At 35.2% G+C, this 216,062-nt stretch overlaps 4 protein-coding genes across 8 annotated transcripts; 3 read left to right on the forward strand and 1 right to left on the reverse strand.

Moving 5' to 3' along the window:
• Positions 1 to 4,234: 4,234 nt before the first annotated feature.
• Positions 4,235 to 66,738, reverse strand: LOC126970086 (dihydropyrimidinase). Of its 4 annotated transcripts, none has more exons than XM_050815804.1 (14): positions 66,547 to 66,738; positions 44,743 to 44,837; positions 20,500 to 20,684; positions 19,575 to 19,651; positions 17,946 to 18,143; positions 16,710 to 16,856; positions 15,771 to 15,897; positions 14,820 to 14,928; positions 13,434 to 13,582; positions 11,860 to 12,047; positions 11,125 to 11,209; positions 9,816 to 9,944; positions 7,692 to 7,823; positions 4,235 to 6,415 (listed from the first exon to the last, which is right to left on the reverse strand). In XM_050815804.1, exons 1-14 carry the CDS (start codon positions 66,586 to 66,588, stop codon positions 6,336 to 6,338), a joined length of 1,743 nt encoding a protein of 580 aa, XP_050671761.1. In that variant the 5' UTR covers positions 66,589 to 66,738; the 3' UTR covers positions 4,235 to 6,335. The 4 variants fall into 4 exon arrangements, with proteins under 4 accessions (XP_050671761.1, XP_050671758.1, XP_050671760.1 ...); XM_050815801.1 differs by having other exon boundaries at positions 7,692 to 7,838; XM_050815803.1 differs by lacking the exon at positions 66,547 to 66,738 and adding an exon at positions 47,050 to 47,182 and having other exon boundaries at positions 7,692 to 7,838.
• A 469-nt stretch (positions 66,739 to 67,207) lies between these two features.
• LOC126970081 (endothelin-converting enzyme homolog) lies at positions 67,208 to 143,037 on the forward strand. Of its 2 annotated transcripts, XM_050815793.1 has the most exons (15): positions 67,208 to 67,374; positions 77,091 to 77,201; positions 107,083 to 107,233; positions 117,145 to 117,354; positions 123,115 to 123,328; positions 124,246 to 124,318; positions 127,597 to 127,917; positions 128,185 to 128,282; positions 128,752 to 128,915; positions 131,674 to 131,856; positions 132,338 to 132,499; positions 133,211 to 133,400; positions 135,043 to 135,173; positions 137,584 to 137,723; positions 138,313 to 143,037. In XM_050815793.1, the coding sequence occupies exons 1-15, from the start codon at positions 67,342 to 67,344 to the stop codon at positions 138,487 to 138,489; spliced, it is 2,358 nt and encodes a 785-aa protein (XP_050671750.1). In that variant the 5' UTR covers positions 67,208 to 67,341; the 3' UTR covers positions 138,490 to 143,037. The 2 variants fall into 2 exon arrangements, with proteins under 2 accessions (XP_050671750.1, XP_050671749.1); XM_050815792.1 differs by lacking the exons at positions 67,208 to 67,374; positions 77,091 to 77,201 and adding an exon at positions 86,288 to 86,830.
• A 5,750-nt stretch (positions 143,038 to 148,787) lies between these two features.
• LOC126970352 (uncharacterized) lies at positions 148,788 to 187,645 on the forward strand. The gene is made up of 5 exons (XM_050816207.1): positions 148,788 to 149,011; positions 149,920 to 151,401; positions 152,209 to 152,937; positions 155,692 to 155,750; positions 187,613 to 187,645. The coding sequence occupies exons 1-5, from the start codon at positions 148,936 to 148,938 to the stop codon at positions 187,643 to 187,645; spliced, it is 2,379 nt and encodes a 792-aa protein (XP_050672164.1). The 5' UTR covers positions 148,788 to 148,935.
• Positions 169,938 to 187,513, forward strand: LOC126970090 (glycine receptor subunit alpha-4-like). The gene is made up of 8 exons (XM_050815816.1): positions 169,938 to 170,142; positions 177,921 to 178,104; positions 180,074 to 180,300; positions 181,293 to 181,375; positions 183,369 to 183,503; positions 184,075 to 184,251; positions 185,230 to 185,435; positions 186,342 to 187,513. The coding sequence occupies exons 1-8, from the start codon at positions 170,045 to 170,047 to the stop codon at positions 186,513 to 186,515; spliced, it is 1,284 nt and encodes a 427-aa protein (XP_050671773.1). The 5' UTR covers positions 169,938 to 170,044; the 3' UTR covers positions 186,516 to 187,513.
• Positions 187,646 to 216,062: the final 28,417 nt, after the last annotated feature.

A 216,062-nucleotide genomic window follows, 5' to 3' on the forward strand; every position in this document is an offset into this window, starting at 1 on the left:
CCAATGAAGTCGCAGGTTACAGCTAGTTTAAAATATAAATAAATATAGCTTCGCATGTAATAAATTAGACTACACCAATACAATAGACATCTAAATGTAGAAGTCTAATATATTGTTGTTTCATGGCTGTGGACCAACAGAGGGATAGTATAGTGAAGATAAGAAGTCTAAATAACTTTGTATTTGAGTTTCATATATATAGTAATATTCTGCATACTTTAGCGAAATGCTGCACTTGGAGTTCGGCCCTTTCTGAATAGAACGAAGATGTTCTTTATAATATATGTATATAGAAAATATACCGTCGCGAATGTTAGTTTAAATATTTAAGAGTCAACGTGATCGTGACCACTAACGGCAGCTATCCGATGGTCACTAAGTGTGTGAGGAAACATGCATATTGTTTTTATATACCAGAATCCGGTGGCCGATGCAGTTAGAGCCACCATTGCTTAAAAAGCTAAGGCTTTGTGCTGTGATTAAAAAAAATATAAAACGTTGTGTGCTTAATGCGACATGAAGTACAAACTTCATCAAGCCGATTATAATTGTACCTATATTACATTATACAGTAAGTAGTACTCACTACATAATTTGTGATGCCAATGAGACTAAGTGAGTACAATGTGGTCGAAACCTTATAAATTAAATTTGTATAATTAATACCAGAAGTGGTATACATATTACATCGCTTAAAAATAACAAATTGTTCGAAATTTGCCAATAAAAACCTTAATGGATGAGCGTACGGGTTACCTGATGTTAAGTGATTACCGCCGCCCTAACCTATTAAGGTATCCATGTCGTAAAGTCCTGTTAGGCACCGCGCAAGGTATTTCACGCCATAGTTTGGTTGTATGTGGCAGAATATTTCTTTAAATAGCAATATAGAGGAACGCCACACATCCAAGAATGGTGTAGACTGTAGATGATATCCAAGTTTGGGAGAGTGTCGTGCGAAGTTGAAATTTAGCAGCAGGAATCAGGTCAATGTTGTTTTACTAAAAAAAACAAAGTCTGTGATTTAATCCGTATCACAGCGACGAGAGCAAGGTGCATCTTTGACATTAAAAATGACGAATTGATAACGCTTAAACCAGCTCACTAACAATACTGCATTAGGTCCGGTCCATAAACATTTTTACCTTTTTGTAATACGAGAAGATTTTTTCCCTTCTTATTAGGCATAATATATACTTTTCATCTAACATTTACATAACTTTATTCAGCCTTGATATTGACGCCACGAGCGTTTTTTGATCAAGTTGTACAAGGTGTCGCACACAATATTTTTTCTACGACTAGGTATTATTTTTTTGTTTTTTTTCATGTAAAACAGTATTATGATAAATATTAACAAATCTAAAAACTCACACTTTCACCAGTGAAGTATCCAACAATTATACGACAATTTTAGATAAAAGGTAGCAGTAAGATAAAAACCACAAACCAAAAGTAATACAAATTAACAAATAATTAAAAGCTATTATAATTTTTAATAAAACAAAAATTAAACTTACAAATATCACAAGTTTTCGAGTTGCAGCTTGAATGGGTAGGAAATGTATTGTATACATGCTTATTTCTGGTGTTTATAACTGATGACTAGGCAGCATGGTCTCTGACCTACGCTTGTTCCTTGTGGAACGAATAAAAAAAATATCTCTGGCGAGTGTTTTCATTTTTCCTTCAATGAAAAGGCGGCAAGGGTACACCCATACGTACAGCCAACACGGGAAAATTACAAAATATACCCAGCAGCAAGTTATATAACGGGCGTCGGTAATTCCCGAGTAAGTTAAGTTTTTAAAAAGCACTTTTACTTAACAATATTTAATGTTACTCACAGATAAATTGGACTGATTAAAAACAATATCATAATTAAACTAAAGAAATCTAAAAGACAATGGGTGCACAATCAGCACTACGTCGGGGTACGGGGTGGCAACGCATGCAGGTTTAGCCGAGTTGGGCCGGAGTAACTAGCGCATCTTGGCATATTATATATTAACATGTTATTTTCTTAAGTTGACATTACAATGTATTTAGTCTAATGATTTAAACAAAATATTGTATAGCTTTTATCGCGGCGACCGTATCAAGAAATTCCGTAACGAAAATAAAACCTAACACCCCCCCAGTGTTCCGTGATCAGCGCCATCTATCGGAAACTGTTATGTTGTATTACACTCGATAGATTCAACGTTCGATTTGGACATACGAAATAGTTTATGAAAGTGACACTAGATGTCGCATAAGCAAATACTATTTAATTCAACTTAGATGGAGTAAAATTATAAGTTTGTGACCATTAAGGGTGTCTGGCAAGGGGTTGCCACGATGGTGTCTGCGGGAATAACGTGATTTTTAATAATATTCTGAAGGTAATACCGAAAAATCGCACTTTATTCTTTGATGTATTTAGATCGGTATTTTACACACCTTTAGAACCGTTTACCTGACAATGCCACTGCAACCCAAACTCCATAATGGACCATCGTTCTTACCTGTTTTGGGAGCATGCGCTGACAAACTATCAGCTTTTATAAAATGACGTCGGTCTGGGGTCCACGGGATCTTGCTCACTAGAGCAAGCAATGTATCTACTAAGATACATTCTGAAATTAAATCTAATGTTTTTTTTTTCTGAGTATTCCCCAAATCTCAGTTAGTCTTAATTTTCATAATTTTTGCATAGCGGTGCCGTGATAAGTCGAGCGAACATTATTGGTTCGGAAATATTTTTGATTTTTAGTTGTTAGGTACATTTTGGTTACTAAATTTAATTCTTATTTCTAGTTGATTAGTGTTAGTAATTAGTGATCACAGTGTACAAAAACTTCAAAATATTCAAATAACTGTAGAAAAAGCTTTTATTTATCATTATGGCGGAATGACGACGTTTTGCTGTTAAATGGGACTATTTTGAGCGAAGACACTCTAGACAGTCCTAAGCCTGTTTAACTGTGAAGTAAAATTCACTGATAGATGTCTATTTAAATTCAACACAGACTAAGGAACTCTAGCCAAGCCTGGTGACCAGATCACCCAGCAACTGATTTATAAATACGAAAAACCTATGTAGGTAGAATGCTTATTAATGTAATTATTAATAACTAACTGCTACAAGAATCCACAACAAAATATGGGACCACCATTGACGCGGTATTTTCTAGATATTTAGAGGATATCAAGTCTCAAACTTGTGTTTCTTATTTCAGTTACCATTAACATATAGTTTCAATGATAAAAATTCCTGAATAAACAACATGTATTGTATTATAATAAAAATATTTTAAACAATATTAAGTAACTTCTCATTTATTCAATAAAAGAAAAATGTTTTCTTATCGGTCACCACGCTCAAAAAAATGTAACTTGAATTAGTATTTTGATACTTTGAAAAAACGTGAATTATTATCAAAGAAGAAGAAATAAATAATTACAATTGCATAAGTTGATAAAAAAGGCTATGCAATAGCTTTACCGCGGCAGTCCCCGAGTGCCACACGTCTGTTTTTTTTATATATATGTATGCACGTATTATCCTTAATATGAACCTACCATACCTAACGTAGATTTAGTAATCTGTGGCACCAAAATAACTGTGATTTTTGGTGTATATTAAAATAGTACGGTAAAAACTTTTATAGGTCGTAGAGTATACTTTTTCAAAGACTCAACTATGATGCCGCAGTCGCTCGCGGTACCGCTTTGCTGCGGCGTATATTTGAGCGAAGCGAGGTAAACTAACTCTGTGTACAAAAACTGATGCTTATAGATCATGAACATTCGAAAATGATCAAAGGATAGCAGTATTACAATTAAAACATATTGTAATTTCATCAATCGGCTCAATTTTTAAATAAATATAAATAACTCGTGCTAATTTAGAATAATTTGTATATCATGTTTGTTTTTAATTATAATATTTGAATCATGTCGAAATTCAAAATTCTGTCTCGATATTATCCTAGAATATTTCGAAAGCTTTCTATGACTTCAATTTTTTTTAATCGGTCCAGAAATGGCCGAGAAACAATTTAACACAGAAATTAGGAGTCACACGGTGGAAGCTCCGCTCAGCTTCACTTCGCTTCGCTCAATACAGTATGTACTGATATTAGTGATCGTGTCTGTATAAATAATGACAGATAAAAGTTAGAGGAATAGAAAAAAATATTAATACGTGGACGACGTAGAAATAAAATGAGAGAAGATAAAATAAAACACATAGATATTACATTGTTTTATTTGTGACAATGCATAAACATAGAAAACTGTAAACACTATAAAAATGTGATGTAGGGACTAGTAGACAAAAGTATCGAAAAAAATTTGTACCGATTTCTTAGATTTGGCTTTCGTCATAACAGTTTCCAATGGATATAGAATATAATATCAACTAGGTACATATTACATGATTTACTTGTTTGAGTATAATATCTGCTTTTCTTAATATTTATAATAAGTATTACAATCAGTGGTTATTATTCATAACATCGAAGAGTAAACAGCAAAGCATCGCAGATAGAAACATTTTTGATCTCAATTGAAAATATTTCAAATAACTATTATGAAGAGGTAAATATATGAAAGTGACTATTCAATAAAAACATGTCTTAAACTAACTTATAACAAAACTAAGTAGAACTCTACTTTGGTCATTCAAGCTACCGATTATATTTCACTAAATATTGGTTATACAACGCTTGCTTAACAAAAAAAACAATCCGCTTCAGTAGAGAGAACGTGTAAAAGCGAATTAAATGCCTGTTCTGTTTTTAAAAACAATTAAGGACGGGAAATAGATGAATATGTTAAAGTTAATAAACTACGTTCAAATTGAGGCGTGATGAAATACAATATAATAACACCAATAGAGAGAAAGGGATGACACTACAGTGACCGGTTATTATTATTAATAGCTTAAGAGGCCGTCCAAAAACAAAATTATTTTGTGCAGTAATTTTTTATATTGGGAAAATCACTTAAGATTATTGTGTTATTTTTTTTTATTTCTAAAATAACGTGCTAAAAGTTGGATAAATAAATTTATAAGTTACCGAATTATTTCATAGATTAACGTAATTTCATAATTTTTTTCTACTGATTTTTGTAGGTATAGGCTTGGTTAAGGTAATCAACACAAATACAAAAAGATTATATGCTGTTGTTACTTATGTTTTTATAACGTCAAAATTTCCCGTAGTTTTTCCTGAAACTATCAAATGTCAAACTTCCATGAGTTATGCTATCCATAACAAATTTGATAATAACCACGAAACAAAATTCACCGAAATCAGTCTTTCAGGACGGCGTCTTCAGCTAAATTAGATCGCGATTTCGGTCAATATGAGTTAGAACATTGTAATACTCAACCAGCAATGTACGACAATACTGTTTCACATTATTTTAGAACATTTCTATTACTGAAACACGTTCTAAGCTCAAGCTTGTGTAATTAAGTATTAATTACAAGTTTAAGTCTGATGTCAGTTATGACAGTTTTCGGCTTCAAGCATCTCGAACGCACTTATCTCGACTCCCTTCAATATCAGTTACTTTGGACGAGGCATTTATGAATAATCAATAGGAAATAATTTAATTTTACAATCAAAAAGTATTTTATTTATCTTTACTTAATTTTTTTTTTTTTTAGTTAATTCTTTGTCTTTACAATTTGTTATTTTATAGTGACATCCCTCACTTCTGGGATTAATTATACGATTAAAATTTGTAACCAAAATTTATAAACCCAAGAGGCACGGGTTAGAGTCCCGCATCTTTAATCAATTTTGGTTCAAATTTTGTTTTTCTTTGTTTTTAATTAATACTTCACCCTCACATTTAGATAGCTTTTATAATAACTTTGTTATTTCCGCAGTTCACCTCGACTTAAACGTGTCTTAAATGTATACAATATATAAAAAGTGCAAGGATTTAATAAAGAACAAGCATTAAGCTAGTAACAATTGGCTAGAGTAGAACCTTAGAAGCTCAGGTGTCAACTTTACTTTTAAATTTAAACAGTTTACTGACTTATGACAGTAACAATAGAATACATATTTAAATCACCGAACGTTTTTGCGTAACACCCACATAATACTTCGATTCCCATCATCATTTCAAGAGGTAGGTAAATTGTCAAAAAAAATGTAAATTAAATAAGTCACAAACTTCGAGTAAAGCATTCCAGTAATAACTTAGACATCCACAAACATATCTGTATAACTAAACTTAAGTTAAAATAATTTAAAATTAAACAATGTTAGTCCTAATATTGTTAAGCGAATGGGACGTCAGTCGGTGCGCGAAGCGGTTTGAACCGGTTCTTACCAGAGACCGGAAGATCTCCCGCCGGGCGGGTTTCTAACGCGGACCGATGTCTTTGTGTCTAGGCCTTCCATCTCCTCTGCAAGAAAAAAAATATAGTAATAGCTGGTATTTAAATAAGTATCTTGAAGGGTAAGCAGTGTAGTGCGATAATATTATAACAACGACAGGCGGCAATCATAGTTACGTCATAGTACACACACATAATAAAGGTTATCTATCAACTAGTGTGTGTTGCCAGTGATGACTTATGGTACGCAGACGTGGTCATTAACTATAGGTCTTATGAGAAGGCGAGGGCTATGCTCGAAGTTTCCCTGCAAGATCGAATCAGAAATGAGGAGATCCGTAGGAGAATTAAAGTCACCGATTTCAGATGGTTGCGAAGTTCGATGGACAAATGGCCGTTGGGGCAGTAAAGTCCTCGAATGGCCCCACGTACCGAAAAACGTAGTGTTGGTAAGCCTCCCAAAAGATGGACCGACGATCTGGTCAAGATCTCAGGAATAGGTTTAATGAGGCAGCGCAGGACCAATCGTCGTGGAGATCTTTGGAAGAGGCGTTTGTTCAGCAGTGGACGTCTTTTTGCATAAGCCAACGTGCAACGATTCCAACGTTTGTTTAAAAAATCTTTATTGTTTTTTACGATAATGGTCTATAATCGTCGGGCAAATCAAATTAACAAAGAGCTATGTCGGGTCAGCTAAATAATAAGAAATATTAACATGTCACAGGATATGTTGAAACGCCGAAATCTATTATTAGGTACCACGCCATGACTATAAAGGTAAGGACTATTATAATACACTTAATTAAGGACATTTATCAGTGGGAGGCTACCTTGCGCAGGATGCCGGCTAGATTATGAGTACTATAACGGCGCCTTTTTCTGCCGTGAAGCAGTAATGTGTAAGCACTGTCTGAAGGGCGCCGTAGCTAGTGAAATTACTGGGCAAATGAGACTTAACATCTTATGTTTCAACGTGACGATAGTGACACTCAGACTCAGACAGGGTTTTTCAAGGATCGTGAGCGGAACTGCATTGTAATGAGCAGGGCGTATCAATTACCATAAGCTGATTTCTGAAATGTCACGTCATTATTTTTCTAGCAGAAAACGGTGTGAGACTAGCAGAAAATGTGCAAGAGTCTCCATGGAGGGAATTAGAATAACTCTTTTCTTAATTTTTGTTCAATAATTAATGTGTATTATTTAATTTTATAATTGTGAATTTTAAATTACGGAAATATTCACAAATACGAGTCTTTGCTAGTTCTTCAGTAAAAGTAATACAACAAGTTGTGCTTTTGTTTTCTTTTGACGCCTCCAAAACTATAATGTAAAATAAACTAACTGCTGATTGAGAACGTGGAGTTCTGCAAGTTCCTCACTCCTGCCTCTCTCATCTTGCGTCCGGTCGGCGTGCTGCAGCCGGATGACGTCACCGACATGCCCTCCAGCTGTTTGCTGACCAGAAGCAGATCACCTGGACGCGACACAGCTATTAGACACACAGGCTAGTTAACCAAGGTTAGTTCCAAAAAACTAAAAAAATAGAAAGTTATATATCGTCAAAGTCCACAGAGATCTTTTTAAATTATATCAAACTATATTTTATTCTTATATCTGATTAAAGTTATAAATATTGTATTATTTATTTATTACGTTTATTTACAATCATTTACAATAGTACACACAAATATAAAAAGTAGAACTAAAACCTAGGAACTAAATGTAGTGATCACTTACAAATAGACACAGCATGCACATAATATTTTTTAAGGTATTATACAGAATAAAATAAGTAATTTTTTTTTAATTAATAAATAAGTAGGTACAAAGTTATATTAATTTACCAATTATAATTTTATTAAAGATTACCAATGTTGGTGCAAATAGTCTTACGGAATTTGAAAGGTCGCTCAACAACTGATGCGGGTGTTGAGGTTATTCATCATATCTATGACGCCTGGGAGAATTCAGTGGATGCTCTGGGTGTTTTGTGATCTGTTTAAGAGGTTCGATTGCGTCCAACACGAGACTCTTATCAGGAAATTACAAATCAAGTCAAAATCACTTCATTCATGTAGGTCTCGAAAATGACACTATGAATGTCAGAAAATATTTTTTCTTATTGAATCTACCGCTACTTCGTAAAGGATTGAGCCAATGATGCAAAGCAAGAAACTCATTGCCACACTTTAATATCATGATTTACATTTTCTTCGATTTACAAACCATTTCAATGACAATATAAAACAACTGACATTTATTAGTTCTTATTTAGAGAATAGTATTCAGAATGTTGATATCATAAGAATGGGTGTTCCACAGGGTTGAATTCTTTGTTCGTTTCTATTTTTGATCTTTACAAATGATTTGCCATATGTTGTTAAGGATAATCATGAAATATTTTTTTACCTCCATTTAACAAATGTTTTTAAAGAAATCTACATGTTATTGATTCACTCTCCACACAATATTCTCTAGCTATCCTATCTATAATATAATATATGCTATCCTATATATAATTGTTTTACATTTATAGTCTATCTATTTATTACTAATGACAGTGGCTGTTAAATCACTATGAAAATAGTCACACTAAACAATAATGAAAATACATTCTGTTAACAGAAAAACAAGACGTTACCTCTAAGTAACCAAACCATTGTAAGCCAACCTTGATGACATTAGACGCCATTTTCCAACGATTTTGCAAAGATATTATACTTATATAGTATACTTATGGGACATTTTATGTTAATTTCTTTACCATTTCAATGATATATTATAATTAAAAAGAGTGCAAAAGAATAAACGAATAATAATTAATGCTGCGAGAGTTGCTTGCGAAGTTTCTCAGAGCGCCATGTGTTTCCGAAGCGTCCACCGCTTTAGAATCTCCGTGTTAGAATTAATGACATCAAAAAGAATTCTAAAGGAACCAATTTTGAAAAAATAAATGCCTTTATTTATGCTTTCAAAGCAATATTGTACAGGTTCAAAAGGGATAGAAACGTTAAGTCGTCCTCAAATTCAAGTCCACAAAATAAACAAACCCGCCTGCAGACTGTCCGTTCCACGGCCAGCGACACTTGACAGGTCGCTATTTAACATTAACAATAACTATAGCTTTACATAATAGCTTTAACCGGCGAAGATTGTACGGTTACTGTTAAATCAAATTAAAATCACTATATTCATATAGGCCACGGAACATGACACTTATGAATGTCAAAAAAATATTTTTAATTATTGAATTTACCGTTAACATTTAAAGTTATGAATTCATTTAAAAATTGTCAAATGTGCACCATTTTTACCTCAGCCGGTACTTTAACATGTTTGTTATTGCTAATGTTGGAGCAACCCAGCCTCAGAATTTAATGTTTAAATTTGTTGATAAACGAAAACCGCGCGGACGAAGTCACGGGCAGCAACTAATAGGTATAATACAATGTGGACAGTAACATACCATGAGTAGGAGTTCCGTTGGTTGACCTCTCTATGTCATGAGGAGCCTCGTTGACCGGAGAGCGAGAAGGTACCTCCCCTCCGTACACAAACGGGCTGTTTGCTTCAGTCTTCAAATATTTGCCCAATCCTACAAATCACATCACGAAGTACACGTAAGCTTCAATAAAATACATTTTTTATGAAATTTAATATGAAATTACTTATATTAGGGTTTGGGGAGTTTTACAGCCTGAATTATCAACTGCGCATTGTTATTAACGTCAAATCGAAATCTTTTTGTGAAATCTTATCAGTGTCGTATTGTAATAGTTGCAGTTACCAGTGGGTGGCTCCTTTGCGGCACCCGGACAGCTTATTATGATAAGCTTATTACCATCGCCAATTTTTAAATATAAATTTTAATTTTTATTTAATTTTTAAGTTACATGCATTGTATTTGGTATATACCTTTTAATATAGACTATTATTATTAGTACAATTTTATTATTAATAATATTATATTACAAACCGTACAATATTTCAAAGTAAAAGTAGTCGTAGTAAAAAGTAAAAAATATTCGTAGGTTTATTATTTTTTTTTAAATAACTGGCTCCGTCCACTGAATGTCGACGATTCGGCCAACGTCAAGGTGGAGAGATTTTATATTTTAATTTAGCTGATTGAAGTATATAAAGAGCATATTTAAAAGGAAATGATCGGTTGATATAGCTGTGGTTTTTTTGTGAACTGAAGAATAGGCAACAAGAGTTAGTACGGTTAGTAATAAACACCCATAACACAACAATATTAACTACCTTGTTAGTATCTAATCTAAATTTAAGGGAGAATGTAAGTGGGAATATGTGCCTAATAGAAGCGAAGAAAGTATGGAGGATAGAAATTACAATTTAATATTATTGCGGGAGATAAATTTGTAAAGAAACTTTATGAAAGGGGAATGGCATAAAGTAAGAAGAAAAGGGATGTTGATGGGGCGAGGGATATCCTTCGGTAGAAGGTCATATAAAGGAATTGACAATTTAGGGCAATAGAAAAAAATATGTTCAAGAGTACCTTCCTCAAGGCCACATTCACATATAGAATGGTCCCTTACCCGGATCTTGGCCAAAAATACTGGGGAACAGACAAATCCCAAGCGAAGTCGTATGATGACAGAAGTGAAAAGTTTATTTTGTTTTTTTTGAGGAAAGAACCAGGGCTTAGAGGGGATAAAGGGTTGGATAGAACCGTTTACTGGTAAATATCTAATATTCGGATTTTGATTGACTGTAACAATCCTGCGATACATAAATTATTCAATATTTACCTTCAACTACCCTCAGTTCGCCATCATCGAAGCACACGCGGCCGTTCACCACAACATACTGTGGGCTCCCCACCACGCGTAGACCCTACAACATAAACAAAACTTAAGACAAAGAGAACCAACATTGAGACTCGTAGAACCAGCTTTTACATAGAGATGTAAAATAACAGAATATTTAATTATTTTACTAGGTATATTCAAACCTACGAATTTACCTTTACTACCTCAGGAGAGAAAGTAGGTCCTGTAGATGAAGGCACAACTGGCGAGTTCAACAAACAAACCAAGAATTATGAGTGTTAGCGGTAACACCTGTTAGGTTAAGCGTTCACCTCAGAGGCAGATTCGAATTCCGCATGAAACAGCCATTGTGTTTTCTGTGACTGTTCCTACGTCACATCGAGGCACGCAGAGGCTCGTCATCGAACCGGTTTCCGGCGACGCACTGTGCCGCACCAACAGAGACTCATTTGCCGCCTCTAGTCGTGTGCACATATGGTTGTGTAGTCAGTGATAAACAGTCTAATCAATATTGAAGCGTATTTTATTTAGTCGAGACAACCAGCTGCACGACTGGAACTTGATATTCATCATATGGTCCTTCGAGCCGGATCTGAATCAGCGACCTATGCAACCGCGGGCTCGTTTGTCTTCAGTGTTTCTAACTACGATCAGCTTTTCAAGGCTCTCCTCCTCATTATGTGACCGTTGTACTACTCTATCTATTCTACTTACCTCAAATATGTTGAAGTCGACCGCCTGCTTGTGATTGGCGGCGGTAATTGTCCGTTCAAGACGGGGGTCCCACACCACGATGTCGGCGTCACTGTTGACAGCCAGCCGCCCTTTCTGGGGCCACAGGTTGAAGATGCGAGCGGCGTTGGCGCTGGTCACCGCCACGAACCTACACGGGTCCATTATACCTGGGGGACGGATCCATTTTAGTTTATTTATTAAATTCGCCGTATAGATTTTGCCAAGACATCTACAAAGATCCTAAAGACATTCTTCTGGAGTGTGAGGCCATCGCCACAGTGAGGAGATGTCAGTTTATATAATGGCACCATCTGTCTATAACAGACTGCCGAACTCGATCAAGAAAGATGTAACTTCCATAACGGTGTTTAAGACACAACTTCGGCTTCTCGAACATACATTTGCAATTAATCAATGGAGGAGTTTTACAAAATGCTAGCTATTTCACTAGGCAATACACTTATTTATTTTACAGTACGTAAAACAAATTTTTATAACAATTACCTACATATATTCTTCTTCATCTGTACATGTGTCAAATTTAATGAACTTGTAAATGCTTTAATACTCCGAAATAAACACGTTTTTAACTAAACCTAGTGCAATTCGGCAACTGATAACCACATCATACTTTCTTAAGTATCAAAGTATTGTATCATTAAAAATAATGTAAACTTTAATTATATTATTTATTATTATTATATTATTAACTGTAATTATATTTTATAAATGTAAATTTCTTGCTGTATCTTTCCACGAGCATAGTCATTACCATGGCGTGAGTTAGAGCACAGATCTACAGATTTAAGTGCTCATATCCCCAATAATACTAATAAAAGAATCGCTAACATGTTAATCACTAACTTATTACATTAAATAATATCTATACTAAGTATAACATATAAATATAATATATATAAGAGGTAAAGTTTGTGAGGTTATAGGGGAGAATCTCTGGATCTACGGAACCGATTTTGAAAATTATGATACGAATAGAAAGACACATAATTTGCGAGTGTTATAAGCTATAGGTATATAAACACTACAAATGAAAAAACTTTTTTCTGGGAGTCGCATTTGGAAAGTAAGTCAGAAAAAAACGATCGAAAACGTTTCTTACGAACGCTGCCTTTTGTATGTATGTATGTGGCAGCATTGGATATAGTAGACATAACAGGTTAGAGAGCCTGCTTACTCAGCTAGAGGGTTAGAATCCCAGTACAAACATTTCTCATCACTCATCCGAGTTGGAATCGACGAGTGACCCATTTGTCCGAGATAGACGTACTCGTCAACATTTTCAAGAGTACAGTTCCCAACTGTTACGGGAGTAGGTGCTACATGGACATTAGACATGATCTTCGCCTTGTCCATGTCTTGTCATACGCCTTGGAAGGCTGTATTGAGGCCATCGAGCATATGGCTTAAGTTTTCCATGGTCTCCGCTTAGATTCAGTGTATCAACTTTAGTTAACAGCGACATACAGTAAACTAAACTTAAAAAAAAAACAAAATAACAACTGATAATAAAAACATTACACCGTATACGTTACCAGAGTTGACGCCCTTCTGCCACAAGACACTCATTCTGTCCTCCACACCGTTGACTCCGTTGGGAATCTTGGAGAAGTTGTTCTTGCCCAGTTCTTTCTCTTTCTCGGAGAAGGTGCAGTTGTCGCTGCCTATCAGCTGCAAGTCATCGCTGCAAATTGAAATTGACCAATCGTATGTCAATACCATTTAGGAAAATTACATCTTACTTACATTATCTCTGGACCTACGTTGATGACGTCACATCGTCGCTTTGTTACGGTGTGCAAAACAAGCATCACTAGGATATTATTATTAATAAATAAATAACGATTTATTTTGTTAGTATTATAGATATCAATCTAAATTTAAAGGTGTTGTGTTGCTGATTATTATTATTATATGATGAAAAATCAATGAAAGAATGTAGGTGAAATAAAACAGTATTATTTTTCTGGCAGTACTATTAAAGCGACACAGAACAACAGAAACTACATAACTATTAACAACAAAAGTCAAAACATAACGATGAAAACTTCAAAAACAAAGTAGTGATAGCGCGAATATATCCCGACATGTACCGACGAGCGCGAGGGTGAAAGGGGAACGGGAGGGCGCTTCACGTTCCAGCGATAATGTGGCCGTGTAGCACACGTCAATCATTGACAAAAATCGTTGCGAGTTTGTTGTGAGTTCGAGAAATTTTAGTCTCAAGTTTTATAATTCTAAATAAGATAATAAATTGTTAGACGTTGCTCCACATATTCAAATTAAAATATTTTTACTCAAAATAGGTTTTAAAATCATTTATTGGTCGAAAAAAACTACCACCATTCGAAAATGTATGCCTCAGAGCTGAAATGGAACGGGTGCGAGAAACTCAACGGGGTTCTTTTTAATTATATCGCCAGAACTTTACCGGTGGACTCATTTGCACAGGATGCTAGATTACGAGTACCACAACAGCACCTTTTTAATTTGTAAGCATTATTGTGTTTCGGTCTGAAGGGCGCCGTAGCTAGTGAAATTACTGGGCAAATGAGACTTAACATCTTACGTCTCAAGGTGACCACCGCAATTGTAGTTTCGCTCAGTATTTTTGGTGTTTTTAAGAATCCCGAGTGGAACCGCATTGTAATGGGCAGGGCGTATCATTTATACCATCAGCTGAACGCTCTGCTCACCTCTAATTGTAATAAAAAAGTACAAATTTAATTGTAATATTTTTAAAGAAAAGAGCCGCCTTGATTTTCTTGCGTCCGCAGTTCTGTTTTGATGATAAATCTTTTGAATGATATTCTTAATAATTGTAGATCTTCAAGGTCTTAAAATTTAATTTAATTTAAATTTAATTTAATATAGTACGTAAAATTTTTCACTTATATAGTAATGAAGACAAAGTCACATACTCAGCAAGAGCTTGGAGAATGGCTTCGGGGGTGGACGGGTCAGGTCGCAGCGGTGGTGACAACACATGAGCAGCTGCGTGCCGGAAGCAAGCATTCTTGTAGTGACTTCCTGTAAAAACACAGTCAAATAAACTTATTTCAATTAGGCTTAAACTAAGCGATTTTGATTCTTCACTATAAATATTTCTTTTAATTTATTGAATCTACCATGTGTTCGGAAAAAGAAGAGCTGAGAGGCCTCTCTTTCCAATCAAGAGAGTATTTTACACTGGCTGTTACATACATAACAAATTAGTTTGTTAGGTGCTGCATCCAATATATGAATCCTGCGAAATTGTCAAACTTTCACAGAAAAGAACAAATGTTTTCTAAGGTAGATTTTCTGTATATCTTCTGTATTAGCATTTCTCCATACTGTCCTAGTTAGCAAATCATACTGTATATATTACACATTAAAATGGCAATCATTACATTCAAGTTTGAGGCAAATGATGCGATTCGGCGACGGAATCGGATCAAAAAGCTCTTCAGAATACTGTCCGTGATAAAGGCGTTGGAAAAGCAACAATGCAATCCAATACTGGATACCTGAACAATCTGCAAGGCAATCGTCTGGGACGTAATACCACCAAGTAATGGAACAGTATCGTAATACAGCGGTCTCCTTGAAGTTTATATCTACATATGAACGGAGCGCTAGGGTTGGTACTTACAAAAATATTGATGACGCGGTGCAGCTAATTTAACTCAGACAGCGACTAGTTTTGGCCGCAACGGCGTGGCGCTCAATAGCTTTGTCTTCCCAAGATTGCTTAGCGGCCGTGTAAATCACGTGTATGTGTGCGTGCGTTAATTCGGGCGCTCTATGATCGGGTATGAAGTTAAAGTACTGTTATTGTGGTAATAATGTTAAGTCGTTATGGACCCATGTAAATAAACAAAAGAACTCACCATCAGTACCGATGGTTGCAGCCAGGGTTTCTCCATACACTGGTGGTCTTTGTTTAGTGCGCGCGATACGTAACGCTTGCACGGCGCTTTTCGACATCATGTGGACTATGTACAGCGGAGAATTGGCCTGAAACAAATATTACAAACGTCATTCACATCTGTCAACTGGTATATTGGCAAGGTCATCAACAATCAAGGACAGAGCCTACCTTTAAACGAATTTAAATTGGTCCTGAAGAAAAGGTTGTATTCAAAAGGGTACTTACTATAAAATATCTGAATATTACTTAATTATTATGAATTTGTAACAATCTATTTGAAAATAGCAACCTCAGAGTTTCTTGTTCGTTCTTCTCTTTGGAAATCTGTCTTTCGAATGAGCTGTAGTTTAAAAAATGACATATTTCAAGTGCAATTTGATTTACACACGAAATAAAATATTTTTGATTTGATTTTATGATTACAATATACTAGCTCATAGACGAACAAAGCGTGCGATAGAGAAGAACATCTCTAACGAAAATACAGCAAGATAGACAAGGTAAGCGAATCTATTATTACTGTAACCGATTTTTATTGACAAGTCGTAAAACGCCTTCCACGCTTGACATTAGCTCCTTAGTATTTTCAATAATTAACATAGATAAATCAAAATTGTTCACGCATTATCCTATTATACTATTCTAAGACAGTCACTGATCAAAAATCTCTAAAGCCCCTGTCTGAGAGTTTTGCTAATACCATTCAATGACTGGTATTCCAGTTATCGTTCTCCGTGGTACATGCGGTAGAAGATGCACAGAGACCCTACAGCTCTAGGCAAACCCAAAGGTTTAATCTAATCGGAGATCATACTCATCATACAATCCCATCTCAAACAGCCGACCAATGTATACAAATCGTAGTAGTCTTTCAAGTTTTACCGTGTTGTTTAAATACCTGGTTAGCGATGACACAGGCTCTGGTGACAGCTTCAGCCTCAACCTCCTCATCTCTGGAGAGCTGATGACCCTCAGGTCCAGTAACTCCCGCCGCCAGTAGCTTCTCCGTGTTACGGCTTATTATGCTACCATTCTCCGCGTGAACCTGCCAATTTTAGGGAAATTTAATAACATGTCTACAAATAACGTGATTTATTTACCAATAGCTTTATAGAAACAGATATAGCGGGAGTTAAATGCAGAGTTCAGGAATGAGATAGTGCTGTGACCTAATTGTGATTAATGATCAGAATCATGAGTGTGTTGATAAATTTAAACAATGCTTCAAGTTTACCATTTTAACCTAATAATTAAATTGCAAATATTCGTTCTGTTTCAACACACATACCTAAAATATTTTTCACCTTTTTTAATTTTATTAAAACCAAAAAAAAATCCGGGATTGCAACTTTAGTATTACTTAACGCGATAACACGGTAAGCGACGAATACGACACAGCACTACACTGCATGCGTGCGAGGCGAGCGGACAGCGGATGCTCCTGGTATAACAAATATCGTTAATGTATACAAAAGCTTAACAAATTATATACCAAAACCTTCCTCGAGAACCACGCTATCCATCGATGAAATCAGCATGAAATTCAGTGCAGCAGTTTATGAGTTTATCGCGAACAGACAGATAGACAGATGCAGCGGAGGACATTGTTTTACAATGTTTAGTGATATAAAATCCATGAATACCACTTAAACATTTTAAAAAATTTCACTCATTAATTGAGTATAATAAATTGAAGGTAAGATAAGCACATGTGGATATATTTAAAGAATGTCACAAAGCTTAACTTCAAAACCCACGCCCTCTGGATCATTTCCCATTAAGTGACCCGTACCTAATCTCTTTTTAAAAAGAGCTCGCCCTTAAGTCTAAATTCTATTATGATTTATATTTTTTAAATATATAGTTTAAATTATATTTGTGAGTAATGAAATCATGAGAGGTACTGAATTGTGTCTCCATTTTTACTAACCTTTATCGTCCTCCCTAAAATTTTGAAAGATATCATGAACAATACCTATTTACTAAAATAAATTAAATAATTTCGAATAATCGTCTCAGCATTCATCTCTACGTTTCACAATACCTGCCACAACTAACACAACCCCACAAAATCCATAAAAAAAAATTAAGGTTTTCGAATCACGTATCATTATAGATGAATAAATAAAATAACCTGAGGCAGTGCTCGCAGTTCGAGGCAAGTTTCCATAGCAACCATCAGCTGATAGTCATCCAGCATCCACGCGTCCTTGTAGGCCATGAACATCTTGAATGAATTCACTCCATGTTCGTTCACCAACTGCTCCATCTCTTTCTTAACTGAAGGCGACCACCAGGTCACGCCCACGTGCAGAGCGTAGTCACAGCAAACCTGAAATTAATTTATCAAGTTTAAGTTATATTATAGGTACTCAGGTTTGCCTACAACGAATCCTGAAATATTTCGGACTCATTGCTAGCAAAAGCGAAGATAGTCTCGAAAGACTGATGGTGGAATTTTGGGTATTTATAGAATCTGAACGGCACTGCATTGTAATAGTACTATCAGAAGAAAATATGGCTCTTCTCGTGAATTTTCTAATAATAAAACATAAGCCCTAAGATGTGGGGAAAAATGTTTGGAACTGAATTTTAAATAAATGTAGAAATCAGGTAGCCGATTCAAAATTGGCAGCACAGACTGCCGATAGAAGTGATAACTTACAACTTTTAGAATTAAAATTTGAAAATTCATAATATAAATTTATAATAAAAATATAAATCAAAATAAAAAATTAAACTATCAATTTCAATTTACACAATTTCAACAATGCATAGTATATACACATTTCACTTATAAGAAATATACAGCGCCAATGTTCCATAATACGTCAGCTGTAAGCTACAGATGTACCTACTGCTATAAGCATGTCGGTGACGCAAACCTATAAGATTATCCCTTACCAAAAAGTGCCCAACGCGGTTACAGATGTTTCCACTTGAAAAATCGCTTTAATTATCAAGCTTTCCCTCATTGAAAATTGGTCATTGAAGCCGTCATCGTTTTGTAGGCATATAAAAGAATAGCAGAAAAAACATATCAAGGAATTTCATTAGTAAATGAATTAGTAATTTATTAAATAGTACTAAACAGTCCCATGTCATTTGGGTCAACATGGGAGTGACTAGTGACAAAACGAATAAATGGAATAACAACATAATTTTACAAATAGGTCGTACCTTAGCCTGACGTTATCATAAGTGACATAATCTATACTAATGTTATAAAGCTGCAGTGTTTGTTTGTTTGTTTGTTTGAACGCGCTAATCTCTGGTACTACTGGTCCGATTTGAATGATTCTTTCAGTGTTGGGTAGTCCATTTATCGAGGAAGGCTATAGGTTATAGGTTTTTTTTTCAAAATTAGGGATCCGTAATAAAATTGCTATTTTGTAACACAAGGTGTAAAATCGAAAACCTATTTTTGCGTGCGCTGCAAAAACTATTCACATTAGAACAAAATGATGTACAGGCTATAATATAGGCAATATTTTATAACTTATAAAACTATCGCGTGAATTATACTTTATATGGCAAAACAACGTTTGCCGGGTCAGCTAGTTATTATTAAAATTATGAAAATCACAACAATTGATCCTGTACAAATATTGTGTAGAAATAATAATAAATTTCTGCAGAAGTGCGCTTAAAATGTTTGGATTATTTGCTACGAGTAAAAAAAAATATATAGTCTGATAGACATGTTCGCCATTTTGTGTGTTTTGATCAATTTGTCACGAATTTACTTGTAATATCTTCTTACCTTACTGTCGGCTCTACTTCTCCAGTTAGAATAGGCTTCAATAAGTGACTGTCCTTTTTGGGGCAGCACAAAGTCCACTGAAACAAATGGTGATTTTATTGCTTATCACAAAATAAGCCTAGGGATAGTCTAGTCCGTATATGGGTAGGGAAAGCCCGGGACTCATGTGTCCAAAACGTGGTCCTTAACTCACAGCTGGTCTAATGCAGAAGGTTTTTCGAATTAGCTATGGTAGTAGTTTTTTGCGCGATATAATCTGTAATGAGGGTATTCGGACCAGAATCGATGTCACCTACCTAGCCCAAAGAATTAGACAGTAGAAGTAGCAATGAGCAGCCACATCGCTCGCAGAACCACGGGTCGAAGTACGGGACGGTCCCCACAAGATGGACTGAGGACCTGATAAAAGTTGCGGGGAAACGCTGGAGGCAGACCGACAAAGATCGGTCGTTGTGGAATTCTTTAGATGAGGTTGTTTTGAGCAGTGGACGTTCTCGGGGAGCTAAAGTTCACGATAAAGTCTAGTAAATTGGATTATCCTTTGTATAATTCAAGGGTTTTTATAAAAGTTGATCTATGGAAGTATTTGGACCCGTAAGAAAATACCGATGACAATATAAATTTATTACTTTGAACTCGTTATAACCAGGATCACCATACATATTTAGTATTCATCGGAATATCGTTTTTGAAACTAAAAGATAAGAGATTAGAAGTACTTTACACTTTAAACAACAACGCAATATTTTTTTTAAATATGGAGCTAGAGTATCTTTACAGTCGGCCTTCGTTTATTAAATTAAAAAAATGCAGTAAATACTTTTTGAACAGTATCTTTAAGTTATTCTCTATATTCAAACTGGGCAAATTCAAGGCCAAAACCTTCTTTTAAGTCTGTGATTCCAGCGAAGTTTGAAATACTTACTGACTGTGGTGGTACCACCAGCGACGGCAGCCCTGGTTCCCTTGTAGAAGTCGTCAGCTGTCTTCCCACCCATCATCTCCAGCTCGAAGTGGGTGTGGGGGTCGATTCCTCCCGGCATCACAAGCTTGCCAGTCGCGTCGATCACGCGGGTACCACCAGGGATTATCAGGTTACGCCCCATTTGTCTGAAAACCAGCAAATTTTAAAATATCGATATTTTATGAACCGATTTACGTTTAAACAGATCTTATCATGAAATTCCCAAGAAAAAGAGGAGGAGCTATGAGAGCCTTGAAAAGCTGATCGTAGTTGGGAACATTGGAGGCAAGCGAGCCTGTGGACGGTCCCCTACCTGATGGAGCGACCAAGTAAAAGGTCCACCCTCGACTGAGTTGACTCGCTTGTCAGAGATGCAATAAACGGGCCCCGATGGAGGCAGATCATAAGAAGTAACACAGCACCAGCATCCTCAGTCGACGATGACCACGATTTTCAGTCAAAAGAACAGAGTGAGAACTAAATTCAAAACGAATTTGAATAAAAAAAATCCAAATAATTATAAGGCTTCCATATTTTTAATCATATTTAATGAGGGTTCCTAATCTGGCGATATTGTTTGAAACGCAAGCTGTGTTTTGCCTGTAATGGCGTCTGTATCTCTCTTTTTAATATGAATGTGAATTCTGGCCGTAACTAAGATGTAAATCTGTTGGCAGATCTATTAAATAAATAAATCCAGATGGTTAGGATGATAACTGAGTTTGTTGTACGATGGAACGGCGGCAGGAATTAATAAATAAAAGTGATCTATTAATGATACATAAAAAGAGCTACGAACTAGGCACAAAAACACGACCAAACCTTTTAAACATTCACTTGGTTTTCGGCGAACTATTTACAAATCAGCGCAACCGTAAAGAAACACAAAAGCCATTTTTTGCAGGAACGAAACTTATCGTAGCAGATGAGTTATATAAAATTAAATTTCTTTGTCCATTTCGCAGTTTTAAATTACTAACGAATACAATATCAAAATTTCTTGCACAAATTGATAGTTTCTTCTTAAATTTGAATTAATCAGTGAGATAAATGAGCGTATTGATGGAAATGATCACTTCTGCCCATGTTCTCTTGCGACACCGGAGAAATAGCAAGAGTATTGCCGGACTTTGAGGTAGGTAAACACGTTTTTTCGAGGTATCCATGTCGTATCGACCTCGCCCAAGGAACTTCATTCTACACTTTGGTTGAACGCGGAAGAATGTTCCTTGAAAACCGTTCTGCCGAGGACCTATACACATCCAGTTGATGATAATGATATTTACGTTTGTTGCATGTGGTGCTCTATGGTAGAAATTGTTGGAAAGAATCAAGTTCAGCAGCTTTTCGGCACACTATCTGTGAAAAATTCGTTAGAAGATAGACAATGAAGTGTTTACTCAACACAAAACCAAGGTGATACCAGAGTACTGGATCCACAGTAATTCTAGCAGCTACGCACTGCACCATGTGGTCGGTGAAATGGTCCAACAAGGAGCACCAAATTAGAGACGTGAGCTACTCCACATGAGTTTTAAAAAAACTTGAAATAATATTTCTTCGCGCTATTGATGAGCTTCAGTCTGTTCTTAATTTATTAGGATTATAATAGTATTTACGTGAATACGATGAACTGATGCCAACCTGTAAGCCTAATTATAAAAATATGGTAGAATGTCGACAGCCACATTTAGAATATGAAATGAAATGAAATTTCTTTATTCATTTAGGTGCAATTTGTTATGGAAGTTAATTAGATGCCATAAAATATAAATACATAAGTAACTGTTAAGCCGGCACCATATATAACGAACGAAGGTAAATGAAAGCTGCGAAACTCAAGAGTACATGAAGCGTCAGGCGTGTGTGAAATGAATCTCCGGGCGCGTGGCACCTGGAGGTGCGACTCGCGTGTCGGTTTCATTTCAGTTTAGCACATGAGTAAATAAAATACTTTTGTGCCATTACTCTTACTACAACTTCCTACATCTCATTACTTTATATTTTATGCCAATATATATTAATTTGTTTTCTGGCTTTTTTTATCTGAGTTAAAGTTTCCAATATGGAGAAAAATTAAAAGTAGTTTGGCTTTTAATAATAAATTAGTGTTTAATGTTTGGAAGACAGTAGATTTTGATAAACAAAACATACGACAATATCAAGGTATATGTAGGCGATTAAGTAGATAATTATTTCTTCTGTTATAAGAGTATGGTTGCTTTCGTGTCAGATTATAGAACTTTGTGGGACAGTGCGGAACCACAATAAAGTAACTATTCTTCTCATGCCAATTTCTTTGTTAATCCCATCACCGAATGCTGACTCACATAACAATCATTAATATTAAACTCATATAGCAGACAATAGAAACTAGTTAACGTATTTACCAAACAAAGTAATTCAATTTAACGAGCTGCCATAAACATTAATATAAAAGTTAATAGAGTTTGATTGAATATATGAAGTAATGCGGGACTTTGATTTAATATTTGTAATAAGGGTTGGACTACTTTTGTTTTAATAGGAATGATAACAATAATTTATACTGTTGGAAGAGGTCTACGATGAGACTTTTAGAGAGAGACTTTTAAGAGATTTTTATGGTAGAAGAGGATAAACGAGCGTACGAGGATAAACGTACGGGTCACCTGATGTTAAGTGTTCACCGCCGCCCACATTCTCTAGAAACACCCGAGAAATCACAGAAGTGTTGCCGGCCTTTTAGAAAGTACCCATGTCGTATAGCCCTGGAACATCGCACAAGGAAGCTCATTTCACAGCTTGGTTGTATGTGGAAGAAAGTTCCTTGAAAACACTGTGGAGGAACGCCACACGTCCAGATGATGGGGATGATATCCTAATTTGTGGCGTGTCATGAATGTACTAAAAAGAAGCGTGGTTAATAATAAAAGGGCTTTGTACGTAAAGTTGATTAAAGAGGATGTTGATACTGATGAAGCTTGGCAAAAGGATGTTGTGAATGGCAAAGGCTTGACACTGAGACACGTACAATTCAGACAGAAGACATAATGGAATTGCTACTGCTTGTAGTAGGATTGCCAGTCAATGTTGAGACAGCCTGAAAGTAGACTATGACTGTAATATATATAATCTAATATATATATATATTAGATTATTAGATCATTTTGTATTTGTTGGATGCGATTATTCATTGTTAGAGTAATTAGGACCATCATGTACACTAAGCATCCTTACACGCTCACGATCACAATGAATTCAAGCTCTAAAGGTTGATGCATCTAATATACGATTATTTATATATTTATAGTTTCTTTTTTAATACTTTTTATGAAATATTTTATATTTAAAACGCTTTTCAACTATGAACACAATGCACTACAACAGGGGTGCTCAAGCTTGAACTGCTGGCGATCAACCTCAAAATTTGTAGACTACGATCGATCGGCTCTGAGAGGCTTCAAGTATGTGTGATGAAGGATTGTCGTCTAGGTAGAGTGTCAAGATGACATTGATATTCGTTTTGCGCAAAATATGATTTTTTTTAGTCAAGGTAAGTGTAGGTCTGCTCTTAAATGTCAATGAAAAAACTCATAATTATTATTCAAAATTGCGAGTTTATTGGTTCTTACAAAACAAACGCGTTCTAAAGTTCTATGCTTAACTAAAGAGCGACTTTGGATGTTGAAGCGTGACACTGCATGTCCTGAGCATACTTTGCATAAGATGGTACGTAATTACCGATTTTAGTTTATTATACCGGATTTTTTCTCAAGATCGACCGTTTGAGCACCCCTGCACTACAATAACAGCTAATTTGTTACTTATATATTAGAGCTAATGTAAAATAATCATTCATTTAAAAGAGTGGTCGTTGAGTTTGTATGTTCTTTTCACCAACTCTACTTTTAAGAGCATATGGAACATTCACTAATTTAACTACAATATTAGTTATCGCTTAGTTTATTAAGCCTATTTTTATAAAGTTTATTCGACTTTGACTTAGACGAACTTGTGCCAAGTTCGTCCGGAGCAGTAGGTACGGTACAGCGATCACACCCGCTAGTAGACCGCCAACAAATAATCCACTCCAATTGCTGGTTCGGTGGAAGGGCCTCCTTGGGATTTGTCTGGCTTGGATCTTTGGTGGCTTGGTATGGGAGTACCCTAACATCAAGATCCATCTATTTGTTTTGATACTCCTATCACAAAAAAAATACCTATATTCATTATTTTATTTCTGGGTAAGTTGCATGCGGCATTTCTTCACTATTTATTACTGCAGCATTTTTTACCGAAACGGCGAGCTGACATCAAAAATAATTTCAAAAGAACCAATTTTGAGACTATAAAAGAATTTCAATAGGAGTCAAAATTTTACTCGTTTCAATTTGCAATGTTAATTTTGTTATCTTCTACATTTTATTTGTTTTGGTGAGCCGGCTGGCTTGTCTAGCAGCATTGCAAACTTTTTTACTTATTATAGGTGGTAAGGACATCAAGTCCAGGCAGAAAAAAAGGCAGAAATATCACCAATCAAAAGCACTGTTTACAAAAACAAGAATAAAAACTGAATCAATATTTGTCACGCAGATGTTTATATGACAAGGTTCCATTCGTTTACCAACGCGCGTGAGTGGGTCGAAATGGGTATATTTCGGAAGTTAATTTTTAGATAACAGACATAAAGTTAGGATTGCAACCAACCTCATTTGTATACCACACTAATCTATTGATTGACATTTAAAAAGGGTTCCGTAATATGCATAGAACAGCCCTTAATAAATATCAACCATATAAGTGATCTATCCAAATATGGAACTGCGGATGTCACCGTTGTTACCGCATTAGCTGCTTCCGGTGATGCGCGTGCGCACAACGGTTCGCGTCTGCGTTCCTAATTCAAATTATAGTTACGCTTCCTTATATCATCGCAACATAAACACGTGTACAAAGAGAATTATTTTTGGATATTTGAACTCATTTATAATTCGTGAAGATTTATTTTTTGTTTGTTCAAACTAGTAGTGGACTTATTAATTCTACATCTAGTGGACTTTGAATAATTCTTATTGTATATGTTATGGTAGCAAAGTTTATGAGAAATAGTATAGAATACAGCTAGTATTTAGGTTACTATGGAGTAACGCAGAAGAAAAAGCTCTCGGTCTACTTAATGTGTTTGCTGATGTAAGGGTTAGTGTCTACAAGCCCAGAGCTAGGACCACAGTCAACGTTATATTCGTAAAAATAATATGATGTCAGCTTGATATTTCCCTGAGGCGAAAATTTGAGGCACTTATTTTAAGTCTAATTGAATAAACATTATTTGACTTTAAAACTCGCTGTTGGTCTAAAAGTCTAATAACATGTTTATCGCGGCTGTTTCACTACTAATGCCTCCTTATTGAGATTTGTACAGTCCGTAGAGTCCGTCAACGGGACTGAGCTGGTGCAAGTGGGCAGTAAGAGTAGAAAAACCAGAACTAAAATTAGAAATTAACAGAGAATTAGAACCTGCTAAGTCATATTTATAAGTTATATTTATTCGTTTTCAAGTCTTTTAATATATTTTCACTGTGTTCATTTAATTTATAGCATAAGTGAGTTGTGACGTATTATTAAGTGTTATTAGCATTAGTTGTTAACCTTTGTGGTTCTTTTAATGAATGAAAAAAAAAATGGAGTATGGAAGTAGTGACGTGCTAAAGCCAAAGATTCTTTCTTTTTTGGGTGTCTTCCTTTATTGCAGGCTGACTGACCGACTTCAAGCCAAGGCATGAGGTTATCTAGTAAGGCCTTGTCCATACGCATCAAACAATGGCAAACAAAAGGTTTTCTTTTTCTTTCACTCGCTTTCACTTAAGTTCCATAGCTTTTACCTTTTAGTCTAAGGAGCGAACTTTATTCGATAATATTTACTTTAGCTCTGTTGTCAACTGTTCATATGACATAATATACATCATAATTAAAAAAATACATAATTCACCTAAATAAATCAATTTTACATACTATCATTTTGGAGACAATGAAAATATAAATCGCATTTTTGAAATATTAATAGCCCACCTAAAAACCCGGGAATGTTGTAAGTTTACTTAACATCACATGTCAAAAATCGGCAGTACCTAATGAAACCAAAAAATATTTAATTTAAAAAATCATGAAATTCGTGTGACGTTATGTAAGACCCCTTATTTCCGGTACAAGACGGTGTGCAGACCTCCAATATTGATTTGCGAGGCCTATTGCACGCATGCGTATTTAGCCAAGTTAACTATATACTATAATAATAAGAGCCAGTATATCGAGTGCTCTTTAATTATATTTTAAGTGGTTGCGTCTAACACCAAATTGGGTATACGTTAACAAAACAAGATAAAAAACACGCTTTAACAGAAAACCAAACTAAATGAAGATAATAATAATTTTCTAGTCTTAAACTTCTTAGTAGTATTATTTTAGTAATGACATCAAAAAGTATTCTAAAGGAATCAATTTTGAGAAAATAAATGTCTTTTAAGCCATTTTAAAATGATGATAACATCAAAGCAACGAATTTGACTTTTTGGTTGAAATATGACACGGTATTTTAAGTTTATTCCGTATAATGTGTTTAAAAAATATTTACGTGTTAAAATACGGTTTATTATTCATTTATTGTCTTAAAAATACAAGTTTTTCGATTGAAAATAACCCGACGTGTTTTACTTACCGTTTTATTAAAAATTAAACAGTAGTTTAAGTTAAAATTAAGATTAAATTAAGTGTAGTAGACTTTTTTTTACTAAGACTACCAGAAAATATAGAAGAGATGAAGATATGTGAGCACATAAACTACTTTTGGAAGGGTTACGCAATTCTTATCATTTTTTATCAAGCCGCGGCGCCGATGATGTTTCAATCTATTTTGAATGTAATGAATTTAATGAATGGAAAACTGTTATTGTTTTATTTTTCTAAATATTCACATGCGTGTATACAGCTTGAATTGTAAATTGAATTTTTGAAAGTTGTGAGGACCACTTGACTTGGAAGTAGAGACGAGTGAGGCAAATTGTAATAGCCTAAACACGTGATCGGATTTGTTGCGGACAGACCATCGGACGCGGTCTGGTTGTAGACCGTATTCGATGGTATGTCGCATTATACATAGCACAAAATTATTATTATTAGTGTCCACACCGCACCGAGTGCGACGCCGGACCAATTGGTGTGAGACGCCCACCGGACCGTATGATAGTCCGACCGCACCAAATCAGACCATGTGTTTAGACTATAACATTCTACTGTTATTTCTAACACTTGTTATGTGCGAGGAGATGAGGCGAGACGAAACCGTTTGTCAAACGAAGCTGCCCCACCCACCACCCTCTTGTGTGGTCCACTATTATAAGCTTTACTTTATCGACTACTAGTGACGACCCGTGCGTCCCTCGCATATCTCCTGCCCGTGTATGCATGGTAGTTAAAACTTAGTCAGCGCAACTCATTTTCAAAGTAACTGTATGGGAAATGTTTCAACCTGAATAGCTTTTGGTCACTACCACCAAGAAACTCAAACTTAAACTTTCCCCATCAAGCTCTTTAAAACGATATATTATTATTACCTGAACCTAGTTTGGTTGCTGTGAAATAAAATTGCCAACGCCTTTGTGCTTTCATATAATACTCATTTATATGTCGCAGGTATATTGTCAAAGCCAGACTTCATTTTTTACAATTTAACGGCCTGGTTTTAGTGCCATTTATAGTCACGGGTACACAATAATTAGGTATCTTTGATATTGGTAGCAATATTTTTGATATTGATATAAACGTATACACTATTGCTAAAAATGTTGGTTGAATATAAGTTTTTTTATGTACCTATGTCATTGATCTTCTGAGTGTATAGAATGGACTAACCCCTTATTCATACACGTCCGGTAACTCAAAACACCCGCTACAGAGTGTTATTGCTCATTCTGACTTAGGTCAATAGAAGAAGACAGAGTGAGAATTAGCAATGCTTTAAGTTAGCACACTATTATGAATAAGACAAGGAAATAATAAGAAATAAGGTGTTTTTGGTTGTATACAACGTATACGTATACAACACCGCTCGGACATTTTTTGACGACCGAACCTGTCATATTTTTAATACAAACACTCGTACGTGATAATGGCGTTTTAACACATCATTCTTAAAAAGAATACTTAAAATTACTATCTTGTGTATTATATCTAGGTTTCTGTGGAAGCAGAAAATACAATTTCAAGAAACAAATTCAGTATAAGTTCAATAATGTACCTACTGATTAATTGTTAAAGTAAAGAAAATAATGCCATATAAACTATATATATAGGTAGGTAGATACAGATAGGCTTGCGGTATCTAGTTGAAGCGCAGCGGAGACCAATAGTTTTTAAGGTTTAAACATTCAAAATCCCATGCGATTTAGCAGTTGATGAACTAAAATCGAACCGTGTGAACTCGTTGTTTAGGTACCCTAGCGATAATGAACTTACAATGTCAAGTTTGGTAAACATTTAAGGCATGTTAACGAGTACGAATTACGTGGTTAAGTTTATATTAATAATGATTAACCTTGAACTCGTTCGCTTATGTTAAATAAGCAACTAATTATTTTGAATAAATTGCTTAATTGTATTAAGAATGGTGTTTGCGTCCTGATTTTAAAGTACAAATTGACTGATTTACGCTTGAACAAACTGTTTACAATGATTTTAAAGTACAAATTGTTATGTACCTTTTTGGGGCTTGAAAAACATAAAAGTATTAATAAAAATGGCCGTTGGGACAGTAACGTCCTCGAATGACGACCACGTACCGGAAGACGCAGTGTTGGTAGGCCCTCCAAGATGGACCGACGATCTGATCAAGGTCGCCGGAATACATTGGATGAGAGCAGGAGGTCTACTCACAAAATCGACAACGATACATTCGGAACGATACGATAATACTCCGAATATATCGCAACTAACCTACTCTAACAAATGTTCAAATTCCTTATCGTTTATCGTTACCATAGACTAATATTTTGATTTTTTTACGATGTTAGTGTGAATGTAATATGTTCAAACCTAAACATTATCTGTGCTTTGTCGCTGTGAAGTGTCAAAAGTCAAAACATAGTTTAGGCGCTAAGGACCATGCCAGACTCTGCACCACCAATTTGGTATCATTTACACATAATGTAAATGTTAAAAAAATATGTAATGAATATAATATGACCATTTAAAATTGAATAAATAATACAAAACTCGCGGATAATAAAATGTAAAAAAAAGTAACTCAACCCTTCTCGTCGACTTCCTATTTCTCAGGCGGCCATTTGCATTATTTCTACGCATAAACGATCAACAAAATGACTTAAATAACTTAGTAGTGTGCCGATCACGCGCCTAACACGGCCCCGCTTCTTAGGCTGTCGCCGCGTGTGGCACTATAGGTCAGCAGAGTGGGACGAGTGCGGTGCTTTTTTGCATCCTACCCGTGAAGGGCAGGTCTGTTTTTCGCTGGGAGATCCAGATGCCGCTGCTGACGCTGTTGCTGATGTGGTACTGCAAGGTATGGAACTCTTCATTCCATCCTCCTCTGTGCCTATCGGTGGCAGGTCCCAACCATGGTTTGACCGCTCCTGCAAAATGGCCTCTCGCCGAAAGCAGGAGTGATATCAGGCTTGGGTCAATGCGGTGGTATCTAAGGATGTGAATTCCAGCGAACTTAAAAAACACTTCAATCATGCCTCCAGGTCCTTCAAAAGAGTAATTGCTGAAGCGAAGTCGAAGCACATTGGCAGAATTGGCGAGAGACTTGCACGCCTTCCCTCGGGAACTCGTGCGTTCTGGTCGCTCGCCATGGCTGTCCAAGGAAACTTCTGCCAGCCAGCCATTCCGCCACTGCACAGGGATGATGACTCGCTGGCCCATGACGCGAAAGAGAAAGCTGACCTCCTGGGCTCCCTCTTCGCGTCCAACTCGACTCTGGATGACCAAGGTGCACCACCACCGCATATTCCGCGGTGCGATTCATATATGCCGGAGGTAAAAATCCGGCATGGTGCCGTGCTTAAGGCGCTTCTCACCTTGGACATTCACAAATCAAGCGGGCCCGATGGCATTCCCCCGATAGTGCTGCGGACATGTGCTCCGGAACTGGCGCCGGTCCTTACCCGTCTTTTCCGGCTCTCCTACTCATCAGGCGTAGTCCCGAAATTATGGAAGGCGGCTTTAGTGCACCCGATCCCTAAGAAAGGTGTACGCTCAGATCCGTCCAACTACCGCCCCATTGCCATTACCTCCATTTTCTCCAAAGTAATGGAGTCGATCATCAACCGCCAGCTCTTGGGATACCTAGAGGGGCACCAGCTGATCAGCGACTGCCAGTACGGTTTCCGTCAGGGTCGCTCAGCTGGTGATCTTCTTGCGTACCTCACCCATAAATGGGCGCAAGCGGTTGTGTCGAAGGGAGAGGCGTTGGCGGTGAGTTTGGACATAGCGAAGGCCTTTGATCGGATGTGGCATAAAGCGCTTATAGCGAAACTGCCATCCTATGGGCTTCCCGAGAAGTTGAGCAAATGGGTCACTAGCTTTTTGGCTGATCGGAGCATCAAGGTTGTTATCAACGGTGCATGCTCCGACTTAAAACCCATAAACTCTGGTGTCCCGCAAGGCTGTGTGCTATCCCTTACGCTGTTTCTTCTGCATATCAATGATATGCTGCAAATCAGCAATATTCATTGCTATGCAGACGACAGCACGGGGTATGCTTCCTACACCGGCCGTGCCAACATGTCCCGGGATAGCGTCGACGAGAACCGGATCAAACTTGTGTCTGAAATCGAGACTATGTTTTGCAAAGTCTCAATTTTGGGCGGGTGCTCCCCAGTACCAGCTTCTTCCATTTGACCGCATACAACGAAGAGCGGTTCGAATCATCAACGATCAAGTCATCTCCGATCGGCTTGATTCTCTAGCATTGCGTAGAGATGTGGGTTCTCTCTGCATCTTCTACCGCATTTATCACGGGGAGTACTCAGAGGAGCTGTTCGGGTTGATTCCAGCGGCCGAATTCCACCATTACGTGCAAAGTACCATCCGCATCACGTAGACGTCTGGCATTCCACAACCGCGCGTTTTCTTCGAAATTTCTTGCCTCGCACAGCCACTTTGTGGAATCAACTACCGGCAGCGGTCTTCCCGAACAGATACGACTTAGGGACCTTCAAGAAAAAAGCATATTCCCACCTTAAAGGCCGGCAACGCATTTCTTGACACACCTGTTGTTGCGGATGTCCATGAGCGGTTGCCTCACCTCTCCCCATCCCGTGAGCCTCTTGCCCGTTTGCCCCCTCTCATATAAAAAAAAAAGAAGTAAAAAAATCCTCTTGAAAAGTAAATCACATATAATTATTTTAATAATATTTATTAACTATGTATATTGTATGGCAAATATATCTATACAACTTGAAACGATAATAGCAACGACAGCCTAGATGGTGTCGTTGAGATTATCGTAAAAGTGACGTTTGATTATTTGTGAAATTCGAATATTCGTCTCTGACATTTTCAACTACGAGTAGGGTTAGGACCGATAATATCGAATAATGTTTCGTTCGTTCAATCATCGTTTCGACATTGAATACGACGTAACTAAGAGTAGGATTCGACACGACTAATGCCACGATTTATCGAATATCGATTTTAGGAGTAGGCCCCCAGCGCAGGACCGATCATCGTAGAGATCTTTGAGGGAGGTCTTTGTCTAGCAGTGGACGTGTTCAGGCTGATATGATAATGATGATTAAAATCTTATATTTGTGAGTACGTTTGTACGAGTACATTTTTTTCTACTTTTATTTTGGCTTGTTATGTATTTTTATAAGACAATAGGGGTCTCCTCTAGCAGTGTAAAAATACAATGTAATATAACAAGTACTAGAATAAGTAATAATTGTAAAATTGCAAACCTGATGCACCAAAACATGCAAGGATTATTAGGTAAAGAACTTGAACTGGAGTTATTTATAAATCATAAAGATATACATATTTTATGTTTAACAGAGCACTGGCTGAGAAAATATGAGCTCATCTTTAACTTCAGTGGTCATCAGGTGGCAAGTGCGTTTAGCAGAGAAAAAGCTCACGTGGCGGCTCTCTTATTCTTGTAAGTAAATTATTAAAATTCAAAGAACGAGAAGATATTGTGGGCCTCTCTGTTGAACGTACAATTCAAATAGCCTGTGCAGAGCTCAAGTGCGCCATTGTAGTTAGTATATACAGACCCCCAGATGCAGTATATGAATTATTTGAAAGTGTATTGGAGGAGGTTTTATTAAAATTATCTGAGTCTAAGAAGTATATCATGATATGTGGTGATTTTAATATTAATTTATTAGAAAAATCCTCAACCAGTATTAGATTCAGATCTTTATTCAAATCATATGATTTAACCAATATTTTCTTAGAGCCTACTAGAGTAACTGGCACCTCCAAAAGCTGTATTGATAACATATTTACCAATTATAAACCCATTTCTCAGGCAATAATTAACAAACTGAGTTCAGACCACTTTGGTCAGTTAGCCTCTTTTAATATTGAGGTCAATAAATGTACTAAAATTAAAAAGTTTACGTTTGTTCCTGTGAATAATAGGCGAATGGAGAAATATAGAGGCAATGTGTCAGTTAAACTCTCAAATTTGGATTTATTCAAAAATAATATTAATCCAAATGAAATGTATGATATGTTATTTAAAATAGTTAAAACAGAGTTTGCTTCTATATTTACTTCTAAGACAGTCAAATCGGGTGGTCTCCTGTCATTTAATGATTGGGCAACAGCTGGCATTCATAGGAGCAGACAAAGGCTATATGAACTGTATAGTGAGAGATCATTGTATAATCATGATACATCTTTTCTCGAGTATGTTAAAGAATACTCTAAATTATTTAAAAGTGTTTGTTCTATTGCAAAGTCTATGCATATCAGACAAATAATTAAAAATGCACCAAATAAAATAAAGATGACTTGGAATGTTATTAACTGGGAATCTGGAAGATTGAAAGACCGCAACATTGAATATAATCTATCAATAAACAATACAATAATTCAATCTCAGCAGGATGTTGCTACTGTTTTTGAGAATTTTTTTTCTGAGATTCCAGTTTCTATCACAAACACTCTTGTCTCCTCCACCAGTGTTGCTGAGTCACTTCTTCTGGAAAATATTATAGGATGTCAACAAAGTTTCAATTTTAGTTTTGTTAGCCCTGGAGAAATAATTAAAACTTTTAAATCTCTAGACATGAAAAAAACTGCTGATATATAGGGCATTTCTGTTAAAGTAATAAGTTCAATAATTGATGTCATAGCACCATATCTTGCAATAGTATTTAATAATTGTATTAATCGTGGCGTGTTTCCTGACCTTCTGAAACATAGTAAAATTACACCAATATTTAAGTCGGGATGCTCTTCTGACCCGAACAACTATCGTCCTGTGTCGGTTTTGCCGACCCTTAGTAAAATTTTTGAAAAAATAATTTTAAGCCAAATGCTTACTTACTTTAACTCTCATAAGTTACTTCATTTGAAACAATTTGGCTTTACTAGGGGACGTTCAACAACGGATGCAGGTGTTGAGCTGATCAAAAACATTTTTGATGCCTGGGAGGAATCGCAGAATGCACTTGGCATCTTCTGTGATTTATCTAAGGCTTTTGATTGTGTTCAACTGGTCAGGAAGCTATACCACTATGGCATAAAAGGAACTTCGCTCGATCTTCTGACTTCATATCTAAAAAATAGAATTCAGAGGGTCGACGTGAATGGCAGGAGATCACCTGGGACTCCTCTCAGTATGGGGGTACCACAAGGGTCTATTCTTGGACCGTTCCTCTTCCTTATCTATATAAATGATCTTCCTAATCTTATAGAGAAAAAACATAAGGTAGTATTGTTTGCGGACGACACTTCACTGATTTTCAAAGTGAAAAGAAACCAAGCTATGTATGACAACGATATTTTATCTGACATCGTGTACTGGTTTAGCGCTAATAGTTAGTTTTGAAATGGGACGACACGGGAAGCACCAGCTTTCAAACAAAAAAAAAAGAATCATCGAAATCGGTTAACCCAGTCGAAAGTTCTGAGGTAACAAACATAACAAAATACCATCGGATTGAGAACCTCCTCCCTTTTGTTAGTCGGTTAGAAAGTGTATTTCAGATATAAATAAAATAGAGCACGGCAATACTTCAAGCCGGCCCACATTCTAGCGCTCTACAAAGCGCAGGTCCGGCGTCACATGGAGTATTGCTGTCATCTCTGGTCTGGCGCACCCCAGTATCAGCTCGATCCATTTGACCGCGTGCAACGCAGAGCAGCTCGAATTGTCGGGGACCTAGCGCTCTGTGAACGGCTGGATCACTTGGCGTTGCGTAGAGACGTCGCTTCATTGTGTGTCTTCTACCGCATTTATCACGGGGAGTGTTCCGAAGAGCTGTTCAACCTGATTCCTGCCGCCGAATTTCACCTTCGCACGACACGTCACAAGTTACGATATCATCCACACCATCTGGATGTGTGGCGGTCCTCCACAGTGCGGTTTTCAAGGAGCTTTCTTCCTCGCACTACGAAGCTGTGGAGTGAGCTTCCTTGTGCGGTGTTTCCGGGACGATACGACATGAGTACCTTCAAGAAAAGCGCGTACACCTTCCTTAAAGGCCGGGAACGCTCCTGTGATTCCTCTGGTGTTGCAAGAGAGTGTGGGCGGCGGTGATCACTTAACACCAGGTGACCCGTACGCTCGTTTGTCCTCCTATTCCATAAAAAAAAAATATAGATTACAAGATGCAGGTGAAGGTCCTACATGAAAAAGAGTACAATAATGTATTATAGAGTACGGTTGGAAACCCTGACTAATAAAGAATAATATTATTAGATATTTTCACAAGTGGAAACTGCACATGATAAAATATTAACGGTAAAGATCCGCCAGCAGAGCAATACATCAAACGGTTATTGTCGTTCAAATTGTTGATAGTTTTACGTGCGATAGAATTATTATTGTGTTACTTATCTGTAGAAGATTAGATTTACTCACTTTTTACAGAAGTTTACAAGAGACGGGTTGCGGATTCGATGGCCACAGGATAGTGAAGTTTATAAAGGCTTTTAATTTAACATATGTTTGCATTTGCTGGTATTTTAAGGAATAATGTGGGTACGGTTAAAACAAAAATTGCAATTTTCTAAATCACATGATTTTTTGACAATTTTTGATACACTAGTGGATCCAACAGACGTCGTCCTGTCTAAGGAAAATATGTTTGTTATGATTTAGTCAAAGTATAAAAAATAGCAAAGGTCTTATGTGTCCTGTTGTTTTGCAAATGAACGATGGAAACTGGAGATTTTTACAACTTCAGGTTACGATGATATAAGTAACTCCTAAAATGCTGTCATACAAATGTTTTTTAACATTCGTTCCGTTTTTGTTAGAAAGCGTTAGCGATGAAATAATGATGTACGTGGTTGCTGGAAAATTTACAAGTCATACGACAATGCTTCTTATCTGAAGTTTACGCGTTAACCACTGAAATTATCCCTATTTAATGTATAACTGCTCTTCGACAACACTTTCCTTACCGCCTCGCCTCGTAATATTAGATATTGATATTCAGATTAATATACAAATTGCAAAAATATATATTTACGATGTCTAAACAAAAATAATTTTGGTTATTCTACATACATAAATTATTTTTGTTAATAAAAAATTTATGATTAATAAAGACTTACCAAAAATTTACAATTAAATCACTTAGTTAAATAATATTTTTAGCACTGTACAAAGTTATTCAGTATACAACTACGGTGGAAGGCAAATCTACGATCCGTTGAAAGTGAAAACGGAAATTAATGCCATTCAACCATCGAACTCGATTAAATATTTTATGAGAAAAGTTGATAAAAACCTCAGCACTGACAACCCTAATTAGAACAATGGATCATAATCAAAACTTTCACATATGAGTGGCAACCCTAGGCTTACAACAATGAAGATTGTAGACTCAGCGACAATTAGACGGGACAGGTGCTTCAACCGCTATTGTTCGCGCTCAGAAAAACTGGGAAATCTTTGAATTACTGTGCACTTTTTGTGTTGTGTCTGTCATCGAACTTTGTAGGAATTGAATTGTTAAAAGTAATCTCTTGAAAATTACAGATTGTCTGCGTTTAATTGAAGGAAATTAATACACAAACAGCACAAAAATATTTGTCACCTTATTACGAATATTCATTTGTATCCCAAAATTAGCAATGTCTTTTTTGTCTAATTCATCTTTAATTAGAATGGTATGCCTAAAGTACAATTGAAACAGAACTGTGTTTTCCTCGGACGCTGACAAGAGTTCTGTAATCTGGGAGAGTAAAATGCTGCATATAGTCCGGTCAATTTAGACCAAAAAATGAGAGTGAAGTTACATAAAGTCTCAACAAGCTGAAAATCAGTGAAATTGTTCAAAACATAATTATAAACAATGTTTAAAAGTTCCCCATCATTCCCGTGTATGGAAAAAAAAATATTCAAGGTCAAAGGTAAAAAAAAAATAGTTTTTCGCGATTTTCAGCAAAACGGTAAGTTTTATCATAAAAGTACCTCATACAAAAATTGTAGATCATAAAATTTTCTATAAAAATGTATCAATACTTTTTTTCTTACGAGCCACCGTTTCTGAGATATAAGGATTCAAAAAGTTATAAAAAAACGCGCTAAGTACACTACCTGGTCGCGTGGAAACGTGTGCATATTATGAGGATAACAACTTTTATAACTTATTAAATCGTTATATCTCAGAAACGGTGGCTCCTAAGAAAAAAAGTATCCATACATTTTTTATAGATAATTTTATGATCTACAATTTTCGTCATAGGTACTTTTATGATAAAACTTACCGTTTTGCTGAAAAACGCGAAAAATTCATTTTTTTGAACTTTGACCTTGAATAAAAAAAAATCCATACACGGGAATTATGGGGAACTATTGAACATTGTTTATAATTATGTTTTGAACAATTTCACTGATTTTCAGATTGTTGGGACTTTATGTAACTTCGAATGTCTAAATTGACTGGACTAATATGAATTATAGTTAACATTACAACACGTGCTAGCTTGACCTGTATATATCTAACTCTTAGGTTAACTTCGGCACATTCTGGACGTCCGATTCACTTTAATTTGCTCTACTTGCGAAAATACAATATTTTCATTACTTTGGCCTCTAAGACCGTATAGAAAAAAGAAACACTATGTACCTAAAAAAAACAACGGCCATATAAATAAAGTTGGTATAAAGTTATAATCAAGAATATGCAAAATTGACTATATCGCTGACAGCACTGACAATACAATGATAATTGTGATGTATTCCGAATGTCAATCAGCCTTGCAAATAAACGCGGAAAACGTTATACGTCCGAATAAACCAATCAGTAAACCAGTCAACAATAAGCAAAATGTCTATTTGTATACATTCTTGTTTTCTTGGTTTATTCTCAGGTATAACTAGACGCCAAAATTTATTTGTAAGGCCGGGTCTTATAAAAGCAATTATTTCTGTTGCTGTTTAGAGACAATTTTTTTTGCAGTATAAATTCCTCTGGTTATTTTCATTAAAAAATTCTCAGTGGACATTATTTGACTTCTCTTTTTTATTCTGTGGTACAAATAAAATACCTACAATACCAACAAATCGTTTACAGGTAGGTAGGTAGTTACGCCGACGCATATTATGACGCACTATGTGCGAGTTACTCATATCTCTAGCATAGATTGAGATATTCCGATAGGGTGCGCATCAATTTTACTAATTAAATATATTCCAATAATTAATTTTTGGGGCTGATCAGATGTCAAGAAGCAAAGCCATAAAAAGTGTAAACGAAATGGTTTTGAAGACATATTTTATTATAATATCTCATCATTGATACATCTAGTCTAGATAGATTGTGACAGCTGTGAAAACGTTGAAAAAAACTGAGGTTGACATTTAACCCTTATTTTGAGCAATGCACAAACACGAGTACAAAGTGACATACAAATCCGAGTGTAAGACGTAGCTTGTCACACACACTAAAGGAATAAACCTGGCCTGCTGTTAAGTTGGCCATCGGTTGTGTAGCAGCAAGAGGCTTTATCTAGACGTATAAATTATCTAAGCCTCTAGATATAAAATTGATTTCAATACAGTTATAGCAGAGGAAAGATGCATAGCTTGCAGGCCACATACAATTAAATAAAAGTATTTGAGTTTGAGTACACTACGGGATATCTTATTAACCTATTTTTCTTGTATTAGCGAATATACCTTAGAATCTATATGCACATATAATATTTTTGGAACTATTACATTATAATATATTTAAGTATTAATATGATTATATTAATAAATTGTTAAAAATAGCGTGCGAATATGACGCGTTTATAAAATGACATCATCGTTTATAAGAACATACAAGTGGAGATTATAGACAATAGGTTAATATTTATTTCAATTTTTTTAAAATTTAATTCACATTAGCTAGGACCAATGGTGTCCCATTTCAAATATTTTAATTTATCAGGTTTTATTATTGTAATTATTTAAAAGTATAATAATCGAGTTTATACTTTTTATGGTCACTCTAGTTGCGAGGTCATTATTAATTATGATCTACGGTGCAGTATTAACGTGTGAATTCAGAGCGTGGAAAAAAAAGAGAAACACTTTACAGCCTTTATATTTATAAATACTAGCTGACCCGACAGACGTTGTTCTGTACATAATAAATAAAATACTGTTTTTTTATGAATTGTCAATAATATTTCATAACATCAAGAATTATTTAATAAAATATGCTCCCTGTTGTTATAATGAAATTGTTTCACGGCAGAACTGTCAAACCGTGCGTCAATAAATTTTCTAATAGAAAATATATCCATACAAAACAAACATTGAAGATAAAAATAATTATGGGTCCCAAATCGAAATAAAAACTATCCTATCTCTCAAGTTGGACTAACCTGCACTCCATGAAGTTATCCCCATTAAAATCCGTTCATTACTCATTAGTTTAGGAGTCCATCGCGGACAAACAACGTGTCACGTAATTTATATATATATTTATATATTTTATAATATATTAAGATAATAGTGATGGATAGGTCTTCGGTTTTTTGGAGTGATCTGATTCTTCGGTAACCTTTATTATTGAAGTAAAAACAGATGAAAATAGATGCCCTGAGCACTATATTTTGTGGATAATATGTGTCACACTGGGCTATGTAACCCTCATTTGGCTCGAGACGACGTCGTCAGTCAGAAGCGCAATATCATTAATATTATTATTTTTTATATAAGAGTGGAAAGGCAGCCGCCCATGGACATCCGCAACAACAGTTGTCAACAGACGCTGCCGGCCATTAAATTTGGAGTATGCTCTTTTCTTGAAGGTTCCTAAGTCGTATCGGTTCGGAAAATAAGTAGTCGGTAATTGATTCCACAAAGTGGCTGTGCGAGGCAAGAAATTTCTAGCAATACGTGCGGTTGTGGAATGGCAGTCGTCAACGTGATGCGGGTGGTATTTTGCATTTTGACGTAATGTCCGGTGGTGGAATTCGACCGCTGGAATCAACCCGAACAGCTGAGCACTGTCCGTGATATATGCGGTGAAATATGCAGAGAGAACTCACATCTCTACGCAAGGCCGAAGAATCAAGAACTGATCGTCAATTATTCGAGCCGCTCTTCGTTGTATGCGTAGGTACTGGGGAGCGCCCGCCCAGAGGTGAGTACAGTACTCCATGTGACTTGTGAGGCCAAATTTGCGCCTAATATAGTTGCAGGCGGTGGCTTATAGTGAAGTACTGTCTCGCCTCACTGAGTATGTACAAGCTTTATAGAGGCCAGTTTAACCTTCTTTTCCAAGTGACCACGGAACTGAACGTCGCTCGATATATCGACGCCAAGTCGGCATACAGACTGTGGCAGTTAGAGGTGTGACCTCGAGTGATCGAGGGGATATGACAAAGGGACACTTTTTAGCGGTAAACACACAAAGGAGATGGGGATTTCTGGGCAAAAATGTAATAAGTTGAGATATGGTTTAAAAAATTGTCATATTTTTCTATTTCAAAATATAGAAAATTACTCTCATTCACAATCTAGAAAACGAGAAATCTTAAAATTAAGATTTCATTATCTTAAAATTCACAATTAAAATTACTTTCTATATTCTATTAATTAATTACTATAATCGATTGATGTCAATGAGTTAATACAATTCAACCCAAAACCACTTGCACCAGATGATTGATTCAATAAAAGTACCTAAAAATACATTATAATTAACATAACATAATGTATATGTTAAAAAATATATCAACTTAATATTACATACAAAGAAATTGATCGAAGAAAAAGTCGATTCTGAATCTCGTTCTGTATTTTTTATCGGTGCTGACAGTGACAGCCATAGAATTGTTTAGAATGTCAATTGTCAATCACTCGTTTGTTCTATCGTTTTGTGCGTACCTACGCGATTTGTCATTTGAGTGTTTCCCGTTGTTTTATTGATATTTTCCTTCTTCCTATTTGACTTCTGATATTGCTAAGCTTGTACGATCATTATCGTACAACAAAAAACAATCGCATTTCAAAAACCAGCTGTTTTAATATAGATTGTTGCCCATATATTGCATAACCTCAATTTTACAAAACCTCCTATAACTTTGCTTTCAGATTGCCAAAAATCCTTAAATTCTCAGTGATGCTTTTTAATTTTATAAGCTATTTATTAACACCATTTCATCCTTTTACATCTTGGCCCAATAATGTATGAAATCCGTCTCCTTTGTGTCTTTTTGCGATTAATATTAACTATTAGTAATTAATAAAGTTTAATTGCTTTATTTGTTTTATTTTATTGAATTACTATAAAGAGTGTTATTTATTAAGTCCTGTGTTAATGCGTTATTTCTATAAGCCCTTTTACAAATACACTTCCCTTTTATTACGTTATTTATAAAAAGAGGATTTTATATTTCAAATTCGATAACAGATTGACGCCATGTTGAAATATATATAATATTATCGTAAGGCGTTAATGGATGCTCTCAATTCTATTAACAGAAATAGCGCGTCGTTAATATATGAAAGAAAAACGATGGATTATGTAGAAACTTTAATTCTTGTTTGGTTTTCTGGTCATTTTTGATGTGTATTCTTCTTTATTTGTCGATATTAAATGAAACTGCTCTGATACACTTTGTCGTGTGTATGCCACCATTATTTACGTTGTGTGTTATTTAAGTTCAATGAAATCACGTTTCTCTTCTAGGCAGACAGTCCTGATATACGAGTTCTTTTCTTCTTAAGCTTGATTTGGCTCACGGAAAACGACCAGCCAGAGTAATATTTACCAGAGCAATTTATACACAATTATGTTACAAATGTCCTAAGCCTCATTTTTACCCTTGCCGTGCAGAAGTTTTCACTTCTGTCGTGTTATATCTTCTCTGTTGCCTTTTTGACCTGCCAGTAAGCTACAACTGGGTACCAATCGAATATCATTTTTAGTTTCGAATCTTCCTTATATACGAAGTTATACTTTTTTTTAGAGCGTAAGGGAAAAATTATCAGAATGAATTTTTAAGATGCGCGCGCACACCGATACCCTTACGTTAGTTGGTCAACTAGACCATTTGTCTATTTCAGATTAAATAATTTACTTAATTTAATTATACGGTATAATAAAATTTTCATTGGTTGTATTAAAAAACCTTCTTTATTAGAATATTATTCTTTCAACAATCGTAAAATAGCACGGGGTTATTTTTTTAATGAAATTTGTTTTGTTACGCTGTATAACTTCTTCTCTGGTTTCTACTCTATTGTACATCTCCTATCGTAAGTGCATTCGGTAAGATCATTTCCAGTCTCGAAATCGAATTCAGCGCTGAGATTATCTAATTCGTATTTAATGTCGACTATACAAGTGGCGCCACTATTTTTGGTGCGGAAAAGATATGATTGCTCTTTGTGAACAAGAAAACAAACATTTGACTAGAGATTTTGAAATTGTAGACTCGTCAGTTTTCTTTAGAGATACATATTGTGTTCACTTGGGCGATATTCCAAGTTCGAGTGATGCTTACGAATCCTGACCTTATAATGCACATACCACGTTCACATTAGTCACTTGAGAATTATGCGACGAAAGCTTAATTTTTTTTGGTGCAGGAAATATGCAGGATAGGTTATTACGCTTCTAAATTATTCCATTATTTCTACATTTTAATTAAAATCATTGATTCATTTACGAAGATGTACTATTATTTTTAACGAGCCTATGAGTATGTCAACTTTTATAATTAGTGTCATGTCCCGAGCTTGTTATTCAAGTGTTTTCCAGTTGATAACGAATACTCGCTCACATAATACACAGTCGATACTATGAAGGGCTAAAGTACACGGGTCTGCCACAGTTTACATGTCTCTAAAATGCTTCTTAATTAATTAATTACAAGCTTCTACTTAACTTTCAATGTATATTTGGTCCGTTGGGATCTTGCAACTCAATTTTGAAGCAGGTATCGTCAATTCATAATGGTCCGCTAACTTTAAACAGCCGCTAAGGAGTGTTTTTTCTCATTCTGACTTAGGTCAATAGAAGAAGACAGAGTGAGAATTAGCAATGCTTTAAGTTAGCAGACTATTATGAATAAGGGGGTTAAACGGTGTTCATCTTATTCAAATATAGAGTAACTAGCTGACCCGGCAAACGTTGTTTTGTCATATCAAGTATAATTCACGCGATAGTTTTATAACTAATAATAAGTAAGTAATTATAGCCTGTACATCATTTTGTTCTATTGTCAATAGTTTTTGCAGCGCACGCAAAAATAGGTTTTCGATTTTACACCTTGTGTTACAAAATAGCAATTTTATTACGGATCCCTAATTTTGAAAAAAAAAAAAAAACATAGCATATAGCCTTCCTCGATAAATGGACTACCCAACACTGAAAGAATCATTCAAATCGGACCAGTAGTACCAGAGATTAGCGCGTTCAAACAAACAAACAAACAAACACTGCAGCTTTATAATATTATAGTATAGATAAACAAGTATAGAAATGTTGCCAAGCATGCCTTTATATACTAATTAATTTTATATACTAATTAATTAATTAGGGTAAAATCATTAGAATTGATGAAGTTTTCACTTCAATCGTGTGTTTATAAGTGCATCCCGTTTTGTTTGTTCTTTATCCATTAGTTTATTTGTTACCATTTCTATTGTTCGAAAGAAGAAATCATATCAAGTTAGTCATAATGAATGTGTAAGAAAACAAACGCCACTCGGACGATTTAATTTAATGTGTGAGTATCAAAATGCGAGTGTATACCAGACAACACTCTGCCCGTGTATACTACTCGCTATGCCCCGTTTTAAAACTATCATACTTCTGCGGTGTTTTCAGGTCGATAATATGACGTCGTGGCCACATTCAAATAACAAATATTCTGGTGTTGTCATATATGCATGAGCAGTCGTAACCTTTATCATATAATCGTTTTTTGAAGTTATTCTTCTTTTGGCGCGGTAGGGAAAAATTATGAGAGTGAGTTTATGCAATGGGCGCGCACACCGTCACGCAAATTCGACACCCTGACGTTAGCTGGTCAACTAGACCAGACCATTTGAATCATACTTTACCTACCAAGTCTCCTGCAACTCATATGTCTACCACAACTGATCAACTAGAATTAAATAAAATTTAATATTAAATTTCAATTTTTATAAGTTTAAAAAAATCTCTCTAATTGTTTAAAAATAATTTAGTGATATTTCATTAAATTATGCGGTATAATAATATTTTCATTGGTTGTATTTAATACCTTCTTTATTACAATATTGTTTTTTCTACAAACGTAAAATAGCAGAAGAAATGACTTTTTTAATGATTTTTGTTTTAAGACGCCAAAGAAGAATAAGCTACTGCGTACGCACATAAGTACACACACACTTTTTTTGTATAAAATCAATGAACAATAAATTTAACTCGTAATTTCGATGTTGCAAAAACGATAAATAAATATTGCATTTGTGTTATCAGTACCTATCATCAACAAGATAATACTATCAGATATGAAGATAAGACTCACTTGATGATGCCGTCTTCAATGTACACGTCAGCTTCTTCCATCCCATCATCATTGACAACCCGCCCATTCTTGATCAGCAAACGATTCTGAGAGCTCTGAAACAAACATAACAACCTATAAGAGCATATTTTATCAATATAATTTAAGACTTTAGATAATTTATACGTTTAGACTTTAGATAGATTGTGACAGCTGTGAACACGTGGGAAAAAATAGCGGCTAACAGTTAATCTCTATTTTCATCAACACACGCACACTCAAACATAGTGCCTAACAAATCGCGAGTGTAAGACGAAGTTGACATGCCCACTAAAGTAATAAACAGCAAGAGGCTCTATTTAGACGTATAAATCAGCTTTGTTTAGAACGTAAGTATAAAGTGTTGTTAAGATTTAAGTTTATTTAAGTATGTAAATATCTGTTAAACAATTATTTATTTTAGTAGTAATTTACAATTTGTTATATTGCAATAATTAAAATTCACTCGAATATAATGTTCTCTTGCAGCGTTTAAAATGAATCGCTTATTTTTTGTAAGCAAAACAATAAAAATATCGAATAAAAATGGCGGGGATACCTAAAAACCTATATTTTTTACGGCGCGCGACGTTCTGGGAGTGTGGAGCACGCGTAAACGAAAATGTTCTTTTATTGAAATTCATACAGATACCACGCATCGAGCAATAAGAATGTGGCTGTTTGTTGAAACTCTTTGCGCATGAATAAAAAAAACATAGGAGTGTTGTTATGAAATTCAGTACAACATTACAACACTCTTTTGGATGATGTAATGCTTATTAGAACATTGGGTGATTTAATGTTGGCTTATTGCTAACTGTTTCAGAATCTTTAATAGAGGATTTAAAGCATGCGTGTAGATAAAACGTTTTTACGTATGTTCAAAACCATTATTAAAGAAATGAATCGGTCTTTGTTTACCAGAATACCAACGACGTAACGATCAGACGTGAGTTTTACGTAGAAGCTAACGATCGGTTTCGGTTAATTTCTAACCATAATAGATTAGGGTTTCGTCTGGTTTTTGGCTAACAAAAGTTTAGCCAGTTCAGTTTGCAGTTTCACTCTTCTGGTATATCCTTTGTAATTAAAGAAACATTATTAAATAATCATTGAGAGAAAAATTTTAAGATATAAACATCTTAACTGTTGCCTCTCAATATATTCATGAAAATGTAAGTGAATTTGCTAGAAACTGTCACAACCATAATGTTAACACCAGGAACAAACATAAAATTATAATTCCTACTACTCGACAAGTCCAGTTAGTAAGTATTTTGTGGGGCGTTGTATATGCTTTTACAAATAGATCCCAGATAATGTTCAAAACAAATGTATTACGATTTTCAAAAGACTTGTTAATAAACGATTGTGTGCTTAAGGTCATATATGTTATATATATATATATAACATATATGACTTTTTTAATGATACCACTGATTGGGAATCGAGCAACTGCCCACAGGCTATTAATTTTATTGTACGATTTTACAATGTTACCATATTATTATTTAAAAAAAGAAGCCCGCTGAGTTGTTGAGAGTTGCGCCCGTTCTTCTCAGGTCTGTCCCTTTGGAATGTGTGGTAGTTTTTGACTTTCAATAAGTGATTTTATATCCTATTTTGAATAAAAATATTTGAATTTAAATTTATTATCACTTGGCCATTTCAAACAACAAGATTATATTTGTGCTGATCAAACATCGGCTTGGTAAATGTTGGTAATAGTCCTTATCAGGTGTTGCTCTAGTCTTGAAGTGGGTACTTGTTTAACTTATTACCAAACATAGATAAACTTCCTCTCATAACGTGCCTTTATTTATTTATTGAATAAGAAAACTTTATTTGAGAACATACCCGCAATAATTAGGTTAGTTTCATTGTCTCGCGAATGAAACCAATTGGTTAAGAAATATTAGCAAAACCAGCCTTATTTCGCTGTGGCTCAATCTCAATAGAAAAAGCTGCAACGAATGGTCAAAGTCATAAGACTTTCACCACCCAACCTATCACAGACATCTTGAAGAAATTTACGTAAATTAAATTACCTACCTAAAGGTAGGCACATAATCAATTTCAACAAAAGCATTTACTTTACATAAGTAAATCCAAACAAAAAGTATCATTCACTTATTCATTATTAGGTATAATTTAGGCACTTAAATCTCGTGTTATAAATAAAAAAACAATGCAAAATATTTCCATAAAAAGATGATCGATAATATCTACAGGCAAAAATCAAGGCTCAACAAATGATCGTTTAAAAACAATAAAGAAATAAATTCTTACTTTAATATTGATCCCTGACACTGAATGTTCCGGCATTGCGACCAAAATTCGCGATATTATAATGATACGTCAATAAAACCCGGCAAAATGGCGTCCAAGATGGCTGCCGCGGCGTGCGCAACGCACGCAGGACTCAGACTGAAAATGCGACTCCGAAAATAGAAGGCATTTCTATCCCCTTAGTGAGCGTGTATACACCAACTACCGGTTTTCACGCATGCGACACTCGTTAAGGCGATAACGTGTCCTGGACAATATTATTTATATTGAGACATAAACACGGAAAGGACTTTATCAAAATCTTTTTGAAGTGAAAACTTCGTTAACCGCGTTGGGTAACCCTTTTTGGTAGGGAAAAATCTTATGGGTTCGCGGCGCCGACATGCCCATGACTGGCGCACGTATAAATAAATAATTTATATAATTTAATTGTTTTAACATTATGAAATTACAAATTTATTACTAAAAGTTCTAAGTTTTCACTTATATCGTCAGTCTTTACAACTGACAAGTTTTTTTTTAATGTGTCAATGATGAAGTCCAACAATCTATAATAAATTAGGCTTGAAACACCTGTTAATGGTCCAAAGTAATTAACCTAATGAAGGCTGATTTAAAAAAGATGCACAAAATGTCAAGAACATTAATTTATAAGTAGAATTCTCAATAGCTTAAACTTGAAATATCAATATTTCTAGATATATAGGTTATATTTTTTGTAAAAACGAGTACGACATTTAATAACTCAAGTTCGTCCATGGCTTCTACTAAAGGAAAGCGAATCAATTGTTACTGTAACTAATTTTGATTGAGAAGTCGTAAGCAGTCAGCCCCACTTGGAATTAGCTCCTTAGTTTTTTGTATACAAAGACAAATCAAAATTGGCAAAGCATTACCGAGCTGTCAGGTCGTCTATACGCTAGTATTTTATAAGTCTACTAGCGGACCCGACAGTCGTTGTTCTGTACACACGTTTTAAATTTAAGAAATCACTACCGTACACATGGGCAGGAGAATTCTATATGGACTGAATTGAGAAAATAAACCAATCTCAAATTCACTGGAACACACAAAAATATCATCAAAATCGGTCCAGCCGTTTAGGAGGAGTTCACTGTCAACACACGTACACAAGAATTATATATATAGAGATGGCATGCAGGATACATGGTTGTTCCGTCAATAATTATTCAATCTGCTAATCTATTTCCATGTTGGTCGACCATTAGCCAATCAAGCAGAAACATTATACATTTGTATACCGTAAACACAATTACACAATCGATATTCAATGACTTAAATCGATTACGGTAATTACAGTTAGAAATCTTTGTTCGTGATGGCAGTGATAAGAAACGTTATGGCTATAAACTAGTGTAAGTGAAAACTCACTTTCTGACTCGATACGGATTTATTGGATCGAGTTTTATTAGTAGCGGTTTACAAATAAGGATTTCCGATTTCAATGTGTGTACTCTTGTGTTATGTACTGTGATTTACTTTCGTGGGCATGGATGTTTTCCGTTGGTTGACGGATGACTCTAGTGATGGAGGGCCACGGGTTGCGTTCCTGATTACTTCATATTACGAACTATAAACAAATAGTCTCCTAATCCTCTATTAAAAGTCGTTAAAAAATGTCCGAACGGCGTTGTATAAATTACGTATACAATAACTCATTAACTTATACTTAACTACAGACATTAAAACATTTATTCAAATTAACACCTTATTTCGTGACAGTAATGTTCAAAATGTAATACATAAAAATCTGCCTAATTTTTTGATACATTTTTGAGCGTGATTGTTAGTCTAGTTGTTACATGTACGTCAATGTAAAATAAACATATTTCTTAAGTAACTAACAAATAAAATAATAAAAAAAATGATAAGAATATAATTAGATTATATTATCGATTTCATTTGAAATAACCATTTATTAAAAATTAGTTCCTAATCGTTAATATACCGTGAAAACTAATTATTTTTATAACTAACCTCATTTAATTATGTTTACCATAACAAAAATATTCAATACATGTAATCAATTCATAACTGGATTATTTATTGAATGAAATGACCTTGATTTATAAATGAAAATTTTAACAAAGGATTCATCAAATACACATTCTGATTTGTTAAAAGTAAAATATTTAAGCAAACATTTGGGTTAAGTATAGACTTTGATACTCATACAAAAAATATTTGAAGTTATGACCTATTTCAAGCTAATAAAAAAATGTGGACTTTGACATCACAAGATATAAATACAATATGATATGTTATACTATTCGCACTCAGAGAGGAAGGGTCGCGTACCATCATACAAGATATAACACTTTATAAGATACTTTATATTTATAGAGTTAATTCTTTATTACTTTTTAATTTTATATGAATTATTTGATATTATTTAAACACAATTCATATATTGGATGCAGCACCTTACAAACTAATTTGTTATGTATATGACAGCCATTGTAAATTCTCTATTTGATTGAAAAGAGTGGTCGTTGAGTTTCTTGTATGTTCTTCTCACGAGCTCTACTGTTTCCAAACATATGGTAGTAGACACGAACTGACACGTCAATTCATCATCAGCTTAAACACGATAGCCTAAATTGGTGGGTACCCAACAGAACACACCAATAAACAAACGCCTTTTAACAACCGGCATAACAGACAACCGTAAAACAGAAGAAGTTTTGAAGAGCATGAAACAGTTGCTCATATATTGCCAATCCAGGAATATACAGGAGTGGTTGACCAACGGGCCAAATTCCTCGAAATTCTCGTCATTCCAAGATGTCTTTCAACATTTCTGGAAAGTTCTGAACGTACCTTAACCAACCTAAAATGCACCCAATCAGGGGGTCTAATTGCGGAAACTGGAGGCCCCGTCCCGTACCATTGCTTTTGGGTATCTTTTGTACTATTTGCAATAATACGCATTATGTTGAAATTTCAGCTGATTAACTATCGCGGCCTATGAGATACAGGCTGTTGACATATATGCGGCAAAGTCGAGTCGTTGGTTAACTTTCAGGTACGGAATGAATTCGAATTCAAATATTATTATTCAAAATAGGATATAGAATCACTTATGGAACGTCAAAAACTACCACCCATTCAAAATATTCTGCCTCAGACCTGAGAAAAACGGGTCGTCTTTGTTCCTTTATTAACTTAAACTTGATTGTTAAATATATCATGATGTTTATATTCCGTATAAATTGTAGGCGACGCCGTAATGTAGAAATATTCTGCAATTTAATGTAAAGACTACAAAAGGAATTATACAGCTCATAAAACTTTCCGTACTGAATACATAATTGCTGTCACTTTGACAATCAAATTTATTGCTATGCAAAACGAAAGCCACGAATTTGTAAGTGACATGCAATTAACACGAGCGAGTCCATACGGAAGTAAAAGGTAATAATGATAGTTGGGTTTTTATTCAAATTTATTAATTCTGTAAAATAAATTAGATTAAAACCCCTTTCCCCCAATTTTAGACCCATATCGGCACTACCAACCAAAAAGCAGCAAAATTTTAGAAAAAATTGTATAAATGCTACTAATGAATATTTACAATAATAACCTCATGCGTAATATACAATATAATAATAATAATATAATAATAAAAAGCATATTTATTCAAGAGTTATTGATTACATATTTTAATGTGTTAGTAACTTAAAATAAACCTAAAACTAATGTTATTACTTAAACTATAATCTTGATCCCATCCGGGTATATGCCTCCTCCATCTTCATCCACAACTCTCTATTTTTTTTTGCTTTCTCTAGCCAGTTTTTAACTGCCACTGTATGAAGGTCTTCACTCCACCTCATTTTGGGTCTGCCTCGGTATCTGTTACCCGGGGGACCACTCCATGTTATCGCTTTTAGAGTCCATCTTTGGTCTGGGACCCTAGCCACATGTCCTGCCCATTGCCCTCCAATAACCCTCCAATAAACAATATAGTATTACCTTAATCTTAAGTCATTCAACCAGAGATAATTAAATAAATTAATAAATAATAAAGGGTTACAAAGCAATATTTTGGATAATTGGGAGGAATCATGTGATGCGTTAGGTGTGTTTCGTCATTAACCCAAGGGATTCGACTGTGTCCATAATGTAACATTACTTAAAAAAATTACCACTTTGGGATTAGAGATATGCTCTAAATTATTTTTAAAATCGTGTGTGTGTAGTACGATTCAAAGAGTAGACATTATTGGTAAAAGATCAACTTACTTTATCATATCAATAGGTATACAGGGCTCAATCTTAGGTGCTTTTTTGTTCCTGCTTTACGTCAATGATTTGCCTTATCAAAACTAAAATAAACGTATTATAGTGTTTACTGACGATACATCTTTGGTATTTAAAATAAAACACCAGCAAAAAAAATTAGCCAGTTTTCCATCGACATTGCTGAAGTGGTAAATTGGTTTAATGCAAAAAAACTTACGAAAGGAAAACAAAAGCCAACCAACACCTATAAAATTGATAAAGACAAACTTGATATACTTAGTAGAAACAACAACATTTCTAGGTATCAATTTAAGACTAAGTGTATATCAGGGCGTATCAATTACCATCAGCTTAACGTCCTGCTCGTCTCATCCCTTATTTTAAACACTTATCTAAAACAGTCAGCTCTGGCGGTGTTTGTAATAAACTTGGCAGCTTACAAAAAATTAGACAGCTGAGTTAATTTCAGATTGCCACGGAATTATATTGTAGGGCCGCAGATATTGATGACGCAACATAATATGTGATGCAGAAAAGAGTAATTCGAGTAGTCTATAAAATGCGATCAAGGGATTCCTTTAAAATATTAGCATACTTAAATAGAATAGTGATGTACATAACATTATGTCAATACTCGAAACAAAAATACTCTCGCAATTCCATCTATTAGGCTCCGTAAAATTGTTTAAAGAGGATTGTATTATATTTTATATTGGTTATAATATGGTTATAATCAATTGTCTGTTCATGATTTATCTACGTAAATAGCTCGAAAGCTTCTGCAAGATTTCTAAATAAATTGTTAAATCTCTAATTTCGAAAGTGTGATGTTTGCAAAACTAATGCGTCCGCCAACGCTTTTCTGTCAGTACATTAGCTATACAAGGCTTGTTTAGATTGTAACCATATATGACACAATACCCATCTCCATTATGGTATTGGACGCTAGGGCTGCCACCCGTAGATTACTTTTTTTGTCTTATATCATAAATAACACAACATTTATAAGGATTCCGGGATAATCAAGTTATTTTGCAATGCAGCCGATATTAACCTTTGTGCTGTAAAAGGGCTATTTGCGCTATTGCGTTATATAATTCATTAAGAGCAAAATTTAAAGAAATAAACATTTTATGGGGTGATGCACATGCTTTGACAACATTATCCCAGAAAATGTTCAAAACAAAATAAGGTATTACGAAATTCAAAAGAATTGTTAAAAGACGTTTTGTGGTAAAAGTTACTATAACATAAATGTATATAATAGAAATTTTGCGATAGCGAAGCCTACTCAGTTTCTTGCCCCAGTTTTTTTATATTCGTGCCCGTGATTTAATATCTTATTTTGAATTAACTATTATCATAAGTGCCAATAATTATCAACTATATGTCAACGATTCACGGATCAAATTATAATTATTATCTTTGCAACGACGTCGAAATATTCTATGAATCTAAAATCTTCAAATCATGCTAAAATAGCAAAAGTCTTGTCACAACAGTAGTTGTTACTTCTCAACTGTGCCTAATCAATTTTTAAAATTTTTTTTTTAGTTACATTTAAAATTAAATTAAATGGTACATTTGTTGCATCACTTGCACGGTTGTATGTAAAATATAATAAAGGTGATGAAATTATTTGGAAAAGTGGCAACGAGCTTCTTGCCTATCCTTCTCATTAAAGGCGATTTAAAGCTCAACAAAAAATAACTTTGACATCTACAAGGGTCATATTTTTAACGTATCTGCATGAAAAAATTTTATCTGCTTTTTTTTTTTAATTTCAAATAAGCTCCAAAACCGAGCAACGACCTTTCAGAAGTGCCATAATGTGTGTGTTGTAAATTTTGAACTCACTCTATGAAACTCCCTGTTTTTGAGGTTAAGATTTTAAGTATGAACGGCAACACTTTATTTATGGTGTAATAGGTTTGAGTGATAATAGCAACTTATTCACTTGACATGCTATACGTAAATCACCGTAAAAAATCACTAAAATATTCAAATAAATAGTGTACGGTGGCAACCCTATCGATGACATCTATTTAGATCGCTGAAGGTCGAAACATACTCCATGTGTGAATAGTTCCTGCCAAATGTTGAACACATCATCGGTGATGGCACTGGCGATGTAATAGCGCAGCAACCATTCGTGACGGTTTTATAATGTAATCCTATTAGGAAGTTAATGGGTTTCGACTAATCTCAAGGGCTATGACCTGTATTGCGTCATGTCTAATAATTATATTATGTTATGACAACAACTTTGTAGCAACACGTGCCAACACACCACAAATTAGCTTCTATCTGGATGTGTGGCGTTTCTTCACAGTGCGTTTTCACGAAACTTTCTTTCATGTATAACTAAGCTGTGGAATGAGCTTCATTGTACGGTGTTTTCAGGACGATATTCTATTCCTCTGGTATTGCTGGAGTATATGGGCGGCCGTGACACGTATGCTCGTTTGCCCTCCGCTCCAAAAAAAAAAACTAGGGAAAGCAGACGACAAATTCTTCTTTCAGCATTGCAGTGAATTTTAGTCTAAATTTTTGGCAAAGCGTAGAATGACATTTCTGTGGATCGTTTCTATATAAGTAAGTAGTAATAGACTCTGGTTGTATGTCCGCCTTGATGTGGATAAACCAGTGAATATAAAAAAAACTTATCGTGTTACTAAAAAAACAAGTTCGCTGTCCATACTAAGTTTAATGACATTAAAATGACCGTTAGGGCTATGTGCTTCTAGTTAGTATTCACCCCTATAGGCTATGACTCAGGTCCTTCCCCTTCCAGACGTCATTACAACCCTCAGTTATATTGCTACGTTAATGATTCATGAAGTACGCAACTCTAATGTTTGTATAATCATAAAAGAAAATTATAATTGGCTATAAATATAAAATCTCAATTCAAACAGGAAAAGGCAAAAACACATCTGTATTAGTATATTACGATACGAGTGAGCTTAGTTGCTCATTATACTCGAGGCCGTGGGTTGCAGCCCGAGCCGCAGGCGAGGACGTAAATCAGCAATAAAATATAAAAATTATAGGACATGGGGCTCAAGATTTTTTTGGAAGCGCCAATTGGAAAGTGATTGATTACATAGAGCAAGTAACTTACAGCCTTCTTGAAAATTATAATTTTAGTGATAAAAAATTTAACAAAAAAACAACCGACTCCAAAAAATTATACCAAAACAATACTTAGATATAATATGCATTAAAAGGTATAAAATAATTGTGTATTTTTATACAATCTAATTAATCTAATTGTAGTTACGATTATTGTTATTTTTGAATCAGTGTCCTCCCGCCGCGGCCCTACTCTCGCCTCTCATCTCACGTCGCGCGTGCGACACAAGCACATCTCACTTATGTATGTAGATACAAACCTACCTGACACCGACTGCAAAAATAACAATAATCCTAACTAAAATAGGATTAATTAGATTGTATAAAAAAACGCAATTATTTTACACCTTTTATTCCATATTTGTTTACAGGCAGTATAATATTCTGCCACAGATTCTGCCCTTCCAAGGAGATCCATTGATCGTCATATTTGACTACGAAAATAACTTGACCATAACGACGTTACGGTAGGTGACTCAAAAATCCGGATTGTATAAAAAAGATTCGGGTGAGTATTATTAATTTGCTCCCTAGAATTGAAGCATTCCGTTACTTTGTCATGGATCCCATAGAACCTCACCAAACTCTCTTTAAACTATCCTTGAAGTAGAACATCATTTCAAATAAAAAATGAATAATCGAAATCGGTTGGCGTGATATTGAGTTATTTGTCCATATTTCGCGCACATGCTTAATGCAAATTTGAGACTTTTATGGTTTTCACATGGATGCCATTGTCAGATCTGGACCAAATTGCAATGGGACCACACGGGAAGCACCAGCTTTCAAACAAAAAAGAATCATCTAAATCGGTTCACCTAGTAGTAACTTATGAGGTTACAAACATTAAAAAATAATACTGATTGAGAACCACCTTAAAGTCGGTTTAAAATGCATTTATTTTATAACAAATTATTGTGAATTATTAACAATTTGATATAAATGCTTTTTCGTCTTCTTTAGGGACACATTTATTTATTTCAAGTATGCAAATGGATTATCAGCGGCATAATACCTCTTTGCTGTTGCAAAAAACTGTATTACCCGGTTCGATTGAAAATGCTCTGTTTTCTGTCTGGTCTGGTGCACCCCAGTAACAGCTCGAACCATTTGACCGCGTGCAACGCAGAGCAGCTTGAATTGTCGGAGACCCAGTGCTCTGTGAACGGCTAGATCGCTTGGTGTTGCGTAGAGACGTCGCTTCATTGTGTGTCTTCTATCGCATTAATTACGGGGAGTGTTCCGCAGAGCTGTTTCACCTGATTTCTGCCGCCGAATTCCATCAATTGGATGTATGGTGGTCCTCCACAGTACGGTTTTCAAGGAGATTTCTTCCACGTACAACAAATCTGTGGAATGAGCTTCTCGGACGATACGACATGAGTACCTTAGAAAAAGCGCGTACACTTATTTAAATGGCCTGCAACGCTCTTGTGATTTCTCTGGTGTTGCAAGAGAATGTAGGCGGCGGTGATCACTTAACACCAGGTGACCTGTATCGACCCGCTCGTTTCTCCTCCTTTTCCATAAAAAATGGCTTACTCTGCTCAAGATCCGTTTCAAGACCTATATCGGATCTACATAATAATTGAGTTTAGATAACTGTTAAAAATTGTATAATTGTTTGAAGCTTAACGTAGCGTAAACGCATTGAAGGTTAACAGAGCCGTGACCGACGAAAGAGGTTTTATCAATCTCGAGTAGAGAGACCCCCAACAGATGTAATTGGTCTATTTTTATTTGCATGAACATGTTAAGTGTGTGTTACGAAAGTAATATAATTGTTTTTGGCATTATGTTTGACTCATAGTCTTAGGCTGAGTTCTATACAGCGTACTTAGACTTTGCTCAGACTTTACTTACGTAAAACTTTGCTGATGGTGATAAAACGCGAACTTGACTTTTGCATTGGACTGTCTTAGCGTAAGGTCAGTATAATTTCCGCGGTCAAATTATTATATAAACGAAATTAAAGATTCTGCTAAGCTTACACCCAACTGAGTTTTACGTAAGTATAGTATAAGCAAACTCTAAGTACGCTCGATAGCTCTCAGCCTTAGAATATAACATCATAAAGACAACCTGACAGCATTGCTGACAGCCTGATAATATGACCAATTTTGATTTGCCAATGAGTGCGTTAGCTGGTTTCTATATTCTTTTCTCTTGCACGCTTCGTTCGTCTATAAGCTAAAATATATTGTAGACCTATGGTTATATTTATGACATGAAAATAGCACGAATAGGAAACTACTTTAATTACTTAACTTGTCAAGCTTTGTAACAGGCAATACATGTATATAATTTGGAAAAAAGAAATGCTGTAAAGTTTGCTGAAATAAATAAATTAAATTATAGCTATTGGAATCTAGGTAGCGCCATATCACCTGGAATTATAAATATTGTGTGAAAAATTTGCCAATGACAGCTCTTTGTATTAAAACTCTGCCTAGCCAACCCATCTGATAGTGGAAACTGGAAAGTACGACTAGATTTCTTACTAAACACATTTATCCACGTAATCTCTATATTGCAAACAATCTACTTTCATATAACCAAATCTGTAATTGCCTCAATTTCCTCCCATCTTCGGGTACAGAAACCCAACGGAATCCTTGTACTCCGTAAGACTTCGGTGTCAAAATTGCGATGCAAATGACAAAAATAAATAAAAAAAAATGTCTACTAGACACGACGGTGGAATTCAGACTCGCACTTGACCGTTTTTTTAACTTGACATCGCTTTCTAGTTTCACTATTTCTCAAATTAACTACAAACCTACGTAAATTTCTATTGCAAGATGTCTATATGAAGAATGTCTGTTCCAAAAATTAACAATACTGCGTGAATTATCAATGAAAACATTGTAGATAATAACATAAGCCACACAATACTTCACAAATTGTTTACGGTCGTCGATCAGTAAAATTATACACATTATAATCCTTATCACTGTGTTTAAAGCACGTTACGTCTGATAATACCTCGGACGTGTTTTAACATTCACATTGGTATTTATTTGATATTGAAATATTATGTCATAGTTCGTCGTTACTCTCGTAATAATTTCGTGCAACGTTTATATTAATTACTAGCTGACCCAGCAAACGTTGTATTGCCGATATTAAAATCGCGATACAAAAGTAACTGTTTATTACTTTTACTGAACATCCGTAGATTATTATTCATTATAATACTATTAGGCTCGTTTTCTTACATTGTATTGTAGTATCTATACATAACATAAATAAAAATATTACAAAATAGTTCGCTACAATTGCAAGTAAGGTAAGGTAACTATTATTTTTCAAGGACATAAACAATCGGGATATTTTTTTTAATTTGTTTGTTAAATTTAAAAAGTATGGGCATTAAACAAAAGTTGTAAAGAATAAACTGATCTATAACATTTGATGCATTTTTTAATTAATGCAATATTTTAAGTTATCGGCTGAGGTGGAAAAACTTTTTCATTATTGGCCCATAAATCGTAAACAGTATGATTTACAAAAAAGTTTACAGGAAATAAAACGATGCTTGCCCTTTGCCCTAAAATGCTATAGTTTTCCAGATATCGGCCAAAAACGTTTTTTCCAGAGTTCCACCTGGATCTGGCAGCATATTGGGATTTTATGCTCAGTAAGTGACCTTTTGTGTCTTTTTTTTAGTTCGATAATTAGTGCCAGGTTAAATTCTATTTTTACTGGCCAACTTGATTCAAACCGCTTTATTTGGGTTTTTCTTGCAGACCATACTTCTTAGAACTGTCAATTGAGCCAGATGCCGAGTTAAGTTGTCCTACGACTGACAGTTGTTTTACATTAGTATCTAGGTACACTTGATTCTGATACGCACGCAAAGAAAGACGCGTGCACAAGCCTAGCCACGGTTTAACATTTATTTAAAACACATAAACCTGACAACAATGTAAAACCCATTGGCTGGAGAAAGTGTCACAAACCACAACAAAGAAAGTCGGTCAGTATTGTACCTGTGTGATATCGTTTTCAACTCTGTATGTAATTTAAAACTTTCCTACTGTTTAAATACAGATACATAATAAATTAAGAGACTTTATTCAACATATAATCCGGAAGACAATGACCTCCCCGACGACGATCGTTCCTGCGCTGCCTCATCCAACGTATTATATCCTACCAACACTGTATCTTCCGAAGAGCTGTTTGACCCGATTTCTGCCGCCGAATTCCACCTACGTACGATACACCATAAATAAGAACATCGCCCCACCACCTGGATGAGGGGCGTTCCTCCACAGTGCAGTTTTGTATGAACTTTCTTCCACGTAAAACCAAGCTGTGGCATGAGCTTCCTTGTGCGGTATTTCCAGGACGATACGAAATAGGTCCCTTCAAAAAGTTTGCAAAACCTCGTTTTTTCGTACTTGCCCATTGGTTGGCTATATATGTATACTCCTAGGTACAAACCAGGATTTCATGAATGGCAATTATCTTCGACCAAACAGAATGTGAACCTGATTGAATTGTATTGCCGTATTGCTCTATCTATAATGCCTAGCTTTATAGAAACCAATTTGGCTTTGTATACCAGATGACCGCGGAATTTAAATCCTTTCGAGATATCGAGACCCATACCGATTCTAGGCGGGGCATTAACGGATGTGGTCTCGAAGACGACAAATGGAGTTTTAGAGGTAAGCACGCAATAGTTTAATAACGTGTAAAAGTTGATAAAAGTGAATGTTTAGTTGTCTGTGACTAGCCACTATAACACGGATATCGTAATATATGCTGATTTTTCGACTTGTCAGTGTCGCTTATTTCAACTGTCTGCAACTTGTACTGTGTTATTAATAAACGCGATGTAGTTTTTTTTATATAAGAGGGGGCAAACGGGCAAGAGGTTCACGGGATGGGGAGAGATGAGGCAACCGCCCATGGACATACGCAACATCAGGTGTCAACAACAAGAGATGCGTTGCCGGCCTTTAAGGTGGGAGTATGCTCTTTTTTCTTAAAGGTCCCTAAGTCGTATCGGTTCGGGAAAACCGCAGCCGGAAATTGATTCCACAAAGTGTCTTTGCAAGGCAAGAAATTTCTTGCAAAACGAGCGGTTGTGGAATGTCAGACGTCAACGTGATGCGGGTGGTACTTCCAAGTAAGTACCACCAGCGAAGTAAAGTAATTCCAAGTTAAAAACTTTTTGTCTTTATCTTACCTTTGTCACTTCAGAATTACATGACGGGGAGAATTAATTTTAAACATGGAGTATCTTTACATTGCGTTTATTAATAAGAAGGCAAAGCAGGTAAGGCAAAGGAAAACAGCACGTTTAATTAAGAACACGATATTTTGGATAAATACATGGTCACAAGACGCTAAAGACATTCCTTGAGAGGAAGAGATCAGAAACCGCACTGCTATAGGAATTCAAGAATATACACAGATGACGTGGTTTACACCATGGTACAAATTTTATATTTGTATTTGTAAACGAAGTATTTCCGTTGGGTACGCCTTTGGTACAAAAACCTGAAAATATGAAGTTATGAATATGATCCCTTTAGGATTCGGTTAACAATGTAACTATAACTATGTAGTACAAGTAACACTTTCATGGCTTCCTTCAACACCATCTGGCATCTCATCCAGCGAACACTTATTCTCCCTCAGCCATAAACAGCTTCCTTTAAGCACAGTAATGAGAAATCTTCTTAATAGTTTTCGTTTAACGATAGTTCCTCGAGGAATCGCTTCATAAATCATTATTTATCGCCCTTTGTTGCGCCCTCAGAATAGATTTGCTTTTGGGATGCACATGACTTCGCATATTTATGCAGTTTTTAAATTGAAGAAATTCTTTTTTTGTGAAACGATAAACAAAATTATGTACGAGATAGTAATTAGTTTTATACTATTCACGCTAGTCGAGAGTAAGTCTATAGATGCACCGCCCATATATTATAACACAGGATGTTACTTTTGCTATCTATTCAATAGCGTATATGTAACCGGCAATATGTACAATTTAGATTTTCATGTATATGTTACTAGCAACGTGTACAACTTAGATATTTATGTATATGTTAGTGACAATGAATACAATTCTGGTATTCATATATACGTTACCAGCAATGTATGTACAATTGAGGTATTCATGTATATGTTACTCGTAATGGCAATGTGTACATTTCAGGTATTCAGTTCAATCCAATCAACAGATACGGTACACATAAGACAAGTATATTGGACACCATTAATAATTGAAGGCCTCAATTAAATCAGACCGCAGTACAATAGCTGTGCCCGTGGTTTTAAAATTTTGTCCTAAAATACTCTTGTGGCTTATGTAGGAGATATACGTCCGGGATATCATATGCATATTACATATCATATTCCGGACGTTTACAGGTCTATTAAAAGAATCAATTTGGTGTATAAGTGGTGGTTATGCTAGAGGATGCTCAGCGTCTGCACACGGTCTTCCTACCGCACATAGTGCGATACTTTGGTCATGTTGCACGCAGAGAAGCAGACAACCTTCAGCGTTTTATAGTGACGGAGAAAATAGAGGGTAAAAGACCCGGAGGCCGTAGTCACAAACGATGCGATGTCGATGGAGACAGCTCGTTGACCGATTGAACATGAGTCACGATCATCATAATTTCAGCCGGAAGACGTCCACTGCTGGACAAAGGTCTCCCCCAGATATGGCCATGACGATCGGTCCTGCGCTGCCCTCATCCAACTTATTCTAGCGATCTTGACCAGATCATCGGTTCATCTTACCCACATTACGTCTTTCAGTACATGGTCGCCATTCGAGGACTTTACTGCCCCATCGGCCATATATCCGTCGAAATATGTGCCCTGCCCACTGCCAAATATTACCTAATTATTTATATACCTACGTATAATTATTGCCAGATATATTTTCAAGCATTGCATCTCAAAAGTATTTTATTTATAACTAAATTAGTCACTTAAATGATATATCATTAAACGTTAATTGTAACTATAATAGATACAGAGGCGGGTAGAATTAAATTAACTACCGATTCCAACCATCTGTGAAGTTTACGTCCTTTTTAGTAATAAATTATTGTTGGCATTCCTTTGGTGCTACAATGGAGCAGGGGATGAGGTTGTCACTTATTCCTTTTTAATAATAAGATATGATGACTTGTGCAGAAATACTTATTTTATAGAAGAGGAGGACAAACGAGCCTAAGTCACCGAGTCAGCGTTGCCGACCTTTAAGGAACGCGCTTTTTTTGAAGGTACTCATGCCGCGGTGCAGTATCGAGCAGATCCTAAAAACGATAGTGAAGGAATTTTATGCCGTAATTTTGATATGCGACAAGCATTTTCATATCAAAGACGTCATGAAATATTTTTATCTCACGACTCGTTCTCGGAATGTTTATTCAAAACAAAGTTTCAACAGCCATTACTTTAACGTGAAATGTATCTATCATTACTTTACAGAGACCCTATTTAGACGAATGTACCTAAGACTAAAAATTTGGCAGTTGTAGAGACTTCATATAGAAGTGAAAACTTAGAACCTTTAGTATTTAAACTTGAAATTTCATAATGTGTAAAAACAATTAAGTACCTAAACTATTAATTTCAATTTACTTTTAAAATTAATTTTCAAAAATATATTAATCAAAACAAAAGCACTATTTCAACAAACACAGTATATACACATTGAACATTTTACTAAATCCATTCAATTTCATATTTATGATACACACAGCACTAATGTTGCAGAATACATCAGCTGTTTAGCTACAGATTTACTTCTTTTTAAGTATTTTGGTGACGCGAACTGACGAGATTACTGATGACACCCGTCCAAAAAGTTTCTATATATATATTTTATTAATTATTTATCGCGTGCGCCAGTCGTGAGCATGTCGATGACGCGATAAGATTTTCCTCTATCAAAAAGTGCCCAACGCGGCTAAATAACAATCAGTAAATCAGTAAACAATGTCTCGTTGATTTCTGCCACCAAGCAACGGGTTGCGGGTTCGATACCGCTACTAACATTCAAAGCATAATTCACCTTTACTTCTGGAGGTAGGATTAAGTAAACCGTTCCTAAATGACATTATGATCGTAAAATTTAAATAAAACAACTTAACAATAAACAAACGACATAATTAAAAAAAATAACAATTTAACTCAATCTATAATATCAAGTATTGCTGTGCCCTTGTAAGGTGTCATAATATATTGCCTATTTATCTAATGTACCACTTTTTTGCAATAATGTGACTTGTAAAAATATTTTGATTTGATTTGAGGTTGGGGTAACGTAACTGACATATCATTTTCGCTGCTTTAAAGAGTCCACGCGGACGAAGTCACCGGAAAAAGCTACTAAATAATAAAATAGCGTATTTTTTATTTCCGGATTGTATTGCGCATGTCACAGGCTGTTGCCAAGTCCCACCCTTACCGCAACCATCATTGTTTAGTATTCATCACGAAAGAACGATATCCTTTAAAGTGCATAAGAATTGTTACTTAAAACGGTATGGTAAAGTTATGTGCTGTAAAGCCATTTGCTGTTGCATATAAAGTATATTTTATGCTGAACATGCTTTCAAAGTGAACGTCAAATAAACCTTATTCAATAAGGCTTAAAGCGCTTTTGAATCATCACTATAAATATTTCTTTTAAATTACTGAATTTACCATAATAAGTTCGAAAAAAGTAGGGCTCGCGAGATGAACATGTACCTACAAGAAACTCAACGGACACTCTTTTCAATCAATAGAGTATTTTATTTTACAGTGGCTGTAATAAACAAAACAAATTAGTTTGTAAGGTGCTGAATGATGAATGTTTAAATAATATCGAATATTTCATTAAATTTGACGATTGATAAATGTAATTATAGTTTAAATAAGATTTTTTTATAATCTGTATTGATAAGAGCAAACTCAGAGTTTCTTGCTCGTTCTTCTCTGGGGGAATCTTCCTTCATAATGAGCTTTAGTATAAAAAAATTACATATTTCAAGAGTATTGTGATTTACATAACTACGTTAAAATATTTTTGATTGATTGATAAATCGAATCGAAAAAATTTTGGTACAAAAAAAATTTTTTAGTTCCAGTAGTCAGAAAAAATATTTAAAAAAAAAACAAAAATGATGTTAAAACTTTTAGATCAGAGATACTAAAGTGCACAGCGTAACTAAAGGGGACTGCCTTAGTTCCGGTGAGTGACCTCATAAAATCACTACAACCACGCTGCTAAATAAGCGGAACATTGTATCGTAACTATTTGATAATATAATCTCCGCGCGTTGGTAATGGGACTGACTGCCATTTTAGTGACGTCAGCTCAATCAGACGTACCGTTTGAATAATGACGGCTGTAGTATTTTCTTTGAGTAACCCAAGTATAACATATTTAATTAAAATAAAATATTTTTTAGCACAGTTACTCGTAGCGTGTAACTTATAAATCGCTCTTAATCTCATAATCCAAGATATTAAGCACGCGTGCTGTTTACTTTAGTAAAAAATTACTAGTTAAGATTTAAATGTATTTTTTAATGGAAGATTAGGACAAACTCTATTGTAAGAGGAATAACCAGAGCGTTGCTGATCTTATAAAGCGACGAATAAACGTACCTGAATTAGACTAAGATTATTTCGTTATGCCGATTATGTTGCCCTGGTAGTTTGTAACTCATAGCACGCAAAATATTATTAATTTCTCCGTTTAAAAATACACTTATTAAAAATACATTCGGTACCAATTTACAAATCATCTTGAAATTAAAATTGTAACTAATTAATGTTATACTTTAACTATTTAAATGTTCATTTGAATTTATAATAATACTAGCTCACCCAACAAACGTTGTATTGCCGATCTTAAAATCGCGGTACAAAAGTAACTGTTGATCGTAGATGGTTGAAAATTTGAAGTTGTATGTATTTTTAATGCTGACTCATAATCAAAATTAAAAAAAAAATTTCAAAAAAATAAAAAAATAAATTGGCATGGACCACCCTTAACATTTAGGGGGATGAAAAATAGATGTCGTCCGATTCTCAGACCTACCCAATATGCAGTCAAAATGATGACTCTGTCAAGCCGTTTCGAAGGAGTTTAACGACAAACACCGCGACATGAGAATTTTATATATTAGATTTATATTCACAATGAGTTAAGTATTTGTTTGATTTGTTGAGGTATTTTTGATAGCGCTAAACGTATGACGCTATTCTTAAAAAATAATTTTACATAAGCTTATATTACCTATGTGGCTGCGTGCTTGATTATGTTCAAAAACTTTTCCATGTCGGTGTGTTGAAAAACGTATACAACGCGCGTACGTTGATCATATCACTCTCGGCCCCCTTATCAGCTCGCGCGCATAAGACCACGGCCAACGTAATGACCAACACACTAATTATTAAGGAATGTTTAAAACAATTAAAATAACAAAACTTTTAAAATATGTTTGTGATGTTTGCGTGACAGTAAAACCATATGAAGGCAACGAAAAGTCGGGTTAAATCCTTGGATCATTTATATACGTCTAGATAGACTGTGACAGCTGTGAAAACGTAGAAAAAAGTTGAGTTTAGTACTAACCTCTATTTTGAGCAATGCACGCACAATAACACAGAGTGCCATCCAAATCGCGGGTGTAAGTAGCTTGTCACGCACACTAATATTCCTGGCCTGTTTTTATCGGTTATCTAAGAGCAAGAGGCTTTATGTAGACGTAAAAATTATCTAAGGTTAAGTGAAAGACTTATAATAAACTAGCTGACCCGACAGACGTTGTTCTGTAGATAGTAAAAAAAATACTGTTTTATAGGAATTTTATAGTTTTATAGGATCCCGCGGGATTTGTGAAAAACAAATGAAATCCACGTCGATGAGCTATAACTACACCAATAGTACGTTAAGTTTGCCTTAGCAATCTTCCTCGAAATAAAATTCATACACATAATGGGATGGAATGTTGGGAACTGGAGCGACAGCGGTAACTGGAATCAGGACATGAGATAATATAAATTCACAGCAAACATCTAGATAATTTAAGCATTCAGTAATAATATACACGCCTCCCTAAAGTATAAAATTTAAATATGTACTGACGACGACGACGGTCTCCAACATGCGGGTTTTTTGGGATTCGTGGGTAAAGACCTACCTAACTCCTCTTTGACAATGCGATCTTTTTGGATCGATTGGGCAAAGGCCCATCCCATCTCAGACATGAAGGTCTAAAATGCTTACCTGTTCAAAACAACTTACCTATACGAATGTATTTTGAGTTTAAATATTGCGTTGTTTAATAGGAAAACTGAAAAGATCCAATTTTAATTTATCAAATAACCTATTTATTAATAGGTACAAGTACAAACTAATAATATAAAGTTTAAATATACAGCGCCCATAAGTGAACTGTTTTGTTGGTGGTTTTTAACGTTATTTTAAACCAGCAGTTTAAGGAAGTTCAAGGGTGACTACCTAGTTATTGACAGATATTTCGATCTACCCTCTTTTTCATCCTCACAGCGTGCTTGATTTTCATCGCCTTCGTCGTCTCGTCACTTCGTAAGAAAGAGCTTTTATCAAAAGCCAATTGAATTTACGATCATCATACAGTATTTTCTTACATATCCGAATAACGTTGGAAATAAATTAATATAAACATTAAGTACCTAATACCAGTAATTTAAAAATGAATTTTAAAATGTTACGTTGTACCTCATAAATGTTCCGTAAGTCCACAATAACATATCAACAACTCTATTACTTACGAATTACTTATACAAAACTTCCGGTTATAATCCGGTTTTATAATTAAAAATGTGCACCTAACGGCCCAACCCCAATTATTGGCAACAGTTCAGACCCAGGGTCGCCCTATTTCTATAACAAAATTGGGTCACTTTTTGCAATACAACATAAATTACAACAATTAGAGATAAAACACACAATCATTAAACACAGTTATATTCATTATGAGTAACATGTAATTTCTGGTCTAATAATACAATTTTTACATGGATTTAGGTTTATTGTAACGAATTTTTTTAGTGTTAAAAATTTAATTTTCTCACCTGCAAGTGTATCGGTACTTTTTTAACTGGCGCGTTTGTCATGTTTACGGATTAGAATCACAGATTTCACTTTAAAACGTTTATTTATAATTCGCGTGTAGGCGGTATAGATGAATTTCGCAATAACCGGCAATCCGAATATTAACTAAACACAACACAGCACAGCGATACTTATCTATAAACTGTCAGCCTGTCAGGTTGTGAAAATCAATTCATGAACTAAATCGAGTGAAGTTCGTACGTTTAGCAGCCATCTTGCAATTGGTTCACTGCGCATGTCTTCATTCATTCCGAATGTCTTTTCACTGATTGGTTTGCAGTGGTTTGTATATTAGTTTTCATCAATTTGTATAGATGTCGCTAATTAGAAACGTACAATTATAAATTGATATCGTTATAAATTATTTCGATTCTAAATAATTACAAACTGTATACAAACATATCAACAATTTAAATTTAAGCCTTATTAATGTTATTACTTACTTTTTGTGCTTGAGCTAGACAAACGAGACGAAATTAATGATTGTTTTATTTTCACAGTGAACTTGACTGATTAGTTCTAGTTTTAGTGTGTATCAATAGATGGCGCGATTCTTTACAATAGAAAAAGTCGATTCTTCCTACAGGGGAATGGATGTTTTAATCCGCGACATACAAAAGTGGAAAACATTCAATCGAAAGCGAAACAGGCGTCGGGTGAGCGTTTCCCGCCCCTTGACCCTTTCACAATGTGTATTAAATAGAATAATATTAAATATTTACAGTGAACTCTAAGTAAAGAGTTTTTCACTACCCATGCCTGCATTACATCTGAAACCAGGATTTACGGTAAGGGAATGTTATTTTCTTTATATTTTATAAATAGAACTCTTATGAGTTGCGATACTCTAAAAATATTAAGTAGTTCAGTGCTGTTTATACTTTTGTTATTTGGTGCGTTATACTAATCACCTTTATTTTTAATAATTTTATTTTTCAAAAACCAGTTAAAAACGTCTACTTAACTACTTAGTAATCCCTTAGGGGGGAAATTGATCAATTTATGTACCCTACAGCAAGAGAGATTTTTCTTATGAAACTGACACTTTCACTCAACATAATATTTACTATTAGTTACGTTTTAATGGTTAGATGTATGTACAATTTTAATTCAATAGAACTGTATGTTAATCCTTCAGCAAATTTGCAAATACTATAAGGTTTTTTTTTTACGAAAATAAGGGATGAGCAGGACGTTCAGCTAATGGTAATTGATACGCCCTGCCCATTACAATGCAGTGCGGGGCACTACAATTGCGCTTGTCACCTTAAGACATAAGATGATAAGTCTCGTTTGCCCAGTAATTTCACTAGCTACGGCGCCCTTCAGACCGAAGCACAGTAAAGCTTACACATTACTGCTTCACGGCAGAAATAGGCGCCGTTGTGGTACCCATAATCTAGCCGGCGTCCTGAGCAAAGGAGCCTCCCACTGGTAGGTACATAATCTTTTAATAAGTGGTTGTAATAATTATAAAGGTATCTATGGTAATGTACCCAATGATTATAAGATTGTCATTACTCTAGAACGTACAGTACTCAAAAATAAATCATGTTATTATAGTTTATATTATATTCTATACATTTGAAGTTTGAAAGCAAGTATAGCTTCAAATTTTAGAAGCAGGGTTCTCGATGATACGATCATGTAGCCAACACAGGTTGTGCCCCTTTTAAGCGGGGTTTGCACTGTCCGACCGAGTGTGCTCGGATAACTATCTGGAGTCTGGATGTTCTCGTATATTGTAAACACGTACGTGATCGAAGCGCACTTGGACGGCACTACCCGGTCTGAATCGAACGCGTATCTTTTCAGACGAGTTCGTATGAGAATAGAACAATACATACAAGATTTACGATCTATGTGTCACTCGGATGGTTGTACTTATGATAATGTTGGTACTTATTAAATTTGTATATTTAATCCCAGAAGTGAGGCATATCATTTAAAAATAACAAACTGCTTAGAGTTCATTCATTTTATTAAAACAAAAAGGAGTAACCTATGAAAGAGTAGAATTTATTCTACTCAACAGTTCACTGTTAGAATGTTGGCTCCCGCTGGTATTTTTTCTGATTTCTATTTTATGATATTGTCATTCAGCCCTTAGATCACTCATACGTCTAAATAGACTGTAACAGCTGTGAAAACGTCGAAATTGTTTTTGTCGAGGTTGACAGCTAACCTTTATAGTGACATAAAAATTGCGAGTTTAAGACGTAATTTGTCACGCACACTGCAATAAAAAACTTGGTCTGTTTTCATCTGGTGTCTATTAGCAAGAGGCGGCAACTCGGGCGCTGCATTGCGAGTGTAAATGCGTGCGAATGTAGTCCTATGCTGTCTAGATCGTACGAGTGCACTCAATACTCGGGCAGTGTGAACCCCGCTTTATAGGTAACATGCAAAGTGAAGATAACTCGTCTGACCTACCTATTGAGTGAACCGATTTTCCAGTTCACAGTTCAGTTCACATATTATTTATAATTTAATATTTTCCTAACAGAATATTATCTGGTTCATTTTCTTTTGTCTACGGCCTGATACGATGAGCCTGCTCGCGCTGGTCTTACAAATTACGTGCCAGAAAAAATCGCAACGAGATTCGAGTTCGGTCTCCGTCATGAACATTGCATGTTTCTATGTCATGGAGTTTTCGTTTCTTATTAATTGAGTTTAGTTCTCAATATAGAATAATACAAGTAATAAATTTCGACGCGCCAACGAATCTCGGTTCACTAATGTAAAGGCCGCTTAGTGCGGATTGTACGTTAGGGCATCGTAGTTCTCAAAATTTAAAACAAATATGATCATTGCTGTTGATCACTGAATAAATTTAAATCCTAGTGATCAAGTTCTATCCTTACCTTAGGTCCTGATCCTGAATCGCCTTTATGGTCTGAATATTTTTATATAATTCTTAGTATTCCCAAGACGATCCTAGATTGTTCAGAAGATCTTAGACCGGACAGTCTCAGATAATTAATACGTCTAGATAGAGCCTTCTGCTGCTTGACAACCGATGAAAACAGGCCATGTTTATTACTTTAGTGTGCGTGTAAAGCTTCGTCTTACACTCGTGATTTGTATGTCACTGTGTTAGTGTGCGTGCATTGCTCAAACTGGAGGTTAACTTAAACTCAATTTTTTCGACGTTGTCACAGCTGTCATAGTCTATCAATACGTATAAATGACAGTAGGTATTCATTATAATGTAAAAAGCATCTTTTTTCCTGAAACTGGTTTTTATTGACAGCTTATTTAAATACAAATCGCTTTAGTGATAACATTTATGTGCTCTTCTTATCAATATCTTAAAAGTTCTCTGGCTCTTCTGTTTTGTTTGTAACAATTTCGTCTTGCTAGCTTTTCCGGCTGAGGTTTTCTTCCAGAGTAAATAAGGTGCTTTTGTAGAATCTGCTTCTGCGTTAGCAACAGTTACTTCGAGTCGAGATATAACGTCATCAGGGTAGACTGCCCGATGTGGTAGAATAGACTTATATATATTTCGAGGGTTGACTCTCCCGGTGGCTTCCCGCATCATGTTGTCGTCTGGCATTCTACAATTATCTGTTTTGCAAGGTACTTCTTGCCCCACACAGCTTTATCGAATCAATTACCGGCAGCGGGGTTGACCACAAAATATTTTTTTATGGAGGAGGAGGACAAACAAGCATGTGGGTTACCTTATGGTATGTGATCACTGCAGCCCATACTCTGCGGATGTAATACCGGAGGTATCACAAGAGCGTTGCCGACCTCATAAAGTGGTGAATAAGCTACGCTAAGTTCTACCTATTGCGCGCATTTTACCTTTACTTTGTTTTGTTCGCGGTTCGAAAATAATGCTTGCACATTAACTCCTTGACGGCAGAAAAGGGTGCAGCTATGGTACTCATCTAACTGGTTTCCTGTGGAAAGTCTCTTACTATTTTCTCCCATATCTGATGCTTAATTGCATTATACGCTTAAAGCAGTTGACAGATGATCTGAGTCTGTATAGTTTGAGTCCGATATTTTACTACAATATTTATATCAGACAATGCATCCGTACTTCCAGAAATGTTAAACACCAATATAACATCTGTCTTTTTCTATTACTAATACTGCGTAAAGAGTGGCGTACTCCAATTAGTAGGACGTCTGCCAATCTGGGAATAGCATGTACTGTCTCAGATATTTCTAATGAGTGAAATGAATTTCTTGCCCCTTCCTCTAATAAAAGCTCAACTTGCAAGTAAATAGAACACTAACATAACCAAAGAGCAGTTTAAAGAGATCACTCAAAACTGTTCTGGGAACATAAGAAATGGTTCGTCTAATAACGGATATTTGACGTCTACGAACGGATATTTGAAAGCTTTATTTGTTGCGTTGCGCAAACTTTAAATAAGACTTTAAATATAATCTGAACTGAGATGTAATCTTAAAAACCTTAGCTGCTACCTTCTTTTAGCATCTTTCTTTCTCTATTTAAGGCTAACTTCCATGAGTCCGGGACTACACCTTTTAATTATGAATGCAGGAAAAAACGAGTTAGTATAGCATAGCGAGTAGCATACCAACTCAAGGGCACACATTGTTAGCAGTGGGAGAAATGCTATAAGAATATTATAGTCAATGGAAAGGGAATTAAAAGAAAGACTTTGTGTGTCTCTTATGACAATTCCAATGAGACCAAGTTCGACTTTTAAGTAGTTCGGATAAATACCTTAATTAAATTCAAAATCACTTATAGAACGTTAAAAACTACCACCCATTGAAAATAGACTGCCTCAGGAGTCAGGCCTGAGACGAACGGGCGCAAGAAACTCAACAGGCTTTTTAAAAATATGGAATACAATGCAACAATATCCAGTCCATAGTACAAAAATATCCTAATTATTTAATTTTGTTTTGTGTTTAATTACTAAGTTAGTGCTTTAATGCCTTAAGAGTGGATTTTGGTATTGCTTATTGTTAGATTATATTCAAATTTATTCTCTTCCAGACTCCCAGTTTATAACATGCCAAGTCATTCTTATTTTTTTATTTATGATGTATTTTTATTTATTGATGCATTTTTATTTACTTGTCTAATATGCATTAACTTAGCAATGGTACATACTTTCTTAAATAATATTAAGAGTAGTTTTTCACATACACGAGAAAAGATACATCATGATAACATAATTATCTCTCACTGTATAGTTCATATCGCCGTTGTCTGCTCCTATGAATACCAGCTGTCAGTCATTAAATGACGAGAGACCACCTGAGTTGACTGTCTTTAAAGTAAATATAGAAGCAAACTCTGTTTTAATTATTTTAAATAACATACCGTACATCTCATTTCGAGTACTGTTATAATTCAACTACAAATTTGAGAGTTTTTTTCTAAACATTGCCTCTATATTTCTCCATTCGCCTATTATTTACCGGAACAAATATAAACTTTTTCGGTTAAAATTTTCGAATATTCTAAAATTATTTAATTTAAGTTCATTTGTTTACTTTAATATTAAAAGAGACTAATTGCCCAAAGAGGTCTGTTCTTAGTTTACTTATAATTGTCTGAGAATTAGGTTTATAATAAGTAAAAATATCAATACAGCTTTTAGAGGTGCTCCAGATAACTCCAGTGGATTCTAAGAAAATATTTGATAAATTATATGATTTTAATAAAGATCTGAATCTTATACTAGTGGTGGATTTTTCTAATAAATTACGATTAAAGTCACCACAAGTCATGGTATATTTCTAAGATTCTGATCATTTTGATAAAACATCCTGCAATACACTCACAGACAACTCATATAATACATCGGGGGACTGTATATACTTACTATAATGGCACGCTCAAGCTCTGCACAAGCTATTTCAATGGTACGTTCAACAGAGGGGAGGCCTTTGTCCAGCAGTGGACGTCTTCCGGCTGAAATGTTCAACAGATAGGCCTACAATATCTTTACGGTCTTTGAATTTAAATGATTTACTTATAAGTATAAAAGAGTCCTCACGTGTAGCCTTTTCTCTGCTACACACAATTGTCAGCTGATGACCACTGGACTTAATAATGAGCTCATATCTTCATCACAAGATCAACTATAATATTCTCTCCATCCTTGATACAATTACCATTGTAATGTTCTATTTTTCATACATATATCACTTAGCACCAGGTGACCCGTAAGCACGTTTGTCCTCCTTTTCCAAAAAAAAAACCTATTCCAAACATGTTCGAGCACTTTCAAGTCTGATCAATCTTGAGAAATAAATTTAAATGTTATACATTAAAATTCCTAGAACCTTCCGTATACAACTAAAATAGAAATAATTTTGCCCGTAAAATTATTATTATAATATTATATTTATTATATTAATAATTATTATTATAAAGCTTTACACTAAACATACAGATATTTGATCATAAATTAAACTCTAAACTAAGCGTAATCTACTCGCTCCCTCTTTTATAGGTTTAAATGCAAAAAGCACTTAAAATGTTTCTTAACTCAATCGCGTGGAAAATAAGCTTACTGACTAAGCTTAAGGGAGTTCGCAAAATCGTAGACAAGAGAAAGAAATATAATATATCCAGGCTTCGGAAAGATAATCTGGATTTACTCAAACACGATGGCCGTATGCTTACAAAGATTAGGGAGAACGCAGGCGCGAGTTTATTGCTACGGCGTAATCTGTTGCTAGCCTTATCTGACCTTGCGAAGCTCAAGGTCCTTTATCTGATGAAAACAAGTTCGTATTTCAGGGATTAAATTGTTTCGGAGCGACACTCTGTATTATATATTTTACAGTCCTAGCAGATCATAAATAAAAACCAACCAAGTGCGAGTCGCAGTTCACACGCAAAGGTTTCCGTAACATTGTAAATCCTATAAAAATATTATGAACTTGCAAAAGAGTTTTGTAAAAGAAACATTTTTAATTATAAAGAACCTAAAGTGCAGGAAAAATGCATCACACGGTGATGTATATACATTTGTTTCCTTTGGGGTGAAGACCATGGGTCCTTAAGGTTTATCAGCACAAAAACCTAGGTACCTCTGTCAGAGGATAAGTTTGGCCATACAGAGGAGTACGAGCCTACGTGGCTAGCTGTCCACACAGCTCTCGAACAGGAAAGTACCCTGGTGTAGAGAAAACTTGAACAAACTCAAGAAGAAATCTAGAAGGCTCTTTAACAGAACTAAAAAGACGTAAAAATGGGAACAATACACAAGGAAGTTAGGTAGTCCAAATGAGTATCTTAGAAGAGGTAAGGTAACCCACCACTTTCCGGAGGCTACTCATAATCAACAGCCGAGAGATGTCGATATCACTGACGAGAGGAAGAGGAACTTCCGCAGTTCCACTTGAGTTATTGTTCCTTGTTGAGTTGCTAGCCAGCAGTACTCTCAAGTCATTCCACAGCCAGTTGATCGAGAGTGGCTGGTTCCCTCCCTGATTTAGAGGCCAGACCTTTCGGGGCAACAAAAGAGTGGAGGCCCGCTGGCCCCAAATTACTTTCTTCCTTCTTTCTTTCAGTCGAGTTTTCTAATAAATAATTTATTGAGATACGCAGTTATTATTATTTTATGGTTTAACACACATATAAAGATAATTGGAAACAAGAATTATCTGAAATTAAATTTTACCGTTAACGAACGGAACCTTTCAACCTTGTTTCGCTTAAAAATCGTTGATGATTTCAATACTAAGGAGAGAAAGCCTGTTTCCATCGTGGATCGAAGACTTTTTTTATTTTTCATTTTTGAATGAACCCACTGATGTTGTAAATGGGCCTTTGACGAACAGGTGAGGTGAGGTGAATTAAGAGAAGAGTAGAGATTTTTGACACGACTAGAGGTTTTCGTTTCATCAATTACCTTGTTATTATTTTGGTGACCGGTTTGGTTTGGTAGCTCAGTATATTGCTTTATTCCTAAGATGTGATACCTAGGTACACCTATGTTGGTGATAGGAATTATTTGTATTTTCTATTCAATAAATAAAAGCAAAAAACTATTGGACCGATATTTATTGTAAAAAGCGTGGGGTCAGTAACTGTCATAAAAATATTTAAGGCAATTCACATGTTTTCATATATTATAAAATTCATTTTTTTAAATCACACTTTTCCTAGTTTATACTCGCTGAAAATTATTTTCTAATTTTTAGACTGGTTTTCTATTAAGCGTTTTTTTAACTATTATTTATTTTTATAAAAATGCGTTAAAATAAACTTGATTAAATAAATAATCTTAGGGTGCTCCCTCCATTCCGAATGATTTATGTACATATTCGGGATCATGTTAAAACATATTTATAATATGTCAGCCAACAAAAGACTTATTGAGTCGACTTAACGGAGCAGTAGGCAAGTGTATGTTTGTTCCTGTTTACGATTATGTGCCTATATATGTTTAAATTAGATTATCATATATGTTCAGAGGTAACATGTAATTTGTTAATATCTTTAAATTATTTTCTTTATGATTCTTTAGGACATAGGTAATAAATAGCGCGAATAGACCTCTTCTACAGTACAAAGATGGTATTAATATCGGTTGCACCTGCAGGAGGTGTCGGCTCGCCAAACGCTGGATCCAGAAATAGAAATATATTTATTTATCAACAGTTTATATTGACAATAACATAAAACATTGCAACAACACTTTGTAAACGTCATGAATCTACATCCGTTTGTTATGGGGCTTTGACACGACGAACAGGAATGGAATTCCTAAAATAGCGACTGAATCTATAATTTTTTTTTTTCAAAACTCTTACCGCAACAAATTTTAATTTGTTTCTGGTAATTAATATTACAAAATTCACAAATTCGCTAATGTGCCACTATGTAGATTCTTTAAATGTTCTCTAGGACCCAAGTAATAAAACAGCCCTCTTACTGCAATAAAAAATATAATTTATATCGGTTGTATTGCCCCATAATAATTTACCATAGAACATAAACGCAATAGAAATGAGATAACTCGCCAACTGAAGTTATAGCTGTACAGATGTTCAAATATCGATTGGAATTGCGTCGTAAAATGCGCCAAGCGACACTCTGTTTGAACTAGATAAAGAGGATTATAAAAGAGCGGATTAGTACTTAGTACGTGAAGGGTTCAATATGATCGTACAATTTATAACACTACTAGTGAAGAGCCGCTAGTACCTCGCGTGTCTCCTGCCCGTGTATGCATGCCTAGTAGTTAAAACTTAGTTAAAACGAAAATATTAAATTTCAAATTTCTGTATTTGCTAATAAAATATGTACTTATTATAGCAATTTACAATTAAGCCTTATATATTATGTAGGTCTCAGAAAACTTATGTCTACGACCCTATCTACGTGTTGAGGGATAAAACTTTATTATGCTTAAAACTTAAACATATGGTTTGTGGGGGAAAATACAGGAAACTGGGAAAACCTGACTATTTGCTATCAATTAAAACTTAGTTAAAACGAATAAAATGCTCCAATTTTCTACTGAACAAACCTCATTTTCAATGTAACTCTATGGGAAATATTTCAACCTGTATAGCTTTTGAAACAGACTACAACCCCAAACCCTGCGGGTCTGTGTGGTCGATGAGGAATAAATTTTCCAAGACCGTCTTTGTTTTGTGTTTAAGACACAACTTCGTAGCTGGCAGTTATTTGACTAGGTAATACTTACATACACTTATTTATTTTACAATACGTTAAATATATGAGTTAGGTACTTCCCTACCTATCTAAAATGATAATTAGAATGATTAATACATTTATTTCTTCACTTGTAACAATGGTGTTATTATTAAATTATTTGATTTTATTTAATTTGAGAAAAAATCGATGTGCGAAAATCTATGAGTAATCATATGTTTTTGTGGAGAAGAGGAATAAACATTTACGTACTAAAGCCGTGATGCAAGGGCATAATTTTGTCGAAATCAAATTTAAATCCACTTTCAACTAAAAACCTCCTGAATTCTGGTAGCTCACTAGTTTTGCCAGCGCTTCGGACGGGGTCAAAGCGACTGAATTTATAGCTACAGCACAGAGTCACCCAACGGGACTCTAACCACGGACCGACTGCATGCTGGCGTAGGCATTCGTTTCTTGAAAACTGAAAGGAGAAACTCGTTCCTCCACTCTAACCTTATTCATTATGTGCACGTTAAAGTATAACAGTTAAGGTAGTTTAGTTAAGGCATTCAAGGAACTTTCTTCCACGTACGACCAAGCTGTGGAATGATTTTCGTTGTGCGGTGTTTCCAGGACGATATCACATGGGTACTTCTAAAAAAAGGGCGTACACTTTTTTAAAAGGCCGGCAACGCTCTTGTAATACCTCTCGTGTTGCAAGACAATATGGGCGGCGGTGATCACTTAACATCAGGTGACCCGTACGCTCGTTTCTCCTCTCTTCCATAAAAAAAGTATAACAAACATAACAAACTTTTGGCTTTCCGTAGGTGCTCGTTTTAGAGGTTTTTTGCGTAGAAATTAAACTTAATAATTATATAATAGATGGCGCGGTATAAGAAGACTGGCTTTATGGACGAAGACTCTGGCAGCATCAGTTCAATTCAGCTGAATGAAGGAGTTCGATCCGGAGGGACTCACATTCGATATCACTCTGTAAGTACGCAAAAAGAAATTTTACTTTTAACAAATAGTCTCCTATTAGTCGTCACACTAGTAGACGTCGTACGTGCGTGCGTGTGGTGTCACACCAGAATAGCACCACCCCATCTCTTCCCGTGAGTGTTCTTAGAGGTGTCTAAAGGCTACAAAGAACGGAGGATGGGCAGTATGGTAGCACCATCCCGAGAAACACCAACATAAATTAAATAAAGATATATTTGGGCGAGGCCTTTGTCCAGCAGTGGACGTCTTGCGACTGATATTATTCAAGATGGCTGCCACCCAAAATTTTTATTTTATTTAGGACATCCGAAGAATCATACAAACAGTATAACAGTGTAACTTAAATAAATACGTACAATTGTACGATCAGCCCCGTTATCCACGATTTACTGCTGGTATACGGCCAGACTTGTTACTAGCTATTCCGCCATCCGTATCAACATTTCAAATAGGTACTGTTCCCGTGGTATGAACTTCATAACATGTATTTACCGAGACCTGGTTTCCTCCGAGTAGAATTTTTCTAGGCTAGCAGATTTGCCGGAAGTTGGTACCGTGACAGGAAGGATGAAGAGGTGAAACCTGGACGGTAATGAAGATAAAGACCTTTCTTCCTTCCTTAAGTCTTCATTAAATCTTCCTTAAGATTAGAGAAACGAAAAAGGTGAGCCTGGTGACGAAGCAACTGTATCTGTCGACGGCCGCCTCAGAAAGGGGGAGAGGGCCATCTAGGAACGCACAACAAAAATGAATTTGTAGGGAGTCAAGAAATGTGCGGACCTCTAATCCGGCTCATCTCCCACTGTTTCGTTCGGTACCTAGATTATAGAATATATATATAGATAGATAAATTGATGAACGAAAAGTCAGTAAGACCATTGTAAGGAGGTAGGTTATGTTCATAGCATCATCTACTCTATTTTATGAGCAATCAATTCCAGACCTTGACAGACCTATATTCATGTTTATAGAGACGATTGGATGCTCAATAAACGTTCACTTATCCTTTATTGCGAAAACAATATAACGCCTACACAAAATCAATAAGAAATAATGTCTGACAGCAGTATTGCTATATTTTTCAACCAGGCGTTTTGCTTTTCTTGATTTGAAATTGTTGAAATGTAGATAAGGTTAAAATTAGTTGATATTATTAAGGTTCCCAATGGCAGATATATGTACTTTTGATTCATTAATGAATATGACACTAAATTGTAACTCTTAATTTCATCCATAGTATTTCAAAATGTATGCATATACTATATTTTTATGTTTTTTAACTTAACCAAACGTCAAAATTTTGCAGAATACGCATATCCCAACAATTGACTACGGATCTTGTAACGAGAATATGCACCATACGATTTCCCTAAATCGGAACGTAACTTCCTTAAAATCGGAACTGAACCGTCAATGTGTGCTACAAGAATACGTAATTTAACTTTTTGACCTATTCTCGTTTTATTACGAGAAAACGCATCATACGATTTCCCTAAAACGGAACGTAACTTCTTTAAAATCGGAACTTAACCGTCAATTTGTGTTACAAGAATACGAAGTTTAACATTTTCACATAAGGTCGCTACGATCCTATTCTCGTTTTATTACTAGAATGGGGCTATTGGTCACTTGATGTTAAGTGATCACCGCCGCTCACATTCTCTTGCAACAGTAATGGAAAGGAACCCGCCTTATAGAAAAGTCTACGACTTTTTTCAAGTTATACTTCTTTAGTTGTTTTAGTCGCGTTATGAAAACATGATGAGAGTGAAATTTGATGCGCGCGCATCACTGAAACACAAAAGTAACAGGGTGAAATTGGTTCCTAAAATTTTCTGACGTTTGCGACATTCGTTATTTATTTTTTTGGTTCCTTCGTCCACTATTAGGATAGGCAAAGGGTTCAAGCCCGTACAGCCGTATTCGTTAATTAATAATTAATTATCAAAGCCATCGTTGCAAGATTTTTACAATATTGTTCTTTCTAAAAATATAGAAGCCTCTGTTAGGCCAAAGAAGTATAATTTCTTGCGTGCATACATAACAACACACACACTTTTTTTAAATTAACACGCAAACAGTTTACGCATTCGCCTCCTGTACTATAACTTCCTAATGCTATTATCCAATAGTGTTGATGTATAACAAATATAAGCCGCCTGTATACAGAGTACAGACGACATCGCAACTATCTTATTAGCATTTAATATTTGTCATTGTATTTAGGACTGAACGAAACGCTATTGTTCTTCAGTACATTTCCATATTGTCGTCATATTATTCTGAATATTTTAAAACTCCTTAATGATTTAAATAAATAGATTAACTTACCCCTCAAATGACACACACATTTTTTAAATTCAAATACAATCTATCGGTCAAGAAATGCATATTATATTAAATTAGATTGTTTAAATTTAAATTTAAATTCAATCTATTTATTTAAAATGTAAAGGATTCTTAAATTTGATATGGTCACTATAAGATGTTAGGTTAGCTATTATGTAATAACTTCAGGATCATAAACAGAAGGATCTCTTAAGTTGAGATTAAATAAACTGACTGACTTGGTATTATATGGATCTCACACCATTTAACGGTAGAAGAACTGAGTCGCAAGACTTGTGTTTTTTAACCGACTTCAAAAAAGGAGGAGGTTCTCAGTTCGTCGGTATTTTTTTTTATGTTTGTTACCTCAAAACTTTCGACTGGGCGAACTGATTTTGATAATTCTTAATAAAAAAATTGCGTATTTTTATACAATCTAATTAATTAATCTTATTCTAGTTACGATTATTGTAATTTTTGGAGTCGGTGTCATCCAAGATAGGTTTGTTACTACATACATAGTTATAGGTGAGATGTGCTTGAGTCGTGAGGAGGCGAGAGGCGAGAGCGGGTTGCGGCGGAAGGACACCGATTCCAAAAATAAAAATAATCGTAACTAGCATTAAATTAATTAATAAGATTGTATAAAAATGCGCAATTATTTTATTACTTTTTAGTGCACATTATATCAAGTGTTTTGGAATAGTGTTTTTGAAGGCGGTTGTTTTTTTGTTAAAAAAGTTTTTTTTATAAGATATGTTTTTGATTGTATAGAATATATGTACTAGGGATCAACATTATTGTAGAGCATTTTTTATTAAAACCAGGCCAAATATTTGTTTTATTCTGTTTTTTTTTTGTATTTTTTATTATAGTGCCAACAGAAATATATCAACTGTGAAAATTTCAACTGTCTAACTAGCACAGTTGATGAGATACAGCCTGGTGACAGACGGATAGACGGACAGGCGGGCGTACAGCGGATTCTTAGTAAAAGGGTTCCGTTATTTTCCTCTGGGTACGTGATACGCCCTGCCACAATACAGCGCCGGTCAAGAAACTACTAGATGAACTTTTCAAATCTGACTGGTAGAGATTTCCTCGTATTTATACTTCAACTCGTACTATATTTCAAACCATTTGATCCCAGGCACCGCAGAGCTGTTATAGAGCTGAGTTGTCGGGGATCCAGTACGTAAAAGAAGTTGCATAAATATTTTTATTCAAAATAAATTTCAAAAGTAAAAAAGCTACGACCCATTCGAAAAAGTATGCCTCAGACCTGAGAAGAACGCAAAGGACGCAAGAAACTCAGCGGGATTCTTTTTTTTAAATAAAAATATGGTTACAATGTAATATCGTACAATAAAATTAATTATTTAATAGCCTGATGGCTTGAGCCATGACCGGTCGCTCTAATTTGTGCAAAAGTGTGTGTCAATATTATTATTAAGAAAATCATTTATCTTATAATAACAAACGTTTTTTAACAATTATTTTGATTTTCGTAATACATTTGTTTTTAACATTTTCTGGGATCTTGTGGTAAAAGCATATACAACGCCCCACAAAAGACTTACTAACTCGACTTAGCCGAGTAGTAGGCATTATAAGTTTATTTTTGTTCCTGGTATTAACATTATAGTTACGACACTTTCGAGAAAATTCACTTATGTGCCTATGTACCATAATACTTAAGAATATATTGAAAGGCAACAGTCAAGATGTATATATTACTTAAAATTTTTTCTCCATGATTCTTTAGGACCTAGGTTATAAATATTGCAAATAGCCCTCTTCTGCAGCACGTATTGATATCTTCAGCATTGCCCTATATTTTCACATTATCTGTACAACAATACGTTTCATATAACATTATTATACAATGCAAGGTCATATCACCTACGTAATATATTGTCACCTGAGTTATTATTGTATTGTTTCTAATCACAATGCATTTGTCGTGACAGTGATGTCATATCGTGTAATAGTTGTCAGGAACGAGGAAACATCGTCATTAACAGAGCGTTTGAATTTTCTCACGTCCAAATGTCAAATACTCGATGCACACACATGTTTTGACAGTGTTTGTGGACTGCCGAAAGACGTTCACTGCTAGACAAAGGCCTCCCCCAAAGATGGTCCTGCGCTGCCCTCATCTAACCTAGTGCAGCGATCTTGAACAGATCATCGGTCCATCTTGTGCCTAACAACACAGAACACTTCCAGTACTTTATTGCTGAAATGCCAATATCTATGCTTGAGTTATATAGAGCTCTACGGAACCCTTACTTGATTTTTACATTGGGCTATCTTACCATAACCTCAGCATAATCACAGCTGTCAAATGACTATAACAACGCAATCAACGATTATACTAAGCATACACTCAGCTAAGTTTTACGTAAGTAAAGTCTAAGTACGCTCTATAGATCTCAACCTTAGACCGTAACCTAAAAACACCTTGCCGATATAATTTACAACTAAATTGATGGCAAACTAATGAAGATTAGTTGCAATTGATCGAGTTATCTATTCGAGACTTAAATTGATGCTCAGAAACTTGGCTACAGTATCGATTTTGCTTCGAGATGGTGAAATCCAATCTGTTCCAACATGGAGTTAGTTTGCATCTCAATAATGGATTTAGAATCCCTAGAGATTGTTTGGTCTGCGAATTCTGTCTAGGAATATATATATTTTGTGAAAAATAATCCAAATAAAACTTCTCATTTCAATGATTTAACTTGTCACTATTGCTGCTTTTAATATAGGATATCTAGTTTCAGATTAATAGGAAACCAGATTTTACGAAATTCGTCAATCTGATCCTGAATCTTTAATCTGCTTTTTAATAAATCCATCATTAATATAATTTAACCTGCTGCTAGCTAAGTGGAATACAACTACAACAATAACATTATTAATTAGTTACATATATTGTATTCAAATCCTTTTATTCAAAATAGGATTTAAGATCACTTATTGAACGCCAAAAACTACCACCCATTCAAAAGAGACTCCCTCAGACCTGAGAATGGGCGCAAGAAACTCAGCGGGTTTTTTTTTAATATAAAATATGGATTACAATGTGATATCGTATAATAAACATTTATAATTAAAGAGCTTGAGGGTGTTCGTTTTATTCCCAGTCCGTGGTGTCATTAGGAAATCATTTATGCTATAGTAACCTTTCCCACACAAACGTTTTTTAACAATTCTTTAAAATATTGTAAAGTATTTACTTTAAAAAAAGAATTAGGAATTTAATTTTAAGCAGCTAACATATACAGATAAACTTCATAATATTTAAATGTGTGTTATTGTATGTATGTAAGAATATATTCTACATTATATTTTAATAAATAAATATAAACAAATAGATAATCTTCATTTCCAAGTTCATTATAGAAAACTCTTATTTAAATCTCACATAGATGGTTTGTAAAATTGTATTCCGTATATTTAATTTGGCATTGATAAAGTTTATTTGGAGTTGTATAGAAGACTTGTTGTATAGAGAGTTGTACACTCTGAAAAAAAATGACTTCAACTATTCTGAGAAAAATTCAAACAAAGAAAGTAAAAATTTTAATTAACATCTCACAAAATACAAAATGCAACTATTACTTGTATCATAAATCTTAAGAATATATTAAACTATTAGGTACCATATCTAAATATAACAAATGTAAAACCAAAGTAAAATTTACATTAATCTCAACCTTACCTTATCCATAGCTCGCAAGTTAATACCAAAGTAATGAAGCTTAACTTGATAAAGTTATCTGTTCGAGACTTAAATTGATTTTCAGGAACTTGCCTGTCGCCATATTGTCATATCGATTTTGCTACGAGGCTGTGAAGTCCAAGCTATTCAAAAATGTGGGTAGTTTGAAACTCAATAAGCAATGTGGGATACAATTTAATTATACCTACCAAAATTTTCGTTCAAAAAAAGCGCGTACACCTTAAAGGCCGGTAACGCTCCTGTGATTCCTCTGGTGTTGCAAGAGAATGTGAACTGCGATGATAACTTTATACCAGGTGACCCGTTCGCTCGTTTGTCCTCCATTTCCATAAAAAAAATCGTGATTGACGTGAGGTGTCACTCTTTCATATCTAAACAATTTGTTACTTTTAAAGTGATACTAGCTGACCCAGCAAACGTTGTATTGCCGATATTAAAATCGCGATACAAAGGTAACTGTTGATCGTAGATGGGTGAAAATTTGAAGTTGTATGTATTTTTTAATGCTGACTCATAATCAAACAAATTTAAAAAAAAATGTCAATAAATTAAAAAAAAAAATTCGTGTGGACCACCCTTAACATTTAGGGGGATGAAAAATAGATGTTGGCCGATTCTCAGACCTACTAAATATGCTCACAAAATTTCATGAGAATCGGTCAAGCCGTTTCGGAGGAGTACGGGAACGAACATTGTGACACGAGAATTTTATATATAAGATATATCACTTCGATTTGAAAGAGCGGTATCTCAAATCAATTTCCTAATATGCAATTATTGGGATTGACCAGGCTAACTACTGTAAAGTAGATCCTGTAGATGGAGCCACAACCTGTATGATCTATGCATACTCGAACTGTTGGATCAGTTGGAAAAATGCGCTCGGACGGAAACCGAAATGTCACGGGATCGAGTCCCGCATCGTTCATAAATGTTGGTTACAAATTTAATTTGTATAATTAATCCCAGAAGTGAGGGACTACTTTAACGATAACAATTTTTTTAGGGCGTATAAAATTTTAGTTTCAATAATATAATGTATTTACGTATGGTCCTCGATAAGGCAAATATGTTTACTCCACTTTTCATAAGTAAGAAGGTACATTATTATTTTGTTCTTATAACGTGTTATCGTTATCATTTGTTTGATCTAACTCGACCTTGAAAGCCTATATTGATAATACTCGGAAGAGTGCAGAAAATTTCCGGTAAATAATAATTGTTTACGCGAACACTTCAATAGTGGCTTAATTACCGGAATGTCACGGTCGGTCAGGCGTACTGCAACCTTCGTCACTGCCACTTGGCGGAAGAAGAAGTATTACTGAATAGATTCCTAAAAGAGGACACCAGACTAACAACTAGAAATTGTAGCCAAAATTTATGAACGATTCGGGACTCTCTGCGACCTCTCGGGTTCCGTCCGAGCGCTTTTTACAACTGAGCCAACCGTTCGAGTACGTATGGATCGTAAATTTTGGTATTCCATGTTCAGGTTATGTCTCCATCTACTTTACAGTTTATAACTTTCTCGACCCCAATAATTGCATATCAGGAAATTGAATTGAGATGTCGCTCTTTCAAATCTGAATAATTTGTTACTAATTTCATTTAATATATAATCAATCCCAGAAGTGAGGGTTATCACTTTAAAATAACCAGTTGCGTTTCCACTTCCAATCTCGTGAGTCTATTGCTCGTTTGCCCCCGCTTAATGTACAAAAAACTCTGTGAGGAAAAATTCTTTTTATGCCTTTCTAAATTTCCTTTGGAATATACAAGAAGGAATTATTTACCGGTCAATAGTAAAAAAGTAAGAATAATATAAATAATAAGAGAATAAATAAAAAATAATAATTATTATTATTTATAATATAATAATAACTACCGTAATTCCTTTATAAAAGAAACCAAAATACGTAATACACAAATTCCAAAAGTGAGTGAAAAATAACAGCGCCGAATTAAAATGTAACTATATTTTTAAACAATAATTATTTTAAGACTTTTGTCTTATTTTAAATATTATAAAATAAAAAAATATTTTTTTATTATAAAAGTAAAAATATATAACAATAACATGTTCAAATTTATATTTTTTTTGGCAGCTATTTCGGTCAACGGATCAGCCTAGATATCCAACTCGAAAATGCTGCCAGTATTCTTGCTACGCTTTCCCGTAATGATAGTTTTAATAGTACTGTAAATATATTTTACATATCGTATTTTTTGCCTGCGAGGTGAACAATTATGTGTTACACCAGAGCAAATAAATTTGTTTCTGGTTCCTATGAAACCCTCACTAGATTCACGATTCGAATCATTCGCTTGCTCGTGATTCAAACTCGGCACGAGCAATAAAAACCAACTTTGCTCTCTTGTTTAATATAACATAACTATATAAAATAACTATTTGCGTTTAAATATCCTCAGAAACACTCTGTGATACACTAGTGAGTGACGTCATTTTAGAAAAAAATTGAACAATATAATACGTGTCACGAAAAACGTTTCATAATTATATTAAATTATATTAATAACGGAACCCGGCAGACGTTGTCCTACCTATGTCTACAATAAATACATTCTCTGTGTTCTCTGTGTGCTTTACATTAGATATTTTATAATAGAATATAAAATGAGTGAAATTGTCATAACTATTGGTAGAGAATTTAAAGATTTTTATATTATATGTATTACAGATTACTATTAAACATACTCCTTGATACAAGCAATGTTGTTATAAAATTTCAAAACTATCGATAGAAAATTTTAGATTTGCGATTTTGAAATGAAAAACATCATACATCCTTAGAACAAATGGATACTTTAGTATTTAAAATGTTAAGATATGTAGATGCTAAGGATATCTAAAGAATGGCTGCGACACCAGAATTGACTTTGTACTTTATGGTAAAAAATTGATTATAAAACACAGTAGTAACATAATAACATTTATGCCCTTCACATTGAAAGTCAGTTAAAATACTCCACAATTTTGCGGCTTCATATCACATACGGAAGCTACTGGTGACAATGACGCGTCACACGCTAACAATTTGGACATCAAATTAAGATAAACACATCCGTATAATGGAGTATATTACTTCTTTCTTCAGACGCCAGTCATAATTCTGCGCGCACGCAGTTTATTATCGGTCTCCTTAACGCACGGACATACACTCGCGAAAATTGCGTTACAAAATGGCTAAATAACAGCTTACGTGAAGTGTTATCGTTAAACAAAAGTGTACTTTAAACTTATATAAATATAACCTAGCTTACAATGGCGACGGTTCCCGAAACACCAACCCCTGAAGAAACTCCTTCCCCAAGTGTTAACAATAAGTTTAATTGGTTGAAAAACGCGAAGAATGCAAGAAGTAATCCGTTCGTGAATCCACGGCCTTCGCTTACCAGAGAGAGTTCTACGGCGGAATTATTTTCGAGGCAGAATTCAAATTCGGATTTCTTCCAAAATTCCAGATTGAATCTGTTTGAAAGCTCTCCGAAGCCAGAATCTACTGATTATAATAGCAAGGTATGATGCAATAAATTTATAAAAGTCTAAAGAAGTTTTACTTACTTGATATTTAAATACTTATTTAATACGTATTTGTGAACGGTTGAATTTTCTATTGTTATGGGGACGTTCAGCCGACATCAATTCAATCTTTGTGCCGCAGAAGAGGTTTATTCGCGTCTTTAAAACCTAGGTTCTAAATAAACATTCAGAGAAAAAATTAAAGAAATAAATATTTTAACTGCAGCATCTCAATATATTCTTGTTCTGTATGTTTATAAGCATATTAACGAATTTGTTATAAACTGTTATAATCTGCTGGCGTCCCGGAATAGGTTGAACCGGTGACTCTCAACACGATCCTCGTTTGCAACTTTTTTTTATGGAAAAAGAGGACAAACTAGTGTACGGGTCTGGTGCTAAGTGATCACCGCCGCCCACATTCTCTTGCAACACCAGATGAATCACAGGAGTGTTGCCAGCCTCTAAAGAAGGTACATATAAAGGGGTGTTAATGCCATTAAAGCCAGAATTCGCTGAAATACTATAAGGAAACAAATTTTTTTATCGCCAGAAATGAAGATTCCCACTAGAGCTCCTTCGCGAATCATCAAAAAAGATCTGAACCTTGATGCTTATCGTCGATAAACAGGACATGGCCTATATTTATGGAATGTATGGATTGATGCAGCTTATGTACTCAATAACTCTCGTGATTTTACTTATTAATTACTTACACTTTTTTGACTTACTCGTGTAAGGCATTTAGTATTTGAAGTATGAGTATTTTTGTTGCATCACTTTGCATATATTGTAATTTGAGTGATTTTATGATTAAAATGATTTGTAAATTTAATTAAAAATAAGAACTTTTAATACCTTATCTGTTTTGAAAAGAGAAACCATAGAGCTTCTTGCTCGTTCTTCTCTAAAGAAATCCGAAAGATCTGTAATAAAATAAACATATTTCATGTGTAATGTAATTTACCTGTGAAATAAAATATTTTTTATTAATCCCTATAGTTTTAACGACACTGACTCGAACAAAATGCTTGCTGTCCTGATACGCGGTCGAAAAGTACAGAAATATACTTTTCTCTGATGAAAAATATTTCACAATTGAGGAGTAGTTTCAACAAGCAAAATGATAAGTGTAAGTTCATAACTTAATAAGCATAACAAGTGGTCGGAAAGTGCAACGTGCTCACCTCACCATCCTGCGTCAGTAAGGGCCTTTCCTACAAGACTGTTTTTAAAATTATATACGGAACCTTAGAACCTTTATTAATATATTCTTACTTAAATTTCTCCATTCCAAGATGTTTACCATGACAACCGATTACAAAAAATATTTTCAAATAGTTATTCTAGAACGAATGTGAAACAATACGGTCTTTTAATGAGAATAGAACAAGAATATAATAGAAGAATAGATCTTTATTTTTTTTAGTTTATTGGCCAATAAAGAACAAATACATACATTTTTATGAAATAAGTACCACGAAAACTGGTTTATCTGGGTACCTAGAGCCATTCAATTTATTTTCAATTTTCAATATTTTTTTTTCAAATCCAATTCTTTTTTCAGGAAGTATCTTTTAAAGCGAGTTTTGATTTTCAGTTAATTTTCAGTTCGTTAATGTAATCTGGTATTACGTAATTGACCGTTCTCTTCCCATATTTATTATTAATTTTTGGTAAAAAGTATTTGTGATTTATATTAAGTTGTCGTTAACCTAAGGGTCTATATTTTTCGATTAACGTGACGGGTGGGATTATTAATTTCGGTTAAAATAGAAAATTACCTTTATCATACACATCTACAACATATAGCGATATCAACGATCATAACATTGGTATTTTGCACGACACGTTTTGGTCATATAGGAAAAAAGTTTTAGAAATAATTAAGGTCATGATAGATAATAGTTTGTGTTAGATTGTTAACAGATTATTAATTCTTACTTGTATTATTGTAATTTCACACTTATAAATACTCACATTTTATAACTTTGTTAGAATTAAGATTCAAGTTACTTAAATTGTTCTTTTTAAAAGTATGGAATGTACCTAATTAGAACAACCAACCTAGAACTAGTATGTTAGTGCAAATCAATTGTTAATATTAAGTTAAGTTATTGTGGGTACATCTTATAAAATAAATGAATAAGGCGCGTCTGAATGTCGTTCCAGCTTTAAGACAGTTGAAAAACTTGCCTTGTACAGATCTGAACCCCTTGGACTACAAATTATGGTCGGTTGTAGCTGATATGGCCTGCTCTAAACGACACGCCAATAATGCAGTAGCTTAAGAAATCTCTAGAACAAGCAGTAACTAAATTTCCCATGGAAACTAAAATTAATTCGACAGATTCGTAGACACACAGACTAAAGTCAAAGATAGTGATTTCGAATAAAAATCTTATTTTATTATTAGACTGCAATAAACTTAAAACCAATAAGTTTAATACATTTGTTTGATATATTAAAATCAGGGGATAGAGTTTAGTATTGTACTTACTACTTGATAGCTAGTTAATAAAAAAAATCGTTAAATTGAGTTAAGGCTGTGAGCTATTCGCTCGATGGTGGAGGAAGCACTCCCATTTGAAGGTATTTTCGTTGCGTCACAGAATTCCCGTTTAGCTTGACTTCCGCTAAATCTTAATAACTTTTGAATTGGAGAGACTACGACGCTGGTTTATGTTTCAATAATACGTTGTCATCCTTTACTCGTGAGACAGCTGAAGCATAGAATTGTATATACAAAATTACAGAAATTGTATATATTTTGAAAAAGCTAACGATCTAACGATACCATATAGCATAAACATTTGATAGAATGAAGCGGTACTGGGATTGTAAATGAATGTAGGTGTGTGCGGGCATCTGTGTCAGTAAATGTCAAGATAATGGTATACCTTGAATAAAGGTAACCTTAGATTCTATTGTGTGTTGCTTGAAGCTGCTAAGGAAGAACTCCTTGTTAGTAATATTATCCCAGATTGGCTAAAAATTTCATCAGAAATCTCAATGCGTCCTAATCAACCTTTAGGTATATTTGATTTATTGACTGGCCCAAAGAATACAAAATAGATAATTATTCAGAATCAGTTTAACATTAATTGGAACACATCTATTTATATAAAGCTACTCAGCACCCACATCATCATTATTATTGCATCATCACGGCTGATATGATAAAAAAAAGGTCCATGACTGGACAAAGGCGTCCCCCAACAACCACAACAGACCCCATATAATATAACGTTGGAAAGATTTACATGAGGTGGTGGTGGTTTTAGGTGGTCAGGTTCAAAAGCTATTCAGGTTCAAACATTTCTCATAGAGTTAACTAAATTGAAAATTAGGTTTCACGCATGAGCGGGTCGTAACTAGTATATTAATATTATGCGCTTAAAGAAATTATCGACATAGCACAGCCACAGCATGTAGTACTTTCACAAGTTATTACGAGGAGAATGGGATCTCACTTAAATTATTACGTCATATATGGAGGGTTGATCTGAGCAGTTATTCAGTTTAATATCAGCTTAGTGAATTTGTAGAGCATAATTTCACTTCAAAGGCTGACAACGCATCTAACGCAAAACGTCCACTACAAAGGACAAAGTCCTCCCACAAGGACGCTGCCCTCATCCAACGTATTCCGGTAATCTTGCCGAGATCATCGGTCCATCTTGTGGGGGCCCTACCAACATTGCGTCTTCAGGTACGTGGTCGCCATTCGAGGACTGTACTACTCCACCGGCCATCTTGTCCGTCGAGTTATGTGTCCTGCCCACTGCCACTTCAGTTTCGAAATCATTTGGGCTATGTCGGTGTCTTTGGTTCTCCTACCGATCTCCTCATTTCCGAGCATAGCTCTAATGCTCTCTAAGAGACATTAGCTTTCTCATCAGGCCCATAGCTAGCGACCACATCTGCGTCGCATGAATTTCATTTTTAATTGAATGTCCATGTGCAGCTGATTTTGTCTTTTCACCAGCATTGCTATTCTCGTAATGTCAAATACGTTGACGTTAAATTCTCATCCTATTCATGTTTTGCTCTAGGTTGGTATTCTCCTATCATTTTCTTAGAACGTTACAAACGAACGAACTGTAATTCTCAAGCTCATTTCGCATAATTGACAAGCTCACTCGTAGTAAGCAATATTGTTTTACGAAATCTAAAATTTTTCCGCTACTCCAAACAAATCAACAAATATCAATATCAAAATAAAAAAAAACAAAGCCTTTCTTAAATCCAAACAAACCTTTGTTTTATTTTATGAAGGTTTAAGTTGTCAACTCAAGCAAACTTAAAATTTTGCAGAATACACATCTCCCAACAATAATTGACGTTCAATCTTGTTAGTGGAAGGCTCCTTTGCACAGGATACCGGCTAGATTATGGGTACTACAACGACACCTATTTCTGCCGTGAAGCGGTAATGTGTAAACATTATTGTGTTTCGGTCTGAAGGGCGCTGTAGCTAGTGAAATTACTGGGCATCATTTGACCAGTAATATATTATATTGACTTAACATCTTGTGTCTCAAGGTGACGAGGGCAATTCTAGTGCCGCAGAATTTTTTGGGTTTTCGTTAAGAATCCTGAGCGGCCCTGCATTGTAATGGGCTGGGCGTATCAATTACCATCAGCTGAACATCCTGCTTGTCTCGTGCCTAATTTTAATTTAAAAAAAATTACGACGATTTCTCTAAATTGGAACGTAACTTCATCGCAATCGGAACTGGAAATGGACGGCTCCCTTTGTGTTACAAGAATACGAAATTTAACTTTTTGATGTAAGGTTGCTACGATCCTATTCTCCCAAGCGATGGCAGTTATTTCAGCTAGTGGATCATCCCAGCTGACTAATGCGGCCTGCCAGTAAGTATACTTAGTACCTACACTTCCATACATAAGTTTTTAATAATATTAGTACATGAGGACAATAACACGATTGAATAAACTGTCAAATAAGCGAAACTTATCGCCATCACGACTAACTTGTGCAAATTTGATGGAGCCTTAAATGGAATCGTGAATTCTACATTAGTTTGTCTCTATTACGTGTCTTAGTTACAATATGACCTAATGGGAAATTCTTAGAATTCTTATTGCCAAACATAAACAAAATAGGCTGTTTATTGTGTCAAAATAAACACAAGTTTAACCGAATTTCGTATAAAACGCCAAAAAACTATAAGTGTTAATTTTTTTATTTGTTACCTCTGTTAGTTAGTCGTTTTTGAAACAATGAGATTTTTTTTCACAAAAGGAGACTAGGGCCTTACAGTAGTTGAAAATAACGTTAAAAGTTATGAAGGGTGTTATCGTTAAGTGTGATCAGACGATTATTTCGTAACTATTACAGGTATCGAAAGTACGTTACATAATTAATAAAATAACACTAATAACTTTTTAAAATGAAACGAGAAGTATAATTTTTTTTTAATTTAAACACTCGCATACAACAAGTATGAGAATAATAGAAATGTTTTAGCTTCCTTATTTTAAAACGTTATCTTAGCTGAGTACTGATATTAAAGGAAACTGTTAATTAGCCCGACAAAATAATAAATATATCTTTTAATCGAATAATATTTATTTCTTAGTAAGTACAACATTTTGTATTCAAAGCAGATGTTCGAAGTGACTTCCTTGTTGTTCGATACAATGACCTTTCTATTAATCTCATACTCATAATCTCATCTCATACGTTTAGTAACAAAATTTTGATACTTCTTGTTTGATTTTTAAAATGTCATATTACTTTACTGATTATCTACCTACTTATGATATCAGTTTAAAGTTTTTTGATATCTGTAAAATTAACAAAAATAATTACCTGGACACACTTAACGATAACAGCCTGTAAATGATGTATAGCTAAAGCTTATAAGGCGTTTAAGAAGAAAATCATTATTATCCAGCCAAGATAATCAAAGGTATTCTTTACTATGACATTAATAGCGTGTGTAAATTTAAATAATCTCTAAAAACTTTGTTGCACTATACAAACATATGATAATAATTAGTTAGCAAATGCTTGCTAAAATAATTTAGTAGAATGCTCTAGTAAATTATTTGCCGTGTAACTACTCGTACACACTCGCTAATTAATTTCATTGGTTTGTGCTCTTGAGGCTATTACTGCCATTGTTTATATCAGCAGCGAGTAAATATTCATTGCGTGTGCATATTATTGGGGGGTTTGTTTTAATATCTTTTGAAAAGTTCGTACTTGTAAAGGAAAATATATAAAAAAAAAAGAAATATGAGATGGAGGAGGCCTTCACCCAAAGAGGGGCCCATACTACTAATTAAAGATTAATTATTAAGAAATAGAAAAAAAAATACCAACATAAAACTATTCTCTTTTTAAATTCTTATAATATTAGGCTTAAGTTAAGTTAAACTTACTAACAATAATTATAAGTTTGTTTCAATTTTTAAATTTAGTTTAACGTAGTTATGTAATTTAGTATAGGAATAAAAGGCTTTTTTATTTTTATTTTATTATTATGTATATTTCACTGAATCTTGAAACTTTAAGTGAAAGAAACGTCAAATTTAGAGACAAATAAACGTTATTCAATTAGGCTTAAACTAAGCCCATTTGAATCGTCACTATAAATATTTCTTTTTCTGAATCCACCATATGTTCGGAAAAAGAAAAAAAATTCGAACCCGGGACCTCTAGCTTAGTAGGTAGGATCGCTAACCATATATTATTATCAAATAGACTAATTCATTTTGTATTGAAAAATTCATTTAAACTATAGAAGCACTTATTTATTAACCACTTATGCAGCCTTATTTAAAAACTTTGAAAGGTAAATCTTTCAATTCATTGGGCAATTTATTATATATTTTCACAGACATGCTGTAACAATTTCTACTAAAAGAAGCAGTTCTACAGAAGGGCATTATGAGTTTATTTGGATACCTTGTGTTTAAAACCTTCTGGTTTTTTTTTGTATATAAATCACACATATGTTTTTGAACAAATAGGCTTATCTCATAAATGTATAGGCATGGCAGCTATAGAATTTTCAATTTTGTGACAATGTACGGTGCTGCATCGAATATGTGAATTGTGTTTGCTGACCGCATTGAAACCGGCTACTGTTTCCCGAACCGATAAGATCTATATAGCGTACTTAGATTTTTCTCAGTCTTTACTTACGTAAAACTTAGCTGAGTGTAAGATAAGTTTCATCTTTGATTTCATTTTTACAGTCATTTAACAGCTGAAATTATGCTGAGCAAGGCCTGAGACAGGCCAATGCAAAAGAAAAGATTGCGTTTTATCACATAGCTATGTTTTACGTAAGTAATGTCTAAGGAGAGTCTAAGTACGCTCCACAGATAGCCTTAGAGGCTTTCAAGAAAAACGCATAATCTCTCCTTAAAGGCGTATCTCTTGACCTATATAGTGTACAAAGTACATGAACTAATGTTCAATGTCATGACAATGTTTAGTCTAATGACTAAACTCTAATCACTACTCACAACTCAACCCTCTTACATACTCAGAACTCTACTCCCTCTCTTACTCACTCATATAATTACATTATACACATACATACACACTATACACATACTTGTTCAATAATTATGTATGATAAGCACACACAGGGTTAATCTATAAAATATTACGTTATTATTTCATTATATTTTACTTAAATTAACATATAGACCTAGAAGGGTAAACATCGAACACAAAATGAATTTGAATTAATTTTCTAACTTTACCCAAAGCACATACTTGGGTAAAGTCAGAAAACTTACTGGTTATAAAAAAAAACTATTTTCAAATTTCAGATTTCTATATTTGCTATTAAAATATGTACAAAATTACTTATAATCTACTTATTATAGCAATTTACAACTAAGCCTTTTATATGTAGGTCTCAGAAACTTATTTCGAAACCCTATCTGCGTGTTGAGGAATAAAACTTTATTATGCTTAAAACTAATACATCTGGTTTGTGAGGGAAAATCCAGGGAAAACCTTGCTATTTGCTATCATAATACTAGTTATACCTGGGTAAACCTAAGTTTACTTAACCTTCCAGCATTACCCGTAACATGTATTGTAATTTTGACAAGTCCTTCAGTCGATTACAGACTACGCAATAGCTAATAATTACAATCCGAGATCGGCCATTTTGCAAACTGTACTCGAAACAACTAACTAAATTCTCACTCAATGGTAATACGGCCGTAAAATAGCACAATACGCCTATATTCTGTCTATTTATAGCACGACATGATTTCATAATTCTTAACAATGGACCCGTCTCAATTTAAATGTGGCGTTTGTAAGTATAAATTGTGATAAACTTGGTCTTTGTGTTGAAGTCCTAATACTAGCATATAGACGACGATAATTATACGTGATCAATTATATTTGTCAATATCTGCGTTGGGTTGTTGGATAGTGGTTTAATATTCAAAATACTTAGGAGCTAATGTCAAGCGTGGCTGGCTGTTTACGACTTGTCAATCAAAATCGGTTACATTAACAATAGATTTGCTTTCCTTTTCTATCTTGCTATATCTGCGTTGAAGATTTTCTCTCTCGCACGCTTTGTTTGTAGAAACTCGTACGCTAAAGTATTCTAAGTCTATAAAGTTAATGTTGTGTTTTTTTTATGGAATAGGAGGACAAACGAGCGTACGGGTCACCTGTTGTTAAGTGATCACCGCCGCCCACAATCTCTTGCAACACCAGAGGAATCACAGGAGCGTTGCCGGCCTTTAAGGAAGGTGTACGCGCTTATTTGAAGGTACCCATGTCGTATCGTTCCGGAAACACCGCACAGGGAAGTTCATTCCACAGCTTTGTAGTACGTGGAAGAAACCTCCTTGTAAACCGCACTGTGGAGGACCGCCACACATCCAGATGGTGGGGATGATATCCTAACTTGTGGCGTGTCGTGCGAAGGTGGAATTCGGCGGCAGGAATCAGGTTAAACAGTTCTTCGGAACACTCCCCGTGATAAATGTGGTAGAAGACACACAATGAAGCGACATCTCTACGCAACGCCAAGTGATCCAGCCGTTCACAGAGCACTGGTTCCCGATCATTATTATTATTGTGTGTCATTATCCATTATTATATAATACCTAAACTGTGATGATTTTATTTTAGTTTTCTCACTTAGCCTGTGATTTCGACGGTCTGTCCGCGTCTCTGACTTCCACACATAATGTCGACAGATGTAGCTTTTCTTTACACTGATCGATACATCTTTGTCTAGACATTTGACATTCGTGGGTCTCAGAGGCGCGGAGATTGTATAAACCCAAGCTGGTAGTTATTTCGGCCATCAGATCATTTTACATGTAATCATACTAATTAACACACTTTTATTAACTTCATACGTATGTTAATAACGCAAACTTAAGATATGATTTTCACCGACTTTAAAATGTTGGATTAATTTGAAACTTTGCATTGGTGAAGGATTGGTGTCAATTTATTAATTTATATAGTGTGCCCCATTTTTCTTATCAGGATCTTCAGGAAGGGCTATTTTTTATATCCGATTCGCACCAATGGTTTGATGAACACAAAATGTTGATTTTATTAAGCATGTAATGTAATAAAATTTATTGAATTAGGCGTTACTTTGCGGAAATCCATAATTATACAAATGATTTAAGTTTTCTTTAGTGTTAATTCCGCCAATTGTGTCGAATTGTTTTAAAAACAAATATTGGCGGAATTAACACTAAAGAAAACTTAAATCATTTGTATGTAATGTAATGTTCACACACAAGTATTGTAATCATTATTAAATAATTTTCATTACATCTCACAAGGGCAATCTCTTTAAACGCCCTAACGTTTCTTTAGACCATTGAAATCCACATTTGCTGTATAAATGTGAGAAGTTGATTTATATAAACTATCTCTATCGATCGATCTGCTATACATGGTCCTGTAGCTTTCTGGAATTTCCTATTTCAACTGTCATTACAGCGTTTTAAGTCATCATCTTTCAACTCGCCGATAAATATCTTGTCTCACAGATCACCTACTTTTTATGGAAGAGAAGGACAATCGTAAGGGTCACCTGATGTTAGGTGATCGCCGCCGCACACATTCTTCTGCAATACCAGAGCAATCACAAGACCGTTGCAACCGGTTCTGAGGGAAGGTGTAAATAAATAAATATGTTGGGTGATGATAATGAGCAATTTGTTATTCTTAAAGTGGACCCCTCACACCTGGGATTAATTTTACAAATTATATCTGTAACCAAAGTTTATGAACGATACGGGACAAATTGTTTTAATTTAAAAGAGCGACATTTTAAGTCAATTTCCTAATATGCAATTATTGGGGTTGAGCAGGTTATCAGCTGTAATGTAGATCCTGTAGATGGAGCCACAACCTGAGAGTTAAACAAGACATACCAAGATTTACGATCCATGCGTCACTTAAACGGTTGGGTCAGTTGGTGAGAGCGCTCGGACGAAACCTGAGAGGAGAACAAGGTCATAAATTATACAAATATAATTTGTGTGATGATAATCAGTGCTGTCAAACAGAAAAGGCTTCAAAGCAAGTGCGAATTGTGAGTAAAAATGAGTGGCTAACAATAGGGAGAAAGGAAATGAAAGTGAAATAGTAGAATTATATATAAGCAGTAATGAAAAATTATCAAAACAATTTTTATTAGCGAGATGTTTTAAGAAAAAGGCTTAACTGATATTGTAAGAGTAAAATAAATTAACCCGTACCGTATCGAAACGTCGATGGCATTGTAGAACAACGTCATACATCGAGGCGGTGAGGATCTAAATTTGTGACGCGCATAGGTAGACTTGGGTGGCAGGAATCAGTTGAAACAGCTTTTCGGGACACTACCTGTAATAACTCTTGAACCGATTGCATCAAGCTTGATTAAGCGTACAAATTGTACTTAAAATAAATAAGAAATTTCATATTATTTCATTTCAATGCGGCAGAAGACGCATATGAAGTGAGTCTCTACGCAACGTCAGAAAATTAAGCCGCTGACAGAGTACTGGATTCTTGGATCGATAAAGACTCACGCTTGTTTATCCCCAGGGGGCAGCCATATGAGCACGAAATGCAAAATAAAGTAAACAGTGAATTTGGAAACTGTAGGTATTCCTTTAAGAAGGATTAAAGCCTTGACACGAAGTACGAAAAGACACTAATTCTTTGTAAACTTGCGAAATCGTATCATATGACTTCGAATACCTAAAGTGTATATTGATACTTTGGTATTTATATATTTTTACTCATTTGCAATCTTGTTTAAATTAGTTTTATATATTTATTTATTAATAATAATTAAGTACAGTAACAGATAACAGGATAAAAGCACATGATACTTTATGTGATCCTGAGATACAATAAAAATTGTACACAGCATTTATCAAATACAGTAAAAAATATAGTGGTCACAACAGAAATTTCATGCAGACATAATAATGAGGATAAAGTTTAACATAAATTTATTTAATGTAAGCTAGTTAATGTTATAAAGAGTGTAATGTAAAAAAATATCAAAATCAGCACACACTTCATTGAATTTTCGAGGTGTACCTCGGAATGGTACAGAATAAACCATTTAAGTTGCAAATTCCGTGTATTCTGTCAACTCACTTTATACCTAGACTTTACTTTAGATCAAGAAATTCGTAAAAAGTCTTAGAAAATGACTTATTAGTCAGACGTACAGTTTTCTGTAGTCTGTAGATTGATGGAACTTGTGTTGATGTAATTAAAATATTTAAAAATAACTGCAATGGTGAATGTATCATAGTAAATTGATTCATTAGCTGTAATATAGAGCTAATAAATATTAATGGACATTATTAATCCGGCACGTAGCCAATACCAGTTAAAAGCATGAGCACATACATATACCTACTATAATAATCTATATTGTTATTAACTATTAAAATATCTATTACAAAATGCTTCTACAATAAACTCCCATAATAAGCTATAGAGCTATCAATACATAAACTTAAATCTTATAAAGAAAGAAATATAATAATAGATGCCTATTGTAGAATAGATGATTTTTTAAATAAGAAAGTATCTTAGCCAAGTGTTGCACGTTCTCGCAATGACAGTATGACAATAAATAGCGGTTAGGTTATGACTCATTTAGTAACTTTTCAGAGAAATTGGACTATTTGTTTAATTTTATTAGTACGTGAGCACTCAAAATGTTTTGAGAAACTAAAAAATTACCTTTAATGGATAAAATGATTTGATTAAAACTTTTCAAAGTACACCAGCCTCTATACAAAGTCTCATGCGTCTAAAACAGTTTTTGAAACACTTTTTCCAGTCTGCCGCAGACTCATCTTCTACGGCCTTGTCGAACGCTGTAAGAACATCTTGCGGCGACGAACACTGAATCCCATTCCCGTTAGCTTCTGTGAGGTTGTGAGGCGCCCAGCGCAAAACTATCCTTCTCACGCGAACCTACTCGTGTAGAAAAAGTGTCTTGTGAACGCTTCCCAATCTGCAATATATTGTAATGTCCAATATGTTGTATTTCTTCGCTGGTTTTCTTCAATAAAATTTTTCACTGCTAGTACATTTTCCTCAGTAACGTCCATCAAAGGACAACCAATTCTGTCTTCATCCCCCACCGATAGACAACCGCGCTTAAATTCGTTATGCCAACGGTAGATGATTGCTTTAGAAGGACCTTCAACCAGAGGCACCGTTTATAGTCGATCAAATGACTTTAGGCCAAATTCAACCATAAAAAATCATCGCACAATTTAGCTTTAAAATAATATGGAGGTATATTTGAAATTCGAACGATGGTATTTAACTCGTAAAAAATTACATATTTTTTAAGTAATTAATAAGCCAGGGCTTCATACATAAATAGTTTTTTTTTCGCAAAACGTTATAAATTGACGGTTCAATGTGTTCCTTGTGTTTTTACTGAATAAAGATAATTTGAACCTGAAACAGACCTGGGATTCTGTATGTGCAGTGTTCAGCCGTCGTCGTACTGCCACATCATATGGACCGCATTTCACGAAAAACTTATTTTTGTCCTATCTGGATCTATGGCCTTCTTCCAAAGTTTCTACCACGTACTACTAAACTTTGGCTTCCTTGCGCGGTGTTTCCAGGACGATACGACTTGTACAGACACCTAATATCAAGTAAACCCTATTCTACTCTTCTGATATCTGACAAAAAAAAAACAGAAACGAACTCTTGGAATGACTACACTACTACATGTGATTCTTATTAATATCTCGTACCATGCCAAAAGTAAACCTATTTTCATCTGTTTGTTTATAAATGCCCTTATTTTAGAGATTTCTCGTGGGTGTGGTTTGTGTTACGATTTCGAGCATGCGAAGTGTTTTGCTCATAATCCTGAACGGATGTTTGTCGAATATTATTGTTAAAATTAACATTATAATCTCATGAATTATTAAAATTAACGGTTTTTGAGTGTTATTAACTATTAATTAAACTAAAATTATAAATAAATTATATTAAAATTACACTACGAACTTATAATAATAATACTCGTATGTCACTAGAAGGTCCCAAAAACAATTATTAACAATTATTTAAACTGTTAACCAAAACGCACGAGCTGAGCGTGGCGTAGTGCGGTAGCGGCCGGCGGGTGCCAGAACGGAATCAGCCCTTGTTCACTTGTAGGTCCCAAAAAGAAATTTACACTGTTGATCAAAACGCACGAGCTGAGCGTGGCGTAGTGCGGTAGCGGCTGGCGGGTGCCAGAACGGAATCAGCCCTTGTTCACTTGTAGGTCCCAAAAAGAAATTTACACTGTCGATCAAAACGCACGAGCTGAGCGTAGTGTAGCGCGGTAGCGGCCGGCGGGTGCCAGAATTATGCTAATAATATGTATGTATGTCTGTTTGAACAGAATGTTTAAACGTGATTTTTGACCCTCTTGCACGCTTTGTTCATCTATTGGCTAGTATATAATATGTCTATGTTGTAGACTAATAAAAACTTCTCCGTGTCGACTTACTTCTTATCTGAACTAGAGGAATTATTTATTGGGGTTCAAAACAAAGGGTTTATTTAAACTTAAGCATAAATTACTAAAAAGAAGAACTTGAAATTGGGTGCCAGTTTTGTCGACACGTTAACCTTATTTATTCACTTAAGACCCTGGTTCTTTGAAGTTAAAAATAAATAACTAAAAACGAACATTGTCAATGAAAAAGTACTGAAACATATATATAATATAAAAGTATATATATAATATATATAAACTAACCTTTGCCAATTTCTAGATGAAGTAATGGATGCCTTAAACAATGGATTCCAGGTAGACACAATTTATACCGACTATTCAAAGGCGTTCGATAAAATTTCGCATGCCCGACTATTATTTAAACTTGAGCGTATCGGTATTCAAGGAGATCTTCTAAGATGGCTGGAGTCGTACCTCCGTAACAGAACACAAGCGGTAGCTGTTAAAGGATTTATTTCTAGTTTTGTCCCTGTTACATTGGGCGTTCCTCAGGGCTCTCACCTTGGCCCATTGTTATTTAACATATTTATTAATGATGTTTTGCAATCTTTTCAAAATTCTAATATTTTACTTTATGCGGATGACACCAAAATATTTAAAATAATAAAAGAAAAACAGGACTGTGTTGACCTACAAAGCGATTTAATTGAGTTAGGAAACTATTGTTCCGCTAATGACTTATACCTCAACGTTGACAAATGCTGTATGATAACATTTTCGAGGAAAAAGTTACAATTTTATTCAAATATAAAATAAACAACAAAACAAACCCTTAAAAGGGTGTCAGAAATAAAAGACCTTGGGGTAACGCTAGATTTGGCTCTCTTATTTGAAAATCATATAGACAATATGACAGAAAAAGCTTATAAAATGCTTGGTTTTATATTCAGACAGGGAAATGACTTCAAAAATATTCATACTTTTAATCTTTTATATAATGCTTATGTCAGACCATATTTAGAATATGCCTCGACTGCTTGGAACCCACGTTATACAAAATATATAGATGCTATAGAAAGTGTACAAAATAAATTTATTAAAAGATTAAATTATAAGTTTCAAAATTGTAATACTCCTAAATTTAATTACCTATCTTTACAACAGCGTAGAGAATACAGAGATCAAGTTTTCCTTTTCAAAATATTACATGACTTAATTGATTCCAATCGTATTTTAAGTAACATTAAACTTAACTGTCCAAAACATTATACACGTTCTATATTATTCAGATACATTCTTTATCCCTGTTCGTAGAACTAATTATAGTAGCAATTGTTTTATTATAAGAGCATGCAACACTTACAATAATAATTATAGTCACTTACACATTTTTCATAGTAGCTATCCAACTTTTACTAAAAAAATTAAAGAATATCTTAAACATTCTTAAAATATATCCAACCGATAAATTTGATAAATTTTGTTTCATTTGTATTTTTGTGTACTTTTTTTGCCTTATGTTTAATTGTATATAAAATCGTTATATTTTGTATTATATTCCTACTTTGCTTATATTTAAGTGGAAACTTTATTGGCTTGTGTAATATAAATTATGTGTTACAATGTGTATATAACTTAAGCTGTTTGTTTTCCAATAAATAAATTAATAAACATACAGTTACCATTGAAATCTAAATAAACAGTGGTAATATAGTGGGTAGGTAGGGTATATATAGTACTACACCAATGAGTTGTTTTTTCAAGAAGTGAATTATTTTTGTATTTTTTTGAGTTATGAAGTAGTTCTACACTTTAAATATACTCTGTTGCACACCTTTGCTGCTAAATAGTGTTCTATTATCATCTTGAGATATGGCGCCTGGTAAATAGCAGACCAGATGACGTCAGTGCCATTAAAAACTTTATCGTCGTACGATTAGAAACAGACAAAGGGTGGACTAAAGCTACAGTACCTAACGTGTTTGTCCAAACATTACGATACATTATTAAAACAACATTATTTGAGACCTTTCTCAGATTTAAGAATTCTAAACCATTATCGCGTTAACGCGGGCCAGACAAAAATCAGTGCGTTGACGACAAATAGCATTTAAATTTTCGTTAATAACTCAAAAACTGTTAATTTTTAAGGAATTGTGGCGGTCCTCCACAGTGCGGTTTTCAAGGAGCTTTCTACCACGTACTACAAAGCTGTGGAATGAGCTTCCTTGTGCGGTGTTTCCGGGACGATACGACATGGGTACCTTCAAAAAAGCGCGTACACCTTCCTTAAAGGCCGGCAACGCTCCTGTGATTCCTTTGGTGTTGCAAGAGATTGTGGGCGGTGGTGATCACTTAACAACAGGTGACCCGTACGCACGTTTGTCCTCCTATTCCATAGAAAAAAAATGAAAACAAATCCTTAAAGAGGAATCGAATAAGCCATCGCTCACATTTTTAGGAGGTTAATCCAGAATTCACGTTTTTAAACTTATTGATTAGAATGTAGGTAACAAAATTCTTGAAGATGATGTCTTCAAATTCAGTGCGTTCCATGCTGGTAGCGAGTGCGTTGGGGGCGCCGTGAATGACGTCACCCGTATTCTGTCCAAGATCAGTTATAAGAGCACTGCTCCAGAAGTAGGTACGATTCCGAACACACTAAAGATTGTGGCCCGTATACGGCCTTTCGATTGCTGCAAAACGCTATTTTAAATATTATAAACATATATACTATAGCAACTAGTTTATTTGTTAAGAAAAAAATAAATTTATTCACTCGGTTTAGCTGCTATTTTTTGTTTTCATCTTGTGATCCTAATAGACTTTGATTAGGGTACATTAGAACCACTTGGAACCAAAAAACTTTCATGCTGAGTGTAAAAATATTTAAAATATTACCAAAAGAAATAAGAAAGGAGACAGTATTAATAGATTTAAATTGTTAACGCTATTAAAAATATAAAATATTTACTTTGTACACTAATATTATGAAACGAAGTGGTAACTGGCCTAATCTTATTCTTATCATTATAATTTTTAGTGATTATTTTAATATTTAATAAAAAAATACATTATAATTGTATATTGTAAGTTTTTGTAAGCATAACTTCAAGTTAACCAACTTGAATCTTCCAATTATTAATATAATTAGATTAAGGATTGGTCTGCGCTGCGCTCCAACTAGGCAGCTAGATACCGGAAGCGTAGTCGAAAAGTGCGGCAACTATTACTATGCCCCAGTACTCGAGCCAGTCTCGAACAATGTGTGACGTTGACGTGCCACATGTTCTGTTAAACTTAGCTAATAATTGAAACTAAAATGCCGGGTTGCGTAGTAAAACTTTGTAAAAATAATACAACAAGAAATAAGAAAGACACTGAGATCACATATCATCAGTAAGTATTTTGTATTTTATTGATTTCAATTTAAAATAAGACGAAGTGTATATTACAAAATTTGAAACGATGCCACGCACACAAGCATTCAATAGTTGCCGTAATAAAAAAGCTATTGTTCTTTGGTAGTGCGGTATCTATTTGGAGCGCAGCGGAGACCAATCCTTAATCTATGTAGTTTATAATATTAATCATAAAACGATACCACTAAAATATTTACATGTCTGTCAAGACGAATCATGTCCCCCGTCTTAAATTTTATAATTCGTTATTATTTTTCTTCTACGGTGAGTCAGGCTCAGATCTATAGAGCGTATTTGAACTTTTCTCAGACTTTACTTACGTAAAACTTTGCTGAGTGTGATAAAACATGAACCTGACTTTTGCATTTTGCTGTCAAAGCTCAAGTTCAGCATAATTTCAACTGTCAAATGAGTATTATAACGAAATTAAAGATTATGCTAAGCTTACATCAGTTAAGTTTTACGTGAGAAAAGTCTGAGCAAGGTTTAAGTACGATCTACAGATCTCAGCCTGAGTGTTATGTTCATTTATCTATAATCTCGTTCTATTGGTGACGCCCAGTTTCTTCCAACCACTTCAGACCGAAACACAATAATGCTTACACAGTACTGCTGCACGGCAGAAAAAGGTGCCGTTGTGATACCCATAATCTAGCCGGCATCCTGTGCAAAGGAGCCTCCCACTGGTTAGAGTCTTCGGAGTGTTAGACTGAACAGCCCACAGAATCATCTGTTATGAATCAGTGACTGTATGATTGAGTTGTATCTAATCACAGAACGACTTAGAGCGTATTTTAATACTATACATCCCAATCTCGTAGTACTGCGCCCGTCTACCTGAGACTTTAAATCAAATCAAAAATCATTTATTTCAGTTAAAAATCTTATTAATATCAATCAAGTTGTAAGTTTTAAGCTGTGTTCCAAAATACTTTGTGTTGATGTAGACTGGAATCTTTTTTCATTTGTGAATGTTCAAATTATTGAGCCGAGACGTGGTAAATTATAATGTAACGCAATAAAACGTCAGATGGTTTCAATTTAAATATAGTTAACATTTGATGTAGTATCCGTCTGTAGATCAAAGGAATAACATTGCTTTGTTCAGATTCGATAAGCAATCTCTTCTAGACTTTATTTAAGGCAATCAATTATATATCTTAGATCATTTATACGTCTAGATAGACGGTGACAGCTGTGAAATTGAGGTTGACAGTTAACCTCAGTCACGCACACTAAAGTAATAAACTTGGCCTGTTTTCATCGGTTGTTTATCAGCAAGAGCAAGCATCTATACATACTAAAGGTCTTTTCGCATAATAAAGCTTGTAATAAAATCAGATAGGCTGTCATGGGCAGCAGCTTGTTATATACATTACTTTACTACACCTAAAAGGAAAAGAAATTATCAGTAAATTGTTTTTGACTTGTATAATTTTTGCAAATCACTATTAAGAAATAGTGATTTTCATTATTATAACACTAGAAATAAGGGATTGCTTGTAACGAATTCTAGTAGGCTTCATAAGATACATAATAGCTTTAAGGGTAAATGTATACACTTCTATAATAAACTCCCAGCCACTGTTCAGGCATTATCTATAAATAAATTTAAATGATTCATAAAAAAATGGCTATGTCGTAAATCCTAACTCCACTGCTGAATATCTAAATGATCGGACAGCCTGGGACTAGATTGTGATTATTTTATAGCGATAGAAATGACTGTACAATATTGTATATTTTTATTGAAAAGAGCGCAAAAAAAGAATGCTGGGAGAGTTTTTTGCGCCGCTTTTTTCTCTCTCAGAGCACCATTTGTTTCCGAAGCGGTAGTAGTATCTAGTAGTTATTAGAAATGACATCAAAAAGAATTCTAAAGGAATCAATTTTGAGAAAATAAATGCCTTTTATGCCTTTCTTGTCTTTTATAATTAAATTATATAGGTCTAGATAGACAAAAATATGAAACACATTATCGGCTTTGGTACGGACGAACGATCAGACGCGGTCTGGTATTGGACGGACAAAATTATGATAATTACCGTCCGGACCATATCGAGTACGACGCCGGGTCAATTGGTGCACTCACCGGATCGTCCGATGGTCCCGCTGTACCAAATCCGACCATGGGCTATATATAAGTAGCATTACGGCGAGGGGTAAACAGAAAACATGCAAACAATGTGTTTTTAGACAAGTTTTGTGGTGAAAATATAGGATTTGGAGCTAAGAACACTACTTTATCCTGTTACACATACCCTTAAGTCTTACTTGTAGGTTGCTAATGCTTATTGTTGGTTAAAGTTAGCACTCCTAGCTATTATGAACTACCAGTTTTCTTTGCAGTTAAACAAGTTTTTTCTCGGCATCATGCATTTGTTTAGTATAACTACTATCATAAAAGTTGTTCTTATAGATTTTACTTTTTTATGTAAGTAATCAATAATGAGGATTGTAAGCAATTAAGCAGTTTGCGCCTGTTAAAATGTTACATTTTCGACCCAAGAATTTTGATAATATTGGCTTTGTTACATAGGAGCCGTGAACTCATATCGCTCAAGGTCGCCGGCATTTAGTGTCGCCTTAATATCGCCTGCAAAAAGCCTAGTGCGTAGATTGTAGTGTGCGTAAACTAATTTATCATTGAACTATCAGTAGACTGAAATTACAAAAAGCTTACGATTTTAAATATACCTTATTAGCGGGCAGTTAAAGAAGCTATTTTCTTAAGAGGAACTTCTGTCCCACTCTTGTTTATTCTGTGATTATTTCGATTGTGCGAGAATTTCTTCTATAATAGTAACGATAATAATATAAAACATCTTATGAGGCCTGTATGTTTCAGGGTCTGACTTTCTTAGCATGGGGCCAGCGTACGAAGCTGGAGAAGTTCCTGCTGGTCTTCAGCGGTATACTGCTGCTGATCGTTATGCTGACAATCGTATTGCTGATCAGCTCGTCAAGCCCGCCAGAGACTTCACCAGGAACAAGTTACGGTGAGGAATATCGTTTGTTGTTCCGTTATAATGTTTGAAGTGTGAATTTATTTAGGGCACATTGACCACTTTGTCCTTTTAGTTGACCTAGAGCCTCTTGCTGCTAGACAACCGATGAAAACAGGCCAGGTTTATTACTTTAGTGTGCTTGTCGAACTACGTCTTACACTCGCAACTTGTGTGTCACTTCCTGTTAGTGTGCATCCATTGCTCAAATTAGAGGTTAAGTGTCAACATCATTTTTTTTTCGACGTTTTCACAGCTGTCAATGTATATCTAGTTCTAGACGAATATATGATCTACGAGAATTTAATCTAAGTGAATTCAAATCGATTCAACATTTGTAGACAAGATGCGGAATGCGGAACAAAAATATTTGATACCTTCAAGGTATTATTATATTATTATCTTCATTATATCATCTTACAATGAATATGTAAGGATTAAATACAAATGATGGAGAATGATAGAAGTTTAAATAATAAAATACCTACATATTAAACCACAAATTCTGTTTATTGCTACACGACAATTTAAATACTTGCAATCTTTATATATATATTTCTTGTGTGCGTGTGTATGACACTGAACTCCTCCTAAACGGCTGGACCGATTTTTATGAAACTTTCTGTGCGTCTTCAGGTGGATTCGAGAATGGTTTAGATTCACAATTGAACTACCTCCTAAACGGCTGGACCGATTTTGATGTTTTTGTGTGTTCCAGTGAATTTGAGATTGGTTTAGATTCTCAATTCCGTTCATATAATATAATTATCCTGGTCATGTGTATGTTAGTGAACTACTCCTTACGGCTGGACCGATTTTTCAAATTTAAGACGTGTGTACAGGACAACGTCTGTTGGGTCCACTAGTATAATATAATAATATATTTATTTGCATAAAACAGTAGTATAGAACACAAATAAAATTTGAAAACAAATTTTTATGAACGATGCGGGACTCGAACCCACGACCTGAGAGTTGAACAAATCATACAAAATTTTATGACCATACGTCACTTGAGAGAGTACTCGCACGGAACGCGAGAGGTAATCCCAGAAATGAGGGTTATCACTTTAAAAACATAACAAATTGAGTATTATACTAATCTGTGTCCTGTGTACTAGTCGTAATTGTGTAGGAACTCTGTGGCAAAACAAAAATGTAATTTCGTTTCGTTTATATGAGCGCACCGCTCTGAACAATAGACGAATTTATATTATGGTGAATTTTGTAGTTCTTGTTTGTTTAAAATTGATAATTCAAATACTACTGCTTTAGTGTCTTGAAAATTTCCTATACAATGACGTAAATTTCATTTCAAAAAAATTATCCAGTTAGGAGCTAGTCCGACATAAGGATTTAAAATAGAGACACATTCAGAATCTTTGTAAATGAAAGAATACTGTAAATTTAAAATCCTGTTTCAGTGTTTTGTACATGTTATCTTGCTTTGAAAAAAAAATATTTCCCATATTGCTACCCGCTTTCATTATTTATCCATGGACCTGACGTCGATGACGTCACATCGTCGCTTTGTTACGGTGTGCAAAACAAGCATCACTAGGATATTATAATTCTTAAAAAAACTACGATTTATTTTGTCAGTATTATTGTTTGATGGAAAGGTGTTGTGTTGTGATGATGATTATTATTTTTATAATAATGAAAAATCAATAAAAACATCTCGGTTAAGAACAAATAGTATTTCGTTTTCTGACAGTACTATTATAGCGACACAGAACAATAGAAACTAGAGAACTATTAACAATAAAAGTCAAAACGTAACAAGGAAAACTTCGACAACAAAGCAGCAAGAAAATATGACAACATGTAGGTACCTTTTTTTTTATGGAATAGGAGGACAAACGAGCGTACGGGTCACCTGGTGTTAAGTGATCACCACCGCCCACATTCTCTTGCAACACCAGAGGAATCACAAGAGCGTTGCCGGCCTTTAAGGAAGGTGTACGCGCTTTTTTTGAAGGTACCCATGTCGTATTGTCCCGGAAACACCGCACAAGGAAGCTCATCTACAGCTTTGTAGTACGAGGGAGAAAGCTTCTTGAAAACCGCACTGTGGAGGACCGCCACACATCCAGATGGTGGGGATGATATCCTAACTTGTGGCGTGTCGTGCGAAGGTGAAATTCGGCGGCAGGAATCAGGTTAAACAGCTCTTCGGAACACTCCCCGTGATAAATGCGGTGGAAGACACACAATGAAGCGACGTCTCTAGGCAACGCCAAGTGATCCAGCCGTTAACAGAGCACTGAGTCCCCGACAATTCGAGCTGCTCTACGTTGCACGCGGTCAAATGGATCGAGCAGATACTGGGGTGCACCAGACCAGAGATGACAGCAATACTCCATGTGTGGCCGGACCTGCGCTTTGTAGAGCGCTAGAATGTGGGCGGGCTTGAAGTATTGCCGTGCTCTATTGATGACACCCAGCTTCTTCGAAGCCAATTTGGCTTTGCCCTCCAGATGGCCACGGAATTGGCAATCGGTCGAGATTTCGAGACCCAGTACTCCATACTAGGCGTGGCTTTAAGAGAAGTGTTCTCGAAGAGCGGTGATACGACAAATGGGGTTTTTTTAGTGGTAAACGCGCAAACTTGAGTCTTCTGGGGGTTAAATTGGACAAGGTTCAATTTACCCCATTCCGCGACCTTCTCGAGAGAGGACTCGATAGAAGACACAAGTTTTTCCCGGCACTGGTCGACGATTTCCCGAGAGAGACCTGCATGGCCCGTGTATACGGCATCACCAGTGCTGTCATCTGCATAGCAATGAATGTTGGAGGTGTCCAATATATCATTGATATGCAGAAGAAACAGCGTAGGATATAGCACACAGCCTTGGGGCACTCCAGCATTCACGGGCTTCGGGTTCGAGCAATATCCGTCGACAACGACCTGTATGCTACGCCCAGTGAGGAAGCTGGAGGTCCACTTGCACAAGCTCTCGGGAAGCCCAAATGATGGAAGTTTTGAGAGGAGCGCCTTGTGCCATACACGATCAAAGGCCTTCGCTATATCCAGGCTAACTGCCGGGCCTTCCCCCTTGCTTTCAATAGCCGCCGCCCATCTACGTGTTAGGTATACCAGAAGATCACCTGCCGACCGTCCATGGCGAAAGCCGTACTGTCGGTCGTTGATCAACTGGTGATCCTCTAGGTATACTAAAAGCTGGCGGCTAATTATGCCTCCCTGCTCTCCATGATTTTGGAGAGCAGGGAGGTGATAGCAATAGGCCTGTAGTTCGCCGGATCCGAACTGTCTCCTTTTTTTTGGATCGGATGGACAAGGGCTGACTTCCATGAGTCAGGGACTACGCCTTTGGAATAAGAGTACCGGAATAAACGCGTTAGCACCGGCGTCAACTCATTGGCACACGTTCTAAGCACGATTGGAGAAATGCCATCCGGCCCGCTCGACTTCCTGACGTCCAACGAAAACAGAGCTCGCCTAACAGTTTTCTGTCTGAACTGTACTTCAGGCATAGAGCTCTTACACCGCGGGATGGTCGGCGGTGTTTTTCCGTTGTATTCAAGAGTCGAGTTGGAGGCGAAAAGCGCGCACAGGAGCTCGGCTTTCTCTTTTGCCGTATGGGCCAGGGTGTCATTCCTCATGTGCAACGGCGGCATGGACGGCTGGTTGAAGCTACCAAGAGCAGCTTTCGACAACGACCAGAACTTGCGTGTTCCGGTCGGGTAACTGGAAAGCTGCTCGCCGATTTTGACGACGTGCTTAGACTTCGCACGGGCGATTTGCCGCTTAAAAAATCTGGAGGCACGGTTATATTTCCTCTTAAGAACTTTGCAGTTCGGATCCTTTGTGCCCAGCGCCGCAACCCAAGTTCGATACGCCTGTTTTTTGCAGTTAGATGCTGCTTTAACTGACGCATCGAACCAGGGCTGTGATCTGCCACCGATCGGTACTACAGAGCTTGGTATAAAAATATCCATGCCCTGCAGTATCACATCGGCTACTGCAATGGCGCAGGCACTAGGATCATCCGAAGGGAAACAAACCATGCCCCAAGGGTAGGATGCAAAAAAGGAACGCATCCTATCCCAATCTGCTGACTTGTAGTGCCAAACACGGCGGGTCGCTGGTGGTCTGCGACGTTGGCGTCGGATAGGTACTACACTCCTGACGAGGCAATGGTCGGACGTTCCGAGAGGGGCGTCGACAAAGACCTGGTAACCATCAGGATGTGTAGTCAGCAGAAGATCTAATAAGGACGGCATGTGGCTATACACATCCGGGAGCCGCGTTGGCGACTCAACCAATTGGGACAGACCATACGCCAATGCAAAATTATGCACAGATCGCCCTGCGTAGTCTGTGGTACGTGATCCAAGCCATTCGGCATTGTGCCCGTTGAAATCACCCAAGACTACGATTTCGTCAATTGCCGCTTGAACGCAGCCCATGAGATGATCGGTTTCTGCGTTACCACTATGGGACCTGTAGACACACGCATAGATACGGACGCGGTCGTCTAAATCTACGCGGAGCCAGAGAGTAGACAGGTCCCTACCCTCAAAATTGCCGAGACGGCGACAGCAAATAGCCTCCCTATAGGTTATAGGTTATCACGGGCTATTATCCGCAACTCGACGAATACAGCACGCCTATTTTGCGTGGTGAGGTGGGCGGCTAATCCTGCCACCCCAGTTCCTCAAGGTAATGTATCAAACCTCTGATGTCACCCATGACCTCGGGGAGAGTCCTCGGTGACCCCAGGTGTTTGGCCCGGTATGTGGCCACACTCCTACACTCCAAAATGACGTGTGCGGCCGTTTCATCCGCCTCCATGCAGGCTCTGCACAATGGGCTGTCGGTGACACCTATATTGAACAGATGCTTGTTAAAAGGGCCGTGACCCGTTTGTACATGAGTTATTTTCCGTAACCTAGGTCGTGGAAGTTTTACTAGCTTGCGAGAGATCATGGGGTCTATTTGAGGTAGAGCTTCTTTTGCTTGTCTATACCCACTTACTTCCATCCAGTACTTATTATGTAATTCCTTGGTGTGTTGGCGTATTGCCGTCGTAGGCCAGCTAGGCGGGAGAGGGATAGTTGGTTCTGGTCCTTTTGCTGTCATCGCTGAGCCTCTCCTGGCCAATTCATCAGCGGCATCATTCCTTCGTAAGTTACTGTGACCCTTTATCCATTGAAGAGTTACTTGGTTGTTATTTTCGCATAACTCCCTCAGACACTGGTGACAGTTGTATATTAGCTTAGAGGTGATAGTGTGGCTTTGTAGGGCTTGTAGTACTGATTTGCTATCTGAAAGGATGCGGATGGAGTAGTCTTTTACCTTTCGAGTCAAAGTAGCTGTGACTGCTTCTATGATACCCATGCATTCTGCTTGGAAGACAGTGTTATGAGCTCCTAGTGATGCAGCTATTCTTATATTTAGGTCATCCGAGAACACTCCGTATCCCGTGCCCGACCTTGTCTTTGAGCCATCTGTGAAAACCCTGAGGTATTTTGTGCTGAAGTCCTCTTTCAGTTCTTCATACAGCTGTATTTTGTATCTCTTATCGAATATGTATTCCTTTGGAGATCTATCACTTACTGCCAACAGAAGAGGCTCCTTTTCAATCACCTTATTTAGAACCTCTGGGTGTGGGGATTGAGTGGTTTTCCCAAGATTTAATGTCTTCAACCTTACTGCGGCGCAGGCCGCCTCTTGTTTTATAAAGAGGTGTAGAGCCGGAAGGTTCAGCATAGCTTCTACAGCCGTGGTAGGTGTGGTTCGCATACATCCTGTGATAGCCATACACGCTAGTCTTTGGAATAGTTGCAGTTTATTACAAGTAGTGTTCAGCTTGGTGCGTGGCCACCAAACAACTGCGCCGTAACATATCATAGGTCGTATCACAGCTGTGTAGAGCCATAGTACGATGTTCGGGGCAAGACCCCATGTCTTTCCTAACATTCTACGGCATTGCCAGAAGGTTAAGGTAGCTGTATTTATTTTGCCTCCGGTCCTCGACACTAACCTATGCGGAACATAGCGGCACTAGGCCGCTACTTCACGCCGGTATTCTGTGCGAGTGTGGTAATTAACTCGGACGAGTCTGGCCCGATTGTGCTGACGTCATAAGTCGGCAGCGTGACTCTACCACTTCTAAAAAGCCCTTAGTCGCCTCTTACGACACCCATGGGCCTGGGACTCCCCTATTCTTTTTACGCCCTGGGGAAAGTACAGGGTACCTAACGGCAATGAAACTGCAAACCGTACAAACGCGACAGGACGAGCGCGAGGAGGTGAAAGGGGAACGGTAGGGGGGTTCACGTTCCAGTGATAGAGATAATGTGGCCGTGTACGTAATTCATAAAACCAAATTATTGTTTGATGTCTAAAAATAAAACAATTTTCGTTTAGTGTCCTATAGAATGAATCATGGCGAATGGCACCCTGCGATGTGTTTGGAACGAATTTAGATGAAGGCGTGTAGGTTTGCATCGCGCCTCGCTTAATCTCTCCCCGCGCCCTCACCCCCTCGCCCCCTCTTCAATGATCTCTATTTTCAGACTACTGCGCATTCATTGGCACCGCTGATAATCAGTGCCAGAACCTGTAGTATATATACAAATTCTAATCGTTAAGTGTGACGGCGATCATTTCGTAACTCAATATTATCGATTTTAAAATATCTTTAAACTAATATCGAAAGTACGTTAACTAATCAGCAAAATGACATCAAAAGTTTTTAAAAATCAAACCCCACGTCGTCGCCGCCACAAGAAGTGGCATTAAGCCTGCCACGAGAACTCTTTCAAATAACAAAAGATAATGTTCAATTACATATATTTAACAATAAATATGTGCCCATAGTTCGTTCGTTTCTATAACCCTTCATGTATGTATTTGTATTATTTGGAAAATTTATAATAAAATATGTCCTTACACTTCTTCGTGTGTTTTTTCATTAACTTGTTTTATGACAGTTCAGCTTACAGCCCTTTTAGCCTAACCCAAATATTTTATACGGTCCAATTTTACAAAAGAGTGTGGTTCAATGTCAGAGATGACGTTGTGCTTACGCTGTCCCAGATATTTCCATAACAATTTCTATATTCATAAGCTAAAGTGCTTTGCGTCATCATGTGGGTGCGGTGCTGATACAAACCATTACAGATATAACTGTGAGGATTTTATGTTTTATGGCTAAATTTCCCCTTAAAAAGTGATAATAATATTATCGTTTACTGCTTCACTTTACTGCTTCGTGTAAAACACGAACCAGTAAAGTGAAATTACCAGTGGGAGGCTCCTTTGCACAGATTATGGGTACCACAACGGCGCCTTTTTCTGCCGTGAAGCAGTAATGTGTAAGCATTACTGTGTTTCGGTCTGAAGGGCGCCGTAGCTAGTGAAATTACTGGGCAAACGAGACTTAACATCTTGTCTCAAGGTGACGAGCGCAGTTGTAGTGCCGCTCAAAATTTTTGGGGGTTTCAAGAATCCTGAGCGGCACTGCATTGTAATGGGCAGGGCGTATCAATTACCATTAGCTGAACGTCCTGCTCGTCTTCTCCCTTATTTTCTTAAAAAAAAAAAACAGATAATACTGTAAGAAATATATGGTTCGCATATGTTCTGCTATGGAAACCTTCTAGAAATATATGGTTTATACAGGATGTGACCAGGTGATTTATTTCGTAAATATTACAGATATCAAAAAACTTTAAACTGATATTTAAAGTAAGTTACATAATCAATAAAATGACATCAATACAATATCCTTTTATACATCAAACGAGAAGTATCCAAAATTTTGGTATTAAACTCTCTCATACATTTAGTATGAGATTGAGTAGTGAGTGATTTATTTCTTAGTAAGTACAAAATTTTATATTCAAGTGATGTTCTTGTTGTACAATACAACCGTGGATACAATAATCTTTCTACTAATACCTGTATACTATACCATATTTATGTGGGGGTTGGATTTTATTTGTTTTTGTTAAAACATGTTAAGCGAAAAGTCAAGGGTCTCGAATTTATTTTTATTATTTACGATACGTAATAATATAAGAAGATACAGCAACTAATTCGTAAACATTGTAGATTATAATCCGAAATCCTCTCCACCTCATTTCAACCTGCATCTACCGTTTCTTGTATCTTAAATTTGCTGATTCATTTGGAATACGGCTTCAACTCGTCTCAATTTTCTCACACGAATTTGAATCTGTGATTGGTCCAAATCGTTACATTTTTTGATGCATCTCCCACCCTGAAGTCGTGCTTAGTGCCATTAAAGTTTTAGAGAATGACTAAGAAAGTCAGTCGCTTTTACGAGATAGGAATAGAAATATATTTTTTATGATAGGGAGTAACAAAGCATAACATATTGTAACAACACTTGGTATACGTCATGTTATAAGTTCCACATCATCTGTAAAGCAGAAGTGACTCAGGTATTTCTCGTCAAAATACAAAACATATTCTTCCCAATCCAACTTACTCATCATATACTTCAGGATAGTAATGAACAATGAGAGGGATTTTTTTTTTATGACATTAAGGGACGGGACGAGCAGGACGTTCAGCTGGTATGGTAGCCCATTACAATGCAGTGCCGCTTAGGATTCTTGAAAAACCTAAAAATTCTGAGGGGCACTACAACTACGCTTGTCACCTAGAGACATAAGATGTTAAGTATCATTTGCCCAGTAATTTCACTTGCTACGGCGAACTTCAGACCGAAACACAGTAATGCTAACACATTATTGCTTCGCGGCAGAAATAGGCGCCTCCCGCTGATATTGGGTAATGGGTATCCCTGTCTCACACTTTCATGGATGCTTGGGCCATAGTTGAGATCTATAGAGCGTACTTAGACTTTACTTATGTAAAACTTAGATGAAGTTTTACCAGTGGGAGGCTCTTTTGCACAGGATGCCGGCTAGATTATGGGTACCACAACGGCGTCTTTCTGCCATGAAGCAGTAATGTGTTAGCATTACTGTGTTTCGGCCTGAAGGCCGCCGTAGCTAGTGAAATTACTGGGCAAATGAGACTTAACATCTTATGTCTCAAGGTGACGAGCGCAGTTGTAGTGCCGCTCAAAATGTTTGGGTCTTTCAAGAATCCTGAGCGGCGCAACATTGTAATGGGCAGGGCGTATCAATTACCATCAGTTGAACATCCGGCTCGTCTCGGTCCTTATTTTCATAAAAAAAAAAATAAGTGAGTGAGTGTAAGCACAGGTGTAAGCTTAGCATAATCTTTGATTTTATTTTAATAGTAATTTGAGAGCTAAAGTTATTATGCTGAGCTTAAGCTAAGACAGCCCAATGCAAAAGTCAAGTTCGTGTTTTTATAACACTGAGCTTAGTTTTACGTTAGTAAAGTCTGAGAAAAGTCTAAGTACGCTTTATAGATCTCAGCCTATGCCCACAATTAACTCTAACTGATCTGTTGCTAAAAATGATTTTGTCACCTGTGTGCATTCTTTACTAACCCCTATTCTTCTATATGGGATGACGTGTTAGTATTTTGTAACTTGCTATTTATATGAATATGACAAGTTGTGCGCATTCTATGTTATTTGAAATTGGAAATCAAGATTGAATTGAAGATTTTTGTCACGCAAATTCAACACCCTGACGTTAGCTAGTCAAGTAGAGCATTTGTATCATAAATCACTTCAGACTAAATTATGCGGCATAATAATATTTTCATTGGTTGTATTTAATACCTAATTATGTATATTGTAATTTTTTCAAACGTAAAACAGCACGAGGAATATATAATATTTTTTTTAAGGATTTTTGTTTTGTTATGCCAAAGAATTACTTGTGGCGTGTGTACCTACACACTTTTTATTAAACAGCGAAATTTTTGGCGACTTAAATTTAGGCCAAGTTTCTTTATATTTCAGATCCCAACCTTTGTCTTTCTGGGACATGTATTTATACTGCCAGCGAGGTCATAAAAGCCCTAGATGTAACACAGGATCCTTGTGAGGACTTCTACAACTTCGCGTGTGGAGGGTGGATCAAAAATAATCCGATACCAGAGGGAAAGTCTACCTGGGGCATCTTCAGCCAGATTGAGTTGCAGAATCAGTTAATAATACGCTCAGCTATGGGTATGTGTACACATTATATTATAGTAACCATGCTGTATAAAATTTGCATAAGCTTAGGAACAATAACTCAATTTGATATTTTATGTAGATACTATTGACAAAATTGAATCGTAACTTACCGGTCATTTTCCTATAGTTATAATGCACAAGTAGGTCGTAATTCGCTTGAACCTACATTTCCTAAGTATCTGTTTCATTTAGTTTCATGTTATCATTTTATCAGACACTGACAGTCCACGTATTGGCCAACCACCAACAAATACAAAACCTGTTTCTATAATTTTAAAAGAATTATCCAGTGACATTCTATACATATAGACAATGCACCTCATACAAAATCAAAGCCGAAATATGGCACATGCCACAAATGACATCATAATAACCTTCGACTGCAGTGTCTATACATTTCTGCGTTTACTCCAGTTTTTTTAAAATTTTATTGCTCAATAGGCAGCAATGGAAACACTATTTCAGTTTCAGCTACATATTTTGAATTTAGAACCCGGTTTGGACAGTGACATCAGTAGAGTAGCTATTAGGTATTTTTTTAAACCGAGACGAACAAGAGGGTTGCTGTAAGTTTTACGTTTGTCAGTCTGTCCCTATTTTCCGATCAAGATCTGTTCAGTCGGAGGTTTTCAGTCGGAGTCAAAATCACACTCATATTATAAAGGGGAAAGTTTGTATGTTTATTTATTGGCTTGTGTTTATATTTGTTACTTCTTTACGTTCTAAAGGGATTTGTATTTAATAAGTTAAGGTAACCTTTAACGAGAGAAACTAATACTCAAATAAAATATTTTTACTTAGATAAAATAATTAGTTAAACTGGTAATTTAAATGTTAAGTTCCTTGAATTAAATAAAATTTGTCTTCAAGACTTATATATCTTTTCCTGGGTATATGACGTAGTGTAAGCGGACATCAATATATATTTGTAGGACAACTTTTGTCAAATTTTAAATGTGGTTAAATCCTAAAAACTTAAATCCTAGAGTGGTGAAATATAAATATGCTTATTTGGTTAGTGAATTTCTTTACATCTCTCTCTTGCTACCAACTGGCGCCTAAATTCTTATTCGCTTTTAAATATTTCCGATGTAAATAAGTATCAATTATTATCACTAGTATGTAATTGTTCACGTATATAAAGCCGTTCACTTTACACATAGTACAAAATTGCTAAAAATTGTCCACCAGGCCTTTAAAAAGAAATTAACAAAAAACAACCGACTCCAAAAATAACAATAATCGTTACTAGAATTAGATTTATTAATTAGGTTTTATAAACATACGTAATTATTTTTATACTTTTTAGTGCATATTAATGTATTGTTTTGGAATAGTGTTTTTGAAATCGGTTGTTTTTTTTTTTCAGATTTTTAGTGAATCCGAACTACATTAACTAATAATCTGTCTAATTTTGTGTAGATCTACAAAATTTTGCAATGTAGCAATGAACGTAAGCGCTTGGCAATGTTATTACAGACAGAAATTCTGCCACAGATTGCACTCTTACTGTAAGTCGTTACGGCGTTCCAATGATCATCATATTCAACTACGACAATTACTTGACCATAACGACGTTACGGTACGGTGCCTCAAATATCCGATAGCATAAAAAAGATTGGGAAGACTTTACTCTTAAGAATTGAAGACTTCCGTTACTTTGTTATGGATCTCATAAGCAGAACCTAACCAAATTATCACCAACCCTTTGAAGTTTATTCTTTCCTATAAAAAAGAAACATTGAAATCGCGATATTGAGTAATTCGTAAATTTGTTTCGCGTAGCAAATTTAAGACTTTTATGGTTTTCTCATGGTTGCCATTGACAGATCTGGATCAATTTGCTATGACTTATCAAAATCGGTTCACCCAGTCCAAAGTTCTGAGGTTACAAACATACCGATGAATTCAGAACCTCCTCCTTTTTTGAAGTCGGTTAAAAGAGTGACTCTATTGTTTTCATTTCTGACTGTGTCTTTTCATCTTCATATTTTGAGCAATACACGCAAATTAACACAAAGTGACATCATGATGACAAATCGAGAGTGTAAGACGTAGCTTGTCACGCACACTAAAGTAATAAACCTGGCCTGTTTTCATCGGTTGTCTAGCAGCAAGTGTCTCTATATAGTGCTCTATTAGTATAATTCATTGATAAAATGTTGGCAACAATATTTGTATCGACAACTACACGTTAAGTAAGCGATCATGTTTTTTCGTCAATTTTCTTAATCTCATTATGACGTGTATGATAACTTTTTTAACACACGACTTATTTGCGGTACAAATTTTCCGTGAAAATTAGATTCTTTTGGCGAAGATTAACGATGTTAATATTTGTGGAGTTGACTTAAGTTATATAGACATGAAGTTTGAAAGTTACATTGAATGACAAACCAAAAATCTTAAAATGCAGGCTAAATGTAAGTATTTCTAAATGTTACTCCGTAATATTTTGGATGTGTACGGTTCAAGATAATAGAAAGAATATGCGCTATCCTATAGAAGAAATCGGCTATCGCTTCACTCGACATATTTGAAATTTTCGTTAATTGTAGTATATATAATAGCAGCTTACCTATTGATGATCTATTATGACGGGAGACAGATAGATATAGATGACGACTAATAATAAGACAGTGAACAGAAATACGCAGCCCACCCGTACAATAAAAAAAAACGTCAGAAAGTTGTTGTTCCCAAAATTGCATCAAAAAGTATCTGTTTGTTGGTGGAAAAAAAAATATTATCGTTTTAGTAATTTTAAACAAAAAAATGCAAAACTAAAATATATTATTTTGTTATACATATTAGTATTCATTTATATCGATAAAAACAAACCACATACCTATTGTACAAGCAAGGTGTTATCGTCACCAAAGACGTCACTATTTGGTTTCGTGACCTTAGGGGCTTTGACGTTATGATATTTCCCAAAGACACGGATATCGACAAATACGTTAAACAAATCTTTTTCTTGCTAGGCATTTTGTGGTTTAATTTGTTTTTGATTAGGATCTATATCATTATCTTAGTCATGCTTATTATAGGTAGGTACATAATATGTAAATGACAAAAGATTAAATATCAGGCTCACACACATATATATATATATATATATATATATATATATATATATATATATATATATATATATATATGCTCATATCTGCTCAATTATGGCTCAAATTCACCCACCCAACTTGTTTCAAAAATATTTAAAAGTAAATTCAATAATTGTTTCAAAATAAGTTAGCTAATTGTTTTAAATATATATAAATTTTAATACATTTGGCAATTTTAAGAAATATGTTTTCGAACCCTTTGATTTATATCTGCTAAACTTACAATAGTTAAAAAAAGGCAAAGCTGTGCATACTTACGAGTGTAAGTTAGAATTTAAATATTATGTAAGTATTAAATATTTATATTATTAATTGTATAGTAAGCTTGGTAAGCTTTTTAATAAATTAATAAACTGGATCGGGAAAAACCACGAAAATATTGAAACATAAGCCCATATAAATACACATGGAATGATGAAAACTAATGAGTACGTATATAAAATAAAGGATTCAAAATCTATATCTTATTATACAATATGTTATTCCAATGTTCAATTGTCACCATGACCTAAGAGTTGAACAAGACATAGCAAGATTTACGATCCATCTCGAACGGTTTGCTCAGTTGATAAGAGCGCTCAGACGTGGCGAGAGTGGTGGAATGGCGCGGGTTCGAGTCCCTCATCGTTCATAAATTTTGGTTATAAATTTAATTTGAATATCTTATAATTAATTACCATAAGGCCGGCTCAGATAGTCATACGTACTAAGGACTTTAATTTATACAGAGTACATGTTCTTATTACACACCTATTTTTAAATACTTAAGATGTTGGAATTTATTTCTTATGATTACGATAAGCGGACATATCATCTCTATATGAGATGATTGTTTTACCAGACATACGAAAATGTAAAATTATCATAGAATTGCTTTCAGAAAGTTTTAAAACATCTATTTATCACAAAATGACACAACAAAGAAATATTACGGACAGAGGCTCTCAATAAAAAATTTAAATATATTCACAGTTATATCTTATCAATCACTACAGTATGTAATAATTGAAAATGTGTTTTGTATGTAGAAATACCGAAAAAAATTCATGAATACCTAGATATAACTTTTTTAATTATAATATACAATATTGTGTCAAATACAATGTGTCGTAACAATGTACCCCCACTCTCATTATTTTTTCCTCATACATCATAAGAAGTATTACTTTAATTATTATGAATAAGTTATTGCAGGCCTTAAGCGCGAAGTGCTTAAATATGTATCTATACATATCTGATTTTTAGTCACTGTTAAAGTTAAAACGTTTTGTTAAGCGCTGGCAACTGTTTCGATCAATGGCTCAGCCTAGCTATCCAACGTGGAAATACCATTATTCTTAGTACGCTTCCTCGTAAAGATAGTTTTAATTTAATGTAATCATAGTATTGTAAATATAGCTAAAATATAACAATTATACTGTAATGATAAATAATTTTCCAGCTTATTATTTTTTTAATCCAATAATTGCTCTTTTTATATGATAAATTATTGCTTTAGGTGGCTTTTGGTGTGGATATATTATAGAGTCCGCATAACAGGGCGAACACGTTAACTTCCAAAAATAGAATTGTTTTAACTCAAACAATAAATAATCTAAGTATTATATCAATTAGCTAGTGTCCGGTGTGTTTCGTTTCACGTAAACAAATGCATATTATATACAAAACATAAAATTAAAATTATTTTTGTTGATTACGAACTTTGTAGAATTATAACTCATTAATCATCATCATTGTATCATCTTTCCATGTTCTTTTAATAATGTCACAGTAAATTCTACTGTTGACAGTTGTCAAATTGTGCTTCGAAAATTATTCCCACGGAATTATTCATGTAGAAATGAAATTAAAAAACATTAAGGGTGACGAGTTAAAACTACTCTATTTCTCAAGTTGGATCAAACAGCACAGTGTGCAAAATTTGATTAAAATCGATTCTGAAGTAAACTTCCTAAAGGAGTTTGTTCGAGACAAACAACGTGACACAAAATTTTATATTAATCTCCTTATCAATATAATTTTTATTTAGTTAAACATAATTTTTAATTTTTATGATAATTATTTTATATGATAATTTTCAAATAGAGCTTCCTTGTGCGGTGTTTCCGGGACGATACGACATGGGTACCTTCAAAAAAAACGCGTACACCTTCCTTAAAGGCCGGCAACGCTCTTGTGATTCCTCTGGTGTTGCAAGAGAATGTGGGCGGCGGTGATCACTTAACACCAAGTGACCCGTATGCTCGTTTATCCTCCTATTCCATAAAAAAAAGAGCTTGAAGACAGCCGAGCATCAAATTATGCCTGGAGACCGCCGCCGGGTAATACAGTCCCCTATTGTGTCTTTTGACAATTAACTTCAATCGCAAGAGGTTGTTGAATTCGTAAAAAAAATAAATTATATATTTTTGAAATTAAATTCTAAAAATAATAGTTTCACATATTTTTTTAACAAACTTATTGGTAATCATGTTTCGTAATCGCTTGACGTAAAACTATCAGAAATTAAAAAATTAAGGTATAAGGTTGTATAGTTTAGTAAAAACTTGAGGGTATTTAAACTACTTTAAAAAAATTACACTTATCGCATCGCAGGATTTACCAAACTTTCTTCTTTTATTTACAGAAAAAGTAAAGGTCGCCAACTCTTCTGGGGCGGAAGTCAAAGCAAGGATTTATTACGATGCCTGCATCGATGCGAACGAGACAATAGAGAAGTTAGCAGAAAAGCCTCTGATCGGGGTTATAAAGAGGCTGGGAGGATGGCACATTCTACCCAACACGCTGGTGAAGCAGCAGAAATTTGACTTGCAGAAGTTGCTGCAGGATACACAGAATAAGTAAAAATTAATGATTCCTTATCATTGATGTAGGTACTATAAAGAATTAGACTCCCAATCGCCTATTAAAAGGTCGCCAAAAATGTCCCAGCTGCGTTGTTTTTATACGTATAGGTACATTAAAACATTCATTCGAATAAACACCTTATTTCGACGCAGTAATGTTCAAAGTATTGTATACTTTGCACATAAGAAGCTCATACATTATAGCGCAAATGTTCGACATTTCGCCGGCGATGTATTTTGTTTTACCAATTTTTTGTAGCAATTGAAATTTAATTGTTCAGGAAAATGATTAAAAACGTTAAGTTAGTTACACAATTTGGTGAATTTAAAAGAGCACTTACCTGAAATACGACACTCTATCCTTTTTAAGATTGGATATGCTGTTATTTGGACAGCTTTTCACTGAACACTTTGTCATTGCGTAGTGTTGTCTTCAAAGCGCGGTCAATACATAACTGAACGAAAACTCTGCATAATGGACGCGTAGGCAGAGTTATGCTCCAGACAATTTTTGAGCGTGATTGTGAGTGTACTTGTTTATTTTATATCAGTGTTCTTAACTCAAAAAATCGTAATGATAACCTATTTCTGTCTGCTTAGCTACCTGTGAAAAGACTTAAGTATCTTAGGTTATATCATGCAGAGTGAGAGCAATACTTGTACAATATTATAACGTAGCTACGTACTGTTCCTCTTAAGCAGTTTGTTCCCAGTAAACTTTTATCGTGCCACCTCTATGTATAGATGTTGTATGAATATATTTACCGGTGTTAAGAAAAAGAGAAATATACCGCCTGTATTTTTTGAACATATACTTCTGAGGAAAAAGGGCGGATTACTTATATGTTGGTTATTGCATTGCGAGCTTCTTGTTTAATATTGAGTATTTTAAAATTTCTCGTTATTTTCAGGTATAATCTCGGGGGTTTGTTCAACTGGGCGGTTTCTGAAGACGATCGTAATTCAACAAAACATGTTATCGTGGTGAGTCTTATCTGTTTTATTAAACGAATGTTTTTTTATATTTTTTATTTTATCTTATCATTGTTCTTGAATAGATTTCTTTGATTTATTTTTCATAATATGTATATGACATCCTATCCTATATCTATCCAAATAAGTGATATGATGAACACTTTGTATTTAAGCTATTTCGTAGAGTGGTCTCATTTTTCACTGCGTTGCCATTGTTGGAAATACTGCGGGTACTTGCTCCACTATTTCTATTCTATTGCACTTGCAGGCAAAACGTGGGCCATACTGGAAGTTTCTGAAGTGGCCATTTGTAAATCGATTGTTTAAATAATTTAATATTTGTAAATGGAATACTCCCAGAGCAGATGACTTATTAATGTTATGTATCATTTTTGTTTACATTGAGTGGTATAATTTTGAAGATTTTATGGCGGAAGTGCAATGAATTTAACTCGAAAAATTTATCGCGCTATGATTTTTTATGATTATCGATATGGCCCAAGTCAAAAAGAAAGTTTCTGAGAGAGTCTCTTTTCTTATACGAGACTCAATTGGCATTTGGTGATTAAGCTCCATTTAGCTATTTATTCATGGTTCAGTGAATTCAGACACGTACCTGCGGGCCTACCATGAACTCTTATTGCGATTCAATTGACAACCTAAAAGGAACTGCTTTGCTATTTCGTACCACGACGTGATTAGAGCTTTCCAATTTAGGTTGACGTCAAATCAACTGATTAAATCGTAATGATGTCAATTGAATGTCAAAAATTATGTCAATTGAATCTCAAACTGATTCAGTTCATTCATTCATTCGTACCATGAGGTAATATTTCAACCTAAACTGGATAGCTTATGTGTGAAAGTGAGCGATTCGTTAAAAGTTGCTACTTCCTTAGGGAAAAGTGAATCGTGTTGTTAATAACTTTTAAAAAATAGTGAAAACATACAGAAAAGGAAAATTTTATTGATGAAAGATGAGATGAGAATACTTTATTGGACTTTTTTGTAAAACAAAATACTGAAAATTAATACCGAAAATGAAAATACTAAAGACGAGGCAGTAAGGGCCCGGGCTATAGCCTGTTCGCAAGAACGAATTAAAAAAAATGTACTCTATGCTCCTGTCAAATCGAACATCAACGGCACCTCCGTTCATAACTCGTTATTTTTACGAAAACACCTAAGCAAACATTTAATTTGTAATTCAAAGAACTATATTTATTTATGATACTATTATTTAATAAGTACAAAAAAGGCTTAATGGTTTATAATTTGACGCTATAAAGCGCAATTTTAAAAAGTATTTTTAGTATTTTCTATGCAAAAAAAACCGCTGAAATCATATCATTTTAGGTTTCTAAACGCAACGCATATGGTTCGAGTAAGAGAGATACACTTATGCAAAGACTCTCGAGCGCCATCTGTTTCTCACACCGCGGACCACCGACAAATTTATTTCGTTCATTCTTCATAAGCGATCCAAACGCCATAGAGTAAAAGGCACTTCATGGTACGAATTTTAGCGATTCAGTTTAGGTACCGAAACTGAACTGCATCGGAATCGCATCGTTAATTATAAGTTGATGGTAGGCCGTCTGATCATGTTTGTGACGATTTTCTGAAGGCTGGTCTGCTGTTGCCGAAACTAATATTGATACCACACGAAAACTGACTGAAACTGACAAAAACATGTGCCCAAAATCATAAAAGGTATTATAAGCCAAGTGCACAAGATTTTGCATGTATATCTGAAGGTTCGGACGCCTTGCTCTCGATGTAGTTACTGCGTGTAGAGTAGGTATGTCGTAAAATGAATTTATTTATAATGGAGAACAGTCTTAAGCTGTATGAAATATTGTTACTGGTGACTAGGGATGTGTATATTACTTTGTATCTTAAAGAAAGTATGTTTCCTTTTAAAGATTTGTCTATGTTATAAAAGTAAAAAAATATCTAACAAATAGTCGCATGTTTTTCGGCACATGGGGGCATTACACACTACACTGCAGTAACACTTGATAACCAAAGGTCAGTTTCTGTGTATTGGTAGGTACATATAAACGCGCCTGCCCGGAGTTTTGGAAAATATTTTGTGAAAAACATCCTCACATCAGAATTGATACATACCTTGTGATTTTTTTTTGCAAAAATTAAAAATAAGTTTTTTTTTAATGTAAATAAGGTACGAACAGGACGTTCAGCTGATGGCATTAATATGCCCTGCCCATTACAATGCAGTGCCGCTCAGGATTCTTGAAAAACGCAAAAATTTTGAGCAGTACTACAACTGCGCTCGTCACCTTGAAACATAAGATGTTAAGTCTCATTTGCCCAGTAATTTCACTAGCTAGGGCACCCTTTAGACCGAAACACAGTAATGCTTATACATTACTGTTTCACGGCAGAAATAGGCGCCGTTGTGGTACCCATAATCTAGTCGGCATTCTGTGCAAGGAGCCTCCCACTGGAGGTAAGAGGTATATGACTTACTCCTGAAGAGGCGGTGAATGCGTTGTATAACCCCGATCAAGAAGTCAGCAAAGACAGCAACAACTGCTCTATGTAATGGTTCTAGGAATGCAAAAGTGTGTAAATTGTGAAGGAATATACTTACTATATGTATATTGAAAAACAATTCATAAAAATAATATGTGCCATAATGTCACTATCATCTTTCAAGTACCTGAATGATACGACGATTGACATTAACAAGATTTTATCACATATACGGGCGGATATTCGCCCAGACACATGAATATTGACATGGATATATTCTGACCTTTAGATCGTAACTCATTCAAAATATCATGATGTTTTGATTCGATCGATTTGTCGATGATTAATGTTATTCATTTTCGTTAAGTTTATAGAAACTTAACGTCAAAATATTATATAACTTTAAGGCTGGGTTGCACCAACTAACTTTAGCAATAACAAACATGTTAAAGTACCGGTAAAACAAGAAATGTGTTGCACCATTTGACAATTTTTAGATGACGTCATAACTTTAACTGTTATCCGTAACCGTCCAATCTACGCAGGTCAAAGCTATTTGTAACGTTAAATAGCCTAATAGCGCCCTGTCATAGTTTCTAATAAATATTCGATAGTATCCTGATATTTAACTTTTTTACTTAAACTATGCCAAGGTATACGATGGTGTTGCACCCATTAACTTATAATTCTATCGTAATAGACAAACACTCTCCTCATTGCGGAGAGACTAAATTTAAAATGTTCATGTGTGCTAGCTAACTAAATAATTTAATGAAACATCTTTTTAGCTGGACCAAGGCGGTCTAAATCTACCAACTCGGGACAACTATTTAAACAAAACAGCCCATAAGAAAGTTCTAGACGCATACCTTGACTACATGTCCCGGATATGTATACTATTAGGAGCTAACAAAACGGAGGCGAGAGCCCAAATGAACAAGGTTATCCAATTTGAGACGGAACTTGCCAATATAACGATACCTTCTGAGGACCGAAGGGATGAAGAAGGGTTATATAATCCGTACACGATAAAACAATGGCAGAGAGAAGCACCCTTCTTAAATTGGAGCATGTTCTTTAATGATGCATTTAAACTAGTTAACAGAACGGTAAGTATATCAACAATTATTCTAGCTGACCCGACAGATATTGTCCTGTCCATAATAAAAAAGGACTGGCTTGAAATTAAATTATTTAGAAGGTTAGAAAATTAACACCTCACATATATATTGATTAATAGTATTTATTTACGTCAATTTAAGTTTAAAAATGGCCAAATTAATATATAATATAATAATATAACAAACGATATCACAAAAAAACAAAAATCTCAACTCCGCAACAACGCTTGTCAAAATAGTGTTTGTGTATTTCAGATTCCTGACGATGAGAGAATAGTTGTGTATGCACCAGAATATTTTAAAAACTTGACAAAAGTTCTCAAAAGATATACAAAGACTGAAGAAGACCAAAGGTAAGTTAGATAATTTTCATTGATTCAATTACAAACAAGGGAGTTATGTCTAATTAAATTTCTAAAGCGGATGGTAAATCAACTAATTAATGTAAATATAATTTGCAATACATAAGTCAAACCTTTTCTATCTTATGTGTATACACCAGTAATACCAAGAAATTAGTCCTTACGTATCGCGCAAAGGATCACTTGTTTGTTCCGGCGATTTTTCTGCACAACTCGCAAGCTTGTGCAGAAAAATCGTTTATTATGCTATGCTTTTTATTTTCTCCATTTTTAAAAGATCTGTCGGATCGGTGAAGTAGGTGACGAATGAAGCTCGAGAGTCCCTACTGGACAGCCCCCTTAATGTGGCCGCCGTGCGTACTTACGATGTCTATCTACACCATGAGACAGGCCTGCTGTTAGGTACTTTAAAATATATTGCTGTATTAATAATTCTACCGCGTCATATTTTAATTTACAGAACTGTTAACAGCTACATGATGTGGCAAGTTTCACGTTCGCTCTCTACGTACTTATCGAAGCCCTTCCGCGATGCCTCGAAGATACTACGGAAGGCTCTGTTCGGGACGGAAGGCGCAGAAGAATCGTGGCGGTATTGCGTCACGGACACAAATAACGCTATAGGTATAGCTTTTAAAAGTGAACTATATTTATTTACTCGGTTAAATTTTCCTTAATTATTATCAGGATAATCTTATTGCTACTTATCATGTCATGGAAATTGCAAATTGCTAGCCGGTTACATTATCTCTGGCCTCTCAGGACGAGCGTCAAGGGGTGAAAGGGGAACAGGATCCCTCCCATAGTTCGCACTGAATCACACCATATTTGTCCGCCATTACTGACCCCAATAAGGTGAAAACTGTATACCTGGCCTTATGCCAATCACTTTTGACCTATTGTATCCCTGTTCGGGGTGGAGCCCGCGTAACTATTATGTAAAGTCTGGAAAGAGCTCAAAAAGCTATTCTGAAGATAATGCTTTATAAACCTATCCGATACTCTACCAACCTATTTAGCTCAGAATGCCAAGTTTTAACGGTCTGGCAACTATGTATTCTTCGGAGTATATCAAGAAAATATGCTACCCTACCCCTCAACGTGATTGTTCTTGGACGACGCCGCACTCAAATATGCCCCATAATAAAATGTAAAACGGCCTTCGTCAATAAGATGATCTCTCCTCTAATCTTTACAATAAGATTCATGAGAAGACTTTTATCTACACACTAAGCAATTTTGAGGTAAAAAAGAAAACCAGCGCTTATCTTAAACAATTATCATATTCAGAAACGGAAAGTCTACTGTAACCGATTCTCTAAGAAATGAACACACACACACACACACACACATTTAATTTTTATTGATTATTAATTGTTTCGTTTGTCATTGTCATTTGTCAAATAATCACTGACCCCTAAGATACAGTTTCAACTAGTTTCGGGATCAGAGATTCACCCCTTTTAATATCACTGTATAACTGTTTTTCAATGTTATTATTATTACAATTAACGATAAAAAGATGTAAATAATTAGTATTAAGTATATAATAAATATTGTACGTATAGTAATTTAAGTTAGTAAGTAAAAAAAAGAATTTTTAATATTGTTCAATACTAAATCACTACTCAAGCTACCAGCAGCTTATAAGTCAGCCAGCACATTAATTAGATTTCTATGGATGACATCTGAACTCCTTCAAAAGTAATTTTAAACTATTGGTCTTTTTTCCATCGTAAAATCAATATGTTTGGCGTTTCGAGTAACAATTCTGGACAAGTCATTAAAAAATCTGTTTAAAATAATCAGAATAATCTATATATATAAAAATGAATTGCTGTTCGTTAGTCTCGCTAAAACTCGAGAACGGCTGGACCGATTTGGCAAATTTAGGCCTTGAATTATTTGTGGAAGTCCAGAGAAGGTTTAAAAGGTGAATAAATAGGAAAATGCTGCTAATCTATATATATAAAAATGAATTGCTGTTCGTTAGTCTCGCTAAAACTCGGGAACGGCTGGACCGATTTGGCAAATTTAGGCCTTGAATTATTTGTGGGACTGAAAAAAAGCGTGCATGCGATGCAAAATAGGATAATCTGCGTGAATTATTATTCTTAATGACTCAAGTTATTAACTGTTTCGTATTTTCGTGATGTTTATAGATACATCCTTTTAGAATAGAATAAAAAATTAAGGGTGTGTACGTGAATGAAAGATTCATTCACGTACAAGCCCTTAAAAGGAATACCGCCCACAAGTGTGGAAGCAGAAAGGGCATTTTCTGGCCAGGCAATAGAGTAAAATACGCAGTAGTTTGTCAGACGACAGTTTGGAAATGTTGTATTTTCTTTCGCATACATTTTCAGTTAATATTAAAAGCTGAAAAATTTAATAATTAAGTAATAATTTATCAGTTTAAAATGTGTTTTTATTTGGTTGATTTTGTAATTTTGCGTTGTGTATTTTTTTTTTGCTTTTTCAGAATATTCAGAATTTGTTATTGTTTTTTTTGTGAAAAAAAAACTGTATAATTTGATTGATCTCATTTTTATAGTTATATGTAGATACGTAAATAACTGTGGAGTTGATAAATTCATTGTTTTAAAATGTGCATATTATCAATAGGCGGGATCCCGCAAATACCGAGATCCAGCGGGATTGAAAATTCGTAGTCCCGCAAATGCCGAGAATCAATACAGGCCGCGGGATTGGAAGCCCTATTCCATACATAATTTCTATGAAAGAATTTATTGACACACGGTTTGCCAGTTCTGCTGTGAAACAATATCATTACGACAGCAGGGTGCATATTTTACAAAGTAATTTTTGATGTTATGATATATTATTGACAAATTCATTTAAAAACATTATTTTATTTATTATATACAGAATAACGTCTGTCGGGTCAGCTAGTAATAAATAAAAATAAAATCGGCAGAGCCTGTACTATGGTTGCAAGACAACGATATGATATTTAATAAGATATACTTACTTAAACATACCTTAATACATATAAACAAATCCATGACACGGAAATAAACACCCATTTTCATCATATAAATGTTTGCACCTACCGAGATTCGAATCCAGGACCTTCTAGCTCAGTAGGAAGGGTCACTAACCACTGGGCTGTATGGGTCAACAATTAATCAATCAAAATCTAATGATTCAGTAAGCAAGTATAAATGTGTAGGTTTAATTATCTGTCATAATTTTTGAGTCAGTAGATTGTTTTTGATAAAGTTATGTAGGAAGAGTGTTTTAGCACTCGAGGAAAGATGCGATTCCACTACTCGTGTGTGTTGAAACCCTCGTCTTGTGTGAACAATTTGCACCCTCGCTAGCTCCCTTTGGTGAGTAATGCACTATTTCTTATCAACAGGGTTCGCAGTGGGTGCAATGTTCGTCCGCGAGGTATTTCACGGCGCCGCGAAGACTGAAGGCGAGATAATGATTGACAATATACGAGCGGCCTTCAAACAACACCTGAAGCAGTTGGATTGGATGGACGCAGAGACTAGGGAGGCCGCTGAGAGCAAGGCAGACGCCATCACCGATATGATAGGTATTGCTTATTGAGGTACCCATACGGTACATAAAGCTAAGGTACGATATTATATTACTGCCCGGTTACATAGTCTATGGACTTGACGTCGATGACGTCACATCGTTGCTTTGTTACGGTGTACAAAATAAGCATAACTAAGATATTATTATTATTAAATAAACTACGATTTATTTTTCTGTATTATGGTGGATGATGGATGTGAAGGTGTTGTGTTGTGATGCTGATTATTATTATTATAATTATGAAAAAAACAATGAAAGTTAAGCAGAAAGAGTATTTATTTTTCGGGCAGTACTATTATTATAGAGCGACACAGAACAACAGAAAGTAAAGAACTTGTTTTTTAAATTATTATTTATTTCCAATAGGATTTCTTCAAATTTTTTCCTTGAGTGTTTTTAGTGAGAATATTTTATAAGTGTTACAATATTTATGATTAAGTTTGCACGGGAACTCTATTTTGAATTCGTGATTCCAGGTTTCCCGGACTATATATTAGATAAAGAAGAGCTTGACAAACAATACGAGGAGCTGGTTGTAAGACCAAACGAGTATTTTGAGAATAATATTGCATTTAACACGTTCAGTCTGAAGCACGACCTGAGCAAACTAGACGAGCCTGTTAATAAAACTAAATGGGGTAAGTAGTGCAATAAAATGAGCAATATAATAACCCTTGTTGAAGATATAAACCTGTGTGAGTTAAAACGTGTTTTAAGCATATCGAATATTCGATAAAACTCTGTATTCATTAAGCTCTAACTATAACAAAGAATGTGATCAAACTATAAAAGAAACTTTATAAAATTGTTAGGCTTAATCTGATGTAATTAACATGTATTTCTTAGCTTTGAGAAGGCTCAGCAAACAATATATGCTTCGTTTTTACGGTTGGTATGGGGTAATTCAACAAATATGTCAAATGTTTTCTAGCACAAAAAAGTGGATAAGGGCTCTCTCTATTCAATGTCGGTCCTCTAGAATCGTGTGATTTGCTAAATGTTATTTTTATAACGTTTTAAGATTTTTTTTTAAATTAATGCTACACCAAAACCAACACGTAGATACTCTTCAGTCAAGGCTCCACCTGCAGGGTCCAATTTTGCAGTATCAATTATCTATCAGGCTATCAGACTTGATCTATAATTGTATATTAGGAAACTGACTTGAGATCGCTCTTCAAATATAAATGATATTTATTTAAATTTATTCCTACAAGACACACATTCCAAGATTTGCGTACAAAGCGCTAGGTTGCTTGGATGAGCTGTAGGTAGAGCCGCTGCCAGTTAGAAGTGGGGAAAATCATAAAAAAGTAATTTTTTATAAAGATTATTGAACACCATTTCAGGTATGACCCCTTCAACAGTAAACGCGTACTACACACCAACAAAGAACCAGATAGTATTTCCGGCTGGAATTTTGCAAGCCCCATTCTACGATGAAAATAACCCAAAGAGCGTGAATTATGGTGCCATGGGGGTGGTGATGGGACACGAGCTGACACACGCTTTTGATGATCAGGGACGAGAATACGACAGGTCAGTTTTCCATGGATTAGCTTAACTTTAACTGGGTTAATATACCTAGGCTATTGATTACGTCATTGTGTTTCATTTTATCTTCATTATTTCAACTCCGAGATCGCCCCAGAAAGCTAGCAGTCTTTTGAGACTGCTACAGGCTTATCGAAGCGATGCTGAAGATTGTGCCACGTGCTGTGGCGTTTTCTCTGACTTCATGCATCCTCTGCATACAGGGCTGTCTGTCCATGGTAAATAGCTTGCTTGCCTAAGGGACAATGGTCCATTATGATACATACAAATTTTCGGGTTTTGTCCTTTTTGTAGTCAGATCATGTTGATTATAATATCTGTCTTATTTTCTCTCCCCTTCTCTTCTTCTGTCATTGTTATAGCCCCTGTACGAACTGATGTAGCTTCATGATGTTTACCAAGTGTTGTTTCAATGTGTAACTGTCCCACTCCCTAAATAAACTCACACCTCCTGGTAAATAAAGTCTATTCTTTTCTATTCTCTCTATGAGCCACTAAGGTGGCAACGAACCAGCCGGCCGTGAAGCATGAGGGTATTCGTATATAATTGTGAAATGTGAAACTCTCAAAACAAAATACCTCATAGTCGTTTCCTTAAAATTACTTTCCATGTTGATAAAATTTAATTATAATAAATAACATCTATAAGAAATACAAATCTTATATAATAATGCCAGTGATGACTTACGGTACGCAGATGGGGTCACTAACTATGGGCCTAATGCGAAAGCTCATGGTCGTTTAGAGGGATTGCCCTCTCCATTGGAAGAAGGCTATGCACGGAATTTCCCTGCGAGATCGAATCAGAAATTAGGAGATCCGTAGGAGAACTAAAGTCACTGATATATCCCAAATGATTGCGAAACGGAAATAGCTGTGGGCAGGGCACATAGTACGACGGACAGATGGCCAGTGGGGCAGAAAAGTCCTCGAATGGCGACCATGTACCGAAAGACGCAGTGTTGGTAAGCCCCCCACAAAATGAACTGGCGATCTGGTCAAGATCGCTAGAATACGTTGGATGAGGGCAGCGCAGGACCGATCTTCATGGAGATCTGGAGGAGGCCTTTGTCCAGCAGTGGACGTCTACCGTAGGTTCCGTTAATAGGTATTTTAGCCTAGTGTGTTGTAATGTCTGATGGTTACACAGTATCCTCTTTTTTAGCATTTAATATCGTATTATTTAATTCGTTTTCATTTTGTACTCTATTCGCTTCGTCATCAAGATTTATTTATAAAATTAATATGAATTCGTATCATAATCAGTAATAACAATAATAATACATCATCAGTAATAATCAGTGGGAAACTCCTTCGCACAGGATGCCGGCTAGATTATGGGTACAACAACGGCGCCTTTTTCTGCCGTGCAGCAGTAATGTGTAAGCATTATTGGGTTTCGGCCTGAAGGGTGCTGTAGCTAGTGAAATTACTGGGCCAATGAGATTTAACATCATGTCTCAAGTTGACGAACGCAATAATTATGCCGAATTTTTGGGTTTTTCAAGAAACCTGCAAGCGGCACGGCATTGTAATGGGAGTATCAATTACCATCAGCTGAACGTCCTGCTCGTCTCTTCACTTATTGTCATAAAAAAATATTATGTTCCTATTTGTGTTTTTGCAGGTTTGGGAACCTTAACCAATGGTGGAATAACGCAACTATAGCCAAGTTTAAGAGCCGCGCGCAGTGCATACAGAAACAATACTCTCAGTATTCAGTTGATGGACAACATTTAAATGGAAGACAGACTCTGGGTAAGACTTTGTCCATATACAAAGAACGGTGAGCCTGCGAAAGGCTTTTCCTCTGTTACTCGCCTTCGGAGAACTTACGTACACACTCGTTCTCTTTCTTTCATTGCTTAATTTCGCCGTGTTTTGGTTTTTATGGACTCAGCATTTGCTTGTTCCATAATGTAAAGTCCCATTACTAGTAAGTTCTACAAACTTAATATTTTCTTTGATTAGCGCGAGTGTTACATATTTAAATAAATCACCTTTAAAGAATTAAAACGCGTGTAATTGTTACTGTGTTTGTACACTACATTTTTGCGTAAAATTACATTTTTATTTTTATTTTAATATACCCGACGTTTCGAGACCTTTCCAGATCTCGTTTTCAGGGGGACTGCAGATGGAATGAGTCAATGATACGTGGGTAACACTGAAAATGTTTAGAACTGGCCAGTTAGAAACATTGCCAATGAAAACATTTTTTGTATTTCAATTTTAGAACTCTTTGGTAACCTAATATAGTAAGTATATTGCATTCATTTGTCATTTGTTTTTGTAAATTGGCGGCAAATCTCAACTCTTGTTACACGTGAAAATGAACCTAACGCGAGAAAATTTTCGGTCAATCATTTATTATGACTTTCGTTGTGGGCTTACTCAAAAACAAAGCTATGATAGACTGCGATTGGCATTTCTTAATGAAGTAGCAATCTCAATGATGATCCGCGTGAGGGACGTCCTTTAATAGCGACTACTGAAGATAACATCAGTGCTGTGCGACGCATGATAGAGAAGATAAGAGAGTAACCTATCAGCAGATACGGGCAAGCGGGCATTGGCATGAGTCAAGTTCAAAAAATATTACAAGAACATTCAGGCGTCAGGAAGCTTTGTACCAGAATGATTCCCCATACTTTAACCCACGACCAGAAACACCTTCGCATGGACTGGTGTCGCCAAATGTTAGATAAGTTCAAAAGCGGTGACTCAAATGCTGTATTTGACATCGTCACAGGTGATGAAAGCTGGATATATTGTTACGAACCCGAAACCAAAAGACAATCAGCTCAGTGAGTGTTTCCTTTCGAGGATCGGCCAACTAAGGTAAAGAAAGGAAGAAGTCAAGGAAAAAAGATGATTGCCTCATTCTTTGGTCGGATAGGTCATTTCGTGACAGTTGTGCTGATGAAGATGGAAGGACAGCTACTGCAGACTGGTATGTCAATCGCTATTTGCCTGTTGTCTTGGAAACAATTCGACAGCAGCGCCCTCAAAGCAGGATCCTCCTTCACGACGACAATGCTTCAGCGCACTCCGCAAAACAGACTGTTGAATATTTGACTATGGCAGGTGTCGAGATAACAAGTATCCGCCATACAGTCCTGGCGCCCTGCGACTTTTATTTATTCCCAAGAACTAAAGATAAAATTCGAGGTATTCGCTTTACGAGCTCTGAAGATGCGATGAAAGCGTACGAAAATGCCATAGAAGAGACCCCTAAGGAAGAATGGGCTTTTCTCAGTGGTTCCATCGAATGCGACGATGTGTAGAGAGGAACGGAGATTACTTCGAAAAACAATAGAAGTATTGGCAACTTTCTATATTAAGCCGTTTTTCATTTTCTAAACATTTTCAGTGTTACCTAGTTAGTATTTGTCATAGTTGTCGTATGAAGTTAGTTAGTTTTAGCGCCATTTATTGCCTCGGAGGTGGTATTTGCTGTAGACACATGGTTTTTGGCAAAATTTACTGACAGTGTCTGTCCTCTTCTCTTTTGGGATGTGTAGTTGTGAATTTTAATTTAGAGATTAACCATCTGTCCATATATGAATAAAAATGTAACTTTTACCAAAAAATCTAATGTAAAAACTGTGTGTTTTCTACATACTTACTGTAAGCGTGTGTACAGCTTTGGAAGATATCAAGTTGCAACGCTCATTAAATTCTTCTAGATAATACTACAGATAGGGTTTTCGTAAAAACTTTAGACATGCTGAGTACTTTTAGTAGCTTTTTTAAGGATTTTCGGGCAGCCCGCCGCGCGGACTCAAGCGAGCTAGCGTCAGAATCAAGCACATATAGCAATATAAGAGCAGATTAGATTTTTTTATCTATGATCTATTTATATTTATGATTTAAATTGCATTTTCTCGCTCTATCGTAGAATCTTTTCCTTATCTTATCCGCAGTCACTCTGTCGACGGCAATACGTGTTTGCACTTCGCGTACCGAGCCGATATAATAAAAAAAATTTGATTTTATACTGCCATGTTATAATTAAGCGCCGAGAATGAACTCAAATAGCTCTTAGACAAAATGTCTTTCCTATCAATAATGACACGTTTAGCATTAATTATGATATAGTAAAACTGCCTTTGTAGTTTTTCTTACCTTAGATATTTTTTTAACTTTTCAATATATTTTAAAACAGGTGAGAATATCGCAGACAATGGTGGCTTAAAGGCGGCTTATCACGCCTATTTGGACTACAGCAAGACAGTGGATCATAACCTCACTCTGCCAGGTCTTAAGTACTCCCACCGGCAACTCTTCTTTATTTCTTTCGCTCAGGTTTGTGTCTTGCAAAAAAAAAATACAAGTTTGCTTTCTTTACCAAAGTAATATTGGAATAAAAAATAATTTTGAGGGTATCCAAATCTTTGTTGGTAATCATTTTCAAATTAGGTCACGGTACTTTTGTAAAATATAATAAATCCATACCTAGTACGATTAATATATTCGTAATCTAATTATGAAAATTTATGCAAGTAAGTTTTAAAATTCCTACATCAATATTTTGGTAATTCTTAGTAAGAAACTAATTTTTAAATACTTAGTGAAAAAAACTGTGAAATTTTTAATATTTGAAGTAAAGGTAATCAATAAAAAGTCTTTATTCAATTATCAACCAATGCTGTCATCTTATTTTTTTTATTATGAACTATGACGTCATTGTACATGAACACAAAGCGCGCCAATACGGTAGGCGTTTAAAGTGTCCGCGTCCGTTGGCTGTTTAGAAAAGATGTTAAATACTTTCAGTACCTTATAATAACTTAAATATTTTTTTATAATATATGATGATGTCAGTTACGAAAATTTCATGCCCTATCATAAATTAAAAACCCATCTATTTTATAAATAATTTTTCAACTTCTAGGTGTGGTGTTCAGCCATGACAAAGGAGTCTACAAAAATGCAAATAGAGAAAGATGATCACACAATTGCAAAATATCGCGTCATCGGTCCAATTTCTAATCTTCCAGAATTTTCTGTGGAGTTCAACTGTCCCTTGGGTTCCAAAATGAATCCTAAACACAAGTGTGAAGTGTGGTAATAATTTAAAAGAGCTTTGTACGAATGTGATACATTGACATCTAACGTCATTCGCTTTATTTGGAAGTAGTACTCTTCGTTGAGTACAAAGATGCTTATGACAGTGACAGATGTACGAAGACGTTAAGCTAACTATTGCTATGCATCTCGCCAAAGATATAAGAGTACATAGAGAATTTAATTTAAAAATGGAAACACAATCTGAGCATAATTTGACGTTTCGTTATAAGTTAAAATTAAATGATATTTATAAGATATGTAGTGAGAAATATCATACTATTAATTATTTGTAAAAAAGATAGTAGTTTGTATGGCTTATGCTTTAGCTGAATATATTAATGATTATGTGTCGTGTTGTGCCTAAAGTATATATTTTATAATATTTTTGGAGTAATGTTACGTGCATTTAGATATTTACTACGATTAAGTTCTTCAAATGTTATAAATCATATTATTATAATAAAATGGATCCATTTCAATCAATAAATCATCCACATCTTAAAAGTAACATTGAGACAATATTATCTATGTTCATGATTACTCTATAAATACATTTAAGTATCCATTAGATTAGAAAAGCCATTTACTATTAAATATTATATATTTAAGTTTGGTCACGGCATGGGTTTTGAGTCGTGAGCGCAATATATTATGTTAAATTTATGCAAAATGTGAATAAAATCTGTTGAGTAGTTTTTGCGTTTTGCCCCGATATACATACGGACAGTTTTGTCTGTTTTTCTACTACTGTTTGGTTCCGTTATTATTAGAAAACACAGTATGATGTTATGATTTTATTATAATATTATGTACCTATAGATTAGTTCATTCCCTACTTTGATTACCTACCGTTCTGTATAATAGATAATATTATATACTCTGCTTAAAAAAACTTATTGAATCAGGCGTTATTTTTCGGAAATCCATAATTATCTAGATGTTGTGATTTTTATTGAGAGTATAGTTTTGTATTTAATCAATTCCACACGTGTTTCGCCTCTACACGAGGCTTCTTCGGGAGATGTTGACTCACCAAATTCTGGCACGAGATATATTTTTACTCTGGATGGCTAACCAATTATTAGCTACGAACAAAGTGACAGCTACTTTTTGGTCTGAATCGACGGGCCTCGCAGTACACTTAAATGAACCAATACTATGGCTGCCAACTTCTAGCCAAAGGAGAGTATGCCCGATTTCAGAGAGGGCACATAAAAAGTACAGATTAATAATAAAGATTTTGCATAATTTATTAAATATTTAGAATTTTTTTACTTGTAATATTATTACTATATTTGTACGTGAATTATTGTGGCTGCGTAGTGCGTACATACGCAATAAGTATTTAGTACTATCTACAATCTACATGAAGCAGATTACAATAAGTACTTTATTTTATTTATTTACGCCAAACTGGCAAAAATCAGATGCAATGAGTTTTATAATATATTTCAGTGTTTAACTTATATTATCGTATTAATGTTTACTTTTGAAGTGTCTTAAGTATCTTAACCTTCAAAATAAAAGCTGTTTATTTTTTCTCTAATTTTGCAACGTTCGTTGTTTAAATTAAGTCTGGTAGACTTATACTGTATTTATTAAAAAACTTACGAGAACATTTTGATAGTAATATTATCACTAATTAAAATTATTTTATAAATACATAATATATTTAAAAGCGTTAATTGACGCGTACGTAAAGTTATTTATAACAGTTCTGCGCAATAGCTATCTAAAGGTATCAGTCACGAAGTTAAGCCATGCAGCTATAAGTTATTTTGAATGTATGTCGTTAAGTATTATAAAATATACTTTCTTAAGTAAGTTCCAGCTGAATTATACTTAATAAATAGTAAGATAGTACTCTTGTAATATATGACATTTTTCTTTCTAAGTTTTGTAAGTGATTTAAAAGTGATAATTACTGTAAAAGTTTTAACATTTTTCCTTTTATCCAAATAGAAAGCAACCTTCAAATATCTGATAAATGGTTGAAAATTGTTTTATATATATCATTTAATGTGCTAAATATATACATTACGAGTGGGTTGTCTCAATAAATACTCCAAAAGCTATAATTTAAAAAAAAAAAACAACCGTTCCCAATATTCTATCTACAGATAGAGAAAATTATTACTACCTTCTACTGTCAGTAATTAGCTGTCAATAATCTAAGGCTGTCCCAATACAATAAGCCATTCTTATCGCCTTATATTTGGACGCGTGAATTGCAATTGCCATACAAACTTCTATCGCTGATAAGCTATACGTGCGTCGTCCCATTGACAGACAACGTGTACGGATAAGGTGAGCTACCGTCGTAAAGTTTATTGGGAGAGAAAAGTCAACGATAGTTACGATTTTTATCTCAAGTAAGACTAGATAGACTGAATATTGGGAACGGCCGTTATCGCAGTAGGTACCCTTTCTTACCGTGTTCGTAATATATCTTTATCTTTGTTATCATATAAGTTTATTTAGTTATTCCAAGTGTTCCACATTAAAATTTTAAGAAAAGATAATAGATTTCTTCCAACAATGGTACGTGAGCCATTGAAATAAAAAAATATCCAAAACACAATACAGAAGACGGACTAAAATTAAAACCCAAAACTACACACAACATACCTACCAAATAACTATTAGTAAATTTTTACATAAAACCATCTGTCTACAGCAAATTCCACCTCCGAGGCAACAAATAGCGCTAAGCTTCACAATGACAAATGCTCCTGTCAACTGCAGTCCCCCAAAAAACGTGCTCTGCAAAGGTTATGTAACGTCGAAACGAAAAGTTTGATATAAAATACTTAAATTATATAATTTATATAATACGTGGGTGAAAGTCAATTCTTATTCAGATTTCAAAGCAGTGGGAGGCTCCTTTGCACAGGATGCCCGCTAGATTGTGGGTACCACAACTGCGCCTATTTTTGCCGTGAACCAGTAATGTGTAAGCATTACTATATTTCGGTCTGAAATCGCCGTTGCTAGTGAAATAACTGGGCAAATGAGACAACATCTTATGTCTCAAGGAGACGAGCGCAATTGTAGTGCTGCTCAGAATTAGTATGAATTTTTTCAAGAATCCTGAGCGGAACTGTATTGTAATGGGCAGGTCGTATCAATTACCATCAACTGAACGTTCCTGCCTACCTCGTCCCTTATTTACATAAAAAAAAGATCCCCTACTATATAGTACATTTTTATTCTACAATTTTACCTGATTTTAACTTTTTAAGTTTTGACGTTGCTGTCATAAAAATCAGAGCACAAGCTTGTCAATATTGAACGACTATTTGGTTCGGAACACTTATTTAAAAAATAATTAATAATTTATTTGTGGTTAATTAACTCCCAACTAACCCAACAATATAGGTATTTATATTCTTACGTAGGTATTTCATTTTAAGTACCAATTTATCGCGTAGTTTGTAGAGCTGGTCATATTTCATTAGAGTTTAATATGAATTGTAAATGAAATTCTAGAATTAATATTTTTCATATTTAGAGTACCAACCTAGGGGACTTTTATAAAACATAACCAACATATTCAGAAGTAGCAATCTATTTTATGAAGCTTCTTATTTAACAGTTACCATATCGACATGTTTTAATTTACTACTACAGAGGTCATATCGGAGCTTTATGAGTTCGTTATTAATTGCTTGTTGAAGTGGTATGTATAATCATATAAAATGTTCATTATCAGTATCAGAGAGATACTGATTTACTGCTATGCAATGGTAAATACAATACTATAATATCATTAAAAAATAAACAAAAAAAAAAATAGACAAAGGTAGGTAAAAATAGACAAAGTTGCCTAGCCGCCTTATTCATAATAAAATACTTATCGAAGTCTTATAACCCTATATAATTTAAATTATCACCAATAATATTTACCCGTTACGTCGGACCAAATAAGGCCATATGTTTAGGCTATAAGTTAGCTTATAAATATTATTTCGGGTCTATCTTTAAAACATTTTATTAAGAATTTGTTTAAATTATACTACTTATTAGAACAAGTTTAACAATAATAATAACAATACCTAGTTACTTAAAGTTTCAATAATTATTTGGATTTCCCTCCCTTAATGGCGAATCTGTAAGTTATTTGGATTAAATATAATTTTTAGAAAACTTTATGTTTTTCGCATTATCAAACATGTGATTGTTATGTATGACTCTATTTCTATTTGCCGGCTATAAGTTATTATGTATTTTTTAAGAATAAACAATAACACAGAATTTTCTAATTTATATTTTGCCAACGTAAAGATGACATTATTATTATTGTTTTTAATGTTTACATAATGTTATTTGCATGAAATATTAATAATTATTTAATAAATTGCAATATACCTTATGTTAATTAGTTAATTTCCAAATTCAGATAATTTATTTTTGTTGACTGATCAGTAATAAGCAAGTAATAGGTTTGTAATTTGTGATAAATCAACTGCATAATAAAAAAAAATATGTACCTATTGGAAAAGTTTTTTATTTATATAATCAATAAATATAAATTATACTTCATAAGAAATTAATTTTTCATTTATTCATTTAAGTTCCTGTAACCCCTAGTAGCTTGGGGCAGAGGGTATTCACAGTGATCGCGATCGGTCCAGAGCATCTCTCTTGATTACACTCCATCTTTCCAATGTCCTTTGCTTCCTCAATGACAGTCCGCCGCCAGGTTTGCTTTGAACAGCCACGTTTGCGTTTTCCTTGAGGATTCCAGTGTAGGGTTTGCCTCGGTATATGGTAGGAATCCGATTGGAGTGTGTCGCCTATCCATCTCCATTTGCGGCTTTTAATCTGGAGGTGGATTGGGAGTTCATAACAGCGTTGTCAAAGATGATCGTTGGAAATTTTGTCAGGCCAGTGAATACCGAGGATATTACGAAGGCATCGTTAACGTAAACCTGAAGTTGATGAGAGATGGACTTGGTGACCGTCTACGTCTCACACAGATACAGCAATACTGTCGTCACGTTTGACCGGAAAATCTTGAGCTTAGCTCTCCGTGTCAGTTTCCGTGATTACCATACGGATCGAAGCCGTGCAAAGGTTGCTCGTGCTTTGGCTAGTGTGGATAGTGATATCCTCATCAGTCCCTCCAGTCTCTGACACGCAGCTCCCGAGATAGGAAAATTTGTGGTCGCGTTCCACTACCTCTGTGCCAATGAGCAAGGGGCCTGAGCTCGTTGCCCCGCACCTCATTTCTTAAGTCCCACCTTTGCTGCTTCCTCACACTTTACAATAAGAGGTGAAAGAAGGCACTCTTGTCGTAGATGCAATATCGTTAGAGACATATAGCAGTACCTACATGCGGTTGCATGCACAAACATTTTATTTATTGTTGCACATTGGTACAATTTCTAAGTTTAACAATAAAAAGGGATTTTTTGCATAAAATTATAATTTCGCATTTAAGTACCTATACTATAAAGTTTCACATTTATTTCCAAAATACGAAAATTACGTAGGTGCTAGTACCTGTACCTACTTAAAAATAATGTTTTCTTTGTATGGATATTTTGCAACACAAGCGCATGGTCAATCGTTGCAATGGCAAATTGAATCTCATATTCACATGCAGGCGACTGCAAAGTACACCAATAAAATGATTTACACAGGAAATCGAATTTGAATATTATGAATGATTCCTGTATGTTCTTCAGTCGTGAAAAACAAATATTGTATTTGGGAAGCGTATTCAAGATTGCGTCGGACTAATGCACAGCATAACATTTTTATTTTTACTTATCGCATTAAAGACAGATATCTGGACCCAGCGATACGTCATATTTAACGTACAAAATTGAGCACAATTTTTTGCCTCATGCCGGGGTATGTGTGTACGTTAGGGAGGATATCTGCTGTCGCCGTCTAGGCAATTTTGAGGGTAGGGACCTGTCCACTCTCAGGCTCCGCGTAGATTTAGAGGACCGCGTCCGCATCTATGCGTGTGTCTATAGCTCCCATAGTGGTAACGCAGAAACCGATCATCTCATGGGCTAAGTTCAAGGGGCAATTGACGACGTGCTTGCACAGATTCCCTCCGCTGAAATCGTAGACTTGGGTGATTTCAACGGGCACAATGCCGAATGGCTTGGATCACGTACCACAGACTACGCAGGGCGATCTGTGCATAATTTTGCATTGGCGTAAGGTATGTCCCAATTGGTTGAGTCGCCAACGCGGCTCCCGGATGTGGATAGCCACATGCCGTCCTTATTAGATCTTCTGCTGACTACACATCCCGATGGTTACCAGGTCTTTGTCGACGCCCCTCTAAGAACGTCCGACCATTGCCTGGTCAGGAGTATAGTGCCTATCCGACGCCCACGTCGCAGACCACCAGCGACCCACTGCGTTTGGCTCTACAAGTCAGCAGATTGGGATAGGATGCGTTCCTTTTTTGCATCCTACCCTTGGGGCATGGTTTGTTTCCCTTCGGATGATCCTAGTGCCTGCGCCGTTGCAGTAGCCGATGTGATGCTACAGGGCATGGATATTTTTATACCAAGCTCTGCAGTACCCATCGGTGGCAGATCACAGCCTTGGTTCGATGCGTCAGTTAAAGCAGCATCTGACTGCAAAAAACAGGCGTATCGAACTTGGGTTGCGGCGCTGGGCACAAAGGATCCGAACTGCACAGTTCTTAAGAGGAAATACAACCGTGCCTCCAGATTTTTTAAGCGGCAAATCGCCCGTGCAAATTCAAAACACGTTACCCGACCGGAACACGCAAGTTCTGGTCGTTGTCGAAAGCTGCTCTGGGTAACTTCAGCCAGCCGTCCATGCCGCCGTTGCACATGAGGAATGTCACCCTGGCCCATACGGCAAAAGAGAAAGCCGATCTTCTGTGCGCTCTTTTCACCTCCAACTCGACTCTTGACGACAACGTAAAAACACCGCCGATCATCCTGCGGTGTCAGAGCTCCATGTCTGAAGTACAGTTCAGACAGAAAACTTTTAGGCGAGCTCTGTTTTCGTTGGACGTCAGGAAGTCGAGCGAGCCGAATGGCATTTCTCCAATCGTGCTTAGAACGTGTGCCCCTGAATTCCAATCCCCGTGTTCCAAAGGCCTAGTCCCTGACTCATGGAAGTCAGCCCTTGTCCATCCGATCCAAAAAAAGGAGACAGTTCGGGTCCGGCAAACTACAGGCCTATTGCTATTACCTCCCTGCTCTCCAAAATCATGGAGAGCATAATTAGTCGTCAGCTCTTGGTATATCTAGAGGGTCACCAGTTAATCAACGATCGACAATACGGCTTTCGCCATGGTCGGTCGGCAGGTGATCTTCTGGTATACCTAACACATAGATGGGCTGCGGCTATTGAAAGCAATGGGGAAGGCCTGGCAGTTAGCCTGGATATAGCGAAGGCCTTTGATCGTGTATGGCACAAGGCGCTCCTCTCAAAACTTCCATCATTTGGGCTTCCCGAGAGCTTGTGCAAGTGGACCTCCAGCTTCCTCACCGGGCGCAGCATACAGGTCGTTGTCGACGGACATTGCTCGAACCCGAAGCCCGTGAATGTTGGAGTGCCCCAAGGCTGTGTGCTATCTTCTACGCTGTTTCTTCTGCATATCAATGATATGTTGGACCCCACCAACATTCATTGCTACGCAGACGACAGCACTGGTGATGCCGTATACACGGGCCATGCAGGTCTCTCTCGGGAAATCGTCGACCAGTGCCGGGAGAAACTTGTGTCATCTATCGAGCCTTCTCTTGAGAAGGTCGCGGAATGGGGTAAATTGAACCTTGTCCAATTTAACCCCCAAAAGACTCAAGTTTGCGCGTTTACCACTAAAAAAACCCCATTTGTCATATCACCGCTCTTCGACAACACCTCCCTAAAAGCCTCGCCTAGTATCGGAATACTGGATCTCGAAATCTAGAGCGATTGCCAATTTCGTGGCCATCTGGAGGGCAATTGGCTTCCAAGAAACTGGGCGTCATTAATAGAGCACGGCAATACTTCAAGCCGGCCCACACTCTAGCGCAGTACAAAGCGCAGGTCCAGCCACACATGGAGTATTGCTGTCATCTCTCGTCTGGCGCACCCCAGTATCAGCTCGATCCATTTGACCGCGTGCAACGCAGAGCAGCTCGAATTGACCCAGTGCTCTGTGAACGGCTGGATCACTTGGCGTTGCGTAGAGACGTCGCTTCATTGTGTGTCTTCTACCGCTTCCTGATTCCTGCCGCCGAATTCCACCTTCGCACGACAGGCCACAAGTTAGGATATCATCCCCACCATCTGGATGTGTGGCGGTCCTCCACAGTGCGGTTTACAAGGAGGTTTCTTCCACGTACTACAAAGCTGTGGAATGAACTTCCTTGTGTGGTGTTTTCGGGACGTTACGACATGGGTACCTTCAAAAAAAGCGCGTACACCTTCCTCAAAGGCCGGCAACGCTCCTGTGATTCCTCTGGTGTTGCAAGAGATTGTGGGCGCGGTATTCACTTAACAACAGGTGACCCGTACGCTCGTTTGTCCTCCTATTCCATAAAAAAAATATACTACCAATAAAGTTCTACTACATCTAAAAATATAATATAGTCTACTACTATTATATTATATTACAACGTTTGTTGTCAACTCAAACAAACGTCAAATTTTTGTAGGCGGCATCTCCCAACAATTAACGTCGATTTTGTTACCAGAATACGTATCATACAATTTCCCTTAATCGGAACGTAACTTCATCACATTCGGAACTGACCCATTAATTTGTATTACATAGATAAGAAATTCTTAACATTGCCAAAATGTAAAATCATGAAGGGTATTAAAGTTAATGCGGTGAAAGTTATTAAGAATAACAATAATTCAGAAATTAGAAATAGTGGGTTATGAAGGAGCGACAGTACCTAGTAGGCAACTATGAAGTAGGCCGACTATTTTTGTAAAGTAAAGGATAAGTACCTTGTAGAGTGACAAGTTTTTCTCATTTACCGATTAATGATGTTCTCGTAAATTGACTTATTTACAAAGTAATTTATTTGCAAAGATCTGACGAAGAAGTGATAGAGGAGGGTCGACACGCTCAACTTGCATAGTATTAATAGGGCTGCTCAGATTATGCGTAAGCAGTTTGCTTGTATTTTCTCCAGTTTATCCAGACCTGATTTATTGCAAGAGGCCAAAAGGCACCGTATGGCTGCGATATAGCAATAGTTTAGAAAAGCCTCTAAGTGGATAGTTGAGCACCCCACTACATACCAGATAAAGAACGAAGTACGTTTATGTTCTTTTCATACTTTTTAGGAGATGTATCCCGAGTGGTTCAATTGCCAGTAGGCCTCTCGTAACAAAACAAGAATAGGATCGAAGCGACTAAGGGAAATTACATGTCGTGTGTTCTCGTAACAAGATCCTGTCCAACAACATCAACGTCCAGTACCGTTCCTACCGGTGGGAGGCTCCTTTGCACAGAATGCCGACTAGATTATGGTACCACAAAGACGTCCATTTCTGCCGTGAAGCAATAATGTGTAAGGATTATTGTGTTTCGGTCTGAAGCGCGCCGTAGCTAGTGATATTACTGGGCAAATGAGACTTCACTTCATAAGTCTCAAGGTGACGAGCGCAATTGTAATATCGCTCAGAGCTTTTGGGTTTTTCAAGTATTCTGAGCGGCATTGCATTGTAATGGGGAAGGCGTATCAATTACCATCAGCTGAACGTCCTGCTCGTCTAGTCTCATATTATCATAAAAAAACGTCAATTGTTAGGAGATGCTTATTTTCCAACATTTTGACGTTTGGTTGAGTTGACGGTTGAGACCTTTAAAAGCATAAAACATAATTTATTAGAGCATAGATAACCCTTTTAATAGTAGTAGAAATATTTTAGTAAGTAGTAGTAGTTAAGTAACTACGAGCGATCCTGTCGTTCAAATATAGTTGATGCACGGTTCCGATTCAGTTAACGTTCTAGCTAGGGAAATGATAGGAGAAGAGAATACCAATCTAGAGCAAAACTAGGGCAGAGTCTAAACTTTATTTCAACGATTTTGAAATTACGAGAACAGCACCGCAGTTAATTTGTGGTCTAACTAAATGCCTAGGAATTTATTCTCATCCGATATACTTTCATTACCAACTTAAGGTGCTAAGATTCATTTACTGCTGAATGGAACCACTCAAATTTTACCGTCAAATTTGTCTTATTTTGTCAGTTTGACTTTTCTTATACTATCATACTATGTCAGTGTCACAATAATTGACAATATTTCCGATTCCGATAGGATTATTTTACTTTTGCTGAGCGCGGTGCGCGATGTGATTTGTGAAAACGCATCGATGCGTTATAAACATAGAAAAATGGTGTAAACAAGTATCTGATCTGCTAATAACACCGCCAAAACTTATAGATTTAAATTCAGTAATAACTAATAATTTGTTACGGTTTTTTAGTAAATATGGATAATATAGATCCTATTGTTATGAAGTCAGAAATACAACCTAATGGTGATATTCTTCTATTTTACGTGGAAGGTAAGGTTTGTCTTTTTTTGTTTTCGCCTATAGAACGAGTGTATAAAAACACAAAAATAATATGTGTCCAAAACCCCTGGGTATTTAAAAATTGTTAAAAATAAGACTATTGTGATTTAAATATCAAAAGATAATAAGTAGATTTTGATCTAAAATAAACTTAGGTGGCACACATTTATAGAAATGAATAGCTTATCAAGTAGGTTACAGAATTGCTGCAACTTTTTAGTTAATATTAGAATATCAATTAAAGATTTTACCAGAGGTCTGTATTAAACTCATTGTTAAGTGGTAGTAAATTATGTAGATTATTAAATTATTGTGTAGGTATGTGAGAGGTAGATTGTAATCCTAATCTTTGCCAAACCCTCTGGAAGGCAGGTATGATTGAACATAACAAGATCAAAGAAGTAATAAAAGACCAAAACTATACCTAACTAACTATGAGTTTGGCTAAAGAGTATGGAACAAGGCTTAGTAAACATAAATCTCATAGATACGCAATTAAATGATGAAAAATCGAAATAGAATTGGGTTGTATATAGGTATAATGAGAAATCAGAAACACAAAGGGTCTAAATAAACCACATTCAGTACCCACATGATAGAACAAAAGGTAGACAAAAGTAAAAATGGGACGATGAAATAGCAGAAATAACAGGAAGATTTGATGTTAGGGATAGTAGGCATAGTTGGCAAACTCTAGGACAGTCCTAATCTAGAAGCCAAACCTGATAATAAAAATGACACAAGATGTTAGATTTTTTGTTTTTAAAAACTTATTATTTATTATGTATATATGTTATTATTAGCAGTAATAAAGGAATTTTGAATTCGAACATTACATTCTATCTACCATGGTTTAATTGGATATTCATAAACAAAATATTTTTGTACAAATTTTACAGATAATCAAGATGACACAGGAATTAGTGTGCTGGATGAGAACCAACAAGAGGATATACAAATGCTATCGGAGGCTAAGTATGTCATTGAAGATAGTGGAGAAAGTGAATCTGCTGATGAACTTGACTTAGCTCAAGCCAGTGACCAGTATGCTGCCGAACAATGGCTTGACGAAGAAATCAGACGACTTATTGTATTCTATCTTGACAATAAGGAAACATTTCAGAGCGGTACCACTAAAAAGAAACATTTATGGGCAGTTGCATGTAAGACAATGCTTTTAGGTAGACAACCTCTATCTTGTGAATATAAACTCAGGAAATTGAGGGAACAGTACTTTGAATCATGTGGAGAAAGGCAGAAAGGAAATATTTTACAATGGCCATTCTACAATTTGTGTCATCAAGCATTTAATAATGAAAATCAAGTAGACATATACTTTAATGATACCTCTGCTCAAAGGGCCACAAATAATATAGCTAATGAAATTGGGGAAATTCAAAGCTTCAAAATTGAAGAAACACATACAATAAATGCAGGTCCATTGCAGAGCTCAGATAATGCTAATGTAGAAAAAATGTTACAGACTTACATACAGTGGAGGAATGTTTATAAAAATAATAAAGGTATTTGGGAGAAAATTGCAATGGAAATGGGAGCAAAGGATGTGGAGTATTGGCAAAAACGGTTCTTAAATTATAAACAATATTATGCATGCATGCTTTTGAAGCGTGATCAAAAAGGTCCAGATAGCATTACTTGGCCATATATGAAGTATTTTGATGAAATATTTGCAAATGATGTTGAGTTTGAAAATAAATATACACTCAAAGATACTCAAGTTATTGAAAATGAGCAATGGCATGATACAGAAAAAACATTCTTAATAAAATATTTCTTTGATTGTTTTCATGAATTCCAAGACCCAACTATACCAGACGATTTTTTATGGCACGAAGTAGGACGTTTGTTAAATAAAGAACCAAATGTTTGTAAAGATACTTTTGAGGATTTGAAAAAGGATCATTACCGGAAGTTACTCCAAGATACATATGTTTTGGGTAATAGGGTGCCAATAGAGATTATTTTTGATTGTATAATATCTAAAGAGACTGAAATAGAACTGGAAAAACCATGGCAAGAATTAAACGATGAACTTCATATTGATAAACTTGATGTGCTAGTACAATTTATATCTGAACACCTAATTATGTTTAAAGATTCTGTCGGTTATTATGTGTGTTGGGCATTAGCTGCAAAAAAAATCAATTGTGGCATTCCAGTTTGTAGAAAGCAATGGCAAAATTTAACTGCATTATATAAAAATATATTAATTGATAAAAAAGAAAATCCAGACTTGGATATTGACTGGCGATATATTGATGCTTTTGAAAAAATATTTGATCATGGCAATGATGTTAATCTACTGAATGGATATGACAGATTGAAAAAGAAAAAAGATGAGTTTTCCGGTAAAGTTGGAGGTAGGTTTAATTATAACAAATACAATTTTTGGAATCATTTATAATATATAAATAAATATATTTTTTAATAATTATAGTGGCAAGCAAAAACAAAGTTTTAGTTGCTGATGGTAGGTACTTATGCTATACCAAGAACAAAAAATCTTTTGTTGGTTTGCTGTGTGCATGCTATCTCGAAAAATGCTAATCCGATTTGAATGCGATTTTCAGTCATGTATTTTGCAGCACACTTCACATAACATTCTTTTTTTTTTTTCATTTGTTTCATTCCAATCGCTTCAAAAAAATTAGAGTAATGTACTGTACATGCTGTTCTATAAGGTTGCCTCCATCAAATTGGCGGAACTTTTGGTAACTGCGGTTTGTAAAGCCAGATCTCAAGATTTTCTTATAAAAGATACTTTAAAAATATACTTTCAAAGCAGAAACACAGTTTGATAGGATTTAATAAATAGCTTATGTTATACGAACTAACAAATAGAAGGGTGAGTAACAAATAAAAGAATTTTAACTGGGATCAAGAAATTTAAATAAAATAAAAATAAATTTTATTATAAACTAAATTAGATTTAAACCGTCTTATATTTAAGTGTTACAATCGCTTTGAAAATGCGACGTGCACGTGTTTCTGCAGATACATTTCGCACACGCCTGTCTGTGGCTATATTTTATTGTTACTGCGCAACTATTCGCGTCAACGTCGGAGTGTTCTAGAAATTTGGCAACCTACTGAAGTAGTAATTATTGTTTAGCTTAAATTATTGTTATTATACCATAATAAAATACTATTTAACTATATATTTACAGTGAAGAAAATTACAATGAAGGATGAGAGTGATGCAAAAACAGATGGTACTGATGATGAGGTATCATTTGATGAAGGAGGTTTCACTTTGCGCACGAAACGACGCCACGGTGAAGAGAAAGCTACAAAAATACTAGACTATTATTTAAAAAACAAAGATAAGTTTAACTCTCCGCTTTACAAAAAACTTAATCTTTGGGAAGGTTTGGCGAATAAAATTGGTGTCACCCCTACTGAATGTGCTCACAGATTCCGGAACCTCAAACAAGTATATATAGCATATGTTCAGCGAGAAATGAGTAAACCAGAAATGCCAATTACATGGCCCTACTATGCACAATGCAAGAAAGTCTTCGGATACAGAGTGATAAAGGCCAAATATAAAAACAAGGACCTGTCTTACTGTCAGGATTGGACTGCCAGAGAAATAAAAAAGCTATTGATTTTTTATGGTGAAAACTGTGATAGTATTGATAATAATATAGATGAAATTAGTTTATGGGATAGTATTGCTGAAGAACTTGGCCAAACACCATCAAGTTGTAGTCGGAAGTTTTTCGAACTTAGAAAGTCATATAAGAAGTTGAAAACTATGAAAGCTAATAATCCTGAAACAAAGATTTCTTGGAAGTACTTTAGTATGATGGATGAGATTTATTTAAAAAAGGAAAATCGGGCTAATATGATGATAGATGGTGATTTAGAGTGTAACTCTCTTGATATAATGGATGGTAAGTGGTCCGCAATACTGTCTTCTTTTATTATTTTCAGGCAAAAAGGAAATCCTATATTTTTTTTATTTTATTTATTTATTATATACAGACACTTTATCACATAATATTACATCATATTTGGTCCCTACACTAGGCGTAGCCTGTCCTGTAGGCAACCAATTTATATTCTATGGTTAACAATATGAACCGAAAGGTCAAAAAGTGCACTCTGTATATGTGTGTGTGTGTCTCTGGGTGTGTGTGTATGTGTGTGTGTGTCTGTGTGTGGGTGGGTGTGAGTGAGTGTGAGTATCTGATTAATCATGTTACAAAGTATTAACATTAAATGAATGCTAAGCTATCACTTTAAGAATAGCTTCCATGTCGGCATAAGTGAGTGTGTGTAACCATCTCTGTATTTTAAATTTGACCTGATGGACCAAGCAATTTTTAATAGAACATTTTAAATTTACCTTGTTTTATATATATGTATGTAAGAATAGGCTAAATCTACTTGCAAATGTTGTATTTATTATTGGTGTTGGAATCTTGTATGAACGGCTATCTAGTAGGTTTTTATAATTAGGCAAATTCAAGACCTCCTTATGCATGCTTGTCATAACACTCAAGATAAATATACCTCGGACAGAAAGAAGTTCTAAGTCTTTATATAGTTTATGTGTTGGGTTTCTAATAGGTTTATTAAAAATCACTTTAAGGATAAATATGTATGTACATAATATATTATGCAGCATACTATTTTGTGTAATTAAGATTAATTGTTTATAATACAACAATTTCTGAATTTGTGGGCCTCAAGATGTCTTCCTCTCCATCTGAATGGCACACGTTCTTCCACAGAGCGTTTTTCAAGGAACTTTCTTCCACAAAAGTACATTCAAGCTGTGGAATGAGCTTCCTAGTCCGGTGTTTTATGATATGACATGGGTACTTTCAAAAAAATCTCTGGTGTTGCAAGAGAATGTGGGCGGCGGGTTAACATCAGGTGATGTACGCTCGCTTTCCTCCTCATCACTTAAAAAAAAGAAGGTAAGTTTGTATTCGGGCACTGCGGGAACCGAATGGTTGTAAAATTTCGTGGTAATCGATTTATATTTTATTAAAATATATTTAATCCTAATCTTTCAGTCGTTCAAAGACTTAAGTAATCAACGAACAAATTATACATCAAAATTACAAAAAATATGAATGCACCATATATATACTGTTAATTTTTACACATTACATACTCATTTTTCGTTGTATTAGCTAAACTCATTTTTTCTCATCTGTTGCAACGTTGCACACCTATAACACTTCCTCAGTCATACATGGGTACTACAACATATTTCTTAAAAGGTCAGTTACAAGTCAAAATCTGATACAAGTATTATTTAAATTTATTTGTCAATTGAATTAATTTGAAATTACACACAGACTGTTTGAAATAATTTTAAATAGTTGCATAGTGGATATTGGCAAACATAATATTATATAAAAGTATTTATTTCAGTCAAATCTCGCTTTTAAATGGTGGATTTTGACTTTCAGAAGTGCATTTTTTAAATCCAAGTTTATTTATTTATTTATTTATTCTAAAAGGTACATCAACAGTAGGTACACACATATAACATATAACAATTACATATAACACTATCTAGGAAATTACATTACTGATGCGAGTACCAATAATAGATGTACACAACATTCACAGTTGCTGCTGTGACTATTATTAATTATTACATACTTATTATTACTAACTATTAACTAATTACCAATATAATTTAAAATAAAATTTAATAACAATTTAAAGTTGATTATAGACTTTAAGTTACATAAGTTTAATTAATTATTACATATAAAAGGAAAAAAGATATTTATTTATTTATTTCTATAAATACCGAGTGTTTTTTATTTATTGTACAGTTTCCGAAGATTACGTTTAAATTCCTGTAGTCTATTGGAAAATATGTCTATGTTCACTATTTCTTTATTTATCTCATTGTACTGCCTAAGCAGTCGTGGTACTGGTGAAAATGAGCCTAAGTTTGTTCGATAGCACGGTATAGCAAAAATACACGAATTAGATTTACGAGGCATGTTGTGAGGGACGTATATTTTAACAGATTCTAATAATTTAGGACAATAAATAATACCATTTATTAATTTATATAAGAAAACTAAACCTAAATTATTACGTCGGTCATAAAGGGTGTTCAAGTTAAAAAATTTACTTCTGTCACTATAAGAGCTTCTGTAGGATATACCCTGAGCACTGTATGTTAAATATTTAGTAAATCTCCTTTGTATGGTTTCCAGTCTTTGCGAGTGAATGCTATAGCTTGGGCTCCAGACTATGCAAGCATATTCTAAAATACTTTTAACTAGAGTATTATATAAAGTGATTTTAGTATTGATTAGTCTGAAGTCTTTCGTGTTTCGTTTTACAAGTTTGGATCTGAATATTTGAATTTGATAATTTCAAGGTTATTAATTTAAGTACCCATGTCAAATATCTGATTTACGTCACATATTTTTAGTTTTTTACCAATTTTTAGGAATCAGTGGTTACATAATAAAGTTTGTATCAACTACAAAATGTAGAAAACTACTGCTCTATTTTTTTCTGCTCTAGTCTTTTTGGTTTTAAGTGTAAAAACTTTAAACATGATGTTATCTTTTGCTAGCTATCGATTTTCATAATTTTGATATAGATAGATTCAAAGCAGATCTCAGTTTTTTTTTTTTATTTATTTTGTTTGTAATTTTCAGATGATGAGTACCAATGTATAATTGTGATCCCAGAAGGGGAAGATATAAGTAAAGCGCGTATCATATATCAACACAAAAACGACACTCAGCAAATAGATGAACATGGTCTTAAAACAAACTCTGATATTTGGAATAAGGAATTAAAAAAACAACTACTCTCACAATACCTTAATTATATTATGGCTTGTGGAAATGAGAAAAATGATACTAAAGAGATGTGGGCAAGAATATCAAACAATATGAGGGGAAAGAGTCCTGACTCTTGTCGGAAAATGTATTTGTTGTTGAAGAAAAGACACAAAAATCTTTCTCACGAAGCAAAAAATGTAAAACCATATGTAGATATTTTTAAAAAGATTTTGCTGCAAGAACCAAATTTTAAAAAGAAATACCAAGAAAACAAAGTGTTCACAGATGTAGAATTAAATGATGAAAAAGTTGAAACAGCTTTAAGGTATTATTTAGAGAATATTGAAGAGTTTGTCAATACAAAATATGACAAGAAAATTTTATGGAATGAATTAGCTCGGCTTACTTCAGAACCAATCAAGAAAGTTTTTAGGAAAATTAACTATTTAAAACAATCATATAAATGTATTAATACACCTTTTAAGGAGTTGTTAGATGAAATAACAGAAAAAGAAAATGATCTTAAAAATAGTATTATAGCTATTGAAAATTCTAGTCAAGATGATAAATCGTATATTTGGACTGATTTGGATACTGAGAGACTGTTAACTTGGTATTTGGCACATTTGGATAAGTTCAAAAATCCTAAACATGTGCGTAGTTTTTTGTGGATGGAAGTATCAGATATACTGAAGAAAAGTCCATTAGATTGTTCTAAGAAGATGTCTGAGATCCGATCTCAGTACAGAATAATGGTAAAAGAAACACCTGAAAAACTCCAGGAATGGAAATTCTATAATTTATGTCAACGAATTTATGGTATTGGAAAAAAGATCATGGAAACAAATGATTGAAAGGCTAAATTTCAAATACTTAGTCTGGCCTCATGAGTAAATAAAAAGGGTACAGAGACAAAGCTTCATACAACCAGGTCAAACTGGGGGCCCAGCTTATTTTTGCTCGGCCAAATAACTTCGAAGTGAATGTAGTGAATAAAAAAGCCTGAATTTTCATTAATCAAGCAGGCATCGTATAAACACTGAAAATTTTAATTACATTCAGTTTGAACCGGTAACTTAGGAATTATAAGTAGTCAAAGTTTCTTAATTTTATCACTCACTAAATGACTAATCTCGACTTCTAAAAGACAGCTTCAAAGCTTCAAATTTAGAATACAATTAGTGCTTAAAGCATAAATCAAGAAAAAAATATTTTGCAATTTCGTTCCAGTTTTCTAGATGCCAACTGCATAAATAATCTTTTAATACCTTAAACTAGTATTATTATTAAATTACAAAGTAATTTATAAAGTCGGCCTTTGTGTTCCAAACTTACGTGGTGCTTTGGAGAGTTCTGGGTGGCTATCATATAATTAATGTCGACTTTGGAAGTATTAAAGCACAGAATTTCTCAATTTGTGAATACAATAGATGAAGAAGCATTTACCGTCAAGATTAACAAAAAAATTAACATCAAAGCCTCCCAGAGAAGCACATAGAGACAGGGAAACGGAAAAACACCGCCGACCATCCCGCGGTGTCAGAGCTTAATGCCTGAAGTACAGTTCAGACAAAAAACTGTAAGGCGAGCTCTGTTTTCGTTGGACGTCAGGAAGTCTAGCGGGCCGGATGGCATTTCTCCAATCGTGCTTAGAACGTGTGCTCCTGAGTTGACGCCGGTGCTAACGCGTTTATTCCGGCACTCTTATTCCAAAGGCGTAGTCCCTGACTCATGGAAGTCAGCCCTTGTCCATCCGATCCAAAAAAAAAGGAGACAGTTCGGATCCGGCAAACTACAGGCCTATTGCTATTACCTCCCTGCTCTCCAAAATCATGGAGAGCATAATTAGCCGCCAGCTTTTGGTATACCTAGAGGGTCACCAGTTGATCAACGACCGACAATACGGCTTTCGCCATGGTCGGTCGGCAGTTGATCTTCTGGTATACCTAACACATAGATAGGCGGCGGCTATTCAAAGCAAGGGGGAAGGCCTGGCAGTTAGCCTGGATATAGCGAAGGCCTTTGATCGTGTATGGCACAAGGCGCTCCTCTCAACACTTCCATCATTTGGGCTTCCCTAGAGCTTATGCAAGTGGACCTCCAGCTTCCTCACTGGGCGCAGCATACAAGTCGTCGACGGTTTTTGCTCGAATCCCAAGCCCGTGAACGCTGGAGTGCACCAAGGCTGTGTGCTATCTCCCACGCTGTTTCTTCTGCATATCAATGATATGTTGGACACCGCCAACATACATTGCTATGCAGACGACAGCACTGGTGATGCCGTATACACGGGCCATGCAGGTCTCTCTCGGGCCGTCGACCAGTGGCGGGAGAAACTTGTGTCTTCTATCGAGTCCTCTCTCGAGAAGGTCGCGGAGTGGGGTAAATTTAACCTTGTCCAATTTAACCCCCAGAAGACTCAAGTTTGCGCGTTTACCACTAAAAAAACCCCACTTGTCGTATCACCGCTCTTCGACAACACTTCCCTTAAAGCCTCGCCTAGTATCGGAATACTGGGTTTCGAAATCTCGAGTGATTGCCAATTCCGTGGCCATCTGGAGGGCAAAGCCAAATTGGCTTCGAAGAAGCTGGGCGTCATTAATAGAGCACGGCAATACTTCAATTCTGCACATGGAGTATTGCTGTCGTCTCTGGTCTGGCGCACCCCAATATTAGCTCGATCCATTTGACCGCGTGCAACACAGAGCAGCTCGAATTGTCGGGGACCCAGTGCTCTGTGAACGGCTGGATCACTTGGCGTTGCGTAGAGACGTCGCTTCATTGTATGTCTTCTACCGCATTTATCACGGGGAGTGTTCCGAAGAACTGTTTAACCTGATTCCTGCCGCCGAATTCCACCTTCGTACGACATGCCACAAGTTAGGTTATCATCCCCACCATCTGGATGTGTGGCGGTCCTCCACAGTGCGGTTTTCAAGGAGCTTTCTTCCACGTGCTACAAAGTTGTGGAATGAGCTTCCTTGTGCGGTGTTTCCGGGACGATACGACGTGGGTACCTTCAATAAAAGCGCGTACACCTTCCTTAAAGGCCGGCAACGCTCTTGTGATTCCTCTGGTGTTGCAAGAGAATGTGGGTGGCGGTGATCACTTAACAGCAGTACGCTCGTTTGTCCTACTATTCCATAAAAAAAAAATTGTAGCTAATGATGAAGAAGTAGTAGCCATCAGTAGGCTCATAGTAGGAAAGAAAAAGAGGAAGACTACGTACAAAAGTAAGAAAAGCTCATAAGACAAGGAGTGAGCTTTAAGAAAATCCGTTGTTAGCATTGAAAAAGTAGAAAATCGGGAAGTCGGTCAATTTATTCAGTGCCAACTGAAGGGGACCCTTCAGAAGGACTTCTGTCTTTAGTTATTACGTAATTACCTAACCTAGCACCATCTTATTATGACCATATATATATTAATTTATTTTATGTTTTAAAGAAATTGACTTGGCCATTGCACTAAACAAACTAATATAATATGTTATGTATTACTTGTCAGATGATGTTTTTAATAAAATAAAAAAAAAGATACGTTGTGTCATGCGAGGGCCAAGTTTATCTATTTATTTAAAACGTAAAAGATTTTAATATTGATATAGTCACACAGGTAAAAAAAGCATTTTTGGTGAAAGGTTATCATCAATACATTGTTCTTATTTCTTACTTTCTACTCGGTCTGTCTGTAAATAAAATAAAAATATATATCTTTCAAATACTTAATAAAATAAATAATAAATAAGATATAATTTATAGGATTTGTAGATGTTTATAATTTTAATGCGGACACCTTTGACTGTAACTTTTGTATGAAATCTTGTATCTAGGGTTGTACCAAACCCAATAAAAAGCTAATAAAATTTGTTTTGTTTAATATCTCTTACCTTTTTGTGACAAACCTACCCAAAATAGTTAACAATTTTGTCCGCTCTTGTCTCTGTACCGTTTATTCACTCATGTGGTCTGGCCAAACATACTGCTACAATAAAAAAAACAATAACATCACTTTGAATTTGGAATTTGTCATTCTTACCCCTCGTTTACACCAAGGTACCTATTATACACGTATTTGACAAGTTTCATGCAGATTACAAATACAAGTTGTATGCAATGTTTTCAAAATACAAAAACATAAAACTTGTCCTAGACAATATTTGTATGAAACTTGTCTGATGTAATTATTGTTTGTCACCTATTAGTTGTCTGCATGTATATGATCTCTTGTTTTATACTTGTTGTAGACTTGTTGCTCAGCTTGTTTAAGAGATGTCAGTGCAGAAGTTAATGAATTTGACAACACAATTGACTACTGGCAAAGACAATAGAAAGTGAAGGTACTGCGGAACTTTGCTTCATGAGTGCAGTATACTTTTACATCATACAGAATGAAATTCAAGAAAACCACGAAGTACTGGTCGCGATAATTTTTGAGGAGACGACAGCAAGAAGCTGAGCTAGCTAATGAAGCTATATTTATCTCGGCTTATATTTAGATATTCTAACTCACTAATGATTTAACTCTAGCTAATGAAGTTTTTAATAGCTGTATTGAACATGGCGTGTTTCCTGACCTTCTGAAGTATAGTAAAAATACACCAATATTTTAATCGGGACTCACTTCTGACCCGAATAACTATCGCCCTGTTTCGGTGTTGCCGACCCTTAGTAAAATTTTTGAAAAAATTATTTTAAGCCAAATGCTTACTCACTTTAACACTTATAAGTTACTTCATATAAAACAATTTGGCTTTACTAGGGGACGCTCGACTACGGATGCAGGTGTTGAACTCATCAGGAATATTTTTGAGGCCTGGGAGGAATCACAGAATGCACTTGGTATCTTCTGTGATTTATCTAAGGCTTTTGATTGTGTTCAACATTCAATGCTGGTCAGGAAGCTATGCCACTGGTATAAGAGGATCTGCACTCGATCTTCTGATCTCATATTTAAATAATAGGATTCAGAGGGTCGAGGTGAATGGCAGGAGATCTCCTGGGACTTCTCTCGGTATGGGGGTACCACAAGGGTCTATTCTTGGACCCTTCCTCTTCCTAATTTATATAAATGATCTACCTAACCTTGTAGAAACAAAACACAAGGTGGTATTGTTTGCGGATGACACTTCACTTATATTCAAAGTGAAACGAAGCTAAGTTTCATATGACGAAGTAAACAATGCTCTATCTGACATCGTGTACTGGTTTAGCGCCAATAACTTATTGTTAAATAATCATAAAACCAAATATATAAAATTCACCGCGCCAAATGTCAAAAATGTAGATGCGAATATTTTATTAAATGGAGAGGTGGTAAAACCAGTGGAATCTGCTATATTTCTTGGCATTACTCTTGATTCAAAATTGCAGTGGGGCCCCCATATTGAAGGATTGGCGAATAGGCTTAGTTGTGCAGCATATGCGGTTAAGAAAATCAGACGGTTAACTGACATAGATACGGCGAGATTTACTAATCTTAAGTATACTTTAGTTATTTTCATAGTATTATGTCCTATGGTATATTGTTATGGGGCAGTGCGGCCGATATTAATACTATCTTTGTGCTGCAGAAGAGGGCTATTCGCGCGATTTATAACCTAGGTCATAAAGAATCATTAAGAGAAAAATTTAAAGAAATAAAGATTTTGACTGTTGCTTGAGCAGTTGCTGAGCTCACATTGAGGAATTTTCTAGAAACTGTGACATTCATAATGTTAACACGAGGAACAAACATAAAGTTGTTATGCCTACTACTCGGTTGGGTCGAGTTAGTAAGTCTTTTGTTGGGCGATGTATATGCTTCTACAATATGATCCCAGAAAATGTACAAAACAAATGTGTTACGAAATTTAAAAGAATTGTTAAAAAACGTTTGTGTGGGAAAGGTTATTATAGCATAAACGATTTTCTTAATGACACCACGGACTGGGATTAAAGCGAACACCCTCAGGCTTTTTAATTATTAATGTTTATTGTACGATATTACATTGTAATCCATATTTTTATATAAAAAAAAAGCCCGCTGAGTTTCTTGCGCCCATTCTTCTCAGGTCTGAGGCAGTCTCTTTTGAATGGGTGGTAGATTTTGACGTTCAATAAGTGATTATAAATCCTATTTTGAATAAAAATATTTGAATTTGAAGCTTATGTCTTTGACTACTCGTCTTTTCCACTAAAAAAAAGCGGTCTGTCCGGTAAATGTTTAAAACTTTATCCACCAAGCATGGATAGAGAATACAACTTGTTTTAAATAAGTATTTTACATAAACTTAAAAACATGTATGTTTTATGCTGGTGTGAACGCCGTCAATGTAACAGACTATCATTCATGTCTCAGATCTATATGTGAACGCGTTAGTGTTTTATACTTGTATAAAAATTTGTTTGCTACACAGCAATACATGCTGCAACAAATAATTATGATTGACAAGTATTCTACAAGTTTTGTATAAAACAAGGTTCTGACTTGTTTCTTACTGTAAACGAGGGGTTATAATCACTATTCATGATTGTGTTTAATCATTTTCACGCATATCTGTGGTGAATATTCTTGTGATAAAAAAAGCCGATTGTTATTATTCTAAAAAAAAACCTTTTATATTTATTTATAGCAGAATATCTAAACACTAACGGTCGAATCGAATAGAATATTTTTAAATAACTTTGAAAGGGAGCAAGCTTCCAGATACATAAGCAAAATATTATTTTAGAAGCTTAAACTACTAGTATCCATTGAGAAACAAGTTTAATAAAATGATCACACCAAAATCTTTAGATAGTGATTGAAAGCAAGTTAACGAAATAAATTACAGATTTCAGTTGAACCGACATAGCTTTTACTTACACTGTATTATTAATAAACGCGATGTAAAGTAAAGGGGAAAGTGGGGGAATTGGGCACACTTAACTTGCAACGCTCAAAAATTATAGAAAAAAGTCACTGAGATAATCCACTTTCATTGCAATCTAAGCATTGATTATTTAGCTACTTATAATTGAACAAAAAATTTGACAATATTGTCATTCCTTTTTACCCGATACCCAATGGGTTAATTGAGATCATCCAGCGGGGTAAATGGGAACAGTGTGGGGTAATTAGGAACACACATTTAAATCTTTATTTACACTACAGTTGTTTTGGTTAACACACCACAAACGTTACCTTTACTAGTCTCACCAGCAGTGCATTTTTCATGTGCCCAGAGTTTACAGATGCCGCATAGGATTCAATCCTCTGTCGACTTTTCATTGCACATTATACAATAAAATAATAAAAGCCTTCTTAAAATTTCTTACTGCTTTACCCTTGACTTGTGGCTTGACTTTGTATTGTTTTAAAGTTTTTTTTTATTAATTATTCGGAAATTATTCTACTTTAGTTTAAGAATTCCTCCCACTTTCATTTATCCTCGGGTTAATTTTTGGTGCGCTGGATAAAACCTGTGAATTTTAGAATGTCTCTTATTTCGTCACATAGAAGTGATTCGTGCTTTGGGAATAAAAGTTGCACCTGTATTGGTGTTTGACTCTGGTTGATAGTATGTATGGACACATACAAACTTTGATCAGCTTCGGTTGTATGAAGTAGTGCAGACTAGAGTGTTACTGGTATTAGGATCCATCGGATAAATTCCAGCTGCTCTTAATCCACTGACAGCCTTGTTTATATTAGCTATTATGTTAAACGCCTTTGTAAAAAGTTCTCAAACCTCGTACTGGGTTATTCGTATCCCAGGATTGTAAACCAGAGCACACATTCCTTATATTACGCCATCTTCAGGGAACTGAAGATTGTGAGGTCCAGTGGCGACATTTTGTGAGATACGTGGGGAGGAAATTAAAGGACTTGCAGATTATATTCTCGGAAAAGCTCGTATGCCCCCAGGCTGATATGCCTTTTGTGATTATAGAGTATTAGTTATTCTTGTTTTTCTTTGGTTGGTTTTTTAATTTTTTCTTTTAACATCGTCGATTGCATGGTGAAGATCTTCAAAATTTTTTTATTTTTTCTGTCGCTCGAATGTAATTTTGAGCCATCTAAAACGTATCAACAAACAGTACTAGGGTAATTAAGAACGCTAGTGGTAATTGGGATCGTTCCCAAAACCCGCCTGACGCCATTCCCAATTGCCCGAAGTAGATAATGTGAATGAAAATGTACGCCAGCTTGAATTGTATTTCAGCTCGCGGCGATATATTATATCATCATCATCAGCCGGAAGACCTTAATATTATATACTTACATATATTTAAAATAAATGAGAGCACTCATAAGCAATATATATTTTTAGTAGAATATAATAGAAATAGATTAACCACAGGCAGTGACAGTGACATTATTATAGAAACAACAAACTAACACAACAACTTGCTAAACCTCGTGAAGCTACATCAGATCGTAAAGGGGCATAGGGAGAAGATCTGGTAAGAAATTCCCAGTTCATCTTTTTAATATAACAACTTATCTTACTTAATATAATAAGTATTATAAAATTTTAGGTCGCCTGCGCAGAACCAGACAATAACCATGCATCCCCATACTCAATATAATCTTAGTAGATTAGTACTATAGTAAGCCTTCTTTGTCGAAGAAGCTTTGATATATTTCTTAAATTTGTGCTCAGTTAATTGTATTTTATTGAAAATTGAATATGAAGACGTTTACCCCAGCCTTAACCCAATTCAAATTCAAATATTTTTATTCTAAATAAGATGTGACATCACTTATTGAAAGTCAAAATTGCCACCCATTCCAAAAAGAATGCCTCAGACCTGAGAAGAATGGGCGCAACAAACTCAGTGGCCAATCTAACGTATTACACGGCACGTAGAGTTTGAGTTTAGAGTCTGTCTTCTAGAATTTAATGAATTCAATTCATTTCGTAGTAAGCATCCTTGTTATTAAGATAATCAACTAACTACTTAAATTAAACGGCAACTATATTAAACTGCTTTAGCTAAACGAATACCAGAGCTGTAATAAGATTAACCTGAAATGGCCTTGCGCATTCCCACCCGACTACGTATGTTACAGTTACGCATAAATAGGCATTTATAAATATGACCATTAGCTTAGCGTTGAAATGTCCGGTTCGATCTCCGACGAGTCACCGTCGTAAACCTATAAACATAAATAATGGTAGGCACCTATGCTACACACTTACATATACATAACATAGACATTTGAATTTTAGGCGGCCTTGGCCGCGGCTGTTTCGACGGAAAAGCTATTTACGGTAACGACATAGAGCAGGCTTTTTAGTCGGTGGGGGTTGTCGAGCCTAACATATGGGCCGTCAGGCCTTTCAGGGCCTAAACAAATAAAGTTTCAAAATAAAAATAATGAAATGAAGACGCTGGTCTACAGTATGAACTATCTCCATCACGCCAGAGCCAGTTTACACTTCAAAACTCACCAATCAAAAGTTGGTACTATTTGTGATCTTACACTGCTTGTTGTCATAAAGCAGTAGTCCATGTTTCAACTCAGCAGATTTTCGGCTTTTTTATTGTTGTGAGTTTTTGAGATAATAGGTACTAAAATATCTTAAAAATTATTTTTAGTGTGTGCTTGTATTCTGAGTATTCAATAGTATGATTAGTTCAGTCAATATATTTAGTCGATATTTGCTCTCTTTACCAGAAAAATGTTTTCACTGCAACATTATATTATGTTTCAGTCTATACCTTACTGACTGTTATAACCTACTAGCACCGATATTGGAGGATTGCTGACAAAACTTAATTTATAGAATAAAGTAATTACGAGTTTGACAAAGATTAAGCCATTGCGGCTTCAATAAATTCATTTATATTTTAATACGATCAGGTACCAGCGATTTCACCTGGAAAAATTTCGTTAACGCGGCAATTCACAGTATCAAATGATTACATTAGCATGGGTTTTAATTTTTGCGCGTAACTCTAGGTTAGTTCAGTTTGACTGGACTATTTACGTAGTTTGTCTCTTTCTGCCATTGTGCGTGTCAAGTTTTCCTCTTACTCCAGCCAGCCCAAGCCGTTGCTATTGTCGGCAGTAAGCAGCCTTTTAATACTGCAGGCGTTTTGGTCTGCACGCTCCCAGATCATATCAGCCGGAAGACGTCCGCTGGACAAAGGCCTCCCCCAAAGATCGCCATGACGATCGGTCATGCGCTGCCCTCATCCAAAAAGGCTAGATCAGAGGATTTTTGTTGATAATTTGACAGTGGCCGGGTTAAATTATCTTTGTCCCTATGTAGTCTGATCAGGTTGCGGCCTAAATTATATTTTATGCGATGCTTCACACAGCAGTTGTAGAGATTAAAGAGGTAATAGAAGTGAAAACTTAGAACTTTTATTATTAAAATTTGAAATTTCATAATGTTTTAAACTTATTTTCAAATATATATTATTTAAACAAAAACACTTTTCAATAATGCACAGTACAATACACATTAAACTTTTCACTAAATCCGTTCAATTTCACTTATAAGCCTACAGGCCCATGTCATGAATTTCACCTTACATTTCGTAATATGGATTTTTCTTACATTTCGTTCAATGGATTTTTCCTTGAGTTTTTTTATCCTACAAACCTTTGGACCAACGAAAATGTACGGCATGTGAAAAAATATTATCTATGCATAAAATACTTTAAAAATAAATTAATTTTATGTTGTTTCAAATCACCCCCTGGACCAACCCTCGATTTTTTTCCCCTTGTCGCATGATTTTTGTACGGCGTTGCGGAATAATGGATTAGAATCTGTATTGAAACAGCATGAAACTGATGCCGTACAGAATGAAATGACCAAATTTACTCTGGAAATTGTCATAAAATCAAAAAAAATTACCGACTTTGTGGCGCACCATTTTTTACGGCACTGCGCGCTTTCTTATTATTTTTCATGGATCTATCAATGGTAAAAAAGCCGTACAAAAATAATGACCAAAATGTACTGACTCTACCAACTCTTTTGAATTATCACCAGCACTCAGTTGGACAGCTTACAAGTGATGGCATACCGCATAGTGCTGAATCTTATTATTTTATGCTCTTATATCGTCCTATATACGTCACCTAGTGGTTCATATGACCCATCCATTTTTGGACATGGGCCTGTAGTCTAGTATACACAGTTCTAATGTTGCAAAATACGTCAGCTGTATAGCTACATATTACAGATATACTGCTATTTATGCATTTCGGTGACGCGAACTCTCGAGATTTTCCCCTACCAAAAAGTGCCCAACGCGGCTATAAAAGTTTTTACATCAAAAACTTTGATAACTTTTCAAAAGACGACGACTTCGCACGGAGCGAATTTGGTCAAACAACTTTTGCTGTTCAACAAAAAATTGAATGCATGATTGAATGAATATGTTCAGGCAGTTCGATTAAAATAGGATTTACGTTAGTAGCAAAGAAGGCGGCCATGAAAAAAAGGTGTGATGTTGTAATGAATATAAGTTGGAATTGCGTGTCGTCCCGCTTTTGGTTACATTTCCTGAAGGCAATCTGGCTTTTTTGTTTTGCGATGAAATATTCACTAATTCTATTCGTGTGTGAAAGGACCTTACTGGCAGAGAAAAGTTGCGCCTCTTTACTGTCTTTCTGCCTCTTCACAGTAAAAACAATTACGAATACTGATTATAAAACTTATGGTTATGGTTTGTAAAGTGGCTTTGATCCAGTTCATTTCAGCCCTGTTACACTGCGACCAATGTGATCTATTGTGATAGCCACTGTTAAACTATAGCTCACTGCAAACATTGATTCTTTTCATGTCTTATTATGTCTTTTGCAGTGAGCTGACGTATCTCAAATGGTTGAAGGATTGGACTTCCCAAAGAGATGCTACGTTTACGCATTAAAGGACCACATTCAGAAAGAATGTGTAGCGGGGTTTCATCTGCTACTATTACAGAATCTACACGCTCTGCAATCTCTGAGACCTAAGATTGAGAGGTGTTTGTTTAATCTGCAGTGCCCCGTTAATGTCCTGGTTAATATGCGTAAGTTTTCTCTACTTAGCCCTAGTGCCTCATTTGCAGCCTTTTTGTTGAAGGCTGGGATTAGGGTTTTGGAATGGGTTAAGCCCGGATCGTTGATAATGCACTCTTGTGAACATGATGTATCAAGGGTTGATTTAACAAGACTCCTTGGGACACCACAGAAGGGTTCAGGGCCAAATTGAGTGCTTTTAGCGCCAATTCTTGCAAGTTCGTCGGCGTATTCATTGCCTTCGATTCCTGCAAGTCCTGGAACCCATTATAAACCTTAACCCATATTGAAATTTGTAGTGCGGAGAGTCATGTCGCTCCACCGCCGCCTTTCAATTTTATATGTGTCGTCTCCTAAATAGTGATCTTACAGTTTTTATTTTATTTTCGGTCTCTCTCTCCTACATAAAATCTACCTACATTCTTTTTATCCTGTCCTGTATTCCTCTGGAGTTGTAAGATAGCCAAGGCTACTTAGACCACTGAATATCAGAGATATTAACTGAGGATCAAAAAGCTCGTAAGAACCTTTAGGAATACTTAAAAAGTAAACGAAAGTGAAAAGTAATCCTAATCTAGACACAAAAAAAATATCCCAAAAGCGCCATTGAATAAAAAATTGAAAAAACTTCCAAACATTGCTCGATATACTTAGTACTATCTCAACCACATTAGGTTTGAAACAGAACAGTCGCATCAAAATCGGTCCATTCTATCACAGACTTATGAAAACAAGTTTCTATAACAAACCTCTTTTGCGCGTCGGGCGTACAAACAGTACTTCGGCACTGCGAACATTCCAACTACATTGTACGTTAATTATAACAGAATATTATCAGCATTTATATAGAAAATGTTAGCGTAGTACGAAGAAGCCACAAAAGTTATATCTCTGTCATTTAGAAGGCTAACGTTTACTTGTGTAGTCTTTTTCACTGTTAATTTATACCTCACATAATGTGGATTTTTTTCTTTTGAATGTGTGACCTGTGAGTTGTTTGAAAGTTTATTATAAGTCCCATTAATTTAAATTTACTTCCTAAGCATTATTTAACAAGGTAAACTAAAAATCTATTTGGACGAAGGTGCTAATGTTTACTGGTGAACTTAAACAAGGCGTTTTATCGATAATTATAATTTGATTACTACAAGGCAGTTGGGTATTTCAAATAGATGTTTGGATTACTTTTATTTACTAACAGTTATTATGTAGTCACGCATAACAAATACAATCACAGAATAGTGAATAATATTACATAACTTAAACAATCATTTAAGTAATTGCTGTATGCTTTAAAATTCAAAGTTTTTGAGAGTTTTTACACATTAATTCACTGAAAACATATTTTATCCTGTGTATTTTTTACCACTGTTCCATACGTCTAATATTAATTTTTGGTCTCTATTTTGCCACTATTATTCTCCAACAACAAGACGTCTAAGAATAGATCTATTTTAAAAGGCATTCATAATAACAGCGATTGATTTTAAAATTGGGAAAAGTGTCTAAATTTTGAATAGAATTTAAAAATTGTAAATTTAGAGTTTATTTTGTATAGTCGATATTTTTTTACAAAAACCAAAACTATACAGTTGTTTATAACGAATTTTCCTTAAGCTAGCCTATACATTCGCTTGCGTAATACAATTTAATGTAGGCAAATGTCCTACTAGTTCTGATATACTAGTTATAACTAGTTCTGTAGACAGCGTGACACCCTGCAACCCACGCGACCAACAATTGATCCCTTATCGATAAGAAAGTTTTTTAATTCAATTCTAATCCACTTCCTATGTTTACACTAATGGAGGATAAATTTCGAAATGCTAAAGAGTAGATATAATATTTGCATATAACCAGTAGAAATGTAAACTGTAACTCTAAAGTATGTAAATTGTAACAAACTTAAATTTGACGATTTAACAACAAACACGAAAAAAGAGAAATACTCTATATATAACATTATATAAAACAACATATAAAAAATAGGTATTGGTTGAAATAAGGGCTTATGTAGGTACTAGTTGGTATACATAACATCATATTATTTAACACCTTCAAACTATAATTCTCCGACAATGTTAAAGTAAGCCTAAAAGGATTACATGAGTACAAATAAGTCTTCTCTTAGATTATGATACAGTAAAGATTATTACGTAAACATATTTTGAACAAGACCATGCTGTAGAGTGTACAATATAGACATTCTGGGAAGCGCATAGTGAGTGTAAAATAAATTATGAAGCTGAAGGTGGATGTGTACATGCTTTCTACAATGCTTTTGTTGCTGCTTCGAATATCTGACGCTGGGAGGGTTCAAGCAGCAGTGAGCTTTCTGTGAGTACTGATTTATTTTATCATATTTCTTCCAACGCAGCAATTTCCGCGAGATATTTTATATGGCACAAGTGTTGACCCGGCAAACGTTGTTTTTCTATATATATATAAGTCCGTGCCCGCTCATTGTATCAATTGTCATATGCAATAACGTTCTATACACATAATATAAGGACATATCATTCGCAGTCTGATAGCGGAACGGTAAAAGTGTGGTTAAAGGCAATGCATGTGTCAACGCAACTATCCGAATCAAATCTGAACTGAATAAATGTTGTATATTGCTGCCTACTGACCCAGAATATTTTAAACAGCTGAAGTAAATGCGGCAATGTACCTATAGATATAGCAGTCGAAACTCATTATGTTTTAGTTTGTGGCCATTTTTCAGCTTTCAGCTTTTTTCTGTACGACATAATTTGTCTATATGTATAGAACGTCTATTCTCTTCTGTTCTTCGTAGTGTGGCATTCTGTGCAAGACACACCACAAATTTCCCAGTATCACGTTTTGGTAGACTAACTACCAAGCTGAATTATTTGTATTGCGAATATTTATTTATTTATAAGTAGGTACAATAACAGATAACAAGATAAAACTATCATCTAATAACAAGTACAGCATATTTTTATTATCCTGAGATCAATTAAATTTGTACACATCATTCACCAAATACAATAAAAAAAATAAAAAATTAATAAGTGGACACAATAGTAATTACAGTATAATGAAATTTAGTTAAATATTAAATTATTTTACATAAACTAGAAAGTTTTATAAAGAGTATTTTTAAAAATGTCTACATTTGTAAAGAATTTATCAAAATCAGCACACACTTCGTTAAATTCTCTACAAATTCTCATAATCGGGTTGTTATGCGATACATTATTATTTGAGGAATTGATCGAAAATAAACATGGAATACGCACAGATCGTGTTGGAACTTTAAAGTTTATCAAACTTAATAGATGACTATCCATAAAACTATTCGTAATGTTATGTAAGACGCACATATCAGATACCCATCTCCGTTTATCAAGACTATCAAGACTCCGTTTATGCAAGTAAAATTTACGTAAGCGCTCAGAGTATTCGGGAATTTTACGTCTAACACCCAACCTGCTACAGAGAACTCTTACAAACCGCCGCTGAATTGACTCTATTCTATCACGGTGAACATTATAAATTGGAGACCAAATCACTGAGCAATACTCCAGGATACTTCTCACTAAACCTTTTTATAATAATATCCAGGAGTTTTCCTGTTTAAATGGTCTGGCGATTCTAATAACAAAGCTTAACATCCTATTTGCCTTTGAACAAATATCATCGTAATGGCTTTTGAAGGATAAATCCGAGTCAAAGATGACGCCCAAGTCGCTTATCACATTCACACGATCTAGAACATTACCGTCGATAACATAATCATGAACAAATGGATTTTTCTTGCGAGTAAATGTAATCAGTTGACACTTTTTTATATTCAGCATCATGCGGCTACTTTTACACTACTGCCTCTCAAGTCTCGATGCCCCTTTGCAGCAATGAGCAGTCTTCTGGACCGTTTATTTTACGAAATATTTTTATATCATCGGCGTACGCCAGACACTCACATCGAATTTTGGATAATAAGTCATTTATAAATGTCAAAAAAAGCAAAGGACCTAGATTTGAGCCTTGAGGCACACCAGAGCTAGCAAGAAATGGGACTGACTCGAAGCCACTCAACGCAACTAGTTGCGTACGATTTGATAAATGATATATAGGTATTTCTTAGTCAAATTATACACTATTGATTCTAATTAATAAATTATAAACTAAAACCTTCCCCGAGACACGCTGCATCTTATAGTATAACTATTGCAATCGGTTCAGCAGTTTAGCATATATATATAGCACAATAGTTTATTATTATAGAGGCTGTGATTGAAGAGGGCACACAAGTGATCACCGCTCTCTAAACTCTGTTCCAACAACAGAGGAATCACATGAGTGATGCAGTTCTTTGCAGTGGGTGTACACGCTTTTTTTTGAAACTATCTATTCCATGCTTTCGAATCCTTATGTTACTAGGTATAACGTAGTTTCGTTTCGAAAGTTTGGTTATACGTGGCACATAGTAGATGGTGAGGACTCAAGTTTACCTGCCATACCCTGTGATTTCCCAGGGCGAAAAAGAATGGCGACTGGTGTCGTAAGAGGCGACTAAGAGCTTTTCGATGTGGGAAAGTCACGCTGCCGTCCTATGACTGGCTGGGGTATCTTAAAGTACCTTTACTCAAAGCAGAGGACGTGCCCTGCCCCAACAACCTCTGAGGATTTTTTGCCTCTTAAAAGTAGTAGGTCTTGAAGATATAATTTGAACTTCGGCACAGTAAGGGTACAAGTTTGACATCCAGGAGTGACAGCCCTGGAAATAACGCGTGTGGTTACTAATTTAACGTTTTACTAATTTAATAATCAAAGTTATCCTAAGTGTTTAAAAGTGATTTAAAGTGTTTAAAAGTTTATTAAATATGAATGACAAAATTGAAATTATGTTGAACAAGCTAGAAAAGCTTGAAAAAAATTTCGAAGAATTTGTAGGTGGCAAAAAACTCTCAAATATAGAAAACGAAAATATCGTATTGAAATCGGAAGTGGAGAAGTTAAAATTTATTATTAATCGGGACATAAATAGCAAGAAACTCGTCGTTTATGGATTCCCCGAACGCATAAACCATCGGTATGATAAACAAAGTCTGTTCGATGACATTGGATACTACATTTACGAGACATATGGGGTGGACATACATGGCTACGTAGAAGATATGTATAGAATAGGAAAATACACACATACCCGTCCAATAGTTGTAGAACTTATCAGCAAAAGGATGGTAAAGCACCTTCTCCAAACATCTCAAAATATTCGTTACCACTATAATAACAGAATACGTCTTAGTGAGTTTTTAACGCCTGAAATATATAATCAACAGAAAGGAAACCGTTCGAATCTCGCGGACACTGAGGCGGCCCCGACACCTCAATCTAAATTGCACAATTCAACAAATACACCACAACCTATAATCAACACTTCAACAGACTTAGAACACAGCACTTCATCGCAAGAGAACGTACAGCATATTAATATAAACAATAAGAAATGCAATATTACCGATGGCGTGAAATCTAAATCTACCTTCAATAAATCGCCGGGCGAGCATTCAACTCGACGTCGTCCCGCTACAAATATAGGTGAAAATATAAGTAATGTACAACGCCGAACTGATCGTGAATTAAGAAATGAGCGTAAAATGGTAAATAGATATAACTTTCGGACCTAGTTCAGACATGAACACACAAAATATTACAAACAGATCGTCAAAACAGTTAAATATCTTTTATCAAAATATGCAAAGCATCTGCAATAAAATACATCTACTTGACCATTTAACTGTTGAATTACCTAATCTACAAGTTATGTGTATCTCGGAAACCTGGTTATCTATAGAAAAACAAAAAACATTACACATAAATAATTATATCATGGCAGCTTCCTTCTGTCGTATACATCATGATGGCGGCGGTGTTTGCATATTTGTTAAAAATAATTTAGAATATTTAGAACGTGTTGATATGTCAGTTATCTCTAACGAAATGGTATTCGAAGTATGTGCAATAGAGATACCTAAAAATAATCTACTACTGATTAATCTGTACTGGCCTAATAGTAGTAGAGAAGTAGAATTGTTTTACAACTTATTAGAAAATCTCCTCATTAACATTAATAAAAAAGAAATGAATAAAAACATTATTATTATGGGAGACATGAATGTTGATTTTCTAGATGCAAAGGAAAAAAGCAGACTCAATAACCTCTTGTTGTGTTATAACTTCCATCAAAAAGTCTCAAAGCCTACTAGAATAACTCCTACAACTAAAAGGTGCATAGACCTAATTTTTACAAATTTCTATCTAGAAGGCTCAAAAATTGAAGTATATGATTTTGGATTATCAGATCACAAGGGCATCATTTTCACATTACCTTTTACCTTCCACAATAAACAGTCTTTCATTAAATTAAAACGTAAATTTAATGACTTTAATATAAATAAATTTAAAAACGAACTCGCGAATATCAACTGGGATGATCAACTTAAGCCTAACAATAACGTTAACGAAAACTATAAGATATTTCTAAATATAATTGTTACTGCCCTGAATAAATGCATACCTAAATTACTAACAAAATTTACTCTAAACCAAAATAAACCTTATTTAACACTAGGAATTAAAAAATCATGTCAAAATAAAAGATTATTAAAACGCCTTGTATCACAAACCAAAAATAAAGTATTAACAAATTTTTATAAGAGATATTGCAAAGTTTTAAAAAGTTGTATAAATAAATCTAAGAAAATTATAAATATCCGTAAATTCAGCTCAGCTGATAATAAAACACGATCCATGTGGAAAATAATAAAAAATGAAACAAATAAAAGTACTATAAGAATAAAGCAAAACATAAGTCTTAAATCTTCAGAGAATAATATTATAGTAGATCCGAAAATTATTGCTAATACATTTAATAGTTTCTATTTATCCATCTCATCAAGCCCCAAAGTAAAAAACGACAATATAGCTATAAATTCTAATAAATTAATTAATTCGTTATTTCTAAATTCGTTTGAACCCAAAGACATCTTTAACATAATAAAAAATCTTAAGAATAAAAACTCTTTCGGAATAGATGAAATCCCCCCTTTTTTAATAAAAAAATGTGCTGATATTTTAACCTACCCCTACACTAAACTTATTAATCAATCATTCTGTGAAGGATTATTTCCGGACGATCTAAAGATATCCATAATAAAACCGGTATATAAGAAAGGAAACACATCTGATGTAAATAATTACCGACCTATTGCCCTTCTACCTACATCAGCGAAGATATTTGAAACTGCAATGGCTATACGCCTAAGTAGTTTTCTGGAAAAATATTATATCCTAAATGAAAGCCAACATGGTTTCAGGAAAAACCATTCCACAACTTTAGCGATATACAAATACATACAAAAAATATTTGATTCACTTAATAATAAAAAATATTCAGTTGGCCTACTGCTTGACATGAGCAAAGCATACGATAGAGTCTCTTATGATATCTTACTAGAAAAATTATTTCTCTCAGGAATTCGAGGAATTGCCCATAAATGGTTCAAATCTTACCTTAATAATCGTTTTCAATATGTGGAAATAGAAAATACTAACTTCGAGACTGGAAAGATAGACCACATAAGATCTAATAAAGCTCACTTATCAGGATCTATTCCACAGGGCAGTGTGTTGGGTTGTATATTGTTTCTCATATACATAAATGATCTTCCTAACTTAATAGACGATGATTGTACTCTTTTTGCTGATGACATTTCTATTTTGATCCCATGCTCTAATTTAAAACAACTAGAAGAAAAATTAAATATTACAATGGACAAAATCTTTTATTGGCTAAATAATAATAATCTTGAACTTAATATTAATAAAACTAAAATTATACCTTTTAAACCTTATCAAAAATCCCCCTTAAATATATCTTATTCTTACAAAAATTCACAACAGTTGACACAGCTACACTACTGGGAATTGATTTAGACTCACACTTGACATGGAAGCCATATCTACAGAAATTAAAAAGCAAAATGTCATCTTTTACTTATGCTCTTTACCAACTAAAACGCGTAACAGATTTCAAATCTGCCATTGCTGCTTATTATGCATATGCACATTCTAGATTATCATATGGAATATTAATATGGGGAAACTGTAGTGAAATAAAAGATATATTTATTCAACAGAAAAAATGTATCAGAATTTTAGAAAATATTCAGCAGATGGATTCATGTAGACCATATTTTATTAAACACAAAATTTTAACCCTTACTTCAATTTACATCCTAGAAGCATGTAAATTTGTTAAAAAACATTCGGACTTATACTCAACACTACCAAATAACAAGCGAAATAATAGAAATTTAAACAAATTAAAAATTCCCCAAACAAGTATGTCATTAGTGTCATCGAGCCCTCACCACATGGCAATAAAAATTTATAATCACATCCCAAACGAGATTAAAAATAAAGAGAAGCCTTCTCTATTTAAAAGACATCTTAAAATTTTTTTAGTTTCAAAATGCTTCTACGATTTACCCGAATTTTTTAATAACAAGTGTGAGAATTAGTTACAATATAGTATAAGAATGTAAAAAATGTATATGACTTCTTTTTTTTTTATGTATAACGTTGCTGTGCCCTTGCAGGGCGTCACATATTGTCTACCTATTAATGTACCAACCATCCTACTGTAAAATGTGACTTGCAATAAAATATTTTGATTTGATTTGATTTGAAAACTTTCCTAGCTAGTAGCCTCGATTTATTCATCTCATTTTTTTGATATCTGGAGTTGAGAGCAGGTGCTCTAGCGCAAGCAGGGGGCACAATAGATCCTTGGTATATAAGTACATTTAAATCCTCAAATCTTATAAAAAAAGCGAGAGTCAGAGCTGCTGCCAGACTCATCCGTATTTATTTATTTATTCGGAAACCCAACAATTGCACACTAATTAATACATTAATTATAAACAAAAAATAAAATAAAAAATATTTTAGCGTAAGATAACTTACAGGATTACACATTATTCATTAGCTGTTATCTTCCTTTCCATGTTATGCAACTTGGATTATAATATAGTGTACTTCAATTATTTTCACAGCATCATGACGTACGGTATTTTACTATGGGGTCATGCTGCTGGCATTGATATTATAGTGTTTGCTCTGCAAAAGACAGCTGTTCGTGCTATATATCAGTATGGTTATAGACAGTCTCTCAAAGAAAAATTGAAAGAAATAAATGTTATGACTGTTCATTGTCAGTACATTTATGAAAATTTAAGATACGTTCACAAAAATCGTCACCTTATTGCTCTTAATAGTGACTTTCATTATTAAACCACTACAAATAAGGGATTGCTTGTAACTATTTCTAGTAGGCTTCATAAGATACATAATAGCTTTAAGGGTAAATGTATACACTTTTATAATAAAGTTCCAGCTACTGTTCAGGTATTATCTATAAATAAATTTAAATGTTTTATTTAAAAAATGGCTCTGTCGTAAATCCTATTACTCCATAGCTGAATATCTAAGTGATCGGACAGCCTGGGTCTAGATTATGATTATTTTAATAGCAATGACAGTACAATATTCTACATTTTTATTAAAAAGAGCGCAAAATAAGAATGCTGGGAGAGTTTCTTGGGCCTCTACTTCTCTCTCAGAGCGCCATTTGTTTCCGAATGGTAGATTTTATATAACATATATATGATAGCGGTAATTAAACGCCATCATCACCACCTGCAGATGACGAAGGCGCGGAGCCACCTAGGAAGAAAGTTCGTTATATATCCTTAGGGACACAGTATATTTAACAAACGCGTACAAAACTGAGCATAGCTTTTTGCCTCATGTCGGAGTATGTATGTTTGATAGGGAGTATGACTGCTGTCGTCGTCTCGGCAATCTTGAGAGTCGGGACCTGTCTACTGGCTGCATGTAGATATTGAGGACCGCATCCGCATCTATGCGTGTGTCTATAGGTCCCATAGTGGTCAACTGGTAATGCAGAAACGGATCATCTCCGTATCATCATACCTCGTCTCTTATCAATGAGTCACAATAATTTCATGTACAACCTTTCTATAATATCAACTGTTCACAATTTTACTGTCGTTTTGCAGAGCTAACTCAACATATCAAGAAATTGAAATAAAAGGAGAATCGAGTCTCTCTCTTCGTGATATTTTGCCCGTGAAAGCCAAGTATTATGATAAAAACAGAGCACCTAAACTTCTTGGTCAACCGACTATTGTCTACTTCCATGTCACCGTTCTGTCTCTGGATTCTATTAATGAGGAAAGTATGGTAAGCAGCAAGGCATAACATACTATTATGGATACTCATATAAGAGTACCATATAGAAGACAGCAAATAAAATTTTAATATTGCAAAGAAGTGGATGAACGAGTAATGATGGTAGGTGATCAACGTCGCCCATACACTTTGGAAGAATCAGATTAATCACTCGAGCATTGTCGGCATTTTAAGTACCAGTAGTTGAAATCCACCCACATATTATGTTAAATTGCGAAATCCCACCCGAATCATGTTGACATCTGGCATTCTAGAACCGCGCGTTTTACGTGGAACTTCGTTTTAGAGTCAATATGTATGACCGCTGCAGTTTTCTCGAATCGATACAACTCAGGGTCCTTCAAGCTTAAAACATGCTCCCAACTTAAAGGCCGGCACCGCTTTTCTTGACCCCTGGTATTGCGTCTGTCCATGGGTGATTGCACCACCACTTCCCATAACGTGAGCCTCTATGGCCTATATAACCTATATAGCCTCCTGCATGTCATTTGATGGTACTTGTACATCACCTGAGAAATTAGAAGGTCATAGCCGACTTAGGGGGGTTTTTTTGTGATTTTATCCAAGTGTGGAAAGTGACGTCATAGTAACACCAAGTCATTACGACGACGCGCACATGTTAATGTCCTTCCCTGTTTTATTGTGGAAGGGATTAACCAAAAATATTAGTATAACATAAATAAATAAATATAATATAATATAATATAAAATGGCCATAAAATTTGATTGGACTTGAAAGATATTTCTCCGAAAACAGTACTGTGAGAGACCTACCACATTATTAATTCGTCACGCTTCATCATCATCTCAGCTGAAAGAAGTTCACTGCTGGACAAAGGCCTCTCCCAAATATCTCCACGATGATCGATCCTGCGCTGCCCTCATCGAATCTATCTCTGCGATCCTTTACCAGATCGTCGGTCCACCTTGTAGGAGTAGCCATTGGTAACGCTTATTCTAATAAAATAATGGTAACGTTTCTATTCGGATTCTCTACTTTTTTATTCTATCAAGCTTTTCCGATGACCGCTGTAAATTATATTGCGAAATTGGAATATATGTATTCTTTAATATTAAATTTACATTAAAAATACACAAGGATACAAACGATTCAATCATTAATTATTATATTCTAACTGCTGTAATCAACGGAAATATTACGATTTTTATCAATTTCAATGACATTATCGAATTCCGCATAAACAATACAGTTAATACGTATTGATATATTATGTTGTTATATTTATTATTCAAACAAAACAAATCTTATAACTATATTTACAATATTACGACTACATAAAATTAAAACTATCATTACGTACCAAGAATACTGGCAGCATTATCGCGTTGGATAGCAAGGCTGATCCGTTGACCGAAAATGACCGTTGACCGTTGTATTTTATATGATGCTTATCATAAGAGCTTTACTTTTCCTGCTCTTCCATAAAAAACAAATAGAGCATTGCAGAGGTAACTAAATATAATATTATATTACCGAAAAAACGAAACTTAAAATCATTTATATTTAAAACATGGTAATTAACTTTGACTAAAACATCCCTCACTGTTATGATACAAAATAAAATAATCTCGTTACAAACACTCAAAATAACTACCTGAGAAACACCTTTTTAAAGTCTGACTTCTAGTCTAACCAGTGGGTGGCTCCTTTGCACAGGATGCCGGCTAGATTATGGGTACCACAACGGCGCCTTATTCTACCATGAAGTAGTAATGTGTAAGGATTATTGTGTTTCGGCCTGAAGGGCGCCGTAGCTACTGAAATTTTTGGGAAAATGAGACGAGCACAATTGTAGTGCCTCTCAGAATTTTTGGGTTTTTCAAAAATCCTGAGCAGCACTGCATTGTAATGGGCAGGGCGTATCAATTACCATCAGCTCCAACGTCCTGCTCGTCTAGTCCTTATTATTTAATGTTGTATTTAAATTGTACTTTTCAGACTTACGTTGCCGACATATTCTTGGCCCAATCATGGCGAGATCCTAGGCTTAGATTACCAGAAAATATGCATGAAGAATACCGGATACTTGATGTAGCATGGTTGAACAATATCTGGAGACCAGACTGTTTCTTCAAGAACGCGAAGAAGGTCACTTTTCACGAAATGAGTATACCAAATCATTACTTATGGTTGTACCATGATAAAACCTTGCTATATATGTCCAAGTAAGTATCTGAAAATTTTGCTCACACATATTATATTTAATCTTGTATATACGCTTTTATTAGTTTGATATGTATCTATGTAACAGAATATTTGAACATAATTTTTAACCTTTTAAAAATGTCGGATCTTAATGAAACTTAGTATACTTATCAAAGACGAAGACAATTAGATATTTTTTATAGCCTGTTCCACTTTTATTAACTTGGTATGAAATTTATTTGATTGTGACTCTTTGAACGTCATTTCCGACCCCTTCATAGCGACGTTAATTTGGAAATTTGAATATTTGGTGACTCAACAACAACAACATACCGAACCGATGGTAATGCGATAATTTAAATGGTCTGTCCCACTATCCTTACCAGGGTCTCCAGAATTTGCGGTTATTTTATGTCCGATGGTGGTACCTTTGTGCCTAAGACTGAAGCCGCGTACTAAGCATACACCAAAAGGTCAATTATTCGTTGCTATGAAATGATCATTGTTTTAAGACCATAAAAGCAAAAATGAGGTTAAAATAGTTAAAAATCAAATAATACACAATCATTGTAAGCCAAGCTAAAAGATAGAGAAGTATTTTCAATAAATTTTATTTATTTTATTTTGGCATCAAACAGTCACAATATTACAAATTTAATGTTATATAATTACAATAAATTTATAACAGGAATCGTGTGATAAACAATAAAAATAAATTGAATAAATATAATAAATTTTATTAATTTGTTACTAGCGTATATAATTTGGTACAATATTATTATACAATAATATTATTATTATGTGGGGTTTTTTGTCTTTTGAGCCGACGTTCGAGGAATTTACTGCCCCAACGTCCATCTGTCCGTCGAGCTATGTGCCCTGCCCACTGCCACTTCAGTTTCGCAACCATCTGGGCTATGTGACTTTGGTCTCCTACGGATCTCCTTATTCGGAGGATGCGCTACATAATATGAAGTAATGGCCAAATGGCAGTACAGAATTTTGTTTTCAGGCTGACGTTAGTTCTATCGTGCGCGATGAAGTTTGAGTCATATCCTCATGATACTCAGAGCTGTTCTATGATGATTGAGAGCCGTAAGTATTGCCAGTAGAAGAGAATTTAGATTTGTCAGAAAAAGACATGTTTTACCATTTTGAGAGGATTAGTGAAGTTAGTTTGAGTACATAAATTTATAGAGCGATTTCAAATGAATGAGTGTTAGAAAACTTTGTTCTATGCGTAAAAATTAGGATCTGATTGGGCTTGCACTAAAAAGGGCTCAGATCTCAAGTACTCTACTATCTACGTACTCCTACAACAAGAAATCTGAAATAAAAGAGTTGATTTTAGATTGAAAATTTCTTTTGCCAAATTTAAGTCCACTTAAATTACAACAAATAATGAATCAACAACCAACGTAGCTTCGATTTATTAAGTGAATGGGCGCATGGTGTTGGTCTTGTGATAAACGCATCTAAAACTAAAATGCTACATATACATAGTTCACATAACAAGTCAACGTTGAGTCCAAACATTGTTGCCCATGACCACCACTGTCTCCATCATGCGCGTACAGATTGCCAGTGTGAGCCATTAGAGATAGAGACTTACTTATGTATATAAAACAAGTGGCAAATGGAGGTTTGTAATCTCAATACGTAGTACTTGGAAGAAAAGGCGTACAGGAATTTCATTATTTTTTCTGTGTATTTATGCTGCATCAAACACTCTCAATGCCACATATATGTATATAAAATAATTCTATAATAGTAGGCCATTGGGGCGGCGCGCCGCCCACATTAAGTAGTTTTACAGCAAGCCTAGCCCGATTTTCTTAAACTTCTGTAGCTGGCCACGTGGGCTGAGGGACACTTCGAAAACTTTACCTGCAGACCGCGTGGTCCGCTGTGATCCCACAACTTCAAACAAATTTATAGAGCGTGGCTTGCTAGATAAGGACTTGATTTTGGTTCCATTGAATTTTTGAATAAAAAATCATCTAAATCAAAAAAATAAATAGCGAATTCGGATATTTTGCTAGTACAAGGTTCAAATTAAAGTAGAAAAAACTCGCATGTAAGTCGAAACCAAATATTTTTTTGAGAAACATAAGAGTTATAAATAAAACACAAAAATGTAAATCAATTTATAACAATATCAATTTCTTTTGATTTGCATATTAATTTCTCCATAGAATTGGCCAAAATTAGTGGGTTGTGATGGGCACTTTACGCATACGGTATTCACAATTTTAGTTTTGTCTCTACCATCTTTTGCCGACAGTCCAGCACCTTGATTTTTTTTGTAGCAATAAATACTCTCTGCGTCGTACAAGACGACTTCTGTGATCACTCAGTATTGGTCTACCAAATTGATGGTCTTTTTGTACACTAGGTAATGGATTCGATCTGGTTGTAATCCCTAACATTTGACGACATAAGCTTTATCTAAAGTTACAGTGCATTTTTTACTGTTCAATGAGTCTTATACATTATGCAGGCATTCGTAACAGCTGTTGAGAGTAACATTAATTCTGTTGCTAATTTCTGAAACCAGCGGACGCTTATCCTTGCTGAGTTGGCATAACTTGCAATCTCTCTCTCCAGGCTACGTAGGCAGTAGGCAGCAAACTGACCTTTCTACACGCATGGCGTGTTATGGAAATACCAACATGCATTTTTGACACCGAAATTGGCGCGCAAATTGGGGTATGCGTGCGGATCACATGGCTTGCTAGTAAAAACAAACAAAATTAGTGGTGGCCTGCCGAATTAAAATTTTGATTTTGGCATTGAGAGTGTTAAAATAAAATAATGCACCTAGAAAAAAATTTATGAAGTAGGTTAGTGAACCTACTAAGTTTAAGATACACAAACAATTTAGCGCTATTGCTTTTATAATTATAAATTACAATCAACATTTTCAAAATTACATTCTTCTACAGTAAACTTATTTCTTCGGTAGTAGATTTTTATTTTTATATATGACTTGGGAAATATTACTGGAGGTTATATTATATGCTATGTGATTATGAAAGCTTCAGATTTTGTAATTTCTAAAAATACTTACTTATATTATTCTTTTCAGTTTCTCATACAGTGCATGATTTGGTGTTTATTTGGAACGTGACTGACCCACTGGTAGTCAACCCGGAAATCGAACTGCCACAACTTGACATCTCCAACAATTACACTTCGGATTGCACCATTGAGTATTCTACCGGTTAGTATATCGTATATTGAGCGGTGTCATTGAATGTGTGAGGATAAGAGATTTTTGTTTAGCAAACTTGCTTGCCAAAGGCTATTGGGGTATTTAAAAACTAAGAATAAAAATGCACTGTAATATAAACCAACACATATATTTAACACAATTTTGAAATTGAAAATAACTGAGTGGCACAACAAATTTTGCTCGTCACCTTGAGACAGAAGGTGATAACTCTCATTTGCCCAGTAATTTCACTAGGCCTTTAACTAATTGCGCTCGTCACCTTGAGACAAAAGGTTACAAGTCTCATTTGCCCAGTAATTTCACTAGTCTCTCAAACCAAAACACAATAAAGCTTACACATTACTGCTTCACGGCGGAAAAAGGTGTCGGTATGGTACCCATAGTCTAGCCGGCATCCTGTGCAAAGGAGCCTCCCACTGGTAAATACACTAAGCCACCTTTTACGACACCCTTGGGTCTGGGACTTCCCTATTCATTTTATGCTCCGGGGAAGTACAGGGCAAAAAAGAGAGGTGCTATCACCATCGAGTGAGTTTCAATCATGTTGCTTTAATTCCAGGTAACTTCACCTGCTTGGCTGTTGTGTTCAACCTGCGTCGACGCCTAGGATACCACCTTTTCCACACATACATACCATCAGCTCTGATCGTGGTAATGTCGTGGATATCATTCTGGATCAAACCTGAAGCTATTCCAGCCAGAGTTACTTTAGGCGTAACATCACTTTTAACCTTAGGTTAGTTAATTTAACTTTAGCGTTCTTAATGCCACAAGACGTTTTATATTTTGTTTCGTTCCTTGACATAATAAATAGGACTTGTAATGAAGAACTCACATAAAGTTCAACTTTTGAGTTACCGTACTGTTATAGGTTGTTTTAAAAGTTATAGGTCGTACTATAAAAGATGTGAGGGAAACATAAAGGTTTATTAAAGAAGATTAGACTTAGTAATTGAGCCTTAATGAGTATTCCACATTTTTTGTTTATACACCTAATTCAAATGAAAGCGTACGTGTTCATTTTCTTCGGGCGGATAGCGACATTTACGATTGTAGTAAATGAATTTTTAGATTATGTTAAGAGGAAAACGCATCGTACATATATTATAAGTAATTTAAACACTTCCCCAGCCTTGTAGTAGTTATTTATAGTAGTCCAATGGCGAAATGGAGAGGAAGCTATTAAATCATGAAAAAAGCCTTCAATCTTGCAACGGTATACCAAGTTTTGGAGGTCGACTTTTACCAACAGTTGAATTATTTTAGCGTCCTTTATACATCGAATTTTTCGAATATCGATTCATTATCTTGCTGTAAAAATGCTTAAGAGAAAACATTGTGTGATTCAACAGAATAATGATTCAAAATTTATTAGTTAGCATGTAAGTTTATAAAATTTAGTTTTTATGTCACGTTACTTTTTAGTTTGCTACCAATAAAAAGTTTTGCTTTATATAAATCTTAATATTTATCGTGCCGTCACCAAATGGCCCAACAGAAGACCAGCGTTGGTTTATGCTGGTGCAAACATGCTGAGTTAGGACAATTTTTGAATCGTATAGAGTAGAAATGTTTCAGACATTTTTTTTGTTTGTCTATATCATAAGTCTCTATTATAAGTTTCTTTTATATATTTCGAATTTGTGTACTACTTATACGTTTAAAATAAACATTATTTATTTTCTCTCTTTTAATATTCTGCTTATATTTTCAGCAACTCAAAACACACAGTCACAACAAAGCCTCCCCCCAGTATCTTACGTTAAAGCTATAGACGTTTGGATGTCATCATGTTCGGTATTTGTGTTTCTGTCACTCTTTGAGTTCGCTGTGGTCAATAATTACATGGGACCGGTGGCTACCAAAGCTATGAAGGGGTATTCTGATGAAGATCTTTCCAGAGATTTGGATGCTTTCAAGGTAAGCTATGTAGTATATGACATTGATACAACTACATCGGCAAAATTAGAAGAACGTTGCTTCATAGTTGAATAAGTAGACAGTTATGATGGTTCAATAGCTATATTTGACTCAATTATAATTTTTTAATGTGATATATAAACAAGAACTTAAATAATCTAGGTTCCAGTATCAGTTCCATCTATTTCACCACATATAATGAAAAGAGCATTGAATCATGGTTATCTTCTAGCGGTTTAATACTTTGGCGTAGTTGCCAAAGTGTTGTTGTTGTAAATTTCACTTCTGGAAATTACTATTACAAAATGCGAAATTTCACCAGCACTACCGAGCGTTTCTGCTTGAAAAGAGAATATATTGCGTAGGGACCTTCAAGAGTAGAGCATACTATTACTTCAAAGCTAGGTCGTTAACGCATCTCCTGGCTCATAGTATTGCGGATGTCTATGACAGCTACTTTTCACATTCAAAATAAGACGCTAAGATAGAAATAATATTCTCTTAATTTTGCCAGTGTGTGCTTCTATACAAGTATTCCTTGACTCAACGATTGCGTTGACTTGTAAAGATTCTTTAACTTGCAAAGATTGGACGGTTACAGTTGACAGTTATAGTTATGAAGCCATCTAAAAATTGTCAATTGGTGCAACACATTTATGCTATTGTCAATGTTAAAAGCGAACTGTCAAAAGTTTCGAATAAAAATACGATATTTACTTGATATAACACTTTATAACTTTAACTATGCCAAGGTATACGATGATGCAACCAATTCCGCAGTTTATTTTAAAGTCAGCATTACTGTTAACGTTAAATTTGACTTAAACCTTAACTATAACAGCTATTATGATGCAAGTCAACCTAATAATTTTATTCTTCTTAACGAACCTAAAATTTTTTTTTCAGCACATATTCCCGAACACAGTGGATCCCCGTGAAAGTGCATCGGCCTCACTCCCTCAGTACGAAACCTTCTGCAACGGAAGAGAGACAGCAGTATACATCGACAGATTCTCTAGATTCTTCTTTCCTTTTTCATTCTTCATACTGAATGTTGTTTACTGGTCAACATTCCTGTAGTGTTTAACTACAATTTCCAAATATTAACACAAATTATTGTCACATAAAAGTAATGTAAGTAATGGACATGGTTTTACAGTGGCTTTGTCTAATATATGTTCCCTATATTTTGCAATTAATTAACATTCTGATACGGTCTCTCTATTATACCTAGGTCTGTACTTAAACAAAAAAGTAAATTTTTTATCAGATTTAGATCAAATTTTCACTACCAGAAGCGTTGTAGAGATTTTTGTTGAAATTATACAACTATATTTTTTTGATTTTATTAAGGGGAAAATATTATTTTTACCACATCTCCGCCGAAAGTTACCTTTTTTTAGTAAACTTTCCCCAAAACCCAATGCGTTGTGGTTATAACGTAAATTGAATAGGTAATAAAAAATCATATATCCAAAGAGTAGATCTTTCAGACTATACTATGAGAATAGATTCAAATGTTGTGAGCCTTCTTGAGTGTAAATTCCGCTAAGATTTGTCTTCAACGACACGTGTTTCGCATCCTCACATCCTCAGGAGATGTTGCCAAAGTTGTCTCGTGCCAGGATTTCCTAAATAAAACTAAAACACCTAATTCAATAAATTATCAGAATAGAGGCAAAATATTTTTGTAAGTCCTATGACAGTTAACTTAAAAAATACGCACATTCCATTTTCAAATCTCAGGGTAACAATCTCGCACTGCGATAGGGTCGATGACAATATATCACACAACATTTTTTGCCTATATAGGCTAATTCCACAAATTATTCCTGTAAAAGCAACATTATATGGTAATCCATAACATGAAACTACTTCTCACATATGTGTATTTAGTGGAATAGCTAGCGAATCTGAATCAAACAAAACAACCTTTTGTGAATAACTGTTATACATTTAGCTTCTTTTAAAACTATGTTTACTTAGGTTTACCTGTGTGTTGGTTAATTTTGATGTGAAAAACATTATGCTGTTCAATTTTTTACTCTGCCATCTGAAATAAAATTATGTTAACGGATTATGTTGTCTTTTAACTGAACCTGTTTCTTAGAATTGAACCTTTTTTTATTTTTATTATTAGGCTTACCTGATGGAAATTAAAAAACCAGCTACTTATGGAGATCGGAATTGCCAGTGCTCAAGGCTTTTGAGATGGGAATATGTTGGGCTTTAAGGTCCCTAGGCTCGGCAATACAAAAGCCGGCAAATCATTCCACAAAGTAGCTGTGCGTGGTAAAAAGTTTCTAGTGAAACGCGCGGTAGTGAAATTCTGGTAATTTCAAAATCATTGACAATAGGTTCCAATTCTATCCCCGTTTTGCTCTAGATTGGTATTCTCCTATCATTTTCCTAGACCGTTAACTGAATTGAAGCCGCGCATCAACTACATTTGAACGACAAGATCGCTCGCAGTTACTGATATTGTTCTACCAATATCTTAAATAGGTACTTCTACTCCTATTATAAGTGTTATCCATGCTCTATTAAATGATGATTGAAGTTATCAATTCAACCAAAAGTCAAATTTTTTGTTGTATTTGGAAATTTGCTTTATCTCCCAGCAATTGACTTTCCATCTTATTAGGAGAATACGCATCATACGATTTCCCTAAATCGGAATGTTACTTCATCACAAGCGGAGCTGAACCGTAAAACAAGAATACGAAATTTAACTTTTTGACGTTCATATTTTAACGTTGACGACGTGACTCGTTCTAATTCAAAGGCGTCGTCTGGCACTCCGATTCAGGGAACTACTGACCTAACCATTGTTGATTAATGTTTCAAGTTGATCATGATGTGCGGCTTACGATTTGGTCGATCGGCTCATGTTGCAAAGCAAACCTTGTAAGGTAGCATTTTTCCAGGTCTAAACTATTTTGAGTGGGTGCTTGATATAAATATTTTAATTTTAAATAGCGAATGCCTTGTGATGCCGTATACATATTGGCGTATTTTTAAGGCCAGTTGCTTAACTTCATACAGGTGAACATACGGATGTATGTGTGGTCTGTGTCAAGTGATCACCGCCCACACATTTTTGCAACACCAGAGGAATCACAAGAGAATGTGTAATGTGTATCCATTTTTATAAAAGTCGTATGGTTATATTACAACACTGCGCATGGAAGCTCATTCCACAGTTTGGTTGTGAGTTGAACTTTAGGGACTTTCAAGCTGAGAGAATACTCTTATCTTAAGGGCCGGCAACACATCCCTTGACCTTTGGTGCTGTTGATGTCCATGGGCCATACCTAACCACCTCCCATCATGTGAGTCAGAGGATAAACTGGCAAGAGCCCGTTAGCCCCCTCTTAGATATTAAAATGTGGCTGAAAATTAAAAAAAAAATGAGGTTAGAGCAATAGAGAATAGGGAAGGGGGCATAATATGAATAGGGAAAATCCCAGGCCCGAGGGTGTCGAATGAGTGGGAGGCTATGTTACACAGGATACCGGCTAGATTATGGGTACCACAACGTCGCCTTTTTCTACCGTGAAGCAGTAATGTGTAATAATAATTGTGTTTTGGTCTGAAGGGCGCCGTAGCCAGTGATATTAATGGGCAAATGAGACTTAACAGCTTATGTTCAAAGGTAACAAGCCCAATTATTGTAGTGCCGCTCAGAATTTTTTGGTTTTTTCATGAGCCATGAGCGGAACTGCATTATAACGGGTAGGGCGTATCAATTACTATCAGCTAAACGTACTGCGCGTCTTATTCCTTATTGTCATATAAATAGAGTGGCGAAGCTTTGTGTACTGAATGCGAACGAGTTGTAAGGGATCAAAACCAGCCATACAAAACCATTCGTTGTTATGTAGGCAAATCCATGAAACCAAAACAATGCGAATATAATAACATATGCACGTCGACATTCGGGTACCAACAATAAAGACTATTTAAAAGGCGAGCCGGACACAGACTGTTGCTACCACAAAATTAGACATACGATTTAATCACATAGCGTTTAAGTCTAGGGTTTCTGTAAGTGCGTTAAGGGAAAGCTGTATTGTAAAATTAGGAAGAATTAAATAATCATTGAAACAGTTAATTCTTTTGACATTGTCATGACATGTATATAAACAGCAAACTTGAAGTATATATTTGTACCTGAGGGTAGCGCAGGACTGATCGTAGTGGAAATCTTTTTGGGAGGCCTTTGATCAGTAGTGGACTTATTCTGGCTAATGATGATGATATATTTGTAAAGCAAAATAATAATTTACATTAAAAGGCCATTGAATTAAATCCTCGTTTCAACCGATTACCGGATAGACTAATTAGTTATTGACCTAGAACAATACAAACTGTACTTAAATAGTAGCTATGCAATTAAAATTATACAAACGTAAATCGCTAGAAAAACCTACCTCAGAAACGACTAGTATAAATTTAGGATGTAGACCGATAATGTAATCCAAACATCCGCAACACCAGGGGTCAAGAGATGCTTTGCCGGCCTTTGATTTGAGAGTATGTTCTATGCTTGAAGTCGTATCGGTTCTGGTAAACTGCAGCTAGTAATTGATTCCACAAAGTGGCTGCGAGGCGAGAAGTACCCCGCCAAATGCACGGGGTTCTATGCCATATGACATCAACACGATGCTGGTGAAATTTCGCATTTTTACGTATTGTACGGTAGCGGAATTCAGCTACTGGTGATGTCAACCTGAACAACCCCGTGATACATGCGGTAGAAGATGCAGAGAGAACCCAGATCTCTACATAAAGGAGTTTTCCGAAGACCTGTTTCACCTGATTCCTGCCACCGAAAAAAAATGTGGGCAGCGCTGATCACTTAACACCAGGTGACCCGTATACTCGTTAGTCCTCCTTTTCCATACAAGAAAACCGATTGTCGATGATGCGAGCCACTGTTCTTTGTATGCGGTCAAATGGATGAAGCTGATACTGGGGAGCAAAGGCTCAGAGGTGAGAACAGTACTTACATTAGAATATAGTTGCAGGCGGTGAATTGAAGTGAAGTACAGTGTTTAATGACATTGTTCCATCGCTGTTCGAACAGGCAAGTATACCACTAAGTAACAGTATCGACTGAAATGATAAAACATAGACAAGATTATAATAAAAGATATACATACTTATGTGAAATATTTGTATGCTCAAATCGGGCACGACTTGGAGAGCTAAAATGTATTATAGAAGATCTATAATATATTACTCTTGTCAACAAATGAAGGTTTTACTTACTCATTTTCGGAAGAGTGGAAAAAACACCTTGGACAAACTTTTCCTCTACATTGTACTTTCAATATTCTTCTTTCATCCAATGGTAATAAATGTCCTCTTTAGACACGTTGGGCACTTTTTTAGATGGATTTTTTGGATGAAAATCAATTGAACTCGTGACACTGTAAAAAAACACTTCATTTCTTACTAAAATATTTCATGTTGACTCAAGGTAATTTTATTTATTTATTTATTTAAAAATACAAAGGTATTTTTTAAGTTTATAAAGTAATATAAAAGACGAGCTTCTTCTTAAAGCCGAAATCTTTTATCGAATGCTAAAACGATTGCCGAAAATCGTGACACAATTGTATATATTTGCATACAACACCGAGCGTCTAGACTGTACGTGACTGGACTTGGATTCGATTCCCAGACGTGCAGGCGGCTGGCGGATGCAATGCAATATTTTGGGCCTAGTTGTTGACTTTAACGATGGTGAAATATTTGTTGATGTTAATATTGATCGTCTTTGAGATTAATTTTAAATGAGGATTGAATGTAAAGACCTGTCTAAAAAAGTGTGTGTGTGTCTGTAGTGTAAGTTGGCGTAAGAAAACAAAAATCCTTTAAAATATTCCTTGTGCTATTTTACATTTGTAGAAAGAACAATAATCCTTTAATTTTGAAATAATACAAACAGTAGTTGCTCTAATAATAACGCATACTGATATTGATCTAGTTTAGAAAAATATTGATCTGGGGTTGAAAACCTTGTCAAATCCAAAGCCGTCGAGAGCAATTCTATGGAAAAATGATAACTGATGTCTCCTCTCAAGGGCCTCTTCTTTATTCTGTACTTCATGGCCTAACTTAAAGAGACGCTATTTAAATTTTCTAGATTTCTAATTATGTGGTCTGATGACAGATCTCTTTTATAACTATTTTACTTATAATATTACAATACCCGAAACATGATTTGGATACATTTTCTCGATGAATAATATGCCAGAGTAGATCATATCGCATCATATTTTCACCGTTTTTTTTAACGTAGTTCCTTGGGACGATGCAGAGGGGTACCCTAATCGGGAAAAAACGTCCGGAACGTAAGATTATTATTATTTACTAACTGACCCCATAGACGTTGTTCTGTATATAAGACATAAAATAATGTTTTTTTTATGAATTTGTCAATAATATATCATAACATCAAGAATTGCTTCGTAAAAATGCACTCTGTTGTTGTAATGAAATTGTTTCACAGCATAACTGTCAAACCGTTGCGTCAATAAATTCGACGGGGTACGCATCAATGGAAAAACAAATATGTTCTTTTTATTTAATTCCGAGTACTTTCCTATTTATTCATCTTTTAAACCTTCCCTGTACTTCCACGAATAATTCAAGACCAAAATTAGCCAAATCGGTCCAGCCGTTCTCGAGTTTTAGCGAGACTAACGAACAGCAATTCATTTATATATATATAGATATATAAATAATTGACAAGTAACAATTATTGACATTAGACACATTTCTGACAAATTACATTGATTGTTTATTTTATTTATTTCGAGCATTGGTAACAAGGAAAAACCAAACCAAAATAGAATAAACGAATACTTAAACCATATTTAAATAGGTTTATAACTGCAAAATTACATTGATATAAAAAAAACATGCACATTATGTATACCTTTTTGATGTTATTAAAGATAAATTTCCTTGACTATTACGTTGCGCGCGCACAATGACATCTAAAAATAAGTTTACAGAAATTTTCTTACGTTTGCGACATCAATTAATTTATCGGTTTCTTCGTCCATTATTAGGACAGGCAAAGGATTCAAGCCAATTCAATAATTAATTTCACGATTTTTACAATATTGTTCTTTCTACAAACGTAAAATAGCACGACGACGAAGTATAACTTCTTGCGTGCATACATAAGTATACACACACTTTTTTTATTTTAACAGTAGAATTCAGTGGAAACTGCCCATTTTTTTAAGTAAATGATTAAAATTAATGTTATAAAGGAACTTCGTTCCTCTCCGGTGTCTCACGACACCACACGGTTTTTTTTACTAAATATAGCAATCTGTATATATTTATATATATATATAAGAGATTTCCACGTATATAGTCACTCATTACGATATCTCTGGAACCATTAGAGCTAAAGACTTGAATTTTGGTAGGAATATTCTTTTCACCGAGTAGATGTCAGCTAAGAACGGATTTTACGAAATTCCACCCGCAAGAGTTTTTTTTTATTATGAACAGAACAACGTCTGTCGGGTCAGCTAGTATTATAATATACAGAAATAAAATTTCTTAGATATATTTAATTAAATATTTATATTTAATAATCAAAAATTAAAAAAAAATATTATGTCGCTTAGGTAAATTGCTTCTGAACTTTTTGTACTTGTTATCTTCATTTCAGCCGGAAGACGTCCACTGCTGGCAAAGGCCTCTCCTAAAGATCGCCATGACGATCAGTCCTGCGCTGCCTTCATCCAACCTGTTCCGGCGATCTTGAGCAGATCGTCGGTCCATCCTGGGGAGCCTACCATCACTACGTCTTCCAATACGTGGTCGCCATTCGAGGACTTTACTGCCCCAATGCCCATCTGTCCGTCGAACTATGTGTCCTGCCCACTGCCACTTCATTTTCGCAACCAACTGCGCTATGTCGGTGACTTTGGTTCTCCTATGGATCTCCTCATTTCTGATTCGATCACGCAGGGAAATTCCGTGCATAGCCCTCTGAGAGACACTGAGCTTTCTCGTAAGCATTTGTTATATTCTCTTTTAATTGGTATTGGGGTGAAAGGGAAACCAAGCCCATGAAGTTTATGACAGAGTTGCATCAACTAACTTTAGCAATAACAAACATGTTAAAGTACCGGTAAAGTAAAAATTATGTTGCACCTTTTGACAATTTGTAGGTTATAACCTAAAAATTAAAACTAAAACTTTAATGTTAAATAGCTAAATAGATGTGAAAAGATTGATATTGACTTGATATTCATTTTTTAACTTTAACTATGCCAACGAATATAGAATCATTTGTGGGATTGTTTTGTGGGCATACATTTTGTAATCTTGTGGGCATACATTAGTTATTATACGTAGGTATGTTAGATATACATGGTTCGTCATGTGCCGGGTCGTCTTCTTCGCTCAAAAATGTGCGAGGGGAACGATGGTTGGTCCATGCGTTAACTTGTGAACAGGTGCTGCTTGTAGTGCCATGTCGACCTGTTATAGTTAATAAATCATTGTTGGATGCAACTAATTGTGATAGAAATCAGACAGAAATATTACACAAACAATGAATTCAAGCACTAAAGGTTGATGCATCCAATATACAATCTTAATATATATAAATTACGTGACACGTTGTTTGTCCGCGATGGACTCCTAAACTAATGAACGGATTTTAATGACTGACATTGATATAGTGTTTGCTCTGCAAAAGAGAGCTGTTCGTGCTATATATTAACTTGGTTATAGACAGTCTCTCAAAGAAAAATTTAAAGAAATAAATATAATGACTGTTCATTGTCAGTACATTTATGAAAATTTAATATATGTTCACAAAAATCGTCACCTTTTTGCACTTAATAGTGATTTTTATTATTATAACACTAGAAATAAGGGATTGCTTGTAACTAGTTCTAGTAGGCTTCATAAGCTTTAAGGGTAAATGTATACACTTCTATAATAAAGTCCCAGCCACTGTTCAGGCATTATCTATAAATAAATTTAAATGTTTTATGAAAAAATGGCTCTGTCGTAAATCCTATTACTCCACTGCTGAATATCTAAATGATCGGACAGCCTGGGACTAGATTGTGATTATTTTATAGTGATAGATATGGCTGTACAATATTGTATATTTTTATTGAAAAGAGCGCAAAAAAAGAATGCTGGGAGAGTTTCTTGCGCCGCTTCTTCTCTCTCAGAGCGCCATTTGTTTTTCGAAGCGGTAGTAGTATCTAGTAGTATAAGAAATGACATCAAAAAGAATTCTAAAGGAATCAATTTTGAGAAAATAAATGCCTTTATGCCTTTAATGGGGATCACTTCATGGAGTTTCGTTTACTTCAACTTGAGAGATAGGATAGTTTTTATTTCGATTTGGGACCCATAATTATTTTTATTTTCAATATTTGTTTTGTATGAACCTATTTTCTATGAGAGAATTTAGTGACGCACGGTTTGACAGTTCCTCTGTGAAAAAATTTCATTATAACAACAGGGAGCATTTTTTACGAAACAATTCTTGATGTTTTGAAATTTTATTAGCAAATTCCTATAAAACAGTATTTTTTTTTTTATAATCTACAGAACAATCTCTGTGGGGTCAGCTAGTAATTTATATTTAAACAGGTTATTCTTTATTACTTTTTATGGAATAATGTTAATCAGTTTCTTATATGTTCTTCTCACGACCCCAACATTTTACGAACATATGGTAAATTCATTAATTTAAAAGAAGTATTTGTAAAGACGATGCAAGAACGCTTAGTTTAAGCCTAATTGAATAAAGTTTATTTGACTATGACTGACTTTGAATACGATGGTGTAACACATCCTGCAATCTATGTTAAAGGCAGCGTTACTGTAAATGTTAAATTTGACTTAAGTCTTAACTATAACAGCTACTATGATGCAACTCGCCCTAAACCTATTTTATATATATGCCCTAAACGCTCGCTTTGAAAATAATAAGTGATACAAGTAAATTAAAATAATATTAAAAGTCATAATGATCATTCACTCTCTCATAATATTAAAAAAAATGGTAATCATGGCTTAAAATGGCAATATATTAATATAATTTTCTTGGAACACATTAAATACATGACGCTTCAGTGGTTAGGGTCGACAGACTTATAAAATGTTCTTGAACTACGACGTTTATGTGCATTTTGAGTGGACGTTAAAATATGCGTTTTATGTTTCAATTCAAGTGCAAGTACACATAAGGCGTTCAGCGTTTTTAGACCTATAAACGGCGCGTTAACAAAGTTATCCTTATTACTGACTCAGTTTGAAAATGGATCCTGATTTGATTTCAAATGCTTTTCTATCTCTATTTTAATGAATATTACATGTAAAAGTGCGATATAATATATATACGACAAAATAACAGCTCGTGTTATAAAGAGCGCGCAAAGCATTCAAACGAACTTACAAAGCATGTCTGGCGTTTGAACTCTTTATTCTTAAAACGCGCGTCCCTTAAACGCTCGCTTCAAAACGCCTAATGTGTACTTACTCTAAGTGAAGTATACTGTTTGTCATAAATTATTTTGTTTCTAAATATATTTTCGCAACGGGACTTTCAAATGAGAGATCCGTAAAAAGCCTTTTTCGTCTAGATGCAAGTCGCTCAAAATGTCACAAACATTCCTCTACCTGTAGATATAAGTACAGATTTTTAAAGAAGTTTCTAGTGTAGGTATACTTAAAATATCCAAGAAAAATTAAATTTAAAACTAAGGCATGAGAATACTAGAGCACCAACTTTTGAAGTACCATGTTTTAAATACTTGAAGATTTTACTGGGCATTTTTAAGTTAAAACACATAAAATATTTTTGTAGAAAAAGTACGTCTTTATAGACTTTCAATTAAGCCCGAACACTGGTAGAAAATATGGTTTAAGTAAGAAGCGCCGACTTAATCACCAGCTATTCAATGGTGTACCATTGATGGTTATACCCAGCCATTCATCATTTATATTCTTGATAATATTAGGTTTGTACATCGGCACATAAGATTTTGTAATTAGCTAGAAACTGTTTACACCAGGAACAAACATAAACTAAAAGTATAACGATATTCAAAAGAATTGTTAAAAACATTTGTTTCGTAAAGGTTAGGTTCTATAACATTAATTACTTTCTTAATGATACCACAGATTGGGAATGGAGCGACCGACCTCAGGCTATAAAGTATATAGAATATGCAACCATATTTTTTATGAAAAAACTAGCTATCCCGGCAAACGTTGTATCGCCATGTAAATTAATAAAAAAACGTAAAAGAATTTTTGGGGTACAAAAAACAAATGTTGGGCGATTCTTAGACCTACCCGATATAAACACAAAATTTCATACCAATCGGTTCAGCCGTTTCGGAGTTTGGTAGCAAACACCGTGACACGAGAATTATATATTAGATAAAGCCCGCTGAGTTTCTTGCCCGTTCTTCTCAGATCTGTGGCAAACTTTTTTCAATGGATGGTGGTTCTTAACTTTTAATAAGTGATATCTATATCCTATTTTGAATAAAATATTTGAATTTGACTTTGAATTCCGCCATTACAAAATTTAATGTCTAAAACTTAGATGATTTCCAAAACTTAGATGATATCCAAATTTCAGAACGGGTTTATATACCAAATAATTTAATGTTCTGGCCCCCAATATTAAAGTTTTCGATAAGAATTCACTTCACCTTCGGCTTTATTATTTCCTGTTTCAATCCCAACGATCTTAGACGTTATGAAACGTTTCGGACAGATAGTTTAAGAGATGCTAGGTTGGCAACCCTGGCACTGAGACGTAAAATTAACAACTGATTTTAATTTTATTTTAAATAATTAGAAATATTGAAAATCAATAAATCTTGATTTGCTATTGTGTACATTAAAGTTATAAATTATATAAAATAAGTGTGGAATATCGCAATAATCTCAAGAAGATAATGGAATACTAACTTAGTTGTACCAGCCCAACTGTCATATTACAAAAGTATTTTGTTCTATTTACTTACAACTAATAGTTGTTAGCGTTGTAGTGCGTTGTTCGTTTCGTAGCTATATACAATTTATAACACTTTTACACTACTTACAGTTGTGAGTTACGTTCATACTCACTACATTGGCCCTGTTTGTCTCTCTCAACTTGACAAAAACGTGGAAGCTGAGCTGAAGACCACAACATCAACTGCCGCATGCAATATTCACCATCATCCTTCTTACGCTATACATACTAATAATAGCAAGGAAAAATATAGTAACTAATCTAATTGGCAATTAACCATAGTAAACCATTGAGTTCTGCACTTTTGGAGTTAATTTCTAGATTCTGTAAACCTGTATCCTCTTCTCACACACTATTATAACAAGATTATACATAGCTTTATATTTTGACAGTTACTTAACTACTGCCTACAAGTTCCCAAGACTTCAAGCCTCACTATGCAAACCCGGAAGGCTACCATGAAAGATATGGAAAACAAGGTGAGCTGTGCTGCTAAGGAGCTAAAGAAGTCAAAGGATCTTTGTCAAACACTTTTAAATGAACGGGAAGAGTGTGAATTGGAGATCCAAAAAGTATTTAAAACAAATTCTTCTCTTAAGTCCGAGCTGGCAGACATGCACCAAAAATGTTTAGATTTAACCTTAGAAAGGGACAGCTTACATAAAGTCATTAATTCATTTGACAAATGTAGTTCTGAATTTGAATGGACTTTAAGTCAAATAAACATACTTGAGTCTGAATTGCTTCAAAAACAAAGCATGGTAACTGTAGATTTAACAAATGAAAGCTCCACTAATAATAAGAATTATATTACAACAAATTCTCATAAAAAGATAAAGAAATATTTAAAAATCAAAAGGCTTATAGCAAAAAATAGCAAACTCCTTAATAACCAATTCCTAGGCCAAAAATTTTGCAAAATTAGGTCAAAAAACCAAGAGCTGCTGAAAAAATTACAAAAATATAATAAAGAATTAACAGAGTCCCATGCAATACATAAAATTGATACAGATATATTAAATAATAAAATATCTTCTCTAGAAACAATGTTGCAAAACATTACTCAAAAATGTAATTCAGCGCAGGAGCAAATATTAGAACATATAAAGCAGGCTGATTGCTTAATTAAATTAGGCAATGAAAACATGGAACGCTTTGAATCCTTTATAAACAATAATAATAATAATAATATGTGCCACTGCTCCAGCACAACTAATAAACATTCATTAGAAAATTATCAAGACCTAAGTGAAACAGTAAAAAAACAAAGTGTTTACGGTTCATTACACCAAACACAGCGGAGGTACAAACCAACGTACTTATAAATGACCAGAGATTGGAACTTGTGGACACTACGGTCTTCTTGGGTATCACGTTAGATAAAAAGCTTCAGTAAGGTCCACATATTATCCATCTAGCAGATGGACTCAGCTCTGCGGCATATGCAGTTAGAAAGATTAAAGAGTACACGAATGTTGCGACCGCTAGATTAGTGTACTTTAGTTATTTTCACAGCATCATGACGTGCGGTATATTACTATGGGGTCATGCTGCTGAAATTGATATAGTGTTTGCACTGCAAAAGAGAGCTGTTCGTGCTATATATCAGCTTGGTTATAGACAGTCTCTCAAAGAAAAATTTAAAGAAATAAATATTATGACTGTTTATTGTCAGTACATTTATGAAAATTTAATATATGTTCACAAAAATCGTCACCTTTTTGCTCTTAATAGTGATTTTCATTATTATAACACTAGAAATAAGGGATTGCTTGTAACTAATTCTAGTAGGCTTCATAAGATACATAATAGCTTTAAGGGTAAATGTATACACTTCTACAATAAAGTCCCAGCCACTTTTCAGGCATTATCTATAAATAAATTTAAATGTTTTATAAAAAAATGGCTCTGTCGTAAATCCTATTACTCCACTGCTGAATATCTAAATGATCGGACAGCCTGGGACTAGATTGTGATTATTTTATAGCGACTGTACAATATTGTATATTTTTATTGAAAAGAGCGCAAAAAAAAGAATGCTGGGAGAGTTTCTTGCGCCGCTTCTTCTCTCTCAGAGCGCCATTTCTTTCCGAAGCGGTAGTAGTATCTAGTAGTTTAAGAAATGACATCAAAAAGAATTCTAAAGGAATCAATTTTGAGATAATAAATGCCTTTTATGCCTTTTTATGCCTTTTAAGATTTATTATATATTATAACCATTATTCAGTCTTCTTTATACCTTATTTATTACAAAATTTATATACTAAGTTTTTGTTTGAATTTTTAATAAATATTATTCAATAAAATATTTTTAGAAATACACTTATTTATTGTGGCCTTAAAGGTATTGTGGTAGTTCAGATCTTTGTTTAACAGAAATAAAAGCTCTGCTAAAATTTCAGCTATCAAATGACGCAGAGTTCCTGTGGGTTAACCTTATTATTGATCCAGTTCCCTAAAAGCATTAATTCTAATGAATTTTTAATTAGTATAATAAATAATAACGATATTAAACTTAACTAGCGACTCATTAACATTAACCGTTATCAGTACCCGTCAGTCTGTCTGTCAATTGTATATTTTATTGGGTCGTAATAATAGAATCTTTGTTACAATAATTATTAATAATTTCTAGATAACAGTTATATATAGCTCTTGAGATATGATGGATGTGTAGATATCTGCTTTACAATAAAGGTTACATGCTTTTCAACTAAAATTTCGTTGCAGTTAAATTTATCCAATAATGGGGGAGCCGGAGACTTATACCCCACTAAACCATCACCTCAGTCCGATAGTGCCCACGTTGCACTGCTTCGACTGATTGGGAAGCTTCCTTAGAGCTTTGAGTTTAACTACGGTCATTTTGGTTGTTAAAATATTGCTCCATTTTTTAAAAAAAATCTCAAATGTAAACAAAATTTTTCTGGTACCTCCCTTTACGTACTGCTTCAGCAGTTGTTTCGATTTTACCACCCTATCCTTTTTATCTGTTATAGTTATCTCTTATAGGCTGTAAATCCTAAGTTATCTTTTAAGATACGCGACATGATTCTAGGTGCTATCTTCATCTCCCGACATAGAATACTTTGCTTTCGTACAGGATTTCTTTGAACTCTTTCCCTTACCGCTTTTGACCACCTTTATCATACGAACAGTACGTGGACGGCCAGATTTTTTTCCTGTCACAAACAAATAATGGCTCATGTACCTGACCGGTACGCAAAACATATGGCGCCATAATGAAACTACTCAATGAACAATCATATAAAAATGGCGGATTCCAAATCGGCAGGCAAACAACTCACTAACTCGACTTAACCGTGTAGTATGCATAACAAGTTTGTGTTTGTCCTGGTGTTAAATTAATATTATGAGTGTCTAGAAAAGGAGACAGGGATTTTTGGGCCAAAATATAATAAGTTGAGATATGGTTTAAAAAAATTGACATATTTTTCTATTTCAAAATAATTACCCTAATTCACAATCGAGTTAACGAGAAATCTCAAAATTAAGTTTTCACTATCTTAAAATGGAATATCGATTAATATAATCGATTGATGTGAATAAGTTAATACAATTCAACCCAAAACCACTTGCACCAGATGATTGATTCAATAAAAGTACCAAAAAAAAATACATTATAATTAACATAACATAATGTCTTTAGTAAAAAAAAATATATCTACTTAATATTATAAAGAAATCGATCGAAGAAAAAGTCGATTCTGAATCTCGTTCTGTATTTTTAATCTGTGCTGACAGTAACAGCCACAGAATTGTCTAGAACGTCAATTGTCAATCACCCGTTTCGTAGTATCATTTGTACGTACCTACGCGATTTGTCATTTGAGTGTTTCCCGTTGTTTTATTGAAATTTTCCTTCTTTCTATTTGACTTCAGATATTGCTAAACTTATACGATCATTATCGTACAACAAAAAAACAATCGCATTTCAAAAATCAGCTGTTTTAATATAGATTGTTGCCGATATATTGCATAACCTCAATTTTATAAAACCTCCTATAACTCAGCTTCCAGATTGCAAAAAATCCTCAAATTCTCAGTGATGCTTATTTAATTTTTAAGATATATATTGACACTAATTTCATCCTTTGACATCTTGGCCCAATAATGTATGAAAGGGTGTCACTCTCCTTTGCTAATGTGTTTATCAACTACATAACTTTATCAAGAATATATCGACAAGCAACAGTTAAAATGTTTATTTTATTAAATTTTTTCTCTTAATGAAAGAGAGATCCAGAACCTCAAGCGATATCGTGTTATGAAACCTGCAAGATTCGGGGTAGTTCAAGTATGTGTGTTGGAAGTTTTGACTGTTTACCCTGATACTTACTAGGTCATAAATAAAAATAAAAAAATGTTATCGGATACGATTTGTGTGTGGTCCACCATCAGCTCAAGCCACAGTAACGTCAATTGCCATGCGGGCGACCACACATTATGCCTTATAAAAGGGGTGGAATTTCGTAGGCTCAATGGAACTTATTAATAAATAACCATATTATATAGGGTCCCGTACCTTTAATAAAAGTTCAAGAACCATTCTCAGTGGTAGGGGAAAGATGAAAAACAATGTACTAATCAAACATCACTTTTTGGGTTAAAAACGGAACCCTATTTCTAAGACTCAATTGTCCGTCCGTCTATCTGTCTGTTTAATTTTCACAGATGATGTATTTCCGTTGCTGGTATAACAAAAAATACTAAAACAGAATAAAATTTATATTTAAGTAGGTAAAATACGTATCTCCTATACAACATAGGTACGATTTTAGCCCTTTTATAGATAATGGTACGATACCTTTCGTGCGCGAGTCCACCTCGCACTTGGCCGGTATTTTTTTGTTTGGATGGCGAACATTCTGAAATTCACCATTTTATTTAATTATTATAAACGGGCGAACCCTTTTTTCAAAATTACTACGATAAAAGAAATACAATATTTAATTATTAACTAACTAATGTTATCCGACTATCTGTCATTACGTCAAGATCCTACCCCATCACGCTGACGACTGGCATTCCACAAGCGCGCGTTTTGCAAGAAATTTCTTGCCTCGCACTTTGTGGAATAAATTACCGGCTGCTGTTTTCCCGAACCGATACTACTCAGGGACCTTTAAGAAAAGAGCACACTTCCACCTTAAAAGCCTGCAACGTATCTTGACACCTGTTGTTGCGGATGTCTATGGGCGCTTACGTCACCACTCCCCATCCCGTGAGCCTCATGCCCGTTCGCCCCCTCTTACATATAAAAAAAAAATACGGGTTGCACTCCGGGAGTGCCGGCAGAAGTGAAAACTTGAACATTAACTTTGTCCATTTTTGAATATTTATCAATAGTTAGGGAATAATTTAGCACGAATTTCTCTTTTTATCAGAATAAAAATACTAGCATTTATGTGGTTAAATACAATATTTATTTATTGCGCTAACATACACAAAATATGATAAATTATATTACATAAAGCAAAAAATAACTAATAAATAATAATAATTAACTAATTAACACATCTTACTATCTAATTTAAAACAAACATGGTTTTGGTGTGTCTGGCCACATATAGTATAATACTACTATGCGACTCGCGAGAGATCATGGGTTCGAGTCTCGCATCGTTTATAAATTTATCTTTTCAAATTTTATTTGTGTATAAGTCTATGGTTGACACAATAAGCTGATCTGTTGTCTTATATTTTGTTTTAAGTGGTATTGTTTATAGAATGAATATTTGGTCGAAAAGGAACTTAAAAAAAACAGCAAAAAGCAATGTTTTACTGAAGTAGAGCGATGTGCATGTCAGGCGTTGCCATGAAGTAACTGAACTCCTAAAGTTAGATGATGCAGAAAGACCCCACGTACCACCGCAACGCACTTTAATTTAATGTAATCCTTCACCGCAATTGAGTTGTCCATTGCTCAACACTTCAAATAGTTTTCACGACGCTTCATCGACAAGTTGAGATGAAGTGTGCTCAAGTAGCTAAAGAACACTCACTCGTATTCGGAATCGACATAAACATATACTATGGGTATACAAGGACAAGGACCAATCGTCGTGGAGATCGTGGGGGAGGCATTTGTCCACCAATGATCGTCTTCCGTCAGAACAATTGGTTTTACTAAAGTAGAGCGGAGCGCATTTGGCTTTGCCATGGACTAATCGCACGGTTGACGAGTCGGAGCTGTCTCACTGCAAGTTTCTCCATCAGTGCTCCATATCCGCTGTTTTAACTTGATCGGGTACGGTAGTTCAGGTGTAGCGACTTACCAGCCTCAACATCTTGACACCCCAAACACACTGCTGGAAGTCTTTAGGAAGAAGAGGGGGCTGCTGAGGTTTCATGAGGCGTGGCAGGAATAACAAATATATTCCCACACACGCAAAATAGTTGGAGCGTCGTTCAGCCCGTTTTTACCAAACCATACTTTATTTGATCGGACTTCAGGAAGCTGTAGTGAATAACACCATGATGTGACCACTAATGAGTTCAATGCTGGTTCAACATGGTAAGTCAAGCTTCGACGTATGTTTCTCTCTGCAAGTCAGTTAAATCATAATTGCCACTCATTTCTAAAGCTTTATTTATTTTACCCATTTGATACAAATATGTGGTTGTGCTGACATCAAAGCATGCCACTAATTCCTTGATAGTTGTAATGTAAATCGTCTTCAACCATAGCATTCAATTCATCATCATTTACCTCAGTGGCTGATCTTCTTCGGGGTTCATTGTTAAAGTCAAAGTTTTCTGTGTCCTTGCCAAACACGGCATTGATATTGTGCGGTATTTTAAATTTCTATAACTCATAATGTCTATCTTTACTTTTAAAGCTAAAAAAGCTACTAAAGTCAAACCAACCAATGTTATAATTATTTACTTTTAGTTATAATTTTTAAGTCTACGATGTTGGCTATCATTCGAAAAATGATTGATTCTTAAATCTGGCAACAAAAATGTTTTATTTTAATCCAATGTAGCCAGTACGCCAAAACAGTAAATTCATATTCTACCACTATTATTTTGATATAGTCTAAAGCAAAAATGAGCACCTTGTATTATATTATGATCGTATATCGATACTTGAAGTTGAATCTAAATTGTTACAATACAGGCGAATGCTCTCAGTGAGGGAGCAAGCACCTTTAAAAGATAATAGTAAGTATATTGCTCTAGTAGGCACTGGATAATTTTACATAATACTTCAAAAACCTACACACATTCTCCAAAGTCGAAATAAAAGGATGTTGGAATTTAAAAAAAATTGCTAAGAAAGTCACATAAAAGTACCCCAAAAAGTTATTATTAAATCTTTAAAAACCCCCAACGTATAAACCATCTATTATTTAAGAGTTCTTCACTGTTTCCTTCCTGCTCATCAATTTCCATTCACTAACTTGTCCCATTAATCGACGATTAGTCCCCTTTCTCTGGCTTCGTGGCATTGGCATTGCCAACGAATTAACTTCCACGGTTTAGTGACCATACTTTAAGATTAAATTTGTATTTATATTGTAAATTTGTGTTTCTTACTATCAGTTAGTACTGGAAAAGACCTGCTATCAACGAATGCTTCCCAAAGTATAAAGTAGGTTCTGCACTTTATTGGGCTCGTGAGAAGAACATACAAGACACTCAACGGCCACTCTTTTCAATCAAAAGAGACTAAACTCCACAAACGTATGCAATTACGCAGCATGATTAGCAAAAATGGAGACATTATTAAATACATTGAAAAACAATTACAGAACGAATGATAGGCATTGTAATAATAAAATACAAAATTCGTTTGTTATCTAAGTGTAAAGTTAAATAAAATTTCAAATAATATTACATGTCTTACACCTTCGAAATTCAAAAACGTTATAAAGAATCGCCTTATTCAAAAAGCCTACTTTACGGTTAAATAACAAGAAGGTTAGATAAAGAAGTATGGAAAATAGATGTTCGGCCCAACTAATAATAATTATTCATATTAAGGGTTGTTTAATATTGTGAATGTAACATGAATATATAATAATATATTCTTTTGGTTTATATAAAATCCACTGTAATTGCATTAGATAGAATCATAGGCTTGCTTTGGGAGCATTAATTTTGTATTTTGTAGTTATCATGCATCGGTATGCTATAACATGATTCGTCATGACTGAACGGCATTGCTTGCGGCGGCGTCGTGTGCCGGGTCGTCTCCTTCCCATAAAAAAGAAAATTATAAATACGAATAGTCTATAAGTATTTAGTGTTGTGACGAAATATTCAGGACAAAATTTGTCAAAGGACTCATTGTTATTACAGAAGGTATAGGGAGTGTTCTGAACGTGAGGTGCGATTATAATAGATGAATAAAGTACTATAATTTTGGAGAACTGAAGACCTTAGTATCCCTACGCTCTAGGTCAGATAAATCCATTGGATGTCTTGAATAGAACTCCATTATTATAGTTGAAACTTAGCTCACAGAAAAATACAACACTAAAGTCCCAAATACAGCACGATTTTAGTATAATTATTATTAAGTTTATAGCCAGATACAAAAGGATTTTAATTCCAGTGACAGCTTTTTGTAGTAGCATGTTAGGCTTGTTTTTTTTACGATGCACGCGAACCGTATGCATGTAATTACTGCAAATCTTAAAGGCAAATAATAACCACCATGATACCACTCCACCAGTTTTGTTTTTCAACACCGCTCCAAAACTGAACAAGTACGAGTCAGTACATAAAGTATGTGACAGAATAAAGCAAATATATAAGAAGTCGTGCCTCAGTATTCTTAGACTTTGTACAGGCGTCTGACACAAGGGTCTCCTTTGTCAGACTTGTCAAACGTTCGCAAAATCAAAACCAGCTAGCACAACACACAGCTACTCTTCCTACTCCTACTCTTACCTGAATGAACGCGTATTCAAAATTAAGGAGGAAAGTACTACCATCTATTTCCATAAAGTTACTGCAGGTGCTCCCCAATGTACAATGTTGGGACCTGTCTTTTACACAACTTACATACATACCCAATACTATCAAGCAATTCCAATATCACAATATTGTAAAACATGCAAAACATGACTTTAAGAAGGTCAGCTTTTGTGTGTATACCACCAGTTCCGAGATCCATCTAGGGATAAAAACTGTTGAGGACGTAAATTCCAATAAGACTACAGAATTACTGAAAATAAATGGCTTCCAAATATTTGTTTCAGAAATTATTTGTCCAAATCGACGGTTCATAAGTGACTTAAAATAAAAATATTTTTAATATTTGACAAGGACAAGGTGTCATTGCACACTTTATCCATAAAAATAACATATTACATTACATCTGAATACAGTAATACTTTATTACGTTATTTATTGTAGATTTAACCGAAACACATAAAATTAAATTAAATCCCTTTTAATGGATTAAAACGCATGTAATAGTCTCTGTATTTTTTACATAAGTTATTTGCGTAAACTTACATTTTTTATAATTTTCATTTCACCACGTATCGTGACCTGGGCAGAACACATTTTCAGGGGGATAGAATTGGAAAGAAATTTACCGGCGCAAAGAAACCTTGAACTGACAAAAAAAGAGTTGTTTACAAAAACAAGTTTTCTTGTTGTTACTAACTCTTTTAAGTAACGACAAGCAACATGCAATATATTATTTCCGGAATTGTACTGGTGTTTTCCGACGCCTGTTTGTTCAATATACCTTTTGTGCCAAAATTTTTTTTTGCCTTGTTAAAAGCTGAATTCATGGCTACAGTACACAAAGCGCACCGGATGAGAACATTGTCCTTCGCTAGCCTTGGCTCGTTTTATCTCGACGTTTGCAATCGATCAGGGCTGCCATGCGGGCACATTCTGTGTTTAACATAAATAACCACGTCACTCCACCTTTGTGATTGGTCAAACCCTTATGGTTTGGGGTGACCATGTCAATATAAGCAAAATTTAAAATTATTAATCGTAATAGGTAATACATTATTATTAATCGATAAATTATATGTTGTACTCACGTATCCAGCTCTTGTTTAAGTTGAATATTGGTTAATAAATGATACATAAAAATTTATGGTCTAGTTACTAGGCTCTGAATAGCTTAAGTCAGATGTTATCAGTTTGAGTTGTAATAAATAATTTAACATTAATATTTATTATTATAGTTGATATATTAATTATGCATATGGTTGATAAGAAGATAATAAATAATAACATGTTTCATAAATTATTTGTGTAAATGCATCAGATACATGCCTCTAAGAATCATCATACTCTACAAATCCTAGCAGCTGTTAAGTGACTTTTTCATAATAAAAATTATTTTTTTATAAAGAAAAGGACGAAAAACGAGTGTGGTGACCTGATGTTAAGTGATCACCGCCTTCTCTTACAACACCAGAGGAATCACAGAAGCGCTGCTGGCAGTTGAGGAAGGTGTACACGCTTTTGATCGTACCCATGTCGTATCATCCCGGGAACACCGCACTAGAAATCTCATTCCACAGCTTTGTTGTATGTGGAAGAAAGTTGCTTGAAAACCGCACTGTGGAGGGAGGCCACACATCCAGATGGTGGGGATATTCTAATCCATGGTGTGTCGAGTGAAGGAAGGAATTTGGCGATAGGAATCAGGTGAAACAGCTCTTCGGAACTCTCCCCATGATAAATGCAGTAGAAGACACACAGTGAAGCGTCGTCTCTACGCAACGTCAGATGATCGAGCACAGAGCACTTGGTCCCCGACAATTCTAGCAGTTATGCGCTGCACGCGGAGATATGGTTCGAGATACTGGGGTGTACCAGATGTTAGCAATGTTAGCAATGTTAGCAAAAATATTAGCAATACTCCATATTATGTGGCAGGACCTGCGCTTTGTAGAACGCTAGAATGTGGGCGGACTTGAAGTATTGCCGTGTTCTATTTATGAAACCGAACTTCTTTATTTTATTTAAAACAAACATGCCTGGAGCTATCTGATCGGCATTTATGTATGACAGCAATATTATTAGAATAAATAAATCAATGTAAATGAAAATTCACTTGACCCAAATTCAGTCACAAGCGACAATTTCTCTTGACCCATTTCTCAGTGACATCCTGTATATTGGCCATTTAAGAAAGAAAGAGGTCAACGGCCGGTACATCGTTTGCAATTGTCCATCCAACAGGTCGCTAATGGAAAAATTGAAGAATATACACAATTAAAAATGATTTGTTGTAAGGGGCGAATGACCCTATTCCTCTGTAGTGGTGCTATTAAATATCGATACTCAAAATAATAATTATATAAATTTGAAAACGAATACCATTAAAAGTGTTGAACAAATATAATTTTCTCTTTTAATTATATATTAGGACTGTCTCGCTCATATATTAGTATTATTCATTATATTAGTAGTTCTTCTTTGTTTAAACATGATTATTAAAATATGTGTATGTGACTCCTCCTCAAAGTCTCCTTGAAACTACACCTCCTACACACGTCTCTCAATGATGCTCTCATCTCTCAAATAGTACTCGGCGTTTTTCTCTGCAAAATTATTTTTCACGAAGGTGATCGCCTATACATTTGACAAAATCATTGTCCTCCAAGCGCAATCTTTAGATGAGGGAACAAAAAGATGTAATTTGGGGCTAGACCTGGTGAGTGAGTGAATGGTCAAGCAATTCAAACCGTAATTCGTGGATTTCGGTATCACAACCGCTGAGATCTGAGATGCGTCAATATCTTAGTGCAACAGGATTTTTGTTTCCTACAATTCTGGCCCCTTTTGTCCGTAAGTTCTGTTTTCAGCTTGCCAAGTAGCGTTATATATCCTGCAATAGTTTGTCCTTTTTGAGGATAAACATCACTTTCCCGGTAGAAGAGGTTTTTTTTTGGAGCTAGTTCCCCCATTGCAGTCGACTGTTTGGACTATATTTTTGTTTCAGGCTTATAATTGTGTATCCAAATTGCTTTTACAGTATTTAATCGGCCAAAGCTTGGATTTATTGCGCCCAAGCTGTGCCAACAGAGCGATGGAAATTTTCATTCAAACACGTTTTTGGTTTAACCTGAGTGAGTAAATGTTGATTAATGTGAATAAGTAAGGAATAAATTAATTAATCTCAATTAATTTATGTGACAAATATGTTCTTTTGACATGTTCATAGCCTCTGCTATCTCTCTCACTTTAGTACACCGCCTCCCTAACTCTTACGGCCAAGTTTAAAATCAGCTGCTCAAAATTTCAATGTGGTAAATGTTGGTGCAAAATTTCCAAACTCATCATTGATTTGTATAGGTGTATTGCCCTTCAAAAACAAATATTTAACGACTTACACGATTTTCTCAATTTTCACAAAAATACGCACTCAAACGACAGTAACGTAACTACTGCTTGTTCAAAATGGCTAAAACTTTGACAAGTAATTGCGAACAGATGAATAACGAAATTTACTAGCTTATATTTACGTATGCTGTCATATTCAAGGCTTATCGATATCTATCATCTGCAAAAAATTCTGCGCATCACTTAACTACAGCATGAACTAAGTAAAATCCATTTAAAGGGTAATTACTCCATGAGTAAACAAAAAACACAATTCATTCAATTCCACCATTCACTTTAAAAGAAAGGAAGAAACAGATTCTAATCTTTATATTTAAATAAAATGTAATAATTATTCTTTATCTCAATAAAGATCATCAATCATCGTCAGTAGTTATCGTACAAGGACGTTATTTACAGATGTAATACATCAACATAGTATGTCGAATGTTATATGTAATAACCGTGTACGCCCCCTTTACTCTTATAATCTCAAGGCAGACATATTGGCACCAGATAAGCACTATTCGATAACCTGCTTATCATAGCAGAGCGGATTACATGATAACAATACATACATTGAGCATAAATCTTCCGAATAAAATACATTTTAAGTAACCACAAAACGTTTTTAGACTTTAAGTTTCAATTCTTCTTTGTTACCTCACGTTCTGAACTGATAGAAGATTCAGACATATACTAATGTTCAACAACGTGTAAAGGTATGGACCTTATTTTTTTGGAATTAAAACATCGGTGCTGCAGTATACCTATACTAAAACTGTACAAATCATATTTCTGTACAAAGAAAAAAAAATATCAATACCAAGTCAGGATGTAAAAAGAGAAATAGAACAAGTTCCGTTTTTTTTTTCAAATTTTTTGTTTCTTTTTTTTTTTGTTTGTACGGTACTATAGTCTGAAACTAATCGGCTGATTTTAATGAGATTTTCCATGATGGTACCTTACATACCCGGTCAACATCTTAGATGCTTTTCTTCCGGAAAAATTAAAGTGTTCCCTTGGAACAGTAAAAAACCTATACTAAATTAAATAGCGAAGTACATAAAAAGTTATGAATACAATTTAATAAAATTTGACATGTTTTTTTTAACTTCATATTGCCGGTCAACATCTTAGATAATTTCCATTCCGGAAAATTAAAGAGTTCTTGTGGATTAGTTTAAAACCTATAATAACCTAGGTAGTAAAAAATATGTTTTCAGCTTGAAATTTTTATTAATTTAAGTTAGGATAATTTTAATATACCAGCTTTAACACAATGGAGTTTATTTACATAAGGAACTTTTCTGAAATTTTAATTTCGGGTACGTTTGTTATTTTTATATTTACTGGATGGTATGTGATCACCACCGCCTATGCTTGCTTTTTTAAATACAAGAGTGCTGTAAACATGAAAGACCAGTAATTGCCTTATAAATAATTTACAAATGAGTATGCACTCACAGTAGGAACTGCAAAAATAGTTATGTTCGATATAAATAAAGTTATTGTCAAAAAGTTTTTTTTCTCCTCTGGACATTATGTTAACAGGCAAAATTCCACTAACACCATTATTATGCCTGTAATTTTAAAATCCATCCGCTTAACAAGAAACGGTTGTCTATTACTGCCACTTTGTGGAACCATCTGCGGGCTGCTTTCTTCTCGAACCTATACGAGCATCTTCAAGTCTAGATCATACCATACCCATACCCTCTTCAAAGGCCAGAAATACATCACATAACGTCTGGTATTGTGTATATCCATGGGTGGATTCCATTTTTTACTTTTCATCAAGTGAGTCACTTGTCTGTTTGTCTTCTTTATATGTAATAAATATAGAAATAGGTAGTCTAATTGCAACACATACACACAGTAGGCACCGTGGTACACAGGTTCAATTAAGTGGGTTCACTGTAAATAGACATTGGCAGACGAGCGCAATAATAATACGTACTTATTTAATAGCATAGGCTAGTCCATTGCATCACATAAATGTTTCTTGAAAAATCTATAATTCTCACCGGCACTCATACCCTTTCAGCCTGAATTTAGCTTCAATAATGACTTACATTATTATAACTATATTTATCGACACACAACAATGCGTAGCACATCACTATTGCGAACAATCTGTGTTGTGAGTGCGCACATCCGAGTGCTCTCGTCACTCGTGGGAATCAAATCGCTTCCCTTGTACGATTTAGCCAAAGAACTAATGGTTTGATATCTAAGTCACTGCCACAGCCTCTTATAGCAATAAGTATGCCACACCTATTTCGGCTGCAATATATCTTAACAGTACAAGACTGCTGCGTACGGGTTACAAGGGTGTGGTTGTGCAATTACGGGCACAAGAACAGGATTTCAGGATAATTATTTCAGATAAAGAAGGCGTTCCCGGTATTTACAGAGTGATACTAAAGGAAATTCACTAATGTGCCTAATCCATTTTAAATTAATTTTATGCTATAAATATAACAATATTATATTTTAGGCCTTAAAAAGATATTGAATTACAATAATCTAAAACGTATTTTGCTTTATGATAAAAAAATGTTCAATAAAGTTTGCTCGTTTGTTCTCCTTTTTTATCAAATAATTATCTATACTTTTTTACTATCATTAACTTCAATATTTCATACATTTAATATCCTTTCATTAAAAGCAATAGCTACTGTTAGTTAATCTGTAATTCTTATCTCCATCGTAATTCATCTTGAGTTTCGTTGTTTGCCATCTTTATAACATTGATCAAATTGACATTAGTTGTTACGAGTAGTACATTCATACTGTTGAGCATTAGATTGGGCCAGGTCACGAACCTCGACGGTACAACGGGACGTTGTCCCCCAATTTTGCACCACAATAGCCTCTCAATGCGAATGGGACAATAAAAGTGATTTGTAAACTGCGAGGAAGGAGAGTAGGTGAGGTATGCTTAAAAACTCAATTTGAAATATTCATTTTCTATTCCTATACTTATATCACCCATTTATACAGCGAGGATTACTTTGAAAAAGTCTATACTCTATGGCCTAAAATAACATTTTTTATGAAAACTCATTATCGCGCCAACCGATTTTGATGATTTTTTTTATTGTAAAGGATATACTTAAAAGATAGTTTGGTGAGAGTTTGGTTAGGTTCTGATTACGGAATCCATGACAAAGTAACGGAACTCTTCAATTCTTAGGAGCAAATTAACAATACTCGGCTGAATCGTTTTTATGCTTTCCGGATGTTTAAGTCATCTACCATAACATAGTTATGGTCAAGTAATTGTCGTAGTCGAATATGATGATCAATGGGACTCCTTAACGACTTACAGTAAGGGTGCGATCTGTGGCAGAATTTCTAACTGTCTGTAATCAAATTGCAAAGCGATTACGTTCACTGCTGCATTGATAAATTTAATATATCTTCACATATTTAGACAAATTGCTAGTTAGTGTACTTCAAATTCACAAAAAATAAAATAAAATTAACAGAAAAACAACCGACTTCAAAAACACTATTTAAAAACAATAGAAATAATATGCACTAAAACGTATAAAAATAATTGCGTATTTTTATACAATCTAATTAATTAATCTAATTTTAGTTACGTAGTATCTTTGAAATTCATATGTGTCATTTTGACTTAAGTGAATTTTTTCTTCTTTCGATATATAAGCACAATTAACACTCAAGAAAACTGATATAACATTTGAATAATAATTATGGATTTCCATAAAATGATGCCTAATTCCATAAAACTAAGGAATATTCTAATTTTAGATCATTTATATATAAACTGCGACAGCTGTAAAAACGTGGAAAAATTGATATTGACAGTTAACCTCTATTCTCATATATCTCACAAACTGACATACAAATCGCGAGTGTACGTGTGTGTGTGTGTCACGCACACTAAACTAATATAACTGACTTGTTTCCATCAGTTGCCTAGCAGCAGGAGGCTCTATATAGACGTATAAATTATATAAGATTCTAATATTATATACCTACTGCCAGTGACATACATTATTTTCTACTGCGCACAAAAAATTCCCTACTGTATTATTGACACGTAATGTTTTTATTGTTAATTCAACTTCACCTTGGACCTTGGACTAAATGCGAAAACACCAGGGCTGCCTTTTACAAATAAAGTTCACAGATACATACATAAAAATTTCCTATAAACGTAAGATAGCCATAACACACTTAAAAAATACATTGAAATTGTATATTATATTATGTATCTACGACGTATAGAAGTTGTATTAGGAATAGGTTGCGTGAGGGCAGCGCAGGACCGATCGCCGTCAAAAAGACCAGCAATGATCTTGTCTTTCGTCTGAAACGATGATGGGATGAGAGATTATCAAACAGACTAGGAGTTGGCCAACACAGTGGCTTATTGTTCTATGGCATATTGTCAAGGCGCAGTAAAGAAAGGAAACAATGTGTTTCAGATTGGAATTGTGGGTTATTATAAGCACATAAGGTATCCATATTCAATTCTCCGGATATATTCACAATCTAGGTCTACATACTCACGTGGCTATGGAGCAAATAATGCCACATCCTGATCCATAAAGCTGAGTTTGACTACTAGCCAAGAAGTCAAAATACGAAGTTGTAGAACCAGATTTCGGCTACAGTGAACAGCATTCAGTAACTGACTTAAGGACCCCTTATATTATACATACTTTTATCTCAAAGGTTAGCACTGATATAGAAAACATATAGTATTGCTGATGAATAGGGCCAACGATTTTCTCCTTCCATCAGGTAAGTCATTACTGTACTTCAGTTTTTCTACTGTGGTCTGATGAATGAACTTGTAGCTACCAGCATCAAAAATCCATTGTTTTCTATCAGGGACGTTTTCCTTTGACCTGTCACCCTCACCAAATTCAAATTCATTAAACGATTACGGCCAATTCCTCATCACATCCGTATAGTAATATTGGTCGGTGACTGTATTGCATCTGGAATTTAAACTCTTTTGTCCAGCAATAAGGATTAGTAGTACTAAGATCGGTAGAAAATAATATTGCGTGGTTTGTGTTCCTAAAGTTCAAAGTCACCAAGTCTTACGTTTGGACTTACACGATAGTATTTGCATTGTGAAAGATCGTACACATCTCACACTCGTCAGCAGCATTTACACCTTCTTTTATTTTCATCATGACAATATGGAACGAGACGAGCGCAACGCTCAGCTGATGTTAATTGATACGCCCATTACAATGCAGTGTTTTCATTTGATTTGATTCATTTACCCAGTGATTTCACTACCTACGACGCCCTTTAGACCGAAACACAAATAATGCTTACACATTACTGCTTCACGGCAGAAAAAGACGCCGTTGTTGAACCCATAATGTAGCCAGCTTTTTATTTATTTTATAACTCAGCCAATCATTTGGCAACCCGGTCCCCTGCTTCTATTGAGCAGATTAGTAAGTCGATTAGCACTGCTTCCAATGAGCAGTGTAATAGCTTGTTGGACTCTGCTCCTATTGAGCAAAGTAATTATTTGATTAAGACTGCTTTTTTTTATGGAATAGGAGGACAAACGAGCGTACGGGTCACCTGTTGTTAAGTGATCACCGCCGCTCACAATCTCTTGCAACACCAGAGGAATCACAGTAGCGTTTCCGGCCTTTAAGGACGGTGTACGCGCTTTTTTTGCAGGTACCCATGTCGTATCGTCCCGGAAACACCGCACAAGGAAGCTCATTCCACAGCTTTGTAGTACGTGCAAGAAAGCTCCTTGAAAACCGCACTGTGGAGGACCGCCACACATCCAGATGGTGAGGATGATATCCTAACTTGTGGCGTGTCGTGCGAAGGTGGAACTCGGCGGCAGGAATCAGGTTAAACAGCTCTTCGGAACACTCCCCGTGATAAATGGGGTACAAGACACACAATGAAGCGACGTCTATACGCAACGCCAAGTGATCCAGCCGTTCACAGAGCACTGTGTCCCCGACAATTCGAGCTGCTCTGCGTTGCACGCGGTCAAATGGATCGAGCTGATACTGGGGTGCGCCAGACCAGAGATGACAGCAATACTCCATGTGTGGCCGGACCTGCGCTTTGTAGAGCGCTAGTATGTGGGCCGGCTTGAAGTATTGCCGTGCTCTATTAATGACGCCCAGTTTCTTTGAAGCCAATTTGGCTTTGCCTTCCAGATGACCACGAAATTGGCAATCGCTCGAGATTTCGAGACCCAGTATTCCGATACTAGGCGAGGCTTT

This window comes from Leptidea sinapis, chromosome 20 (assembly GCF_905404315.1).
Source record: "Leptidea sinapis chromosome 20, ilLepSina1.1, whole genome shotgun sequence".
Lineage (NCBI taxonomy): Eukaryota > Metazoa > Arthropoda > Insecta > Lepidoptera > Pieridae > Leptidea > Leptidea sinapis.

Coding starts and splice junctions, on each gene's coding strand:
- LOC126970090 (XM_050815816.1), top strand. CDS start 170,045: ATGAAGCTGAAGGTGGATGTGTACATGCTTTCTACAATGCTTTTGTTG. Junction 180,301..181,292: donor ACCTTGCTATATATGTCCAA/GTAAGTATCTGA, acceptor TTTTGTTTTCAG/GCTGACGTTAGTTCTATCGT. Junction 183,504..184,074: donor CACCATTGAGTATTCTACCG/GTTAGTATATCG, acceptor CTTTAATTCCAG/GTAACTTCACCTGCTTGGCT.
- LOC126970081 (XM_050815792.1), top strand. CDS start 86,576: ATGGCGACGGTTCCCGAAACACCAACCCCTGAAGAAACTCCTTCCCCA. Junction 133,401..135,042: donor CAGGGACGAGAATACGACAG/GTCAGTTTTCCA, acceptor GTGTTTTTGCAG/GTTTGGGAACCTTAACCAAT. Junction 135,174..137,583: donor AAATGGAAGACAGACTCTGG/GTAAGACTTTGT, acceptor ATTTTAAAACAG/GTGAGAATATCGCAGACAAT.
- LOC126970086 (XM_050815801.1), bottom strand. CDS start 66,588: ATGACAAACGCGCCAGTTAAAAAAGTACCGATACACTTGCAG. Junction 20,685..44,742: donor ATTGAAGACGGCATCATCAA/GTGAGTCTTATC, acceptor GCTGGTTTTCAG/ACAAATGGGGCGTAACCTGA. Junction 11,210..11,859: donor TCGACTTCAACATATTTGAG/GTAAGTAGAATA, acceptor TTTATGTTGTAG/GGTCTACGCGTGGTGGGGAG.
- LOC126970352 (XM_050816207.1), top strand. CDS start 148,936: ATGGATAATATAGATCCTATTGTTATGAAGTCAGAAATACAACCTAAT. Junction 149,012..149,919: donor TCTTCTATTTTACGTGGAAG/GTAAGGTTTGTC, acceptor CAAATTTTACAG/ATAATCAAGATGACACAGGA. Junction 155,751..187,612: donor AAGATATAAGTAAAGCGCGT/ATCATATATCAA, acceptor CAGCTACTTATG/GAGATCGGAATTGCCAGTGC.